The sequence below is a fragment of the Ranitomeya variabilis genome, chromosome 3 (genome assembly GCF_051348905.1).
Source record: "Ranitomeya variabilis isolate aRanVar5 chromosome 3, aRanVar5.hap1, whole genome shotgun sequence".
In the NCBI taxonomy this organism is placed as follows: domain Eukaryota; kingdom Metazoa; phylum Chordata; class Amphibia; order Anura; family Dendrobatidae; genus Ranitomeya; species Ranitomeya variabilis.
The window spans coordinates 156,848,334-157,136,691 of record NC_135234.1 but is presented as its reverse complement, the minus strand read 5'-3'; the positions used below and the strand labels follow the sequence as shown (position 1 = coordinate 157,136,691).

The 288,358-nt window shown below is 45.3% G+C and overlaps 1 long non-coding RNA gene across 3 annotated transcripts; it reads right to left on the bottom strand.

Moving 5' to 3' along the window:
- Window positions 1-46,581: 46,581 nt before the first annotated feature.
- LOC143818025 (uncharacterized) lies at window positions 46,582-220,206 on the bottom strand. Of its 3 annotated transcripts, XR_013224266.1 has the most exons (4): window positions 220,131-220,206; window positions 69,495-69,663; window positions 64,523-64,564; window positions 46,582-47,408 (listed from the first exon to the last, which is right to left on the bottom strand). It is a non-coding gene; the product is annotated as an uncharacterized LOC143818025 (long non-coding RNA). The 3 variants fall into 3 exon arrangements; XR_013224268.1 differs by lacking the exons at window positions 46,582-47,408; window positions 64,523-64,564 and adding an exon at window positions 61,422-62,169; XR_013224269.1 differs by lacking the exons at window positions 46,582-47,408; window positions 69,495-69,663; window positions 220,131-220,206 and adding exons at window positions 61,422-62,169; window positions 66,862-66,998.
- Window positions 220,207-288,358: the final 68,152 nt, after the last annotated feature.

Below are 288,358 nucleotides of genomic sequence, written 5' to 3'. Positions count from 1 at the left end.
CCACTGTATATATATATATATATATATATATACAGAGAATAATATTTCCTTTGAAAATGATGTGTAAATAACTTTTTCTATGTAAAAGCTCATGTTAAAATTGCATTGCAGTCAGATAGCAATCACACTGCATTCGGATGTAAATTGTATACTAGGTGAGAAAAATCGTATTGTACTCGCATGACTCTCGCATGACACTTGCATTACACTCGTCGGACTCTCCTGCACCAAAATCGGACCGATTTTAAAATCACTACTGTGACTTCAGCCTTAGTCTGAGGGACACATATTTTCATGGTCCACAATAAAAACTTAAGCTGCTTTGGGTCATACTTATTGCATTGATTCTCAAATGGTGGCTAAATCATGAAATTCTGATCAATACTCACTAGAATTGCTAATTATTTCCTAGTTGATGCTGTTCATTTCCCTTGTTATATTTATGTACATTAATGAATGATAATTATTCTGTCCCCGGGGCCTGTGGCTGCAAATATGGCTCTGTGAGATGCTGGATCTCTTCACCTTACTTACAATTGGCGACGGTCGCAAATAGCTTAACTCAGCTGCAGGCACACATGTTATGAAGAATCCAGAAGAGACTTTGATTTCTTTAAGAATTCTTGTTGAATGCATACAAACAGCAGCAGGTAAAAAAGACTTTCTTCAGACAAGCTGAAAGCACATGTGCCTCTAATGAAGCCAAGATGGAGACTGAGACACAGGGAGAAGAAGAAGTGAGTGACATGACCAGCGTTGGACTGGAGCACCTTGGGCCCACCAGAGAAAATCATTCTTGGGGCCCACTATGTAGCCACATAGAAATAAATACAAGACCACCAATTGTGCGGTAACATGTGCTAATATCAGGAATATAAGGTAGTACACATCTTAATTATGTAGCAGGGGTTGGGGTAGAATCATAGAGGGGTAGCCCCCTCATAGAATATAATGTAGCTTCCCTCATAAAATAATGTAGCCCCCTCATAAAATATAATGCAGCCCCCTCTCATAGAATATAATGCAGAATTGACAAAAGAAAATACACTGGCGCTCGGAAGAAAAAAGGTGAGGGTGAGGGACGGGGGATAGAAACGGATAGCTGCTGGTGATGGGAACAGGGTCTGTGCATACCCTGTAAACTAGAATGAGAGAAACAATAATATATCACCTGCACTTGTGTGTGAGGGCTAACAGTTCACCTACGGATTGTGCTACAGCGTAAATATTAGGCAAATAAGGGCTTGCAGTATTAAGTACTTACTGCGTGCCAGTAAGATGGTGTGGCTGCAGGTCCTCCTGTTACTTTGGAGTCCGATTCACTGCTGCAGGATCTGTGGGCTTAGGGGAGCTCGACTCGCTGTGCACGACTCGCTGCGCCTAATATTTACGCTGTAGCACAATCCGTAGGTGAACTGTTAGCCCTCACACACAAGCGCAGGTGATATATTATTGTTTCTCTCAGAATATAATGCAGCACCCCACAAAATATAATGCAACCCCCTCAGGTATAACGCAGTCCCCACTATAGAATATAATGTAGCACCCTCATAGGGTATAAAGCAGCCCCCATCATATAGTATAATGCAGCCCACCACAGAATATAGTGCTGCCCCCCATAGCGTATACTGTAGCCCCCTCATAGGGCATAATGCTGCCTCCCTCATATAGTATGATGCAGCTCCCCAGAATATAATGTAGTCCTGAGAGAATGCAGCCAAACCACAGAATATAATGCAGCCCCCCCATAGTGTATACTGTAGCCCCTCATATCGTAATATGTAGCCCCCAGAATATAATGTAGTCCCCTGAGAGAATAATGCAGCCCCACCACAGAAAATAATGCAGCCCCCCATAGAGTATACTGTAGCCCCCTCATATAGTATGATGTAGCCCCCAGAATATAACGTATCCCCCTTAGAGAATAATGTTGCCCCACCACAGAATATAATGCAGCCCCCATGGAGTATACTGTAGCCCCCTCATATAGTATGATGTAGCCCCCCAGAATATAATGTAGTCCCCTGAGAGAATAATGCAGCCCCACCACAGACTATAATGCAACCCCCACAGAATATAATGTAGCCTACTCATAAAGTATAATGCAGCCCCTCTCCACCCCATCATTGTCCTCATCACCACTTCCATCATTGCCTTCTCCCCCACCACCCCTATCATTCTCCCCACCACCCCATCACTGCACATTCCACCACCACCATCATTGTCCTTTCCATCAATTCCATCATTGCCTCCCCCACCACCATCATTGCTCATTTCACCACCTTTATCATTGCCACCCCCACCACCATTATTGCCCATCGCCTCCATCATTGCCTCCCCCACCATCATTGCCTAATCACCTCCATCATTGCCTCCCCCACCATCATTGCCCATAACCTCCATCATTGCCTCCCCCACCATCATTGCCTATCACCTCCATCATTGCTTTCCCCCACCGCCGTCATTGCCCATCATCTCCATCATTGCCTCCCCCACGATCATTGCCTAATCACCTCCATCTTTGCCTCCCCCACCATCATTGCCTCTCACCTCCATCATTGCCTCCCCAAAATCATTGTCTATCACTGCCATCATTGCCTCCCCCCACCATCATTGCCTATCACCTCCATCATTGCCTCCCCCACCATCATTGCCTATCAGCTCCATCATTGCCTCCCCCCACCATTATTGCCTATCACCTCCATCATTGCCTCCCCCACCATCATTGCCCATCACCTCCATCATTGCCTCCCCCACCATCATTGCTTATCATCTCCATCATAGCCTCCCCGATCATCATTGTCCATCACCTCCATCATTGCCTCCCCCACCGCCATCATTGTCCATCACCTCCATCATTGCCTCCCCACCATCATTGCCTAATCACCTCAATCATTGCCTCCCCCACCATCATTGCCCATCACCTCCATCATTGCCCATCACCTCCATCATTGCCTCCCCATCATCATTGCCTATCACCTCCATCATTGCCTCCCCGATCATCATTGTCCATCACCTCCATCATTGCCTCCCCCACCGCCATCATTGTCCATCACCTCCATCATTGCCTCCACCATTATTGCCTATCACTGCCATCATTGCCTCCCCCACCATCAGTGCCTATCACCTCCATCATTGCCCATCACCTCCATCATTGCCTCCCCATCATCATTGCCTATCACCTCCATCATTGGCTCCCCCACCATCATTGCCCATCACCTCCATCATTGTCTCCCCCACCATCATTACCCATCACCTCCATCATTGCCTCCCCCCACCATCATTGCCCATCACCTCCATCATTGCCTCCCCACCATCATTGCCTATCACCTCCATCATTGCCTCCCCCCACCATCATTGCCTATCACCTCCATCATTGCCTCCCCCCACCAATATCATTGTCCTTCCCCACTACCCCTAACACACGCACACGCACACATACACGCAGTTGACATACTTATGTACCTTATACACACACATGTAAACACATTACAAACATATAATCACAAAATACACCCATATATGCACATTACACACATACGCATACAACATAACACATGCACACATTACCTATTACATACAGATGATACACATATTAGTCACATTATATGTACACTTACTTAAAGGAGTATTCTAAAGTTGTCTCGAGCAGCTCATACTTCTGAAGTCTCCTTACTTCCCAGTTTCTGGGGATGTGAGTACTCGTCCTTCAGTGACAGTTCTGGTCAGTTTCCTTTTGCTACTGTCATTGTTCTGAGGTCTACACTGTTATCACTATAATTACATATACCAATAACAGAGTCTTTAAGCAAGCACACTGCTCAAGAAAGTACAAGCTGATAGGGAGAGTAGGGGGCAGCTAACTGCTGTACAGAAGTCAAAGCGCTGGGGAGAGGTGACTAGTATCTTAGTAATTAAATCCTTTCCAGGAAAGTAACTACTGCACATATTTAGCCCCGACTCTGATGGTTGATCTTTTTGGAAAAACGCTGTATGCTATAAAAGATAAAAATTCTCACTGAAGGAAAGTAAATAGAAAAAGCAAGTCAGTTGCAAACTTGCTTTTTCATGTTGTCTAACTAAAGCAATTGAATAAAGTGAGAGTTCCCTATCAAATTTTACACATACTTCGCTCTCCTAAAAAGCTGTCACATCCTGGCAATGAAGGGGGAGCATTGGTAAACAGAGCAGAGCCTTTCTGCAAAATCCCTCACCCTTTTTTTCTGTCCTTTGTGACAGAGCTAATGCCTAGATCAAGTTACAATAGCCAAGCTATCAATCTACTATTAGAAAAAAGCAAAACAGGCAGACGAGCAAGAGGAAAGGTCGGACATACAGACATCATGATCCTGTGCCCCGTCATATGTCTACCTGTGTGCACCTGCCTCTCCTGCCTTCCCATTTAAGCCCCTTGCAGTAGAAGGTCTGTAGTGTGGAAATCTAGCAACTTCTAAATTAAAGGTTGCACATCACAAGCCACTTGAGGTCAAATTTAATACATTTGATATTTTCAGTAAACCAAGTTACTACTGTACATTAGGACATTCAGAAATGTAATCCAGAATTGGTTCATGAAAAATCTTTATTACGTCTTATCATATATTATTGAAGCACATATTAAATAGCGACAGTTCATTTGCCTCCCTGTCATTCATACCAAGATTTTGTGTCATTTTTTAGGCAAGGCGGTAGACCCATCCAGCACATTATCTGTTTCCTGGGAAACCAGGTAAACCCAAGCGTTGGCAGTGTTTCAGCTGACATTCACAAGATGCAACAGAACTCTGGGAGAAAAATCCAATATTCTCTTTTACCACACCAAACAGCGGATGACTGCAAAGAAGCTGTAGAGCGGATCTGAGAAATAGTTTCATAGCATAGTCAATATTTTCCAAACAAACAGATAGTTGGTGGCAAATACACTTAGTACTGTGCTGATTGTAAATTATTCGACTCAGGCTGGAGTCACACACAACGTATAAAAATACGGTCCATTTTTTACAGACCAAATACGCAGAAATGTTCCCTGAACAGTGATCCTTATGTCATCTGTAGGCAAGGTGTGGCTGCGTATTTTGCGCATGTAAACCTACGTAAGGCATCCATATGCGAGATTTTCCTCACAGTACCCATGTTGCAAAACTGAGTCTCCATGACTCCAGACTGCACTGCTGACAAGCACAAAACCACAGAAACAATGGCCACCACTCAGCACCACACAAAATGAAAGGAGGCATGTAACTCGCCTTCATGTAGGGTACGGATTTACTGTGGAATTACTGCGGATTTACCGCGTTTTTTCCGCAGTTTTTGTGCGGATTCCACTAGCGGTTTTACACCTGCGGATTCCTATAGCGGAACAGGTGTAAACCACTGCGGAATCCGCACAAAGAATTTACATGCTGCGGAATATAAACCGCTGCGATTCCGCACAGTTTTTTCCGCAGCATGTGCACTGCAGATTTTGTTTTCCATAGGTTTACATGGTACTGTAAACTCATGGAAAACTGCTGCAGATCCGCAGAGTCAAATCCGCTGCGGATCCCCAGCAAAATCCGCAGCGTGTGCACATAGCCTGAGAGTAAGTACAGTAATACCACCATGCTGTTAGTGAATAAAACATGCAGTATAACTCCATACAGTGATTGAATAATGGCTGCATTCAGTGGCCCTTTAGGGTATGTTCACACAAGCAGAAATCTGAGGCTAAAACTCTGCTGTGGATGTACAATATAATGTGCCGTGGATCTGCTTAAGTCTCATTTAATGAGGCCAATCTACATAAGGCTAATCTGCCAGTTTTTCTGTGTGGGATTCGCAAGATTAAGTACAATGCTATTTTCAATGCTTTTTCAAACAGTTTTTTTTATTCCAACAAGGATTGAAATCTCCACTGATTTTATTCCATTGCGTGTGAACTGTGTTTACTAGAAAAAGCTCTTTTGCGTTGAGCGAATATGTACTGTCACATCTACTGGAAGAAAAGAAAACTATCACAATGGATTTTGTCTGTGTTTCTGAAAAATAAAAGCTAATTTTATTGTGGATTCCATGCAAGAAAAGCTGGCAGACTAGTCCACACAGATTAGCACCTATTGACACGATTGTAACATCATACTCGGCTACGACTCGGCTTTGGCTCTGACCTGACTCTGTCTCTTACTTCTGTATTTCTGCTTCAGACTGGTACTGACCTCTTGGCGCTCCACTGACTCCATGTGTGATTTTCCCCTTGGTACTACGCTACTCTCTGGCATTGATCCGGCTTGTTTGACTATTCTGTTGCCACCTGGTGGTAGCCTCGCTGCAGTTCCGCTGGTCTGCTCTGAACAGGATTTCAGTCCTCTCTTCACTCTGCTGCCACCTAGTGAAGTTTGCATTTACCTGCAGAGATTATAACTGATCATTGACAGATTTTTTTTCCTTTGTTCCTCTCTTCATGGATTCGCTTCATGCCCTGGCAGATCAAATGTCTAATCTCACTCATAGGATGCAAGAGTTGTCTGTGGAACATAGAGCCCTGGCCTCTTCCCATAATCAACTGCAGAGGGAACTTACTGAGATGGTTAAGTCTTTTCACGGTTCTACTACACAATCAATCTGAAAGCAATCAGACCTCGTAGATGTCTTGTTACATTCTCCTGAACCCACGGTCAGGCTCCCTGATACTTTCTCCGGAGAAACAGAGAAATTCCATACATTTAGGGAGAGTTGTAAGCTGCTTTTCTCCCTTAAACTCCAATCCTCTGGTGATGAGAGTCAACGGGTGGGAATAATTATTTCTTTACTCCAGGAGGGTCCTGAAACTTGGGCTTTTTCTTTACCTGTTAGTGCCTCAGAACGTGTGTCTATGGACAGGTTCTTTGATGCTTTGATGATTTTTGACGAACCAGACCAGGTCAGGGTGGCAGAGGACATGATCATGGGTCTCTCCCAGGGTAAACTCACAGCCGAATGGTATTATTCTGAGTTTAGGCAGTGGTCTATGGAAGGGTCCTGGAATGATTCTGCACTAAGATGTCAGTTCAGGAGGGGACTGTCGGATTATCTTAGGGATGGCTCTCCATCCGTCACCCAGCTCCTTGGAGCCAATGACTCAGGCCATTCGTATAGATCAGAGGTTATGGTAGAGAGGTGTAATGCAGTGAGAGGTTCCATTACATCCTGCTAATTCTGATGTGGTGCCATATATGGAACCTATGGAGGTTGGGGCTACCAACTTCAAAAAGATGGAGAGGAAGCAACGACGTGAAAGGAAATTATGCTTTTATTGTGGAAGTCCTGGACATTGGAAAAAGGACTGCCCCTCTTGCCCACTGACTAACAAGTTGCTGGGAAACGCCTAAGTCTGGATGATTGCCCAGGAGATCACTCAGACTCTCAGGTACCTTTTTCCTCATTTCCTCAAAAAATTTTGCTGGAGGTGGAACTTTGTTGGGGGATAGTTACATACCTACTTCAGCTTTATGGACTGTGGGTCGTCCATGAACTTAATTGACTCAAGCTCAGTGTCCAAGAGTAAGATAGGGATAGTTAGGCTTGAAACACCAATTCATATCATTGCCATTGATAAGACATCGCTGGTTAAGAATGTTCTTAAGCTTGTCTCGGAGGAGTTTCTTTTCAAAGTGTGTTCCCAGCATCAGGAAAGTTATGTTCTGGAGAATCTTCCAGCGGGACTGGTGTTGGGATTACCCTGGTTACAGTTGCACAATTCTGTTGTAGACTGGGAATCTCGGGATACTGTGAAATGGGGTCCTAATTGTTCAAAGGGTTGTCTGTCTGCTGTTCTGGTGTCGTATGTTACATAGTTATTAAGGTTGGAGGATGACTTTAAGTCCATCTAGTTCAACCCATAGCCTAACCTAACATGCTCTAACATGTTGATCCAGAGGAAGGCAAAAAAAAACCATGTGGCAAAGAGTAAGCTCCACATTGGGGAAAAAAATTCCTTCCCGACTCCACCTACGGCAATCAGACTAGTTCCCTGGATCAACACCCTATCAAGGAATCTAGTGTATATACCCTGTAACATTATGGAGGGTATTACAGAGTACCTGAATGATTTTAAGGACATGTTTTCCGATATAGAGGCTGAGGTTCTGTCACCACTAGGGTTGAGCGAAACGGGTCGGCCATTTTCAGAAGTCGCCGACTTTTGGCAAAGTCGGGTTTCATGAAACCCGACCCGACCCATGTGTGGGGTCGGCCATGAGGTCGGCGATCTTCTGAATCTGGTATCGGAATTCCGATACCGAGTTCCGATATGTTTGCGATATCGGAAATCGGTATCGGAATCCACATTTAAGTGTAAAATAAAGAATTAAAATAAAAAATATTAACATACTCACCTCTCCGACGCAGCCTGGACCTTACCACTGGTAACCGGCAGCCTTCTTTGCTTAAAATGAGCACGTGAATGGCCTTAGATGACGTCACGGCTTCTGATTGGTCGCGGCCGCCCATGTGACCGCCACGCGACCAATCACAAGCCGTGACGTAACTCTCAGGTCCTAAATTCCTAATTCTAGGAATTTAGGACCTGAGAATTACGTCACGGCTTGTGATTGGTCGCGTGGCGGTCACATGGGCGGCCGCGACCAATCACAAGCCGTGACGTCATCTAAGGCCCTGAACGCGCTCATTCTTAAGAAGGAAGGCTGCCGGAAAGAAGCAGGGCGTGTCCGAGGGTGAGTATATACCTAATAGGAATATACTCACCCTCGGCTTCTTTCCGGCAGCCTTCCTTCCTAAGAATGAGCGCGTTCAGGGCCTTAGATGACGTCACGGCTTCTGATTGGTCATGGCCGCCCATGTGACCGCCACGCGACCAATTACAAGCCGTGACATAATTCTCAGGTCCTAAATTCCTAGAATTAGGAATTTAGGACCTGAGAATTACGTCACGGCTTGTGATTGGTCGCGTGGCGGTCACACGGGCGGCCGTGAGCAATCAGAAGCCGTGACGTCATCTAAGGCCATTCACGCGCGCATTTTAAGCAAAGAAGGCTGCTGGTTCCCTCGGTAAGGTGCAGGCTGCGTCGGAGAGGTGAGTATATCAATATTTTTTATTTTAATTCTTTATTTTACACATTAATATGGATCCCAGGGCCTGAAGGAGAGTTTCCTCTCTTTCAGACCCTGGGAACCATAGTATCCCATTGCACTGCATTGGGTTTCGTGTTTCGGCCGACCCCGACTTTTTTATAGGATCGGCCGATTTCACTCGACCCGACTTTTGAGAAAGTCGGGTTTCGTGAAACCCGACCCGATCCTAGAAAAATAAAAGTCCCTCAACCCTAGTCACCACTTTACCCCTATGATTGTACTATTAATCTGATTCCGGGTGCTAAATTGCCCAAGGCCCATGTGTACAATCTTTCCGGCACGGAACGTACCGCTATGAAAGAGTGCATCTCAGAAAGTTTACGTAAAGGTCACATCCGACCCTCTGTTTCTTCTGTCGCTGATGGTTTCTTTTTTGTCCAAAAAAATATGGTGGTTTACACCCTCGTCTCGATTTTCGGGAACTAAATAAAATTATGGTGAGAAATACCTACCCCCTTCCGCTTATTCCTGATCTTTACAACCAATTATCTGGGGCTAAGTGGTTTTCCAAGTTAGACCTCAGGGGAGCGTATAAGTTTATCCACATTTGGGAGGGGGATGAGAGGAAAACTGCATTTCTCACCTCTGAGGGTTTGTTTGAAAATTTCGTCATGCCCTTTGATCTCACGAACGTGCAAGCGGTTTTTCAAAATTTCATTAATGATGTATTTTCTGACTTCATTGGGTGCTTTATGGTGGTTTATCTAGATGACACTCTGGTATTTTCATCTGACAAAGAGTCTCACATGGGTCATTTATGTGCAGTTCTTCAGAGATTATGGGAGAACTCTCTGTTCGCTAAATCTGAGAAGTGTTCTTTTTGTGCCAAGAGCTTTCCTTTCTGGGGTTCATTCTTTCTGCCAAGGGATTTTGTATGGACCCTGGAAAGGTACAGGCCATTGTTGATTGTGTGCAACCCAGAGACCTCAAGGGTCTTCAGCGTTTTTTGGGTTTTGCCAATTACTACCACAAATTTATTAAGGGTTTTTCTCAGGTGGTCAAGCTTCTCACTGATCTCACTCGTAAGGGGGCTGATCTAAAAAAACTGGTAATCCTCAGCAATGGAAGCCTTTTCTACATTGAAAAAATGTTTTATGTCTGCTCCTGTGCTGATCTAGCCCAATCCGTCTGAACCATTCATTGTAGAGGTGGACGCATCTGACGTGGGTTGGGGACAGTGCTGTCTCAGGGACCCGTTACTGTGACTAACTTAAGACCTTGTGCCTTTTTCTCCAAGAAATTTCTGCTGAGAGAAATTACGATGTCAGGAATCGGGAGTTGTTAGCCATAAAGTTGGCTTTTGAAGAATGGAGGCATTTTTTGGAGGGGGCTGTTCATCGGATCACGGTGATTATGGACTACAATAACCTGTCTTACATTAAGTCTGCCAAATGTTTGATTCCTAGACGGCATGGTGCTCGCTTTTTGTTCACATTTCCCTATCACCTTTTGGCTTGGGTCCAAGAATGTCAAGACTGATGCCTTATCTCGCAGCATCATTCAGGGTATGTGCACATGTCAGGATTTCTTGCAGAAATTTCCTGAAGAAAACCGGAAATTTTCTGCAAGAAATCCGCATTTTTTTTTGCTTTTTTTCCCATTTTTTTCGCGTTTTTCTTAGCATTTTGCAAGCGAAATTAGCTTGCAGAATGCTAAAGTTTTCCAAGCGATCTGTAGCATCGCTTGGAAAACTGACTGACAGGTTGGTCACACTTGTCAAACATAGTGTTTGACAAGTGTGACTAACTTTTTACTATAGATGCTGCCTATGCAGCATCAATAGTAAAAGATAGAATGTTTAAAAATAATAAAAAAAATAAAAAAAATGGTTATACTCACCTGCAGACAGCCGATCTCCTCAGCGGCGTCCGTTCCTATAGATGGTGTGTGTGTGCAGGACCTTCGATGACGTCACGGTCACGTGAGCGGTCACATGAGCGGTCAAGCGACCAATCACAAGACCACGACATCATCGCAGGTCCTTCACACACACCATCTATAGGAACGGAAGTGGCAGCATGCACCGATGAGAGGCGGGAAGACTCCGGGGCCATCAGAGGGTGAGTATATGACTATTTTTTATTTTAATTCTTTTTTTTCACCAATTATATGGTGCCCAGTCCGTGGAGGAGAGTCTCCTCTCCTCCACCCTTGGTACCAACCGCACATGATCTGCTTACTTCCCGCATGGTGGGCACAGCCACATGCGGAAAGTAAGCAAATCAATGCATTCCTAGTTGTGCGGAATCCCCGCAATTCCGCAAATTTAATGAACATGTTGCTTTTTTTTCCGCGATGTGATTTTTTTGCGGAAAAAAATGCAACATTTGCACAAGAAATGCGGAATACACTGTAAATAATAGGAGGCATATGTAATAGTTTTTTTGCGTTTTTATCACGTTTTTATAGCGAAAAAACGCGAAAAAAACGCGAAAAATACTGAACGTGTGCACATGGCCTAACATTAACATAGTTGTTAAGGTTGAAGGAAGACTTTAAGTCCATTTAGTTCAACCCGTAGCCTAACCTAACATGCTCTAACATGTTGATCCAGAGGAAGGCAAAAAGAGTAAACTCCACATTGGGGAAAAAAATTCCTTCACGACTCCACATACGGCAATCAGACTAGTTCCCTGGATCAACGCCCTATCAAGGAATCTAGTATATATAACCTGTAACATTATACTTTTCAAGAAAGGCATCCAGTCCCCTCTTAAATTTAAGTAATGAATCACTCATTACAACATCATACGACAGAGACTTTCATAGTCTCACTGCTCTTACAGTAAAGAATCCGTGTCTGTTATGCTTAAACCTTCTTTCTTCCAGACGTAGAGGATGCCCCCTTGTCCCTGTCTCAGGTTATGATTAAAAAGATCATCAGAAAGGTTTTTGTACTGTCCCCTCATATATTTATATATTAAAATAAGATCACCCCTTAGCCTTCGTTTTTCCAAACTAAATAGCCCCAAGTGTAATAATCTATCTTGGTATTGCAGACCCCCCAGTCTTCTAATAACCTTGGTCGCTCTTCTCTGCACCCGCCCTAGTTCTGCTATGTCTTTCTTATACACCGGAGACCAGAACTGTACACAGTATTCTAAGTGTGGTCGAACTAGTGACTTGTATAGAGGTAAAATTATGTTCTCCTCTTGAGCATCTATGCCTCTTTTAATGCATCCCATTATTTTATTTGCCTTTGTAGCAGCTGCCTGACACAGGCCACTAAATGTGAGTTTGTTATCCACCCATACTCCCAGGTCTTTTTCATTGATGGTTTTACCCAGAGTTTTAGAATTAAGCACATAGTTATACATCTTATTACTTCTACCCAAGTGCATGACCTTACATTTTTCCCCATTAAAGCTCATTTGCAATTTATCAGCCCAAGCTTGTAGTTTACATAAATCATCCTGTAATATAAAATTGTCCTCCACTGTATTGATTACCCTGCAGAGTTTAGTGCCATCTGCAAATATTGAAATTCGGCTCTGTATGCCCCCTACAACGTCATTAATAAATATGTTAAAAAGAAGAGGGCCCAATACTGACCCCTGTGGTACCCCATTGCTAACCATGACCCAGTCCGAGTGTACTCCATTTATAACCACTCTTTGTTTCCTATCCCTAAGCCAGCTCTTAACCCACTTACACATATTTCCCCCATCCCCATTATTCTCATTTTATGTATCAACCTTTTGTGTGGCACTGTATCAAAAGCTTTGGAAAAGTCCATATACAGTACGTCCACTAGGTTCCCTTGGTCCAGTCCGGAACTTACCTCTTAATAGAAATTGATCAGATTTGTCTGACAGGAACGGTTCCTAGTAAACCCATGTTGATATTGGGTCATGAGGTTATTCCTCTTCAGATACTCCAGCATAGCATCTCTTAGAATACCCTCCAGGATTTTACCCACAGTAGAGGTTAAGCTTACCGGCCTATAATTTCCGAGTTCAGTTTTTGTCACCTTTTTGAATATTGGCACTTCATTTGCTATACGCCAGTCTTGTGGTACAGACCCTGTTATTATGGAGTCTTTAAAGTTTTAAAATAATGGTTTATCAATGACTGTACTTAATTCCAGCAGTACTTGGGGGTGGATCCCATCCGGGCCCGGAGATTTGTTAATTTTAGTGATTTTTAGACGCCGCCGTACTTCCTGCTGGGTTAAGCAGGTGACATTTAATGGGGAATTTTTGTTAGCACTGATCATATTGTCTGCCATGGAATTTTCTTGTGTAAATACTGATGAAAAAAAGTCATTTAGCATTTTGGCATTTTCCTCATCCTCATCCACCATTTCACCCAGACTATTTTTAAGGAGGCCAACACTATCATTTTTTAGTATGGATCTGATATCTCCCCCCGAACCTCCTTCCTCCATTCTTCAGCATGGGGTGGTCGTGGCTGGGGTGTCTTCCGAATTCGAACTTGAAATCTGTAAGGCTCAGTCTCTTGCTCCTCCGTCATTGCCTGATAACAAGCTCTTTGTCCCACTTCAGTATCGGTTGAAGGTTCTCCGGGAGTTCTACGAATCTGCCCTCAGTGGACACCCTGGAGTCGTGGCTACCCGGAGAGCTATTGCTAGACTGTTTTGGTGGTCCTCCATGTCTTCTGACATTGATGTGTTTGTGTCTGCCTGTGATACATGTGCCATACTAAAGTCTCCCATAATCGGCCGGCCAGGGAATTGGTGCCATTGCCAATTCCGGACAGACCTTGGACTCATTTGTCCATGGATTTTAAAACTGGTCTTCCTCCTTCCAATGGCAAAACTGTGGCCTGGGTAGTGGTTGAAAGATTTAGCAAACAGGCGCATTTTGTACCTTTGTTAGGACTACCTAACACTGAAACCCTATCTAAGTTGTCTATTGAGCATATTGTGCAGTTGCATGGCGTGCCTCTGAATGTGGTGTCTGACAGAGGGGTGCAATTTGTGTCCAAATTTTGGAGGGCATTTTGTAAGAGATTGGGTATTAGTTTGACCTTCTCCTCGGCCTAGCGTCCCGAGACCAACGGTCAGACGGAGAGGACCAATCAGTCTCTTGAACAGATTTTGCGGTGTCTTGCCACTTCTCGGCAGGATGATTGGTGTTCCTCGTTGCCCGTGGCTGAGTTCGCATTTAATAATCAGGTTAATCAGTCCACTGACACTTCTCCATTTTTCTGTAACTATGGTTTTCACCCCCATTTTGGTGAATTTTCCAGGCTGGATTCGAGGTGTCCAGGGGCTGATGCGGCGGTCCAACAGTTGGGGGAGGTTTGGATGGAGGTCCAGAAGAACATTGGGGTGGCTCAGGGCAAACAGAAACATTTTGCTGATAAGCAAAAGGACATAAATTTCTGGTAGGAGATAAAGTATGGTTATCCACCAAGAACATACATCTGAAACTTTCTTCTGTTAAGCTGGGTCCCAAGTTTATTGGTCCTTGGGAGATCATTGAGGTTGTCAATCCAGTTGCTTTTCGTTTACGCTTACCTCAGTCGCTTCGTATCCCCAATGTGTTTCATAAATCCCTTCTAAAGTCATTTGTACATTCCTCTGCTTGGTCTCCACCCGCTCCGCCTCCTGTCTCTGTGGATGGACAAACTAAGTGTGAAGTTGAATGGATTGTCGATTCTCGGATGGTTCGCAGTTCGCTTCAGTACTTGATACATTGGAGGGGTTACGGTCCTGAGGATCGACCTTGGCTTCCGGCGTGATCAGTCCATGCTGATCAGTTGGGTCGGGCTTTTCATGCACATTATCCTTGAAAACCTGGGGATCCGGTGGCCCCCCCTTGAGAGGAGGGTACTGTCATGATCCGGACCGGGTTTTGAGTTTTTTCTCTCCTTTCCCCAGTCTGGTCATGTCAGGGATTAATTTTCTACCTCGTTTTGGTTTCAGGTCTGCTGTTTCTCTGTGGTGCATCATGCAGGCAGTGTCAGTTATACTTCCTGCTTACGGCGTGAGTAGCTGACTCTGGTGAAACCCTGATTTGTCCTTCTACATTTAGCTGACTTTGCCCATGTGTGTGTTCATTCCTCTCTACCCGCACCAACTCTGTGTTTTCCCTTCGTGTCTGGATTCCCCGATACTCGTCTTGGCTTTGTCTCTGACCTGACTCTGTCTTTTCCTTCTGGTATTTCTGTTTCGGACTGGTACTGTCCTCTTGGCGCTCCTCTGACTCCGTGTGTGATTTTCCCTTGGTACTATGCTACTCTCTGGTATCCATCTAGCTTGTTTAACTATTCTGCTGCCACCTTGTGGTATCCTCGCTGCAGTTTTGCTGGTCTGCTCTGAACAGGATTTCAGCCCTCTCTCCACTCTGCTACCACCTAGTGGAGTTTGCATTTACCTGCAGAGCTGCAGTGTGACAGCTCCTACACAGCACTATAGTGCACACTGGAACAAAGAACAACGCATTTCAATTGCAGAAATGATTTTTATCAAAGCTGCTATATTCTGGGTATAGATCGTTCATGGAGTGACGGCAGACTTGAACCCCAAGCTTGGACCCCTTTCAGGCTATGTGCACATGTTGAGTATTTGCAGCAAATTTTTCTGTAGCAAAACCAGAGTGTTGTTTGGTATATAAAATACACATTTCTTTTTTCCATTTTTACTTTCTTGTTTTAAGCAATGTTCACATGCAGAATTTTTCCCCAGCTTTTTTTTTAATGCAAATTAAAAGCTTCTTTTTACAGTATCAGCAAAAGTTATGAGGTTTTCGCTGTCTCATGTCTGACTGAATTTGAAACCTGCAGCTTTTTTGAAATCTGCAACATGTCAATTCTTTTTAGTGTTTTATTCACCTATAGCAATAAGAAAGCAAAAAAGCGACCAAACATATTTGCAGCATTTTTACATAATTTCTGGTGAACAAAACTAACATTATTAAATGCGCACTTTAGGCAAATTACAAATGCAGATAATAAAAACACTGCAAAAAAGTTTCAAAAGGCAGCAAAAACCACAGCAAAACTGATGGAATACAGCATTTTTACTGCCAAGAGAACAGTTATTGGCTGAAGAAAAAAAATTAGCAAAAATACTACCTGTGAACATAGCCTTATTCCCATTTATTTGAATAGGGGGAAAAAAACTGCAGAAACACTGAAAGAATGTACAGTACAGACCAAAAGTTTGGACACACCTCATTTAAAGATTTTTCTGTATTTTCATGACTATGAAAATTGTACATTCACACTGAAGGCATCAAAACTATGAATTAACACATGTGGAATTATATACTTAACAAAAAAGTGTGAAACAACTGAAATTATGCCTTATATTCTAGGTTCTTCAAAGTAGCAACCTTTTGCTTTGATGACTGCTTTGAACACTCTTGGCATTCTCTTGATGAGCTTCAAGAGGTAGTCACCGGGAATGGTCTTATAACAATCTTGAAGGAGTTTGCCTTCACTCTGTGGTCCAGCTCACTCCAAACCATCTCCATTGGATTCAGGTCTGGTGACTGTGGAGGCCAGGTCATCTGGCGTAGCACCCTATCACTCTCCTTCTTGGTCAAATAGCCCTTACACAGCCTGGAGGTGTGTTTGGGGTCATTGCCCTGTTGAAAAATAAATGATGGTTCAACTAAACGCAAACTGGATGGAATAGCATGCTGCTGCAAGATGCTGTGGTAGCCATGCTGGTTCAGTATGCCTTCAATTTTGAATAAATCCCCAACAGTGTCACCAGCAAAGCACTCCCACACCATCACACCTCCTCCTCCATGCTTCACGGTGGGAACCAGGCATGTAGAGTCCATCCGTTCACCTTTTCTGCGTCGCACAAAGACACGGTGGTTGGAAACAAAGATCTCAAATTTGGACTCATCAGACCAAAGCACAGATTTCCACTGGTCTAATGTTCATTCCTTGTGTTCTTTAGCCCAAACAAGTCTCTTCTGCTTGTTGCCTGTCCATAGCAGTGGTTTCCTATAGTCCATGAGCCGGGCCAGATATCGGTACCACCCGGAGTGACTAATTTTCTTTGGTATTTTTAGGTAGATGCATGTCTGTAGTTTATTTTTTGATATGATAGCCCTTACATATACGTAGCTTATTAACCCCTTCAGCCCTAGGCCTATTTGTACCCAAGTGCCTAAGCCAATCTGACCTGTGCCACTTCATGGGCTAATAACTTTGGAACGCTTTCACCTATCCAAGCCATTCTGAGATTGTTTTCTCGTGACATATTGTACTTCACGTCAGTGCTAAATGGGAGTCAATATATTTTACCTTTCTATATAAAAAAATGCTAAATATTCGGAAATTTTGGAAAAATCGGCAATTTTTTAACTTTGAAATTCTCTGCTTTTTACAAAAATACTGATACCCCCCATAATAGTTATTAATTTACACTCCCCACATGTTTACTTCATATTGGCATCATTTTGAAAATGAAACCTTATTGTTTTACGACGTAATAGGGCTTATAGTTTTATGCGCAATTTTTCACATTTACAGCAAAACCCACTTTTCAAAGGACCAAGTCACTTCTGAAGTCACTTTAAGGGGCTTACATAACAGAAACCACCCATAAATTACCCCATTTTGCAAACTACACCCCTCAAGCTGTTCAAAACTCATTTTTAAAAACTGTTAACCCTTTAGGTGTTCCACAGGAATTTTAGCAGAATGAAGGCGAAATTTCAAAATTTCATTTTTTTTCCAGATATTACATTGTAATCCAATTTTACCTGCAACCTAGCAAGGGTTAACGGCAAACCCAAACTTGGTTACCCTAATTCTGCAGTTTATAGAAACACCCCACATGTACTCGTAAACTAAAGTATGGGCACACAGCACAGCTCAACACGGAAGGAGCGCTATGTGGTTTTTGGGTGGCGGATTCACTGGAAGAAATCTAGGGGGCCATGTCACATTTGAAGGCTGCCTGAGGTACCCCCACAGTGGAAACCCCAAAAAGTGACCCTATTTTGGAAACTACACCCCCAAGGAATCTTTTAGGGGGTATAGTGACCACTTTGACCCAACCAGTGTTTCACAGTAGTTGGAAACACTTGGTTGAGAAAATGGAAAAAGTGCATTTTTTACATGAAGGTGTCATTTTAGGCTCATTTTTTTATTTTTAAGAGGTGTACCAGCAAAAAATGCACCCCACTATTTGTTCACCAATCTCTCCCGAACACAACAACACCCGATATGTTGTCGTACACTGCAGTATTGGGGAACGGCAGGCCTCGGAAGGGAAGGAGCGCCAAATGACTTTTGGAGTGCAAATTTTACTGGAAGAAATCTAGGGGGCTATGTCACATTTGAAGACACCCTGAGGTGCCCCAACACACGCACACACACTGACACATACACGTTCTGTGCTGAACAGGACTCTCCGGTCTTCTCTGCAGAGCTCCTATCTCCCTCTGTAGAGGCTGACACCTCCCAGGCTTGTGACTGATCACATGGCCGTGACATCACCACAGGTCCTGTAGTCCTGTACTGTGTGCTGCTGCTGGTAAGGAACTTGTGGAGAGAGGGGGAACAGTCACCTAGCACCAGCGCTCCCAGCTCTAAGAACGAGCGCCTCATGAAGGTGGGCCCCTGCCTCCTCCTTCCCTGCGCGGCGGCCTTTCCCCCCGGCGGCTGTATTCGGCGTATAAGACAACCGCCCTCTTGGAGCCATGTTTTTCATGGCTAAAAAGTCGTCTTATACGCCAGGAAATACGGTAAATAAAATTTTAATGTTTTTCTTTGTGTTTGCAGGTGTTTACTGACTATCTAACGGCATGATGGAAGTACCAGCAAGGAAGAAATCACGGATCGACTGTATCATACACTGCTCTAATGATGACAGCGATGATCTGGCGTCCCTTAAGGATTTGGACTCCTGGAAAACATTGCTTAGGGCTGCAGAGATCAGGCAGCATGAATCAGTCCTGGTAGCAGCTAAGGGCCTTGAAGAAGGAGAAATACCACACATACAATATCACCGTAAATGTCGTAGTATCTTTACAATGAAGAAGTCACTGGATTCTATCCTTGGCAAGGGTGTCAATGTCGAAACAGCAAGCAAAATCTCCATGAGGAAGCTACCGAGGGGTGCCCCCAGTGATAGCAGGGTGTATGCCAAAGTATGTATCTTCTGTGAGAAGTCAAGCAAGTACCTAAAAGGAAAACAAACAAGGGAGCCAATTGTCCAGTGTGTTGAGCTACGAGCAGATGAGACGATCCGCAGAGCAGCGATAAGGAAAGGCACACAGAGAATACTTGGTTTACTTAGCAGAGACCTTGTTGCTGCAGAGGGGCACTACCACAAGTCGTGCTACAAACTATTCACAAAAGATGATTCCCAAGTGGCCTGTAGGTCTAGTGCAGCTGAAAATCAGGTCGAAAGCGAGGAAGTACGCTACGAAGAGGCAGAGAAAGAGGCCCTTGAAGAACTCTTCTTGTATATAAGGACTAAATTGTTCCCAAACCCAGAAGTACTGCCTATGATAAACCTCACATCTAGGCTTGAGAGATTAATGATATCCCGTGGTATCATCCAACTGAAACCATCGACAAAGAAACATGTTCGACGAAAACTTGAAACAGAGATTGGGGAATCACTCCGCTTTCTCTCAGATGAGAAAGGTAAGCTTCTAGTCTATCCATGTAGCCTATCAATGGACGACCTTGTCCGGCAAGTACACAGCATGACAAAAGATCTGCAAGAAGCAAGAGCTGCTAACTCTGGAGATATCGTAACCAAAGCAGCAATGCAGCTAAGGAATGAGATCAAGAAGCAAGATGTGAGTCAGCCATGGCCTCCCAATACAGATCAGAATGTCGTTCCTGCATTAGTCACTCAATTCCTGCAAACCCTGCTTACAGGAGATTGTGAGTGCCAAACTACCTGTGAAAGAGCTCAACGTCTTGCCACATCCTTCGGCAGTGACTTGGTTTTTGCTGTTACCAATGGAAAGACAAAGCCACCAAAGCACGTACTGCTATCCTTTGCAGTTAAGTCTTTGACCGGCAATACAGAACTGATTCGAACTCTGAATCGTCTTGGCCACTGTGTGTCATATTCAATGGCTGAGGAGATCGATACAGCCCTTTGTATCCAGAAGTTGGAATGTTCAAAGGATGACATCCCAATGCCAGCAAGTATCTACCCAGGTGTGTTCACAACCCTGGCCTGGGATAACATTGACAGACTTGAGGAGACACTAAGTGGAGCAGGTACATCTCATAGAGTCAATGGCATTGCTGTTCAGTCCAATGTTGCATGCTCTGTGACAAAGAAAGTCCTGCCAGATGTAACCAAGTCGAAGAAAAGAAGCATAACTCTGACAGAATTAATGCTACCGATATACAATGTTGGGCAGCGGGGAGAGCCACCCAGGATTGAGACTTCGAATGTTAACACTACCAAGGAGGTCCAGGATTCAAAAACCAAAAACCATATCTGGCTTCTGGCTAGAATGTCAGACCATGAGGATCAGACCACCAGCAGTTGGACTGGGTTCAACATAAAAATCCGCAGCGACATTGTAGTGGCCCAGGACACTGTAAGCTACCTGCCCACTATCAATGCTCCTGCAACAGCCATGTCCACTGTGAATGAAGTCTTGGAGCAAACACATGCCATCATGCAGACCCTGAAGCTTAACAGAATTGTGTGTGTGTTTGATCAAGCACTCTATGCCAAAGCTGCCGAGGTTATCTGGAAACAGGAGAAGTTCAAGAACATTATAATTAGAATGGGTGTCTTCCACACAATCTGTAATCTCCTCTCTATCATAGGGAACAGATTTCAGGATGCAGGCCTTAGAGATCTGTGTGTTGAATCCGGTGTAATCGCTGAAGGATCAGTGTCTGGAGTGATGGACGGCCGGAGGTACAACAGAGCAGTGAGACTACACAAGCTGGTCTATGAAGCACTTATGAGGCTTGCATGGAAAAACTTCCTTCCATGGCTAGAAGAAAACCATGCAAGGGACCTTCACCATCTGGATGAAACACTGAAGAACATCACAAACTTTCGCATCAGTGTGTCGCAGGGATCCTTCGAAAAGCTCTTGGATAATGAATCTTGCACACTTACCCTGAAGCTCTTTCAAGTTTATCTTGAGACCCTCAGAAATGAACAACTCTCAGCATTCTGGATGTCATACTTGGACATGGTCGAGACCATGCTGGCCCTGGTTCGAGCTTCAAGAGAAGGCAACTGGATGCTTCACCTAGGAGCAATCCGACAGATGATACCATGGTGTTTTGCCTATGACAAGGTCAACTATGCCCGATACCTAACCTATTACTATGCCACAATGTCTCGGCTGCCCATAGAACACCCAGAGGTCCATGAATACTTCATGCAAGGTGGCTTTTCGGTCCAGATCGGTAGCAAGAATCCTTTTGGACGAATTCCTGTGGACCAGACCATTGAAGAGACAATCAACAAAGACACCCAGACACCAGGGGGCACAAAAGGCTTCAGCCTCAAAGTTGGAGCTGTTTCCAGGTTCTACCTGACATCAGAGTACCGCAGTATGTACTTGAGGCAGCTGAGGGCCCTGGTAGGCCAACAATATACTGACTTCAGCCATTCAGACCTACAGGTGTCTAGGATTAGAAGAGATGAAGCCGATGTCCAATCTTTCGTTCAACTGCTGGAGACAGGTTGGGTGAACCCCTTCAACAAAGAGCATAATGGTGAACTTATCAGTTTGTCAACAGCGACTGTAGCACCACCAGATGTAGCCAAAGACCTTCAAGGGGCATACAGTATAGGAGAGGATGCATATCAAACATTCAAGGATGAGCGTTTGGGTACCGATAAGCCAACTACATTGTTTCATGACAAGATGACGAAGAACAAACTTAAAACGTTCTCTAACATCCAAATGAAGACACGCAGACAAGGTCTTGGCAAGGAGGTAATTTTGAAGGCTGACAGAAACCTATTTGGCCAGATGATACTTGTAGCTGAGAACAGAAAGCTACAAATGAGTGATGTCTTGACTCATCCCCTGGGTCCATTGCCATGGGCACTTGCCAATGGTGATGGGTCTATCCGCAAGACCAACAAGGCTGCCCTCGCAAGGGAGTTGGAGAGGAATGCTCGTCCTGCAGAAGTGATCCCCGAGCCCTCTGCAACCATCATTGATGGGATGAGCCTGGTTCAGAAACTGAAGGGAAACAATGCAACATTTGGCCAGCTAGCAGGCACAGCAATGAGTCGCGCTATCCATGAGGGTGCTAAGAGCAAGCGCATTGATATTGTCTTTGACGTCTACAAGGAGACATCCATCAAAGATACAGAAAGAGTCAACAGATATGAAGGCACAGGGATCCATTTCAAGAACATTCAACATGGGCACAACATCCAGCAGTGGAAAAAGCTTCTAAGTAGTTCCTCCAACAAGGCAAGTCTCATAAAGTTTCTGGTAGAAGAATGGAAGGCGAAACACCACAGGGAGAAGCTTGAGGAGAAGGAGCTGTATGTCACATGTGAGCAGCTCTGCTTTAAGATCACCAAAGAACAGTGGGAAGAGGCTGCTGACCTTAAGTCAAATCAAGAAGAAGCAGACACACGCCTCCTTCTCCATGCTCTTCATGCAGCAGAATCTGGTTACAAGTCGGTCATCATCACTTCGGAGGATACTGATGTCATGGTCCTGTGTCTGGGCATGTGCCACAAAATCCCATCCCACCTGTTCCAGAAATGCGGTACACAGAACCGGACAAGATTCCTGGATATCACCACTCTGAGCCGAACATTGGGAGGCAGCGTATGTGATTCATTGATTGGTATGCATGCATTTACAGGCTGTGACACCGTCAGTGCATTCGCTGGCCGTGGGAAGATGACGACACTCAAGCAGTTGAAGATGAACAAGACATACCAGGATGCCTTTCAGGAAGTTGGTCGTTCATGGGAAGTGTCTACCGAACTTTTTGAGAAGTTACAGGAAATCACCTGCCACATGTACCTGCCAACTACCCAAACAACTGAGGTAAACAGGCTCCGTTATCAGCTGTTCTGTGCCAGACGTGGAGTGGTAGAGTCAAGTCAACTCCCTCCTTGCCAGGACTGCCTTTTCATGCATGCACTGCGTGCAAACTACCAGGCTGCGATCTGGAGGAGAAGTCTGCAGAGCCAGCCATGGGTTGCAAACCCAACAGACTGCGGTTGGATGATAGATAACGACGGAAAGCTTGTTGTCAAGTGGATGCAAGGGGCACCAGCACCAGAAGCTATTATACAGCTACTGTCCTGCAAGTGTGTGCGGTCATGTGAACTTCCTCAGTGTACTTGCCTCAGCAATGGCCTGAAGTGCACAGACATGTGCAGATTACAGACATGCCAGAACAAGGGTACTGAAGACGAGCCAGTAGAACAACAGTCAGATTCAGAGTCCGATGTTGAAGATATTATGGAGTAACATATATATATATATATATATATATATATATATATATATATATATATATATATATATATATATATATATATATATATATGCACATGACATGTTCAGTGTGTATTTACATAACTTGGATTAAATTTTGTTACAAATACTACATCTAGTCACTCCGGGTGGTACCGATATCGTCATATTTGGTTCTTGGCTCATGCTAAAATTCCTGTGGAACACCTAAAGGGTTAACAGTTTTTAAAAATGAGTTTTGAACAGCTTGAGGGGTGTAGTTTGCAAAATGGGGTAATTTATGGGTGGTTTCTGTTATGTAAGCCCCTTAAAGTGACTTCAGAAGTGACTTGGTCCTTTGAAAAGTGGGTTTTGCTGTAAATGTGAAAAATTGCGCATAAAACTATAAGCCCTATTACGTCGTAAAACAATAAGGTTTCATTTTCAAAATGATGCCAATATGAAGTAAACATGTGGGGAGTGTAAATTAATAACTATTATGGGGGGTATCAGTATTTTTGTAAAAAGCAGAGAATTTCAAAGTTAAAAAATTGCCGATTTTTCCAAAATTTCCGAATATTTAGCATTTTTTTATATAGAAAGGTAAAATATATTGACTCCCATTTAGCACTGACGTGAAGTACAATATGTCACGAGAAAACAATCTCAGAATGGCTTGGATAGGTGAAAGCGTTCCAAAGTTATTAGCCCATGAAGTGGCACAGGTCAGATTGGCTTAGGCACTTGGGTACAAATAGGCCTAGGGCTGAAGGGGTTAATAAGCTACGTATATGTAAGGGCTATCATATCAAAAAATAAACTACAGACATGCATCTACCTAAAAATACCAAAGAGAATTAGTCACTCCGCTTGGTACCGATATCGTCAAATTTGGTTCTTGGCTCATGGACTACTAGCAGCTATTTTACCATGAAGGCCTGCTGCACAAAGTCTCCTCTTAACAGTTGTTGTAGAGATGTGTCTGCTGCTAGAACTCTGTGTGGCATTGACCTGGTCTCTAATCTGAGCTGCTATTAACCTGCAATTTCTGAGGCTGGTGACACGGATAAACTTATCCTCAGAAGCAAGCCCAAACAGGAAGAAAATAGCAGCACCACACAAGTCTTCCAGTAAAGAAAACCTTTGTCCTTTATTTTAACAACGTGCTGTGGACATGGTTACAGAGGGCAGGATAATTGCAAGATGAACTGGTTAGGTTAATGGACTATGGCCCGTTTAGCGTGGTATACGCTTCAACGGGTCCATATCTTTCGGACTGACTGACATTCATTTCTTAAAGTAATGATGGCCACTCGTTTTTCTTTACTTAGCTGCTTTTTTCTTGCCATAAAACAAATTCTAACAGTTTATTCAGTAGGACTATCAGCTGTGTATCCACCAGACTTCTGCACAACACAACTGGTGGTCCCAACCCCATTTATAAGGCAAGAAATTCCACTTATTAAACCTGACAGGGCACACCTGTGAAGTGAAAACCATTCCCGGTGACTACCTCTTGAAGCTCATCAAGAGAATGCCAAGAGTGTGCAAAGCAGTCATCAAAGCAAAAGATGGCTACTTTGAAGAACCTAGAATATAAGACTTATTTTCAGTTGTTTCACACTTTTTTATTACCTTATATACTCGAGTATAAGCCGACCCGAGTTTAAGCCGACCCCCTAATTTTGCCACAAAAAACTGGGAAAACTTAATGACTCAAGTATAAGCCTAGGGTGGAAAATGCAGCAGCTACCGGTAAATGTCAAAAGTAAAAATAGATACCAATAAAAGTAAAATTAATTGAGACATCAGTAGGTTAACTGTTTTTGAATATCCATATTGAATCAGGAGCCAAACATAATGTTAAATAAAGTTTATGATGGCCCCATAAGATGCTCCATATTAAAATATGCCCCATATAATCCTGCATAAAGGTTAATAATGGCCCCATAAGATGCTCCATAGACACACTTGCCCAATATAATGCTGCACAAATGTTGATTATGGCCCCATAAGATGCTCCATAAAGATATTTGCCCCATAAAGTGCTGCACAAACGTTGGTTATGGCCCCATAAGATGCTCCATAAAGATATTTGCGCCATATAATGCTCCACAAACGTTGATTATGGCCCCATAAGATGCTCCATAAAGATATTTGCGCCATATAGTGCTGCACAAACGTTGATTATGCCCCATAAGATGCTCCATAAAGATATTTGCGCCATATAATGCTCCACAAACGTTGATTATGGCCCCATAAGATGCTCCATAAAGATATTTGCGCCATATAGTGCTGCACAAACGTTGATTATGCCCCATAAGATGCTCCATAAAGATATTTGCGCCATATAGTGCTGCACAAATGTTGATTATGGCCCCATAAGATGCTCCATAAAGATATTTGCGCCATATAGTGCTGCACAAACGTTATGGCCCCATAAGATGCTCCATACAGACACTTGCCCCCATTTGCTGTTGGTGCGATAAAAAAAAAAATCACATACTCACCTCTCCATCGCTCAGGCCCCAGGCACTTGCTACATTCACCTGACTTCTTTCCGGTGCCGCTCCATCTTCAGCGTGTTCTGTTCTGACGTTCAGGCAGAGGGCGCACACTAACCATGTCATCACGCCCTCTGACCTGAGCGTCACTGCAGAAGATGCTGAAGATGGAGTGGCGCCAGAATGGAGAGCAGCTGAATATCGCGCAGCGCTGCGCTCCCCTCCCCGTTATACTCACCTGCTCCTGGCACGGTCCCTGCTTCCCCGGCGCCGCAGCTTCTTCCTGTAGTGAGTGGTCACCGTTACCGCTCATTACAGTAATGAATATGCGGGGAAGCAGGGACCTGCAGGGACCGCGCCAGGAGTGGGTGAGTATAATTAGACAGCCCCCGCTCCCCCTCCCCTGCTGACCCCTGGGTATGACTCGAAAAAGGGCTGAAAATCTCGGCTTATGCTCGAGTATATACGGTAAGTATATAATTCCACATGTGTTTAATTCATAGTTTTGATGCCTTCAGTGTGAATGTACAATTTTCACAGTCATAAAAATGCAGAAAAATCTTTAAATGAGAAGGTGTGTCCGAACTTTTGGTCTGTTCTGTACATGCTGCAGATTTGAAAAAATCCTTTGATGATTCAAATCTGCAAGGAAAAAATAAGCACTATAGGCATGAGATTTCAGAAATCTCTTTCACTTTGCTGTTATTGTAAAATAATGTGTTTTATTTTTATTTCCAAGACAAAATCGAAGCATTTGAACAAGCCCTAATGCTTAGGTCAAATCTGACCATTTTCTGCCTGGCTGCCGCACTTCATGTCCTCAGAATTACCATCCCTTAACCTGGGAGACTTTAACATCCCCCAAAACAGTCCCACCTCCCTATCTGCATCCCAGTTTCTATCTCTAGTCTCTTCTCTTGGCCTCTCACAGCTCTCAACCTCTGAGACACACAAAGATGATAACACCCTTCATCTGGTCTTTGTCCAGCTCTGTTTGATTTCCTACCTAGATAACTCATCTCTTCCACTCTCTGACCACAATATACTATCCTTCATGCTCACAAATCCTCACCCACTCCAGCATACTCCCACATACCACACATTCAGAAATCTACAAGCCATTAACCCTCATACACTTTCAGATTCCCTACACTCATCACTGTCCCTAATCTCCTCTTTTTCCTTTCCTGATCTTGCTGTACACCACTACAATGACACTCTCAGAAGCACCCTTGACCAAGTAGCGCCCCTCAAATTCAGAACCTCCAAACACAGAGTAAAACAGCCCTGGCTCACATCGCAAACAAGATTTCTCCAGTAAAGCTCTAGGAGTGCCGAACGCCTAAGGACTCCTAAGGACTTAGTAAGGAGGAAAACGCACACAGCAGAAAACTTCACCAACTACAAATTTATGTTAAGATCCTATAACTCTGCCCTTCAAACAGACCTACTTCACCACCCTGATCCCCTCACTATCTAGCAACCCCAAAAAACTCTTCGACACCTTTCACTCCCTCCGTGGTTTGAAAACACAGGCCCCTATCACAGGCATTTGTGCTGATGATCTGATCTCACACTTCACAGAGAAAATAGAAAATATCCATCAGGAAATTCGCTCCCAGCCACCAAGTGCTGTGAGTCCCATCCCTTCCCACATTTCCTCTGGCTCAATCTCCACTTTTGACCCCATCACAGAAGAAGTCTCCAGGCTCCTCTCTTCTTCTCGTCCTACGACATGCACTACTGATCCCATTCCCTCACATCTCCTCCAGTCTCTCTCTCCAGTCGTCACTATTCACCTATCTAAAATCTTCAATCTCTCTCTTTCCTCTGGTATTTTCTCCTCCTCCTTCAAACACTCTATCATTACTCCATTATTAAAAAGCCCTCTCTCAATCGATCCTGCACAAACAACTACAGACCAGTCTCCAATCTCCCCTTCATCTCTAAACTCTTGGAGAGCTTGGTCTACTCCTGCCTTACCCATTACCGCTCCACTCACTCTCTCCTAGATCCATCACAATCCGGCTTCCACCCCCCCACATTCTAAAGAAACTGCACTCATCAAAGTGACCAATGACCTTCTGACAGCAAAATGTAATTGTGACCACTCTCTGCTCATTCTTCTCGACCTCTCTGCAGCTTTTGACACCATTGACCACCACCTCCTACTCTCTATGCTCCAATCAATAGGCATAAAGGACACTGCCCTTTGCTGGTTCTCTTCCTTTTTCTGATCATTCGCTGGCTCCACTTCTTTTCCTCTTCCTCTCTCTATTGGGGTTCCTCAGTGTTCAGTCCTTGGCCCTCTTGTCTTATCTCTATGGGCCCAATTGAACAGACCATCAGCAAATTTGGCTGTCGGTACCATCTTTATGTTGGTGACACACATCTATATACATCTTCCCCTGACCTTACCCCCACTGTACTTGTGAACACCAGTGACTGTCTGTCTGCAGTTTCAAACATCATGTCTGCTCTCTATCTGAAAGTCAACCTTTGCAAAACTGAACCTCTTCTGCTCCCACTGTTTTCTGACCTCCCTAAAGCTGACATATCCCTCTTCGTATGTGGCACCACTATAAAGCCCAAGCAGCAGAGGCACTGTCTGTGTGTTATGTTTGAAACCAATGTTTCCTTCACCTCCCATATACAATCTCTTGCCCGCTCTTGCCGCTTACATCTAAAGAACATCTCTAGAATCCGCCCTTTTCTCACCATGGAAACAAAAACTCTCACTGATGCCCTGATCCACTCCTGCCTGGACTACTGTAATGCTCTATTAATTGGCCTCTCCCTCACTTGACTTTCCATTCTACAGTCCATCCTTAATGCACTAGCCAGGGTCATCTATCTGGCTAATTGGTACTTGGATACCTCCGCTCTGTGCCAGTCATTGCACTGGCTGCCCATACTTTATAGGATCCAATTTAAACACCTTGTTCTCACCCACGAAGCTCTCCACAGTGCGGCACCCCCAACATTTCCTCCCTCACTTATGTTTATCGATCTAACTTGTTATGTCAAGCGACTTTTGACTAACATCTGCACTATCCGTACCTCCCACTCCTGGGTCCACAACTTTTTACAAGTTGCAACAATCCTCTGGAATGCTCTATCCCAAGAAATGAGGACTAACCACAACTTATACAGTTTTAAGCGCTCCCTTAGAACACATCTGTTTAGAGTAGCTTATCACATTCCGTCAAACTCCACTGCACCCAAAAGCACCACACATACTGGCTGGTGACAACCTCATGCAGCATATATCTATTCCCATTCCCTCAAGACTGCTGGACCATCATTGTAAATAAGCACCTGTATTTATTTATCCCTCCCACCTCATTGTAGATTGTAAGCTCTTACGGGCAGGGTCATCATCTTTGCTGAACTGTTGAATTGTTGAATTGTAAAGCAGTGTGGAATAGGTTGGCACTCTATAAAGATTTATTATTATTATTATTATTATTATGTATGAGAGTACTATCAGTGGTAGGTCTCGCTCCCACTTGCGATTAAATCGGACGAATGCAGCCCGATTAAAAATCTGATTGCATTCATACCAATTAAATCCTATGCTTGTGATGCTAATGTTTTTTTTTCCTTGCTCCAGTCAGTTGGCGATTGGACAGAAAAAAAAGGCAGCATTCTGCGATTTCATAACAAATTTGGATTACATGCACCCACAGAGCAGATCCGAGCACAGAGCAGTGACACTCGGCTCCCACTTGCAGCTGAGCAGGAACCGAGTTGCATTGGATGTGATACATTAATGTGACTCAAGTGTAAGATGGTGATCTGCAGAATATTATCTCACTGCTAGTGTTGAGCATTCCGATACCGCAAGTATCGGGTATCGGCCGATATTTGCGGTATCGGAATTCCGATACCGAGTTCCGATATTTTTGTGATATCGGAAATCGGAATCGGAAGTTCACAGTGTATGGTTCCCAGGGTCTGGAGGAGAGGAAACTCTCCTTCAGGCCCTGGGATCCATATTCATGTGTAAAATAAAGAATAAAAATAAAAAATAGGGATATACTCACCCTCTGACGCGCCCTGGTTGTAACCGCTGCAACCGGCAGCCTCCGTTCCTAAGAATGAGCGAGTGAAGGACCTGCGATGACGTCGCGGCTTGTGATTGGTCGCGTGAGCGGTCACATGAGCGGTCACGCGACCAATCACAAGCCGCGATGTCATCGAAGGTCCATAACTCGGCATTCTTAGGAACGGAGGCACCGCTAAGAGCAGGGGCCGCCGGAGGGGTGAGTATATCAATATTTTTTATTTTTATTCTTTATTTTATACATGAATATGGATCCCAGGGCCTGAAGGAGAGTTTCCTCTCCTTCAGACCCTGGGAACCATTCTGATATTTTGTGTCCCATTGATATGCATTGGTATCGGTTATCGGTATCGGCGATATCTGATACTTTTTGGATATCGGCCGATCCAATCCGATACCGATACCTTTGCATATCGGAAGGTATCGCTCAACACTACTCACTGCAGATCATACAAGAGTGTAAATTCCTGAGAAAGAATGTTATTAGGGAAATGAGTGGATTTCAGTAAGAAGACACGTTATAAAACTTGGGTTTTTCAGTTTAGAAAAATACAGTTTGGTGGCAATCTAATTACTATGTACAAATATACATCCCTGATGAAGGACACGTACCAAAATGCGCGTCGGGGTGTGCGCAGCACTTGGACCATGGACCACTCGGGTATTTCCTCCCTGCCTGTTAATTTATCTCTATTTTACCATCAGTATATACTATGACATTTTTGCTCTATCTATTAGCTAGGTGCATGTGACATGTTCACTCCTCTATTCATCCAGCACATATGGATCTTTGTATCCACCCCATACACCTGAGTCTTCTATATTACTTATTTTAACTATTACTTGTTCCAGGGTGACTTTCACAATTCAGGTGTCTCCTTTATTTTATTGCAAACATTTCTCCTGATTTTGTACTTGTGTGGGGGATATGATATATTGTGGTTATGTTTTTGCCATATATCATCTGTTTGTATATATTTGTAATATATATACACATTGGTACTGCTACACATTTGAGTGTATTACCATTTGTGTATACAGGTACTGCTACACCTCATGTGTATTACTCCTCTTGTAAGTTTATGCCTGTATTAATGAATAATATTATACCCTTTTAATGTTGTCAGGATAATGTGTACATTATGCCTCCTGTTAATGTATATTTGTGCTTACAGTAGGTGATAGGGTAGGTGTAGTAAGAAGTTTGGCCACTAGATGGGGCATTATAGGATAGGCTATGTAGTACAGTGTTAGTTAGGAATTTAGGACAGTATATGGTTAACAGTAGGAGGGGCTGCCGGGAGTTAAGGCTAGTTGAGTAGGAAGTTAGTTCAGACAGACCCAGGGTGCCCGAAGTGTCCACATGGGCTATAGGCCCAGAACGAATCGGCAGCCACGTAACGTTATGCAGCGTAAGTGCCAGTTATCCACAGCTTTTGGACATTGGTACAGTAAACTAGAACAGCAGCCAATATGTGGCGACTCATCACTTGGGTGGAGGCTCTTAAGGCCGGAGTCGGACGGGCTGAGGAACAGAAGGATGCTGTAACTTCACCGGGAGTAGTACAGACGGGCCGGATGCTGTTCCAGAGGCAACTAAACCAGGTGGCTGATGATTTCGAGTCTGGTGCGAAACAGGCAGAAGGAGTTGTCATCATGGTAAGGTTAGGCCAGGAAAAAGCTGGAAGGCAGTCTAAGACAGTCCGGTCTGGGTTCGTGCCGTGAGGAAGTGTCAACACAGTAGGGAAAGCTGAGGAAGCATGTTAAGATTGGTGTGTCAGTAAAGAGCAGGCCAGAGCGAGCCGTCCTCTCCCCCCCAGACGGCGTATGTGCAGGCCGTTATGACAGGGGTTTGGAGAGGGAGGATAGACGGGGTGGGGCTTGCTTTAGGGGAGGGGGTTAGTATGCATTAGAGGGGTATATAGGGCTAGGAGGGGGTGGGGTTGGCCAGTTCCCGCTCTGGAGGCCAAATAGCGAGGACCTACCATGTCGTCCGTGGACCAGGCGCTGCGGCGGCTGCGGGCTGCGAATCAGCCTCCTGGCTGGCTGGAAGCCCAAGTGACCAGCATCTTGGATGGAGGCAGCGGGGATGTCCTGGCGGCGTCGGCAGGCGAGCGCTGCTCCCGGCGAGTCTGGCCTCTGGAGCGTTTCTCCCCCGACGTGCCTCAGCCTCAGCGATGGCGTCGGAGCCCCTCCAGGGACCCTCCGGACCGAGCACCCGCCAGCAAGCATCCGAGCAGGGCCCGGTCCGGGAGGAATCCACCCGCCACACTGGGGCCTGCGGCGGTGGACAGGCCTTCTCCCTCGCTTCAGGGGCGGGGCCTCCACGCGCCAGATCTTCCCTCACTTCCGCTAACGTCACAGCAGGGCGCCGCGGTAATGGCGCTGCCCGGCGACCTGCTTCACCTGCTCATCCCGGACAACATGGGAGAGCTCCTGCGGCTGCAGCGGCAGGCAGCGCCGCCGGATTTGCGGAGCTGCAGTGCCCGACCAGGGATGCCGGACCTTCTCCTACGCGGTCGGCTGGATCTGGAAGGAGTCTTGGCAGAGGGCTGGCTGACCCGGGTGCCTCCAGGCAGGGTCGCATCAGCTTCATCGGCAGCAGACCGGGACGGGGCCGGAGTGAACGGGTCCACATCGCAGGGCGAGCCTCTGATTCAGGCGGTGCCACACAGCGGATCGGTAGCGGACGTCGGCTGGATGAGCAGGACGACTGCGGCTGGGGGGACGTCAGCCCCCTTGCAGCCTGGTGAGGACAATTCTGTGTCTGTTTTGTCGCCATTATTATCGTTTTCCCTGGTAGTTGGGGATAGTCAAGGGGGTGGGGCCGTGGCTATGGGGGAGCGTCCACGGGTTCGGCCGGAGTGCGGGAGTGATGGGGTTGGGGAGTTATTGTGTAGTGTCCGTGAGTTGCTTTCATGTTTGGGGGGTACTAGGTCAGTGCCGTCACCGTTGGCGGCTTGGGTGGGTGCCTCGGAAATAGGTCTGGGAGGGTCTTTGGGGGGCTTAGCGGCGCCAAGTAGGTTGTCGGAGCCCGTTTCCGTGTCAGTACAGACGGAGGAGAAGGAGGGCGGTATTCGCTTAGATGATAAAGCGCGGGGAGAGGTTTATGTTTGTGTTGAGGGGCCACTGGGGGCTCATTTGAAAAAGGAAGTTAAGGAGAAGATTTGGAAGGATGAGTACGTGGAGATCTTCTCGCTCCTTCCTTTGGAGAAATTTACTTTAGATAAGAGCAAGAAGGAGGACAGTAAGAAGGAGGACGAGGAGAAGCACAGATGGCTTCTTATTCCTCAGACGTTTGTGAATTGGTTGCAAGCATTTGCGATTTTGGCAAGCGTGGTCGGCGAGAAGGCTCCGGAAAACTGTTCCGCGTTGTTTTGTTACATGGACTCGATAGGCGAGGCACATAGGGCATACGGGGGCCAAGCTTGGCTCCGGTATGACAAGCAGTTTAGACAGAGGAAGGCAGTCCATCCTTCGATTCGCTGGGATCAGAAGGACATCGGTTTGTGGCTGCGGGTTATGGCACCAACGAAATTTGGCCATTCCTTTCAAGGCGGGGCCGGAACTGCTGGCCACTCCGCATCGCAAGGTAGTTCTTCAGGGTCGGGGGTCAGTCCGGACAATCAGGAGGTCAGAAGCATGGCTTATGCTGGCAGTTTAATGACGGCCAGTGCAAATTCGGAGCTACTTGTAAATTTAAACACGCGTGCTCGCACTGCAGCGGTTCTTCCCATGGCGCCGCCAAGTGCTTTAAGAAAAAGGGAAAGCCAGAGGGTAATTCAAAAGGGGGAGACGCCAGTGAGGCTGGACGCGATGGTCCCCTATCTAAGTAGGTTCCCGGATAGGGAAAAAGCGGAGCTGTTGTTGTTGGGTTTCAGGGATGGTTTTCGTATACATGCTCCTCCTTTCGGTATCCCTCGGGTTTTGAAGAACTTCAGATCAGCTGAGTTACACGCAGCGGTGGTATCGGACAAGTTGCATAAGGAGGTTTCGTTAGGGAGAATGTCCGGTCCTTTTCCTGTTCCGCCGCTAGAGGATTTGGTAGTTTCGCCATTGGGTGTGGTTCCAAAGAAGGAACCAAACAAGTTCAGGCAGTTTCAGCATTTGTCTTACCCCAAAGGGAGGTCCGTGAACGACGGGATAGACCCTGAGCTTTGCTGCGTGGTTTATACGTCCTTTGACGAGGCTGCACACTGGGTGCGTAGTTATGGGAGGGGCGCGTTGTTAGCCAAGACTGATATTGAGTCGGCTTTTCGTTTATTGCCCGTTCATCCGGACAGTGTGAGGCTGTTGGGTTGTTATTGGAATGGTGGATTTTACGTGGACAGATGTTTGCCGATGGGTTGCTCGTTGTCTTGCGCATACTTTGAGGCTTTTAGTTCTTTTCTTGAGTGGGTCGTTCGGGAGGTGTCGGGTTTGGACTCGGTCATTCACTATTTGGATGACTTTTTGTGCATTGGGCCGAGTCAGTCCGGAAGTTGCGACATGGTCTTGAGAACGGTGATATGGGTAGCGGAGCGTTTTGGTGTTCCGTTAGCTCTGGAAAAAACTGAGGGGCCTTGCACGAGTCTTTTGTTCCTGGGCATTGTTATTGATTCCGTTAACTGGGAATTTCGGTTGCCTGAAGAGAAGGTGGTTGGATTGAGAAACGAAGTGGCTCGGGCGCGTCGCTTAAAAAAGTTGCCGTTGCGGGAGGTGCAGTCCCTCCTCGGCAAATTGAATTTTGCTTGCAGGATCATCCCGATGGGGAGGGTTTTTTCAAGGAGGCTAGCCGGTGCCACGGCAGGGGCTAAGGCCCCGCATCATTTTGTTCCCCTGTCTAGCAAGCTTAAGGCTGATTTGGAGGTGTGGGACAGTTTTTTGGCTCGGTACAATGGCCGTTCGTTGTTGGTGGAGGACGTAGTCGGCAACGCTGAGTTGGATTTATTTACTGATGCTTCAGGCGGTGTTGGTTTTGGCGCCTTTTTTGGTGGCAGGTGGTGTGCCACTAGGTGGCCGGACGAGTGGTTCGCTTCCGGGTTGGTGAAGAACGTCACTTTGTTGGAAATCTTTCCTATCCTGGTTGCAGTTTACTTGTGGAAGGAGGATTTGCGCAATCGGAGGGTTCGTTTTAATTGTGACAATATGGCGGTTGTGTGTGTCATAAACGGTTTGACGGCTTCTTCTCCTCCAGTTATCAGGGTTTTCCGTCAGTTGGTGTTGTTCTCCATGTCTATCAATGTGTATATTACGGCGACTCATGTACCCGGAGTGGAGAATTCTGTGGCTGACTCTTTGTCTCGGTTTCAGTGGGAACGGTTTCGGTCTCTGGCCCCGGACGCGGAGAAGACGGGTCTGGACTGCCCACCAGAGCTTTGGGACGTGGTATCCGGGCTGCAGAACCTTTGATTCGCGCGTCTTTGGTGCCCAGCACGTGGTCAGTGTATCGGTCGGTATGGTGTGATTGGGAATCTTGGATGGTGTCCTGTGGGGTTACTAACGGGGGTGAAGATCAGCTGGGCACTTTATTGTTGTGGTTGAGACGCAGCGCGGAAGAGGGGTGGTCGGCTTCGCAGATAGATAGAGTTCGGGCGGCTCTGGCCTTCGGTTTTCAGCTTCGAGGATTGCAGGATTTGACGAAGTTGTTTTTGGTACGGCAGGCGATAAAGGGTTTTCGTAGAAAGGCGGGGCGAGGTGATCTTTGTTTTTTCTAGGTCGAACCCCTCTGTTGGTTTGGATCGTCGGCCACTCTTTCGTCTATTGGGGCGCAAGGCGAGCGGATGTTCGGCGGGACGGACGTCAACTCGGTTTTTCAAGGGACGTGGCCGTGGTCAGGTGGCTGGGTTTTAAGGGTTTGTGTTGGAGTGGGGTTATGCGGGAGATGCATAATGGTATCAGGTTGGACAGAACTCCCGACATTTTAATTTTTCACGTGGGGGGCAACGATTTGGGGGTTCGCCCTTGCCGTGAATTGATCCGGGATATAAAACACGATCTGCTGAGGTTATGGACGTCTTTTCGGGATTTGTTGGTTGTGTGGTCAGATGTCGTCCTGAGGAGGTGCTGGCGTCACGCCAGATCTGTGGATAGGATCGACAAAGCTAGAATCAAGGTGAATCGGGCTGTATCTAGTTTTGTCGTTAGGAACGGTGGTGTGTTTATCCGTCATTTTGATTTGGAAAAAGGGGGAGATGAATTTCTCCTGGGAGATGGTGTCCATTTAAATGCGGTGGGCATCGATTTGTGGGCTCTCGGATTGCAGAGCGATATTGAAAGGGCCATAGCAGTCAAGTTTGGGGGGCCTCGGGTCCTTGAGGTGTTCAAGTACCTCTCGTTGTGGCGGTGGGAGGGGTCCTTGGAGTTGGTACTAAATTGGCCTGGGGGATACGTCGGGATACGGATTCTTCAGTTGGTGCAAAGTTTGGTTTCGGGTCTCGTGGTTTGGGGGGATCTTGGCAACGGTGGGCCGGATTCCCAGGTGTTAAGTGGACAATGGTAGCCCTTCGGGGTATTTTGGTACTCCCAAGCCAGGTGGTCACGGCTGGGAGTAAATTATGGTCTGGTTTTCTGTCCACTCTATATATTATGGTTTACCACCAGTTTGGAGCTTCAAGGACCTCCCCACGTTACTTTACCGTTAATGTTTGTATGTTTATAATAAAGGCCACTGTGGCCAATTATTATCCAAGTTTTGAATCCTGTCTTTATTGGAGTTGGGGTTTATTTGGGTACTTGGGAGGGGGGCCTGTAGATAGGAGGATCCGACTAAGCTATCGAACAATACCAATGTCATGATGTGCCAAGTGTGGATATATTGTGCTAAATTGTCAGTAAAGAAACCGTTCAAGTTACCATGGACTGCGTCTAAGTTATTTGGAGTTGCCTCGAAGAGGGTCTATCGCCGCCTGGGAAGTGGCTGGTGGGACCTGAACCTGGAGACTCAGGTATGCTGAACAATGGACTTTGCTTTTCTGTGGGGGAAAGCCTGGATGCCGATGCTCTAGCATCCTTGGCCACGACTATAGTCCTTGCCGACTTCTACACTTGTGTGCCACTGGCCATTTTCTGACACGTCCTTTTATTCACACTAGACTATAGCTCTTTTCTCTTTGCTCTCTATCATCTACAGTGCAGTTTCACTTTTTTACACTTTTGGCCTCTTGTTTTGGCTATCTCAGTACTATCTAGCCACTCATATGATTGACACCAGTCCTGCTTTGTGAGGCACACCTCCATTGCACAAATCTTTGTTCCCCAGTGGTTTCAGGTAATGTATACATATGTATATATATGACTTTTTATCTTGGATTATTACTATCCACTATTTCTTGTGATATCTACTGTAAGAGTCATGTCGGTCTGGTAGTCGGGGGCAGGTATATCTCGCACAGGTACTTGTCCTATGTGAATTAGGCCGCTCAGTATTTTCAGGATACTCAGGGGTTAATAAGTGTAGGAATAAAGGATGACCAGCTGGGGGTTTTCAGCGTCAGCCTGGGGCACACAGAATGCCTGTCTGTGTGAGACAAATGTGAGTGAGAGCTGTGCTCATGATCTGTGTAATGTTAGCTGGGAGGGAGAAGCCCCCCCAGTTGTTAGATAGCAACGTATTTGTTTAGTTAGCGCCGGACAGGCTAGGATTTATTTTTAGGTTTTGTTTTCTGTATTTGCTTTCACTTTAATAAACCTGACCTGAGGTCAGTCAACTTGGAAACCTGCTGTCGCCTCAGAGTTCAATGCACAAACCACGTGACCTTTGACCCCAGCAAAGGCGATCCCGGAGTGTTTTGTTACACTACCTAATGTCGATATATAGCCTATTACTTACACTGTGTTCCAAATTATTACGCAAAGTGGATTTAAGTGTGATAAAGATTTAATTGTTTTGTTTTTCAAATAAACTCGTGGATGATATTGTGTCTCAGGGCTCAATGGATCACTGAAACCAATCTTAAACACATGGGATAATTAGTTTTCCAGGTGATTCTAATTAAAGGAAAACTACTTAAAAATGATGTTCCACATTATTAAGCAGGTTACAGTTTTCAAGTAACATGGGAAAGAAAAAGGATCTCTCTGCTGCTGAAAAGCATCAAATAGTGCAATGCCTTGGTTAAGGGATGAAAACATTAGAAATTTCCCGAAAACTTAAGCGTGATCATCGTACTGTTAAGAGATTTGTGGCTGTATCTGAGCACAGATGTGTTTGTGCTGATAAAGGCATAATGAGGAAGATTTCTGCCAGGCAAGTTCATCAGATTAAGAGAGCAGCTGCTAAAAGCCATTACAAAGCAGCAAACAGATATTTGAAGCTGCTGGTGCCTCTGGAGTCCATCGAACCTCAAGGTGTAGGATCCTTCAAAGGCTTGCTGTGGTGCATAAACCTACTATTCGGCCACCCTTAAACAGTGTTCAAAAGCAGAAATGGTTGCATTGGGCCCACACATACATGAAGACTAATTTCCAAACATTCTTGTTTACTGATAAGTGTTGCGCAACCCTGGATGGTCCAAATGGATGGAGTAGTGGATGGTTGGTGTATGGCCACCATGTCCCAACAAGGCTGCAACAACAGCAAGGAGGTGGAGGAGTCATGTTTTGGTCCGGAATCATGGAGAAACAGCTGGTAGGGCCTTTTAGGGTTCATGAAGGTGTGAAAATGACCTCTGCAAAGTATATAGAGTTTCTGACTGACAACTTTCCTCCATGGTATAAAAAGCAGAAATGTGCCTTCAGGAGCAAAATCATCTTCATGCATGACAATGCACCATCTCATGCTACAAAGAAAACCTCTGAGTAAATGGCTGCTATGGGCATAAAAGGAGATAAACTCCTGGTGTGGCCACCATCTTCCCCTGACCTCAACCCTATAGAGAACCTTTGGAGTATCATCAAGCAAAAGATCTATGAGGGTGGGAGGCAGTTCACATCAAAACAGCAGCTTTGGGAGGCTATTCTGACTTCATGCAAAGAAATACAAGCAGAAACTCAATGGATGCACGAATTGTGAAGGTGATATCAAAGAAAGGTCCCTGTAACTTGTAACATGTAACATGTAACTTGGCCTGTTAGGATGTTTTGGAGTTAAATGGCTTTTTGTTCAGTTAATGTGACCTCCTAATGCTGCAAATTCAACAAATGAGCATTTTCAGTTCTTTAAAACATATCAAATGTTTAGAAATTCTACTGTGCATAATAATTTGGAACAGTGCATTTTAAGTTTTCAATCATTTTGGAGATTATACTGTTATCATTGGGAGGTTTATTCAATAAAATTCGATGTATACTCTAACGGGTGATTACTTTTATTAGACTGACTGTCATTTGCACCAACCATTTAGGAAAATCAGAGAAAAATGTCATTTGCATAATAATTTGGAACATAGTGTATATGAAACATCTCATTTTCATTTAGTGGTCCAGATTTAGATTTTTTTATTTTAACCTCTTGTATACTAATTATTGTTTCCTATCTAAGTGCGAGCACTTCTTAGCATGTAGTGCTACTGTTTACCATGCTTGTTTAATAAACGTATTTTATCCTTACCTTATTCGTCACATTTCCTTTGGACCGCAGGTGTGGTGCATCCTTTCTTGGTTCTCAGTATTTTCCCGAATGGTTCACCATTCGCCCACCTAGCAAATATGTATCACTTATCCCACATCGAGGTCTATCTAACGTATTTTTCTCAGGTGATGTATATTATTTGCTACGATCAGTATGTGTTCCTCTAATATGCAAATATATGAATGGGCAGAACAGAGATCTTTCTAAGGACGGTTTTACATCTAGGTCTGCAACAATGGCAAGTAGCGGCAGCCAATTGGTCCAAGGATAGTAATAGTCTGGAGCTAACTCATTGACTTCTTTTCTTGGCATGTTCTGTGATCCGTACAGAGATTATTGGGCACAGAGGGGGAGGAGGTAAGCGCTAACCACAACCTCTTTTATCACAGGCCAAATGCAGCTGAGAAAAATACGCAGATCTGTACTGCCTCAATTAATAACATTAGTCCAAGTGCAATCAGATTTTTTTATCGGATTACACTTGTCCATTTTATACGCTTGCGTGAGCGAACCCTAACATAAAGCATAATATGCCAGTCATTTATTAGACATCTTTGTAAGACCGGTGTCACACTTGCAACTGCAAAGCGAGTCCCTCGCCTCAATACCCGGCGCTGCCGTCGGCGGCCCGGACCGGAGCATTCAGCTGCATAGAAATACATGCAGCCACATGCTCTGGTCCCAAGTGCAGTGTCGGGTATTGAGGCAAGAGACTTGCGCGAGTTTCTCGCATTGCAGTTGCAAGTGTGACACCGGCCTAATGTACTGTATAGACTGGCCACGTTCTCTAAAGCAGGAGCCACATACTTAGTGGCTCTCCCTCCTGGTTTGTACATGGAAAGCCCAATGCTGAGTGTTTGGAAAATCGGAAGCACTCATTGTAGCCAGAACTTGCATCACATGATTGGAGTTCGGCGATGCTTCTGAATAATAACCATAGAGGTCCTTGAGACCTCTATGGTTACTGATCCCCGGCAGCTGTGAGCGCCACCCTGTGGTCGGCGCTCACAGCACACCTGCATTTCTGCTACATAGCAGCGAACATCAGATCGCTGCTATGTAGCAGAGCCGATCGTGTTGTGCCAGCTTCTAGCCTCCCATGAAGGCTATTGAAGCATGGCAAACGTAAAAAAAAAAACTAAAAAAAAATGTGAAAAAAATAAAAAAAATATGAAAGTTTAAATCACCCCCCTTTTGCCCCATTCAAAATAAATCAATAAAAAATAATCAAACCTACACATATTTGGTATCGCCGCGTTCAGAATCGCCCGATCTATCAATAAAAAAAAGCATTAACCTGATCGCTAAACAGCGTAACGAGAAAAAAATTCGAAATGCCAGAATTACGTTTTTTTGGTCTCCACCACATTGAATTAAAATGCAATAACGGGCGATCAAAAGAACGTATCGGCACCGAAATTGTATCATTAAAAATGCCAGCTCGGCATACAAAAAATAAGCCCTCAACCGACCCCAGATCATAAAAAATGGAGACGCTACGAGTATCGGAAAATGGCGCAATTTATTTATTTTTTTTAAAAGCAAAGTTTGGAATTTTTTTTCACCACTTAGATAAAAAATAACCTAGTCATGTTAGGTGTCTATGAACTCGTACTGACCTGGAGAATCATAATGGCAGGTCAGTTTTAGCATTTAGTGAACCTAGCAAAAAAGCAAAAAAAAAAAACCAAGTGTGGGATTGCACGTTTTTTGCAATTTCACATCACTTGGAATTTTTTTCCCGTTTTCTAGTACGCGACATGGTAAAACCAATGATATCGTTCAAAAGTACAACTCGTCCCGCAAAAAATAAGCCCTCACATAGCCAAATTGACAGAAAAATAAAAAAGTTATGGCTCTGGGAAGGAGGGGAGCGAAAAACGAACACGGAAAAATGGAAAATCCCAAGGTCATGAAGGGGTTAAAGTTGAACCCAGGACCTCAGTATTGGAGGTCAACAAAGATAGCCATTCTGCCCTTTGTTTGCCCAAGTGCCATTTCCAATCTTCAGTCTTCGTGAAAGAATGCATGCCATGTCTTCTGATTCCTAAAGGCTTCTCAGCATTGTTACGTGGACTGGGTTTGCCGCCTTCCCTCACCAGCCTCATGTGAAGCGCAGCTGACCAGCTGGAGCCAGCACTGTCAAGAACTGGGTAACAAACCAGCCTTCTCCTTTCTTCATTCATGTATCAGCCTCACTATTTGGAAGCTCCTGTGTCTTCAGGCCATACATAACTTACATTAGCATGCACAGTCCAATGTCAGGCACTGGAGCACAAAAAAAATAAAAAAAAGCCATGAAAAATAAAAGCGTCACATCATCTCTGTATAGAACATAAATCTGCTACTAATTGCCACAGGGCAGGAGATAAAGAAGAGTAGTGGTGATGTGCATGCTCGTAAACCAACAGATACACAATGTTCTGCTGATCATTCTTAGGGACGGCGAAAGGAAGAGAAAATGTACTGATTATTTAAGGGGGGAAAAAAGGAATTGCGATTTTCAGTTTTGATTGTGGATGTTGATTAACCGTTACACATCACTCGTGCAGATGAATGGATTAAACGTCCATGTGCAAAACGGGTAGCATACAGAGTACTGACCTATACAAGCCTATGTGCTAGTTTAGTAGCTCACATGAACGTTTTTACACATGAACTGATGTCTGCGTGCAAAAAATAAAATCGCAACACTGCTTTGATCCGTATTTTGGATCTCGCTTATTGCACAGAAACAGATCACAGGCTACCATCCGTATGTAAGGCATTTCTAACGGACCCATTACAATTATTAATATAGAAAACTGTATTTGGCCTTATTATTTATTATATTATTCATATAAAAACAGATATCACATGGACGTCATTGGCTATAAAATATGGACTTATGTGCGGGATACAGAGTTAAAAAAATGTCCTTACAGACTGCAAACAAAAAATATGGATGAAAAATAATTTGTTTTTTTCTGGATGAAAAATGGAAAAATTTGCTTTCACTCGTTTGAACCCAACCTAGGACTAGACTGATATTAAACTTCATCAACATTTTTATTATACTAAACAGCTCAAATAAACTTACTGTATGACCATGTTCACACAGGTGAAAACGCTGCATTTTACTGCTGACTTTTTTCTGCAATGGTCTGCACCAAAATAAGAAATAGGAAGCTTCTCTGACTATTGCTGTTTTGCAGTATGTTTCACTGCTATTTCTCCTTTTTCATGTATTGTATTTTTTACATGTTTTTTTTCATACACCCCATAAAACTCTGTAGGGAAAAACACACCAAAAACTGCTTTAAATGCACTGTGGGCTTGAGTCTTAGGGTGCGTGTCCACGATCAGGATGGCCGGCGGTATCGTCGGAGCGGCAAAGCCGCTCTGCGCTAAGCCCCGCCCCCTTCTGGGACGCGATGATGCCGGATGTGTTCATTGTACACATCCGAGATCATCGCACCCCTCGCATAGGGCCCTGTGTTATTCCTTGCGGCGACGCAGCGTTGCCGCAAGGAACACAGACATGCTGCGATCTGAAAAGACGCGCAGCATGTCCGGAGTCGCAGGGCCGCCGCGTGCGTGTTTCCATGCATAGTGGACACGGGATTTCAAAAAATCCCCTCCACTATGCTGGAACATCTGGACGCTGCGTGTTTGGCGCTGCGGCCCCACGCAGCGTCAAACACGCAGCGTTTCCTGACAGTGGACACGTACCCTTAGGCTTCTTTTACACTTCCATCGTTCGGGGTGCGTCATAATGCAGTGAAGTCACGTATCAACGGATGTTGTGAAAATAGTGGAAAACGTGTGCAACGCATCCAGTGTTATGACGGATGCGTCGAAGGAGTTCCTGCCTGCATTTTCAGGTATAAAAAAATCCTTCCGGGCATGCTCAGAATGAAAAACGGATACGTCGCTGGATTCCTGTGTTTGATGGTCAGCAACGGATCCTGCGTCCATAGGCTTCCACTATAGGCCTCTTTCACACTTCCGTCGGAATGTGAACGCCGCAATGCGTCATTCTGTGAAAAAAACGCATCCTGCAAAGTTGCCCGCAGGATGCGTTTTTTGCACATAGACTTGTATTACCGACGCATCGCGATGTATGGAGACACGTTCCATACGTCGTGCACTGGATGCGTCGGTAATTTGTCGTCACAAAAAAACGTTCAATGTAACTTTTTTGTGCGACGTGTCCGCCATTTTCGACCGCGCATGCGCGGCTGAAACTCCGCCCCCTCCTCCCCGGACTGCAGAATGGGCAGCGGATGCGTCTGAAAACTGCATCTGCTGCCCACATTGTGCACTATTTTGCCGACGGTTTGCAACGGCCCCGTACCGAAATGTGAAAGAGGCCATAGCCAACGACGGACAGCGCTGGATCCGTCGCTGACCGATTTTCCGACGTGCAGAGAAAACATTACTCTGAACGTTTTCTCTGCACGACGGACCGCTATTTTCCGATGGATCCAGTGCACGACGGATGAAACGGATGGCTATCCGTCACAATCCGTCGCTAATACAAGTCTATGGGAAGAAACAGGATCCTGCAGAAAAATTTGCAGGATCCTGTTTTTTCAGAACTCGACGGATTTCGACGGGAGGAAAAAGACAGAAGTGTGAAAGAGGCCTTATCAGTTTCTATTAATAATATTCACTTTGCTTGAATTGTTAGAATGCACATTTCCAGAAAAAAAAAAAGCAGTGGACATTTACGCTTTTTGGGAACATAGCCTATATCTAGTCATATATGGCACAGGAGTATGCTAGCACAGGAAAAAAAGAGGAGCAGCTGCCCATATCAGTGAGATGGCATTTTTTTAATCTGCTAAAATAAAAGATAAAATCCCAGATTCATCATTGCCTTTGCCCCTGTTTTCTATCTAGTTTTATGTATTTTGCTCCTTTCTTTATTTGCACCCAATTCATTATTCTATTTGAGCCTTTTTTAAGTCTGTTTTATATGATATGTGCTCTCCTGGTTTTTTTTTCTTACGCTTTGCTGGCGGACTCTAGTGATTCCAGATGATTTTGTTTGGTTAAAGGGAAGGTGCCACCAGTTTTTTTGTAGTTTATTTTTTTGTGAAATTAAGCTTAAAATAGTAAATAAAATGTATTAATGCAATGTTTGCACTGTTTGCAAACATTTCTATATGAAAAATATTATATATTTTCTTACAAATATATATATTGACCACTAGGGGGAGCATTTTCCGTTTTAGACCTCAAGCAGCTATAGTGAGACTTACCAGCTTTACTGTTAGCTGGAAAATCTGGGCAGTAACTGCTGACATCAGCATTTCCCTCCCCTTTTGGGTGGTCTAATATCTCTAGGGCAGAATGAAGAGCAGCATCACAGGGCAGAGCCATTTTGTGTGTGACTGCCCTGTGATCTGCTATCACCAGCAGTTACTGCATCAGAAACACAGCTACAGAGTTTACAAAAGAGCAGAACACAGTGGGCTCAGCAGCATGGTGGACTGGAGGAAGAGTGAAGACATGTGGTGTGTATGTATGGAGCAGCTTCTCTCCTGCGATAGAGAGTAAGTGGAGCTCGGCAGATAGCAGTGGGCTATAATAAAATGGCAGCCAGTCACACCTACAGCAGTGAATTGTGCAGCCCACAGAGGCGTGCCCAGCTCACTGCTAATGCTGCTGCAATGTTAGAGATAGGAGATAATAGACCGGCGCTGACCCTATGTCCATGGGGTGCCGTAAAATGACACTGATAGTGTCGTGAACTGCTGTGAAACCAAGATGTCAGCCCCCAGTGCCTTCTTTAAACTCATATATCACACGAAATCTGTTTCACATGCATTTAAAACTTGGTTATAGCAGCATGTTATGCTACATTACAGTGATTTATTAATGATCTACAAACGCGGTACCTTCCCTTTAATTCATCTTTTTTTAAAAGTTTCAAAATTTAGCTAAATTTGACTCCGGTCGCCCGGGGCGTATTTGTGAGTACATCAGCATTTTGTCTCAATTTCTGTGACTTTTACCACTAAAAAGGAAACTCAAATAATCAAATAAGCCAAAATCTGATATAACTTTTTGGAATCTGCTAACTTTTGAGGAATAAAAGCTGCGTTCAAACAAGTGTGGAAAAATAATCGTTCATTTCAATCTGTATTATCAGCCATATGACATTAGTATGTCCATTCCTTTACATCTGTATGATATGGCTGGTTTATACATGTCGGGACCACACTCAGTCGGAGCAGCCTTTGGAAGTGGGGAATCACCAGAAATAATACACAAGACACGTCTCGTATAGTATATCACTGGGATAAGCCTCTGAAGCACGCCTGCCTTCAAGGTGCTATCCCCTCTTTATATAGTTGTACAGGTAGTTTCAGTGGTTATACAAGTTTTGCTTGTTTAAACAAAGAGAGAAAAGAGAAGACAAAAAAAAAACAGTTTCGGCTATGTGATAGTTTCACAACAAACAAAACAGTACAGTTTCGCCTAAGTGGCAGTTTCACAAACAAAAAATAGGATTTCACACTATAGCTAAAATGTCCTTGAATGGACAGGTCAATATTGATCACAAATTCTTTTTGGTTCATTGAGGTAACCATTTTTGTTCCGCTCTTCACAATCCCCCCTTTGACATATTCCATTCAAAACCTTGTCATATAGACGATTATTTTAGTCATTCTTTTTGTGATATTACAAAAAAAACTTTATATTCTCGCATCCATTACACAAAATTTATTTGTGCATACCAAGATACCCTTGAGTACAACCTTGAATAATACATATATAATTACAATAACTATAACTGTATGTATTAGGCTTTGCATAATCCCGGTAACCCACCCACCGATCCCCCTGAACCAATTGGCCGGGTTAAGAAAAGAAAAGGTATCTGACCACCAGCTATCCTTATTTTGGTCATTGTCTTTGTCATACTGATCCCTGAGTCGTTGTACGTCTTCTAATTTAAATCTCATACTCATAGTACTATTCGGGTCTATATAATGACAGCAGGTGGGTCCGATGATTTGACACATACCCCCTTGTGAGGCAGTTAGGTAATCCAATACCAGGGTATGTTGGTTAGTGACTATTATAAGCTGATTCTGTACAGCTATACTAGTATTTAATATGTCCAATATATCCCAAATCTGGTCATCTAGATAATCCGTGGCTCTAACTAATTTATCCCACATCTGTGTTAACATAGGATAAATAAAAATGGTACTAGCAATTTTGTTGGGAATTCCCATTTGTACTATATGTGGCCTCCCCGAGGGACGTGGTGAGTTATCTGCAGCTCTTTTATACAGTGTGTGCTTGGGCACGGCTTGCATATTCACTTGTTTGTTCGAAATTATGAAAGTAGCCGGGGTTAGGCGTCCTAATGTACAAGTACCCTTTATACCTACGGGAAGCCATTTATATGCTCCTTCTCCGCATATCCAAAATGTACCCTCAGGCAGATCCCACAAAGCTGAGTGCTGCAATACCAATCTGTGAGCCAAATCCACAAAACTAGATACATTCTGAAGCATACACCAAGAGGGTTTTTGTCCCAAGGGGCTACAGTACCCGGCTGCGGGATTCCCACATACATGCATTCCGTTGAGGTTAACATTATTAACATCAATATCATGAGTCTTATACTGCTTTTTTGCAATGGCTTGCATGTATCCATGATGCCTTTCCTTCAAGCTTGACTGCTGTTGGAGTTGTTAACAGGACTTGGAAAGGTCCGTCAAATCTCGGTTCCAGAGTCTTTCTGGTGTGTCTTTTCACGTAGATTTGATCACCAGGTTCCAACTTGTGGCCTCCTTCGAGATTTTCTGGATCTGGAAGGGAAGCAAAAACTTGCGAATGCACTTTAGTTAAACGTTTTTGTAATTCTTGTACATAAGCAGTTAAAGTCTCAGTATTCAACATCAGTTGTTGTGGAAAATAACAACCCAAATTTGCTGCTCTACCAAAAAGAATCTCATGTGGTGACAGCTTAGCCTTCCCCCTTGGGGCGTTTCGGATGGAATACAGGGCAAGTGGTAGACACTCGGTCCAAGGCTTTCCTGTTTCTGCCATGGCCTTCTGGATTTTTTATTTTATTGTTCCATTTAATCTTTCCACTTTACCTGAACTCTGTGGGTGATACGGTGTCATGATCTCTGCAGGCAGAGATCATAGCAAGCCTATAGAGGGACAAGCTCTCGGAAGATGGAACTATACTGACCATGAACTAAGCCTGCCGCGCAACTAGAAATAGCCAGGTAGCATTTCCTATTTATCGCTAGATGCCCAGCTCTGGCCTAAGACCTAAATAGCTAGCAGAGGGAAATATAAGACCTGGCTCACCTCTAGAGAAATATTCCAAAGAAGACAGTAGCCCCCCACATATAATGACGGTGAGTTCAGATGAAACAACAAACGCAGCAGGAAAATAGTCTTAGCAAATTTGAGGTCCGCTTACTAGATAGCAGAAGACAGATAGTATACTTTCATGGTCAGCAGAAAAACACTAACAAAACACCATCCAGAGATTACCTTAAACTCTGGCATTAACTCATAACGCCAGAGTAGCAATCCCTGATCAACGAGAGCTTTCCAGACACAGTAACAAAACTTCAGCTGTGAACTGGAACAAATAGGCAAAACAAAACATGGACAAAAGTCCAACTTATCTAGTAGTAGTCTAGAAGCAGGAACAAGCACTGAGAGGCATCAGATAACATTGTTGACCGGCAAGAAACCACCAGAGAAATGAGCTTAAATAGCGACACCCACTACTGATGGAATCAGGTGAAACAGGAAAGAGGATGACAAGTCCAATTCCACAAGCGGCCACCGGGGGAGCCCAGAATCCAAATTCACAACAGTACCCCCCCCTCAAGGAGGGGGCACCGAACCCTCACCAGATCCACCAGGGCGACCAGGATGAGCCCTATGGAAGGCACGAACAAGATCAGAAGCATGAACATCAGATGCATTGACCCAAGAATTATCCTCCTGGCCGTAACCCTTCCAGTTGACCAGATACTGGAGTTTCCGTCTGGAAACACGAGAGTCCAAAATTTTCTCCACAATCGAAACACAATCCATTCTTCCGTCTAAAATTCTGTCGCTCGCTCCTGGACAGAATTCTATCACACTGCATACTTTCTGGCGTCTTTTCCATAGACACCGCCAGATGGTGCACCGGTTTGCGCTCCCGCAGACGCCTATCAATCTGAATAACCATTGTCATGGACTCATTCAGACCTGCAGGCAAAGGGAACCCCACCATAACATCCTTAACGGCATCAGAGAGACCTTCTCTGAAAGTTGCCGCCAAGGCGCACTCATTCCACTGAGTAAGCACAGACCATTTACGGAATTTTTGGCAGAAAACTTCAGCTTCGTCTTGCCCCTGAGATAGTGCCATCAAAGTTTTTTCTGCCTGAAGTTCCAAATGAGGTTCCTCATAAAGCAAGCCCAAGGCCAGAAAAAACGCATCCACATCGCGTAACGCAGGATCCCCTGCTGGCAATGAGAAGGCCCAATCTTGAGGGTCACCCCTGAGCAAGGAAATCACAATCCTAACCTGCTGAGCAGGGTCTCCAGCTGAACGAGACTTCAGGGACAAATAAAGCTTACAATTATTTCGGAAATTCTGGAAGCTAGCTCTATTCCCTGTGAAGAACTCCGGCAAAGGAATTCTCGGCTCAGATACCGGAGCATGTACCACAAAATCTTGTAAATTTTGTACTTTCGTGATGAGATTATTCAAACCCGCAGTTACACTCTGGAGATCCATTATTGTCAGGTGCACACAGAGCATACAGAGATTAGGAGGAGAGAGAGAGAAAAGACTGCAGCAAGGCAGACTGGAGGAAAAAAAAAAAAAATTTCAGCAGACTTCTTATAACTCTCCTTTCTCAACCTGGGTCTTTAACACTTTACTGGCCGGTCAAACTGTCATGATCTCTGCAGGCAGAGATCATAGCAAGCCTATAGAGGGACAAGCTCTCGGAAGATGGAACTATACTGACCATGAACTAAGCCTGCCGCGCAACTAGAAATAGCCAGGTAGCATTTCCTATTTATCGCTAGATGCCCAGCTCTGGCCTAAGACCTAAATAGCTAGCAGAGGGAAATATAAGACCTGGCTCACCTCTAGAGAAATATTCCAAAGAAGACAGTAGCCCCCCACATATAATGACGGTGAGTTCAGATGAAACAACAAACGCAGCAGGAAAATAGTCTTAGCAAATTTGAGGTCCGCTTACTAGATAGCAGAAGACAGATAGTATACTTTCATGGTCAGCAGAAAAACACTAACAAAACACCATCCAGAGATTACCTTAAACTCTGGCATTAACTCATAACGCCAGAGTAGCAATCCCTGATCAACGAGAGCTTTCCAGACACAGTAACAAAACTTCAGCTGTGAACTGGAACAAATAGGCAAAACAAAACATGGACAAAAGTCCAACTTATCTAGTAGTAGTCTAGAAGCAGGAACAAGCACTGAGAGGCATCAGATAACATTGTTGACCGGCAAGAAACCACCAGAGAAATGAGCTTAAATAGCGACACCCACTACTGATGGAATCAGGTGAAACAGGAAAGAGGATGACAAGTCCAATTCCACAAGCGGCCACCGGGGGAGCCCAGAATCCAAATTCACAACAATACGGAGTGTGAAACTGGTTTTCTACTCCCAACATTTTCATAACATTCTGGAATATTTCTCCAGTAAAATGGGTACCCCTATCTGACTCGATCACCTCAGGCATGCCGTAATGGGGTATCAGTTCATGTGCTATTTTAATGGCAGTAGTTTTTGCTGAGGCTTTACGAACTGGATAAGCCTCTGGCCACCCTGAGAACATGTCCACACACACAAGCACATATTCGTATCCATTGTACCTAGGAAGCTGGATGTAGTCGATCTGGAGTCTTTGAAAGGGATACAGTGGTCTTACATGATGCTTGGTTGGGGTTTTAATGGTCTGACCTGGATTGTGTGCCAGGCATATAGCGCATGCAGCACACATGTTCCGAGCGAAATTACCAAAGCCTGGAGCCAACCACCTTTCTTTTACCTTGAGCGTCATACCGTTTGCCGATACATGCGTAGGTAGGTGGAGGTCACTCGCCACTGCGGGGTACCAGGCTCTGGGTAAACACAACAAAGTTCCTTTTTTCCATAATCCTTGCTGATCTTCTGCCCCTTTTTTCTGCCACTGCCCTCGTTCTTCGTCGTCTACCTGTTTCTGAGCTTCCTTCAATCTCTCCTCATCATCTTCAGAGCTATCTAGTGTGTGGGCATGATGTAAGGGTTTACGTGCTGCCTGTTTTGCTGCTTTGTCGGCTTTATCGTTACCCCTGGCTTCCTCGGTGTCGAGTCTCACATGTGCAGCTACCTTTATCACCGCTATTTCTTTAGTTTCTTGTGCTGCCTCCAGAATCTGTCTAATGAGGGAGGCATGTTTAACAGGTTGGCCTGAAGCAGTCATATAACCTCTGGCTCTCCATATTACGCCAAAATCGAAAATAATGCCATGTGCATATCTAGAATCAGTGTATATGTTTGCTGTCTGATCTTTGGCTATTTTTAGAGCTTCAACTAATGCCGTAAGTTCTGCTTCTTGTGCAGACTGATTAGCAGGGAGAGGTTCTGCTTTCAGCACTTCATGCTGAGTTACTACCGCATAACCTGTATGAAATTGTCCATTCATATCTGCATATCTACTGCCATCTATGAAAAGTTCAAATGTAGCATTACAGAGTGGCTTGTCACGTACATTACGTAAGCCCTGAGTCTCTTGTTCCATTAATTGTATACAATCATGCATTGACTCTGATGGGTCAAAGGAGTTGGAGAGTGCAGTTTCCTCAGGTATGGTACCCCCCTCAGACTCTAAAGGGAGCAAAGACGCGAGATTAAGAGTCTGAACCCTGGCAAAGGAAATGTTGGGCGGCAGTAGTAGGGAACATTGGAGACGGAGGTGTCTGGCCATTGAAATATGTTTAGGTTGGACCTGGTTAAGAATGCCATGTACATCATGAGTGGTCTGAACTAGAAGTGGGTGATCAAGAACAATCTCAGAAGCTTTATCTAATAACAGTGAAATGGCGGCTACTACTCTTACACAAGAAGGTGCGGCTCTAGCTACAGGGTCCAGATGAGCTGATATGTATGCCACAGGTCTCTGTTTGTTTCCATGTTTTTGTGTGAGCACCCCTGTAGCATGTGAGGATATCTCAGCTGCCATCAATTGAAAAGGTTTAAGGTACCGTCACATTAAGCGACGCTGCAGCGATAGCGACAGCGATGCCGATCGCTGCAGCGTCGCTGTTTGGTCGCTGGAGAGCTGTCACACAGACCGCTCTCCAGCGACCAACGATGCCGAGGTCCCCGGGTAACCAGGGTAAGCATCGGGTTGCTAAGCGCAGGGCCGCGCTTAGTAACCCGATGTTTACCCTGGTTACCAGCGTAAAAGTTAAAAAAACAAACAGCACATACTCACCAGCGCGTCCCCCAGCCTCTGCTTCCTGACACTGACTGAGCTCCGGCCCTAACAGCACAGCGGTGACGTCACCGCTGTGCTTTCACTTTCAGTTTAGGGCCGGCGCTCAGTCAGTGTCAGGAAGCAGAGGCTGGGGGACGCGCTGGTGAGTATGTGCTGTTTGTTTTTTTAACTTTTACGCTGGTAACCAGGGTAAACATCGGGTTACTAAGCGCGGCCCTGCGCTTAGTAACCCGATGTTTACCCTGGTTACCAGTGTAAAATATCGCTGGTATCCTTGCTTTTGCTGTCAAACACGGCGATACACGGCGACCTAGCGACCAAATAAAGTGCAGACCTTCTAGCAGCGACCAGCAATTTCACAGCGGGATCCAGATCGCTGCTGCGTGTCAAATACAGCGATATCGCTATCCAGGTCGCTGCAACGTCACGGATCGCTGGCGATATCGCCTAGTGTGACGGTACCTTTAGTGTAGTCTGGGAGTCCCAAAGCCGGAGCTGATACCAGTGCTGTTTTCAAAGAGGAAAATGACTGTTTAGCCTCTTCACTGAGTGAATATGGCGTGTTGGCAATACAGTCATATAAAGACTGCATGAGTTGACTTGCATGTATGATCCACTGTCTACAGTGTGAAACAATACCCAGGAAAGCAAGCAGCTGTTTGTGATTCCTGGGTTCAAGCATGTTACGTATGGCTTCCGTACGTTGAGGTGTGAGGTGGCTGATGCCCTGTGATATGCAGTGACCTAAGAACACGACTGTTTGTTGACAAGCCTGGAGTTTCTGTCTATTTACTTTACAGCCTTCTTGCGCTAGGAAAATTAAGAAATTAACAGTTGAGGTAACTGCCGTCTGCTCATCAGGGCAACAAATAAGTAAGTCATCTACATACTGTAGAATGACTACTCCTGGTTCTGGGGTGAAATTTTTCAGCACGGTCTGCATTGCTTCAGAGTACAAAGTTGGTGAGTGTACCATACCTTGTGGCAATCTTGTCCATGCTAATTGTTTACCCTTGAATGTAAAGGCAAACAAATGCCAACAGTTCTTATGTAGTGGCACAGAAAAAAATGCGTTTGATAAGTCAATTACCGTAAAATATGCAGCAGTGCTGGGAATTTGAGACAGTAAGGTATGAGGATTCGGTACCACAGGGGTGACCGGTGCCAAAACCTTATTGATTTCCCGTAGGTCGTGCACCATGCGATATTTCACCATAGTTTCTTTGGAGGAAACTTTCTTTTTAACAGGATATAAGGGTGTATTGGCGGGTGACCTGATTTCTACCAAAACACCTTGTAACACATAATCCTGAATTTGTTGAGAAATCGCCAGTTCTTGCTGGGCGCTGATGGGGTATTGCCTAAGCTGAGGTAAAATGGTTCCCGGGGCAGTTTCTAACAGTATAGGAGCTACTGATAAGAATCCTACATCAGTGTCTCCTTTTGCCCATAGGCTGTCAGGAACCCGAGACAAGTCAATTTTTGCTTGTTGAGTGTAAATTTCGGGAAAATCCTCCATTGCCTGTATTCTAACATATTGTTCCAGAGTTTCTGCATCTTCAGGGATGGTCAGCATAACTGTGCCATTTTCTCTAAAATGGATGTTTGCGTGCATTTTACTTAAGACATCAGTACCCAGCAAGCAGGTAGGTGCACCTTTAGCAAATAAAAATTTGGATACAAAGGTTTTAGGGCCAAAGCTCACATTTAAAGGTTTTGTAAAGGGCAACGCCTGAATTTTACCATCATACCCTTCTGCATATGTTACCTTTGAGGATATATTGTCAGGATATGGTAAAAAGTCTTGATTTAAAATGGAGGATGTTGCTCCCGTATCTATCAGAAAAGGTACATTTTTACCCTCAACCTCAACTTGTATTATTGGTCTTCTAGAAGGAAGAGAGACCTGCATAACCTTCAGTCATTCTGAGCTGTCTGTTTGATCAGGCGCTGGGATATTTATCCTATTTTTGGGTACAAAGGTTCCTGAATCTATATCTGCTTTTCTCTTCCTACATTCCCTTTGGAAATGTCCTGGCTTCTTACAGTAATGACAAGTAAACTTTTGATTAGCAGAGCCAGTATTAGCCTGTGCAATTCTTACTGGCTTAGAATTTTCTCTTAAGTCCATTTCTATCCCTACAGCTTTCTGTCTAGCCAGGTGTGGGTCTTCCAAGGTTCTCCAATCAGGGGTTGCGGCCTTAAGCTTTTCCTTCACTTTTGGAGACAATCCATCTATAAAGGTTTTTGTAACTAACCTCATCATTCCTGAAGCGGTTAGATCCATGCCTTCATCTCTGAAATTATTTTCTACACTTAGATAATATTCGTCTACTGATTGTCCAGATTTCTGAGCCACCACTCCCGTTGTTCCTCTCTGCCTCTGTTTTTCCCTCATAAAAACCATTAAGTGATCTACAAATTGCGTACCTGATTCTATCGTTTGTAAGGCACCATCTCCTGCCTGGGGCCTATGTACCTGTAGATTTGCTAATAGCTCCTGGAAGAGTCCAGGAGTCATTTTCATTCTACATAATTCTTCTCCATCTGCCCAAACTCCAGCGTGAGTCTGCATAATTTGCTGTATATATTGTGCAAATCTAACTGGACACTGGGTGGGATCTGGTGCGTTATGCAAGAGAGACATGCCTTCAGCGGGGGACCAAGGGAAATATTGTCGAGTTTGGTGATATCTAGTTCCCATTACTCCGTCAGCACCAGGTTCCCTAAAGGGTCTTGGTACTACCCTAACAGGGGCAAGTACAGCGCCATGTCTAGGTGTACCACAGGCTAGGCAATCATTTCTCCAGTCTGGATTTTGTTGTCCACAGTGCGGACATACCCATCCTCCTGGTCCGGCTAAACTTTGAGGTGCTGTTTGGAGAAAAGATGGGGCATGTGGGTTAAGGTATGGGGGTGGGGTGTTCTTATATTCCACATTTTGTTTTTCTCCATAGCCTGCGGGTCTAATACACCACTTTTTATTCTGTTGATTATATGTCCATCCCTCTTTTTCTGCTACCCTAGAGACATCAATCAACGCTTGGATCTGATCTATCCATTTCTTGTCTCTGATTATGCCTTTTTTTTTTTCCTGAATTCCTTCCCATTTTTTTCTACTAAAGGCTTCTGCCTTAGTAACTCCAAACTTACTAAAAATCTTTCTCAGCCCCTTAGTGGCATCTTCACCACTTCTCTCCTTTATGATAGTATAGATATCTAATTCTTCTGGTTCCGACTTTGTTTGCTTATTCCCCATTTTCTTATCCTGAGCTTTTTTCTTTTCTTGCCCTAGGTGGCGTTTGGGTATGAGAATACCTCGTTACCTTCTTCCTAAGGAGCTAGGATGTTTAACGGCTTCTGCATACCGTGTTGATGTAAGAAAATCCTGATTCCTACACCTATAGCAAACAACACAAATGCAATCAGACAGAGGATCAAAATACAACGTATCTTGTCCCAGGCTAATTTATCTGTCCTGGGCTCACACTATCATACACTTATCCGTCACCAGGTTTTCATCAAAGACAGGATCAGAGATTGAACATAGGCGCGAAGGTCTCCCCGAAAGGACGCAACCACGTTGCGCAGTGGGACAGTCACTTCTTCTGTTTCAACACCCTGGGCGGCTTATAGGGCTATTCCCAACTTCCACACACCTTCTATTCACATTCACTCTCATTCAATGCCGTACTCCGTGAGGTGGTCAATTCCTAAGTAGTTCAAGAACCCGAGCTATAGGTATCCTCCTCTACTAGAACTACCCGCTAAAGGACACGACACAGAAAATCTTACGGACAGTGCAGGGCAGATATAAGAGATCTAACAGTGTCTCTTACCTGGCCAGGTTTTTATTCATCTGCCATCCATTATCCCAGATTCTCTTTTCGTTCGTATTCTGCCGGTGTTCTTGAAGGAGTACACAGACCTCGGGTCCCTGTTCAGGCGCCAGGAAATGTCGGGACCACACTCAGTCGGAGCAGCCTTTGGAAGTGGGGAATCACCAGAAATAATACACAAGACATGTCTCGTATAGTATATCACTGGGATAAGCCTCTGAAGCACGCCTGCCTTCAAGGTGCTATCCCCTCTTTATATAGTTGTACAGGTAGTTTCAGTGGTTATACAAGTTTTGCTTGTTTAAACAAAGAGAGAAAAGAGAAGACAAAAAAAAACAGTTTCGGCTATGTGATAGTTTCACAACAAACAAAACAGTACAGTTTCGCCTAAGTGGCAGTCTCACAAACAAAAAATAGGATTTCACACTATAGCTAAAATGTCCTTGAATGGACAGGTCAATATTGATCACAAATTCTTTTTGGTTCATTGAGGTAACCATTTTTGTTCCGCTCTTCACATACATGAACAATTTAAAATATAATAATAGCCCTAATGCCATTTTCTATGTTAATAATTACAATGGACCATTAAAAAAATGGATGGATATTGTGTACTTGGCATCCGTTTTTTCAACGCATACATTCAGTTTAATGGGTGAGTCTGATCTGAAAATTAGATCAGACTAGTGCATTAGGGATTTTCTTAAGGGAATCTGTCACCAGGTTTTTTTCTACCCAATCTGATGTAAGGGCAGAGACACTGATTCCTGTGATGTATCACAGATTAGGTTTCTTGCCGCAGTTTTGATAAAATCCTTGTTTTCTCTGCTGCAGATCTACCAGTTCTCTGAATGCTGAGCCCTGTATAGCACCACCCTCACCACTGATTGGCAGCTTTCTGTGTACACTGTGCATAGGCAGTAAGCTGCCAATCAGTGGTGGGGGTGGAGTTATGCAGAACTCAGGAATATGGAAGACTACATGGCAGCAGGTTTACTAGTCCTCTAGTGATAATAACCTGCCTGCTGGAATCAAGGTCTCTGTATCTACCTTATTCTGCTCTCAGATTTGGTGTCAAAAACTTTCCTTGGACTCAACATTCATGTGAAGTACATCTACGATGGGCATTGGTCAGTGTCCTATCCGAATGGAATTTGTTTTGCATACGCTCATGTGAACAAGCCCTAAAGCCACAATAACACATTAAGTACTAGCCGTGCATTTGCCCAATGGATTTTGCAATGCAATATATTATAAATCTGTAGCATATCAGTTTGTTTGCAGAATTCATCAGGGACTGCCTCGTATTTGCCACAAAGAAATGTGTTGAGTGTGCAAGTAGCCTGTGGGCTCCTACGGCAAAGGGTGAAATCCTGCATATAAATTCTCTTGACAATGTACAAATTGTAGATTTCTACGTACCAGAGGTAAAGCGTGGATGATAGGATGTATGTGAGGCCATCTGACCGGCTGCAGAGACACGACTAGTCCTGACTGTGATCATTACGATGGTACCATGTTATGATTGATCATTGACACCCATTGTGAGCAATGAGATGACTGTATTTGTTACACTGGAAAATGTTTCCAGTTTTAACTATATATCTTATACTGTACACCTCCAGCCGTGTCTGATTGGGAGCAATTCTCAATGTGTATACCCAGTTGTAGATTGCATATTTTGTGGATAGCATTCACTACTCTGTGATGCCTGGAATGGGTTAACACTGAAATTCAGCACTTCCTGCACATGGACACTGATGAAGACAAAAGACAAGGCTGGCAACTGGAAGCAAAAGCTTTTCAGACATACTGTAGAGATACAGAGTGATAACGCTCCATCAGTGATGTAATATGGAGCTGTAACCCATTCGGTGCCCGTCGCGCTGCAACGTCTTTGATATTGCCGACGGTTATTTTTAGCTGTTCTCTACCTCTACCATGCTGATCTTCATTTTTCTGTTAAACATCCTAATCCATATCCTCTGGATCCCCACAGTTTCTAGAAGCAAGTCGCTATCTATAAAATGCACCTTACGCTGGCCATGCATTATTCCGATGGTGTCATTGAAGGCGTAGAATAGAAAATCTATATGTTGTAAGAGATGATCAATGTGTGTATATCCTGTGGACATCCGGAGCCTGTTTTGTCACAAATTACCCGCAGACGTGACATTTATAGTTTGTGGACAGGGATCTTCATGAGTGTTGGCGGCTTGTCAAACACTTAATATCTGGGAAATGGAAGGGACGGGTTAAACAAATTGTCCTATTTCTTGGCTGAAGAACCCTTCTGACAGATTGCTATATGACCAAGCAATTCTATTATCTGTTTACTTGATGGGGTCACGTTAGCTTTCCAACATACTAATCCTAAATTGGACCACCCAGTTATTGATTAGTGATCATGAAAATGAATTTAAAAGTAGATATATTTATGTCAGTAAATATAGATTACTATACGGCTTAATGCAATGCTAATAGAAAGTAGAGAAACACGTAATGTAGAAAATTACATTTGCATTATTATGGGGATGTGTCATGAAACTTGCTTTTACTACAGCTATCAGCTTTTGGTAATAGGCCCAAAAATGATAAATTATGAGATGGAGCAATCTCTACATAATGCCCATAAAAGGCTAAATTAATTGGTTTTTCAGTATGTAGCTAGCAGAAGCAGAATCTTGGAGGATGTATACTGTTCTTGGCATTCAGCTGGACATGTTGAGGAGAGACAGGACAGCCAATCAGCAGTGATGAGAACTCTTCAGTGAGTCTGATTGGTTAAGTGCACCTGAATGACAAATCAGTTTCTCTTCACAATCCTCCTCCCAAATGTTTGTTTCAGCTGAATGCCAGACACAGTATACAGAACCCCAAATTTTTGTTCTGAAAAAGTACAATTTGTGCTTTTAGCATCCATTAGTTTTAAAACAGCAGGGGCATATTTATTAAAGCTGTCTAATTTATAGACAAACTTAAACAGGTTGTCCACTACTTTTGCACTGATGACTTATTTTTAGGATAGGTCTTCAATGTCTGATCGATAAGGATCTGACACCTGGCATCCCCGCCGATCAGTTGTTATCAGTAAAAAGATTAATTTGTCACTCCAAATTGATGCAAAAAATGATGATTGTTATTTCACAGATTATCTACTGTTTGCGATATTTAACGTTTCGGACGATTATGGCTTTCTTCAGAACTGCAGATGCTAAAACCAACAGAGAATGTAAGTTACACGAAGAAGAAGGAAAATGTCCAAGTTCATTTCGCAAAGTACATGGATCAAATACAAACAAGCAAGCTATTAACTGAAAAATTAAACAAACAAACAAATAAATATAGTTATCAGAACATTCAGAAAAATAGATATAAAATATATCTTGAAGTATTAGCCTGGCATGGACTAATGAACATGACTCCATCCAGACAAAGATCTGGTAAGTCGAATACACTATAAGGGGCTGGAGAAGTCACATAATCATGAGGTAAAACAAATGAAGAAAAGAAGAAAGAAGCTGGTTTACCAGTTTACTGCTCAGTGGAGAGAATATGGCTGAATATTATGTATTATGGAACTCATATTTGAGGGCATGATCATAAACATTATGAACTGGTCTAAATGAAATGGAACAGAAGCTTATCAAGAGTACCATGAAGAGTTAAATGGCCCAAAAAACAGAAACTGTGCTACTGGAGTGGCGCTAAGTATCTGGAATGATGAGCGTCTTGTATAGTGAACCGCCAGTTAATTGAATGTGTGGCATACCCTGGTAATGACGCACTTCCGTCATCCATCATCTCACATGATGTCGGCATGTACGCGTCACTGGAAGCTACGTGTTAGAAACAAAGTTTTGCCTCGGGTGCCATGTTGGTGTAATTACCCGGTAATTTGAGTGTATTCATTAAAAGGAGGGAAAAACTAGGATACCATGGCACTAGTGTTGCTACTGATCTGATTAGAGTGGTACATAAAGCCGCATATGCAAAAAAAAAAGAGAATAGGCGATGATAGAAAAGAAATACGATGTGTTCTAGGAAGAAGGGAATGAGTGGAGTTACTAGATGGGTTATCTAAACTATAAAAAGGAAGAAAAAAGAGAAAAAAGTAAAAATAGGGTGAAGAAAAAAGAAAAAAGGGAAATAAAGGGAAAGATATAAAGCTAATATAAATAAAAATGACACTAAAACTAAAAATACAAAAATATAAAATTAAACCTAAAAACGGAAAAATAATAAAAAATAACAAATAAATAAGAAATAACAGAACAAAAATAAAAAATAAAGTTACAATACATAATTAAGATTAATAAACTGAAAGAAACACCCAATAGTAAATGAAAAGTTATAATAATGTGCCACCATACCCGTTCACGTGGTGAAGAGAGGAAATTAGTCTATGCTTGTCTGTAGATGAACAAAAGAAAAACATATTAATAATGTGATCAATAGTGATGAGGGAGTGTACTCGTTGCTCGGGTTTTCCTGAGCACGCTAGGGTGACCTCCGAGTATTTATGACTGCTCGGATTTTAGTTTTCATCATGGCAGCTGAATGATTTACAGCTACTAGCCAGGCTGAGTACATGTGGGCGTTGCCTTGTTGCTAGGGAATCCCCATATGTAATCAAGCAGGCTAGTAGATGTAAATCATTCAGCTACCGCGATGAAAACTAAATCTCCGAGCAGTCATAAATACTCGTCGGTCACCGAGCGTGCTTGGGAAAACCCGAGCAACGAGTACACTCGCTCATCACTAGTGATCAAGTAATACTAGTCAGTTTGTAATCTCTATTCAATCCCTTAGGTTCAAGGGTGTCCAACCTATGGATCCAGAAGGACTCATGACATTTCAATGGTTTAAATTGTAGCCACGTCTTCTTGGTGCTGGAACATGCTTCAATACTTGAAATTTCAATTGCAAATATTATGTTTCTTCTGGTCAAAATGGTAAGGTAAAGGTAGGTATGTCTTGCCACAACAAATACTGACGTATGTTGTGAGATGCAGTTTCATATATGCTGAGCTGCTCTGTCTACTTGTAGTGGCCGAGGCTTGGTACTGCACATCCATCTCCTATACAAATCAATAGGCGGTGGATGTGTAGCACCCTGCAGCGACCACTACAAGTAAACAAAGCAGATCTGCAAGTGAGTACCTCCAACCGACGGCCACCGCCGACACCGATAACAGCTGATCGGCAGGGATGCCAGGTGTCGGACAACCTCTTTAAAATGTACCAAAGTTGTCAAGGTGGCTTTTTCGACTGATTCGTATAAGTTTACACTACCTTTATGCTTAATTTTGCGGGATGTTATCTTATGCTAGTTTTGTGGCTTTCAATAAATGCAAAATTTGGCTCACTGGTTATTTGTACAAAAATGATGCCACTCACTTCTGTGGCCTTTTGAGCTGTGAATTATGATTAAATTCCATGAAATTTCTGTTTATTATGTGCTATTTTTGTATCTTTCAAGAGGACCTGGAACAATGTTAAAAGTGGCCAGCTTTTGCTCTCATTTATTTCCAACTGCTCCCTCTAGATTTCTGTTTTTTTCTTTTTTTAAGTTTGACAAATGCTACCAGAGATATGGGTCTTTTTATTTAATGCTAATTCTTATGTTTTTTCAAAGCAGGCGTCGCTCACAGGGTAATAATAACATGTAAGCAGGTGGTCAGGAGGCAACAGCGGAGACACCAGGTGGGCAAAAAGTGGTTGTTAAAGGCAAATCCCACAGATACAATATTCACAGAATTACTGGAAAAAATATGAACTTAAATATGTTGAATAGTATACAATAAAAAGTTTCGGGAATAGCACAGGGTCTGCAATTCAATCTAGCTCTAGTTGAGAGGGGGGCAAACACTGTACTCAACGGGAACAATTTCTAAGAACGTCTGCAGCCTGAGCGAGGGCCGCTGCTCTGTCTTATCAGCCGTATGTCTTCCTTAAAAGGCCCGATACTGTGAGTCCGTGCTGAAAGTGATGACCCGTCTCACATGTCTCCCTCGATCACTGTACCAGGTTCGATTTTCCAGCCGATTATCCTCAGGACCTCTTCGGTACTTGGCCGCCAGCGAGTGTCTCTTTGATCCTTGATTAATGAGGGCTGGTCCTTGACTGTAGACTGGGATCATCTGGGTCAGGTACCTTGACCGGCGTTATTCGGGTCTTCAATGTTTGATTGACGATTGCAGATTTTTCATTCTACACTGGGCAACCCCTGGAACTCTTGATACTACATACTTGAGATATAAAGAATTGCAAGCATCCTATAAGTTATGAACAGCAACCACTGCGCATATGATCATGAGATTCAGAAATTACGTCATTTCTTTGTCATTCCATTTCACAGCATTTGAGTTATAATGCCCACCATATATATCCAATAGAGAGTGTTGCAGAGAACAGACTTCTAAATTTATCATTAGCAAGCATACACTTTTTCTAGAGCTGAAAGACTGTGAGAGCACCTGCAACTTTCTTCTTTTCTGGCATTATTAATGCTGAGTTTGCAAGGACATTTTAATGGCTTTTAAGGGCTCACCCACACCGCCGTATAAATTGGATGAGTGATATCAGATTTTTTATCAGATAGAACTCGGACCAATGATATGCTATGTGGCAGTACTGATTACCGATTTTTTTTCACTGACAGATTTTGCCTGTTAAAAAAATCTCAACGTGATGCTATTTCACTCCGAAATTGGATAGGTGCAAGAAAGAAATCGGATGCCATATGGAGAAACAGTATGGCATCCGATTTTTACAGATACATTCTGTGTCATAGGAAACTGTAATAGCTGCTGTAAAAAAAACGGATTGTATACGGACAGCAAACAGATGAGAAGTGAAAAAAGTCGTCCCACTTTTCTGGATGAAAATCAGACTGATTTTTAATATGCTTGTGTGACCCTATCCTAAATATGTTGGGGCTGGAGCAACGTTAACATAATCACAAGGACAGTACCTTCCACAGCAAACACACTTTACAGCACAGGAGGACAACTGATGCCAAAAGTACAAAGCATGAATGCAGATAATAATTCTGAAAATAAATACAAAATACTATATCAGCTCTTGTTTAGAATTTTATATAAAAGGTGCACGCTTAGTAATAAAATGTGTATTTTGACATTAAACAAGCAAAAAATGTCTTGCCTGTTACAGTTGCACTTTATAGGGGCTGATATTTTGCCTTGATGTTTCTTTTAATTAAATATTTCATTATTGTGCCAGCATTGTTTTTATATCTGCCTACTTCCCTCTCAGCGCATTAAGTTATCCCCTATGTGTTAGATAGGGGATAAGTTGCAAATTGCTTGGGGTCTTACTGCTGGGACAACTTGTTTGGCATACCTCATTTTTTGGGACTAACCATTTAAAGGGATTATCCCAAAATAGACTTTGAATACGTGGTCTGAATAAGTCATGATTCATGAATATCATGGAAGTGGACTAGGACTACCCCTTTAACTCCCTTCCTGCTGGATGTTATTAGTAAGTAGAGAAATCTTTGCTCACATCACTGATATGATTTCTGATCACAACTGAGCCATGACAAGTATGACAGATCTGTTTTCAACGGATCTTAACTTATAATGGTGTCAGTCAGGTTTCTGCATACGTCCTGGTAAGTCGAAGGCCAATACAAGCGCTGATTGCTACATCGTTCTTCATGTAAGAAAATGGCACAACACATACAGATTGGAGCCTTATATTGTGCAAGTAATTCTATACTATAGATAAACCAAATAACAGCTTTAGAGAGCAAAATACATTCAATCTGTAGAAATATGTAATTAGATGGATCCTACATTCTGTATCACGTCAATTAATTATTAATTAAGGTTTTATAGTTTATGAATGCCTTTCATTAAGCGAAATGCCTTCTATGTCTGAACTGAATAAACCGGCCAGCACTGAAACGGTTAAAGTAGAGAACTACACTGGAAGAAAAATCCTTCTGGCAATTTGTAATTTTGCATCATCAGCTCAACCATGGGATTAAGGAGATGGGGAGGCGGAGGGGTGGTGTTTGGGAGAGACAAGGCTCATTTATAAGGATCTTGCACATGAAAGAGAGCCAGCACAGACCTGTGAAAGTCTGCCTCATGTGAGATGCGATCTACACGCACAGGAAGAGCTGTCAGGGGCTATTTATCTGTTGGCAGCCAGCGCAGGCTCCGGTTCCCACATCGACTCTGAGTCACAATGGCAGCGATCAGCAGCTTTTCACTCGCTCCACTGAATGAACGGATTGAAGAACATGCCCAGGCTGTGCACGCTTATCTGCCTCTCTGATTCATCTCTCCCTAGGGTGGACCACCTGGATCTCCATCACTGAAGAGCAGGCCACGTGGCCCTCCTTCCACAGAATTTACATATTAGTGGTAGTAGTAGTAGTAGTAGTCTTTACTTTGCTCATTTCTACTGTCTACTCAATTTAGTAGACGGTGTCAGTGTGCATTTTTCTTGCAGTAGTCAATTCATAGCATTTATGTTTATGATGGCTTACAAATCAGATGACTTAGCAAAGATCACTTAATGGTGTCATACACTTTGGACTATCTGCTCAGAAGGCAAAGAGCACCTTACCTCCTCCAAAAACTATTTTGATCATCACTAAATAGAGCAGTTCTGAAAGAAAAACAAAACAAAGATAACTTTCATTTGGTGTAAGAATGGACAGCCCTTCACTTAAAGAAGCACTTCTACTAAGTTTTTACTCATTAAAGAAGCACTCCACCCATCAAAATGTATATCCTCTTAATATATTGCAATCATCATATTATCTAACCTTGTGTACTTACAATTGCTCATTTTGCCTTTCTACCCAGCTAATTCTTTTCTTTTCCATTAGGTCTATGAACTCATCATGTGATTTAAAACTGCAAAAGTCCCTGGCAGGGGAGGAGTGGGGCAACTGAGTCAGAATTGAAGAGGGGGATGATAAATGCAGGGACAAGAAACTTCCTGTTTCTGCTTAGAGGAGAGAAAAGAGAAGAATTTACTGGGTAGAAAGCAAAATGAGCAATTGTAAGTACACAGTGCTATATAATATGGTGATTTAGAGGATCACAATTTTTTTTAGAGTGATTTTTTAATATACTCACCTACTGCAGCTATCTTTGATATCCCGCACCATTCTCTGCTTCTCAGTGAAATCACCTCTTTGCAGACTCTCCGGGTCATGCTGTGCTCTGCATGACTCTGAAGTGACTTTTTACAATGTAAGTTTATGGAGCATAAGAACGTGTAAGAAGCCATAGGCTTTTGCTGTAAAAGAGACTTACGTCTCATGATGAATAGTGCATAGAGTGAGGCGGCTAGTTGCGATTATGGTGACATCATTGAGCAGCAGAGCAAAACGGTGCTGGATACCAGAAAAAGCAGAGGTAGGTGAGTCGATTATACACTCACGCTACATTCCTTTACATACATGTACATGGAGCGCCCCATGGTGTCGTGGGGTACTCGGTACCGGGTCCAACACGGCATTTCTTAAAGGGGAAGGTTACTGCAGCAGTGACCCGGTTCGTGGCTCTGGGCATCCATAAAAGAGTGATCATGAAAAGGGGAAATGTTCATGATGCCACCTGTGGTGTTCAGCAATGAGATGGTGGCCAACGCTGCAGTTCAGATCCTCTGGGGCAGATGGTGATGCAGCAGAGTTGGTGCAGCTTTCCACAGGTAGAGCTCACCCCAGGGCAGATGTAGTGTTGAGATATAAGATGGCGTTGGTGGCTATGCCAGGCAAGTGTGATTGGAATAACGCAAAGGACAAAGCACGATGCAGTTTCAGATTTCTACTTACAGTTCTTTATGGCACCCAGCCGGGTGTGCTGTGTCCTCCAGGTCTGCGGCCCAGCAAACTCCCAGGTAGACTGGGATACACCTTTCCAGGACTTCTATCATATGCCTTTCTATAGCCATCTCTCTATGCTGGCTCTCCTCTTCTCCTGTCCAGCACCTTAACCACAGTGTCCCAAGCCAGCAGACATGAACCTGGTTGGGCAACGTCCTCTGAGTCGCCTGGATTCTGTCCTGCTGCCTTTTTGGCGAAGTATAGGTGGATATGGCTGTGACTCTGGCAGAAGCCACAGCCTCTGGTTTCTTAGCTAGACTTGTAGTTTCTCACTAAGTTGGGTCCGGTCCCTTAACTGCGACCTGGTCGCTTCACTTCTGGATACTGGCCCCATGGGTGGCTTCTGCACTTCCCATGCCCCTAGGACCCCTTCTTGCTTCTTGAGCTTCTTTCTGTCTCTATTTCACATTTCTCTCTCCATCAGAAGCTGCAGATCCTCATGTCTGCCCAGCTCCACTTCCCCCCTCCTTCTCCTCACTTTCCCTCCTAATTAGCTCCTCCCCTACTCTACCTACCCCACCCACTCCCACCACCATTCCTGTCCAGTCTGGGATGAGGCCTTCCTCCCTAAGGGTACACCCAGATGCCCCGACTGAACTGGTGTGTGTTGGATGTGAGTGTTAAGAGTCCTGGGTAATGCTTCCTCCTTACCTGAGAGTAGGATACCACACCTCTGGATGAGGTGCAGTACCTCTGTGGTGACTGGACCCCAGGGGCGCCAGATACACACATATATCGTATAAAACAATGAGTGCTGTCCCCTTTCAGAAAATCTTAGTTCCCCGCCACAAAACCTTTATTCACCATCCCCGGGTCCAGCGGTAAGTCTCAGAGCCACTGAGTTCATTAATTGGCTGCCACAATGCCGATATCACATCAGTGCCGCAGTACCAGATACTGGGAACAGCGAAAGAGACTCATAGCTGGACCTTGGATGGTAAGTAAAGCCCAGGGTTTAAAAAAACAAAACAAAACAATAAACTGCATCCGGGGACTGGAATTTTCTGAAACATTTTATGCAAAAAAGTCAGGTATGAAACAAATCTAATGATCTGTAGTTTTACTCAACTTTTTTTCTTTCTTTTTAGGGTATATACACGTATTGTGGGTTCGAAGCACATTTTCCACTGCATATCCGTAGCGTTTCTGCAGCATTTCCACTACGTTTTGGCATAAAAATCTGCAAGTTTTACATGTGGATTGTATTGTGAATTATCTTGAGAATTTCACCCTAACAGAAAGTGTTCATAAAAACAGAGAAAAACAACAGACTTCAATACAAGTCTCATGTGCAAAGTCTTCCATGATTAAAGAGCTGTACTGTATCTCTCTATGCATGAAATGTGTTCTAAGTGAGAAGTACAGAGGGATCCACGTTCACAACTACAATAAAGAATTTTAGAATATGCATTGCTATCTAAAGGTTTCATGTTATAGAGCGACATGGGCAGAGCAGATTGTTATAAAGTTCTGTTAAAAAAATATTTAGTTTAACTAACTTCATTTAACACCTTCACTGCATAAAGCGATAGCTCTGCTCAGCTCCTCTTCTTGCTCTCAAATAAGGGTTCACACCTATGACTGTACTGCTGCTCTTCTCAACCTCTGGATACTTTTTGGGCCCAACTGTACGCCTGTATGCCTGCAATTATCACATGGAGGCACAAAGAGGTATTTCTCTTGGTGCCATGTTTGGTTGGAGAATGGCTGAGAATATTTGTTAAACCACAGTAGGATAAGCCACAGCCAGACTCTGCTAGCAGCACTTATTTCCCACAATGAACAATGAAAAAGGCACAGTGACATAGAGCAGGCTCAATGTTTCGCTTAAAAGGAACTGTACTTTCAAAAAGCTTTGCATAAATCAACAGTACAGCCGATTATAAGAAACTTTGCAATGTATCTTATCAGAGAAATCAGCTTCCTTCCTAACTTATAAGACACTTCTCATCCTCTGTGAAAAAGCAGCTCAAGTCCATCTTGCTCAGAGGTGTTGGACTGCAAGTTTCATGACACAGTTCATTATCCTCCATGGAGAAAAGTGGGGGAAGATAGTGAGGAGCAGAAAAGAGAACAAACAGAGATAGACAAAAAATGTGTGCAGAGCTCTATAACAAGTGTTTTAACTCGCATCAAAGTTTGATCCAGATCAAGACAGCTCAACTCTGCTATATTGTGTCTTCTATGTTGCCGCAGCTTTGTTTCTTTTAACTAAAAAGTGAATGAAGTACAGAAATCCCTATTGTTTTGCTTATCTATGTATAGGAGAGATTACTGCAGCTCATCTTCCACCAGCGTTCTACCTTTGGAGAACAACATAGCACGATAAAAGTTCCAAGAAAAGCTGGATATGGCTGCCCATATAATCAGTTTGTAAGTCCATTTTAAGTTCTCAGTTGCAACAATAAAAAGAAGCATTACACATTTTTTTATATCAGTGGGACCCTCCAGAGAAAGTCTCTTTAAGTGTACTTGCAAGTCTTAGAGAGAGTCCACAGACTTCTAGAAAAGGGGACATCTTCCAGACACATGGAAGAGACAACAATTCTTCAATATTACATTTTTAAAATTATGCTTACCTCTCCCCATTGGCAGACTCCTCTTCGGGTTTCACTACAAAGTCCTGCCACTGGCCATGTTGTCAGCATGCCACATGTGGTGGTGCCCGGGAGTGCAGAAGAGTGCAGGAGCGGGTAAAGATAAGTAACTGGTATCAGGCTTGGACTTCCCATCTGCCTGGCTAGCATCTGTGTAAAAGTGAGGGATCTGATGTGAGGTCTGTGTGGATGAAGGTTCTGGCATGGGGTAAAGGTTTTGGCATTCTGTGTAGATGGGGATTCTGGTCTGTATAGATGGAGGTCTGAACTAGGATCTGTAATAAGATCTGTTCTGCTGTTTGTCAAGATAGCAGATCTTCACTGAGGTCTGTATGTACTCTGGTTTATGGCGGTTAGCGTGAAGGGCAGGTCTGGTTTAGGATCTATATGTGGAGATGTCTGATCTGGGGTTTACAAATTTGACTGTTAAGTCTTGAAAAGGGAACTATATTTTCAACAAACTTTGCGCATAAATCAAAACTACAGCAGAACATACAAAATTTTATAATATAGATTATTATCAGAGAATTCTGCTTCTTTATTCACTTATGAGTCTCTTCTCACCCTCTCCTGTTTCCTAAACTCAACATCTGCTCTGAAAAAAACTGCTCAAACCTGTTTTGCTCAAGACAAGACAGACTGCCAGCTGACTTTAGTGTCAGTGAGTTGTCAATCTATATTATACTCTATGGAATGGGGATTAGGTGGAATGAGGAGCATAGTGATTAAACAGGCAGAGGGATACAAAGAAAGATGGTTCTTACAAGTGTATTACCAAACCCCAGACTTGGATTTACCTCTACAATGCTCAGGACTGCTGTGTAGTTTGCTCTATGCTGCTGCCTCTGTCTATGTGCTATGAAAAAGAAACAAAAACAGGAATCCCTCTTCCTGTGTGGTTAGTGTATGGGAGAGATCATAGCAGCTAGTGTCTTCCCACCAGCTCAGAGTCAATTGCAAATTAAGAGATAAAGACTGCAGAGGAAAAAACAAATTAAAATGCAGGATAAAGGTTAGATAATGGTCACAGATAGTGTTACTCCTCATATACACACAACAAAAGTTTTCTTACATTCAGCCAACCTGTATCCTACTTTGTACTTACAAAGAGTAGAAACTCTGAAACAATGATGTCTACAGATGGGTGTCTCTGGTTTAGCTGATTTTCCTAGTCATGCTTCAAGTCTCTTCAATAGATTGGACATTGATGTACCAGATAGCTTCCTATAGGTGGCACCAGAGAAACAGTTTCTTCCTTCTAGACCAGAGGTAATCTGCATAAAAAATAAAGGAAGTATACAGCATTTATGGTAACCTATGTGTTTTTGAAAGAAGAGGGTTAAGCAGCATTTTAATGAGGTCTAACGCTCCATCTAAGTTTTACCACTCTGCTTTGGAATTTTTAAGTCTATCACTTCCTATACTCACAGTACACCATATTACATTAGTCAATAAACTGACTCAATTAAATGCTTTTGAAGTTGCATAATAATGTATAGAAAAAATATCTTAGTTAACACGAATAAACACAGCCCTTATCTGAACTCATAAAAAAAGGAATTTATCTGGAAGAAACTTTCTACCTCTCTCTTTTCTTGCATAGGAGGAAATTTGCAAATTCATAAAATAAACATTTTATTTCTGGGTCACAAGCACCAAAAGCTGCAGTTCCTGCTCATATTACATCTGGGAGAGCGCAAGAAGAATTTTTCTTGATGAATAGTTGGCAATACTCTTGCACTTGTGTAACGCCCCTTAGGTATTCCAAGTCGTTGTGGATGATTTATTGGGATTTTTCAGACGTACCGGCAATCTTGAAAGCAGGATTTCCCTCAGTGTTGAAAAAGAAGCTGATAGAGTTAAGCCAATAAAAAAGGTATGGAGTTTTTGAGATAAGAGAGAAAAGCAGCAAATGAGTGAGTGACAGATATTTAAAAGGATCTACTGCAAAGGAAAATGGAAGCGGTCCTCATATTAATTTCTCAGCTTGTTGTTTTGCCTGAGCAGACTTGTGTCAGGACTCAGCCTTTTTGGGATTTTACAGAATTCAGCAGATTAGATAGCATGGGTCATAAAACATAACTTTGCACAGACAGTGACAGTGTCATAGTATTAGTACAAGTGTGACTACTTTCACACTGCGTTTGTGCTTCCTTTGCCGTCTGCCATCAGAATCCCAGAAAACAGGAATCATTGAGTATAATAAGGCAAACAGAGTACAAAGTCTGCAAATTTGTACTCCATTTGTTATTTTTCCCAGCAGTGTCTTTTATGTTGGACACAATAGCACAGCAGAGTATGCTATTGTATCTGACATAAAGGATTGACAACACCAGAAAAAAGGTCAGAGTCCAAAGTTGCTGTCTTTGGACTTCGTTTCACTCATTATACAGTTCTGTTAGGATTCTGTTGGAATACCATTTTTCTCTTCTTCAGACTGAAACCACCAATAAAGATAACAAAATAGGCACAAACATAGTATAAAACTTGATTAAGAATAGAGATGAGCAAATTTGATGTTGTCAGGACTTATTCGGCGAGCTATAGTGCTTACCAAATAAGCTGCAGAGGGAACCCGGATACCTGGAGCGCTCCTGCTGATTAGCTGTTTGGCTCGCAGCTGCATATATTACGGCTGTGTGACAGTCACGACACAAGCATGGAAAGCCCAAAAAACAGGCTCTCCATGCATGTGTCGTTACAGTCACATAGCCGCGACACATGCAGATGTGTATCCGGGTTCCATCTACTGCTTATTCGGAAAGTGCTATAGCTTGCCAAATAAGCCCTTACCCGATCAAATTTGCTCATCTCTACTTGGGAATACTTCACACCGATCCACTGGTAAAAAGGATCTTCTGGTGCAGGAAAACACCCCTAATTCAGTGAAAGAATAGGTGATAAATGTCTGATTGCCGACTATTCCACCTCTGTTACCCCATCCTTCACTAGATCAGTGGTCCTGAGCCACCATTTCTTCTCACTGCATACCAGAAATCAGCAGAACTGTTAATGGATCAGTGGTCATGCATGCACAATGCCATTCCAATGGTATTGACAGAGACAGTCAAATATACAGTAGGTACGAAAAATATTGAGACCCCTTTAAATTTTTCACTCTTTGTTTCATTGCAGCCATTTGGTAAATTCAAAAAAGTTCATTTTTTTCACATTAATGTTCACTATGCACCCCATCTTGACTGACAAAAACAGAAACATAGAAATTTTTGCAAATTTAATAAAAAAGAAAAACTGAAATATCACATGGTCATAAGTATTCAGACCCTTTGCTCAGACACTCATATTTAAGTCACATGCTGTCCATTTCCTTGTGATCCTCCTTGAGATGGTTCTACTCCTTCATTGGAGTCCAGCTGTGCTTAATTAAACTGATAGGACTTGATTTGGAAAGGCACACACCTGTCTATATAAGACGTCACAGCTCACAGTGCATGTCAGACCAAATGAGAATCATGAGATCAATGGAACTGGCCAAGGAGCTCAGAGACAGAATTGTGGCAAGGCACAGATCTGTCCAAGGTTACAAAAGAATTGGTGGTGCTAATCACATGTCTGTGTTTTTTTTCATGTATCGTGTGTCTGTGCAAACCTCAGACATGTCCATGTTTTTCTGGGATCACGGATGAGAAGGCCCAATACAAGTCTATGGGTCCGTGAAAAATACGTACAACACACGTATGAGATGTGCATGTCACGTATGTGCTGTCCGTTTTTAATATTGAAAACGATAGGAGAAGCTTTGTAATGTATTTCATTTATTTATCAAACTATGAAAAGCACTGATGACTGATGGTAAAAACGGACACATGGATACACTCATGACATACCGACACACCGATCCAAAACACTGATGACACTAGTACTATTTGTTCACATAAGTTTTTAAACACGGATATCTGTATGAGGTCTGATGTAGTATTTTTATCGATAATGTATGCCATAAATGTATAAATAAGAGGAGATGTTTTTCCTAACAACGACTGGGATGCAGTCTTTGGGGCCAGTTCATTAAGGCCTCATTCAGATGTCAGTTTTTCTTGTACGAGTGCTAGTCTTCCATAGTGTTTGTGTAGAGGCTGTGCAGCCCGCTTACATAGATGATTGTGCTGCTGCTTCTGACACAACAGCTATTTGCTTCTGGCTGAAGCTGTCTCTGCTCTACTCTTCCCTGTTCTCAGAGTATCTTTGGCTAAGTGCACACTGCATCTGTGCGCTTTGCCTACAGTTTATGTTGAGAGCTTTTCCTGAGGTATGCTGTAACTTGGCAATCAACCATTAACCAGATGGAGGCCAAAAGTGTGTTTGTTAGGCTTTCGTCTGGCAGCTATATGTCTGCATACTGCTTGTTTTACCATATAGGAAAGCCAAGCAGACAGGGGTTTTGTTTTCAGAGGGACACTTCAACAAAACGTATACATTTTAGTCAAAATATCTATCTATTTATCATGAATGGATGCTTTGTCATTGTAACGTCAGTCATCATGCCTGCATGGATCCTCTTCTCCCATCATGCGGGGATGCCAGGTTACTCACCACTCGACCATATCAGCGTCGTCATGAGTTTCTCCCTCCTCTGTACAGCCTGCGCATCGGGAGCTAGTGCTCTCGCTCCCTGGCTCTTACACATGGCAAATGGTAAATGCCACAGCTAACAGCTGGTCAGGTATTTATTTGAAGTAATTACCTGCAAGATATCTCCCAACCAATAGTTGGGAGGCATCTTGTATAAAAGGCAACCTCCCCAATGGGAGTTACCTGAGCAACCCCTATAGTTTAGTCTATTCCCCCATCCCCGTCCTAGTCTGCTAAAGTTATTCCCGCATCCTTTGTTCCCATTAGTCTAGTATAGTTTGTCTGTGTTCCTGTGACAACTTTGGCGTCTTCCTGTGTCAGCGTGCTCGACCCCTGGGATAGGCAGCTACAGTATTGGCGCCTGCCTGGGTGCTACTTGCAGTCTAGTCTATCTCCACTATCAGGAGCTCCAGTGAACACTAGGTAGCCACTTAGCTATGCCCCTTCCTAGGCAGGCAAATGCAGACTCTGATCTGCGGTAAGATCAAAAGGTAACTGCCAGTCACAGGCATTGGCTGATGAGACAGTACTACTTTTATTAACGTACGCCTGCTCTCACTGAAAACAGCGAGAGCAGGTGCTGATAATGGGAGTATACATCAGTCGGCACTTGTGCTATAAATGAATAAATAATAATAATAAAAAACCGTGGAGTCGCTTCTATTTTTGATAACCAGAACAGACAGCAACTCTCAGCTGTCAGCTTTATCATGGCTGGCTATCAAGAATAGAGGGGTCCCAAGCCGTTTTTTAAAATTATTTGAATAAATAATATAAAAAAACAGCGTGGGGTGCCCCCCATTTTTTAACAACCAGTCAAGCAAAAACAGACAGCTGTGGGCTGGCATTCTCAGACTGGTAAAGGGCCATGATTATTGGCCCCCACTAAACTAAAAAGAGCAGCCCGCAGCCACCCCAGAAAAGATGCATCTATTAGATGTGTCAATTCTGGTGCTCTGCCCAACTCTTTCCACTTGCCCTGGTGCAGTGGCAAGTGCAGTAATATTTGTGGGGTTGATGTCAGCTGTTTTATGGCTGCTGACATCCAGCCCAGAGGTTGTAATGGAGAGGTGTCTATTAGATTCCTATGTTCTTATGATGAATTAGGGAGGTGGGCGTGGACAATATGGGGCCTTATAATGAATTGAGGAAGGTGTAGATAGCATAACAGTGCTTAATTATGAATTGTGGAGTGGCAAGAGCACAATACATCTTAGTGAGGAGGGGACATCATACTGACTGGCCATCATACTGTGTAGAGGTCACAATATTGTATATAGGGAGAACTAGGCGGACATTATACTGTTGTACGGCAATTTAAGGACATCACATTGTGAGGGTATTATACTGTTTTGGTGGCACTGTGGGAGTTTTATACTTTGCTGGATGCTCTATGGAGTCATCAATGCTGTATGTGTGGAGCGATGAAGGATAAAATTATGGGGTTGGATTCACTTTGGTAATATGATATTTTTGGGAGCATCATACTCTATAGTGGCCATGAAAGGGGTATCATGGAGGAGAACACTAAGGGGCTTCAATAGGGGCATAATTATTGTACATGTGCCAGAGTATGTCACCATGTGAGATGATAATCAGGGACTAGGCACGTGACAGCGGTGGGGGAAAAGACCCTCTTAGGGCGTTAGGAGAGTTTAGGGACAGGCACAGGCTGGAGCTCAGGAGGTACCCCATCCTTTGTTCCTTACTGTGAGGGCCTTCTTCTCTCCATTCCTCCCGTTGTGTTTGTTGTGTCATCCGCCAAACGTTAACCGTGTCGGTTCGTCACACAATACATGTCCCTTTCATGGTTTTAAAAGTTGTGAAATATGAACTGATATGAAATATGTTCTGAATATTTTTTTAAGAAAAGGAACAACACTGGAAAAAGACAAAGCGCAAATAGGGTCTTATCTGGATAACAAATTAAACATAAAAGCAAAAAATGCGCTCACCTGATTTTATTTTGTGCACACAACCACTTATAGCGCTTAAGGCTGCTGCATATCTGCTTATGCTGCTGAATGTTTTTTTTGTGAGAAGGCGGTTCCAATTAGAAGTTTGCCATTTTTATGCAAACCCCTGAGACACAGGACAGAGACTTACAATGAGTTGGGAGAGAGGACGCAGTGCAGGGATTTGTAATGAATTTCAGAGGAGAGTCTCAGTGGTCAATTAATGTATATTTATTGGATGTGGTTAATTATAGTTAATGGGGGGCACAATGCTGTCTTAAGAGTTTGTATTTTGAATGGTGCATTGTATTTAGGGCTGCAATGTGAGTGATTTTTTTTAACTAATGAGGCACATGTATAAATAAAATATATGTGACCTTCTCATTTTCAGAGCTATGGTGATCTGTGTGGTAACATGAGTAGTGGCTGAAGGATGTGGACATGAAAGTCTGACAAGATGGAGAAGAAATAACAGTAAATGACTAATCAGATGCTGTATGACTGTATGACTTTCAGAGAGATGATAGGAGTGATACTCTTGTTTATAAAGCAGTCTCACTTATTATGCATAGTACCATTCATTATAATACAGTGCACTCTCTTGTTATACAGTCATGGCCGAAAGTGTTGGCAACCTTGAAATTGTTCCTGAAAATGAAGTAGTTCTCACAGAAAATTGCAGGTACACATGTTTTGTTATACACAAATTTATTTGCTTTGTATTAGAACAACAAAAAAAACAGAGAAAAAAGTCAAACTACAATGGTCACAGGAAGCGATTACAGTTATTTTTCTAAAGGGTGTGCAACAAAATGTTAAGTTGAGGGTGCCAACAATTTTATTTAGCCCATTTTTGGGGGGTTATGTGAAATGATGTCTAATTAACCCTTTTTCTTTGCTTTTTTTGCGTTGTTCCAATATACACAAAATAAATAAATATGCTTATAACAAAACATATGTAATTGCAATAATACTTAATTTACTGGAACAATTTCAAGGGCGCCAACACCTTTGGCCATGATTGTATACATTCAAATTTTATTCTTCTATAATGCAACATACTTTACAATTACCGTATATACTCGTGTATAAACTGAGTTTATCAACACATTTTTTTGTGCTGAAAACCCCCCCCTCGGCTTATACACAAGTCCTTGTCCCAGAAAGACAGCGGAGGAAAAGGAGTGGCAGAGCAGCGGGTAACAGAGGCAGGAGTTGGCGCTTGTGGCTGTAACTGTGCCTGCTGCTAAAGAGAAATGCATATTCACTGCACTGGCAGTGAATATTTCTCTTATAGCATGCACAGTTACAGGCACAGCCGCCGCCTTCCAGCACACATCCTACTTATCTTTCCTACGCGCCCTCGCTGCATCTCATTCCAGTGCCAGCAGCTCTTCCGGCTGAGCGATCACGAGTCCCCTGCTCATCAAGGTAATGAAGTTTCACCCCTCTACACTCCCATAGGCATGGAGTGAATATTCATTACTTTAAAAAGTGGGGACACGTGATCGCTCGGCCAGAAGAGCTGCTGGTGCTAGAATGAAATGCAGCGAGGGTGCGCAGGGAACGTAAGTAGGATGTGTTCTTTTCATAGGAACCATGCATACAAGGATGAGGATAAAGAGTTATGCATACAGGGACGGGGAGCCATGCATAAAAGGAAAGGGACAGGGAGCCATGCATACAAGGAAGAGGACGAGGAGTCTTGCATACTTTAACGGGGATGGGGAGCCATGCATTTAAGGACAGGGATGGGGAGCCATGCATACAAACAAGGATAGGGATGAGAGGACAATGCATACCCGGCTTATACTCAAGTCAATACGTTTTCCCAGTTTTTCTTGGCAAAATTAGGTGCCTCGGCTTATACTCGAGTCGGCTTATATTTGAGTATATATGGCAGTCAAATTTTTCATGACTTGCATTATCAGGGCTAGGTGTTCCTCACATACAAGAGAACTTTTGGATTGTGGCATAAGGATGGAAAACTTTTCCTCAGTAGGTAATGTTTTCTCCTCTCCCTTGTGCTGTGATCCGATCCTTACAGATTTGCTGTAGTATCCAATAACAGCTATTACTAGACAGGCTATATAATCTTTATCTGAAATTCAGCTCCATCCGTACTAATAGTGAACGCTATAGCAGTGACAGAAAGTTGAACTTTCCTCAGTTTCATTTATTGGATTTACGGATAAACCTGAGAAAAGCTTAGCTACCAGTCCACTGGGTGATCATTTTCTTTCTACTACACCAGGACTCTATAGATATCTAAGGATGTGAGGCCCTTTATAGAACGTGCAGTAGTACTCAGAGGTATTTTAAATTTGATGTATATTGTACCTTGGAGAGCTTTGTCCGCTGTTTCATCAGTCATAAAATGTCTGCTAGTGGCTGTGAGCTAGACAATGGGGAACAAATGACAAAATTCAAATTAAAAAACACGTGCAAAGATCAACCATCTCTCTTTGAGTCCATAAATTTCTTGGATTGATGTTATAACCGCATACCGTGATGTATTTGGAAGCAATTTCTGGGCTTCCCTCCTAGTAAAATAAGTATTAAGGTAAAAAATAGCTGCTGCCTGTACTATAAAGTAGACAGAATTCTCCATCTTACTCAGCTGGAGTGAAAGCTACATGCACCTTGCATATTTAGTATGCTAAGCTCCACTAAGAAAGCTTTAAATGGGTTGTCCATTTTAAAAATATTTACATTAAACACAGAACTGCACAAAAGTTTAAGTCAGGTGTGGGAAAAAAATGCTACCAAGTAAGATTGCTGTCAAAAAATAGAGGTGTTAGCAGTTCATTTTTATCAATTAGAAAAAAAAGGAAAAAAAATCAAATCAAAATTTTGTGTGATCCTTTGCCTTGAAAACAGTATCAGAGCAATAGTTCTTCTTGGTACACTTGGACACAGGTTTTGAAGGAACTTGGAAGGGAGCTTATTCCAAACATAGTAACATAGTAACTTAGTTTTAAAGGTTGAAGGAAGACTTTAAGTCCATCTAGTTCAATTCATAGCCTAACCTAACATGCCCTAACATGTTGATCCAGAGGAAGGCAAAAATAACCATGTGGCAAAAAGTAAGCTCCACATTGGGGAAAAAAATTCCTTCCCGACTCCACATACGGCAATCAGACTAGTTCCCTGGATCAATGCCCTATCAAGGAATCTAGTGCAAATAACTTGTACCATTATACTTTTCAAGAAAGGCATCCAGTACCCTCTTAAATTTTAGTAATGAATCACTCATTACAACTAGAGTTGAGCGACTTTTACTTTTTTAGGATCGAGTCGGGTTTCACGAAACCCGACTTCCTCAAAAGTCGGGTCGGGTGAAATCGGCCGATTATTGCGAAAAGTCAGGGGCCGAATGAAACACGAAACCCAATGCAAGTCAATGGGGAATCAAAGTCGGCAGTGAGTGGAGGACAGGAAAACACCTACAGTGCCCATTTTAATGCCAAAAACATCAATTCTTATTACTTAATCTAGTCAATCTTAATTTACTTTATAATAATAGTTAGGCATTGAAAACTGGGGGTCATTTGGCTAAAGTTGTGGGGGGTAGGGCTGGCTCAAGATTTTCGTGGGCCCAGGAAACGCTGAATACGTCACGGCAGTGGAGCAGGGAGAGGTAAGTATTTCAACTTTGCAAGTGCTGTGATCCTGAGCAAGCAGGGGGGCCCACTAGTTGGCATTGGCACAGGGCCCCTCATAGTAAGGTGGTCTGTTTGATGGTGGGCGGCGCCTCCCACTGCCAGAGACACTTTTGCGTACTATAAGGGGCCCTGTGCCAGTGACGTCGCCAACAAGTATGCCCCCCCACCTGATGAAGGAACCTGCACTTTCATCTGCACCTTCCTCTTTGTCCCCGTGTAAGGTGGTATAGTATGCGGGAAGGGGAACCTGACTTTCAGCAGGGTCAGATTCTGGCTGTGTAGAGTGCAAGGGGAATGTAGTGGTCTGGATCAATGTACCAGCAGACTCATCTAGCAGTGGCTGGGCAATGGGCAGGATGAGGAGGAAACACAGCTATAGGGCCAAAATAAAAAAATAGGCTAAAAGCAGTTCAAAATTGGTAACAGGAGTACACAGGCGGCATAGCTTTGTTCAGTGGAGGACAACTGTAAGGACTGGCTGAAACAGTTACTAGGCCCAAATAAGTAAGTAGGCTAAATGCAGTTCAAAATTGGTAACAGGAGTACACAGGCGGCATAGCTTTGTTCACTGGAGGACAACTGTAAGGACTGGCTGACACAGTTACTAGGCCCAAATAAGCAAGTAGGCTAAATGTCTGCCAAAAAAATGTTCATAAATAAACAGGTGGCATAGCTAGGTACAGGGGTGGGCTCTCCTGCTGAGTAGCAAACAGTAGTAGTTGGTTGGCGCAAAGTATTAACTGGTCTAAATGGAGGCCAGGGCCCCTGTATATTTTAACTATCATCTATCATTTCAACAAATTTGTATTGGCAGTGCCATTGAAGGATTTAACTGCACAGACTACACAGTGGTGGAGCAGGGAGAGGTAAGTTTTGCAAGTGGTAGAGCACTGTTCGAGCTGATGGGGAACATTATTTCGTGGGCGGCGGTACTGGCACAGGGCCTCTCATATTACGACGGTGTGTCTGACGTTGGTTGTGCACCACCACCATCAGAGACACTTCATTGTACTATGAGGGACCCTGTGCCAGTGCCGTCGCCCAAGAGTGGGCACACCCACCTGTCCAGGCAAACGGCACTCGCATGGGCGCTTGCGCCAAGTAGTGACCACGGCCCTGTGGGGGGAGTCAGCCCTTTTAGGGAGGTATAAAAATGGCCTATGGTGGACATTCAGTAGCTGCAAATGGAGGAATTGGAGAAGTCAGTAAGAGGAGGCCAAAAGCAAGACATTTTTCAGGCAAGCTACGTGTCAGCAGGGGAAGGTGGGGCAAAATAATTTGAAATCCATGATTGTTTCATTTTAATGAAGGTTAGATCATCAACATTTCGGGGAGCCAGATGTGTCCTTTTTTCGGTCAGTATTGAACCAGCAGCACTGAAGATTCTTTCTGATAGCACACTAGCAGCTGGGCAAGCGAGCTCCTGTAATGCATATGCAGCGCCCCAGAGTCCTGGTCGTATCAGCACTGACGCTCCGCCGCTAAGGGGAGTGATGGTATGTCTGATGGCACTTAAGGAGTTCACCTGACCAGGTATCACAGACACCAGTACGCATCACACTCTGGCCACCAGGGGGAGCAAAGGGTTCTATGATTAGGCCACTCCTCACAATCTGGTAAAACTGGGGGTCGGACAGAAAGTTAGAGAGAAGCTGACTAGGTTGGAACCAGGCAACATCCTGTGGCAGGGGGTGTTGCAGGGGAAAGATTCAGGGGGGTCCCTGTCAGGGGTGGGATCCTGACAGAGGCCTAGCGAACAAGACAGAGCGTTAAGGAACCGCGCCTGCACGACATTGCGGCGGTATCTCAAGAAAGGACAAGAAGCGAGGTTTATTGTGGAGAGTGAGAAACGAGATCACAGCAAAAAGGAGATAGCACCAGTAGGAGTCGTGCCGTAAGATCGAGGCAACATCCTACTGAGGCGCGTAGCCGGTGTCCGGAACGCCGAGGATGTATTGGGCTCCAAGCATTACTTCAAACCAACGGCAGGACAGTTAATTATAGGTTGGCTGTCTCACCTAAATCACCTAAGCAGACATAGGGGGCAACTGTGGGAGAGGGGCGTCACTAGGGTCCCGGAAGAACTCCAGGCCTACCCGTCATACGGGTGCGTCCTAGCCATATCATCTGGGGGACGGAGAAGAACATCAGAACAGATATAAGTTGTGAGAAAGAACATCAGAAACAGACACAACAGTTGTGAGGACTATCCCGTGGTGCTCAGCAGGGAAGTACTACAACACACAGGCGCTAGAAGGTAGGCACAGATTTCCACCTGCAAAGGGAGCGCTGGAAGTGCCATCGGACCGGCCGGTCTCAGCCAGCCCTGTTAACAGTACTCTGGATTGAGGATCTTGAAGCCTTCATTAAAGAGGTAAAGAGACTGCAACCCTGTGTCCTCGTTATTCACCGCGACCTACACCACGCACCACCATCACATCTTTCATTGGACGCCCCTTAGCAGGGTCGCGGGCCAGGTCTAGCCACTGTGACGACCCCAAGACCGAGACAGAGAGACCCGGTACCGAGTACCCCGCGGCCCTGCGTCTGGGGGCGCTCCACATATTCTGCCAATTCAGGCCAGGTGTCTATTTTAGATGCCCAATAATAAAAGGGGAATGACCTGTGAGGGAGAACATTGATAAGGGAGGAAAAATAGTTCATAACCATACTGGACAAATGCTGTCTCCTGTCACTTTGAATCGATGCAGCACTACCTGTCGTGTTTGCGGTCATTGCGAAATCACTCCACAACCTGGTCATAAAACCCCTCTGTCCAACTCCACTTCGGATTTATGCACCTCTAACACCTCTGCCATGTTGCCCCCTACAGCTCGTGTGAGAACCATCACCGCCGCTGTGTGCTGGGAATGCCTGAACCAAACGGTCTATAAGAGTTGCTTGTTTGGTAGCCAATATTTGCTCAAGGTTCTCATGTGGCATGATATTTTGTAATTTTCCTTTATATCGTGGATCCAGGAGGCAGGCCAACCAGTAATCGTCATCGGTAGTGTTGAGCATTCCGATACCGCAAGTATCGGGTATCGGCCGATACTTGTGGGTATCGGAATTCCGATACCGAGATCCGATACTTTTGTGGTATCGGGTATCGGTATCGAAACAACATTAATGTGTAAAAGAATTAGGCATTCAGGACCTGAAATTACATCATGGCTTGCTGTGATTGGTCGCGTCGCGGTCACATGGGCGGCACGCAACCAATCACAAGCCGTGACGTAATTTTAAAATGCGCACGTTTCCTGCCTCCCATGACGTCACGGCTTGTGATTGGTACGGAACGTAATTTTAAAATCCTGAATGCCTAGAATTAGGCATTCAGGACCTGAAAATTACGTTACGGCTTGGTTGCGGCCACATGGGCGGCACGCAACCAATCACAAGCCGTGACGTCACGGAAGGAAGTAAACGCGCGCATTTTAAGCAAAGAACGCTGCCGGTTCCCTCGGTGAGGTCCAGGCTGCGTCGGAGAGGTGAGTATAGCAATATTTTTAATTTTAAATCTTTCTTTTACACATTAATATGGATCCCAGGGCCTGAAGGAGAGTTTCCTCTCCTTCAGACCCTGGGAACCATCAGGGATACCGTCCGATACTTGAGTCCCATTGACTTGTATTGGTATCGGGTATCGGTATTGGATTAGATCCGATACTTTGCCGGTATCGGCCGATACTTTCCGATACCGATACTTTCAAGTATCGGACGGTATCGCTCAACACTAGTCATCGGTCATCATTTTGATAATGCGGGGGTCCCTTTTTAGGATACGCAAGGCATACTCAGCCATGTGGGCCAAAGTTCCAGGTGTCAATTCACTGCTTGTGCTGGGTTGAGGAGCACTTTCTTGCAAATCAACATCACTTGTGTCCCGCAAAAACCCTGTACCTGACCTTGCAACGCCACCAGTTTCTATTGCCCCCTGAGAAGCATCCTCCTCCCACAAATATTCATCCCCATCATCCTAATCCTCCTCCTCTTCATCCGCCACCTCGTCCAGGAGAGTTCCCTGAGCAGACAATGGCTGACTGTCATCAAGGCTTCCCTCCTCCTCGGCTGCAGACGCCTGCTCCTTAATGTGCGTCAAACTTTGCATCAGCAGACGCATTAGTGGGATGTCCATGCTTATGACGGCATCATCTGCACTTACCAGCCGTGTGCATTCCTCAAAACACTGAAGGACTTGACAGAGGTCTTGTAGCTTCGACCACTGCACACCAGACAACTCCATGTCTGCCATCCAACTGCCTGCCCGTGTAGGTGTATCCTCCCACAAATAAATTACAGCACGCCTCTGTTCGCACAGCCTCTGAAGCATGTGCAGTGTGGAGTTCCACCTTGTTGCAAAGTTGATTATTAGGCGGTGCTGGGGAAGATTCAGCGATCGCTGATGGTTCAGCATACGGCTTGAGTGTTCGGGCGACCGGCGGATGTGTGAGCAAAGTCTTCGCACCTTCAGGAGCAGGGCTGGTAACCCCGGATAATTTTTCAGGAAGCACTGCACCACCAGGTTCAAGGTGTGAGCCAGGCAAGGTATGTGTTTCAGTTCTGAAAGGGCTTTGGCAGCCATAAAATTCCTTCCGTTATCACAGACTACCTTGCCTGCCTCAAGATGTACACTGCCAAGCCATGACTGAGTTTCTTGCTGCAAGTACTCGGCCAGTACTTCCGTGGTGTGTCTGTTGTCGCCCAAACACTTCATTTCCAACACAGCCTGCTGACGCTTACCACTAGCTGTTCCATAATGGGACACCTCATGTGCAACACTGGCAGCTGCGGATGGAGTGGTCATGTGACTGTGCTCTGTGGACGAGCTTTCGCTTCTGGAGGAGGAGGAGGAGGAGGAGGAGGGGTGGCGAACACCTACAACCAACTGTTTCCTAGACCGTGGGCTAGGCAGAACTGTCCCACTATGGCTGTACCCTGTGGACCCTGCATACACCACATTAACCCAGTGCGCCATGATGGACACGAGATTATTCTAGCAATGTGGGCATTCAAACCGTGTGTACGCGGATGAGAGGATGAGTACTTCCTTTTCCTAAAGAGAGTCTCTTGTAGGGTGAGCTGGACTGGAGAGCTGCATATGGTGGAACTAGTGGGGGTGGTGGTGGACATGGCAGATTGAGAGAGGGTTGGTGATGGTGTTCTTGATGTTGGCCTACATACAGTGTTTCCTATCAAGAACCTTGTGATTCCCTTACTGCTTTGGCCTTGCGACGATACCTCCACATTTGCTGCTGGTGGTGTCCTAACCGGTGGGCTTACAGTGAGGGAAGCAATGTAGCATTGCTGACTACCTTCATTCTGAGCGGGTGCACCAACGGTACGGGACGTTTGGTAGTTAGTCCAGGCTTGCAAGTGCATGCTGGTTAAATGTCTACGCATGCACGTTGTATTTAAATTTTGGAGATTCTTCCCTCTGCTAAAGGTCTTTAAGCATTTATTAAAGATAACTTTTGACTGATCATTCGGATCTTGGTTAAAAAATTGCCACACTGCACTCTTCCTACTATGGATAACATTTTCAGGCATTGCACGCTGTGCTACTTTCACCGGATGGCCACGCTGTCCTATAACTGTTTTTGTTTTTGACAAACGAGTTTGGCCTGAAATGGGCCTGCCAGATGACAGCTATAGTGATGTAGATGGCTGCTGCGGATCATCCTCCTCCGCTTCTGAGCTACTGGCAGCAGCACCCTCTTCCCCCAATGGCTGCCAATCTGGGTCAACAACTGGGTCATCTATCACCTCCTCTTCAATGTCATGTGCACCTTCCTCTGTGTCACCGTGTAAGGTGCTATAGCGTTCGGGACGGGGCACCATAGTCTCATCAGGGTCAGATTCTGGCTCAGTACACTGCGAGGGAAATGTAGTGATCTGAGTCAATGGAACAGCATAATAATCTAGCTGTGGCTGTGCATCTATGCACTCCATGTCCGATTCATCTTGTAAGGGGCTGTTAACAATTTCCCTTTCTAACCCAGGCACGGTATGTGTAAAGAGCTCCATGGAGTAAACTGTAGTGTCTCCTGCCGCATCCTTCACTTATGGTTTGGGTGAAGGACACAAGGAAGCGTGTTGTTCCTGACTGGGAGCATCCACTGATGACTCGCTGCTTTTATATTTGGAACTTTCGGAAGAGGAGGCGAAAGAGCTAGAGGCTGAGTCAGCAAAGAAAGCCAAAACTTTTTCCTGCTGCTCCGGCTTTAAAACTTGTTTTCCTACTCCCAGATAAGGGAGCCTTCGAGGCCTTGTGTAGCCAGACGATGACGCTGGCTCACCTCCAGGCTTAGGTGCTATTTTCCTTTTCCCACTACCACCAGATGCTCCACCACCACCACCACCACCACCACCATCAGTACCAGCTGGCAACTACCGCCCACGGCCTCTTCCACCAGACTTCCTCATTTTTGGGAAAATGTAACCAAAATAACAACCGTTATATGGTACTGTAAAACAAGGTAGAAGGTGTATATAAACTTGTTGAGAATTTAAATCTCCCTTTTTATTTGGGGGAGACTGAACCACAACTCAGGCCCAGTGTATAATTCAACGCAATGTGAGTGGCAGCAAGTGGCTGGCTGATACACCACAAACTAAGAGGACTGAGGTATATCCACTTTGTGAGAATTTCCATCCCCCTTTTTATTTTGGGGAGACTGAACCCAAACTCAGGCCCAGTGAATAAAACAACGCAATGTGAGTGGCAGCAAGTGGCTGGCTGATACACCACAAACTAAGAGGACTGAGGTATATCCACTTTGTGAGAATTTCAATCCCCCTTTTTATTTTGGGGAGACTGAACCACAACTCAGGCCCAGTGTATAAAACAATGCAATGTGAGTGGCAGCAAGTGGCTGGCTGATACACCACAAACTAAGAGGACTGAGGTATATCCACTTTGTGAGAATTTCAATCTCACTTTTTTTTTGGGACACAGAACCCAAACTCAGGCCCAGTGTATAAAACAACGCAATGTGAGTGGCAGCAAGTGGATGGCTGATACACCACAAACTAAGAGGACTGAGGTATATCCACTTTGTGAGAATTTCAATCCCCCTTTTTATTTTGGGGATTCTGAATCACAACTCAGGCCCAGTGTATAAAACAACGCAATGTGAGTGGCAGCAAGTGGATGGCTGATACACCACAAACTAAGAGGAATGAGGTATATCCACTTTGTGAGAATTTGAATCTCACTCTTTTTTTTGGACACAGAACCCAAACTCAGGCCCAGTGTATAAAACAACGCAATGTGAGTGGCAGCAAGTGGCTGGCTGATATACAACAAACTAAGAGGACTGAGGTACTGTATATCCACTTTGTGAGAATTTGAATCTCACTTTTTTTTGGGGGGAGACTGAACTCAAACTCAGGCACAGTGTATAAAACAACGCAATGTAAGTGGCAGCAAGTGGCTGGCTGATATATGAAAAAATACAAGGACTGTAGTACAATTTCAATCTCCCTACAATGATATCAGGACAAGTATGGCAGCAATAAAAAGGACTGCTGCACTCAAAAGTGTGGACAAATAAACAAGATAACTGCAGAAAGGAGCAACAGGATTTTTGCTTTTAAAAAAGCAGTTGGTTTGCACAGCAGCGGTGCAAACAGCAATGCAGCAATCAGGGAGCCTTATAAGGCAGCCCAATAAGCTACACAGCTGATGCACAAAGATATAGCCTCCACTGTCCCTGCAAAACAAAGGTGGTGTTGTGAAGTGACCGAGGGCAAGGTCGCCCATGTATATCCATAATCTGGCCCAGCAAAACTTCCACACTCAGATTCCATCTTAACAAACGTATCTTTACTGTTATACATTTTCCTTAACACAGCGGAACACAATAATAGACAATACAAAATATGCCTATTCACAGAGATAACGTGTAATAACAAACTGTCCCTCACTGTCCCTATCCACACGTTACCAGTTCCTTTGCTCCAGGAGGTTATCTTCCCACGTCGCAGGCCTGTCTGTCACTGCAGGGAGACACTCCGGCCGAAGAGAAAACAACAGGGATTAAACAAACTCTGTCTCTCAGGTCCAGACTGTAGTCCTTGGGGTTCAGCAGGTAAGGGTGGAAGGTTCGGCCTCTCAACAGAGGACCCGCTTACAGTTCATGGGCTCCAGGATCTGTGAATATGTCACCGCTGAGTGCTCCGCAGTGTGGAAGCTGGGAACAATCTGGATGTCAGCTTCCAAGAGAGAGAGGTCATCCAGGCAATCTTCTATATGGCATCTACAGGAGGACGCCAGCACACACAGACTTCTCTCTGCACCGAAAAGTTTCCCGAGCTCTCTCTTTTCCTCCCCTTCCTGTTCACATGACACAACAGGGGGAAGTTTAGCCAATACAGTTTGTTTCTCTGTAATCACATTCGGCATAGGTATAACTTCTGGCCACACGGGGGCAGTGTCTGTCACAGATTCTATGTCAATGATAACAGAACAGTCACAGCTGGCCAGCTCACTACAGTTGGACAGTGGAAATCGCTACAGCACAAGCGGTTTGGGGGTTAATCTTACCTCCCTAACTATGTCCCTTCTTCTGACGAAGCTGCAGCAACCTCTCCCTATGCTACGATCGGCAGAAGTAAGATGGCGGTCGGCGTGCACGCCCCTTTATAGCCCCTGTGACGCCGCAGAAAGCAAGCCAATCACTGTCATGCCCTTCTCTAAGATGGTGGGGACCGAGACCTATGTCATCACGCTGCCCACACTCTGCGTCCTCCTTCATTGTGGCTGAGAAATGGCGCTGAAAGCATCATATGAAATGCGACTTTGGCGCGAAGATCGCCGACCGCATGGACGATCCCACACTAGGATCGGGTCAGGTTTCATGAAACCCGACTTTGCCAAAAGTCGGCGATTTTTGAATTTGTCCGATCCGTTTCGCTCAACCCTAATTACAACATCATACGGCAGAGAGTTCCATAGTCTCACTGCTCTTACAGTAAAGAATCCGCATCTGTTATTATGATTAAACCTTCTTTCCTCCAGACATAGAGGATGCCCCCTTGTCCCCATCTCAGGTCTATGAGTAAACAGATCATTAGAAAGGTCTTTGTACTCTCCGCTCATGTATTTATACACTGTAATAAGATCACCCCTTAGCCTTCATTTTTCCAAACTAAATAACCCCAAGTGTAATAACCTATCTTGGTATTGCAGACCCCTCAGGGCTCTAATAACCTTGGTCGCTCTTCTCTGCACCCGCTCTAGTTCAGCTATGTCTTTCTTATACACCGGAGACCAGAACTGTACACAGTATTCTAAGTGTGGTCGCACTAGTGACTTGTATAGAGGTAAAATTATGTTCTCCTCATGAGCATCTATGCCTCTTTTAATGCATTCCATTATTTTTTGCCTTTGTCACAGCTGCCTGACACTGGCTACTAAATGTGAATTTGTCATCCACCCATACCCCCAGGTCTTTTTCAGTGACAGTTTTGCCCAAAGTTTTGGTGCATGACCTTACATTTATCCCCATTAAAGCTCATTTGTCATTTATCAGCCCAAGCGTCTAGTTTACATGAATCCTCCTGTAATATAGAATTGTCCTCCTCTGTATTGATTACTCTGCAGAGTTTAGTGTCATCTGAAAAAAATGAAATTCTACTCTGTATGCCCCCTACAAGGTTATTAATAAATCTATTTATATAATTACCTTAAATTGTCTGTCATCCACTTCCGTCTGGACGTCCTCGAAACCCACAATCCACCACGCCGCACTGGAAATACGCCGATCGCCATATTGGAATACCCAAGTGATGGGTATTCCAATATGACACCCGCTGTTGGTACCAGGCCCATGCGCAGTACCACCAGTGGGTCATCGCCGGACCCCTCCGCTGCTGGGACACTGCGCACACCTCACACCACGCACACCTCACACCGTGCACACCTTACACTGCGCACACACCTCACACTGCGCACACACCTCACACCGCACACGTCACACCACTCACACACCTCACACTGTGCACCTCGCTGCCCACAACAAATTCCAAGCAAAAAAACACAACTTCTGACAAATCTAGCGGTGGCAGCCATGTTGGTGGGACAGAGTGCGGATCGCTGATCACATGGATGAGAGCAGGCGCGGCAGATGGATCCCGGAGATGCTGCTCTCCGCGCTGCTGATCTCGGGGCTCCTGAGTGCGGAGGTGCAAGGAGCGGAGAGCAGCAGAGACGGTGAGAGGCGGGACTCCAGAGGGAGGCAGGGCTCTGGGAATCACTGGCTGTAACAGGGCGTGTCCTCTGTGGAGACAAGGAAATATCATATACTATGCATATATAATACAGGGGATGGTGGTGTATATGTATATTTATATAATACAGGGGATGGCGGTGTGTATATCTATTTATATTATTTTGCCACCAGCTGGGACTCCCCCGCCGCAAGAACATCACGCAACAGGGACCCCTTCCCACCGCTGGGATCCAGACCACCGCTGGGATCCAGGCCGACGCTGGGATCCTGACCACCGATAGGTGGGTGAGCACACAGGTGGGGGGTAAGAGATTCTCAATGCTGCAAAGCCTGCCCCTATCGTCACATTACCGCCTTCCTGATGTGGTAGCATCGGGCCTCCATCTAGTATGTTATAAACATCTTGAAGAACTAACCACAAATCTTCTATGTATCTAGACTTGCACAAATCCTCTTCAGGTAATTCCAGACAGAATGAATGGTGTTGAGTTCAGGACTCTGTTCTGGCCATATTATCCATCACTTCTAGGACCCCTTGTTTTTCTTTACACTGAAAATATTTCTTAACCCCTTTACCCTCAAGGGTGGTTTGCACGTTAATGACCGGGCCAATTTTTACAATTCTGACCACTGTCCCTTTATGAGGTTATAACTCTGGAATGCCTCAACGGATCCCGGTGATTCTGACATTATTTTCTCGTGACATATTGTACTTCATGATAGTGATAAAATTTCTTTGATATTACCTGCATTTATTTGTGAAAAAAATGGAAATTTGGCGAAACTTTTGAAAATTTCGCAATTTTCCAAATTTGAATATTTATGCAATAAAATCACAGAGATATGTCACACAAAATACTTAATAAGTAACATTTCCCACATGTCTACTTTACATCAGCACAATTTTGGAACCAAAATTTTTTTTTGTTAGGGAGTTATGAGGGTTAAAAGTTGACCAGAAATTTCTCATTTTTACAACACCATTTTTTTTTAGGGACCACATCTCATTTGAAGTCATTTTGAGGGGTCTATATGATAGAAAATAACCAAGTGTGACACCATTCTAAAAACTGAACCCCTCATTGTGTTCAAAACCACATTCAAGAAGATTATTAACTCTTCAGGTGTTTCACAGGAATTTTTGGAATGTTTAAATAAAAATGAACATTTAACTTTTTTTCACAAAAAATTTAATTCAGCTCCAATTTGTTTTATTTTACCAAGGGTAACAGGAGAAAATTGACCCCAAAAGTTGTTGTATAATTTGTCCTAAGTACGCCGATACCCCCTGATGTGCCTAAACATTGAAGCCCCCCACAAGTGACACTATTTTGGAAAGTAGACCCCCTAAGGAACTTATCTAGATGTGTGGTGAGCACTTTGACCCTTTAAGTGATTCACAGAAGTTTATAATGCAGAGCCGTAAAAATAAAAAATCATATTTTTTCACAAAAATGATCTTTTCGCCCCCAATTTTTTATTTTCCCAAGGGTAAGAGAAGAAATTGGACCCCAAAAGTTGTTGTACAATTTGTCCTGAGTACGCTGATACCCCATATGTGGGGGTAAACCACTGTTTGGGCGCATGGCAGAGCTCGGAAGGGAAGGAGCACCGTTTGACTTTTCAATGCAAAATTGACAGGAATTGAGATGGGACGCCATGTTGCGTTTGGAGAGGCACTGATGTGCCTAAACATTGAAACCCCCCACAAGTGACCCCATTTTGGAAAGTAGACCCCCTAAGGAACTCATCTAGATGTGTTGTGAGAGCTTTGAACCCCCAAATGTTTCACGACAGTTCATAACGCAGAGCCGTGAAAATAAAAAATATTTTTTTTTCCACAAAAATTATTTTTTAGCCCCCAGTTTTGCATTTTTCCAAGGGTAACAGTTGAAATTAGACCCCAAAAGTTGTCCAAATTGACCTGAGTACGCTGATACCCCATATGTGGGGGGGAACCACCGTTTGAGCGCATGGCAGAGCTTGGAAGGGAAGGAGCGTCATTTGGAATGCAGACTTAGATGGATTGGTCTGCAGGCGTCACATTGCTTTTGCAGAGCCCCTAATGTACCTAAACAGTAGAAACCCCCCACAAGTGACCCCATATAGGAAACTAGACCCCCCAAGGAACTTATCTAAATGTGTTCTGAGAACTTTGAACCCCAAGTGTTTCACTATAGTTTATAACGCAGAGCCGTGAAAATAAAAAATCCTTTTTTTTCCACAAAAATTATTTATTAGCCCCCAGTTTTGTATTTTCCCAAGGGTAACAGGAGAAATTGGACCCAAAAAGTTGTTGTCCAATGTGTCCTGAGTATGCTGATACCCCATATGTTGGGGTAAACTCCTGTTTGGGCGCACGGGAGAGCTCAGAAGGGAAGGAGCACTGTTTTACTTTTTCAATGCAGAATTGGCTGGAAGTGAGATCGGACGCCATGTTGCGTTTGGAGAGCCCCTGATGTGCCTAAACAGTGAAACCCCCTCCAATTATAACTGAAACCATAATCCAAACACATCCCTAACCCTAATCCCAAAGGTAACCCTAACCACACCCCTAACCCAGACACACCCCTAACTCTAATCCCAACCCTAATCCCAACCGTAAATGTAATCCAAACCCTAACTTTAGCCCCAACCCTAACTGTAGCCTTAACCCTAGCCCTAACCCTAGCCCTAACCCTAACCCTAACCCTAGCTCTAACCCTAGCCCTAACCCTAACCCTAGCCCTAACCCTAACCCTAGTCTTAACCCTAACCCTAGCCCTAACCCTAACTGTAGCCTTAACCCTAGCCCTAACCCTAGCCCTAACCCTAACCCTAACCCTAGCTCTAACCCTAGCCCTAACCCTAACCCTAGCCTTAACCCTAACCCTAGCCCTAACCCTAACCGTAGTCTTAACCCTAACCCTAGCCCTAACCCTAGCCCTAACCCTAGCCCTAACTCTAGCCCTAACCCTAATGGGAAAATGGAAATAAATACATTTTTTTAATTTTTAATTTTTTCACTAACTAAGGGGGTGATGAAGGAGGGTTTGATTTACTTTTATAGTGGGTTTTTTAGCGGATTTTTATGATTGGCAGCCATCACACACTGAAAGACGCTTTTTATTGCAAAAAATATTTTTTGCATTACCACATTTTGAGAGCTATAATTTTTCCATATTTTGGTCCACAGAGTCATGTGAGGTCTTGTTTTTTGCAGGACGAGTTGACGTTTTTATTTGTAACATTTTCGGGCACGTGACATTTTTTGATCGCTTTTTATTCCGATTTTTGTGAGGCAGAATGACCAAAAACCAGCTATTCATGAATTTCTTTTGGGGGAGGCGTTTATACCGTTCAGCATTTGGTAAAATGGATAAAGCAGTTTTATTCATCTGGTCAGTACAATCACAGCGATACCTCATTTATATCATTTTTTTATGTTTTGGTGCTTTTATACGATAAAAACTATTTTATAGAAAAAATAATTATTTTTGCATCGCTTTATTCTGAGGACTATAACTTTTTTCTTTTTTCTTTTATGACACTGTATGGAGGCTCGTTTTTTGCGGGACAAGATGACGTTTTCAGCGGTACCATGGTTATTTATATCCATCTTTTTTATCGCGTGTTATTCCACTTTATATTTGGTGGTATGATAATAAAGCCTTGTTTTTTGCCTTTTTTTTTTTTTTTTTTTTTTTACGATGTTCATTGAAGGGGTTAACTAGTGGGACAGTTTTATAGGTCGGGTCGCCATGGACGCGGCAATACTAAATATGTGTACTTTTATTGTTTTTTTTATTATTTAGATAATGAAATGTATTTATAGGAACAATATATATATTTTTGTTTCTTTTTTTTTTTTAATTTTTTTTTTTTTTACACATGTGAAATTTTTTTTTTACACTATAACATTGCCCCAGGGGGGCATGATGTTATAGTGTAAGATCGCCAATCTGACACTTTGCTGTGCACTGTGTCACATCGGCGATCTGACGTGCACAGCTCCTGGAGGCTTCCCGGCTCCTGCTCTGAGCAGGCGCAGTGAAGCCACCTCCCTGCAGGACCCGGTTGCCACGGCCATCTTGGATCCGGGCCTGCTGCAGGGAGGAGGAGGTAAGAGACCCTCGGAGCAATGTGATTACATCGTGTTGCTCTGGAGGTCTCAGGGAAGCCCGCAGGGAGCCCCCTCCCTGCGCGATGCTTCCCTATACCGCCGGAACACTGCGATCATGTTTGATCGCAGTGTGCCGGGGGTTATTGTGCCAGGGGCTGTCCGTGACCACTCCTGGCACATAGTGTCGGATGTCAGCTGCTATAGTCAGCTGACACCCGGCCGCGATCGGCCGCGATCCCCCCATGAACGCGGCCGATCGCGCTAGACATACTATCCCGTCGGTGGTCATACGGGCCCACCCCACCTCGACGGGATAGTATGTCTGATATCAGAAAGGGGTTAAAGATGCCCTTCCATTAATATTTTTTTTATTAAATCTGTGTATATGTGCATGCAATGTAGTGTGTGCGTGACAATATACTCCCCTACCACCTCCTTCTCCAGAATCCAGCACCGTTCCACTCCTTTCCTCAGTCATGTCACCACTCTACAGACTGTCTGGCTCACTTTATGCATAAGCCAGAAGCCTTGGAAAAGTTCCCACGCTCAAGTTCATATGAGGACATCCAGCAGAGGGCGCATCACCGCAACTCAAGGTAAGTACAGATCATCCTGCTTTCCTTTCAGTACCCGGGGGTTTACAGGCACGAGCGAGTGCATTAGCACAGCTCCTGGCTGTAAAATGATTTAACCCCTTCAGATGGATTTACTTCGTGGGACGTGACAGATCATCTGAAGGTATGTATATTGTTGGTTTATTATTTTTCAGAGCGAGGGTCTTCAGGTGGATTGAGAGAGCAATAAAATATTAAAACAATCTGTGTGTTTATTTAATTAAAATACTTTTTAATAATGTGTGTGTGTTTCTTTAACCCTTTCATACAATTGGATTAATAATGGATAGGTGTCATAATTGACGCCTCTCCATTATTAATCTGGCTTAATGTCACCTTACAATAGCAAGGTGACATTAACCCTTCATTACCCCATATCCCACCGCTACACGGGAGTGGGAAGAGAGTGGCCAAGTGCCAGAATTGGCGCATCTTCCAGATGTGCCTTTTCTAGGGTGGCTGGGGGCAGATGTTTGTAGCCAGGTGGGGCCAATAACCATGGACCCTCTCTAGGCTATTAATATCTGCCCTCAGTCACTGGCTTTACCACTCTGGCGGAGAAAATTGCGCGGGAGCCCACGCCAATTTTTTCCGCCATTTAACCCTTTATTTTAGCAGCTACAGCGCCCAAATTTTGCACATACACACTACTAACATTAGTAGTGTGGAATATGCAAAAAAAAGGGGATATGAGATGGTTTACTGTATGTAAACCATGTCTCATATCCTGTCGGGTTTGGGAAGGAGAAATGAAAAGCCGGCAATTGAATTAGCGGCTTTTCACATATATCGCGCTGAATTAAATATAAATACAGAATATATATATATGTGTCTCAATGACATATATATATATATATACTGTATATATGTTTTAACGAACATTTGAGCACATAAATCCATTAGATGTCGGTTTTGCAAGCCTGCGAGAAAATATCGCAGTACGGATGCCATACGGATTACATACGGAGGATGCCATGCGCAAAATACGCTGACACACCCTGCCTACGGATGACATACGGATCACTATTTTGGGGACTTTTCTGCGTATTACGGCCGTAAAAAACGGACCGTATTTACATACGCTGAGTGTGAGGCCGGCCTTCATTTCTCAGCACTGAGGAGTTATTCTTGACAAAATTTCAAACATTTGCTGAAATGGAGCCACAAAGTTGCAAAGAGTCGGCAGTATATATCATTGTTTCCTGCAGACACTCATTACTGTACATTTCTCCAGCCATTTAGCCTACAAACTGCCTTTTAGTACAGCAAAATATTTCACATTTTGACTCATGATTCCAGAGTACATGCTGCCATATTTCTGTGGCGCAGTTCCTATGTTTTTGTGCATAGTTCTATGCATAGTTCTATCATTTGGCCATGTTTCCATGCAGAAGGAAATAGTCTTTAACCACAATTCTTCCATGAAAAACACTTCTGACATCTCTGAACAGTAGATGGGTGTAGCTGGGTCCCACTAATAGCTGCCAGTTCTGAACTGATGGCACTGATGAACATCTACCAATTTTGAAGTCAAGTAATCATGATGTGTTTTTCATTCACTCCACTAAGTTTTCTTGGCCACCCACTAATTCTGCAGTGTTCATCAGTGCTCATTTCTTTGTACCCTCAAAGCTAAAAAATGCAGGCAGATATTTATCCATCATGCAATATGTCACATTGTGCCATGGTCCAGGCTTACCCTGAAGGGGCATGGCTAAGCGGCTACCTGGTTTTTGCTAGAGAGCCTGATGGTGGAGTTAGGCTTGAGCTGCATGTAGTACCCAGGTGTCACTCCAAGGGAAGTGCCCCAATATTGTAGCAGCTGACCACAAGGGTCAGGATCCAATTAAGACAACAAGGATTCTGGGTAACCGTACAGGGCAGACACTGGTGCTGGCTGGAGGGGTTTCAGGTTCAGACAACACTTGCAACAGGAACAAGTTCTGGTTTAGACCATAAAGTTAACTAGAACAGGGACCTGGCAACAGACTAGTTGCACCAACATTAATTAACGAAATCGGAAGTATTGCTCAGGCACCTCCCTACATGGGAGCATGCCTTAAATACCTGATGACTCCCAGCTATTGGCTGGGGGCATTTCCACAGTGTGCATGCTGTCCCTTTAAGAAACAGGGAGCATGTGTGCACACTAAGTGCGTTGCTGGGAAGTCTGTGTGACGTGGAGGAAACCAAGGTAGAGGAAGGACACATCAAAGCATGTCCGGAGCCATGAATATGTTGGTCTCCCTGCCTGTTCTAAGCCGGGACATGTGTAGGCCCAGGGGAGCAGAAAACTATGGCAGCGGAAGGACACACTGCAGAGCGGCCGGGGCATTGAGTATATTGGCGTCCCTGCTGGAAGAGGTCGAGAGACCATGCAGAGAGGGATTGGCATTGGGACACAATACCATCAGGGAAGCATCTGTTTGACCAAATTTATTCTGCGGCAGGACAATGACCCAAAACATACAGCCAAGAAGGAGCATGGCATGGTGTTTGAGTTTAGCCTCTTAACCAGCTCCTTCCATGCATAGCACAAATGATGACTAACACAGGCAGCAAATTCCTATGTTGAGCGCTAGGTCAGAAGTGGAGCTCAAGGGACCTTGGAAAACTCTAAATGCTGAAGATCCGGGCAACTTTGGGAATAAAACTTTATTACAAACACATTTATATTACGAACACATTTACAGATATAATGATACATGCAGACTGATTAAAAGAGTTGCAACTATTTAGATTACCAAGTACCAAGATATATTTCTTTCCTGTATCAACTATTTAGATTGGAAGTCATAGAGCAGCACACAGATCTAGTATGGACATGTAAGAAATAGCCAGCAGCTTAACTGGGCCAATATTGAAGAGCGAGTCATATGAAATGGAAAGCAGAAATGAGAGGTTCCCAAAAGAAGACTGACATTTTTGGCAAAACCACTTGGAATTTAGCAGGTTTAAATGTGACCTAATTGTATGAGTCATAGTAGTAAATGGAACCGTCTCTTTTGGGATTTAACTCTGAAAGAATCCCTTCTAGCACAATTTGATATAATTTATTCCCTGAAAATAGAGAGGAATGGAACTATTTACAAGATACAAAGATGCTGCAGTAACAATGCACTTAGTGAATGGGATAGAACTCATTATTTTGTCTTTAAAGCCTGTCCAAATTTGTCAGGAAACCTGTTTTTTTGTTTCCTCTGTCCCATGATTCATCTAAGGATATGCCAAGGGTAATCAACTTCAGGGTTTTTAGCCACCCCTTCTAACACTCAGGTATACACACTACGTGGGCATACATTAGCAAGAAACATAGCCAATAGTCGTGCCTATTTCTTACTAATTAGCAAGGAATGTTGCTGCTGTTGTATTCTGTCAAAATGTTTCATGCTGCACCTTCACTATCTATGGTCAATCTTTTATAGGCCATATAATATAGGCCAATTATAATAAGTTTGGAAACATGCACTTTGTGTTAGTTTACATTACCATGAAAATACTGAACAACTTTTTGTATAGAAATGATATTATAATGCAAACAAAATAAGTGAAATGATTATTGTTTTACTATATTAATGAACAATTATTATCTCTTTAAAACATTATTATGTTCATTGGACCCTATTGTAACCTAGATGGCGATCTATTAATTTCTATTAGTTGTGTTTATTCCCTTTAGGTGTCAGTTCTTCTCTATTATTTTTTCCCATATAATGAAATCTCATTGATTTGCAAACAGTCAGGAAGGTACTTGCCTGACTTAAGAGCACAATGATGTTTTTTTGCATGCTCTAATACTGAAGGTCAGACTTTTTATGATGCCACTCTATGGAATATGAACAGAAAAGCCATTACACAGTACACTGTTATTAGACAGGTTCAGTTTGGGTCTGTTTCTTTATCAAAAAAGTAACTTTTTTGTAAACCCATTCTCTTGCCAGAACATGAGGACACTTATGTGTGCTGTGAATCAGCTGCTTTGTGCTGCCTCCGATTTTCTTCCCTCTTGTCACGGAGAAGATACATCTCTGCAGAATGAAAGGGAACGCTAGTAACATATCCCCCACTAAAACATGAACAGGACCAGACTCCGAGCCTGACAGCCTGAACAATGTGTGCTCTAATCCATTGTTTCTTTGCAACATAACAGATTCTGTAAAGTGTGTAGTGCTTGTATTATGCAGATGGTAACAGAGAAATGTCAAACAATTGGATGAAGCTAAAGAGGAATGCAGATCAGCAAGACACTATAAGGGTCCCTTTCCACTTGCGAGAGAAAAAACAGTTCGATTTCCGGACCGAAAAAACAGAGGCAAATCATGCGAGTGTCATGCGATTGTCATGCGAGTGTCATGCGATTTTTTATCGCAACATCTGTATGACATCCGTATTGCTGTCCTATTTTTACGCACCGGTGTCCTTTGAAAAGCCGGCAATTCAGCACGGTGTACAGTAAAATCACACTGACAGGTTAGAATAGAGTAGATATATACACATAGAATAGGTATATATACATATATATATATATATATGTCAGTGAGACACCTATATATGTATATTTATATTTAATGCAGCGCTAGATAGCATAAAAGCCGGTAATTCAATTGCCGGCTTTTGCTCTCTCCTTCTCCTACTTACATACAGTAAACCATCTCATATCCCTTCTTTTATTACATATTCCTCTTCACTAATGTAAGAAGTGTCTGTGGGTCAAATTTGGGGGCTCTAGCTATTAAATTAAAGGGTTAAATCACGGAAAAAATTGGCGTGGGCTCCTGCGCAATTTTCTCCGCCAGAGTGGTAAAGCCAGTGACTGAGGGCAGATATTAATAGCCTAGAGAGGATCCATGGTTATTGACCCCCCCTGGCTACAAACATCTGCCCCCAGCCACCCCAGAAAAGGCACATCTGGAAGATGCGCCTATTCTGGCACTTGGCCTCTCTCTTCCCATTCCCGTGTAGTGGTGGGATATGGGGTAATGAAGGGTTAATGTCACCTTGCTATTGGAAGGTGACATTAAGCCAGGTTAATAATGGAGAGGCGTCAATTATGACACCTATCCATTATTAATCCAATAGTACAAAATGGTTAATAAAACACACACACATGATTACAAAGTATTTTAATGAAATAATGACACATGTTGTTGTAATATTTTATTAGACTCTTAATCCACCTGAAGACCATCGTCCTGAAACAAAGTTAAAAAAACAAACAACAATATTCCATACCTTCCGTCATTATGTCCCACGTTGTAAATCGATCTGAAGGGGTTAAATCATTTTACAGCCAGGAGCTGTGCTAATGCACTCGCTCGTGCCTGTAAAACCCCAGGTACTGAATGGAAAGCAGGGTGATCTGTGGTTACCTTGAGTTGCGGTGATGCGCCCTCTGCTGGATGTCCTCATGAACTGGAGCCTTGGAAAACTTCCCACGCTCGAGTTCATATAAGGACATCCAGCGGAGGGCGCATCACCGCGACTCAAGATAACTACAGATCACCCTGCTTTCCATTCAGTACCCAGGGTTTTACAGGCAGGAGCGAGTGCATTAGCACAGCTCCTGGCTGTAAAATGATTTAACCCCTTCAGATGGATTTACATCGTGGGACGAGACTGATCATCGGAAGGTATGGGATATTGTTGATTTTTTATTTTTACTTTTTTACAGAATGAGGGTCATCAGCTGGATTAAGAGAATAATAAAATATTACAACACCCTGTGTGTTTATTTCATTAAAGTACTTTGTAATAATGTGTGTGTTTTATTAACCATTTCATACTATTGGATTAATAATGGATAGGTGTCATAATTGACGCCTCTCCATTATTAATCTGGCTTAATGTCACCTTACAATACCAAGGTGACATTAACCCTTCATTACCCCATATCCCACCGCTACACGGGAGTGGGAAGAGAGTGGCCAAGTGCCAGAATAGGAGCATCTTCCAGATGTGCCTTTTCTGGGGTGGCTGGGGGCAGATGTTTTTAGCCAGGGGGGGGGGGCAATAACCATGGTACCTCCCTAGGCTATTAATATCTGCCCTCAGTCTCTGGCTTTACCACTCTGGCGGAGAAAATTGCGCGGGAGCCCACGCCAATTTTTTCCGTGATTTAACCCTTTAATTTAATAGCTAGAGCCCCCAAATTTGACCAACAGACACTTCTTACATTAGTGAAGAGGAATATGTAATAAAAGAAGGGATATGAGATGGTTTACTGTATGTAAACCATGTCTCATATCCTGTCGGGTTTGTGAAGGAGAGAGCAAAAGCCAGCAATTGAATTACCGGCGTTTATGCTATCTAGCGCTGCATTAAATATAAATATACATATATAGGTGTCTCACTGACATATATATATATGTATATATACCTATTCTATGTGTATATATCTACTCTATTCTAACCTGTCAGTGTGATTTACTGTACACCGTGCTGAATTGCCGGCTTTTCAAAGGACACCGGTGCGTAAAAATCTGACAGAACTCGCATGGTGCGAGTGCTGTGCGATTTTTTTCTCGCACCCATTGACTTGCATTGGCGAGTCTCGTCCGAGAATCGCAGCAATACGCAGCATGCTGCGATTTTTTTCTCAGCCGACAGAGATTTTTCTCAGTCCGATTTCTGCTGAGAAAAAAATTGCAAATGAAAAGACACCTATTAAATAACATTGGTCCGAGTGCAATCCGATTTTTAATCTTATTGCACTCGTCCGTTTTCCTCGCAAGTGGAAAGGGACCCTAAGGACAAAAATTGCATTGGCTTAAGGGCAGAGCCATTCTGTTACGCTGCATTTACACTTCAAGATAAGCGTGAATGAGCGTTATTAGCAATGCATGTTTCATGATTGTATTGCTGTGTAAACAGGCTGCTGTGGCGGTTCATCTGATGAAATTATTTTTTGGGCAGCAACAAATAACATTGTTCTATACATTGCATTGTACTGTGTAAATAGGACACGCACTGCCAAGAACCATTGCAGCATATGCCCACTGTGCTTATTTTGGTGAACCTGTGTAAACAGACATTTAAACGACCACCGATAAGAAAAAGTTTACTGATCAGTGGTTGCATTGAGCCGCCTTTCAGTCCATATAGTTTTTACTGCTAACTATTGTAAGACATTGGTTGGTCTCCATTGTCAGATCAGTACCTACACGACTGAATTGAGATGTTGTCTGCTTTGTTATATTTGAGGACTGCATATAAAATTTTGTCAAATTAGCATTTTTTTTAGCTCCAGCAATCACTAGATCTTCCATCTATATGCCATATTTTTCTATTTAATTTGTACATTTATAAGAGTACCGGTAAAAAATAATGACATGTACCCATGTGAAAGGTGACTGTCATAAATCAATATATAATCAGGAGAAGACTGAGTCAAAAAAAGACCAAAAAATGCAAAATTTTATTAAGAATCAAAAACATACTGTACATAATGACAGAAAATTCATACATGGGTTCTTTAAGTGAATCAGTGAAAAATCCATAGGTGTGATAAATGGCCGAAGAGAAGGTCAGAAAAGGGAAATGCAAACAGAGATAGTGAGACTGAAAGTATCAGACATATCATGTGACGGATACCAGTGCCTGAAAATATATAACCATAAAGTGCAAGTGTTCCATTCAAGTTACAGCACCGTCACTATATTAATCACTATGTACCTCACTATGCCTGCCGTTCCTGCATAAGTACTGTATTAGTATTGTACATGGCCAACGTATAGGCGGGATTCCACAACACGGATGGGTAATTCCCTTTTCTACTAGAGGGAAAGGGTGGCTTGGAATATTTCTTCCTAAATGCCTATCTATTTAACGCTGTAATCTAATCTCTAGTATACTTTAAAAAAATATTCCCAATCCTTCTCTCACTACACTATCTAACATTTACTATAATGATGTAGAGGAAGTCACTTTAATCCAGCGTTTTCTGTCAACTGTGACCACAGTTGAATGCATGTCTAAAATGACGGGACACCACTGTAAAAGACGCCAAATAAAGTCCAAAGTGACTCCATCTGCCTCTCTAAAATGAGTGGTTTCATTGGGGGTTTCTTCAGAATCACATTTTTTGGGAAATCCTAATTTAAGTGCTCAAGATAATTGTGATCCCAGCCTTATACTGAAAGCAATCTAAAAAAGTTATATACCCCAAAATGTTACCAATAAAAGCTTCAACTTATCTCACAGAAAATAAGCTGCCACTTAAGTCTTTTACCTGTCAATGGAAATACAAGAAGTTTCCACATTACTGGTAGGAGAATTACACTGGAACTTTGACATGGACAACCCTTCCACTTACCAAATCCATATGCCCCATTTCCTTTCATAGCCCCACACTGTGCCTAAACTCAGTGGCTAGAGCAGTGTTCCCCAACTCCGGTCCTCAAGAGCCACCAACAGGTCATGTTTTCAGGACTTCCTTAGTATTGCAAAGGTGATAATTGCATCACCTGTGCAATACTAAGGAAATCCTGAAAACATGACCTGTTGGTGGCTCTTGAGGACCGGAGTTGGGGAACACTGGGCTAGAGTCTGATGGAAAAAAAGGGGCTGTGGGGTACTCCGCTGTAGGTGGGTGCACAAATAGGATTGCACTCCACAATAATGTAAAAATACAGTGTGTCCGTAAAGTCGTAGTGCACTTTTATAGCTTACATTTTGGAGCCCTTTCTCTGGCCCAATCATATCAGACCTGTTCATGAGGAGAGATAACCAGAACCAATCAAACAACACAAACTCATTTAAGCTGTTGCTGAGCCCCCAGTCAGATGAACCCGTGATAAACTGAACTCTGATTAATGCACTGCCAGGTCTGTGACATCATGCAAACACAAGCTTATGCTATCGTTTGGATGTGTGTAGGGCAACAAATGGAGCCCACATCGAACTGCACTGAATAGGTATGAAAATGGGAGAGTTTTTCTTTTATTTGGAGCAGATTTCACATTTCTATCGTTTTTTGTTGCTTTCCAGTGACTGGTCAAAAGTGCACCATGACTTTACGGACGCACTGTAGATTCGGCACTCCAAAATTGATGCAGGAAAAATAAGAATGCTTTATTGATACAGGTTCATCCACTGTATAAAAGATTCTGACATTTCGGCCAATTACAAGGCCTTCATTAGAACTAAAAGGTATAAATAACAACAAAATAATTCATAGATATATAGCTAATACCCAACCCATGGATAAGCTCTATATTGAGTTTCATTGATAGGGTGGTACATAAAAAATAATATATATTCATGCATTTATATAATAGGTACATTCATCTGAGAAAAACAGTATGAGGCAGAAAAGACGGAACTACACTGTACAAAATACTAATACAATAGAATGATGCACTTGAGAAAAGAAAAAGAAAACAAAGAACTAACAGTATGGTGACATAGTCAATCTTTCCATCTTTATGGACGATATTTTTGGGTCAAATTCATAATGCAGGATGACCACTGTACAGGTATTGGCACACACAGAACTGTGAAAGAGAGGTGCAGATGTGTTTAAAACACTACATTGTGAATGCTCAGTAAAAGTCATGTAAAAGAGAGAAAGACAGCATGGCAATATAACAAACAAAGCAAACATGAAGGCAAACCTGAAGTACACTCACCAGTGGGACCTTCTCAAAAAAATAATGTGTCATGGCGCTGTGGAAAAGCATTACTGTGCAGGGGATATGGCACTGTTTAGGTTGTGTCCAGGGAGCCTTAAATAAAGCTCCAGAATGTAGTGTCACAGCTGCTATGCTTTGCACCAGGTAGTGTCCCTTGTGCCCACGTTACTAGAAGTGACGTGGCGCTCCGGAGCAGTATAAGGAGAAATGTCTTCCCCCTTGTTGGTCGTCACCAGAAATGACATACCAGGAAAGGAAATGTTGCCTCTATGTAAAAAGTGGGTGGGAAACGCTAGTCCCAATAGTGTAAAACATGGGGTGGGGGGGGGTGTTGTTATAAAATCCCTAGTGATAAAAAATGAGTGGTGGTGAAGTATGGTATAAAAGGAGGTAAAAAAAGGGGGGGTGAGACTGAACTCCAGGTCTATGCCATGTGCCCCCAGTGATGTGCACACCAACATCAGTTACTGGCCAGTGTATCACCGTGCACGAACAAGACAGGTCTGTGTGTGGCAATACACGCAATTCTGCTGGCAATGGTGGGCCCCCACATCCATGGGCCCAGTCACGGTTGCAACCTCTGCGACCTCGGTCACTACGCCCCTGCCCAAACCGCAGTTAGCGTCCACAGTTTTGGCATTTCTGTAATTGGGAGAGTCCACGAAACAACTTATGGGGTGAATGGTTCCAAAGCACAAGCTGATCACAATGTATAAGCACTAAATTGGATTATTTTCTAGAAAAAATGTAGAGAGTGGATGTTTGCACAGTGAAAACACCTGTGGGGCAAAATAATCAATGTAGCCTTAGATAAATTAGTCCATTTGTAAAATGAAGTCACTTTTGGGGGTACTTGTGCTTTTCTAGGACTTGAGGTGCTCTGTAGTGATGGGCAAGCACTAAAATGCTCTGGTGCTCGTTGCTCTTTGCAAATTGGAATGCTCGAATACTCGACCCAAGCAACAAGCCCAATGTAAGTCTATGGGAAAACCGACCATTTTTGCCGCGACCCCTGGGGGTCCTTTTAGGGTCTAAAAATGTCTGAAATTGATTGAAACAGTGCTCAAATGACACGAGAATATGTTGGGGAAGACCCCTGGAAGCATTTCAGACTCCCAGGTAACAGCTGTGAACAATGTTGTCAGAGTCTTACGCCACTTTTACAGGCGCACAATAAAACATACAAAAACAAAACCAAAATGGATTTTCCTGGGAAATATGTTAAGGTACATCCTTTCCAGGGTAATGATTTGTATGTAAGGCAAAATAAATAGCCCAAAAACAAAAATGTTCCTCCACCACTCGGGCTATGATCACACGTAGTGTTTGTGATGCGTTTTTCAACTTTAGCATTGCTTTCAACCAAGACAAATGCATTCACTGGGAAATGTCATGTTAACATTTTACAACCTTATTTGGCCATGTGGTGTGTGATACATCATCAGACACATCCTGGTTCATTTATGAAGGAAGGACACTTGAAAGTCACAAAGTCTATTTTTATAGGGCCAGCAGTCGGCCCTCACTATTCTTAGAGAGCCATCAGCTGGCTATGCTTTGTTGTTCCCATTATTAAACAGTGGGTCCCTTATACTGTTATTGCATATGCAGTGAGCGGCAGGGCTGCCCAAAACTTGAAAAAAATTCTGTTTTTGGCTGTTGCATCATGGAACACGTTCACCCGGGTGATCTGGTCTTGGTGTCTGAAGAGATGTGGAGGATGGCCTCCTAAAAATTTGTTTCCCAATTTAAAGGAGCAGGTCTCCTATACGTGTAATGCCCATACACTAAGTGTATGGGCTGACAAACATTTCCCCCTGGGGGGTACACCTCAACATAATGTGTAAACATTTTTTTTACAGGCATCAAAAACACCCTTTAACACAATAACGTAACGTGGCTGTTGCATCACAGACAATGGTCACCATGGTGATCTAGCGGTGGTGGCTGATGAGGATGAGGAAAACAGCAAAAAGGCAAAATCAGGAAGCGTATACCCATGTGTGGGTGTGAAGAGGTGCATGGGAAGAGACCTCCCAAAAAATGACACTGGACTTGAGGTTATGTTTCGCAGTTATCATTCGGTGGTGTTGAGAAGTCTGGCACAATCCAGCCCATGTTCATCTTTATAAGAGTCAGCCTGTCAGCATTTTCAGTTGACAGGCGGATGCGCTTATCAGTTATAATTTCACCAGCGGCACTAAAAACCCGCTCTGACAAAACATTAGCAGCAGGGCAGGCCGGGACCTTCAAGGCGTAAAGAACCAGTTCATGCCACGTGTCCAGCTTGGATACCCAATAATTAAAAGGCACAGAGGAATCACGGAGGATGCTGGTACGATCAGCACGGTACTCCCTCAGCATCTTTCAAAACTTTGCACTCCTTGTGAGAGTACCCCACACCTCAGGGCCAGTGCGATGGGAGGGTCTGAGAAAACTCTCCCAGAACTTTGCTAGTGTTCCCCTGCCTCTGCTGGATTGGAGTTCTGTCTCTCTCTCCTGTAGTCCTTGGTTGTCCAACGAACTGTGACCTCTGCCACCAGCGTATCCAGATAGGAATTTTTTTATAATTCCGCAACAATAGCCTCCTGGAATTGCACCATTTTAGTACACCTGTCTGCCTCTGGAAGAACAGATTGAAAGTTCTCCTTGTAGCGTGGGTCTAAAAGTGTCCCCAAACAGTAATGACTGTCACACAAAATTTGGAGAATACGAGGGCCACGGGAAACGCAGTGCAACATAAAATCAGCCATGCGTGTCTGACTGCTAGCAGGCAAGACTTCTGAGTCCTCACCAGGAGAACGATTGACCATTCTCTCCTCCTTCTCCTCATCCTCCTCCTCCCTATCCTCAGGCCATCCACACTGAACAGACAGTAAGACAGTTGTGCTTGCAGTACCATCTACAGAGCATGAAAGTAGCTCCTGTTCTTCCTTGTCCTCTTCCTTATTGTCAACCAATCCACGTTGGGATGACATGAGGCTGGGCTGTGTGTAATCACCCTGTATGGCTGCTTGCTCCATCTCCTCGTGCTCTGCCTGCAATGCATCCTCTTTCATTGTGAGCAGAGAGCTTTTCAGAACACAGAGAAGCGGGATGGTGATGATAATTATAGCGTCATCGCTGCTCATCATCTTGGTGGACTCCTCAAAGTTTTGTAGGATGGTACATATGTGGTGCCCCAGGGTCCTGGTTGTCACAGTAGCATTGCTTTCCTCACGGGGAGAGTGATGTTACGTTTGGAGGTGATGAAGGATATCTTTTATCAGGTAACCACAATGGACACAACATGTTCACACTCCAGGCCACAAGGGGGAGCATTTGATCCTATTCCTAGGTGACTCCCCTGCATATGCATATATATTGTGGTTTGGAGGGAAAGTTTAGTTTCAGTTTCAGTCAGATTGTCAGAGAGAAGAGAGCAGACCGACATGGAGTGTCAGAAGGTCTGAAGGGGCCGTGTAGTCTGAAGCACTACAGCTCCTGGAAAGAGACATACAGAAAGTGGGACATTGTTCAGTGAAGGAGAGCAAAGCACAGGAGAGTAACATCAGGGGAGACCAGCTAAGAGGCTGAGGCGCAGATCACCAGTAGCCGGAACACTGAGGTTGTAAGGGACTCTACGACTTACAGCAGAGACCAGCAGGACAGCTGAACTGCAAGTTACCTGTCCACCACACACACCTGAGACACAGTAACACATAGAGCCCGGGGCGTGATAGAGTCCCTGTAAAAAGGTTTGAGTTACCTGTCATGCAGGTATTGTCCTATCCTATATGGGGGACAGAGAAGAACAGTGAGGACCTTATCTGAAGCCATAGGAAGTAAGTGACTACAACACCACCACGCTAGAGGAAGACTTTTAACTTCACCTGGTAAAGAGGACTCTGGATTTGCTTCCAAGCTGGCCGGACCCTGTCTGCCCTGTGATCTGGTACCCTGGACTGTGGCTGCCTGAATTCTTCAGTAAACCAGGTAAAGAGACTGCAAACCTGTGTCCTCGTTTTATACTGCACCATTCACCATCTTCCATCTACACACTGGGAGCTCTGGGGATAAACTTCACCTGTGGGAAGTTATACCATCTAGCTGTCATAACATCACCCCAGAGGACCCCTTAACCCCTTCCTGACCTGTGATGCCACGTAGGCGTCATGAAAGTCGGTGCCAATCCGACCTGTGATGCCTATGTGTCGTCATGGAGAGATCGCATCCCTGCAGATCGGGTGAAAGGGTTAACTCCAATTTCACCTGATCTGCAGGGACAGGGGGAGTGGTACTTTAGCCCAGAGGGGGTGGCTTTGCTCCCACGTGGCTACAATCGCTCTGACTGGCTGTTGAAAGTGCAATAGCCAATCAGAGCAATTGGTAATATTTCACTTATGAAAAATGGTGAAATATTACAATCCAGCCATGGCCGATGCTGCAATATCATCGGCCATGGCTGGAAACCCTGATCTGCCCCCCCACTGCCACCGATCTCCTCCCCAGTCCTCTGTCCTGTGCTCCGCTACCCTCCGTCTGCCTGTCCGCTCCCCCGTCCTCCTGTCTGCTCCCCCCGTGCTCTGATCCCACCCCCCATGCTCCGATCCCCCCTGTGCTCCGATCCCCCCCTGTGCTCCGATCCCCCCTGTGCTCCGATCCCCCCTCATACTTACTGAGCCTCCCAGTGTCCGTCCGTCTGTTCCATGGGCGCCGCCATCTTCCAAAATGGCAGGCGCATGCGCAGTGCGCCCGCCAAATCTGCCGGCCAGCAGATTCGTTCCATGTACATTTTGATCACTGTGATAAAACTGTGATCACAGTGATCAAAATAAAAAAAATAGTAAATGAACCCCCCCTTTATCACCCCCATAGGTAGGGACAATAGTAAAATGAAGAAAATATATTTACTTTTATTTTTCCACTAGGGTTAGGGTTAGAACTAGGGTTAGAACTAGGGTTAGGGTTAGGGTTAGGGCTAGGGTTAGGGTTAGGGTTAGAACTAGGGTTAGGGTTAGGGCTAGGGTTAGGGTTAGGGCTAGGGTTAGAATTAGGGTTAGAGTAAGGCTATGTGCACACGTATTCTGGTCCTCTGCGGATATTTCCGCAGCGGATTTGATAAATCCACAGTGCAAAACCGCTGCGGATTTATTGCAGATTTACCGCGGTTTTTCTGCGTTTTTTTTGCGGATTTCACTGCGGTTTTACAACTGCGGTTTTCTATAGGAGCAGCTGTAAGACCGCTGCGGAATCCGCAGAAAGACGTGACATGCTGCGGAATGTAAACCGCTGCGTTTCCGCGTTTTTTTCCTCAGCATGTGCACAGCGTTTTTTATTTCCCATAGGTTTACATTGAACTGTAAACTCATGGGAAACTGCTGTGGACCCGCAGCTGCGGAAACGCTGCGGATCCGCAGCGTTTTCCGCAGCATGTGCACATACCCTTAGAATTAGGCTATGTGCACACGGTGCGGATTTGGCTGCAGATCCGCAGCGGATTGGCCACTGCGGATTCGTAGCAGTTTTCCATCAGGTTTACCGTACCATGTAAACCTATGGAAAACCAAATTCGCTGTGCCCATGGTGCGGAAAATACTGCGCTGAAACGCTGCGTTGTATTTTCCGCAGCATGTCAATTCTTTGTGCGGATTCCGCAGCATTTTACACCTGTTCCTCAATAGGAATCCGCAGGTGAAATCTGCACAAAAACACTGGAAATCAGCGGTAAATCCACAGGTAAAACGCAGTGCCTTTTACCCGCGGATTTTTCAAAAATGCTGCAGAAAAATCTCACACGAATCCGCAACGTGGGCACATAGCCTTAGGGTTAGGGTTGGAATTAGAGCTAGGGTTGGATTTAGGGCTAGGGTTGGAAATAGGGTTAAGATTATGCTTGTGGTTAGGGTTATGGTTAGGGTTAGGGGTGTGTTGGGGTTAGGGTTGTGGTTAGGGGTGTGTTGGGGTTAGGGTTGTGGTTAGGGTTGGGATTTTGGTTAGGGGTGTGTTGGGGTTAGGGTTGTGGTTAGGGGTGTGTTGGGGTTAGGGTTGTGATTAGGGTTATGGCTAGAGTTGGGATTAGGGTTAGGGGTGTGTTTGGTTAGTGTTGGATTTAGAATTGAGGGGTTTCCACTGTTTAGGCACATCAGGGGTCTCCAAACGCAACATGGCGCCACCATTGATTCCAGTCAATCTTGCGTTCAAAAAGTCAAATGGTGCTCCCTCCCTTCCGAGCCCTGACGTGCGCCCAAACAGTGGTTTACTCCCACATATGGGGTACCAGCATACTCAGGACAAACTGGGCAACAACGATTGGGGTCCAATTTCTCCTGTTACCCTTGCGAAAATAAAAAATTGCTTGCTAAAACATCATTTTTGAGGAAAGAAAAATGATTTTTTATTTTCACGGCTCTGCGTTGTAAACTTCTGTGAAGCACATGGGGGTTCAAAGTGCTCACCACATATCTAGATAAGTTCCTTGGGGGTCTAGTTTCCAAAATGGGGTCACTTGTGGGGGGTTTCTACTGTTTAGGCACATCAGGGGCTCTGCAAACCTAACATGATGCCCGCAGACCATTCCATCAAAGTCTGCATTCCAAAATGTCACTACTTCCCTTCCGAGACCCGACGTGTACCCAAACAGTGGTTTCCCCCCACATATGGGGTATCAGCGTACTCAGGACAAACTGGATAACAACTTTTGGGGTCCAATTTCTCCAGTTACCCTTGTGAAAATAAAAAATAGCAGACTAAATAATCATATTTGAGGAAAGAAAAATTATTTTTTATTTTCACGGCTCTGCGTTATAAACTTCTGTGAAGCAATTGGGGGTTTAAAGTGGTCACTGCACATCTAGATTAGTTCCACGGGAGGTCTAGTTTCCAAAATGGGGTCACATGTGGGGGAGCTCCAATGTTTAGGCACACAGGGGCTCTCCAAATGCGACATGGTGTCCGCTAACGATTGGAGCTAATTTTTTATTCAAAAAGTCAAATGGCGCTCCTTCCCTTTCGAGCCCTGCCGTGTGCCCAAACAGTGGTTTACCCCCACATGTGAGGTATCAGTGTACTCAGGAGAAATTGCCCAATAAATTTCAGGATCCATTTTATCCTGTTGCTCATGTGGAAATGAACAAATTGAGGCTAAAAGAATTTTTTTGCAAAAAAAAAGTACTTTTTCATTTATACGGATCAATTTGTGAAGCACCTGGGGGTTCAAAGTGCTCACTATGCATATAGATAAGCTCCTTGGGGGGTCTAGTTTCCAAAATGGGGTCATATGTGGGGGAGCTCCAATGTTTAGGTACACAGGGGCTCTCCAAACGTGATATGGTGTCCGCTAATGATAGGAGCTAATTTTTCATTCAAAAGTAAAATGGCGCTCCTTCCCTTCCGAGCCCTGCCATGTGCCCAAACAGTGGTTTACCCCTACATGTGAGGTATCAGTGTACTCAGGAGAAATTGCCCAATAAATTTTAGGATCCATTTTATCCTGTTGTCCATGTGGAAATGAACAAATTGAGGCTAAAATAAATTTTTTGCGAAAAAAAAGGACTTTTTCATTTTTACGGATCAATTTGTGAAGCACCTGGGGGTTCAAAGTGCTCACTATGCATCTAGATAAGCTCCTTTGGGGGTCTAGTTTCCAAAATGGAGTCACATTTGGGGGAGCTCCAATGTTTAGGTACACAGGGGCTCTCCAAACGTGATATGGTGCCCGCTAACGATTGGAGCTAATTTTTCATTCAAAAGTCAAATGGCGCTCCTTCCCTTCCGAGCCCTGCCGTTTGCACAAACAGTGGTTTACCCCCACATGTGAGGTATCAGTGTACTCACGAGAAATTGCCCAACACATTTTAAGATCCATTTTATCCTTTTGCCCATGTGGAAATGAACAAATTGAGGCTAAAATAATTTTTTTGTGAAAAAAAGTACTTTTTCATTATTACGGATCAATTTGTGATGCACCTTGGGGTTCAAAGTGCTCACTATGCATCTAGATAAGTTCCTTGGGGGGTCTAGTTTCCAAAATGGGGTCACTTGTGGGGGAGCTCCAATGTTTAGGCACACAGGGGCTCTCAAAACGTGACTTGGTGTCCACTAAAGATTGGAGCCAATTTTTCATTGAAAAAGTCAAATGGCGCTCCTTCCCTTCCGAGCCCTGTCGTGAGCCCAAACAGTGGTTCCCCCCCCACATATGGGGTATCGGCGTACTCAGGACAAATTGTGCAATAACTTTTGAGGCCCAGTTTCTCTTTTTACCCTTGGGAAAATAAAAAAATTGTTGCTAAAAGATCATTTTTGTGACTAAAAAGTTAAATGTTAATTTTTTCCTTCCATGTTGCTTCTGCTGCTGTGAAGCACCTGAAGGGTTAATAAACTTCTTGAATGTGGTTTTGAGCACCTTGAGGGGGGAAGTTTTTAGAATGGTGTCACTTTTGGGTATTTTCAGCCATATAGACCCCTCAAACTGACTTCAAATGTGAGGTGGTCCCTAAAAAAAATGGTTTTGTAAATTTCGATGTAAAAATGAGAAATCGCTGGTCAAATTTTAACCCTTATAACTTCCTAGCAAAAAAAATTTTGTTTCCAAAATTGTGCTGATGTAAAGTAGACATGTGGGTAATGTTATTTATTAACTATTTTGTGTCACATAACTCTCTCGTTTAACAGAATAAAAATTAAAAATTTGAAAATTGCAACATTTTCAAAATTTTTGCCAAATTTCCATTTTTTTTACAAATAAATGCAAAAATTATCGACTTAAATTTACCACTAACGTGAAGCCTAATATGTCACGAAAAAACAATCTCAGGACCGCTACGATCCGTTGAAGCATTCCTGAGTTATTATCTCATAAAGGGACACTGGTCAGAATTGCAAAAAACGACCAGGTCATTAAGGTCAAAATAGGCTGGGTTAAAGCAGCGTCGGTCGCCACTGACCGAATACCACAGGTGGCATCACAAACATAAACTCTATTCACCAACTCCCTTTAAAGACTTTCCCCTGGTACATGGCCGCCCAGGGCCATGGACCGGGTCACCACCGTGACATCCCCCTGTGAACACTGGACCCGGTATCGGGTACCCCATGGCCCTGGCAGGCGACTCACATATATCTGACATCCATGTCCACTTCTGAGGTCTTATGTGTGGAGTCTGAACTGAATACCGATGGCCTTGTTGATGCTGGTAGTCAACAACTGCTCTCTTCTGCTCACAAATCCTTTCCAACATATGTAGTGTAGAGTTCCAATGCATGGGGACATCACACACAAGTCGGTGAGCTGAAAGCTGCAAACGCTGCTGAAGCACGGTGAGGGTGGCGGAAGCTGTAGCTGACTTTCTAAAATGGGCACACAAGCGGCGTACTTTGACAAGCAGATCCGGCAGCTCCGGGTAGCTTTTGAGAAACTGTTGAACAACGAGGTTAAGCACATGGGCCAGGCATGGTACGTGTGTGAGCTCGCCTCGCCTCAGAGCCGCCACCAGGTTCCGGCCATTGTCACACATGACCATGCCTGGCTGTAGGTTCAGTGGTGTCAGCCATAGATCTGCCTGCTCTTTCAGAGCTTTCCACAACTCTTCAGCATTGTGCGGTTTGTCACCTAAGCAGATTAGCTTCAGCACAGCCTGTGGCTGATGTGGTAATTTCAGAGATGGAGGCTGAAGAGGAGGAGGAGGTGCAGGAGCTGTAGACTATGGGATCAACCCTGATTGATGTAGGGCCCGCAATCCTCAGTGTCGGGAGGACTTGTTTTATTCCAAGGTCCGACTGGGTTCCGGCTTCAACTATGTTAACCCAGTGTGCCATCAGCAAGATGTACCGTCTCTGCCCACAAGCACTTGTCCATGGTTAGGTGGACTTTCCCAGTAACAGCATTGTTGAGGGCATGGCTAATGTTGTGGGACACGTGATTGTGTAATGCGGGGACAGCACATTGGAAGAAATAGTGGTGGCTGGGGACCGAGTACCTTGGGATGGCCGCCACCATCAGGTTGCGGAAAGCTTTCATCTCCACGAACCTAAAAGGTAACATTTCGAGCGCAAGCAGACAAGAAATGTGTGAATTTAGTACTGTTGCCTGTGGGGTGTTGGCTGTGTATTTACACTTGCGTTCTAATGACTGAGGTACAGTATGTTCAACTGAACGCTGCGCTGGGACAAGGATGTGGATGTGCTTGATGATGGTGCTAGTTGAGTGTGTGCAATGACAGGTGCAGGTCAGGAGGCATCTTCGCAGGCACCATGGACAGGGGATTGGCTTCCACGCACAACAGCAGAAGAAGCAGTGGTGTCACCCGCATACAGTGTTCCTTGACCCTGGTGTTCGGCCCACAAAGTCGGGTGCTATACAGCCATGTGCCTGATCTTGGTGGTGGTCAGGCTAGTAGTTTTGCTACCACTGCTGATGCGGGCATGACAGGTGATGCAAATGGCCTGTTTGGGGTTATCGGCAGAGTCTTTAAAAAACAACCAGACTCGGGAAGACCTAACAGTTGTACTGACAACTTCCGTCGTGTTGGTGTTATGAGGAACGGTTGCCCGCCTTCTGTTTGCGGCCACCACACTGATCTTCCTGCCTGTTGGGGTGCTACGCTTCCCTCCCCTTGTGTGCTGCTGTTCTAGCTCTTCATGTCCTCCTGTCAGGTTGGGTCAGTTACTATATTATCCACCACCTTGTCTTCCACTTCCACAACCTGGTACTCCTCCTGACTTTCTGGCAATTGTTTCTCATCATCATCAACTTCTTGTGACACATTTCCACTGTCAGCCTCATGTGACCGTGGTTGCTCAAATATTTGGGCATCGCTACATGCGATTTCATCTTGCCCCGCTTCAAGTGGATCAGACCAGAGACCCGAACCTATAAATGGAAAAATGAACAGCTCTTTGGAGTGTCAAAGTGTAGGATCAGTTTTCTCTGGGCACTCGGCATGGTGGGAGGAAGGACGATCAGGGTGAGGAATATGTGGTCCAGACTCACGGCTACACAGACTTGACCGTGTGGAAGACAGGGTGGTGGTGGTGACAAAGTGACTAGAAGCATTATCCGCTATCCAACCAACAACCTTCTGTCACTGCTCTGGGTCCAATAGTGGTGTTCTGTGGTCCCCTAGTAATTCGGATGGGAAGTTCAGGCGAGAAGATGTGGGTGTTTGTTGTGGCACAATTTCAGCTTGCCCGCGGCCTCAGCCTTGGCCTCTACATGCACCATCACCATGATGTCCACTTCCCTGTCCCTTGCCATGCACCTTGCCTATTTTAAATGCACTACAATATTTTCCACGTTCACTACAAATGGCTGAATTTGGAGTGAACTTATATGTGATCCGTGTGCGGGAAAACCACAGTTTAAAATATCTGGCCTGTAGCTAAAAAATTTTCTCAGCAAACAGGTGTTAATAACTAGGCTAAGACACAGGAAAAACAGTTGAATGGAGGCCTCAAATGCCACAATTTGTAGCAGATAGAAGAGGCGTGTCACGGATATACTGCACTGTAAAATATGTGGCCTGCATTTTTATTTTTTTACAGGAAAATAGTGACACTATCTAGGGTAACACAGTGCAAAAACAGTTCAATATAGGCCTGAAATGACAAACATTTTAGCCCACAGATTGGTGAGGCTTGTGACAGAGATGCCAGACTGTAAAATATGTGGCCTGTATTTTTATTTTCTTACAGAAAAATAGTGTCAAGAACTAGGGTAACACATAGCAAAAACAGTTGAATATAGGCCTGACATGCCACAATTTTTAGCCCACAGTTAGATGAGGCATGTGACGAAGATACCTCACTGTAAAATATGTGGCCTGTATCTTTTTTAAACAGCATAATGGTATCACTAACTAGGGTAGCACACAGCAAAAACAGTTCAATATAGGCCCCAAATGCCACAATTTGTAGCCCACAGAGAGATGAGGCATCTGACGGAGATAGCCCACTTTCACATATCTAGCCTGTAGTTTTGTTTTTTTTGGCCAGCAAAATTGTGTTAATAAGTAGGCTAAGACACAACTAAAACAATTCTATGGAGGCCTGAAATGGCACAATTTTTACCTCAATCATATGCGATCTGTGTGGCGGACAAAACCCAGTGTAAAATATCTGCCCTGTAACTAAATATTTTTTTGGCAGCTAAATATTTTTTGGCAGCAAAATGGTGTCAAGAAATTGTATAGGACACTCCCAAAATTTTTTACAGTACCACAAAAATGGCAGATTTATATGCGCACTCAGATGTGACCAATGGGACGGGCAAACCTGTTTAAAATAGCTGGATTTTCACGCTGTGCTATGAAAAGGATTTGTCTGTATTCCGCAGTCCCAACAACCGAATGGAGAAAAAAATGTGGGCTCTTGAATGAATGAAATAAACAGGATTAAGATGCAAAAAAAATTATTCCTTGACACTGTCGCTGAGGTTTCTCCTCCTTCTTTACTGATGAGGCACACCTTGGTGCCAAGGGGCAAGGTCTTCAACAGGTCAATTACCATCTGGTTCATTTTCTCGCACATGCCATTTGGATGGTATGGCACTGTCCTTATTTTCTTGCAGCCGTACAGGTTACAGAACTCCTGGAACACTTCTGCCTCAAAGGCTGGGCCTTGGTCGGTGAGCACTTATTCTGGGTAACCCTGTGGCTGACAAAAATGTTCTTGGAACGCTTTGGCTGCCGTCATCGCTGTTGATCTTTGACAGGCATGACTACCAGGAACCTTGAGTAATGATCCACTATGGTGAGGGCGTAGACATAGCCTGACCGGCTTGGGGCTATCTTCACGTGGTCCAAGGCTACCAGTTCAAGTGGCTGCTTCATGATGGTCAGCTGTAATGGGGCTCGCTGGCTGTTACGGTCTTTCCTGCACAGTTTGCATGGGCCACATTCTCGTCCCCACTTCTCAATGGCTTTCCTCATGCCAATCCAGTAGAATCTCTCACAAAGTAGGACCTCCAACTTCTTCCACCCAAAGTCTCCTGCTCCATTGTGGTACGCCTCTAAGACCATTGGCGCATCCCGCTTCGGGACTACCACTTGCCAGACCAGTTCATGAGTGCGTGAGTTGATGTTCCTCCGACACAGCTTACCTTCATAGATGAACAGCTTGCCCTTCTCTTTCCACAACTGTTGAGTCTCTTGTGGAGCATCTGGACCAGAGTGCGAATCAGCTTGCGTCAACCATTCCTTTACTAGGCAGACTGCTGGGTCACTATCCTGCATCAATGCCCATCCATGGTGGGGCAAAAGGTTAAGTGTGGCTTCTTGCATGACATAGTGCTTGTTCCTCACACAATGGGAGCACTGGGCCGCCTCAGGGCGGTGGAAGGTTGGTAACTCAATTTCTTCTAGCTCTTACCGGTCTTCTCACTTATCTGGTAAATTGGGCATCCTGGCAGCGCATCAGCATTAGCATTCTTATGCCCCGCTCGGTACTTAATAAAACTTGTAAACTTGTAGTTGGACAGCCGGGCCATCCATCGCTGTTCCAATGCACCTAGAATTGCAGTTGCAATGTGAGACAATGGATTATTGTCTGTGAAGATGGTAAACTTTGCTGAAGCCAGGTAGTGTTTTGAATCGCTCGGTCACAGCCCAGACTATGGCGAGAAACTCCAATTTGAAAGAACTATAGTTGTTTGGGTTCCTCTCAGTGGGATGAAGTTTTCTGCTGGCGTAGGCAATCACTCTCTCTCTGCCTTTCTGCACTTGTGACAGCACTGCTCCCAATCCCACATTGCTGGCATCAGTGTAGCGTACGAATGGTTGGTCATAGTCAGGATAGGCCAGGACTTCATCAACCGTGAGAGCCAACTTCAACCTATTGAAGGATTCTTCTAGCCTGCTGTTCCACTCGAACGGAGGACTCTTGTTCTTGGCCTTCTTGGATTGGCCCACTAGAAGGTCTTGCAGGGTGAAGACTTGATGAATATCCGGTATTAACCTACTAATCTGAGGAGCTGCTGTAATTCATGAATGGTGTTGGGTTTTGCCCAGTCCCTTATAACGGCGAATTTGTCATGATCTGGTGCCACACCTTCCGCACTTGCCAAATGGCCTAGGTATTGCACCTTGGGTTTCAAATGGTGGCATTAGGACAGCTTCACTTTCAGACCAAAGTTGAACAGGGCTTCAAACACTTCGGCCAGGTGCTTCAAGTGGTCTTCACAGGCATTAGAGAAGACGATGATGTAATTCAGGTGTGACACAACAGTTTCAAAGTTTTTGTGCCTGAGGCAACACTCCATCATCCTCTGGAATGTCCCCGGTGCATTAAAAGAACCCAAATGGCATGTATTTGAACTCGCTTAAGCCCATGGATGTCATGAAGGCCGTCTTCTCTTAATCCTCCTCTGCCACAGAAACCTGCCAATACCCACTGGGGAGATCTAAGGTGGAGAAATAGCGTATTTCAGTGCAGCTAATGATTCCTCAATTCTGGGTAATGGGTAGGCATCCTTATGTGTAATGCGGTTAATCTGCCTGAAGTCAACACACATCCTCATTGTACAATCTTTCTTTCTAACGAGGACTAATGGAGCTGGCCAGGGGCTACAAATGTCTCTGATCACCCCAGCCTCCTTCATCTCCCGTAACATATCCTTGGCACATTGATTGTGAGATAGAGGTACAGGCTGGTACCTCTCTTTAATGGGCAGATGATCTCCGGGGGGATATGTTGTTGGACCCCTTTTACCTGCCCAAAGTCTAGAGGGTGTTTGCTAAAGACCCGCTCATATTCTTGGACCACCCGGTAAGCCCCATGCTTTTGGTGCAATGGGGTGGAGTCAGTGCCTACGTGTAACTTCTGACACCAATTCCCCAACTGCCCCTCAGAGCCACTGTCTTCCACCTAGTCAGATGGAACCAAGGGTTCTACTGCCTGTGCTGCATTGTTATTTATAGTGAACAGCTTAGCAAGGGTGGCATATCGGGGTAAATGGACCTCTTTCTCCTCACAATGCGTATCGGTACCCTCCCCTTGCAGACTACCCTCCTGGCTGTCAGGATATCCACCTAATGACCAACACGTAGACAAGTGCTTGTGGCAAGGCATGCTACATCTCCCTGATGGTATAATGAATGAACGTTGTGGAACCAGAACTGAGTTGCACCCTAGGACAGCATACATGCTTCTGATGCTGAGGATTGCAGGACCTAGTTCCATCATGGTATCCTCCACCTCCTACGCCAGTTCCTGTACCCCCTCCTCTTCCTCCATCTCTGAATTGCCTGGCGAATGTGACCAACTTAGTGGTTCAGTGGTTTCTGAAAACCGCTCCCAGATTTGCCAGAGCTACTTGTGAAGGTACACCATGTGTGTGGCCATTTTGCGCAAGTCAGCTATAGTTGCCGCTGTTATGACAGTGCTACAAAGGAGAGAAAGGAGAGGAAAGAGAAGGAGATGGAGAGTTGTCCTGGAAGTGACAGGGAAATCTTGGGATTCTGGCATGCATGGCTGACTATGTCTTGCTGCCTTTCCCATGAGCCTTGCCTTATATGCATGCTAATTACTGGTTGTTCATCCTTAACGACCCATGCTACAAGGAGAACTTTTCATTTCTCCTTCCTGCAACGGAGAGGGCTAGTAAAATGGTGCAATGCAGCACGGTGGCTCAGTGGATAGCACTGCAGCCTTGCAGCGCTGGAGTCCTGGGTTCTAATTCCACCTTGGACAACAACTGCAAGGAGTTTGTATGTTCTTCCCCGTGTTTGCGTGGGTTTCCTCTGGGTACTCCGGTTTCCTCCGGTTTCCTCCCACATTCTAAAGACATACTGATAGGGAATTTAGATTGTGAGCCCCATCGGGGACAGTGATGATAATGTGTACAAAACTGTAAAGCGCTGCGGAATATGTTAGCGCTATATAAAAATAAAGATTATTATTAAGGTCCTAGTCATACAACGCAGAGGTCATATATCTGTGGGCAACCAAGGAGGAGAGATGAGGGAGACACACACCAGGTCCAAGAGAGACAGAGTAACACTATCAAATGCCTGTGACAGTTTCATTAAACCCTCCCAGCGCCCAGGCCCTAATGTGCGGGTGAAGGAATATCATGCTGATTGCACCAGCATCCTCAATGATTTCTCTGTGCCATACAGCTTTTCGTTATCCAAACTGGACACGAGGAAAAAACTATCCAGTTTCTGCTCTGTCCTTCCGCTAGGTTTTTCAGAGTGGGTTTTTAGTGCCACTGTTGGAATAACAACTGATAGGCGCATTCACCTGTCAACTGAAAATGCTGACAGCTGGCTCTTATTAAAATGAACAAGGCCTGGATTGGTCCAGACTTTTCAGCCCCACTGGATGACAGCAGCAGAACATAAAACCAATTGAAATGTTCATTTTTTCTGGTGTATTCCCATGCACCGTTCTCACCCCCAAAAGAGTATATAGTTCTTGTTTTCCTCTTTTTCTTCTTCTCCTCCTCCTCCACCATATCAACAGGGTAATCAGGCAGCCATCACTCAAAATCTTTATAGGGTCATTGGGTGGCCCTCCCTCAAATCTCTATAGGGTCATCAGGCGACCCTCACTCAAAATCTTGATAAGGTCATCAGGCAGCCCTTGCTCAAAATCTACATGTCTTCCAGGGTGTATTGCAGTCCCTCCTTCTAATACTTGGCAGCCTTTAAACTTAGTGCATAGGCTTTACCAGTCTAGTAGTCTCACTATTTAAAAATGAAAAAAAAAAATGTTTTTTGAAGCCCACCTCTACATGTCTTCCAAGGTGTATTCTAGTTCCACCTTCTAATTTTTGGCAACCCTTGCACTTAGTGCATAGGCTTTATGAGTCTAGGAGTCCCACTGCCTAACAATTTAAACAAAATGTGTATGAAGTCTTCCTTTATGTCTAATACAGGATGTATCGGAGTCCCTCTTCAAATTTTTGGCAGTTCTTGCATTATCTGAATAGATTTTGTGAGATTCAGAGTTCCGCCTTCATAAATTAAACAGGATGTGTCCTACCATGACATACACACCACATGCCCAGATAAGGTAGTAAAATGTTAAAATTACATTTACTGGTGACTACCGGTGGGTATAATTTTATTTTCGCGTCTACTATGTAATCTACTGCAGTTATAGACAATGTAGAAATACTTTGAGAGTTGGCCTGGCTATCAAGGGGAAGAGGAGGCGTTGTTTTTTGTTTTTTTCTCTTTTTAACTTTGCGTTATATACAAGTTATTATACTGGAAAGAATGTTTCCTAACATTTTTTCCTGTAAAATCCATTTTTTATTTTCAGTTTCGTATGTATTTTTGTCAGTCCGTAAAATTGGAGTAAGGGTATGTGCACACGTCAGGATTTCTTGCAGAAATTTCCTGAAGAAAACCGGAAATTTTCTGCAAGAAATCCGCATTTTTTTTTTGCGTTTTTTCCCCGGTTTTTTTCGCGGTTTTTTTAGCATTTTGCAAGCGAAATTAGCTTGCAGAATGGTAAAGTTTTCCAAGCGATCTGTAGCATCGCTTGGAAAACTGACTGACAGGTTGGTCACACTTGTCAAACATAGTGTTTGACAAGTGTGACAAACTTTTTACTATAGATGCTGCCTATGCAGCATCAATAGTAAAAGATAGAATGTTTAAAAGTAATAAAAAAATTTAAAAAATGGTTATACTCACCTGCAGACAGCCCATCTCCTCAGCGGCGTCCGTTCCTATAGATGATGTGTGTGTGCAGGACCTTCGATGACGTCGCGGTCACGTGAGCGGTCACATGACCGGTCTCGCGACCAATCACAAGACCGCGACGTCATCGCAGGTCCTTCACCACACACCAGCTATAGGAACCGAAGCGGCAGCATGCACCTGAGAGGCGGGAAGACTGCGGGGGCCATCGAAGGTGAGTATATCACTATTTTTTATTTTAATTCTTTTTTTTTTACCAATTATATGGTGCCCAGTCCGTGGAGGAGCGTCTCCTCTCCTCCACCCTGGGTACCAACCGCACATAATCTGCTTACTTCCCGCATGGTGTGCACAGCCCCGTGCGGGAAGTAAGCAGATCAATGCATTCCTAGGTGTGCGGAATCCCCGCAATTCCGCAAATTTAATGAACATGTTGCTTTTTTTTCCGCGATGCGATTTTTTTGCGGAAAAAAATGCAACATTTGCACGAAAAATGCGGAATACCCTGAAAATAATGGGAGGCATATGTTAGCATTTTTTTCGCGTTTTTTTCGCATTTTTATCATGTTTTTATAGCGAAAAAACGCGAAAAAAACACGAAAAATACTGAACGTGTGCACATGGCCTAATACTCTGACAACATTTTTCCCAGCAGCAACCTGGTAGTAAAAGATGCATCCAGGTGTCTCCCCATGCTGTTCCAATTCCATTTGAGCTCTGCTTTTGAGTCACCCGCCAGGGTCATGGGGTACCCGGTACCGGGTCTAGTGTTCACAGGGGGATGTCACTGTGGAGGCGACCCGGTCCGTAGCCCTGGGCGCCCATGTAAAAGGGAAATTGAATAAAGTTTATGTTCATGATGCCACCTGTGGTATTCGGTCAGTGGGGACCGACGCTGCTTAGAGGGGTCTACTGGAGTGATGTTATGGCAGCTAGATAGTATAACTTCCCACAAGTGAAGTATGTCCCCAGGGCTCCCGGTGTATAGATGAGGATGGTGAACAGCGCAGTAAAGAACGAGGACACAGGTTTGCAGTCTCTTAACCTGGTATACCGTGGGCTTCAGGCAACCGCAGTCCAGGGTACCAGATCACAGGACAGGCAGAGTCCGGCCAGCTTGGAAGCGAATCCAGAGTCCCCTTTACCAGGTGGAGTTAAAAGCCTTCTTCTAGCGCGGTGGTGTTGTAGTCCCTTACTGCCTATGGCTTCTGATAAGGTCCTCACTGTTCTTCTCTGTCCCCCATATAGGATAGGGCAATACCTGCATGATAGGTAATTCGAGCATTTTTACAGGGACTCTATCACGCCCCAGGCTTTATGTGTTACTGTGTCTTCAGGTGTGTGTGGCGGACAGGTAACTTGCAGTTCAGCTGTCCTGCCGGTCTCTGCTGTAAGTCGTAGAGTCCCTTACAACCTCAGTGTTCCGGCTACTGGTTATCTGCGCCTCAGAGGGAGGTAGCCCATTCGCAGCTGGTCTCCCCTAATATCACTCTCCTGTGCTTCACTCTCCTTCACGTTCGCTACAATATGTTCTGCTTCTGCTATTATCCCTGTCCAGGAGCTGCAGCACTTTCTCGTGGCTGCACAGCTCCTCATACGTTCTTCCTGCCTCTGACTGCTCCAGTCTGCTTCCTGGCACTATCTGTATGACTTTCCCTCCAAACCACAATATATATAGGGGAGTCACCTAGGAATAGGATCAAAAGCTCCCCCTTGAGGCCTGGAGTGTGAACATGTTGTGTCCATTGTGATTACCTGATAAAGAGATATCCTTCATCGCTTCCAAGCGTAACATCACTCTCCCCATGAGGAAAGCAATGTCACTGTGACGACCAGGACCCTGGGGCACCACACTTTCATCCATTTCAGTGACTTTCCTAGCCCCCAGCCCTCCTGTTAGGGTCTTCTGGAAAAATGTTCTTGTTTTCCATTGACTTCCATTACACTCTGACGTCCAACCTGCTCAATTCAAGTACCGAGCACTCGAGCATTTTAGTGCTCACTCACCACTACTCCTTATCTTTTCAACTGCTTCTTAGAATTTTTATTTTTAATAATGTATGTTGCTATTTTTGATAGCTTTATGTAGTTTACTGCTTAATTCTATTGTAAATCACAGTGAAATATGTTAGCAGTATGTCACTATTACTATTTATTATGATGAAATCAGGATGATGGAGATCACAAATAGCTCCCTTGATGCATCAATTATCTCATTGTAACACGTCCTTGATGCATCAATTAGCTCACTATTGCATCCACTTAATGAACCGATTAGGTCATTTTTTCCTTTTACATAAAAGGTGGGTAGCTGTAAAATTCTGTGCCCCTGAGAGTAACCCTGCTCTCCTGTTAATTCAGTTAGACAAATGTCTACTACATTTGTGCAATACATTGAACTTAACAATATAGCATATTTTAATTAATAACAGCATTTTAAGTACAGTAGTGGCAAGGATAATTTACATATTTTCAGCTGCTGGGTCTTGGGTAGTTCCTCATAGTTGTACATATAACCATTGATATTTGATCAAAAATTCTATATTATTTTAAAATATTTAAGCTACGGAACATCGTTGTCAAATTTGAATCTCTCAAAATGATTCTACGTTGCATATGTAAATCTTATATAAAATCTTATATCAAATCAGTTAAACATGGCATGAATTTAACACTTATCTCTCTTCTCTTCATGATATATGTTCATTTCATTTGCTAGAGGTGCTTCTCACAAAATTAGAATATCATCAAATAGCTAATTTATTTCAGTTCTTCAATACAAAAGTGAAACTCATATATTATATAGAGTTATTACAAACAGAGTGATCTATTTCACGTGTTTATTTCTGTTAATGTTGATGATTATGGCTTACAGCCAATGAAAAGCCAAAAAGTCATTATCTCATTAAATTAGAATAATTAACAAAAAACACATGTAAAGGCTTCCTAAAGGTTTAAAAAGGTCCCTTAGTCTGTTTCAGTAGACTCCACAATAATGGGGAAGACGGCTGACTTGACAGATGTCCAGATGGCAGTCATTGACACACTCCACAAGGAGAGTAAGTCACAATAGGTCAATGCTAAAGAAGCTGGCTGTTCACAGAGTGCTGTATCCAAGAATATTAATAGAAAGTTGAGTGGAAGGAAAAAGTGTGGTAGAAAAAGGTGCACAAGCAACCGGGATAACCACAGACTTGAAATGATTGATATTTCCGCCTCTATGTTCATTTTCATTTTACCAAGTCTATCCTTAAATCCTGTAAGGTTATCTCACTTGGTCAAAGACTTTATGGTCCATGTTGGCCTGCATGCTGGTTTGCTTGTCTTTGCATCAAATTGCTTCCTCCTGTTTTAAATCAGTTAAATGTTTAACCCCTTTCTGACATTAGGCGTACATTTTTGCCGATGTCAGACTCCCTCCCTTTGATGTGGGCTCCGGCGGAGGGCCCACATCTTTCCCGGCACATGTCAGCTGTTTTGAACAGCTGACATGTGCCCGGAATAGCCGTGGATGGAATTGCAATCCACCCACAGCTATTAACCAGTTAAATGCCGCTGTCAAACTCTGATTGTGGCATTTATCAAGTGCTTCTGGCAATAGCGCCGGAGATCTGCCCACCGGTGACCCCCATCACGTGACCGCGGGTCACCAGTGTGTTGGCATGACAACCGGAGGTCTCCTGTAGACCTCTATGGTTGTCAGTGCCATCTTGCTGTGAGCCCCACCCAGTGGTCAGCGCTCATAGCAAGTGAGTAATTCTGCTATATAGAGGCGATCTCATCATCGCCTCTATGTAGCAGAGCCGACTGGGTTATGGCAGCTTCTAGTCTCCCATGGAGGAGACTATTGAAGCATGCCAAAAGTAAAAACATTTTTTTTTTAAATATTGAAAAAATAAAAAAATATAAAAGTTCAAATCACCCCCCTTTTACCTCATTCAAAATTAAACAATAAATAAAAAAACAAACATACACATATTTGGTATTGCCACGTTTATAATCACCCGGTCTATCAATAAAAAAAGGATTAACCTGATTGCTAAACGGCGTAGCGATAAAAAAAAGGGCAAAACGCCAGAATTACTTTTTTTGGTCACCGCGACATTGCATTAAAATGCAATAACAGGTGATCAAAAGATCAAAAATAGTTTCTCACTCAACCCGAGATCACGAAAAATGGAGATGCTACGGGTATCGGAAAATAGCAATTTTTTTTAACAATGTTTGTAATTGTTTTCACCATTTAGATAAAAAAGAAATTAGACATGCTTAGTGTCTATGAACTCGTAATGACCTGGATAATCATATTGGCAGGTCAGTTTTAGCATTTAGTGAACCTAGTAAAAAAGCCAAACAAAAAACAAGTGTGATATTGCACTTTTTTTGCAATTTCACCGCACTAGGAATTTTTTTCCCGTTTTCTAGTATGTGACATGGCAAAATCAATGATGTGTTCAAAACAAACAATCCCTCACATGGGCATATTGACAGAAAAATAAAAAAGTTATGGCTCTGGGAAGAAGGGGGGCGAAAAAGGAAAATGCAAAAAAGAAAAAAGCTCTGGGGGTTAATGACCAGGGCTTGATTTACTCTTTTCTATGCCCTAGGTCAAATCAAATATTTCTGCCTCCTCCCTCTAAAAGTTGATTAGAAATTAAATGAACGCTGTTTAACCCCGTTACCCCCAAGGGTGGTTTGCATGTTAATGACAAAGACAATTTTTACAATTCTGATCAATGTCCCTTTTTGAGGTAATAACTCTGGAATGCTTCAATGGATCCCGGTGATTCTGACACTGTTTTTTCGATACATATAGTGCTTCAAGTTAGTGTTAAAATTTATTTGATATGACTTGCGATTATTTGTGGATAAAATGGAAATTTGGCAAAAAGTTTGTAATTTTCCAACTTTTAATTTTCATGCCCTTAAATCACAGAGATATGTCACACAAAATACTTAATAAGTAACATTTCTCAAATGTCTACTCAAATGCACAATTCTGGAACCAAAATTTGTTTTTGTTAGAAAGTTATAAGTAGGGTTGAGCGAAACGGGTCGATCATTTTCAAAAGTCGCCGACTTTTGGCTAAGTCGGCGTCTCATGAAACCCGATCCGACCCCTGTGCTTGTCGGCCATGCGGTACGCGACTTTCGCGCCAAAGTCGCGTTTCAATGACGCGAAAAGCGCCATTTCTCAGCCAATGAAGGTGAACGCAGAGTGTGGGCAGCGTGATGACATAGATCCTGGTCCCCACCATCTTAGAGAAGGGCATTGCAGTGATTGGCTTGCTGTCTGCGGCGTCACAGGGGCTATAAAGGGGCGTTCCCGCCGACCGCCATCTTACTGCTGCTGATCTGAGCTTAGGGACAGGTTGCTGCCGCTTCGTCAGAAGCAGGGAGAGCGTTAGGCAGGGTCCACTAACCACCAAACCGCTTGTGCTGCAGCGATTTCCACTGTCCAACACCACCTTCGGTGTGCAGGGACTGTGGAAGCTATTTTTTTTTTTTTTTCCCCTCAGCGCTGTAGCTCATTGGGCTGCCCTAGAAGGCTCAGTGATAGCTGTATTGCTGTGTGTACGCCACTGTGGAAACCAACTGCTTTTTTCAAAGCACATATCCTCTTGTTCCTTCCTTTCTGCACAGCTATCTTTTTTGTTTGTCCACACTTTTTATTTAATTTGTGCATCAGTCCACTCCTATTGCTGCCTGCCATACCTGGCTTAGATTACTGCAGGGAGATAGTAATTGTAGGACAGTCCCTGTTTTTTTTTTGTTTTTTTTGTGGGAGATTAAGATTGGCATTTCTGCTACAGTGCCATCCCTGTGTGTGCCATCTCTCACTGAGTGGGCCATAGAAAGCCTATTTATTTTTTCCGTGATTTGTGTTCTAAATTCTACCTCAACACAAAAACACTACATCAATCAGTGGGAGAAAAATATTGGCCTCAGTCAGGGCTTGTGTGCCACTGCTGTGTGTGCTATCTCTCATTCAGTGGGCTATAGAAAGCCTATTTATTTTTTATTTTTTTTTAATATTATTTGGTTTCTAAAGTCTCCCTGAAAAAAAAAAAAAAACCTAAAAAAACAGTGGGAGAGTAATATTGCCCTTTCAGCTTGTGTGCCAGTCTTGACTCCTGGGTGTGCCACCTCTCTCTAATTGTGGGCCATAGAAAGCCTATTTATTTTTTCCGTGATTTGTGTTCTAAATTCTACCTCAACACAAAAACACTACATCAATCAGTGGGAGAAAAATATTGGCCTCAGTCAGGGCTTGTGTGCCACTGCTGTGTGTGCTATCTCTCATTCAGTGGGCTATAGAAAGCCTATTTATTTATTTATTTTTTTTCTTATTATTTGGTTTCTAAAGTCTCCCTGAAAAAAAAAAAAAAAACATAAAAAAACAGTGGGAGAGTAATATTGCCCTTTCAGCTTGTGTGCCAGTCTTGACTCCTGGGTGTGCCACCTCTCTCCCTCTCATTCAGTGGGCCATAGAAAGCCTATTTATTTTTTTTTTTAAATATTATTGGGTTTCTAAAGTCTCCCTTAAAAAAAAAAAAAAACATAAAAAAACAGTGGGAGAGTAATATTGCCCTTTCAGCTTGTGTGCCAGTCTTGACTCCTGGGTGTGCCACCTCTCTCCCTCTCATTCAGTGGGCCATAGAAAGCCTATTTATTTATTTTTTTAAATATTATTGGGTTTCTAAAGTCTCCCTTAAAAAACAAAAAATACATAAAAAAACAGTGGGAGAGTAATATTGCCCTTTCAGCTTGTGTGCCAGTCTTGACTCCTGGGTGTGCCACCTCTCTCTCATTCAGTGGGCCATAGAAAGCATTTTTTTTTTTTCCTTGATTTGTGTTCTAAAATCTACCTCAACACAAAAACACTACATCAATCAGTGGGAGAAAAATATTGGCCTCAGTCAGGGCTTGTGTGCCACTGCTGTGTGTGCTATCTCTCATTCAGTGGGCTATAGAAAGCCTATTTATTTATTTATTTTTTTTCTTATTATTTGGTTTCTAAAGTCTCCCTTAAAAAAAAAAAAAAACATAAAAAAACAGTGGGAGAGTAATAGTGCCCTTTCAGCTTGTGTGCCAGTCTTGACTCCTGGGTGTGCCACCTCTCTCCCTCTCATTCAGTGGGCCATAGAAAGCCTATTTATTTTTTTTAAAAAATATTATTGGGTTTCTAAAGTCTCCCTTAAAAAACAAAAAATACATAAAAAAACAGTGGGAGAGTAATATTGCCCTTTCAGCTTGTGTGCCAGTCTTGACTCCTGGGTGTGCCACCTCTCTCTCTCATTCAGTGGGCCATAGAAAGGCTATTTTTTTTTTTGTTTTTTTAATATTATTTGGTTTCTAAAGTCTCCCTGAAAAAAAAAAAAAAACATAAAAAAACAGTGGGAGAGTAATATTGCCCTTTCAGCTTGTGTGCCAGTCTTGACTCCTGGGTGTGCCACCTCTCTCCCTCTCATTCAGTGGGCCATAGAAAGCCTATTTATTTTTTTTAAAAAATATTATTGGGTTTCTAAAGTCTCCCTTAAAAAAAAAAAAAAACATAAAAAAACAGTGGGAGAGTAATATTGCCCTTTCAGCTTGTGTGCCAGTCTTGACTCCTGGGTGTGCCACCTCTCTCCCTCTCATTCAGTGGGCCATAGAAAGCCTATTTATTTTTTTTTTTAAATATTATTGGGTTTCTAAAGTCTCCCTTAAAAAACAAAAAATACATAAAAAAACAGTGGGAGAGTAATATTGCCCTTTCAGCTTGTGTGCCAGTCTTGACTCCTGGGTGTGCCACCTCTCTCTCATTCAGTGGGCCATAGAAAGCATTTTTTTTTTTTTTCCTTGATTTGTGTTCTAAAATCTACCTCAACACAAAAACACTACATCAATCAGTGGGAGAAAAATATTGGCCTCAGTCAGGGCTTGTGTGCCACTGCTGTGTGTGCTATCTCTCATTCAGTGGGCTATAGAAAGCCTATTTATTTATTTATTTTTTTTCTTATTATTTGGTTTCTAAAGTCTCCCTGAAAAAAAAAAAAAAACATAAAAAAACAGTGGGAGAGTAATATTGCCCTTTCAGCTTGTGTGCCAGTCTTGACTCCTGGGTGTGCCACCTCTCTCCCTCTCATTCAGTGGGCCATAGAAAGCCTATTTATTTTTTTTAAAAAATATTATTGGGTTTCTAAAGTCTCCCTTAAAAAACAAAAAATACATAAAAAAACAGTGGGAGAGTAATATTGCCCTTTCAGCTTGTGTGCCAGTCTTGACTCCTGGGTGTGCCACCTCTCTCTCTCATTCAGTGGGCCATAGAAAGGCTATTTTTTTTTTTGGTTTTTTTAATATTATTTGGTTTCTAAAGTCTCCCTGAAATAAAAAAAAAACTTAAAAAAACAGTGGGAGAGTAATATTGCCCTTTCAGCTTGTGCGCCAGTCTTGACTCCTGGGTGTGCCACCTCTCTCTCTCTAATTGTGGGCCATAGAAAGCCTTTTTTTTTTTTTTTTTTTAATATTATTTGGTTTCTAAAGTCTCCCTGAGAAAAAAAAATAAATAAATTAGGTGGGAGATTAATATTGACATTAGTGCTTGAGTGACAGTCCTGCGTGTGTGTCATCTCTGTGATTTTGTGCCACAGAAAACAGAGTGTGTAACATTGTGTCTGATTTTCCTTGTGGTCTCACCAACCTGTTAAGGGATATTGAAATCATACTGAAGTTATAGCTCACCGTGTAAGTTGTTTGACAGCAACAAATAAAGTTACTTTGGTTAAGATTTTAAAACAATGAGGAAGTCTGGTGCAAGAGGTCGTCGTGGGCGTTCATTGTCAGCTGGTAATGATGGTAGTGGTAGTGTAGCATCAGGTGGTCGTGGGGATAAAAATATTCCACCTAAGTCTGGAGCTGTGGAGCCAGTTTCGTCGTCAGGCTACACAAGGCCTCGAACGCTCTCTTTTCTGGGAGTAGGAAAACCGCTTTTAAAGGCGGAGCAGCAACAGCAAGTTTTGGCTTACATTGCAGACTCAGCCTCTAGCTCTTTTGCCTCCTCTTCCGAAACTGGTAAATGTAAAAGCAGCGCGTCGCTTGTGGATGTTCACGGTCAGGGACAAGTCGCTTCCTTGTCCTCCTCAGCAAAAACTACAACAAGAGAGAAGGATGCAGCAGGCGACACAACGGGTCACTCCATGGAGCTCTTTACACATACCGTCCCTGGCTTAGAAAGTGAAACATTTAACAGGCCATGCCCATTACAAGTGCGGCGCGCCCCCACACCGCCGCAGGGCCGAGGGGTACCCGGAGCCGGGCCTCTAGTTCTCAGTCTCGGGGTTGTCACGGTGGCTAGACCCGGTCCGTGGCCCTGTCCATCAGTGGGGGACATCCGGTGAAATAGGTGGTAGTAATGGTAGCGATGTAACGGTGCGGTTGTGGGGTGTAAGTCGCGGTAAATAACGAGGACACCAGTTTGCAGTCTCTTTACCTCTTTACTGGAGATCTCTGAGTCCTCAGTCCAGAATACGGTTCACCAGGCTGCGCAAGTCCGGCCGGTCCAATGGCACCTCCAGAGTTCTCCTCTCAGGTGGAAATCTGTGCCTTCCTTCTAGCGCTATGTGTTGTAGTCCTTCCCTGCTGTGCTTACGGAAAGTAACCCCACAACGGTTGTGTCTGTTTCTTAAGTTCCCTCACAACTCGATTTGATGTTCCTCTGTAATCCACCCCTTCCCTGTATTCAGGTTGGAATGGCACCCGTTTGTCAAGTAGGCCTGGAGTTCTTCCGGGACCCTAGAGACGCCCCTCTCCCGCAATTGCCCCCCAAGACTTCATAGGTGATATGTGGTAGACAGCCCGCCTGAGACCGACTGTCCTGCCGCTGTTTGGAGTATGGCTTGAAGCTGTATTCTAATCCACTCCCTCGGCGTTCCGGCCACCGGTATTGCGCCTCAGCAGGGTGCTGCCTCTTTCAACAAAACCCCTGCTGGTATTCTCCTTCTGCTTGATCTCGTTTCTCACTCAGCACAATCTGTCTCGCTTCTAGTCCTTTCCTTGAGTCCCGCCGCTTCCAGGAGCCTGCGCGGACCCGTTACGTTCTTTCAATGCCAAGCCTCTGCCAGGATCCCACCCCTGGCAGAGACCCTACAGTCTCTCCCTTCACAACACCCCCTGCCACAGGGTGTTGCTCCGTTCAATCCCGTCAGCGTTCTCTCTAACTTTCTGCCTGACCCCCAGTTTACCCACTATGGTGGGGAGTGGCCTAATGAATAGCACCCTTAGCTCCCCCCGGAGGCCCAGCTGTGAAACATATTGGTGTCTGTGATACCTGATTGGAGGAACTCCTTCGGTGCCATCGAACGTACCATGGCTCCCCTTAGTGGCGGAGCCACAGTACTGCAACGACCAGGACTCTGGGGCGCTGCACTCCCCCCTGGTTAAACACAGTACTCCGGGACTGGGAAGAAAAACAACAATACAGATTAGCAAAAAGACATACAATTTTGTTGAGTGCAAAACAATAAGTATACTTGAACAGGCTTCCCTTTATGGGAGGTGAGGACACTTTTAACGTTACAAACATAGTCAACATTATAAATTACAGGCTATGCATAACTCCTGTTACCCAACCGGGTATTCTACTTAGTGCAAATTCGGGAACAATAAATTAACATTGCCTTTAAGAAACATACACTCTTAGTTTACCAAAGGCCTTCCTATAATCACATTACAGGGTAAGGTAACTTCACATTCTCCTACTTTGAACCTGCAGGACCGCCTGTCCCTATGGCACCAGACCTACTGCCTCTCCTTTCTTTTACAGGACCGCCCTGTTCATCCAGGGCCTACTGCCTTTCTCTACTATACATGGTATAGACATAACATTCCTTTCGTTTAAAGAACTCTGAGCCAGCTCTACTCGGCTCCTTTAAGGACTCACTCTCTAACCCCTACGGGTTCACTCTCTGTCCTTAGTAACAAAGTAACTTTCAATGGGGACGCGGGGTTTACCTTCTATCCTCACCTTCATTATTACTTCGCTTACTTTCAGCTATGCAGATCTCTATCTCTACCCCTACGGGCTCTCTGCATCTTTTCTTTCTGCAAAACATTATTTAGATTTCACATTTCAACAAATTCAACACATATAACTTAGCATGTAAAACAGTTACATTTCTTTTCAAGGCATCATTATGGCATTACTGTTCTGCAACAGTATCTCTCTCAAGTTCAGTTTCTCACATCCCCTTTAAGAGGAGACCAAGTCTTTCTAAGGTAGCTCGTCTTCTCAGCCTACCGGCCCATGCAAATGTTCCGGCATGGTATCTTCGCAAAGTGTCTTTAACTAGAACCGGTAGGAAAGATATCTTCACAAAGTGTCTTTGGCTCAAACAAATAGGGCAAATATCTTCGCAAAGTGTCTTTGGCTAAAACCAGTAGGGAGCACCTTTAAGAAGGTGCAAACTATTTACAAGGGAAGTTCGAATCATGCACAGTCCATGATTTCTGCAGTTTGTATAACTTTTGTGCAACAACTTCAGAAAAGGAAAACAAACAAAGAGGATCCCGGGTCAACAGAGGGATCCATTAACCCTGGGCGGGTTTAGCAGCAACTTAAAGGAATAAAAGACAACCAGTAACTATTTACATTTTCAGGTTTCCGAGGTTTATTCTTCTTCAGGCGGCTCGGGCTCCTGCCCCCCAGCCACCGTGGTGCCAGCGTCCGCGGTTCGAACGTGAAGATGAACTCGACTGGCCAACTCGGTGGCCGCAACCAGGCGCACCGTTGCGATGGTGACAAGATCGGGTGCTCCTGGGACCAGGTCCGAGGCGGTAAGGGTCGCGGCTCCAGACATACACCGCCGAACATTCCGTGCATACCACCCGAGCGGGTTCTGGTGGCGGCTGTAGGTCACCGAATCCCCCTTTTGCAATGGTTCTCCACTTCGGCCACAGCAGGGAGCCCTCACGTTACAATGCGCAACAAAAACGTCAGTATCCAATCCTGGCTCGTGTATGAGGCCCCACCCTCTTCTTGCATGGTAGGCCAACACAGTGCCCCGCCTTGTCACGTCTCTGTCATCCCATGCCGGAGGGGGTTGTTGTACTTTTGATGGGCCCATCGACTCGGCCTCTTTCCGGCCTTTCCACTGTAGAATCAAGCACTGTCTATATTGTTCCCATGTAAGCACCGCAAGAGTGGACCCGTTCTCCCGGGATCCATCTGCTCTAAACCAGGGGGTGTCCCACCGAAGAACTACTCCATCTAAGCTCACATCCACAGGCTCCCCCACTCCAGTCGACAGCGGTGGCACCATCCTTCCCAGGTCATCGGGGGATAGCACCATTAGCCCTGCCGAGATAAGTCGCTCCCTACTGCGATAGAGGTGGGGCATGGAAGCGGGCTCGCGGAGAGGAGCAGGGACGCCGGCCATACCTGCGCCCAATATGGTTCCATCGGTGTCGCTCCGGTCCGTTAACGAGGACGCTAGAGTCTGCTGCAGCCCGGACCGGGGCTCCTCCAATGGGATGCTCGGATTCGGCTCCGCTGGCTGTGGTTCCTCCTCCTCTAACTCCGAGGTCGGGATTGGTGGACGTAACTCCGCTGTCGGATCCGCAGGCCTCCGGTCCACCTCCGGTGAAGAAAGGCAGGCCTGAACCGCTTCTTCCTCGCTCAGGCACTCGCCGTTCATCATTGCTGCCTGATAGTCGGTGGCAGTGCATGCACCTAACTCCGCCATTTCTCCGAGGTCGGGCTTCTCCGTCACCCGCTTCCCGCCGTTGCATATCAAGGGGTGTTTCTCTTCTGCTTTGGGGCAGGTCATTCCTCTGCAGCCAGAAGTGCAGGGGGCGGTAGCCATTTCTCGCGCCACACTGGGAGTCTCCGCCCATAACACGCCCTCCTTCCCCTTGGGTGTAGCAATGGCGGCGCCTTTTGGCGGGAACTTTTGGCGGCTAATGGCGCAGCACAGTCTTACAATAAAGTACAGTCCAAGCACAGTAAATCACAGTCTCTAGGCACACATGACCTGATTCTTCAGGCTTAAGTAGATCCTGTTCGTGACGCCAAGTCTGCGGCGCGCCCCCACACCGCCGCAGGGCCGAGGGGTACCCAGAGCCGGGCCTCTAGTTCTCAGTCTCGGGGTTGTCACGGTGGCTAGACCCGGTCCGTGGCCCTGTCCGTCAGTGGGGGACGTCCGGTGAAATAGGTGGTAGTAATGGTAGCGATGTAACGGTGCGGTTGTGGGGTGTAAGTCGCGGTAAATAACGAGGACACCAGTTTGCAGTCTCTTTACCTCTTTACTGGAGATCTCTGAGTCCTCAGTCCAGAATACGGTTCACCAGGCTGCGCAAGTCCGGCCGGTCCAATGGCACCTCCAGAGTTCTCCTCTCAGGTGGAAATCTGTGCCTTCCTTCTAGCGCTATGTGTTGTAGTCCTTCCCTGCTGTGCTTACGGAAAGTAACCCCACAACGGTTGTGTCTGTTTCTTAAGTTCCCTCACAACTCGATTTGATGTTCCTCTGTAATCCACCCCTTCCCTGTATTCAGGTTGGAATGGCACCCGTTTGTCAAGTAGGCCTGGAGTTCTTCCGGGACCCTAGAGACGCCCCTCTCCCGCAATTGCCCCCCAAGACTTCATAGGTGATATGTGGTAGACAGCCCGCCTGAGACCGACTGTCCTGCCGCTGTTTGGAGTATGGCTTGAAGCTGTATTCTAATCCACTCCCTCGGCGTTCCGGCCACCGGTATTGCGCCTCAGCAGGGTGCTGCCTCTTTCAACAAAACCCCTGCTGGTATTCTCCTTCTGCTTGATCTCGTTTCTCACTCAGCACAATCTGTCTCGCTTCTAGTCCTTTCCTTGAGTCCCGCCGCTTCCAGGAGCCTGCGCGGACCCGTTATGTTCTTTCAATGCCAAGCCTCTGCCAGGATCCCACCCCTGGCAGAGACCCTACAGTCTCTCCCTTCACAACACCCCCTGCCACAGGGTGTTGCTCCGTTCAATCCCGTCAGCGTTCTCTCTAACTTTCTGCCTGACCCCCAGTTTACCCACTATGGTGGGGAGTGGCCTAATGAATAGCACCCTTAGCTCCCCCCGGAGGCCCAGCTGTGAAACATATTGGTGTCTGTGATACCTGATTGGAGGAACTCCTTCGGTGCCATCGAACGTACCATGGCTCCCCTTAGTGGCGGAGCCACAGTACTGCAACGACCAGGACTCTGGGGCGCTGCACAAGTATATTCTGACATGGAGTGCACTGATGCACAGCCACAGCCAGAGTACTATGCTGCTCCTTTGACTCAGACCACCACATTGCCCTCTCAGGGTACAGATCCACAATCAGACCCTGATGAGACTATGTTGCCCCGCCACGAACGCTATACCACCGACCGACACAGTGACACAGACGAAGTTGCACACGAGCTCGAAGAGGAGGTAATAGATGACCCAGTTATTGACCCCGATTGGCAGCCATTGGGGGAACAGGGTGCAGGCGGCAGTAGTTCAGAAGCGGAGGTGGAGGAGGGGCCGCAGCAGGCATCAACATCGCAACAGGTTCCATCTGCCGGGCCCGTATCTGGCCCAAAACGCGTGTCAAAGCCAAAACCTGTTGGAGCACAGCGTTGCCATCCGGTTAAAGCTCAGTCTGCAATCCCTGAAAAGGGATCCGAGTCTAGGAAGAGTGCAGTCTGGCATTTTTTTAAACAACATCCAACTGATCAGCGCAAAGTCATCTGTCAAAAATGTTCAACTAGCTTAAGCAGAGGTCAGAATCTGAAAAGTCTAAATACTAGTTGCATGCATAGACACTTAACCACCATGCATTTTCAAGCCTGGACTAACTACCAAACGTCCCTCAAGGTTGTAGCACCCTCGGCCAATGAAGCTAGTCAGCAACGCAACATCCCTTCCGTCACTGTAAGGCCACCATTTTCCGCACCACCGGCAGTATCTGTGCAGGTTTCTTTGCCAGCCAAAAGCAGTCAGGGTCAGGGAATCACCAGTTTTGTAGGAGGAAATATTGCATCTAGGGCACCGGCGGAAACAATACCGTCTCCAACCGTCTCTCAGTCTGCCATGTACACCGGCACACCCGAAAGTTCCACGATCTCCAGCTCTCCAGTCCAGCTCACCCTACATGAGACTCTGGTTAGAAAAAGGAAGTACTTATCCTCGCATCCGCGTACACAGTGTTTTAACGCCCACATAGCTAGACTAATCTCGTTAGAGATGATGCCCTACCGGTTAGTTGAAAGCGAAGCTTTCAAAGCCCTGATGGAGTACGCTGAACCACGATACGAGCTACCCAGTCGACACTTTTTTTCCAGAAAAGCCATCCCAGCCCTGCACCAGCATGTTAAACAGCGCATCGTCCATGCACTCAGGCAATCTGTGAGTACAAAGGTGCACCTGACTACAGATGCATGGACCAGTAGGCATGGCCAGGGACGTTATGTGTCCATCACGGCACACTGGGTGAATGTGGTGGATGCAGGGTCCACAGGCGACATCAATTTAGGGACAGTTGTGCCTAGCCCACGGTCTAGGAAACAGTTGGCTGTAGGCGTTCGCACCCCCTCCTCCTCCTCGTCCTCCTGCAGAAGCTACAGCTCTTCCACAGAACGCAGTCTGCCAACCACTCCATCGGCAGATGACACTGTTGCACACCAGTTGTCCCATTATGGGCCAGCTACTGCCAAGCGTCAGCAGGCTGTATTGGCTATGAAGTGCTTGGGCGACAACAGACACACCGCGGAAGTTCTGTCCGAGTTCTTGCAACAAGAAACGCAGTCGTGGCTGGGCACAGTAGATCTTGAGGCAGGCAAGGTAGTGAGTGATAACGGAAGGAATTTCATGGCTGCCATCTCCCTTTCCCAACTGAAACACATTCCTTGCCTGGTCACACCTTAAACCTGGTGGTGCAGTGCTTATTGAAAACTTATCCTGGGTTCTCCGACCTGCTCCTCAAAGTGCGTGCACTTTGCTCACATATCCGACGTTCGCCTGTACACGCCAGCCGTATGCAGACCTATCAGCGGTCTTTGAACCTTCCCCAGCATCGCCTAATCATAGACGTTGCAACAAGGTGGAACTCAACACTGCACATGCTTCAGAGACTGTGCGAACAGAGGCGTGCTGTTATTTATTTGTGGGAGGATACACGGGCAGGCAGTAGGATGGCAGACATGGAGTTGTCAGGTGTGCAGTGGTCTAAGATACAAGACATGTGTCAAGTCCTTCAGTGTTTTGAGGAATGCACACGGCTGGTTAGTGCAGACAACGCCGTAATAAGCATGAGCATCCCCCTAATGCGTCTGCTGATGCAAAGTTTGACGCACATAAAGGAGCAGGCGTCTGCACCAGAGGAAGAGGAAAGCCTTGATGACAGTCAGCCATTGTCTGGTCAGGGCAGTGTACAGGACGAGGTAGCGGGCGAAGAGGAGGTGGAGGACGAGGAGGATGATGGGGATGAGTATATTTTTAATGCCGAACCTTTCCCGGGGGCACAGGAAATTGGTTGCGTGTCACGGCCGGGTTCTGGTTTTTTGAGGGACACAAGTGACGTAGATTTGCCTGCAACTGCCCCTCAACCAATCACAACCGGAGATTTGACAACTGGAACTTTGGCCCACATGGCGGATTATGCCTTACGTATCCTAAAAAGGGACACACGCATTACGAAAATGATGAACGATGACGATTACTGGTTGGCCTGCCTCCTTGATCCACGCTATAAAGGCAAATTGCAAAATATTATGCCACATGAGAACTTGGAACTAATATTAGCAACCAAACAATCAACTCTTGTTGACCGTTTGCTACAGGCATTCCCAGCACACAGCGCACGTGATCGTTCTCACACGAGCTCCAGGGGGCAGCAGACTAGGAGTGTTAGGGGTGCACACATCAGAAGTGGCGTTGGACAGAGGGGTTTTCTGACCAGGTTGTGGAGTGATTTTGCTATGACCGCAGACAGGACAGGTACTGCTGCATCAATTGAAAGTGACAGGAGACAACATTTGTCCAGTATGGTTACTAACTTTTTCATCCCTTATCGATGTTCTCCCTCAACCGTCATTCCCATTTGATTACTGGGCCTCCAAATTAGACACCTGGCCAGAATTGGCAGAATATGCATTGCAGGAGCTTGCTTGCCCGGCAGCAAGTGTCCTATCAGAAAGAGTATTCAGTGCTGCAGGTTCAATATTAACCGAAAAAAGGACTCGTCTGGCTACCCAAAATGTTGACGATCTAACATTCATTAAAATGAACCACAACTGGATTTCGAAATCTTTTGCCCCACCTTGCCCGGCCGACACCTAGCTTTCCTATGAAAAGCTCTTGCCTGTGAATTACTTTTCTAATGTCTAATTTGCTGCAGCTGATTGTACAGCATACGACATGTTTACACCTCCCTAAATGGCAAAACTCCCCACACGGGGCCGTGGTATCGCGACTTGGCGCAAGCACCCGTGAGACTGCTGTTTGTCTGAAGAGGTGGGTGTGCTCGCTTTTGGTTGACGGCATTGCTACTGGGTCCCTCATAGTACAATGTAGTGTCTCTGGCGGTGGTGGTGCGCACCCAACGTCAGACACACCGTTGTAACATGAGGGGCCCTGGGGCGGTCCCGCCGGCCTCAAGAGAGTTCCCCCCTACCCCAGCTCAAAATGTGCTCTACCACGTGCAAAATTATGTCGCACAGCTCCACCAATCTTTAGTCTATTCGCTGACATCATTCAATGTCTGGCACTGACAATACAAATTTGTAGACATCTATGATGCAACTTAAAGTAGTCTGTGTCTGTGTCCTATATTGGCACCATTAAATAGTTACTGCCAAATTACTATGTCAGAAACTCAGCAGATGAGCCCACCCCTGTACCTAAGTATGCCACCTTTTTTTTTGTTTTGGTTGTTTTGCGAGACATTAACATCTATTTATATTTTGGGAGTACTGGGACAGACACTCCTTGCACTACTCCTCCACTCACCACCAAGCTGCCCGTGTATCCATGTAACCGCTGTAAAACTGCCATGAGCCTATTGTTTGTTATTTTAGGCCTTTGAAGCCTGTCTGCGGTCCCTCCTTCCACTAGTCCTCCACTGACCAGACCACTGCTGCCCGTGTACCCCTGGAACCAATTATAAAGTGCCTACAGCCAGCCCATTTTTTTATGTTAGGCCTTTGAAGCCTGTCTGCGGTCCCTCCTTCCACTAGTCCTCCACTGGCCAGACCACTGCTGCCCGTGTACCCCTGGAACCAATTATAAAGTGCCTACAGCCAGCCCATTTTTTTATGTTAGGCCTTTGAAGCCTGTCTGCGGTCCCTCCTTCCACTAGTCCTCCACTGGCCAGACCACTGCTGCCCGTGTACCCCTGGAACCAATTATAAAGTGCCTACAGCCAGCCCATTTTCTTATGTTAGGCCTTTGAAGCCTGTCTGCGGTCCCTACTTTAAATACTCCTCCACTCACCACCAAGCTGCCTGCCCGTGTATCCATGTAACCGCTGTAAAACTGCCATGAGCCTATTGTTTGTTATGTTAGGCCTTTGATAGCCTGTCTGCGGTCCCTACTTTAAATACTCCTCCACTCACCACCAAGCTGCCTGCCCGTCTATCCATGTAACCGCTGTAAAACTGCCATGAGCCTATTGTTTGTTATGTTAGGCCTTTGATAGCCTGTCTGCGGTCCTTACTTTAAATACTCCTCCACTCACCACCTAGCTGCCTGTGTATCCATGTAACCGATGTAAAACTGCCATGACTGCCTACTGTTTGTTATTTTAGGCCTTTGATAGCCTGTCTGCGGCCCCTACTTGCAATACTCCTCCACTGACCACAATGCTGCCTGGAGTGCCTGCCTGTGTATCCATGTAACCGATGTAAAACTGCCATGACTGCCTACTGTTTGTTATTTTAGGCCTTTGATAGCCTGTCTGCGGCCCCTACTTGCAATACTCCTCCACTGACCACAATGCTGCCTGGAGTGCCTGCCTGTGTATCCATGTAACCGATGTAAAACTGCCATGACTGCCTACTGTTTGTTATTTTAGGCCTTTGATAGCCTGTCTGCGGCCCCTACTTGCAATACTCCTCCACTGACCACAATGCTGCCTGGAGTGCCTGCCTGTGTATCCATGTAACCGATGTAAAACTGCCATGAGTGCCTACTGTTTGGTATTTTAGGCCTTTGATAGCCTGTCTGCAGCCCCTACTTGCAATACTCCTCCACTGACCACACCAATGCTGCCCGTGTACCCCTGGAACCTATTTAAAAGTTCATAGAGCCTAGTTATATATTTTATTTACTATTAATAAGGCCATGATGGACTACGCTGTACCACGCTACAAGCTAACCAGTCGACACTTCTTTTGCGAGAAAAGCCATCCCAACCCTCCACCAGCATGTAGAAGACCGCATTGTCCATGCACTCTGGCAATCTGTGAGTACAAAGGTGCACCTGACAACAGACGCATGGACCTGTAGGCATGGCCACGGAAGATTACGTGTCCATTACGGCGCAATGGGTTAATGTGGTGGATGCATGGTCCACAGGGGACAGCCTACTAAGTCTGTCTGCAGTCCCTAATTCAAATTGTCCTCCACTGTCTAAATTGGAGCTTCCACCTTCTGGCTTTCGGCCTATAGTATCAGAAATTAAACTGCATTTGGCCTTCAACTTTGGTTAGGGCCTACTAACGGCTTCTGCCCCTCCCTGGTGTTGCCCTCAACTAAATAAAGCTGAGCTTCAACCTTCCGGCTCTCATTAAGTGGTTTTTTAAAAAAAAAATGGTGGTTAGGGCCTACTAACGGCTTCTGCCCCTCCCTGGTGTTGCCCTCAACTAAATAAAGCTGAGCTTCAACCTTCTGCTCCAAATTACCATTTTAAAAAATGCAATAGGCTTTTCCGGCCTACTAAAGGTGTCTGTCTGTGTGCCCCTGCCTGGTGTTGTCCTCAACTAAATAAAGCTGAGCTTCAACCTTCTGCTCCAAATTACCATTTTAAAAAATGCAATAGGATTTTCCGGCCTACTAAAGGTGTCTGTCTGTGTGCCCCTGCCTGGTGTTGCCCTCAACTAAATAAAGCTGAGCTTCAACCTTCTGCTCCAAATTACCATTTTAAAAAATGCAATAGGCTTTTCCGGCCTACTAAAGGTGTCTGTCTGTGTGCCCCTGCCTGGTGTTGTCCTCAACTAAATAAAGCTGAGCTTCAACCTTCTGCTCCAAATTACCATTTTAAAAAATGCAATAGGCTTTTCCGGCCTACTAAAGGTGTCTGTCTGTGTGCCCCTGCGTGGTGTTGTCCTCAACTAAATAAAGCTGAGCTTCAACCTTCTGCTCCAAATTACCATTTTAAAAAATGCAATAGGCTTTTCCGGCCTACTAAAGGTGTCTGTCTGTGTGCCCCTGCCTGGTGTTGTCCTCAACTAAATAAAGCTGAGCTTCAACCTTCTGCTCCAAATTACCATTTTAAAAAATGCAATAGGCTTTTCCGGCCTACTAAAGGTGTCTGCCCCTCCCTGGTGTTGTCCTCAACTGAACAAAGCTGAGCTTCCACATTTTGGCTTTCGCCCTATACTATCAGATATTAAACTGCATTTGGCCTACTAGTGTGGTTAGGCCCTTGAAACAGTGTCTGCTGCTCTTGGGTTTGCTACTCCACTGAACAAAGCAATGCCGCCTGTTTAGTCCTGTTACCAATTTTGAACTGCATTTAGCCTACTTTATTCTTTGGCCCTATATCTGTTTCCTCCTCATCCTGCCCATTGCCCAGCCACTGCTAAATGAGTCTGCTGGTACATTGACCTAGACCACTACATTCCCCTTGTACTCTACACAGCCAGAATCTGACCCTGCTGAAAGTAAGGTTCCCCTTCCCGCATGTTATACCACCTTACACAGGGACAAAGAGGAAGGTGCAGATGAAAGTGCAGGTTCCTTCATCAGGTGGGGGGGCATACTCGTTGGCGACGTCACTGGCACAGGGCCCCTCAGAGTACGCAAAAGTGTCGCTGCTGGTGGGAGGCGCCCCCGCCATGCAAACACACCGCCGTACTTTGAGGGGCCCTGTGCCAGTGCCAATGCGAACGAGTGGGCCCCCCCCCTGCTTGCTCAGGATCACAGCACTTGCAACGTTTAAATACTTACCTTTCCCTGCAACACCGCCGTGACGTAGTCCGCATTTCCTGGGCCCACGAAAAACTTGAGCCAGCCCTACTCCCCCCACAACTTTCCCCCAATTCCCTATGCCCAACTATTATTATACAGTTAATTAAGATTGGCAAGCTTCAGAAACAAGAATGGATGTTTTTGGCATTAAAATGGGCACTGTAGGTGTTTTCCTGGCCTCCAGTCACTGCCGACTATGCTTCCCCATTGACTTGCATTGGGTTTCGTGTTTCGGTCGATCCCCGACTTTTAGCGATAATCGGCCGACTGCACTCGACTCGACTCTGGACAAAATCGGGTTTCCCAAAACCCTACTCGATCTTAAAAAAATGAAAGTCGCTCAACCCTAGTTATAAGGGTTAAAAGTTAAACCGCGATTTAACTTTTAACCATTTTTTTTTTAGGGACGACCTCACATTTGAAGTCACTTTGAGGGGTCTATATGATAGAAAATACCCAAAAGTGACAACATTCTAAAAACTTTACCCCTCATGGTGCTCAAAATCACATTCAAGATGTTTATTAACCCTTCAGGTGCTTCATAGGAATTTTTGGAATATTTAAAAAAATGAAAAAATGTATCTTTTTTTCATAAAAAAATTTAATTCAGGCCAAATTTTCTTTATTTTACCAAGGGTAACAGGAGAAATTGGACCCCAAAAGGTGTTGTGCAATTTGTCCTGAGTACGCTGATTCTCAATATGTGCAGGTAAACTACTGTTTGGGTGCATGGCAGAGCTCGGAAGGGAAGGAGTGTCGTTTGACATTACAATGCAAAATTGGCTGGAATTGAGATCGGACGCCATGTCACGTTTGGAGAGCCCTTGATGTGCCTAAACAGTGGGAACTCCCCACAAATGACACCACTTGGGAAACTAGACCCCCAAAGGAACTTATCTAGATGTGTGGTGAGCACTTTGAACCCCAAAGTGCTTCACAGCAGTTTATAATGTAGAGCCATAAAAATAAAAAATCATAGTTTTTCCACAAAAGTGATTTTTTTTAACCCAATTTTATATTTTTCCAAGGGTAACAGGATACTTTGGACCCCAAAAATTGTTGTGCAATTTGTCCTGAGTATGCTGATACCCCATATGTAGGAGTAAACACTGTTTGGGCACATGGCAGAGCTTGGAAGGGAAGGAACGCCGTTTTACTTTTTCAGCGCAAAATTGGCTGGAATTAAGATCGGACGCCATGTTGTGTTTGGAGAGCCCTTGATGTGCCTAAACAGTGGAAACCCCCCCACAACTGACACCAATTTGGAAACTAGACCCCCGAGGAACTTATCTAGATGTGTGGTGAGCACTTTGAACCCCCAAGTGCTTCACAGAAGTTTATAACGTAGAGCTGTAAAGGTAAAAAATCATATTTTTTTCACAAAGATGATCTTTTTGCCCCAATTTTTTATTTTACCAAGGGTAACAAAAGAAATTGGCCCCCAAAAGTTATTGTGCAATTTGTCCTGAGTACGCTGATACCCCATATGTGGGGTAAAAAACACTGTTTGGGTGCATGGCAGAGCTCAGAAGAGAAGGAGCGCCAATTTTTACTGCTATTGTTTGCAGGTGCCATGACCCACTGGGAGAGCCAATGAGGTGCCAAAACAGCAGAGCCCCCCATAAGTGACCCCTTAGGTGCATCACAGAATTTTATGCCATTGGGCAGTGAGGACAAAATAACTACATTTTTACCATAAAAAAATTGTTTTAGCCAAAGATTTTACATTTTCACACAAGAAGTGGGTAAAAATGGCAACAAAGTTTGTCCCACAATTTCTACTAAACATGGCAATACCCCATATGTGGCTGTACAATGCTACTTACCCATGCGGAGACACTCGGGAGGAACAGAGCGCTATTTACGTCGCTATTTATGTATTCAAGTGAATGAGTCTGCGCACATGTCAGTGTGTTTCCACGGACCGTGTGTCCTTGGGCAAAACATGCTGACATGTCCATTTTTGAAAGTCAGTATGGGCCATAAAACATCCTGCACACGTGCATACACATAACGCACATGGATCTCATCCATGTGACACGCATTTGCACCAGGGAAGAAGCATTACAGTAAGCGCTGTTTCCCGTTGCCGTGTGCTGAACACGGCTCTCCTCATTCTTCCCTGCTCTGAGGTATGCACATCGTGGGGGACTTATAACGACAACGCTTGTTTATGATTCCCCTCACTATCTCACACTATACAACAATCCTTTATGACACTATTTGACACTGTTTACAATCTCCTCAGCCACAAAGTGCAGGAACCGATCATTAACTCCTTTCCTACCTTGGACGTATCCATACGTCCCTGTGATCTGGGCCTTATTGACTTATTGTGTCCTGCAATTTCTTCTCTTTGGCCTTCTCCACTCCAGAGCGTAACTGCTTCATCGGGGACTGGGAGTTACTCGCCATTAAGATGGCTTTGGAGGAGTGGCGATACCTGTTGGAGGGCGCAGTCTATCCAGTGGTCATCTACATGGACCATAAGAACCTGGCATATCTCCAGTCTGCCCTGAGACTTAATCCATGCCAAGCTAGGTGGTCTTTGTTTTTTGCTCACTTAAACTTTCTATTACATTTCTGGTGACAAGAATGTCAGAGCTGATGCCATCTCTCGCTCATTTCTGTCCGGGGACCAAGTGAAGGACACTCAATTTATCATCGAACCATCCAAGATGGTTACTGTCGCTCCAGTCAGCCTGTCGTATATTCCCCCAGGATAAACTCTTGTGGCTGAATTCGAGAGGGAGCAAGTTTTGTTATGGGGTCACTCGTCCAAGGTGGCTGGTCACGCGGGACAAAGGAAGACACTACAATTGATTTCTCGCCACTACTGGTGGCCATCCATGAGGCGGGAGATCTATGCTTACATGGCTGCCTGTCCAATTTCTGCCCTCAATAAAGTCCCCAGATGACTTCCTACCGGTTCTCTGCTGCTATTACCCATGCCATCTGGTCCATGGCTGAACATAGCAATGGACTTCATTACAGATTTGCCAGTATCTGAGGGTTGCACCGTCATCTGGGTAGTCGTGGATAGCTTCTCCAAAATGGCTTATTTTATCCCGTTGTCTGCTCTCCTGTCCACTCCTGAACTGTCTGACAGCTTCATCAAACATTTTTTCCATCTGCATGGATTTCCTCATCACATTGAGTCCGATCGAGGTTCCCAGTTTACTTCCAGATTCTGGGGAGCTCTCTGTAGACATCTGGATATTGTCTTGGATTTCTCCTCGGCCTATCACCCTCAGTCCAATGGTCAAGTGGCGCATGTCAACCAGGTCCTGGGCAACTACCTGTGACACTTTGTCAATGCCCACCACAATGATTGGGTGAAATTACCTTCCTGGGCTGAGTTCTCGTACAACAATCACGTTGGTGAAGCCTCGGGAGAGTCTCCTTTCTACATTGTGCTCGGTCGGCAACCCGAGGTTCCACTTCCAGTTACAGTTCCTTCTGATGTCTCTGCAGCAGATGTCCACTCCAAGGATTTTGTGAAATTGTGGGAGGACACCAAATCCACTTTAGAAGCATCCTCCACCTGTATGAAGAGACATGCAGACAAAAGACGCCTGGACCCTCCGTGCTTCTGCCCCGGCAACAAGGTATGGCTCTCGTCCAGGTATGTCTGGCTGAAAGTTAACTCTTACAATTTGGGTCCTCGTTTTATCGGGCCTTTCGAAATGCTGAAGCGGATCAACGAGGTCTCCTGCAAACTGAAGTGTCCTCCTTCATTACGGATTCTGAATTCTTTTCACATGTCTCTGCTTAAGCCGGTCATCTTGAGCCCCTTCTTAAAGGATCCCAGTACCATGCCCATGTCAACTGCATCAGATGATGTCTTTGAGGTGGAGAACATCTTGGCCATGAAGAAGGTGAGAGGCAAGCCATTCTTCTTTGTTAACTGGAAGGGATTTGGATGTCCATAGAGCACAAGCGCGTGCTCCCGCCCTCTTAAAGGGCCAGAGCATGCACATGCTATTTCCTCCCCAGCCAATGGCTGTGGGGCATTATGTATATATTGCTTCATCCTCCCTGGGGAGGTGCCTGAGCAACCTTCCTGTTCTGCAGTCTAAGTTGCGTAAGGTTGCGTACCAGTTCCTGCTGCACTCTGGTGCAGATCCTGCCTGTTGCACTCTGGTGCAGATACTGCCTGCTGCACTCTGATGCAGTTCCTGTCTGCTGCACTCTGATGCAGATCCTACATAGGAGTTTATAACAGTGGTCTCAATCTTAAAAGGTGTCCAGGGCCACAAAAATTCTGCATTGTTGAATTTAAGTTGTGGCTATTTGGTGGCTTTGGCTACAACAGAGACAAAGTCTCCCACACTGAAACAGATAGGCAGAATACACTTAACAAATAATTAGAAATTGTGCAACCCACCGTTCAAAATAAAAATTCATAAGCCAACATTAACTATAATTGGCTAATTTCCCCCCAGAAAAGAAAATGAAATTAAAATTATGTAGCCACTGTGCCCCCCTCTCAAATTAATTCCAAGTCTCTATCCTGTCTTTTATCGCCCATTTAAATGAATTTTCATGTGCTCTCTCCCAGTCCCAAAATTCATTGCAATTATATGTCCTCCCTCTCACCCTCCAATTTAAAGCAATTATATCCCCCCCCCTCCAATTAATTGCAATTTCATGTACTTTCTTCCAATCCAGCCCAATGCATTACAGTTCTATGTCCTCTCCATGCCCCTCATTTCATTGCAATTCATCTCTACTACCTCTTCAATTCATTAATACCATATGTTTTCTACCCATTCTACAACTCATTGCAATTATTTACTCACTTATAAAGTGCCATTAATTCCAGAGCACTTTACAGACATCATCATAAGTTGCTATGGTGGCCAACCCCTTAGAAGCAGTGTGATGATCTCTTTCGGCAACTTTAATAATTCTTGTTGTTGGATGTGAATACCACAGGAAATAGTGACGTACTAATTTACAAATTTAGATATTACTGTTGTCCAGTAGCAACTGGCTGTCAATCAAGCAACAGGGATTTAAATGAATTAAATACAACTATTATTGAATTCTACCCAACCATACCCCCAGAGTTACATTTCAATGTGGTCAGTTGCTTCTTCTCTCAAACATGTTGCCCTCTGATCAGAAACCATGTTGACAGTGACAGGTTCCTTTAAGGGATGGCCTTAATAAGGTGTCAGTAAAACTTAGATATTATTACATGGTTTGATATATGCATTAAACATTAGAAATGCAAATGCAGAGAGTGGGTCAAAATCTGCACTTGATGAAGTGCACTATTTTTCATCCAGTAAAAGACCTTAATTTCCTATTAATTACATGTTACAGACTGTAGAAATGAACACATTAACTCCTTAGTAAATCAAGCCCTGTTGAGTTAATTAATTGGTTAATTAATTACATTTTCAAACTGGATCATTTCATTTACTTCATTGGTACTTAGTGTTGAAGTACATTTTGGCTATGCGGCATGGGTTTAACCATACACAGGAGAAACTAAGAAGGTCTCTATACAGGGAATATTAAAATTCACAAGAATCTAACACTTAGCAATCTGTTTTACAATGATTACACATAGAAAAAATTGGATAAAATGACATAATGTTCGGTCAATAAAAAATAGGCAGAAATCAGATTATATTTCTCAATGTCTATATACATTTTCATAAAAGCCCTCTCACTTTAAACATTATTCTGATTTATTTAGGCAGATGCTTTCTAGTTAAAAAAGCATTCGCTTTGGTGAATTATCTAAAGAAGTATTTACTGCTATTAAGATGACAGGGCTGAAGTTTCCTTACAACAGCACTACGTTTACTCCGAGAGACTGTAAACTGGTTAATAAAGTACGTTTTTTAAGTGCCATAAAATGCTCAAATTTTACACACAGAGATTCTGACAAGCTGTTTGGTGAACTCATTTCTGAAAATGGACAGTTGTTTCAAACATCTGAACATCCTTTATGGGTTGTCAAAGTTTAGAAAAAAACATTTTCCTAGTACGATTTGATTAATTATGAGTTACTATGTAAGGCCTCTTTCACACGTCAGTGTCTCCAGTACGTGTAGTGACAGTTTTCTCACGTACCGGAGACACTGACACACGTAGACCCATTCAAATGAATGGGTCTATGCACATGTCTCCGTGTTTTCACGGACCGTGTGTCTGTGTTGAAAACACGGAGACATGTCCGCTTATCTCCGGCAGCACGTAAAGCAATACGTCCTGCACATGTGCACACGGAGAACAGTGTGCACTCTCCTCCGTGTGCATGTACCGCCCGCAGGAGAGACAGCGCTACAGTAAGCGCTGTCCCCCCTGCGTGTGGTGCTGAAGGTGGCATTCATCTCTTCTCCCCTGCAGGAGAGAAAAGATGAAAGATCAAGTTTTTGTTCTTTTTTGTTAAAAATAAAGTTTGCTGGTGACCTCCCGCCTCCCATCCCCAGTGCGCCGCCCGGCCGCTTGCAGAGAAATACTCACCCAGCTCCCGCGATGTCTCCTCTCAGCGCCAGCAGCCTGACCTGTGTGAGCGGTCACGTCGTACCGCTCATTACAGTGATTAATATACTACTTACTCTACTTGGATCCAGTGTCGCCTCTCCACCTTTGCTTGGTCTCTGCTGTTTATCTGCAGCATCATGTCGACAGTGATGAAACCAGTTAGTAAGCTCAGCAGCTTGTGCCATCTACACCCTGAGATATACAGTAAGTGAATAGCATCACCTGAAAAAACAGCAGCTGTGTGCTGTATGCTATAGCTGACATCCTGCTGCATCAGCCATGATCGGTGTCATCACCGATCATGGCTGTTAAACACCTTAGATGCTGCTGTCAATAATGACTACAGTATCTAGATCAGGGGTGTCAAACTGCATTCCTCAAGGGCTGCAAACAGGTCATGTTTTCAGGATTTCCTTGTATTGCACAGGTGATCATTTAATCACCTGCACAGAATGATTCCAGCACCTTGTGCAATGAGAAGGAAATCTTGAAAACACGCATGGTTTGAGGCCCTCAAGGAATGCAGTTTGACACCCCTGATCTAGATGGTTAGTAGAGTGTTGGGGCTCGCTCTTGAACCCCATTGGCACTAACAAAATAAAAGAACATTTTACAAATGGTGCTTATGTAAAGCAGAGATATGGGAAATATTAACAATTTTGTGTGGTATGACTATCTGAATTAGGGCTCATTCACATGATAGAAACTTGATTACAGCTCACCATGAGTAAGACTGCCTAGTGCAGTCGAAACGTGTCAACTGGGTCATGTTGACCATGTAAATTTTTCTTTTGCATGCACTATATTTTCTTTTGAAAAAGAAAAAGAAAAGGAAAATCCAGTCCTGTTGAGCCGGACTCCAATTTTTTCTATTTTCCTCATTCACATGAGTGCACAACACAGCTGAGTGCTATCCGTTATATTATTGGATAGCACTCGAACCAAGCTTATTCTATGGGACAGTGCAGATTTGTTGCTTTTTTCTTATGTGAATTCAGCATGAGAAAATTTACAGCATGCTGTAAGATGTCATCCGAGTGCAGTACATCTGCTGACTCAGATAATGTAGAAGATGGAGAAAAGAATTTCTCGATCTTCTCCCCACATGCGAGAATCGGAACACACTAAGATGACCCTTGGCTCAAACTATGTCAGAGTGTCATTGGCATAATCAAGATGATTTTCTTGTATGGAGGGTGTGAGTCAGTGAGAGGGATAATATGCGATGGTCGATATATATCCCCCAGGATGCAGACGGAGTTCTATTAAACCCGCTGGAGTGCCTTGTGTTCACAGCAGGACGCCTGTGAGTCACAAGGCAAAATAAAAGAGAGGATTGGGATCCAAGTAGTGACTCAGTCAGTTTGTTCGGAAAACCCATTAAGGGCTTTGTTAGATGTTGAGTTCCCACCACTGCACAGGGGGATCTCAAACCATATCTGCTGCAGTCTCCCATTCTCCACCAGCTGCAGTGGAACCTGCTCAGCGGAGACGTCGGTCCCAGCATCTGGCTCAGCCTGATACTGTGTGAATGGTTACTGATGCCTTTCCGGGCTCTGCCTTTGTAGCCAGCACTGGTCAGCAGCGAGCGGGCTTTTCTGGGACGAAGTCCTGCTTTTCACGCACTGAGCATGCCCACGGGAGGACCTCTCATTGGAGGTCGGGGGTCACATGCTCAGGCCCTGTAGCAGCTCCCATTGGTCCACCAGGAAGGTCCTGAAAGAACTGCAACTATAAAAAGTTTGCATGGCCGCACGGCCATGCGCTAGTAATAAATGTGTTTGGCTTATGCCAGTGGATACTATACCACTCTATACACATGTGGTGTGAGGCTGTAGCTTTGGGACTGTACACTCAGGCAGACAGCCTTGGCTTAGCATCTGGTTCCTTCATGTGTGCGGTTAGCACAGAAGAGTTCCAGAGCAAGCACAACCCTTAGTTAGGGTAATAGTTTTGTGTACAGCGTGACTCTGTGAGTCAACAGAGATCGCTTCCAATTTACACGCGGTGAAGCTTAACCCATGTGTGAGCTCAGAGGTTATCCGCCGTTACTTTGAAGCAGATATCTCTGCACGGTGGACCCCGGGCTGCGAACGCACCTTGTAACTTCCTATCTATACTTGGTGCGTTCTGCTAGCCCAAACAGGCTTTTATTTTTTAGAGAGATTTGCAGGTTTGGTAGTGGGGCAAATCCCTCTCTCCACGCAGGGATTTGGAAGTGGCTCTATGGCCACGATTCCATTTAAAGCTGTAGGTTTTTGCTCTGGGTGTGTGAGTTTGGAGTTTGCAAGTTGCACAGTAGGTGTCTCTGTGCACCCCAGTTCTGTGTGGAGCTAACACAGAACCACGGTACTCAAGATGGCTGAAGCACCCAAAAGACATGGCGGTGTTATTGTCCGTGGCAATGGGTTTTGAGTTCTGGACTGTGTTTACAGAAACTCGTCTCCGATCTGGAGGACAGCACTCCTATGTGTGAGTTTTTGGACAATAAAAGACATTTGCTTTGAACTTTCCTGTGGTCCCTGCCTCTGCACTGCACCTACCCCGCTGCACAACAAGGGCTAATCATTCACAGTTTGCAAATTGATAATTTTTAGAAATTTTGGTCACATTTCTGATACTTTTATCTAATATATAAAGCTGAATGTGTGTGTATGTCCGGGATTGGCATCTGCACTGCCGCAACTACAGCCACTAAATTTTGCACAGTCACACGTCTGGACCCCGAGAGCATCATAGGCTATGTTGTGAGGCGAAATTTTAACCCTGCATGTTCCAATTCACCAAACAATTTTGCCCCTATCTACATAATGGGGAAAAAGTGAAAGGAAAAGTGTTGGAGGCAAATTGACAGCTGCCAGATGTGAACACGGGGGACTTAAAGAGTGAGAGTGATGGCGCCAAAGAGTATATACTGTACAGTTGCTAAGGTGGGGCCTCGACATGGGATACTCACCACACACGGGGATATGAACACACACAAAATGCGCCACACACTACCACGTACTTGAACACATATATCACCCTCAGCACACATTTCACCACACATATACCAACCTTGCCACCTAAAAGTCGAAACACAAAAGTCGCCGCTCAAAACTCACCACGCGCAAAACTCGCCGCATGCAAAACTAGGCTCACGCAAAACTCGCGACATGTGCAAAACTCACCTCATGGAAAACTCGCCACATGCAAAACTTGCACACGCGGAAAAATTGCCACATGCACAAAAGTTGCAACACATGCAAAAGTTGCCTCACAAAACTTGCACATACTCAAAACGCACAACACATAAAACTCGCCACGCGCAAAACTTGCTGCACACAACTTGCTACACTAACCTGTCACATGAATAACCAAACACATGACAGAAAAAAGCATAGCAAAGAATGAAACAATCTATGCTAAAAGTATCCTGCAAATAATAAGGACCAATAAATAGGGATAGTCGATAGCACAAATATAGAAAGAACTATGGGTCACAAGGGCCCAGAAACGACCAAAGAATCCCAGTATATATCCAAAAATATCAACTTTATTAATACATGATAGTAATGAGAACATAACATATAGAAAACAGGTGAGGCACAGTGCCGCAGGGTGTGCACAGACACCACTACAGGAGCATACTAAGGGGGCACGGAGCCGGGATAAAAAACATATATACCCATCAGAAAATGAGATTACTAATGATAGTGGACTGCATAGTGTATTGTTTTAAATGCCCTGATGACATACTGCTGGAAACCCAGACAGCTATATACATAGACAGCAGGCCAAAGTGCCAGAGTATAGTGAATAGATATTACCTCAAAGAGCAGATGGGTAAAATGTATCCGGGGTCCGTGCGCCCTCCCCGACGCACGTTTCGGTGAAAAGACCTTCCTCAGGGGGATTAATAAGGGGGGTCAGATGTGCCGTTTTATACATGCCAGCGACCGGAAGTAACCGGAACGAACCCGGAAGTTATTCACCGTCGCTGTGGAAACGGGATGCGCATGTCCCATGGTGATAATATCAAGCGCTACAAAGCGGCTTATGCCCGGTCATACCAGGCACCAACAGGTGCGTCGCACATCGCCACACACCGAGCCGGCACAGGGCCCTGTGTCGCTCGGCGGTGAGCGTGTAGCGGCGCAAGCGCAGTGCGAGGCAGGAAGGGAAAGTAACCGCGCATGCGCAGAAGGGCTTACAGGTACGAAGCCGCCATGATGGAAGAGGGAAACATCACCGCAAACCACAGTAACATAAATAGAGGCGGTAACAAGGCTAACATGATACCTCTATCAGGGAATAACATATGAACAACATAATGAACAAACAAATTACAAAATAAATATACATATAAATACAACACCATATAATGAATGTGCAGATATGAGCAATATATACCGGACAGAGAAAAAAAGGAAACCATCATTCAATCTTAACAATTGCGGCCATATAAGACACATATAAAAACATGCATAATATATTACATGCACAAATTGCATAACAAGCAAAAAGAATTTACGGATAAAGTCTGATAGTAATCTATATATTTAGCTAAAAAGCTTATAATCTTATGATAATTCAGGATATTCAATCCGTAATGGGCTCCACAATATGTCAGAACGTTTGATGTATAGCGATCATGCAGAAATAGTCATCAGGATGACAGAAGGTCCGAAGTTAGACATTGTCCATATATCAACATCCACGTACCAGACATCAGATGAGACACGAAACAACACAACTAAACCTAAATGTAAAGTAGATAAATCAATAAAATAATTAGGAACAACATATATAATAAAAAGTTAAAAACAACAGCAAAACTATACTGAAGCGGTACCCTGCACAGATGTGCAGCAGGGAGAGATCACAAGAAAGACGAGAAATTAAAATGCTCATTGAGACCCCGTGGATGGACCGTGCCAAGTGTCCAAATCCATCGGGACTCTAATTGAGAGAGGCGCTGAGAAATATTACCCCCCCGAATACCCAGATCAATTGAATCAATGCCCTTAACCCGCAGGCCATTGCTGTTACACCTATGGTGCAACTTAAAATGTTTTGGTATTGTTTTCAGGAGGGATGTGTCCTCCTGTTCACTGGCCGCCTCTATGCCACGCACGTGCTCCCTGACCCGCACCCTCAGTTGGCGTGTAGTAAGGCCAACATATATCAGGGAGCACGGACACGTGGCATAGTAAATGACGTTCTTAGACTCACAATTTATTGACTTTTCAATTTTGAAGCTATTATTCCCAGAAGAGTCAACAAATGAGTTACTGCGCTCAATATTTCTACAGGCGACGCAGTGTCCACAAGGCCTACAACCACTCCTGATAGGAACATCATTAAGAAATGTACGAGGGGGCATACTTTCGTAGTGACTTCGTATTAGCCGATCACGCAGATTTTTTGCGCGACGAAAGGTAATAGCAGGCTTCTTAGGGATAATTTTAGCAATAGTTTTATCGGTCATCAAGATAGGCCATGCTTTCGTAAGGGCAGTACGTACCGACTCGGATTGGGTGCTGAAATTGGTGACAAACCTCACCACATTTCTATCCTTAGTGTCAGTACGAGCCTGATATAATAAAGTATCCCTATTTGACCACTTAGCCCTATGGTAGGCCCTCTTGATGGCCCTACGGCTATACCCTCTTTCAAGAAACCGCTGACCAAGCTTCTCTGCCTCAGCCTCGAACAATACCTGGGTGGAACAAATACGTCGAAGGCGCAGAAACTGGCCCACGGGTACGGCACGGATCATATGGGCAGGGTGCGAGGAGGAGGCATGTAGCAGCATATTAGTGGATGTGGGTTTACGATAAATGTTAGTACCAATTTTACCATCAGGCTCTCTGCGTAGGGACACGTCAAGGAACTCAATTTCATTGTGATGTTTTTTGACAGTGAGGCGGATATTAAGATTGTTCTTATTTACTCCCGTAAAAAATGAATCCAGAGACGAAGAAGTACCCTGCCAGATGAGAAAGACGTCGTCGATGTACCGCGCCCAGAGCAGGACGCAGTCCACCGACGACGGCCGCTCATCTGACAGGAAGAGGTCCCTCTCCCACAGCCCCAGGAACAAATTAGCATATGAGGGGGCAAAGGCCGCCCCCATAGCTGTGCCCTGGAGCTGGAGGTAGAGGGACCCCTTAAAAGTAAAAAAATTGTGAGTAAGCGTAAACTCTAACAACTCCAACACAAAAGCCCTGAAGCTGGGGGAGTAGTCGGACATGGACAAAAAGAATTGAACCGCCCGTAATCCATCATGATGCCTGATGTTCGTATATAAAGATTCGACATCAGCTGTCGCCAGAAGGGTGTCCGGATCAAGAGAAAGACCATCAACCGTCCGTAGCAGCTGTGTCGTATCTTTGAGGAAGGAAGGAAGACCCACCACCAATGGTTGTAAAATGGAATCAATCCATTTATTAATCTTCTCCAGGAAATTCCCCCGTCCTGACACTATTGGGCGACCCGGGGGGACATGGATATCTTTATGTATTTTGGGGAGGAGGTACAGTGTAGGGATGGTGGGCTCTTTGACCACCAAAGCTGCCGCCAGTTCTTTCGTGATCACCTCACCATCAACAGCAGCAGAGAGGATGGTAGAGAGTTGTGAACAATAGGCGGACAAGGGGTTAAATGTGAGCTTTTTATAACAGACCGAATTTTTAAGTTGATGGAAGGCCTCACGTTCATACATCATGGTAGGCCAAATGACAACATTACCCCCCTTGTCCGCCGGCTTGAACACAACACCTGGAAGCTGCTGCAGATGGCGCAACCGCTGTCTCTCCTCCCCAGTTAAATTGTCCCCACGGATGTGCTGTGGGATATTCTTAAAGTCATTAGTGACCACCTGCACAAAAAGATCAATTGCGCTACAACTGGAAAGGGGGGGGAATTTCCTGGAGCGAGGTCTAATGGATGGAGGTATCCTACCTCCCTCGGTGGATTTATGCTCGTCCGACAACTCCTCCAGTATCCTCAGGGCTGTTTGTTCTTCGTCTGTGGGAAAAAGGGTATGTAAATCATTATAAAAAAATGTCTTTTAAACAATAAGGACCGCGCAAACAGATGTAAATCCTTAACAATAGAGAATGTGTCAAGGCCCGCAGCAGGTGAAAAGGATAAACCCCGATTTAATAGAGACAAATCAGATGGAGTCAATTTATAATCACTAAGGTTAATTACCTTGTTCCCATTCGACTCCTTGTCTGGAGACCGACCACCCTGGCGTCTATATGGGTGAAAATTGTGTTTACGAGGTCTCTTGTAACCCATGCCAGACCGAGTTACCATAGATGACACCGAGGTATCTGAAGTGTCACCGGCTGAAGAAATCGATGAAAGAGAGCTAACACGATTCCTAACATAGGGTTGTGACACCTTTTTAGCCCACCGATACACAGTTTTAAGTTGATAGTCCTTAGTGTCACGGTTAAATTTATTGGTTTGGTTTTCATGGATTTTTTTCTCATTACTATCATGTATTAATAAAGTTGATATTTTTGGATATATACTGGGATTCTTTGGTCGTTTCTGGGCCCTTGTGACCCATAGTTCTTTCTATATTTGTGCTAGCGACTATCCCTATTTATTGGTCCTTATTATTTGCAGGATACTTTTAGCATAGATTGTTTCATTCTTTGCTATGCTTTTTTCTGTCATGTGTTTGGTTATTCATTATATTTTTACTGTGTTTTGCACAGGGTTAGTACATGACAAAATGGACTACAGAGCCAGAGAACGTATTTGGCTCGGACAGATGGAACAGGTCTTTGGGGAAGGTGCTGTTGGGGTTCAGCGGACAGATGATCGCATGTGGGACGAGAAATGTGGCACTGTTCAGACTTTATTGATTAGACGCACCAAACTTTGGTGGAACCGTGCGTTCCTAGAAAAATATGTGGCACGCTCTATGATCCCTAGAGGCCTGAGAGTGAGAGTTGCCCCTGCCTACCCTGTTGATGATGCGGACTTTGTTGGGGAGTGGGAGGAGGCATGTAGCAGCTGTTCTAAAACTTTAATGCAACTTCTCATCAGATTGAACACAAAATCAATTGATGATTTGGATAAATCTATTGATGCAGCACAAGTGGATCTTCGTTCTATGGGCACTGATGATAAGATCCAGAGTTTTGAATTAAACTTGGAGAAAACCCTTGATCAAACTTTGAAAAAAATCCATGAAAACCAAACCAATAAATTTAACCGTGACACTAAGGACTATCAACTTAAAACTGTGTATCGGTGGGCTAAAAAGGTGTCACAACCCTATGTTAGGAATCGTGTTAGCTCTCTTTCATCGATTTCTTCAGCCGGTGACACTTCAGATACCTCGGTGTCATCTATGGTAACTCGGTCTGGCATGGGTTACAAGAGACCTCGTAAACACAATTTTCACCCATATAGACGCCAGGGTGGTCGGTCTCCAGACAAGGAGTCGAATGGGAACAAGGTAATTAACCTTAGTGATTATAAATTGACTCCATCTGATTTATCTCTATTAAATCGGGGTTTATCCTTTTCACCTGCTGCGGGCCTTGACACATTCTCTATTGTTAAGGATTTACATCTGTTTGCGCGGTCCTTATTGTTTAAAAGACATTTTTTTGATAATGATTTACATACCCTTTTTCCCACAGACGAAGAACAAACAGCCCTGAGGATACTGGAGGAGTTGTCGGACGAGCATAAATCCACCGAGGGAGGTAGGATACCTCCATCCATTAGACCTCGCTCCAGGAAATTCCCCCCCCTTTCCAGTTGTAGCGCAATTGATCTTTTTGTGCAGGTGGTCACTAATGACTTTAAGAATATCCCACAGCACATCCGTGGGGACAATTTAACTGGGGAGGAGAGACAGCGGTTGCGCCATCTGCAGCAGCTTCCAGGTGTTGTGTTCAAGCCGGCGGACAAGGGGGGTAATGTTGTCATTTGGCCTACCATGATGTATGAACGTGAGGCCTTCCATCAACTTAAAAATTCGGTCTGTTATAAAAAGCTCACATTTAACCCCTTGTCCGCCTATTGTTCACAACTCTCTACCATCCTCTCTGCTGCTGTTGATGGTGAGGTGATCACGAAAGAACTGGCGGCAGCTTTGGTGGTCAAAGAGCCCACCATCCCTACACTGTACCTCCTCCCCAAAATACATAAAGATATCCATGTCCCCCCGGGTCGCCCAATAGTGTCAGGACGGGGGAATTTCCTGGAGAAGATTAATAAATGGATTGATTCCATTTTACAACCATTGGTGGTGGGTCTTCCTTCCTTCCTCAAAGATACGACACAGCTGCTACGGACGGTTGATGGTCTTTCTCTTGATCCGGACACCCTTCTGGCGACAGCTGATGTCGAATCTTTATATACGAACATCAGGCATCATGATGGATTACGGGCGGTTCAATTCTTTTTGTCCATGTCCGACTACTCCCCCAGCTTCAGGGCTTTTGTGTTGGAGTTGTTAGAGTTTACGCTTACTCACAATTTTTTTACTTTTAAGGGGTCCCTCTACCTCCAGCTCCAGGGCACAGCTATGGGGGCGGCCTTTGCCCCCTCATATGCTAATTTGTTCCTGGGGCTGTGGGAGAGGGACCTCTTCCTGTCAGATGAGCGGCCGTCGTCGGTGGACTGCGTCCTGCTCTGGGCGCGGTACATCGACGACGTCTTTCTCATCTGGCAGGGTACTTCTTCGTCTCTGGATTCATTTTTTACGGGAGTAAATAAGAACAATCTTAATATCCGCCTCACTGTCAAAAAACATCACAATGAAATTGAGTTCCTTGACGTGTCCCTACGCAGAGAGCCTGATGGTAAAATTGGTACTAACATTTATCGTAAACCCACATCCACTAATATGCTGCTACATGCCTCCTCCTCGCACCCTGCCCATATGATCCGTGCCGTACCCGTGGGCCAGTTTCTGCGCCTTCGACGTATTTGTTCCACCCAGGTATTGTTCGAGGCTGAGGCAGAGAAGCTTGGTCAGCGGTTTCTTGAAAGAGGGTATAGCCGTAGGGCCATCAAGAGGGCCTACCATAGGGCTAAGTGGTCAAATAGGGATACTTTATTATATCAGGCTCGTACTGACACTAAGGATAGAAATGTGGTGAGGTTTGTCACCAATTTCAGCACCCAATCCGAGTCGGTACGTACTGCCCTTACGAAAGCATGGCCTATCTTGATGACCGATAAAACTATTGCTAAAATTATCCCTAAGAAGCCTGCTATTACCTTTCGTCGCGCAAAAAATCTGCGTGATCGGCTAATACGAAGTCACTACGAAAGTATGCCCCCTCGTACATTTCTTAATGATGTTCCTATCAGGAGTGGTTGTAGGCCTTGTGGACACTGCGTCGCCTGTAGAAATATTGAGCGCAGTAACTCATTTGTTGACTCTTCTGGGAATAATAGCTTCAAAATTGAAAAGTCAATAAATTGTGAGTCTAAGAACGTCATTTACTATGCCACGTGTCCGTGCTCCCTGATATATGTTGGCCTTACTACACGCCAACTGAGGGTGCGGGTCAGGGAGCACGTGCGTGGCATAGAGGCGGCCAGTGAACAGGAGGACACATCCCTCCTGAAAACAATACCAAAACATTTTAAGTTGCACCATAGGTGTAACAGCAATGGCCTGCGGGTTAAGGGCATTGATTCAATTGATCTGGGTATTCGGGGGGGTAATATTTCTCAGCGCCTCTCTCAATTAGAGTCCCGATGGATTTGGACACTTGGCACGGTCCATCCACGGGGTCTCAATGAGCATTTTAATTTCTCGTCTTTCTTGTGATCTCTCCCTGCTGCACATCTGTGCAGGGTACCGCTTCAGTATAGTTTTGCTGTTGTTTTTAACTTTTTATTATATATGTTGTTCCTAATTATTTTATTGATTTATCTACTTTACATTTAGGTTTAGTTGTGTTGTTTCGTGTCTCATCTGATGTCTGGTACGTGGATGTTGATATATGGACAATGTCTAACTTCGGACCTTCTGTCATCCTGATGACTATTTCTGCATGATCGCTATACATCAAACGTTCTGACATATTGTGGAGCCCATTACGGATTGAATATCCTGAATTATCATAAGATTAGAAGCTTTTTAGCTAAATATATAGATTACTATCAGACTTTATCCGTAAATTCTTTTTGCTTGTTATGCAATTTGTGCATGTAATATATTATGCATGTTTTTATATGTGTCTTATATGGCCGCAATTGTTAAGATTGAATGATGGTTTCCTTTTTTTCTCTGTCCGGTATATATTGCTCATATCTGCACATTCATTATATGGTGTTGTATTTATATGTATATTTATTTTGTAATTTGTTTGTTCATTATGTTGTTCATATGTTATTCCCTGATAGAGGTATCATGTTAGCCTTGTTACCGCCTCTATTTATGTTACTGTGGTTTGCGGTGATGTTTCCCTCTTCCATCATGGCGGCTTCGTACCTGTAAGCCCTTCTGCGCATGCGCGGTTACTTTCCCTTCCTGCCTCGCACTGCGCTTGCGCCGCTACACGCTCACCGCCGAGCGACACAGGGCCCTGTGCCGGCTCGGTGTGTGGCGATGTGCGACGCACCTGTTGGTGCCTGGTATGACCGGGCATAAGCCGCTTTGTAGCGCTTGATATTATCACCATGGGACATGCGCATCCAGTTTCCACAGCGACGGTGAATAACTTCCGGGTTCGTTCCGGTTACTTCCGGTCGCTGGCATGTATAAAACGGCACATCTGACCCCCCTTATTAATCCCCCTGAGGAAGGTCTTTTCACCGAAACGTGCGTCGGGGAGGGCGCACGGACCCCGGATACATTTTACCCATCTGCTCTTTGAGGTAATATCTATTCACTATACTCTGGCACTTTGGCCTGCTGTCTATGTATATAGCTGTCTGGGTTTCCAGCAGTATGTCATCAGGGCATTTAAAACAATACACTATGCAGTCCACTATCATTAGTAAACTCGTTTTCTGATGGGTATATATGTTTTTTATCCCGGCTCCGTGCCCCCTTAGTATGCTCCTGTAGTGGTGTCTGTGCACACCCTGCGGCACTGTGCCTCACCTGTTTTCTATATGTTATGTTCTCATTACTATCATGTATTAATAAAGTTGATATTTTTGGATATATACTGGGATTCTTTGGTCGTTTCTGGGCCCTTGTGACCCATAGTTCTTTCTATATTTGTGCTAGCGACTATCCCTATTTATTGGTCCTTATTATTTGCAGGATACTTTTAGCATAGATTGTTTCATTCTTTGCTATGCTTTTTTCTGTCATGTGTTTGGTTATTCATTATATTTTTACTGTGTTTTGCACAGGGTTAGTACATGACAAAATGGACTACAGAGCCAGAGAACGTATTTGGCTCGGACAGATGGAACAGGTCTTTGGGGAAGGTGCTGTTGGGGTTCAGCGGGCAGATGATCGCATGTGGGACGAGAAATGTGGCACTGTTCAGACTTTATTGATTAGACGCACCAAACTTTGGTGGAACCGTGCGTTCCTAGAAAAATATGTGGCACGCTCTATGATCCCTAGAGGCCTGAGAGTGAGAGTTGCCCCTGCCTACCCAGTTGATGATGCGGACTTTGTTGGGGAGTGGGAGGAGGCATGTAGCAGCTGTTCTAAAACTTTAATGCAACTTCTCATCAGATTGAACACAAAATCAATTGATGATTTGGATAAATCTATTGATGCAGCACAAGTGGATCTTCGTTCTGTGGGCACTGATGATAAGATCCAGAGTTTTGAATTAAACTTGGAGAAAACCCTTGATCAAACTTTGAAAAAAATCCATGAAAACCAAACCAATAAATTTAACCGTGACACTAAGGACTATCAACTTAAAACTGTGTATCGGTGGGCTAAAAAGGTGTCACAACCCTATGTTAGGAATCGTGTTAGCTCTCTTTCATCGATTTCTTCAGCCGGTGACACTTCAGATACCTCGGTGTCATCTATGGTAACTCGGTCTGGCATGGGTTACAAGAGACCTCGTAAACACAATTTTCACCCATATAGACGCCAGGGTGGTCGGTCTCCAGACAAGGAGTCGAATGGGAACAAGGTAATTAACCTTAGTGATTATAAATTGACTCCATCTGATTTGTCTCTATTAAATCGGGGTTTATCCTTTTCACCTGCTGCGGGCCTTGACACATTCTCTATTGTTAAGGATTTACATCTGTTTGCGCGGTCCTTATTGTTTAAAAGACATTTTTTTGATAATGATTTACATACCCTTTTTCCCACAGACGAAGAACAAACAGCCCTGAGGATACTGGAGGAGTTGTCGGACGAGCATAAATCCACCGAGGGAGGTAGGATACCTCCATCCATTAGACCTCGCTCCAGGAAATTCCCCCCCCTTTCCAGTTGTAGCGCAATTGATCTTTTTGTGCAGGTGGTCACTAATGACTTTAAGAATATCCCACAGCACATCCGTGGGGACAATTTAACTGGGGAGGAGAGACAGCGGTTGCGCCATCTGCAGCAGCTTCCAGGTGTTGTGTTCAAGCCGGCGGACAAGGGGGGTAATGTTGTCATTTGGCCTACCATGATGTATGAACGTGAGGCCTTCCATCAACTTAAAAATTCGGTCTGTTATAAAAAGCTCACATTTAACCCCTTGTCCGCCTATTGTTCACAACTCTCTACCATCCTCTCTGCTGCTGTTGATGGTGAGGTGATCACGAAAGAACTGGCGGCAGCTTTGGTGGTCAAAGAGCCCACCATCCCTACACTGTACCTCCTCCCCAAAATACATAAAGATATCCATGTCCCCCCGGGTCGCCCAATAGTGTCAGGATGGGGGAATTTCCTGGAGAAGATTAATAAATGGATTGATTCCATTTTACAACCATTGGTGGTGGGTCTTCCTTCCTTCCTCAAAGATACGACACAGCTGCTACGGACGGTTGATGGTCTTTCTCTTGATCCGGACACCCTTCTGGCGACAGCTGATGTCGAATCTTTATATACGAACATCAGGCATCATGATGGATTACGGGCGGTTCAATTCTTTTTGTCCATGTCCGACTACTCCCCCAGCTTCAGGGCTTTTGTGTTGGAGTTGTTAGAGTTTACGCTTACTCACAATTTTTTTACTTTTAAGGGGTCCCTCTACCTCCAGCTCCAGGGCACAGCTATGGGGGCGGCCTTTGCCCCCTCATATGCTAATTTGTTCCTGGGGCTGTGGGAGAGGGACCTCTTCCTGTCAGATGAGCGGCCGTCGTCAGTGGACTGCGTCCTGCTCTGGGCGCGGTACATCGACGACGTCTTTCTCATCTGGCAGGGTACTTCTTCGTCTCTGGATTCATTTTTTACGGGAGTAAATAAGAACAATCTTAATATCCGCCTCACTGTCAAAAAACATCACAATGAAATTGAGTTCCTTGACGTGTCCCTACGCAGAGAGCCTGATGGTAAAATTGGTACTAACATTTATCGTAAACCCACATCCACTAATATGCTGCTACATGCCTCCTCCTCGCACCCTGCCCATATGATCCGTGCCGTACCCGTGGGCCAGTTTCTGCGCCTTCGACGTATTTGTTCCACCCAGGTATTGTTCGAGGCTGAGGCAGAGAAGCTTGGTCAGCGGTTTCTTGAAAGAGGGTATAGCCGTAGGGCCATCAAGAGGGCCTACCATAGGGCTAAGTGGTCAAATAGGGATACTTTATTATATCAGGCTCGTACTGACACTAAGGATAGAAATGTGGTGAGGTTTGTCACCAATTTCAGCACCCAATCCGAGTCGGTACGTACTGCCCTTACGAAAGCATGGCCTATCTTGATGACCGATAAAACTATTGCTAAAATTATCCCTAAGAAGCCTGCTATTACCTTTCGTCGTGCAAAAAATCTGCGTGATCGGCTAATACGAAGTCACTACGAAAGTATGCCCCCTCGTACATTTCTTAATGATGTTCCTATCAGGAGTGGTTGTAGGCCTTGTGGACACTGCGTCGCCTGTAGAAATATTGAGCGCAGTAACTCATTTGTTGACTCTTCTGGGAATAATAGCTTCAAAATTGAAAAGTCAATAAATTGTGAGTCTAAGAACGTCATTTACTATGCCACGTGTCCGTGCTCCCTGATATATGTTGGCCTTACTACACGCCAACTGAGGGTGCGGGTCAGGGAGCACGTGCGTGGCATAGAGGCGGCCAGTGAACAGGAGGACACATCCCTCCTGAAAACAATACCAAAACATTTTAAGTTGCACCATAGGTGTAACAGCAATGGCCTGCGGGTTAAGGGCATTGATTCAATTGATCTGGGTATTCGGGGGGGTAATATTTCTCAGCGCCTCTCTCAATTAGAGTCCCGATGGATTTGGACACTTGGCACGGTCCATCCACGGGGTCTCAATGAGCATTTTAATTTCTCGTCTTTCTTGTGATCTCTCCCTGCTGCACATCTGTGCAGGGTACCGCTTCAGTATAGTTTTGCTGTTGTTTTTAACTTTTTATTATATATGTTGTTCCTAATTATTTTATTGATTTATCTACTTTACATTTAGGTTTAGTTGTGTTGTTTCGTGTCTCATCTGATGTCTGGTACGTGGATGTTGATATATGGACAATGTCTAACTTCGGACCTTCTGTCATCCTGATGACTATTTCTGCATGATCGCTATACATCAAACGTTCTGACATATTGTGGAGCCCATTACGGATTGAATATCCTGAATTATCATAAGATTATAAGCTTTTTAGCTAAATATATAGATTACTATCAGACTTTATCCGTAAATTCTTTTTGCTTGTTATGCAATTTGTGCATGTAATATATTATGCATGTTTTTATATGTGTCTTATATGGCCGCAATTGTTAAGATTGAATGATGGTTTCCTTTTTTTCTCTGTCCGGTATATATTGCTCATATCTGCACATTCATTATATGGTGTTGTATTTATATGTATATTTATTTTGTAATTTGTTTGTTCATTATGTTGTTCATATGTTATTCCCTGATAGAGGTATCATGTTAGCCTTGTTACCGCCTCTATTTATGTTACTGTGGTTTGCGGTGATGTTTCCCTCTTCCATCATGGCGGCTTCGTACCTGTAAGCCCTTCTGCGCATGCGCGGTTACTTTCCCTTCCTGCCTCGCACTGCGCTTGCGCCGCTACACGCTCACCGCCGAGCGACACAGGGCCCTGTGCCGGCTCGGTGTGTGGCGATGTGCGACGCACCTGTTGGTGCCTGGTATGACCGGGCATAAGCCGCTTTGTAGCGCTTGATATTATCACCATGGGACATGCACATCCAGTTTCCACAGCGACGGTGAATAACTTCCGGGTTCGTTCCGGTTACTTCCGGTCGCTGGCATGTATAAAACGGCACATCTGACCCCCCTTATTAATCCCCCTGAGGAAGGTCTTTTCACCGAAACGTGCGTCGGGGAGGGCGCACGGACCCCGGATACATTTTACCCATCTGCTCTTTGAGGTAATATCTATTCACTATACTCTGGCACTTTGGCCTGCTGTCTATGTATATAGCTGTCTGGGTTTCCAGCAGTATGTCATCAGGGCATTTAAAACAATACACTATGCAGTCCACTATCATTAGTAATCTCGTTTTCTGATGGGTATATATGTTTTTTATCCCGGCTCCGTGCCCCCTTAGTATGCTCCTGTAGTGGTGTCTGTGCACACCCTGCGGCACTGTGCCTCACCTGTTTTCTATATGTTATGTTCTCATTACTATCATGTATTAATAAAGTTGATATTTTTGGATATATACTGGGATTCTTTGGTCGTTTCTGGGCCCTTGTGACCCATAGTTCTTACTAACCTGTCACATGCAACTCGACACACAAAAAGTTGCTACACGCATGTCGCCACACAAAATTCATCTCACAAAAGTCGCTACATGCATGTAGCCACATGCAACTCAACACACACAACTTGACACACGAAACTCGCCCTAAAACACACACAAGTCTGGTATTATCCTTCCAAAATAAAAAGCTGATTAATAAGCAGACAAACTACAAAAGCAACAAATGTACCATATAGGAAATACGGCAGCTGTCAGTCACATGACCTGTCTATTATGTGTATGTGTGAGCTAATATATACTGCCAGGGGGAGGGCTTCCTGTTGGCTGGGGATTTATCAGGCTGCCAATTTAGCTTACAAATACTGAGGTAAAAATACTGAGCAAATAACGTGTGAATGAGGTCTAATACAGGAGGAGATGACATAGAGATATATACTGTATACAGGGGAGATGACACACAGATATATACTATATACAGGAGAGATGACACACAGGTATATACTATATACAGGAGGAAATGACACACAGGTATATACTATATACAGAAGGAGATGACACCCACATATATACTATATACAGGGGAGATGACACACAGGTATATACTATATACAGGAGGAGATGGCACACACATATATACTACATACAGGGGAGATGACATACAGGTATATACTATATACAGGAGGAGATGACACACTGGTATATACTATATACAGGAGAGATGACATACAGGTACATACTATATACAGGGGAGATGAAACACAGGTATATACTATATACAGGGCAGATGACACACAGGTATGTACTATATACAGGGGAGATGACACACAGGTATATACTATATACAGGAGGAGATGACACACAGGTATATACTATATACAGGAGGAGATGACACACAGGTATATACTATATACAGGGGAGATGACACACATATATACTATATACAGGGGAGATGACACACAGGTATATACTATATTCAGGAGGAGATGACATACAGGTATATACTATATACAGGAGGAGATGACACACACATATATACTATATACAAGGGAGATGACACACAGGTATATACTATATACAGGGGAGATAACATACAGGTACATACTATATACAGGGGAGATGACACACAGGTATATACTATATACAGGGGAGATGACACACAGGTATATACTATATACAGGAGGAGATGACACACAGGTATATACTATATGCAGGAGGAGATGACATACAGGTACATACTATATACAGGAGGAGATGACATACAGGTACATACTGTATACAGGGGAGATGACACACAGATATATACTATATACAGGAGGAGATGACACACAGGTATATACTATATGCAGGTGGAGATGACACCCAAGTATATACTATATACAGGGGAGATGACACACAGGTGTATAATATATACAGGAGGAGATGACACACAGGTATATACTATATACAGGAAGAGATGACATACAGGTACATACTATATACAGAAGCAGATGACACACAGGTATATACTATATACAGGAGGAGATGACACACAGGTATATACTATATACAGGAAGAGATGACATACAGGTACTTACTATATACAGGAGGAGATGACACACAGGTATATACTATACACAGGAGCAGATGACACACAGGTATATACTATATACAGGAGGAGATGACTTACAGGTATATACTATATACAGGAGGAGATGACACACGTATATACTATATACAGGAGGAGATGACATACAGGTATATACTATATAAAAGAGGAGATGACACATAGGTATATAGAGGAGGAGATGACATACAGCAGGTATATACTATATACAGGGGAGATGACATACAGGTATATACTATATACAGGAAATGACATACAGGTGTATACTATATATAGGAGGAGATGACATACAGGTATAGAGTATATACAGAAGAGATGACATACAGGTATATACTATATACAGGGGAGATGACACACATATATTCTATATACAGGGGAGATGACACACAGGTATATACTATATACAGGAGGAGATGACATACAGGTATTTACTATATACAGGAGGAGATGACACACACATATATACTATATACAGGGGAGATGACACACAGGTATTTACTATATACAGGAGGAGATGACACACTGGTATATACTATATACAGGAGAGATGACATACAGGTACATACTATATACAGGGGAGATGACACACAGGTATATTCTATATACAGGGCAGATGACACACAGGTATATACTATATACAGGGGAGATGAAACACAGGTATATACTATATACAGGAGGAGATGACACACAGGTATATACGATATACAGGAGGAGATGACACACAGGTATATACTATATACAGGGGAGATGACACACATATATACTATATACAGGGGAGATGACACACAGGTATATACTATATACAGGAGGAGATGACATACAGGTATATACTATATACAGGAGGAGATGACACACACATATATACTATATACAGGGGAGATGACACACAGGTATATACTATATACAGGAGGAGATGACACACTGGTATATACTATATACAGGGGAGATAACATACAGTTACATACTATATACAGGGGAGATGACACACAGGTATATACTATATACAGGGGAGATGACACATAGGTATATACTATATACAGGGGAGATGACACACAGGTATATACTATATACAGGAGGAGATGACACACAGGTATATACTATATACAGGTGGAGATGACACACAAGTATATACTATATACAGGGGAGATGACACACGTATATACTATATACAGGAGGAGATGACACACAGATATATACTATTTACAGAAGCAGATGACACACAGGTATATACTATATACAGGAGGAGATGACACACAGGTATATACTATATACAGGAAGAGATGACATACAGGTACATACTATATATAGGAGGAGATGACACACAGGTATATACTATACACAGGAGCAGATGACACACAGGTATATACTATATACAGGAGGAGATGACTTACAGGTATATACTATATACAGGAGGAGATGACACACGTATATACTATTTACAGGAGGAGATGACATACAGGTATATACTATATAAAAGAGGAGATGACACATAGGTATATAGAGGAGGAGATGACATACAGCAGGTATATACTATATACAGGGGAGATGACATACAGGTATATACTATATACAGGAGATGACATACAGGTATATGCTATATATAGGAGGAGATGACATACAGGTATATAGTATATACAGAAGAGATGACATACAGGTATATACTATATACAGGAGGAGATGACACATAGGTATATACAGTATACAGGAGGAGATGACATACAGCAGGTATATACTATTTACAGGGGAGATGACATACAGGTATATACTATATACAGGAGATGACATACAGGGGTATACTATATATAAGGGAGATGACAAACATGTATATACTGAGGGGAAAATGAGAGGTGCGAGGTGAAAAACAGGGGTGTGAGGTGAAAATGAAAACGTGTGAGTGCAAAATGAGAGGAGTAAGGGAAAATAGTGGAGTGATCGGAAAATGAAAGATGTGAGGTCGAAATTACAAGTGTTAGGGGAGAATGAGAGGGGTGAGGGGGAAAATAAGAGGAGTGAGGGGGAAAATGAGAGGTGTAAGGGAGAAAATGAGAGATGTGAGGGGAAAATGAGAGGTGTGATGGGAAAATAAGAGAAGTGAGGTGCTATAACTAACCACAGATATTTACTATGCCCAGGCAACGCCGGGCTCTTCAGCTAGTATGTAAATAAACACAAAACATTTATATCTAAATTTTCCATGATCATAAAATATAATTTGTCTCAAAATAATTGGGATATGTTGAAACATTACAGAGTTATTGCCACATAAACTGACACTGGTCAGATTTGAATTATTTGGCTTGGTCATTAACCCCTTTCCGACATTGGGCGTAATATTACGCCCATGTCCGAATCCCTCCCTTTGATGTGGCTCCGGCGCTGAGACCACATCTTTCCCGGCACATGTGAGCTTTTGAACAGCTATTCACCACACTTGGAATTTTTTTTCCTGTTTTCCTGTGTGCGATATGATAAAATCAATGGTGTCATTCAAAAGTGCAATTCGTCCAGGAAAAAACAAGCCATTTTGACCAAAAAATAAAAAAGTTATGGCTCTGGGAAGAAGGGGAGCAAAAAATGAAAACCCAGAAACGAAAATACCTCTAGTCATGAAGGGGTTAAGGGGCTACACAGGCAGAGCTGCTGAGCTCACTGATTGGCTCCAGCCCTTTCAACATAATATCAGTCCTGCAGACAAAGAACAGAGACCAGGACAGTGATGAAGAGCCAGCACTGGACTTGGGGAGGGTAAGTGATACTTAGTTTGCTTTTTGCAACTACTGCAGCCTATGACAATAAGTTCAGTTTGTCTGATTTTTCTCCTTATAAGTATATTATTGAGTAAAATATAAATTGTTCATTTGTAAGGAGTTAAAAGCACCAGAAGAGTCTGGGGGCGGTTACCTTCTCGGCTCTGTGCCCGGAACCTTTGAGCTGTGCCGCAGGTTCCCTAGGGGAGAGACTTGTAGACTGGGACAGCAGGGAAGCAGCCACAGAGCGGGAAAGGGACGCATGCAGGAGAGAGAGCAGCTTGCAGAGCAGCGTGCAGAGCCGGGTGCAGCTGCGCTCCAGAAGAGAGAGAGAAAGAGACTGCCCAGAAAGACTGCATCTTGTAGAGACTGCCCAGAAAGACTGCATCCAGTGAGTACTTAAAGCGGACTCTGCTGTGACTTTAGGGGGGGCGCTTTGAGACCCGTTGAGAGACTACTACACCCTGGCCCCTGACTCCTGGTACAGAGACTTAACAGTGCAGAGCCCCTGTTTTCCTGGTACAGAGACTTAACAGTGCAGAGCCCCTTGTTTTCCTGGTACAGAGACAACCGTGCTGAGCCCTGATTTTCTGGCTGTGCTATAAAAGTTAAAGACTCAGAGCCTGTGCATACCACATTAACTCCCGAAACCCCAGGCAGCAGGCTCTCAGAGACTACTCTGCTCACGGACCACAGAGGAACGACAAGTGCCACTGATTCTCGGCGCCTACGTTGGAGAAGACGACCCTCCAAGCAAGTCCTCATGAGACTGATAAGTGTTCTTTTCTCAAGAAATCCTGCTTAATTCTGTTTTATTGTTTAACTCCCGTATTCTTGCATTGTTTTATTGCTAGTTATTTTCCATTGCTTCCTCCCTGCGAGGAGAACCTAATTCCTGTTATTAAACCCCTCAACTGTTGGTCTGCCTGTTCCGTGGTGACATACTCAGTACCTGCACGTTATTACATTTGGCGTAGTCGGCAGGATGTCACACGGTAGTGCGGACAGGGCAGACCAAGCAGCGGGGGAAGTTCCCAGGTCTAGCATTTCCCTGGGAGCCATGTTGAATAATTTGCCAAGGTTCACTGGGAACAACGTAATGTTGTGGAGTTGGACAGAGCGTATCCGGGGAATGATGCGGATGCACCCCATGACACCAGCCCTGGAGGCAGAAATTGCATTGATGGCTCTGGAGGGGGAGGCGCGGGATTCTGTCATGCATAGGTCCCCCCGGGAGAGAGATACCCTGGACAAAGTGCTGCGCATACTTGAGGAAACGCATGGGGACCCCACTGACGTAGGGGAACTTCGCATGCGACTGTTTCACCGGGTACAACGGGAGGGGGAGACCGTGACCCAATTCATGAATGCCCTACAAGAGCTTCACACTGCTATCAGACGAAAGGACGGTGTAGGGGTAGGGTCAGTTGATGTGGTGCTCAGAGATCAGCTAGTGACAGGACTGCGTGACGCAATGATGAAACAGGCACTGCGAGAGCGCATGCGAGTAAAGCCAGACATGACTTTCTCTGAGGTTGGCAGTGAGGCGCGTGTGCGAGAACAAGAACAGGGAGTGACGGGGCTGGTAGGAAGGGTGCAGAGCGGGGAGGTAACCACCACCGCAGGCAATATTCCCCAGTGGGTGGAGGACCTGAGAATGGAGATTAGACAGGTCCGTGAAGAAATGGCGGCCTCCAGAAGAACTCTGGCAGAGGGGCCCGGCCCTCTGGTGCGAGACAGAGAAGCTGCCCCCCGAAGGGAGGGTGAAACTACCAGGAGGAGAAGCCCTCTTACATGCTACACTTGTGGAGAGTCCGGCCACATTGCTCGATGGTGTCCCCGGCAGAGCCGACCATCCCCGCATCCTCCTTTAAACTAGGTGGCTCTGGGCTTGAGGAGCGCCGCTCAGAGCGTGAAGAACAGAGGAGGAGGAGTAAAAGTCCCCACAGCCTTGTTTCCACGTGCCCTCTGGTCTGGGCAGAAATCAATGGAAGAGCAGTGCGATGCTTGATAGACACCGGCTCACAAGTGACCACCATGCCTGAGAGATATTTCCACCATCACTTCACAGAGGCGCTACGGCCCGAATGGGGTCCTGTGATCAAACTTATGGCGGCCAATCACTTGCCCATCCCGGTCGCAGGGGTGGTATGGATGAACATAGAGGTCTGCGGAAAAGACCTCGGGAGGAGAGGAGTGGTATTGGTGGATGGAGAGGTAGCTAAAGACCATACCATGACCCTGGGCATGAATGTGTTAAAAGACCTCGGAAGCCTCGTTTTCAACGAGTCCCCAGAACAGTTCCTACAACAATGGAGTGACCAAACTCCCCAGAGAAGGGTCTTCCAACAACTGATATGGACCGCCCAGGTCCGGGAAGCATACAGCGACGGAAAGGAACTCGGCAAAGTCGTCGTCCCCGCCTCAGTCAATCGAGTGTTGCCCCCTGGGCAGACAGTGCTTCCCCTGCCTGTATGAGCTGGCATCCCGCTGGAGGGAGTCGAAGTCCAAATTGAGCCCAGCAGAGCCGACCAGCTGCCGTCAGGAATATTGGTCGCACGGTCCCTGGCTACCGTGCGGGATGGAACTGTCCTTGTGCGCTGCATCAATTTGGGGGAGACATATAACTTTGCCCCCTAGAAGCAAAGTCGCTCAAGTCCTGGGCCTTCCAGACGAATTGGTCCCCACTGAGGCGGTACAGCTGACAGCAAGGCCAGAAGATCCGTGGCTGGTGACCGTCAAGGCGGAGGCAGCTCCGGACCCCAGGTTAATGCAAGAAGGGCGCCAGATACTGGAACGCATGAGGGCGGAGCTCTTGGAACTTACTCCGCAGCAGGTACCTCAGGTAGAAGCTGTATTGGGGAAATTTCAGGATGCGTTCGCCAAAGATGAAGATGACTTTGGACGTACCACGGCCATTACCCACGAGATACCCACCGGGGATGCGGCGCCAATCCGGGAACGGTACCGCCAAATACCTCCACAGATGTACCAGGAGGTGAAGAGAATGCTGTCACACATGCTGAAGAAGGGAGTTATACGTGAGAGTCAGAGCCCGTGGGCTGCCCCTATCGTCTTGGTGAGAAAGAAAGACGGGTCCCTGCGGTTCTGTGTGGACTATCGGCGGCTCAATGCTTGCACTGTGCGGGACTCGTACCCACTGCCCAGGATAGAGGAGTCCCTGACGGCACTAGGGAATGCCAGATATTTCTCCACGTTAGACTTGGCCAGCGGCTACTGGCAGGTGCCCATATCTGAGCAAGACCGAGCCAAGACGGCCTTCATCCTTCCGATGGGACTGTATGAGTTTGACCGGATGCTCTTCGGCCTAGCAAACGCTGTTGTGGATTCTGTTTTTGGGCTCCCTCTGGTGGTTACAGCTGGTACTGGGTGACTTTGGTGGGTTGCGGTCTCTGGTTTCCACCTGTCCATCAGAGGCTGGGTGTTTCCTATTTAACCTGGCTTTCCTGTCATTCCCTTGCCGGCTATCAATGTATCAGTGTGTCTCTGTTACCTTTGCTACCTGCTCCTAGGCCTTCAAGACAAGCTAAGTCTGGATTTCCCTGTTTCATGTTTGCTTTCATGTTTTTAGTCCAGCTTGCAGATATGTAATTCTCTGCTGCTGGTTGCTCTAGTGGGCTGAAATTACCACTCATGTACCATGAGTTGGCACATGAGTTCAAGTAATTTCAGGATGGTATTTTGAAGGGTTTTAAGCTGACCGCGCAGTTCACCTTTTGTATCCTCTGCTATCTAGCTTAAGCGGGCCTCATTTTGCTGAATCTGTTTTCATAACTACGTTTGTGCCTTCCTCTCATTTCACCGTCATTATATGTGGGGGGCTGCTATTTCTGTGGGAATATTTCTCTGGAGGCAAGATAGGTCTGTGATTCTTCTGATAGGGGTAGCTAGATCTCCGGCTGGCGCGAGACGTCTAGAGTCCCCACAGGAACGTTCCCCGGCTGCTGTTAGTTGAGTGTTGAGGTTCAGGATCGCGGTCAGCTCAGGTTCCATCACCCTAGAGCTCGTCCTGTTTTTGCCCGTGTTATGTGTTTAATTCCCTGCCATTGGGGACATGACAGTATAGCCGGCCCACAAAGTGTTAATTGTTTGGGCTGAAGCAGGAGGAAAAGAAGTGTTCAAGGGAATTTTTTTTTTTTTTCCTCAGAGTTTTGCTGCCTAGCCCTTAATTGCTGTCTAGCTGCTTCTTACCTCCTCTTAACCCTTGAATGGCTCTGACCTTAGCTGTTTAACATGGATGTCCAGAGTTTGGCTTCCAGCCTGAATAATCTTGCTGCAAAAGTTCAAAACATACAGGATTTTGTTGTTCACACTCCTATGTCTGAACCTAGAATTCCTATTCCAGAGTTTTTTTTCTGGAGATAGATCTACCTTCCTGAATTTCAGGAACAATTGCAAATTGTTTCTTTCTTTGAAATCTCGCTCCTCTGGAGACCCTGCTCAGCAGGTCAAGATTGTAATATCTTTCCTGCGGGGCGACCCTCAGAATTGGGCATTTGCATTGGCACCAGGGGATCCTGCATTGCTCAGTGTGGATGCGTTTTTTCTGGCACTGGGATTGCTCTATGAGGAACCTAACCTGGAGATTCAGGCTGAAAAGGCTTTATTAGCCCTCTCTCAGGGGCATGATGAAGCGGAAGTATATTGTCAAAAATTTCGGAAATGGTCGGTGCTTACTCAGTGGAATGAGTGCGCCCTGGCTGCAAACTTCAGAGATGGTCTTTCTGAGGCCATTAAGGATATTATGGTGGGGTTCCCTGAGCCTACAGGTCTGAATGAGTCTATGGCTATGGCCATTCAGATTGATCGGCGTTTACGGGAGCGCAAACCTGTGCACCAGTTGGCGGTGTCTTCTGAACAGGCACCTGAGACTATGCAATGTGATAGAATTCAGTCCAGAAGTGAACGGCAAAATTATAGGCGGAAAAATGGATTGTGTTTTTATTGTGGTGATTCAGCTCATGTTATATCAGCATGCTCTAAACGCACAAAAAAGGTTGATAAATCTTTTGCCATTAGTACTCTGCAGTCTAAGTTCATTTTGTCTGTAACTCTGATTTGTTCACTGTCATCCATTTCCGTCGATGCCTATGTGGATTCGGGCGCTGCCCTGAGTCTTATGGATTGGTCATTTGCCAAACGCTGCGGTTTTAGTCTGGAGCCTCTGGAAGTTCCTATTCCTTTGAAGGGAATTGACTCTACACCATTGGCTATGAATAAACCACAGTACTGGACACAAGTGACCATGCACATGACTCCCGTTCATCAGGAGGTGATTCGCTTCCTTGTACTGTATAATTTACATGATGTACTAGTGCTTGGTCTGCCATGGTTACAAACTCATAATCCAGTCCTGGATTGGAAAACAATGTCTGTGTTAAGCTGGGGATGTCAGGGGGTTCATGATGATGCACCTCTGATTTCAATCGCTTCATCTACTCCTTCTGAGGTCCCTGCGTTTTTGTCTGACTATCGGGATGCTTTTGAGGAGCCTAAGCTCAATTCGCTCCCTCCTCATAGGGATTGTGACTGTGCTATAGAATTAATTCCTGGCAGTAAGTTCCCTAAGGGTCGTTTATTTAATCTGTCAGTGCCAGAGCATACTGCTATGCGGAATTATATTAAGGAGTCCTTGGAAAAGGGACATATTCGTCCATCTTTGTCCCCTCTGGGAGCAGGTTTTTTTTTCGTGGCAAAAAAAGATGGTTCCCTGAGGCCTTGTATAGATTATCGCCTTCTGAATAAGATTACAGTCAAATATCAGTATCCATTGCCATTATTGACTGTTTTGTTTGCTCGCATTAAGGGGGCTAGGTGGTTCACTAAGATAGATCTTCGCGGTGCGTATAATCTTATGCGGATAAAGCAGGGTGATGAGTGGAAAACCGCATTTAATACGCCTGAGGGCTATTTTGAGTATTTGGTAATGCCTTTTGGACTTTCTAATGCTCCTTCAGTCTTTCAGTCCTTTATGCACAATATTTTCTGTGAATATCTGGATAAGTTTATGATTGTGTATTTGGATGATATTTTGGTGTTTTCTGATGACTGGGAGTCTCATGTTCTACAGGTCAGGAAGGTGTTTCAAGTCCTGCGGGCCAATTCTCTGTTTGTGAAGGGCTCAAAATGTCTCTTCGGAGTTCAGAAGATTTCTTTTTTGGGGTACATTTTTTCTCCTTCTACTATTGAGATGGATCCCGTCAAGGTTCAGGCGATTTGTGACTGGACACAACCTACATCTGTTAAGAGTCTTCAGAAGTTCTTGGGTTTTGCTAATTTTTATCGTCGGTTCATTACTAATTTTTCCAGTGTTGTTAAACCTTTGACTGATTTGACTAAAAAGGGTGCTGATGTTGCTAATTGGTCTCCTACGGCTGTGGAGGCCTTTCAGGAACTTAAGCGCCAGTTTTCTTCTGCTCCTGTGTTATGTCAACCAGATGTTTCACTTCCTTTTCAGGTTGAGGTTGATGCTTCCGAGATTGGAGCGGGGGCGGTTTTGTCACAGAGAAGTTCCGATGGCTCGGTGATGAAGCCATGAGCGTTCTTTTCTAGAAAATTCTCGCCCGCCGAGCGCAATTATGATGTGGGTAATCGGGAGCTTTTGGCCATGAAGTGGGCATTTGAGGAGTGGCATCATTGGCTTGAGGGTGCTAGACATCGTGTGGTGGTCTTGACTGATCACAAAAATCTGATTTACCTTGAGTCTGCTAGGCGTCTGAATCCTAGACAGGCTCGTTGGTCGTTGTTTTTTTCTCGTTTCAATTTTGTGGTTTCATACCTGCCAGGTTCAAAGAATGTGAAGGCAGATGCTCTTTCCAGGAGTTTTGTGCCTGACTCTCCTGGAGACTCTGGGCCTACTGGTATCCTTAGGGATGGGGTAATATTGTCCGCCGTCTCCCCAGACTTGCGACGTGCATTGCAGGAGTTTCAGGCGGATAAACCTGATCGTTGTCCACCAGAAAGACTGTTTGTTCCGGATGATTGGACCAGTAGAGTCATCTCCGAGGTCCATTCTTCTGTGTTGGCTGGTCATCCTGGAATATTTGGTACTAGAGACTTGGTGGCCAGGTCTTTTTGGTGGCCTTCCTTGTCAAGGGATGTGCGCACCTTTGTGCAGTCTTGTGAAGTGTGTGCTCGGGCTAAGCCTTGCTGTTCTCGGGCCAGTGGGTTGTTGTTATCCTTGCCTATCCCGAAGAGGCCTTGGACGCACATTTCCATGGATTTTATTTCAGATCTCCCTGTCTCACAGAAAATGTCCGTTATCTGGGTTGTGTGTGACCGCTTTTCTAAGATGGTTCATTTGGTACCCTTGCCTAAGTTGCCTTCCTCCTCTGAGTTGGTCCCTTTATTTTTTCAGAACGTGGTTCGTTTGCATGGGATTCCGGAGAATATCGTTTCTGACAGGGGATCGCAGTTTGTGTCTAGATTTTGGCGGACGTTTTGTGCTAAGATGGGCATTGATTTGTCTTTCTCGTCTGCATTCCATCCTCAGACGAATGGCCAGACGGAGCGAACTAATCAGACCTTGGAAACTTATTTAAGGTGTTTTGTTTCTGCTGATCAAGATGACTGGGTTGCCTTTTTGCCACTGGCCGAATTTGCCCTTAATAATCGGGCTAGTTCTGATACTTTGGTTTCTCCTTTCTTTTGTAATTCGGGGTTTCATCCTCGTTTTTCCTCTGGTCAGGTGGAGCCTTCGGATTGTCCTGGAGTGGACGTGGTGGTGGACAGGCTACATCAGATTTGGAATCAGGTGGTGGACAATTTGAAGTTGTCTCAGGAGAAGACTCAGCAGTTTGCTAATCGCTGTCGCCGCGTGGGTCCCCGACTTCTTGTTGGGGACTTGGTGTGGTTGTCTTCTCGTTTTGTCCCTATGAAGGTCTCTTCTCCTAAGTTCAAGCCTCGGTTCATCGGTCCTTATAAGATCTTGGAGATTCTTAACCCTGTATCTTTTCGTTTGGATCTCCCAGCATTGTTTGCTATTCATAATGTGTTCCATCGGTCGTTATTGCGGAGGTATGAGGTGCCCGTTGTTCCTTCGGTTGAGCCTCCTGCTCCGGTGCTGGTGGAGGGAGAATTGGAGTATGTTGTTGAGAAGATCTTGGATTCTTGTGTTTCCAGACGTAAACTCCAGTATTTGGTTAAGTGGAAGGGTTATGGTCAGGAGGATAATTCCTGGGTGGTCGCCTCTGATGTTCATGCGACTGATTTGGTCCGCGCCTTCCATAGAGCTCATCCTGATCGCCCTGGGGGTTCTCGTGAGGGTTCGGTGACCCCTCCTCAAGGGGGGGGTACTGTTGTGGATTCTGTTTTTGGGCTCCCTCTGGTGGTTACAGCTGGTACTGGGTGACTTTGGTGGGTTGCGGTCTCTGGTTTCCACCTGTCCATCAGAGGCTGGGTGTTTCCTATTTAACCTGGCTTTCCTGTCATTCCCTTGCCGGCTATCAATGTATCAGTGTGTCTCTGTTACCTTTGCTACCTGCTCCTAGGCCTTCAAGACAAGCTAAGTCTGGATTTCCCTGTTTCATGTTTGCTTTCATGTTTTTAGTCCAGCTTGCAGATATGTAATTCTCTGCTGCTGGTTGCTCTAGTGGGCTGAAATTACCACTCATGTACCATGAGTTGGCACATGAGTTCAAGTAATTTCAGGATGGTATTTTGAAGGGTTTTAAGCTGACCGCGCAGTTCACCTTTTGTATCCTCTGCTATCTAGCTTAAGCGGGCCTCATTTTGCTGAATCTGTTTTCATAACTACGTTTGTGCCTTCCTCTCATTTCACCATCATTATATGTGGGGGGCTGCTATTTCTGTGGGAATATTTCTCTGGAGGCAAGATAGGTCTGTGATTCTTCTGATAGGGGTAGCTAGATCTCTGGCTGGCACGAGACGTCTAGAGTCCCCCCAGGAACGTTCCCCGGCTGCTGTTAGTTGAGTGTTGAGGTTCAGGATCGCGGTCAGCTCAGGTTCCATCACCCTAGAGCTCGTCCTGTTTTTGCCCGTGTTATGTGTTTAATTCCCTGCCATTGGGAACATGACAAAACGCCCCAGGAACATTTCAGCGACTCATGGAGAGATGTCTGGGAGACCTGAACTTTGAAGCCACTTTGATCTACTTGGATGATATCATCATCTTTGTCCCCACCTTTGAGGAGCATCTGCAGAGATTAGAGCAAGTTCTGAGTCGGCTACAGAAGTATGGCTTGAAATTGAAACTCCAGAAATGTCACCTCTTCCGTACCGAGATTGAATTCTTGGGACATGTTGTCTCCGCTGAAGGGGTGAGGCCTTCCCAGGAGAAGATCGCTGTGGTACAAGAGTGGCCAACTCCAAAAACGGTGAAAGATGTGCGTGCATTCCTGGGACTTCAGGGAATACTTCAGACGCTTTGTAAAAGACTTTACCCGCCTTGCTAATCCACTCCAGGAGTTGTTGAGGGGAGTGCCCTCTTGCGCCAAAAACAGGAACATACAGTGTGGGAAGCATCAGGAGGAGGCATTCTTGGCTTTGAAGAAGGCATTGATGGAGGCCCCCGTGCTGGCCTACGCTGACTTCACACAACCGTTCATCTTGCACACTGACGGGAGCCTGCAGGGCCTCGGGGCTGTACTGTCGCAGATGCAGGACGGGAAAGAGCGCGTCATCGCATACGCCAGTCGGTCTCTGCATGACTCAGAAAGGAATCCAGAAAATTACAGTTCATTCAAGCTGGAGTTGTTGGCGCTGGTGTGGGCAATGACTGAGAAGTTCGCGGAATATCTGGCTGGCTCAGAAGTTCATGTACGCACCGATAACAATCCGTTGGCCCATCTCGAGAATGCCAAGTTAGGCGCCCTAGAACAACGTTGGGTAGCCCGAATGGCCAAGTTCCGATACAGAATTTCGTATAAAAGAGGAGCTGAGAATGTACATGCGGATGCCCTCTCTCGAGTAAACTATCGCAAACCAGCACCCAGCCAGGATGAAGAACTGGAAGATGTAGAGGTTCCAGGTTTTGGAACGACTGCCAGGACGGTGGCAGCGGCGCGGGAAATTGAACAGGAAGAGGCCTGTGTGAATTTGCTGGAGCAGCCCCGCGATGAGTGGGTCCGAGTACAACAGGAGGATCCGGAGCTAGCTCAGTTGAGAAGGTGGGTCGTGTCTGAACAAATGCCCAATCGACGTGAGAGGAGGTCCATGTCACCTGAAGTACTGAAGATGCTACGCCAGTGGGAGAGGCTCGAGTTGCGAGATGGTATCCTGTACCGGAAGGTATTCCTGCAAACAGAACTCAGTCTTGTATGGCAGACAGTGATTCCCTCGTCCATGATAGACCAGGTTGCTAAGGAAGCACATGAGAAAGGAGCACACTTTGGGCCAGAAAAGACTTTCCAGTGGTTACAGCGCCTATTTTATCACCCCCACTTAAGGAACACTGTGGATAAAGTATGTTGGCAATGCAGAAGTTGTGAGCTGGTCAAACCACCAGAACAAAGAGCTCCCACAGAGACGGTGAGGTCTGCTGGCCCCATGGACCTACTGGCAATAGATTACTTGACAATTGGACCAGCACATCAAGGTTATGAGCATTGTTTAGTGATGATAGACCACTTTACTAAATTTGCCGTAGTGACGCCCACGCGGGACCAAACTGCCGAGTCTGCGGCTCACGCAATCTGCAAACACTTCATTCAGGTGTACGGGTGTCCCAAGCGCATCCATTCTGATCAAGGGGCCTGCTTCCTCGGAAGAGTGATGGAGGAGCTGCACCAGCTGTACAAAATAGATAAGTCCCGGACCACCCCTTATCATCCACAGGGGAATGGGACTTGTGAAAGATTTAACCGCACTCTGATTCAAATGCTGAGGTCTCTGGAGGAGGACCAGAAGGCGAAGTGGACTGAGTCCGTCCCTGAATTGGTGTGGGCATATAACAATCGTAAACACAGCACTACCGGATTCACCCCCTACTCTCTGTTCTTTGGCCGACCCGGGAAGGGACTGGCAGAGCTGGCGCTGGAACCCGAGGAGGACTACCCACGGATGGGGGTGTACTCCTGGGTTCAAGAACATCGTCGTCGGCTGCGGACAATTCAACGTCTAGTGCAGGACCGGCTACAAGAATTGGAGCATCCCCAGGTAGCTCCTAAAAAGGGGACAGCCCTGTGGCCTGGAGACCGAGTCTTAGTGAGGGAAAAGCGCCCACACAACAAACTAGAGTACCGATGGGAGAAAAGGCCGTACCGAGTGAAGCGGCGGCTCGGCAACGGGGGTCCCGTTTATGAGGTCCAGCCCGAAACGGAAGAAGGGACTCCCACCCGCACGCTGCACAGGAATATGTTGCGTCCATGTTTGTCTCGAGATCCTGAATCAGTCCAATTGGCTCCAGCACCCCCACCGGCTGCGCCAGTGATCAATGTAGATGTGGAAGATGAGGAAGACTTCGAATCTCCTCCAGTGAACCCAGGAACAGGGCTGGTGCCAGATTCTACCAACCTATCGGAGGAAGCCTCGACTCCTCCCACAGCAGCTGACACCACCGCCCCTGCTGGTTTTAGACGCTCTGAACGTTCAACAGCTGGTGTACCCCCTGTTCGCTACAATCAGGATGAGTTCATCTGGCAGCAGATTGTGCAAGGACTAGAAGATTGCCAACAGGAGCTCCTGAAGATCTCGCCCGTGGAATGGCGAGCAGAAAGAGGGGGGGAATGTAAGGAGTTAAAAGCACCAGAAGAGTCTGGGGGCGGTTACCTTCTCGGCTCTGTGCCCGGAACCTTTGAGCTGTGCCGCAGGTTCCCTAGGGGAGAGACTTGTAGACTGGGACAGCAGGGAAGCAGCCAGAGAGCGGGAAAGGGACGCATGCAGGAGAGAGAGCAGCTTGCAGAGCAGCGTGCAGAGCCGGGTGCAGCTGCGCTCCAGAAGAGAGAGAGAAAGAGACTGCCCAGAAAGACTGCATCTTGTAGAGACTGCCCAGAAAGACTGCATCCAGTGAGTACTTAAAGCGGACTCTGCTGTGACTTTAGGGGGGCGCTTTGAGACCCGTTGAGAGACTACTACACCCTGGCCCCTGACTCCTGGTACAGAGACTTAACAGTGCAGAGCCCCTGTTTTCCTGGTACAGAGACTTAACAGTGCAGAGCCCCTTGTTTTCCTGGTACAGAGACAACCGTGCTGAGCCCTGATTTTCTGGCTGTGCTATAAAAGTTAAAGACTCAGAGCCTGTGCATACCACATTAACTCCCGAAACCCCAGGCAGCAGGCTCTCAGAGACTACTCTGCTCACGGACCACAGAGGGACGACAAGTGCCACTGATTCTCGGCGCCTACGTTGGAGAAGACGACCCTCCAAGCAAGTCCTCATGAGACTGATAAGTGTTCTTTTCTCAAGAAATCCTGCTTAATTCTGTTTTATTGTTTAACTCCCGTATTCTTGCATTGTTTTATTGCTAGTTATTTTCCATTGCTTCCTCCCTGCGAGGAGAACCTAATTCCTGTTATTAAACCCCTCAACTGTTGGTCTGCCTGTTCCGTGGTGACATACTCAGTACCTGCACGTTATTACACATTTATTCTATAAACTTCTGGCAACGTCTCCAAATTTCCAAGCAATAAATTTTGTATTTTTTTCTGAAAAGGAGAAATGGTAAAAATGTTTTAAAAAAACCTCAGTGCATTCAGACCTCAAATAATGCAAAGAAAACAAGTTCATAATCATTTAGAAACAACAATACTAATGTTTTAACTCAGGAAGAGTTCAAAAATCAAAATTTTGTGGAATAACCATGATTGTTAATCACAGCTTTCATGCGTCTTGGCATGCTTCTCACCAGTCTTTCACACTGCTTCTGGTGCAAAAATGTAAGCAGTTCTTCTTTGATGGCTTGTGAGTATCCATCATCCTCTTGATTACATTCCAGAGGTTTTCAATGGGGTTCAGGTCTGGAGATTGGGCTGGCCATGACAGGATTTTGATGTGGTGGTCTCTTAACTTTTGCCAGAGCTGTATATTTTGTTTTTAACTGTTTACATATAAAACTATCTAACTCGTTAGATGACAGAGTCGCTATTGACAACAACATCTAAAGTTTTAAGGAGCCAGTATCAGAGGTTTATTGAGAGCCTGTCTGTCGATGAAGGTTTGGCGTTTGCAATTGATCACAGCTTTTTTCCACAGGTGATTTACCTATAAGTGGAATTCAAGATTTTTTTCTCTGTAAATACCAATACTTAAAAAATACTAAAATACTGTAGCTTTCATTCTGGCCATTAAGCTTTAGCTCAGCATAAAGCCCCTCATACACTTTAGATATGACCGCTTGTTCGGCAGGGAGCTATCTAACCTGTAAAATACTATAAATACTATGTCGTTTGCCCTAACACCCTCTCTACTGCATAGAAACAAAGGTAAATATATTTAATGGAAATACCACATAACAATAAAACATACAACCACCCTAGTAAAACTGGATCCACAAATTGCATTTGACAGCATATACATAAATATAATGTCCCCCAGGTTCTGGGTATATAGTCCGAATAATCCAAATGCTTATAGATACGAAAGTTCCAAATACCGCAGAGTTACGAGTCAAATGGAATAAAGTGCATAGTGCTAGCGGTTACCTTCTTATAGGCGATGTAATCAGTCACAATTAGGAAGTTTCAGTTCCAATCCACCTCCGGGTGTGTTGTTTTCGCAGTCCGGGAAAGAAAAAGTTATCTTCAGGAGTGTAGTCCCGGCCGGTGACATAGACTCCCCCAGGCTTCCTTACCGATGGTGCGCGAGCGTGATGAGCATGCAATCAAGACCTGTAGTGCAGCAGACACCCAACAAAACCTTGCGTGACGTAGGTTGTCACATGACCAGGCGAGGTAAGGAGCGCTGTAAGGACCAATTCCTACGCGTTTCGAAGATCACGGTCTTCTTCGTTTCTTCGTCAGGGATGGTCCATTACAGGTCAGGGCTTTATTATATACAATCAGTTCATGTGTTACAATTAAGCAGAGATAGACATAGGTAAATTATGTGAACGCAAATAGCTCAACTTCACTATTTAAACCAATTGGCTTCAGTGTGTCCAGATTGAAGATCCATTTACTTTCAGCGCTGGACATTTTTTTTAATAAAATCACCCTATTGCCAATCTTGTCTTATTATTTCCAGGCCTGTAAGTATTGTGCCTTTAGCTTGTCCATCATGATGATCTCGATAATGTTTGGATAATGGATGGCTGCAAAACTTCTTTTTTATATTTCTGAGGTGTTCGCTCAATCTCACATTTAGTGGGCGCTTGGTACGCCCCACATATATTTTAACGCAGGGGCATTTCAGAGAATAGATCACGCCCGTAGTGGTACAGGTGATAAAATCCCGGATTTTAAACTCATTTGTCCCATTTGAAATGACACATTGCTTTGTTAACTTTAGTGATTTACTTTCCCGGACTGCGAAAACTACACACCCGGAGGTGGATTGGAACTGAAACTTCCTAATTGTGACTGATTACATCGCCTGTAGGACGGTAACCGCTAGCACTATGCACTTTATTCCATTTGACTCGTAAGTTACTCTGCGGTATTTGGAACTTTCGTATCTATAAGCATTTGGATTATTCGGACTATATACCCAGAACCTGGGGGACATTATATTTATGTATACGCTGTCAAATGCAATTTATTGATCCAGTTTTACTAGGGTGGTTGTATGTTTTCTTGTTATGAGGTATTTCTATTAAATATATTTACCTTTGTTTCTATGCAGTGGAGAAGTTGTTGATAGCGCAAACGACATAGTATTTTATGTGTTCAGTTTTTTTACAAACTTGTGGTTTTTGTCCTGTTTGCAGCTGTATTCCCCCCTGTTAGTAGCCATTTTTGCGCCTACCTTTACATTTCAAATTAGGAACACTTGCTCTGCCAAGTGCTCCTGTGTGTTCTAGTAATGAGCTGCAGCCAGACATTTGTGGTGGCTTATATGTTAGAGAATAAAAGGATTGTTTTACACCCAATGGTGGCGCATGAGGATTTGTGGACCCACTGTGCCACAGGGCTGGGCCTGCCCAGGAAGGGGCATAGCTAAACAACTACCTGGTGTTCTTTGGAGCTCCTTATGGTGACAGACTGAGCTGCAAGTAGCCGCCAGGTACCACTCCTGGGCAAAACTTGATACTGCAGCTGCTGACCCTAGAGGTCAGGTACACTGACACTGATTAGGGCTAGATCTTCATTCAGAATAGTAAGCTCTGGCACCTTTACAGAAAGGTTACTGACAAGGCCACACCGGGACCAGGGATACAGCTTCAGGATACTGGTCGCAATGGGACCAGGGATTCAGGTACATGTTCTGGAAACTGGCTGCCCTGGAACCAGGGGACCCCACAACTCACTAGCAGTACACCTTACTCAATAATGACTCTACACGTTGCTTGGCGACTCCATTGGTGCACTACATTACAATAATTGTCTCTCAGCTACAAATTGAGGGCATTTGCTATATCTTCATGCTGCCCCTTTAAGAGCATAGGAGCACTAGTACGTTCGCATTAGTCACCCCACCAAAAACTGCGGTGCGCACACACAGACCAGGAAGTGATTGGAAGCAGGAGCACACAGGGGACCGTGATGAGGGCCAGGGCGGTGAGTAAGGCAGCTTCCCTGCATGGAGGGAAAAAGGGATACCATGCAGGGGCACCGGCAATAGCACTACAAATTGGCAATCCAAAATCCTTATGTCCCCTCGACTATTATTTGTGGGGATCCCCCATGTACATTATACTCATGTCCAAATCTGTCAATGTCGGACAGTTCTGCCAACAGTAGTCTGATGTGTCATCTCATTATTGTTAGAAGGGAGGAATGTAATAAATGGTAACATCTGTCTTTTAAAACTAGGGACAGATACTCAATGATCAGCCTAATTTTTGCCCTTTCTCACAGAAATTCAGGATTCAGTCCACCAATATTGTCAACCAGACAATCAGGGCAATTATATACATGAAAACTCAATTGTGCCAACACTGGCTACTTATTTCCATCCCCAAAGAACATTGTAATATGTTTAACTGCATCAAAAGTATAATTTGATGCACTTAAATGTTAATTTAAATAAGAAGATAAATATGTACCATAAACGCAACCCAAGTAGCGCTTAGAGGTTATCGGAGAGAGTAGGCCAAACTTTGTTGTAAACAATCATCTTCACCATAGAATGGCAGGTAGAATTATAGAATCATAAAATGTTGGATAGGATCTCCTATTATGGTATGCATGCCCTTTCAATCAGTCGTATATGGGAGGCATTGTTGTGGCACTGTTTTTAAGATGACTCACAGATGAATATCCGTTTTTGAGTTTCCATTTTTGGGATCAGTCTTGATGATCTGAATTCCTGTTGTTTTACTATGTTTTTGGAAAAGAGCGAATGGGATGTGCTGTCACATTAATTGCCACTTTAGAATTAGCTACAGAAATGAATTGTCAGCATGTTAAATCAATAATGTGATAGGAGTTTACTGTGAATTACTGAGAAGCAAATAAACACTGTTAGGGGTTGAGTTGCTGCCGCAGCACAGGGGCATCATCATCACAGCACAGCACAGCACATCTCGAGCCATGTCTGCTGCGGTCTCCCATTCTGCATCAGCCACAGAGGAGCCTGCTCAGCAGAGATGTCGGTCCCAGCTTCTTGCTCAGCCTGATACTGTGCAAAGGGTTACTGCTGCCTTTCCAGGCTCTGCTTTTGTAGCCAACACTGGTCAGCGGCGAGCAGGCTTTTCTGAGACTAAGTCCTGCTTTGCACACACTGAGCATGCCCACAGGAGGACCTCTCATTGGAGGTCGGGGGTCACAAGCTCAGGTCCTGTAGCAGCTCTAATTTGACCACTAGGAAGGTCCTTGTCTGCTGCAGCTATATAAGGTTTGCGTGGCTGCACGGCCATGCGCTAGTATCAACCTATGTTTTGAGCTTTGCTACTTGGTGGTCAAGTCTGCATGTGGTCAGGGTTGGCTGAAATAAGCCCCTAGAATACCGGCACCTCTGGTGAGAAGTTTTGTATGCTTGGATTCAGGGCTCGGCTGAAATAAGCCCCTAGAATACCGGCACCTCCAGTGAGGAGTTGTTTGTGTGCTATGCTGTCTGCATGACCACTCTTTGCTTTGCTTTGTTAGGTAGCTGTGATCCTCTGTGAGGTTAACAGGGCACAGGGTTTTCATATCTTTGCGATTCTGTGAAGTTAACAAAGTTCGCTAATACCGCTATATAGTGCCAATTACTTTGCAGCAGATATCTCTGCATGGTGGACCCCGGGCTGCGAACGCACCTTGTTGTTTCCTTCCTATACTCGGTGCATTCCGCTAGCCCTAACAAACACTTTCACAAAAATGCACACTGTGATTGTATATGAAAAAAAAAAATCCCTGTAATTTTTTCTTTACTATCTCAAGCAAAATAAAAGTACATAGTATAGTATACTTGAAATTTTTGACTATAACTATGATTTTGAATTGGCCAACTTACATTTCTGGGTTGAAATTTATTCTTCACTGGATTAAACAAATAAGTAATTGTGCACCTTTCATGGGAACTCCATAACCCTGAGAACCTCCACTACCTGCTTCTGTTTTTTTCTATTCCTTTTCAGAAGAGAAGTTGCCACTAGTGTTGAGCATTCCGATACCGCAAGTATCGGGTATCGGCCGATACTTGCGGTATCGGAATTCCGATACCGGTATTCCGATACTTGCCGCGTATCGGATACCGGAATCGGAAGTTCCCAGATTCAAAATGCACAAATTCATCCAATGAGAATGATTCCAAGTGTGGGCACATCCTGTTCAGCATGGAGGGCATGAAACTACTGGCATGGCTGTGATTGGCTGCTGAAATGATGTCATGATGCAGTTTAAAAGTCGCTGGCGCCATTTTGCGATCACTCTGCTGTGAATTCAGTTAGTGACAGGACGCTGTTTGCTGACTGAGGGCCAGTTTAGAGATAGCGATTTGCTTCTTTGTGCTTTCCAAAGGCTAATTTAGCAACCGCTGTGTTCACCTACTATTCACCTTGCTTTTGCCTTGTAGCGCTGTTTTCACAGCGATCTGCAAGGTCTGTGTGTGTGTGTGTGTGAGTGCAGCCCACTCTCTAGTCTGAGTGCAGCCACATAGGCCATCCATAGCTGGTTGTATTCAGTTCAGGGAGGGTGGTTCATTGCCTCATACTGTTCCTTTTTTTTTTTTTTTTCCAAGTAGTGTAGTCTGCTGCTAATTTTTTCAAAAAAATTCTATTAGTGTCTTTCCACCCGTCTCCAGCTAATTTGTGGAAAAACACTACATAGGATAACGTAGAGGAGGGTTTTTGGGCCTTGCAGCGCCGTTTACGGCTGTCTGCACGGTCTCCGTGTGACTGCAGCTCGCCCTGTAGTCTGTGAGCAGCCATAGCCTGGTTGTCTCCAGCTCAGGGTTCTTCACTGCGTCATACCGCCAAATCAATTTTCATTTTGTTTTAAGTAGTGCAGGCTGCTGCACATTTTTTCAAAAAATTCCTATTAGTGTATTTCCACCCGTCTCCAGCTAACTTGTGGAAAAACACTACATAGGATAACGTAGAGGAGGGTTTTTGGGCCTTGCAGCGCCGTTTACGTCTGTCTGCACGGTCTCCGTGTGACTGCAGCTCTATCTGTTGTCAGTTCAGCCCCCAAAAAATAAATAAATAATAAAGTTCACCAAACACACCAGTGACACCACTTTACATTTGTGTAGGCCACATTAGCTCATATTAAAGTCTAGTCCACACTTTAGAAAATTAGTGTTTCTTATACCTGTTAGGAGGAGTTGTTCAGGAATAAGCACACAAATCCGTTAGTACTTTTCTGCTTATCTTTATCAGTCAACCAAGATGAAGAAGGCAGTGAGTAAGGCACGTGGGCGTGGGCGTGGAGCAGGGAGGGGACGTGGGGATTCTGTGCCTGCTGCGGGCACCGGTGACTCATCAGCACCCACTTTCACAAGGGAACAGTCATTCATGCGCAGCTTTGTTGCAGAGCGCCGTACACCGCTGCTGCGTGAAGAACAAATTGAAGCCGTTGTCGGATGGATGGCAGCTAATGCATCAACTTCAATTAGTGCCACATCCTCTCAGACACAGAGCACTGGAGAGCAGCCATCTGTCTCTTCACCACCTGCCAAATTGCCCAGGCAGACAGAGAGCCCAGGACAGGAGCCGTCTCTACCTCTGTTCTCTGAATCTCTTGGCTTGGAAACAGGGGGCCAGCCAAGCAGCATTGGAGAAATGGAAGAAGAGGCAGGGTGCAGTGATGCCCAACAGCTTTTTCTCTCTTCCTCTGAAGAGGCGGGTGGGCCAGTGGCTCCGTTCACCACATCGCAGGCCGCATCAGCTGATGATGACACTCAGGTGCCACTTACTGGTGCGTGCTCTGCTGCTGAGACTACCCAGGAGGAGCAGTTGGGGGCAGAGGGTAGTGTAGATGATGAGGTCCTTGACCCATCTTGGCGTGAGGGACAGGAAGGTGGTGGGAGCAGCTCTGAGGAAGAGATTCCCCGTACGGCCCAAAGAGGGAGAGGGAGGGGGAAGACTGCGGATCCTGCAGCCTCCGCTTTGGCACCCGTTAGGAGCATGTCTCTTCCAAAAGCCAAAAAGGGCGCTCCCAAGACTTGCAGTGCCTGGTCCTTTTTTGACACAGTTGCAGATGACATTTGCTATGTCAAATGCAAGGTGTGTCATCACAAAGTAAAAAGAGGGAAAAATGTCAGCAACCTCAATACCTCCAACATGTGGAAACATGTGCGCACCAGGCACCCGGCGGAGTTAGAAAAACACACTGAAGAGCTAGGCCAACCAACAGCGGCAGCTACCACCTCTTCAGCTCGTGTTGCCTCTTCCTCCAGCTCACACGCAGCTGGTTCGGCTTCCTCCCAGGATCGCCGTGGAAGAACCTCTGGCCCTGTTGTCCAGAGACCCGCTGTAATTCCACCCGCAGCACCACTTTCCCAGTCATCCACACACTCCCAGCCCAGTCTACAGCCATCGGTAGTACAGGCATGGGAGAAAAGGCGGCCTTTCTCGTCAAACCACCCACGAGCACAGGCTCTGACTGCAGGCATTGCCAAACTTCTGTCACTGGAAATGCTGTCATTCAGGCTGGTGGAGACTGACAGCTTCCGTGACTTGATGTCATTGGCAGTCCCACAGTACAATGTGCCCAGCCGCTTTTACTTCAGCAGGCAAGCCGTCCCTGCCCTGCACAAGCATGTGGAGGGACACATAAAACACGCGCTACTGAACGCCGTCAGTAGCAAGGTCCACCTCACCACCGATGCGTGGACCAGTCAACATGGACAGGGGCGATACCTTTCCCTCACTGCCCATTGGGTTAATGTCGTTGCGCCGAGTACAGACCGTGCGAGTGGCGCAGGACGTGTCCTGCCCACTCCAAGGATTGCAGGAATCCATTCTGTACGCATTGACTCCTCCTCTTACACCAGTTCCTCAGAATCATCGCTGCAGGAGCCGTCACAGTCCACCTCCACATGGACCCGTGATGAACGTGTACCTGTTACGACCGACATGAGCACAGCCGTGGCCAAACGTCAACAGGCCGTCTTGAAATTAATTTGATGAACTGTTTAAAGATTCAGAATAATTTGCGGCACTAGGTGAAATGCTCTTATCAGGTTAATATCATTGACCGGAGTTGTGCAGACTTCCACACTTCCAAGACATCAGCACATGAGGGCGGTGCACCGAAGAAGGATAAATCCAGACTTTATGTATAACAAACGAAAAAATAGATCAGGCACTCACCCAACGTTGCTGTGATTAATGTCCTTTATTCGCTGAGCTCAGCAGCTCAGTGCGTCCAGGCAGTGGTGGAGGCTCTGCACAAAGAGGGAGCAGAAGCAGTGCCTCTGCCAAAGGCAAGACCAGTATGGCCCAACTGTGGCACAGTTTTCTGTGCCCGCCACAAAAGTCTACACCATCACAGACGGCTCCAGTCAGCAGGAGGCAACGGTTCCATCAGATGGTGACAGACTACATGTCTTGCCCTCTTGCTGTACTCCCAGACGGCTCTTCCCCTTTCAAGTTTTGGGTCTCAAAGCTGGATACATGGCCAGAGCTAAGCCAGTATGCATTGGAGGTGCTGTCTTGCCCTGCGGCCAGTGTATTATCGGAACGTGTCTTTAGTGCTGCAGGTGGTGTACTAACTGACCGTCGCATGCGACTATCCTCCGATAACGTTGACCGGCTTACTTTCCTGAAAATGAACAAGGCCTGGATCTCGCAGGAATTTGCCACTCCTCTTCCTGATTAAATAATTAGGTGACTGTTATGACCCCAATGGCGAGGGTCTCAGAGATATCAGCAAGTCTGCGAAATACAAAAATCCAGCTCATAGGGCAGTGGTAACTGGGTTGACCATATATCTACTCCTAACGCCAACACTAGAAGTAGCCGGGGAACATGCCTACGTTGGTCGCTAGATGTCTCGCGCCAGCCGGAGGACTAACTACCCCTAGAAGAGGAAAACAAAGACCTCTCTTGCCTCCAGAGAATAGACCCCAAAAGTAGGATACAAGCCCCCCACAAATAATAACGGTGAGGTAAGAGGAAATGACAAACACAGAGATGAACTAGGTTTAGCAAAGAGAGACCCGCTTACTAATAGCAGAATGTAGTAAGATAACTTATATGGTCAACGAAAACCCTAACAAAATTCCACACTGGAGATTCAAGAACCCCCGAACCGTCTAACGGCCGGGGGGAGAACTCCAGCCTCCCTAGAGCTTCCAGCAAGGAAAGGATACAGATAATGAACAAGCTGGACAAAAATGCAAACAAAAACAAATAGCAAAAAGCAAGAAAGCGGACTTAGCTTAATCACGCAGGAACCAGGATCAGTAGACAAGAGCACTACAGATTAGCTCTGATATCAACGTTGCCAGGCATTGAACTGAAGGTCCAGGGAGCTTATATAGCAACACCCCTGACCTAACGACCCAGGTGAGCATACAAGGGATGATAGACATACCCAGAGTAAAATCACTAGTAGCCACTAGAGGGAGCCAAAAGGTAAATTCACAACAGGTGACTGTCTACAGTATCCAGGTCTCCTGTTGTGTTCTTCTTTCTACCACCTGAACTTAAATTCCTGGGCTCCAACACCGCCAGTTGAGGCTCAGAAGTGCCGTCTGCACAGTCAAAACATACGACCCAGTGTTATTGGGTTTCAGTAACGTCAGCTGATCCCCAGCTGTGTAGCCGTCAATGTGTCCTGCGACCGCCACGCTGACACAACAACTGAAATGTAAGGGAACCTGTCCCCCCCCCCCAAGGCGTTTGTTACTGAAAGAGCCACCTTGTACAGCAGTAATGCTGCACAAGGAAAAGGTAGCTATTTTTGTTTAGCTCCTTGCACACGCAGAACTTAACACTTATAAAATGTGTCCACTGATACCGTAAAACCGTCCCGGAGGTGGGACTTTCCTTCGTAATATGACGCAGCACAGCCGTCATTCCTACCCCCTTGGCGCCGTGCCCCGGCTCCTCAGCGTTGTTTGATTCCGTCCCGGAGCCTGCGCTGTTATGTTATCCCTTGGCCAGGCACACTTAGCGCTGCCCGTCTTCTGACATCATTTGGTGTCAGGATGGCTGCGCCTGTGCGGCCGCGCTGGCCGAGAGCCCGCCTCGCAGTGTCTTCTGATTTAATCCCACTGGGGGCCTGAGATCCATGGACATGCGCAGTGCATATCTGAACCTCCACCTCTCACTCATCTCCCTACGGCTTCTTCAGACTGTGCGGTGTCAGCTGGTCCCTAATAGCATGCCACGGCCGTGACACCGCACAGTCTTAAGAAGCCGTAGGGAGGGGAGTGAGAGGCGAGGATATGCACTGCGCATGGCCACGGATCCCAGGCCCGCGGTGGGATTACATTAGACGACACTGCGAGGCGGGCTCTCGGCCAGCGCGGCCGCACAGGCGCAGCCAGCCTGACACCAAATGATGTCAGAAGATGGGCAGCGCTAAGTGTGCCTGGCCAAGGGATAACATAACAGCGCAGGCTCCGGGACGGAATCAAACAACGCTGAGGAGCCGGGGAACGGCGCCAAGGAGGTAGGAATGACGGCTGTGCTGCATCATATTACGAAGGAAAGTCCCACCCCTGGGACGATCACACGGTATCAGGGGACACATTTTATAAGTGTTTAGTTCTGTGTTTGCAAGGAGCATCATGAAAAGAGCCACCTTTTCCTTTTGCATCTTTTTTGCTGCACAAGCTGGCTCTTTCAGCTACAAACGCCTTGGGGGGGGGTTAAAGGTTCCCTTTCGACTTTCTCCAATCAGGCTTCGGCCTACATTGTGTTCCTCTGCTTCTCCTCCTGTCCCTGGGCTCCAACACCGCTAGTTGTTGCCTGGTAGTGCTGTACGCACAGTCAACAGTCCCTCCTCTGTTATTGGGGTTCAGTAACGTCAGCTGTTCCCCTGCTGTGTGTGTGGCAATCCCTCCTATCTCCTCCACCTCCACCTCCCCCTCCTGTCCCTGGGCTCCAACACCGCTAGTTGCCGTCCAGTAGTGCTGTACGCACAGTCAACAGTCCCTCCTCTGTTATTGGGGTTCAGTAACGTCAGCTGTTCCCCTGCTGTGTGTGTGGCAATCCCTCCTATCTCCTCCACCTCCACCTCCCCCTCCTGTCCCTGGGCTCCAACACCGCTAGTTGCCGTCCAGAAGTGCTGTACGCACAGTCCCAACAGTCCCTCCTCTGTTATTGGGGTTCAGTAACGTCAGCTGTTCCCCTGCTGTGTGTGTGGCAATCCCTCCTATCTCCTCCACCTCCACCTCCCCCTCCTGTCCCTGGGCTCCAACACCGCTAGTTGCCGTCCAGTAGTGCTGTACGCACAGTCAACAGTCCCTCCTCTGTTATTGGGGTTCAGTAACGTCAGCTGTTCCCCTGCTGTGTGTGTGGCAATCCCTCCTATCTCCTCCACCTCCACCTCCCCCTCCTGTCCCTGGGCTCCAACACCGCTAGTTGCCATCCAGAAGTGCTGTACGCACAGTCAACAGTCCCTCCTCTGTTATTGGGGTTCAGTAATGTCAGCTGTTCCCCTGCTGTGTGTGTGGCAATCCCTCCTACCTCCTCCTACCTCCTCCACCTCCTCCTCCTCCACCTGTCCCTGGGCTCCAACACCGCTAGTTGCCGTCCAGAAGTGCTGTACGCACAGTCCCAACAGTCCCTCCTCTGCTATTGGGGTTCAGTAACGTCAGCTGTTCCCCTGCTGTGTGTGTGGCAATCCCTCCTATCTCCTCCACCTCCACCTCCCCCTCCTGTCCCTGGGCTCCAACACCGCTAGTTGCCGTCCAGAAGTGCTGTACGCACAGTCAACAGTCCCTCCTCTGTTATTGGGGTTCAGTAACGTCAGCTGTTCCCCTGCTGTGTGTGTGGCAATCCCTCCTACCTCCTCCTACCTCCTCCACCTCCTCCTCCTCCACCTGTCCCTGGGCTCCAACACCGCTAGTTGCCGTCCAGAAGTGCTGTACGCACAGTCAACAGTCCCTCCTCTGTTATTGGGGTTCAGTAACGTCAGCTGTTCCCCTGCTGTGTGTGTGGCAATCCCTCCTACCTCCTCCACCTCCTCCTCCTCCACCTGTCCCTGGGCTCCAACACCGCTAGTTGCCGTCCAGAAGTGCTGTACGCACAGTCCCAACAGTCCCTCCTCTGCTATTGGGGTTCAGTAACGTCAGCTGTTCCCCTGCTGTGTGTGTGGCAATCCCTCCTATCTCCTCCACCTCCACCTCCCCCTCCTGTCCCTGGGCTCCAACACCGCTAGTTGCCGTCCAGTAGTGCTGTACGCACAGTCAACAGTCCCTCCTCTGTTATTGGGGTTCAGTAACGTCAGCTGTTCCCCTGCTGTGTGTGTGGCAATCCCTCCTATCTCCTCCACCTCCACCTCCCCCTCCTGTCCCTGGGCTCCAACACCGCTAGTTGCCGTCCAGAAGTGCTGTACGCACAGTCCCAACAGTCCCTCCTCTGTTATTGGGGTTCAGTAACGTCAGCTGTTCCCCTGCTGTGTGTGTGGCAATCCCTCCTATCTCCTCCACCTCCACCTCCCCCTCCTGTCCCTGGGCTCCAACACCGCTAGTTGCCATCCAGTAGTGCTGTACGCACAGTCAACAGTCCCTCCTCTGTTATTGGGGTTCAGTAACGTCAGCTGTTCCCCTGCTGTGTGTGTGGCAATCCCTCCTATCTCCTCCACCTCCACCTCCCCCTCCTGTCCCTGGGCTCCAACACCGCTAGTTGCCGTCCAGAAGTGCTGTATGCACAGTCCCAACAGTCCCTCCTCTGTTATTGGGGTTCAGTAATGTCAGCTGTTCCCCTGCTGTGTGTGTGGCAATCCCTCCTATCTCCTCCACCTCCACCTCCCCCTCCTGTCCCTGGGCTCCAACACCGCTAGTTGCCGTCCAGTAGTGCTGTATGCACAGTCAACAGTCCCTCCTCTGTTATTGGGGTTCAGTAACGTCAGCTGTTCCCCTGCTGTGTGTGTGGCAATCCCTCCTACCTCCTCCTACCTCCTCCACCTCCTCCTCCTCCACCTGTCCCTGGGCTCCAACACCGCTAGTTGCCGTCCAGAAGTGCTGTACGCACAGTCAACAGTCCCTCCTCTGTTATTGGGGTTCAGTAACGTCAGCTGTTCCCCTGCTGTGTGTGTGGCAATCCCTCCTACCTCCTCCTACCTTCTCCACCTCCTCCTCCTCCACCTGTCCCTGGGCTCCAACACCGCTAGTTGCCGTCCAGAAGTGCTGTACGCACAGTCAACAGTCCCTTCTCTGTTATTGGGGTTCAGTAACGTCAGCTGTTCCCCTACTGTGTGTGTGGCAATCCCTCCTACCTCCTCCTACCTCCTCCACCTCCTCCTCCTCCACCTGTCCCTGGGCTCCAACACCGCTAGTTGCCGTCCAGAAGTGCTGTACGCACAGTCAACAGTCCCTCCTCTGTTATTGGGGTTCAGTAACGTCAGCTGTTCCCCTGCTGTGTGTGTGGCAATCCCTCCTACCTCCTCCTACCTCCTCCACCTCCTCCTCCTCCACCTGTCCCTGGGCTCCAACACCGCTAGTTGCCGTCCAGAAGTGCTGTACGCACAGTCCCAACAGTCCCTCCTCTGTTATTGGGGTTCAGTAACGTCAGCTGTTCCCCTGCTGTGTGTGTGGCAATCCCTCCTATCTCCTCCACCTCCACCTCCCCCTCCTGTCCCTGGGCTCCAACACCGCTAGTTGCCGTCCAGTAGTGCTGTACGCACAGTCAACAGTCCCTCCTCTGTTATTGGGGTTCAGTAACGTCAGCTGTTCCCCTGCTGTGTGTGTGGCAATCCCTCCTACCTCCTCCTACCTCCTCCACCTCCTCCTCCTCCACCTGTCCCTGGGCTCCAACACCGCTAGTTGCCGTCCAGAAGTGCTGTACGCACAGAGCCAAACACCTCGCCAATGTGTTAGTGGGGTTCAGCACCACCAGCTGTTCCCCTGCTGTGTATACGGCAACGTGTACTGCGACTGCCACGCAGGCACAACAAGTTAAATTTAAGGGAACCTGTCCCCCCCCAGGCGTTTGTTACTGAAGGAGCCACCTTGTGCAGCAGTAATGATGCAAAGGGAAAAAGTGCCTCTTTTAGTGGTGCTCCTTGCACATGCTGAACCTAACACTTATGAAAAGTGTCCCCTCCTACCGTGATACCGTCCGGTTGGTGGAACTTTCCTTTGTGATGTGACGCAGCACAGCCGTCATTCTTACCCCCTTGGCGCCGTGCGCCGCCTCCTCAGCGTTGTTTGAATCAGTCCTGGAGCCTGCGCTGTTAGGTTAGCCCTTGGCCATGCACACATTTTGCGCTGCCCGTCTTCTGACATCATTTGGTGTCAGGCTGGCTGCGCCTGTGCGGCCGCGCTGGCCGAGATCCCGCCTCGTACTGTCTTCTGATTTAATCCCACTGGGGGCCTGAGATCCATGGACATGCGCAGTGCATATCTGAACCTCCACCTCTCACTCATCTCCCTACGGCTTCTTCAAACTGTGCGGTGTCAGCTGGTCCCTAATAGCATGCCACGGCCGTGACACCGCACAGTCTGAAGAAGCCGTAGGGAGGGGAGTGAGAGGCGAGGATATGCACTGCGCATGGCCACGGATCTCAGGCCCCCAGTGGGATTAAATCAGAAGACAGTACGAGGCGGGATCTCGGCCAGCGCGGCCGCACAGGCACAGCCAGCCTGACACCAAATGATGTCAGAAGACGGGCAGCGCAAACTGTGTGCATGGCCAAGGGTTAACCTAACAGCGCAGGCTCCGGGACTGATTCAAACAACGCTGAGGAGGCGGCGCACGGTGCCAAGGGGGTAAGAATGACGGCTGTGCTGCGTCACATCACAAAAGAAAGTTCCACCTACCGGACGGTATCACGGTAGGAGGGGACACTTTTCATATGTGTTAGGTTCTGCATGTGCAAGGACCATAATTAAAAGAGCTAAGTTTACCTTTTCCAGCATTAGTGCTGTACACGATGGCTCTTTCAGCTACAAACGCCTGGGGGGGGGTTAAAGTTTCCCTTTCAACTTGCTCCAGTGCAGGCTTCGGCCTACACTCTGCTCCCTCTCCTCCTCCTGCTGATCCTGGGTTCTAACACCGCCAGTTGGGGCCCAGATGTGCTAGCTGCACAGAGCCAAACACCAGCCAATGTGTCAGTGGGGTTCAGCACCGCCAGCTGTTCCCCTGCTGTGTAGCCGGCAACGTGTCCTGCAACAGCCACGCAGACACAAGAACTGAAATTGAAGGAAACCTGTCCCCCCTCCCCCAGGCGTTCTTACGTTTTACAGCCACCTTGTATGACAGTAATGCTGCATGTGTGCAAGGTGGCTCAGAAACTTATTCTCCTTGCCCATGTTGAAGTGAACACGTCTAAAAATGAGTCCTCTGCGACCATTAAAACGTCCCTCAGGTGTGATTTTCCTTTGTATTGACACGCAACAAGCTCCTTGGTAGCGCTGCCCATCTTCTGGCATCATTGTTTGGCTGCCTGCGCCTCTGCGGCCGCCTTGCCCCACACAACGCCCCTCGGTGTCTTATTTATTGGGACTGCGAGGGTGTGATTGATGGGCATGAACGGTGCATTTCTTCGCCTGTCCCTCATCTCCTTCCGCCTTCTTCGGACTGTGCGTCTTCATGGCCGTGGCATGCGATAAGGGATCAGCTGACGCCGCATAGTCTGAAGCGGGTGTAAGAACCCAAGCGAGAGGCGAACATATGTACTGCGCCAGGCCATGAATCCCAGCCCCGCAGTGTTTTAACAATGTTAAGACACTGGGGGGCTGGGATTCATGGTCATCGCAAACCGCAACGGCCGACATAACATGATGTCAGAGGATGGGCAGTGCTAACAGCGCAAGGCCAAGGGATAACACAAAAGCGCAGACTCCTGTGCAACAAATAACGATGCTCAGGAGGCTGCGCAAAGCACCAAGGTGGCATTTTTGCCAGCTGTACTGCGTCTCTTTACGAAGGGAACTCACGACTCAAAATCAGTTTGACTGTGTAAGGGCCTAAATGTTATACGTGTTCCTTTCAGCGTGTGCAAGGAGCAAAATTAAAAGAGCAACCTTTGACTTGTGCAGCATTACTGCTGCATAAGCTGTGGCTCTTCTACTTTGTAACCCCTGAGGGGGGGTTAAAGGTTACCTTTGAAATTGGTTCTATTAGGCTTCGGCCTACACTCTGCTCCCCCTGCAGAGCCCGGGCTCCAACACCGCCAGTTGGGGCCCGGTACTGCTAGCTGCACAGAGCCAAACACCAGCCAATGTGTCAGTGGGGTTCAGCACCGCCAGCTGTTCCCCTGCTGTGCAGCCGGCAACGTGTCCTGCAACAGCCACGCAGGCACAACAGACCCAAAGCTGCCGCCAGTGCAGGCTTCGGCCTACACTCTGCTCCATCTCCTCCTCCTGCTGACCCTGGGCTCCAACACCGCCAGTTGGGGCCCGGTACTGCTAGCTGCACAGAGAAAAACACCAGCCAATGTGTCAGTGGGGTTCAGCACCGCCAGCTGTTCCCCTGCTGTGTAGCCGGCATCGTGTCCTGCAAAAGCCACGCAGACACAAGAACTGAAATTGAAGGGAACCTGTCCCCCCTCCCCCAGGCGTTTGTACGTTTTACAGCCACCTTGTACAGCGGTAATGCTGCATGTGTGCAAGGTGGCTCATAAACGTATTCTCCTCGCACATGTGGAACTGAAAACACGTCTAAAATGTGTCCTCTGTGTGACCATTTAACCGTCCCGGTGGTGTGACTTTCCTTTGTAATGACACGCTGCAACCCCCTTGGTAGCGCTGCCCGTCTTCTGGCATCATTGTTTGGCTGTCTGCGCCTCTGCGGCCGCCCTGACCCACACAACGCCCCTCGGTGTCTTATTTATTGGGACTGCGAGGGTGTGATTGATGGGCATGAGCAGTGCATCAGTTCGCCTGTCCCTCATCTCCTTCCGCCTTCTTCAGACTGTGCGGCTTCATGGCCGTGGCATGCGATAAGGGATCAGCTGACGCCGCACAGTCTGAAGCGGGTGTAAGGACCCGAGTGTGAGAGGCGAACATATGTGCTGCGCCAGGCCATGAATCCCAGACCCCCAGTGTTTTAACAATGTTAAGACACTGCGGGGCTGGGATTCATGGTCATCGCGAACCGCACCGGCCGACATTAAATGATGTCAGAAGATGGGCAGCGCTAACAGCGCTAGGCCAGGGGATAACACGACAGCGCAGACTCCTGTACAGCAAATAACAATGCTCAGGAGGCTGCACCCAGCACCAAGGTGGGATTCTTGACATCTGTGCTGCGTCTCATTACGAAGGGAACTCGCGCCTCCAACACAGTTTGACTGTATAAAGGGCTAAATGTTATACGTGTTTCATTCAGCGTGTGCAAGGAGAAAAATTAAAAGAGCAACCTTTGACTTGTGCAGCACTACTGCTGCATAAGCTGTGGCTCTTCTACTTTGTAACCCCTGAGGGGGGGTTAAAGGTTACCTTTGAAATTGGTTCTATTAGGCTTCGGCCTACACTCTGCTCCCCCTGCAGAGCCCGGGCTCCAACACCGCCAGTTGGGGCCCGGTACTGCTAGCTGCACAGAGCCAAACACCAGCCAATGTGTCAGTGGGGTTCAGCACCGCCAGCTGTTCCCCTGCTGTGCAGCCGGCAACGTGTCCTGCAACAGCCACGCAGGCACAACAGACCCAAAGCTGCCGCCAGTGCAGGCTTCGGCCTACACTCTGCTCCATCTCCTCCTCCTGCTGACCCTGGGCTCCAACACCGCCAGTTGGGGCTCTAGGAAGACAAGCTTGAATAGGTCCCCATCCTGGTTCCAGCACCGTCAGCTGGTTCCGGGCAGAGCCTTTGGCTTAGGTGCCTCCCTCTGGGTATCCGAGTTCCACCAACGTCAGGTGGTCCTTGGTAGTGCTTTCAGGCACGGGTACCTCCTGCTTAGTAACCGGGTTCCAGTAACGTCAGCTGGTCCTCGGTAGTTCCATTGGCTCTTGGACCTTCGGCTACCCATCCGGGTTCCAGCACCGTCAGCTGGTTCTCGGCAGTGTCTTTTGCTCTTATACCTTCTGCTCCCCATCCTGGTTCCAGTACCATCAGCTGGTTCCAGGCAGAGCCTTTGGCTTAGGTGCCTCCCTCTGGGTATCCGAGTTCCACCAATGTCAGGTGGTCCTTGGTAGTGCTTTCAGGCACGGGTACCTCCTGCTTAGTAACCGGGTTCCAGTAACGTCAGCTGGTCCTCGGTAGTTCCATTGGCTCTTGGACCTTCGGCTACCCATCCGGGTTCCAGCACCGTCAGCTGGTTGTCGGCAGTGTCTTTTGCTCTTGTACCTTCTGCTCCCCATCCTGGTTCCAGTACCGTCAGCTGGTTCCGGGCAGAGCCTTTGGCTTAGGTGCCTCCCTCTGGGTATCCGAGTTCCACCAACGTCAGGTGGTCCTTGGTAGTGCTTTCAGGCACGGGTACCTCCTGCTTAGTAACCGGGTTCCAGTAACGTCAGCTGGTCCTCGGTAGTTCCATTGGCTCTTGGACCTTCGGGTAGCCATCCGAGTTCCAGTTCCATCAGCTGTTTCTCGGCATTTTCTCAGCCTTCTTGTACCTTCTGCTACATTTCCAAGTTCAAGAGACTAAACACGATGACCCGGAAGACCACCCCTAAGATGACGACGACACCAGAGACGACAACCACCGTGATGACGACGACCCTGGAGACGATGACCCTGAAGACCACCCCGATGACGACGACCCCGGAGACGACAACCACCGTGATGACGATGACCCTGGAGACGATGACCCTGAAGACCACCCCGATGACGACGACCCCGGAGACGACGACCCTGGAGACGACGACGACCTGGAAGACCGAGAAGCAGAAGAACAAGAGGCTGCAGAACAAAGAGCAGAAGAACATTAAGCATAAGACTAAATATCAGAGCAAAAGATATTATCTAAATTATAAGCAGAAGAAGACTAAGCAGTGTATGGGGGTGAGTCCGTTCCTCCTCGTGGTGCCCCTGGATAAAGCCTGATGCTGCAGGCCAAACTGAACGCGGACAAATGTAACTGTTTTGTGACAGGCAGAACGGAAGGTGTAATCTTCAAACTTTTATAGATAACAACTACGGGAATGCCTGTCACAAATAAGAATATGATGAAGAAGTTGAATATGAAGAAGATAATTGTAAAATAAAAAGAATATGAACAATGAAACAAAAAAAATAATAGGTAGAAGATGAAGAAGAAGATGAATAAGGTGAAGAAGTTGATGTCAAAGAAGCTGATGATGAGGATAATGAAGAAGAAAGTGTGGGAGAAGTAAAAAAGAAGGTGAAGGGCGTGGAAGTAGTGAAACATCAATATCTGACAAAATAAAATAAAAAAAAATAACAGTCAAAATCTTTCTAACGCCGAACGTCATAAAAAAAAATAAAAATCCTGCTATTCTATTTGATTGGGCTAAACCTCTGTGCCTTTAATGTCTCCGCCACCTCCCCCAATACATCCTACATTATTCTTAGTTGTTTTCCTTCATGTAGAATGAACCTACAAGTTTATAAAGGGTTTATTTTAATTCCGATATTTTCGTCCCATTGACTTGCATTGGGATCGGGTATCGGTATCGGATTAGATCCGATACTTTGACGGTATCGGCCGATACTTTCCGATACCGATACTTTCCGATATCGGAAGGTATCGCTCAACACTAGTTGCCACACATGTGAGTTGACTCTCTCTTTAGATGTCAAAGGGAGTATTTTGTTGATTCTATAACTTCTATGGATCTCAGTTGATCAATCTATGAATGTCAATGCCATCTCTTTTACATATGTCATAACAATTTAGGTGAGGTACAGGCAAATGCCAGATGTGAGATGGAGCTCCTTATTTAATTTGCCCCCTTTCAGCCTATCCCCTTGTACTTTTTATGTTGTTGTACACTGGAAGCTGCACACACAATAAAATTAATAATTTTATACCTTAGGCCCCCGCCTAATTTTTTCTTATCCCAAGACAACTACAAACCTTAGTTTAGCCCTTGCAGTATCATACGTTACAGTGGGTTCCTGAGTTTGCCTTGATTGAAAATCCTATAATATCTCCAGGATATTGCATTCAGGACCACAGATTTTCATGAGAAGTGGAAGGGACCTCCTGGGTCATTGTGTCCAACCCCCTACTCAATGCAGGATTCACTAAACCATCTCAGACCGATGTCTGTCCAGCCTCTATTTGAAGAGTTCTATTGAAGGAGAACTCACCACCTCTCGTGGCAGCCTGCTCCATTCATTGATCACCTTCACTGTCAAAAAGTCTACTATATAATTGTCTAAGGGTCACTTCCGTCTGTCTGTCCTGTCTGTATGTCACGGATATTCATTGGTCGCGGCCTCTGTCAGTCATGGAAATCCAAGTCGCTGATTGGTCATGGCAAAACAGCCTCGACCAATCAGCGACGGGCACAGTCCGGAAGAAAATGGCCGCTCCTTCCTCCCCACAGTCAGTGCCCGCTCCGTACTCCCCTCCGGTCACAGCGCCCGCTCCGTACTCCCCTCCGGTCACAGCGCCCGCTCTGTACTCCCCTCTGGTCACAGCGCCCGCTCCATACTCCCCTCCGGTCACAGCTCTCGCTCCGCACTCCCCTCCGGTCACATCGCTCGCTCCGCACTCCCCTCCGGTCACAGCGCGCGCTCTGCACTCCCCTCCGGTCACAGCGCCCGCTCCGTACTCCCCTCCGGTCACAGCGCCTGCTCCGTACTCCCTTCCAGTCACAGCGCCCGCTCCATACTCCCCTCCAGGTCAGCGCTCACACAGGGTTAATTGCAGCGTTAACGGATCGCGTTATGCCATGGTGTAACGCACTGCATTAACGCTGCTATTAACCCTGTGTGACCAACTTTTTACTATTGATGCTGCCTATGCAGCATGAATAGTAAAAATATGTAATGTTAAAAATAATAAAAAAATAAAAAATAGTTACATACTCACCCTCCGGTGGCCCCCCCGGATCGAAACGGCCGGTTACCGATGCTCCTCGCGACGCCGCGGTGACCGCTGCATGCAGTGCGGTCTCGCGAGATGATGACGTGCGGTCTCGCGAGACCGCTACGTCATCATCTCGCGAGACCGCCATGTAATCTTCAGACCGGAGCACGCGAGGAGCATCGGTAACCGGACACTTTGATCCTGAGGCTCCAGAAGGTGAGAATGTAACAATTTTTTATTTTAATTCTTCTTTTTTTTAACAGGGATATGGTGCATACTACGTGACTGGCCAATATACTACGTGACTGGGCAGTATACTATGTGGCTGGGCAATATAATATGTGGCTGGGCAATATACTACGTGACTGGGCAGTATACTACGTGGCTCTGTGCTGTATAATATGTGACTGGGCAATATACTACGTCACTAGGCAATATACTACGTCACTGGGCAATATACTACATGGCTGGGCAATATACTACGTCACTGGGCAATATACTACGTAGCTGGGCAATATACTACGTGGCTGGGAAATATACTATGTGGGCTGCGCAATATAGTACGTGGCTGGTCAATATACTACATGGCTCTGTGCTGTATACTACATCACTGGGCAATATACTACGTCACTGGGCAATATACTACGTAGCTGGGCAATATACTACGTGGCTGGGAAATATACTATGTGGGCTGCACAATATAGTACGTGGCTGGTCAATATACTACGTGGGCTGGGCAATATACTATGTCACTGGGCAACATACTATGTGGCTGGGCAATATACTACGTGCCTGGGCAATATACTATGTGGGCTGTGCAATATAGTACGTGGCTGGGCAATATACTACGTGGGCTGGGCAATATACTACGTGGGCTGGGCAATATACTACATGGGCTGCGCAATATACTACGTGGGCTGCGCAGTATACAATGTGGGCTGCGCAATATACAACGTGAGCTGCGCAATATACAACGTGGGCTGCGCAATATACAACGTGGGCTGCGCAATACACTACGTGGGCTGCGCAATATACTATGTGGGCTGCGCAATATACAACGTGTACTGTGTGGGCTGCGCAATGTACTGCATGGGCTGCGCAATGTACTGCGTACGCTGTGCTATACACTATGCACACATATTCTAGAATACCCGATGCATTAGAATCGGGCCACCATCTAGTTTTTTATAATATCTAATCTGTATTTTACCCATTTCAGTTTCATTCCATTGCTTCTTGTGTTTCCATGTACACATGAGAATAATGATGATCCCTCTAAACTGTGACAGCCCTTCAGATATTTGTAGACAGCTATTAAGTCTCATCTTAGCCTTCTTTTTTGCATGCTAAACATTCCCAGATCCTTTAAATGTTCCTCGTAGGACATAATTCTGCAGTGATAGCTCTTCTCTGAACTTGCTCCAGCTTTTTTTTGTGGCTTAGTTAAAAGTTTTTAATATTGCTCAAATGTGTGCATATATTGAATGGATTGTCTCATCAAAGTGCAGGACCCCAGAAAATAAGATGGAAAGGATGCTCAACATCTGCTTTCACATGTCAACCTTATGCAATTTTTCACATATATCAAGGTAAGACAAAAAGCCATGGACTGAAAACCCAAAATGCTGGATAATGAGGGATAATCAGATAGCAAAATATGATCAAATGTGTGAAAGCAGGTGTGTTAGCGGCCCAAACATGGCAGCTATATGTGTAGTAAACTGCCCAATGTATAATAAATAAATAAATACATTACAAAGTGAGAGTGGGTTGGACAGAATATATAGTATTCAGCAGTGTAAGTGTAAATCGGGAACTTACCTTACCCTATGGTTATAAATATAACATAAGAGGGGTGTTCATTAAAGATTTCCCCTGACCCACTTACTGTGGACTGAGACCATTGAAACTTGACACAGTGATTAGTCCTTCTCTACATAGGTACCATATACAGCCACACACTTCTCCCATCTCTTTAAGCAACTGTAAACACCTTGCATGTCGAAGTTGACAAGTTGCTCCAAAAGCCACGTTATTATTTCAGAAATAAGAATCTCATCATCTGGAAAATGGTTGCCCTTCAAAAATAACTTCATTGTTGGAAAGAGGTGGAAGTCCGATAGTGCGAGGTTGGATGAATAAGGGTGATGCGGTAGTATTTCAAAGCCACAGGAGCATGCTTCCATTTGGGCAACATGTGTGTTGTGAACTGGTGCATTGTCTTGCAGAAGGTGGACACCTTTGGTGAGCATGCCATGTCTCTTGGTTTTGATGGCCTCCCACATTTTCCGCAGCAGTGAAGCATTGTATTCCCCAGTGATCATGGTACCCTTTGAAAGGCAATCCATCAATACTCTTCTGTGTTGGTCCCAAAATACTGTGAGCATGACCTTTTCTGCCAAGGGTTGGGCACATGCCTTCTTTGGAGGTTGTGAGTCATGATACTTCTAGTGCATCGACTGAACTTTAGTCTCAAGATTATAGTGATGGACCCAGCTTTTATCCTGGGTGATCAGTCTGTTGAAAAAGTCCTCCTGGTTTCCATGGCACATCGTCAATAGAGCCTGAGAGCATTTGACTCGTTCCTGCTTCTGGAAAGGTGTGAGCAGCCGGGGAACCCAGCAAGCAGATACCTTATGCATGTGAAGACCCCAAACTAATCGTATCATTTTGGGCTAGGTGGCGAATGGTTAAGCGACGATTTTCCAAAATGGCGACCTCCACTTGCTGGATGGTGTGTTCATCAATAGCAGAGTGGGGTCGCCCTGGAATTGGAGCTGTTTGCACCGAAGTCCGACCACATTTGAATTGACGATGTCAGTTATTGACTGCATCATATGATGGGGAATCATCGCCATAATCCTCTTTCATCTCATCAAACGTCTCCTTTGGTGTGCGGCCTTTCAAGCAAACGAACTTGATGACTGCTCTGTATTCCACTGGGTCCATTATCAAACCTCGCACCACTTCAGCACCTGTAAAATCAAGACCGTTATCAATTCTGAGTTGCAAATTGGCACGTAACCTATAGAGACTTATATCAGTGCACATGTTCACTTTCAGCATGCTGTGATAAATAGAAGTAGGTCAGGGGAAATCTTTAATGAACGCCCCTCGTAACTCTACAGGTAAAGTAACAGTCAATAAAGCATACCTGCTCCTCATTTTATATCCTCGACTGAAGGTTTTATAAAACCCTAATGTGCAATAAACAAATTCAATAAGAAAAAAGGAAAACAGTAACAATATATCACATGCTAGATCAGCAGACTCAGAGCCCATCATAACTATTATGATGACAGCCAAAGTTTACTCACAGAAAGCATACTTACTAACACATTGTGTCCCCCTCCCATATACATTGGACAATTACAAGGGTTCCCACTTTACCCTCATTTGGTATTCTTGTATCAAACACGCTCATCACACTATTGCTTCAAGCTTCACTCTAACTAACAAAATCATCTTATCTTCAGTTTAGAGTATACCAGTAAGTATATGCACATCAAGGTTTGCTCTTCTGTGCAAGGCTGTCCATAAAAGTCACCATCTAGAGACCTTCTCTTCATAGCTGGTTTGCGAGACCTAGTGCTAATGCAGCAAGCTGGCAGACAGTCGTGAGACACAGGTTGGGGACCCCTGCCCAAGATGAGCAGTCTGCACTGGTATTCTGTAATGATAACCAGAAATGTTAGTGTGTGATCATCCATATAGTCTAATAATAATGTGAGTACTAATAACTTTGATGCACGTCCATCCATAAATGAGAATACCGTATATACTCGAGTATAAGCCAAGATTTTCAGCCCATTTTTTTAGGCTGAAAGTGCCCCTCTTGGCTCATACTTGAGTCATTGTCCCAGGGGGTCGGCGGGGGAGGGGAAGTAGCAGGAGTGGCGGCTGTCACGTCATACTCACCCGCAGGGCCGGCTCCAGGTTCTTGAGGGCCCCTCGCGAAAGAGTCTCAGTGGGCCCCCCCTTTAACATATACCACGATTCATGATGCACAGATACAGCAGAGAAATATAGGTACAGTACAATGCCAGATTTCACTTCTTACATGAGTGATAGCTATTGTGAATTCTACAATACCATACAGCAGAGGGGCTTTATATACGTCAACCTTCTATATGGAAATTTTTGTGACCTACTCCCTCTTCCTCAGTTACCAGTAGGCATTTTATTGTTAGCTGAACTTGCTGCAAAGAAAAAACTGCATTCATTGAATATTACAATTTTTTAATGGAAAACTTTTTAAAGTAAAGATTAGAAAATATTAAAGTAGAACATTTATAAAATTGCAAAATGAGTAGCATATAGCACAGCCACATAGTATATAGCACAGCCACATAGTATATAACACAGCCCATGTAGTATATAACACAGCCCATGTAGTATATAACACAGCCATGCAGTATATAGCACAGCCACGTAGCATATAACACAGCCCATGTAGTATATACCACAGCCCACGTAGCATAAAGCACAGCTACGTAGTAAATAGCACAGCCACATAGTATATACCACAGCCCACGCAGTATATCACAGCCACGTAGTATATAGCATAGCCACGTAGTATATAACACAGCCCACATGGTATATAGCACAGCCACGTAGTATATAACACAGCCCACGTGGTATATAGCACAGCCACATAGTATATAGCACAGTCACGTAGCATATAACACAGCCCACATAGTATAGATTACAGCTATGTAGTATATAACACAGCCACATAGCATATAAATCAGCCACGTAGTATATAACACAACCATGTAGTATATAGCACAGCCTCGTAGTATATAACACAGCCCATGTAATGTATAACTCAGCCCACGTAGTATATAACACAGCCATGTAGTATATAGCACAGTCACATAGCATATAACACAGCCCACGTAGTATATAGCACAGCCATATAGCATATAGCACAGCTATGTAGTATATAGCACAGCTAAGTAGTATATAGCACAGCCATGTAGTATGTAACACAGACCACGTAGTATATAACACAGCCATGTAGTACATAGCACAGCCACGTAGTATACAGCACAGCCATGTAGTGTGTAACGCAGACCACGTAGTATATAACACAGCCTTGTAGTATATAGCACAGCCACATAGTATATAGCACAGCCACGTAGCATATAACACAGCCCATGCAGTATACAGCACAGCAACGTAGTATATAGCACAGCCACATAGCATATAACACAGCCTATGTAATATATAACACAGCCCACGTAGCATATAGCACAGCCACGTAGCATATAACAGCCCATGTAGCATATAGCACAGCCCACGTAGTATATCGCACAGCCACGTAGTATATAACACAGCCACATAGCATATAACATAGCCACATAGAATATAATACAGCCCACAAAGTATATTGTTATGGACCTGGTGATTAGGAGCACCCGAAATGACTTGATGGTTAAAATGGAAAACCTGGGACAAGCTCTGAGGAAGTGGTAACTCTACTGACCGCAATCCCTAATCCTATCACACACACTAGAAATAGCCGTGGAGCGTACCTAACTCTCCCTAGACGCCTCTTCACAGCCTAAGAGCTAATTACCCCTAAAGATAGAAATAGCAGCCTACCTTGCCTCAGAGAAATTCCCCAAAGTAAAGGTAGCCCCCCACAAATATTGACTGTGAGTTAAGAGGGAAGTAACAAACACAGGAATGAAACAGATTTTAGCAAAGGAGGCCAAATCTTCTCTAGATAGACAGAGGATAGGAAAGGGAACTATGCGGTCAGTATTAAAAACTACAAAAACCACGCAGAGTGTGCAAAAAGACCTCCACACCGACTCACGGTGTGGAGGTGCAGCTCTGCACCCCCAGAGCTTCCAGCTAGCAAGGAAATATCATAATAGCAAGCTGGACAAAAAACATAGCATGTACTGAGAAATATATTCAAAAACCAATGAACAGCAAATGGACTAGCAAAGACTTAGCTTCTGCTGGAGTAGACAGGTCATCAGAGAAATCCAAGAGAGATCTGAACCAGTACTGACACATTGACATCTGGCATGAACTAAGGACCTGGGCAGAGTTAAATAGGGAAGCCAGCAGCAGCAATAAATGAGGGCAGCTGAGAAAGCCAACCTCAAAGATCAGCAGTTCCACTCAAAGCCACCAGTGGGTGTCCAAGGACAGAACTCACCAAAGTACCATTCACGACCACAGGAGGGAGCCCGAGAACGGAATTCACAACAGTACCCCCCCCTTGAGGAGGGGTCACCGAACCCTCACCAGAGCCCTCAGGCCGATCAGGACGAGCCAAATGAAAGGCACGAACCAAATCCGCAGCATGGACATCGGAGGCAACAACCCAGGAATTATCCTCCTGACCATAGCCCTTCCATTTAGCCAGGTACTGAAGCTTCCGTCTCGAAATACGAGAATCTAAAATCTTCTCCACCACATACTCCAACTCCCCCTCAACCAAGACCGGCGCAGGAGGATCAACGGAAGGAACCGTAGGCGCCACATATCTCCGCAACAACGACCTATGGAACACATTATGGATGGCAAAAGAAGCTGGAAGGGCCAAACGAAACGACACAGGATTGATAATTTCAGAAATCTTATAAGGACCAATGAAACGAGGCTTGAACTTAGGAGAAGAAACCTTCATAGGAACATAACGAGAAGACAACCAAACCAAATCCCCAACACGAAGTCGGGGACCAACACAGCGACGGCGGTTAGCAAAACGTTGCGCCTTCTCCTGAGACAACGTCAAATTGTCCACCACGTGAGTCCAAATTTGCTGCAACCTGTCCACAACAGAATCCACACCAGGACAGTCAGAAGGCTCAACCTGCCCTGAAGAAAAACGAGGATGAAAACCAGAATTACAAAAAAAAGGCGAAACCAAAGTAGCAGAACTAGCCCGATTATTAAGGGCGAACTCGGCCAATGACAAGAAGGTCACCCAATCATCCTGATCAGCAGAAACAAAGCATCTCAGATAGGTCTTCAAGGTCTGATTGGTTCGTTTGGTTTGGCCATTTGTCTGAGGATGGAACGCTGAAGAAAAAGATAAATCAATGCCCATCTTAGCACAAAAGGACCGCCAAAACCTAGAAAAAAACTGGGAACCTCTGTCTGACACAATGTTCTCCGGAATGCCATGCAAACGAACCACATGCTGAAAAAATAATGGAACCAAATCAGAGGAGGAAGGCAATTTAGGCAAGGGTACCAAATGGACCATCTTAGAAAACCGATCACAAACCACCCAGATGACAGACATCCTTTGAGAGACAGGAAGATCAGAAATAAAATCCATGGAAATATGCGTCCAGGGCCTCTTCGGGACAGGCAAAGGCAAAAGCAACCCACTGGCACGAGAACAGCAAGGTTTGGCCCGAGCACAAGTCCCACAGGACTGCACAAAAGAAGGCACATCCCGTGACAAGGAAGGCCACCAAAAGGACCTAGCAACCAAATCTCTGGTACCAAAAATCCCAGGATGACCAGCCAATACTGAACAATGAACCTCAGAAATAACCCTACTAGACCATCTATCAGGGACAAACAGTTTCTCCACTGGACAGCGGTCAGGTCTATCAGCCTGAAACTCCCGCCGCAAATCAGGGGAGATGGCAGACAAAATCACCCCCTCTTTGAGAATACCAGCTGGCTCAGAGACTCCCGGAGAATCAGGCAAAAAACTCCTAGAAAGGGCATCAGCCTTCACATTCTTAGATCCCGGAAGGTATGAGACCACAAAATCGAAACAGGAGAAAAACAGTGACCATCGAGCCTGTCTAGGATTCAACCGCTTGGCGGACTCGAGGTAAGTCAGATTCTTGTGATCAGTCAGGACCACCACGCGATGTTTGGCTCCCTCAAGCCAATGTCGCCACTCCTCGAATGCCCACTTCATAGCCAACAACTCCCGATTGCCGACATCATAATTACGCTCAGCAGGCGAAAACTTTCTAGAAAAGAAAGCACACGGCTTCATCAAAGAGCCATCAGAACTTCTCTGAGACAAAACAGCCCCTGCCCCAATCTCAGAAGCATCAACCTCGACCTGAAAAGGGAGCGAAACATCTGGCTGACGCAACACAGGGGCCGAAGAAAAACGATGTTTCAGCTCCTGAAAAGCCTCAACAGCCGCAGAGGACCAATTCACCACATCAGCACCTTTCTTTGTCAAATCAGTCAAAGGTTTAACCACACTAGAAAAATTAACGATGAAGCGACGGTAAAAATTAGCAAAGCCCAGGTACTTCTGAAGACTCTTCACAGATGTAGGTTGAGTCCAATCATAAATGGCCTGAACTTTAACAGGGTCCATCTCGATAGTAGAAGGGGAAAAAATGAAGCCCAAAAAGGAAACCTTCTGAACTCCAAAGAGGCATTTAGACCCCTTCACAAACAATGAATTAGCACGAAGGACCTGGAACACCATCCTGACCTGCCTCACATGGGACTCCCAATCATCCGAAAAGACCAAAATATCATCCAAATATACAATCATGAACCTATTCAGATACTTCCGGAAGATGTCGTGCATAAAGACTGAAACACAGATGGGGCATTAGAAAGCCCGAATGGCATCACCAGGTACTCAAAATGGCCCTCGGGCGTATTAAATGCTGTTTTCCATTCATCGCCCTGTTTAATACGCACAAGATTATACGCCCCTCGAAGGTCAATCTTGGTAAACCAACTAGCCCCCTTAATCCGAGCAAACAATTCAGACAGCAGAGGCAAAGGGTACTGAAATTTGACTGTGATTTTATTGAGAAGGCGGTAATCTATACAGGGTCTCAGAGAGCCATCCTTCTTGGCCACAAAAAAGAACCCTGCTCCCAACGGTGACGAACACGGGCGAATATGTCCTTTCTCCAAGGACTCCTTTACATAACTCCGCATAGCAGCATGTTCTGGCACAGATAAATTAAACAGTCGGCCCTTAGGGAACTTACTACCAGGAATCAAATTAATAGCGCAATCACAGTCCCTATGAGGAGTTAGGGCACTGGACTTGGGCTCATCAAATACATCCTGGTAATCCGACAAAAACTCGGGAACTTCAGAAGGAGTGGAAGAAGAAATCGACATCAAAGGAACACCACTATGTATCCCCTGACAACCCCAACTAGACACAGACATTGATTTCCAATCCAGTACTGGATTATGAACCTGTAACCATGGCAAACCCAACACGACAACATCATGCAAATTATGCAACACCAAAAAGCGAATATCTTCCTGATGTGCGGGAGCCATGCACATGGTCAGCTGAGTCCAGTACTGAGGTTTATTCTTGGCCAATGGCGTAGCATCAATCCCCCTTAAGGGAATAGGACTCTGCAAAGGCTCCAAGAAAAAACCACAGCGCCTGGCAAACTCCAAGTCCATCAAATTCAAAGCAGCGCCCGAATCCACAAATGCCATAACAGAGTAGGACGACAATGAGCAAATCAGAGTAACAGATAAGAGAAATTTAGGCTGCACAGTACTAATGGTGACAGACCTAGCGAACCTCTTAGTGCGCTTAGGACAATCAGAGATAGCATGAGAAGAGTCACCACAGTAAAAACACAGCCCATTCTGACGTCTGTGTTCTTGCCGTTCAGCTCTGGTCAAAGTCCTATCACATTGCATAGGCTCAGGCCTCCGCTCAGAGGACACCGCCAAATGGTGCACAACTTTGCGCTCGCGCAAACGCCGATCAATTTGGATGGCCAAGGACATTGATTCATTCAGACCAGCAGGCGTGGGGAACCCCACCATAACATCTTTAAGGGCTTCAGAAAGACCCTTTCTGAAAATTGCTGCCAGGGCACACTCATTCCATTGTGTAAGCACAGACCACTTTCTAAACTTCTGGCAATATACTTCTGCTTCATCCTGACCCTGACATAGAGTCAGCAAGATCTTTTCTGCCTGATCCACAGAATTAGGTTCATCATAAAGCAATCCAAGCGCTAGAAAAAATGCATCTACATTAAGCAATGCAGGATTTCCTGGCTCAAGGGAGAATGCCCAGTCTTGCGGGTCTCCACGCAAAAAAGAAATAAGGCTGGTTTCACACTTGCGTTTTTGTCTGCAGCGTTTTTTGCACAAAAAACGCATGCGTTTTTTTTTCCTATATTTAACATTGAAAACGCATGCGTTTTTTTGCACATGCGTTTGGTCGCGTTTTCAAACGCATGCGTTTTTTATCTGCATGCGTTCATTTTCAAAAATGCTACCTGCAGTATTTTCTTGCGCTTTTTTTGCCGCGAAAAAACGCATGCGTTTTTTCGTGGCAAAAAAATGCATTGCTGTCTATGTAAACGCATGCGTTTTTAAGCACATGCGTTTGTTTGCGCTAAAAACGCATGCGTTTTTATAGAAAAAAACCAGAAAACACACTGAAAAGCCACCCACCACCATCAAGGTGATAAAGGGATCCAAACCCTAACCCTAACTCTACCCCTAACCTCACCCCTAACCGTTTAATGAACATTTTCTGACAGTCATATTGCCACGTATTTAAGTGCCACGTATCACGTATTTCAGTGCCACGTATGCCACGTGCCACGTATTTAAGTGCCACGTGCCACATATTTAAGTGCCACGTGCCACGTATTTAAGTGCCACGTGCCACGTGCCACGTATTTAAGTGCCACGTGGCACATATTTAAGTGCCACGTGCCACGTATTAAAGTGCCACGTGCCACGTATTTAAGTGCCACGTGGCACATATTTAAGTGCCACGTGGCACATATTTAAGTGCCACATGCCACGTATTTAAGTGCCACGTGCCACGTATTTAAGTGCCACGTATTTAAGTGCCACGTGCCACGTATTTAAGTGCCACGTGCCACGTATTTAAGTGCCACATGCAACGTATTTAAGTGCCACGTGCCACGTATTTGAGTGCCACGTATTTAAGTACCACGTATTTCAGTTGCACGTATTTCAGTGCCACGTATTTCAGTCACGTTTAGGGTTAGGGTTAGGGGTAGGGGTAGGGTTAGGGTTTTCTTGTTTTTTCTTGTGTTTTCTTGTGTTTTCTTGTGTTTTTCTATAAAAACGCATGCGTCTAAAAAACGCATGCGTTTTACCGCGTTTACATGCGTTTTTCACACATGCGTTTTTTTTTAAAAACGCATGCAGACAAAAACGCAAGTGTGAAACCAGCCTAACAATCTTCACTTGCTGAATGGGGTCACCAGAGGAACGGGGTTTCAGAGCAAGAAACAGTATGCAATTATTTTTGAAATTCAAAACTTTAGATCTATCCCCAGAAAACAAATCAGGAATTGGAATTCTAGGCTCTAACATCGGATTCTGAACTACATAATCTTGAATACTCTGTACCCTAGCAGCGAGTTGATCCACACAAGAGGACAAACCTTGAATATTCATATCTACACCTGAGTCCTGAACCACCCAGAGGTTAAGGGGAAAAGAAAGACAAAACAAGCTGCAAAGAAAAAAAAATTGACTCAGAACTTCTCTTTTCCCTCTTTTGAGATGCATTAACACTTTGTGGGCCAGCTGTACTGTTATGGACCTGGTGGTTAGGAGCACCCGAAATGACCTGATGGTTAAAATGGAAAACCTGGGACAAGCTCTGAGGAAGTGGTAACTCTACTGACCGCAATCCCTAATCCTATCACACACACTAGAAATAGCCGTGGAGCGTACCTAACTCTCCCTAGACGCCTCTTCACAGCCTAAGAGCTAACTACCCCTAAAGATAGAAATAGCAGCCTACCTTGCCTCAGAGAAATTCCCCAAAGTAAAGGTAGCCCCCCACAAATATTGACTGTGAGTTAAGAGGGAAGTAACAAACACAGGAATGAAACAGATTTTAGCAAAGGAGGCCAAATCTTCTCTAGATAGACAGAGGATAGGAAAGGGAACTATGCGGTCAGTATTAAAAACTACAAAAACCACGCAGAGTGTGCAAAAAGACCTCCACACTGACTCACGGTGTGGAGGTGCAGCTCTGCACCCCCAGAGCTTCCAGCTAGCAAGGAAATATCATAATAGCAAGCTGGACAAAAAACATAGCATGTACTGAGAAATATATTCAAAAACCAATGAACAGCAAATGGACTAGCAAAGACTTAGCTTCTGCTGGAGTAGACAGGTCATCAGAGAAATCCAAGAGAGATCTGAACCAGTACTGACACATTGACATCTGGCATGAACTAAGGACCTGGGCAGAGTTAAATAGGGAAGCCAGCAGCAGCAATAAATGAGGGCAGCTGAGAAAGCCAACCTCAAAGATCAGCAGTTCCACTCAAAGCCACCCCAGAGGGTGTCCAAGGACAGAACTCACCAAAGTACCATTCACGACCACAGGAGGGAGCCCGAGAACGGAATTCACAACAGTATATAACACAGCCATGTAGTATATAGCACAGCCACGTAGCATATAACACAGCCCACGTAGTAGATACCACAGCCCACGTAGCATATAGCACACCTATATAGTATATAGCACAGCTACGTAGTATAAAGCACAGCCACATAGCATATAGCCCAGCCTACATAGTATATCACAGCCATGTAGTATATAGCACAGCCTACATAGTATAGCACAGCCACATAGTATATAGCACAGTTACGTAGTATATAGCACAACCATGTAGTATATAGCACAGTCACGTAGCATATAACACAGCCCACATAGTATATACCACAGCCCACATAGTATATAACACAGCCATGTAGTATATAGCACAGCCACGTAGCATATAACACAGCCCATGTAGTATATACCACAGCCCACGTAGCATAAAGCACAGCATAGGCAGCATCAATAGTAAAAAGTTGGTCACACTCAAAATGGGCCCCCGTCTTGCTGGGGCCCCAGCACTTGCTCAGGTGTGGCGGGTGCTGATGCCAGCCCTGCTCACCCCCACCTGACGCGTCTCTGCACGTCCCTGCCTTTCAGATGGTCTCTGGCACCTGCAGCTCTTCCTGTGTTCAGCGGTCACGTGGTACCGCTCATTAAAGTAATGAATATGGATGCGACTCCACTCCCATAGGCGTGGAGCGCATATTCATTACTTTAATGAGCTGTACCATCTGACCGCTGAACACAGGAACAAGCTTCCCGCGTGCACCGGAGACCATCGGAGAAGCAGGGATTTGCAGAGAGACTGAGCCAGGAGGGGGTGAGGGGGTGAGTATGACGGGGAGGGTGAGCCATGCGATATTCACCTGTCCCAGTTCCACCACCGCGCTGTTTCTTCCGGGTCCTCTGGCAGTGACGTTCAGGTCAGAAGGCGCGATGATGTGGTTAGTCACTCCCATTGTCTTTATTTTGGGAGCACTATGTTTGTGTGTGTGAGGCACAACTATTTCTATGATACGTAACAGTACGGCCGTATATTGGGGTATATGGGCTATCAATATGCTCTATAACTAGGTGCTGGACGTATCGTTTTATTTCATTTCATAATTTTTGCTGAGACTCGTATGTGCTGGGGCAGTAGCGGTGCTGTATTTTTTGTGATTTGTGCATTACATCTAAATATTTATGCCACGCATGCGCTATAGACATATTGCATCCTATATTTATTATGCGCCGACGCAATGCACCCAATGGGCGTGGCCTAAATCTGGCCTTCCGTTCCAGTCTTTAGTGCCATAAAAGTAACTTTAGTCACTGCGATATTTTCCTGGTGTCTGCCAGTCGTGGGGCGCTTGTGCAATTCACCCAGTGGGCGTGGCTTAGACCCGGTCATGTGACATAGGTGCTCGGCGTTTTCCAGCCTCTAGAGCTAGCGCTACATTTAGAATGGTATGTGTCTCCAATAAAATGGCCGCCGATGGTCTTTTCTATTACATGTCAATGCATGTGAGGTATTTACCTCTACCTGTATCTGGGTGCTTCTTTTTTACATGTTAAACAGGAAATTGATGTTTAGCCATCTTGTTCTAATGAGTATATTAGGAGGGGTTTGCCGTGCTTGGTTTGCAGCCTCATTTTTTATCATGACTCCTTACTGCCATAACATCCTGAAACTCTCCTGATGAACCCGGTTTGGGGAAATGCGTCGAGAGTGTGTCTCCTTCATCTAAGGAGCTATATCATCCTACCAGTGGCGGACACTGACAGCTTTGGGCCCCTGTGCAAGAAATGTGTCTGGGCCCCCCTCCATGCCCAGCATCATACCTCCCAACTTTTGAAGATGGGAAAGAGGGACAAAGGTTGTGGCGCGCAACGCGCGCCGCGGCAAATTTTAGGCCACGCCTCTGGCCACACCCATTCATAACTAGTCACACCCATATCCACGTCCCAACCACACCCATTTAGCACTGCTGATCACACTGTTTCATAAAGAATAATTATAAACAAAAAAATATGGCCACACAGTGCTCCATACTGTATAATGGCCCCATATGATGTTCAATACTGTATAATGGCCACACATGATGCTCCATACTGTATAATGGCCACACATAATGCTCCATACTGTATAATGGCCGCACATGATGCTCCATACTGTATAATGACTGCACATGATGCTCCATACTGTATAATGACCGCACATGATGCTCCATACTGTATAATGACCGCACATGATGCTCCATACTGTTTAATGACCGCACATGATGCTCCATACTGTATATTGACCGCACATGATGCTCCATACTGTATAATGACCGCACATGATGCTCCATACTGTATGATGATGACCGCACATGATGCTCCATACTGTATAATGACCGCACATGATGCTCCATACTGTATGATGACCGCACATGATGATCCATACTGTATAATGACCGCACATGATGCTCCATACTGTATAATGACCGCACATGATGCTCCATACTGTATGATGACCGCACATGATGCTCCATACTGTATAATGACCGCACATGATGCTCCATACTGTATATTGACCGCACATGATGCTCCATACTGTATAATGACCACACATGATGCTCCATACTGTATAATGACCGCACATGATGCTCCATACTGTATAATGACCGCATATGATGCTCCATACTGTATGATGACCGCACATGATGCTCCATACTGTATAATGACCGCACATGATGCTCCATACTGTATATTGACCGCACATGATGCTTCATACTGTATATTGGCACCACTGTACTATGTGCACATATATAGTGTTATATGCACTGAGCACTGACCAGGCTGCAGGAACTCACATTATAATATATTATATTATAATGTGAGTTCCTGCAGCCTGGTCAGTGCTCAGTGCATATAACACTATATATGTGCACATAGTACAAATATATGTCTGATATATAATGTGGCATGTCCAGGAGCCGGGCTCAGGGTCACACAGTGCAGGGTGAGGATCACTCTGACTTATTGCTGCAGCTTCAGCTTACATGCAGATCGGGTGACACTGGAGCCGGGACCTTATCTGTATATAAGTTTAAAGGTACCTTCACACTGAACTAACTTTACAACGAGAACGACAACGATCCGTGACGTTGCAGCGTCCTGGATAGCGATATCGTTGTGTTTGACACGCAGCAGCGATCAGGATCCTGCTGTGACATCGTTGGTCGGAGCTAGAAGGCCAGCACCTTATTTCGTCGCTGGCTCACCCGCTGACATCGCTGAGTCGGCGTGTGTGACGCTGATTCAGCGATGTCTTCACTGGTAACCAGGGTAAACATCGGGTTACTAAGCGCAGGGCCGCGTCCCCCGGCGTCCGCTTCCCTGCACTGTGTCAGCGCCGGCCGGCCGTAAAGCAGAGTACAGCGGTGACGTCACCGCTCTGCTTTACGGCCGGCGCTTACACAGTGCAGGGAAGCAGACGCCGGGGGACGCGACAAACACCGGAATGTAAGTATGTAGTGTTTGTTTTTTTTTACATTTACACTGGTAACCAGGGTAAACATCGGGTTACTAAGCACGGCCCTGCGCTTAGTAACCCGATGTTTACCCTGGTTACCCGGGGACTTCGAAATCGTTGGTCGCTGGAGAGCTGTCTGTGTGACAGCTCTCCAGCGACCACACAATGACGAAACAGCGATGCTGCAGCGATCGGCATCGTTGTCTATATCGCTGCAGTGTCGCTTAATGTGACGGTACCTTAAGATGGTGCAATAAATCTCACAGTACAGAGAGATCTACAGAAAGCAGATAAGAAAGCAGGAATGAGATGAAGCCCGTCACATACCTCCTGCCCGGGACCCCATGGCTTTCTACTAACTTCATCTCTCCTCCAGGCCTCCGGCAGAGTGAAACAGGCGCGCAGGTGACGTCAGATCAGCAGACACACAGCCTGCTGTGTCTGCAATAGGGGATGCCGGCCGGCACTTGTATGTACACTGCTAATACAGTGCAGGGCCTGCACCGATCTACTGCAGCAGCAGAAAGCAGGGGCCCTGTATGCCCCTGCCTGCAAGGGCCCCCCTCCACCTCCGGGCCCCTGTGCGGCTGCACCGGTTGAACCGGCGGTAGGTCCGCCCCTGCATCGTACATTCCAACGGCTTGCATACAATACCGCATTGGAGCAGATAAGTACAGTTGGTTTGGGGAATTATTCCCTTCGTGCTCCCAGTGTTTTATCTTTCAATGTGCAGTTGTGTGGTATACAATTCCGTGTGGCTATAGTTATTCATTTGGTTTATCAATGCTATGCGGTATAGTTGCTGGAAATTTTATGAGTCATTGTATGTCAGCACTCAGCACCTATCAAATCCCTAAAAACTAAGTAGGTGGGGATTACTTTTTCACAGTAAAGTGTTGTTATGGAACTTAGATATTTTTATCTTTAAACCTAATGTGTTAGCTATGAGTTACCTAGATTGAGTGTACTGTCTCTTCTACACATGTACATCCTACCCTTTTATTATTATGTTCACATTGTTATCATTGTAGTAGTGCATAATACAATATACAATATATACAAGCTGTAACAACTCTGCTGGCATCACGGCATGGCCTCGCATCTCTCACACTATCTTACCCACTGCTCCAGGTCATGATGTGGTTTCTGTTTCATGCCAGCTCCATGTTCTGTGCCTCTGCTCTCTGCATACTTCATGGCTGTGTGTATAGGGGGGCGGCGCCTGAACTCTCTGGTTCTTATAGGAATCAGGTGCATCTGTCTATTCTGTCGCTGACCAATTACCAAGAGGCCTCCAGTATATAGTGCAGCGCCACCCAGTGCTCTGGGCCTGTGCAATGTGTTAGCTCAGTTAGTGTTTAGCTGCTGAGTTTACCAGGCCTTGCTCTGTGTTACTCCCTCTCTGGAGGCTTTTCTGTGTTATTGCCTTGATCTTGTTGTCTGCCCTCCAGGAGGCAGAATATCCTGGTCCCTGTGTCTTTGTCTTTGTTTCTTGTCTTGTTCCATTTCCTTGTCTGAACTTAGTCTTATCTCGGTCTCCTTGTCTGTGGCTTCCTTCCCTGCTGTGTCTTTCCTCGTGTTCTCAGTCTGCTTACACTCTGCACTCTTGCAGCTCTGCCTGCTCTTTACCTTTGTGGCTTTTCCTCTGCTCCGCACTCCTGCGGCTCTGCTCCTGTCTACTCTGCTTATCTTCTACTGCAGTTATCCCTTGCTGCAGCTCCTCTCCACATTCCTTGTGGCTCCGCTCTGCTTTGCTGCAGAAACCTCTCGCTGCAGCTACTCTCCGTATTCCTTGCGGTTCTGCTCTGCTTAGCTTTTGCTGCTACACTATCTCTTGCTGCTCTTCCATTCCTATTCGCAGCCTTGCGGTTCTCTTCCTGTGTGAACAGGTCCCAACCTGTTCCTTCATACCTCATTCCCATCAGTCAGGGCGTGAGCGTGACACAAGCCATCAGGCCCTCTGTTTCCTATTTTCGGTTTTATAGGGTTTAATAGGAGTGCAGGGACAGCTATTGCACGAGCGGGGGCGCCAGTCTCGTATTTCTTAGGGTGCCAACCTCTGCACCTAGGTAGGCACTCAGACAGAGCGGATATCTAGGGACAGGTCACTCATTTCCACACATCGGCTGAGTGAGCTTGTTATGACATAGCAACACTGTCTATACCATCACTAAATATTATCAATTTTGGTGCTGTTAGTTGTTTTTCATGAGGTGTAACACTGGGCGTACCTCTGTTATATGTGTATATAGATATTGTTGATGGAGGTTTTTCTAGTATTCTAACATTATTGCTTACTAGCTAGTTGGAGAGTGTAGGGTATTTATTGGTTTTTCTTCCCTATTACCTCTCAGCCCGGTTTACATAGGCATTTTTTCACTGTGGGGGATTTATTCCATTTTTTATAGATTTATTATTAAAGGTTATATTTTAACAGTAGGCGCTTTTCCTTTGGTAAGCTGTTACATTTTCACCCCTGTGCTTATATGTATTTGTAAGAAGAATAGTCACTGCAGAGAGCCGGAAGACACAGTGGCGGTGTATCGGGGACAGGTGAATATCGCAAGTGCCGGGGGCCTGAGCCAGCGGCGACTTCGGCACACGGCACCCAGCAATGAGAGGTGAGTATGTCATTTTTCTTTTTTAAATTGCAGCAGGACCTGCATATGGGGAATATTATGCTATGGAGCATCTTATAGAGCCATCAACCTTTATGGAGAAGCATATGGGGCATGCTATGGAGCATCTTATGGGGCCATCAACCATTATGAAGCAGCATATGGGGCATATTATGCTATGGAGAATCTTATGGGGCCATCAACCTTTATGGAGCAGCATAAGGGGCATATTATTCTATTGAGCATCTTATGGGGCCATCAACTCTTATGGAGCATTACATGGGGCATATTATTCTATGGAGCATCTTATGGGCCATCAACCTTTATGGAGCTATATAAATGGCATATTATTCTATGCCATTATTATTCTATGGAGCATATTATAGGGCCATCAACCTTTATGGAGCAGCATATGGGGCATATTATTCTATGGAGTATCTTATGGGGCCATCAACTTTTATGGAGCATTATATGGGGCATATTATTCTATGGAGCATCTTAAAGGGCGATCATTAACCTTTGTGCAGCATTATATGGGGCATATTTTTGTATGGAGCATCTTATGGGCCCATCATGAACTTTATGGAGCATTTTATGGGGCATATTTTGTATGGAGCATCTTATGGGGCCCATCATGAACTGTATGGAGTATTATATGGGGCTCCTGATTCAATATGGATATTGAAAAACATTTAACCTACTGATGTCTCAATCAATTTTACTTTTATTGGTATCTACTTTTATTTTTGAAATTTACCAGTAGCTGCTGCATTTCCCACCCTAGGCTTATACTCGAGTCAATAGGTCTTCCCAGTTTTTTGTGGCAAAATTAGGGGTCACGGCTTATTCTCGGGTCAGCTTATACTCAAGTATATATGATACATAACCAAAGTGAGGCAAATGTGTCTGCTCCAAATGAGTCTGCACAAAATAGGCTACCATTTTTTTCACTTGATAAAGATGCCGTTATGGCATTGAAATTCATTGTGAATAAAAAAAAACTTTTTTCATCATCATTTCTGAAGAATTGATTTACTCCAACAGTGCAGCGCTCCTACGTATTCATCCAACTGGATCCAATATCTCTTGGTGGATTTAACCACCAGCTGTGGGCAGCAGCATCTCTTTTTCTTTATGACCACATAGGCGTTGTGCTGTCACAACTCCACCAGGTGAGCGTAACCAGGACTCTCCTACTCTCCCTCTATAGGGTATCACTCTATTGCTTCCCATTTCTAGATTTACACAAACTATGCTTCCATAAACAGCTACCAGTTACAGTAATAGACTCAGTTGCCATGCAGATCATAATGATTCTGATATATAACTGTGATTAGAAAAATGCACATAATAATGATCCCTTTCACATTTGCATACTCATCTTATAGCATGGGTCCAATGTTTACTCTCTGAGATTTTAAGGTTCATTAGGGGAACTAAGATAAAAGCAAAATGCAATTACCCGTTAGTAAATAAATAAATAAATAGAAATAGTACAGTACAGGCAAATAACATAGGGTACTTAGTTAATATTGTTTTCATCAAAAAAGTGAAAGTCATCAAAAAAATGTGAAAGCCATCCCACCACGACAAGGTGTTCCCAATGAAGACAGTATCCAACTCTTGTAGTTCACCTCACTAAGTGTCGGTAGATGTAAAAATAGACAGGGGCAGAGTAGAACATGTTCAGGTACTTGCTCATTGAAAGCTATATAAAAAAATGGACAGCCCAAAAAGGGGAGCCATGCCCCTTTTTTTGTACAAAGTACAAAAAAACTAAACCAACACCTAAAAAAATTAAGCCAGAGCATATCGTGACATAAGTGCAATGTATAGGTGTGCATTCACACTGTTGCAATTTAACAAGCAGAAGCTAAAATAAAAACAAAATTAGCAAATACCCTGTAGTAAGTAAATAGTAATAGTACATGTAAATAATATCGGGTACTTGGATAACTTTGTTTTGGTAAAAAAAAAAATCAGAAGAGGTAAGTGACATCACTCCTTCAATCCTGTATCTCTGCTCTTAAAGAGGACCTTTTCCTTAAGTAAGAATGTTAAACTGGCCACATCATGGAATGGTAGCTTCAGAGGTGAATAAAATTCTTGGTGAACTGCGGTGAACTCACAGATCTCAGTGCTGCACCGTGAGACTTTTTCTCACTGTGCTAGTTGTGATCTCACCAAGGTCACTGCAGTTCAGGGGCTGGCTAGGAATGCAGCCTCAGTGACCTGCGGTAACTTCGATGACCTAACCCTGCTAGTCACTGACTGCGCTTTCAACAGCTCATTATTCAGTGGTTTTTAGCCTGGATGGTAACATCTTGGCACCGTCCAGGTTGAAAAACTGTTTATCGCAGACATGGATTAAGGCAAGGGACAGAATGTCAGACAGGTGAAGGATATTGATCTTTTTTTATTTTTGTTTTATTACAAGAGATGAAGGATTCAATGGAATGGGCGCTAGGTGAGTATAACTGTGTTTATTATTTTTAAATAAAAAATGTGTTTTTCTATTTCAAATAAAGGACTTTATTTTGGCTGTGTGTTTATTTATTCAGTTGGCTGTGTGTTTATTATTTATTCAGTTAGTCAGTGTGGTGGGAGGAGGATACAAGAAAGCTGACAAAGCCGTGAAAGGAGAGCTGCATCAGCAAACATATTTGTAATGGGACAAAGCTTTGCTGTCCCTCCCAAAGCACTGACTGCTGTAAAATAAAAGCTGAAAGGTGTTTGAAATCACACACAGCTCTACCGTGAGATCATTGAAAGCAGGAATGTATTTCATTATGTCTCACTTAGGTAAAATACTGTTTTAAGCTATTTTGAGGGCGCTGACTGCTTATGATTGGTCAACATCATGCATATATCTATTGTATACGTATATACATAAATACTTATACCTATTGTATCTTTTTTATGATTATTTTTGGAACTTTTTAACAAATGTCTTTCTTTTTATTCTATCCTTCCATCTCATCTATTTACATGGAAATCTATATCTTGAAGCTCTATGTCTGAAAGAAACTATGTACGTTTTCTTCTAGCACATAGGAGGTTATGCAGCCTATGTTTCTTAGGCAGAGAAATCTTTCTTGCAGTGAGGGGATTAACTGCCAATTTACCTTGAGAGAAAAACAAGGCAAGACGCAGTAAGATGAATGCTTTTCCCTGGTAACACACAAATGATTTCCTCCTGTGCGCTGCCACTTTGTGTGCGTCTCACTATTGTGTCTACAATACAAGGGAAAAATATATAATTCAACCAGGTTTCACATGCAAGTCACTAGGGGATTTCACTGCCATTGAGTGCCTCTCTTTATTATCCCTTATTCCTATTAAATCAAATGGCTTTTAACTTGTCACAGCTGCTGGCAGCCTCGCCACAAATGAGAACTGTTGACTTCAATGTGATTTTGTATACTTCTTATGTTATACAGTGTGACTATGTGGTCACTTACAAACAACATGCTAATTTATTATGGTATGCAAGCCCTTTCAATCAGTCGTATATGGTAGGCTATTTCATTGTGGCACCGTTTTTAAGATGACCCACAGATGAATATCTGTTTTTGAGTTTCCATGTTTGGGATCAGTCTTGATGATCCGAAATGTGTCTGAATTCCTGTTATTTTACCAAATTTTTGTAAAAGAGAAAATGGGATGTGCTGTTACATTAATCACCACTTTAGAATTAGCTACAGAAATTAATTTTGGCAGCATGTTTAATCAATAACGTGATAGGGGTCTACTGTGAATTACTGAGAAGCAAATTAACACTTTGTATACAAAAATAATCATGTAAATTTTTTCTTTACTATTTCAAGTAAAATTAAAGTACATGGTATAGTATACTTGAAATTTTTACTACAATTATAATTTTTATTTGGTCAACATTCATTTTTGGGTTGAAATTTATTCTTCACTGGATTAAGCAAATACCGTATAAACTCGAGTAACAGCCGACCCGAGTATAAGCCGACCCCCTAATTTTGCCACAAAAAACTGGTAAAACTTAATGACTCGAGTATAAGCCTAGGGTGGGAAATGTGGCAGCTACCGGTAAATGTCAAAAGCAAAAATAGATACCAATAAAAATAAAATTAATTGAGACATCAGTAGGTTAAGTGTTTTTGAATATCCATATTGAATCAGGAGCCCCATATAATGCTCCATAAAGTTTATGATGGCCCCATAAGATGCTCCATATTAAAATATGCCCCATGTAATCCTGCATAAAGGTTAATAATGGCCCCATAAGATGCTCCATAGACACATTTGCCAAATATAATGCTGCACAAATGTTGATTATGGCCCCATAAGATGATCCATAAAGATATTTGCCCCATATAGTGCTGCACAAACCTTGATTACGGCCCCATAAGATGCTCCATACAGACACTTGCCCCATATAATGCTCCACAAACGTTATGGCCCCATAAGATACTCCATACAGACATTTGCCCCATACAATGCCGCACAAACGTTAATTATGGCCCCATAAGATGTTCCATAAAGATATTTGCCCCATATAGTGCTGCACAAATGTTGATTATGGCCCCATAAGATGCTCCATACAGACACTTGCCCCATATAGTGCTGCGCAAATGTTGATTATGGCCCCATACAGACACGTGCCCCATATAGTGCTGCACAAATGTTATGGCCCCATAAGATGCTCCATACAGACTCTTGTCCCATTTGATGTTGCTGTAAAAAAAAAAAATCACATACTCACCTCTCTGTCGCTCAGGCCCCCGGCACTTTCAATATTCCCCTGACTTCGCGCACTAACCACATCATCGCGCCCTCTGACCTGAGCATCACTGCAGAAGACGCTGAGTGAAGACGGAGCGGCGCCCGGAATGGGGAGCAGGTGAATATCATGCACGCGCTGTGCTCCCCTCCCCGTTATACTCCCCTGCTCCTGGCACAGTGCAGTCCCTGGTTCCCCGGCGCTGCAGCTTCTTCCTGTACTGAGTGGTCACCGTTACCGCTCATTACAGTATGGGAGGTGGAGCAGCATATTCATTACTGTAATGAGCGGTACCATGTGACCGCTCAGTAAAGGAAGAAGCTGGGGCGCTGGGGAGCCAGGGACCTGCAGGGACCGCACCAGGAGCAGGTGAGTATAATTAGACAGCCCCCGCTCCCCCTCCCCTGCCAACCCCTGGGTATGACTCGAGTATAAGCCGAGAGGGGCGCTTTCAGCCCAAAAAATGGGCTGAAAATCTCGGCTTATACTCGAGTATATACGGTAAGTCATGGTGGACCTTTCTTCAGAACTGCCTGACCTTGAGAACGCCACACTCTGCCGCCCTTTTTTGCCATTCCTTTGCAGAAAAGAAAAAGGAACCACACATGTAAGTAACTCTCTCTTTTGATGTCAAAGGAAGTCCTATATTTTGTTGATTCTATAAATTCTATGGGTCTCGGTAGAGCAACCTATGAATGTCAATGCCATCTCTTTTAAATATGTCATAGTAATTTAGGTGAGGACCAGGCAAATGCCACAGGTGAGATGGAGCTCACTATTTAATATGACCCCTTTCAGCCTCTCCCCTTGTACTTTTTATGTTGTTCTAGATAGGAAGCTGCATACATAATAAAATGAATAATTTTATACCTTAGGTCCCCCATTGTTTCTTATCCTAGGATACCTACAAACCTTAGTTCAGCCCCTCCATTATCATACCTTACAGTGGGTTTTGTGAGTTTCCCTTGATTGAAAATCCTAGAATGTCTCCTTGATATTGTATTTAGGACCCCAGATGTTCATGAGAAATGGAAGAGATTCATGGGAATGTGATTGAGTTGCTATGCCACACACATAGCAAAACTATGAAGAAGTAGTGGACCCACAGCCTAATAAGAGTAATGGTCAGTCCTACCATTTAGAGCCACGCCAATCATATATTGATGATGACATATTGTGAAATATATTGTAGAAATGTATAATGGCTCATTCAGATATCAGTTTTTCATGGGTCCTTGAAAAGTACGGACAGCACAGATGTCTATTATTAACATTGTAATGAATAGGAGAAGACTTGTAATTTTACTATTTATTTTGTCATCGGTGAAAATCACTGATAAATCACTGATAAAATCTGAAACACTGAAACAACACTGATGATTTCATCATGATGATGAAACTTGGCTCCAAAACACTGATGAACAATGGTCCATGTTTCAACTTGTGAGAACCTAAGAACCATTAAAGCTTCTGAAAGACTTAGGGTTTATGAGACGTCTGTGGAACTTGGACCACAATGGACGGACTGGCCGCGGCTCTCCCGACCCGATCATGACAGCTACATGTATTTCTATGAGCCCTCACTATGAAATAGACCATAATGTAGAAGGAACCCTCCTCTCCCCCAAAAATAAAAACCCCTGTAAAGATCATATATTAAATGCAAGATACAATAAAAAAAAGTTTTAGCAGTAGGGATATTCATGATTTACCATTTAAACATGACCAACTTTGTCCAACTAGTAAATGTAATTGAGCAAACGGCTAAACAAAATCCACATTGTCATTAAATGTTAGAAATATTATGAAACTATGACAGTTCTGTTCTGCTCTGTGTTTCTTTCTGTATCGTACTGTGACATACATGCCCCCAAGGGATTCTTGTGCTTTATCTTGTACTTGTTGTTGCAGACTTGTCCACAATGAGGGGTTAATGGTTAGCTGGACATAATGCTGATGCTCTGCAGTTTAGCAGTGTTGTTTAAGGATTTAGAAGAAAAGCTGTTGACAAGCGATGGATCTTACTTTGACTATTGTTTCTGCAGCCTGCACACACTTGCCATGTGTGAATCATTTATTAGCAAATGGAAAAATTGAAGTCTGTGACCTGTAATTACATTGCATATTCAATAGAATTGCTTTCTCACAGGCCTAGGCTATACGCTACAGTGTAGTTGTGCCAATTCCATATATGATATATTGTAAGTGGATTGGCCAATGAGATGTTCATAAACATGAATGTATTTTTTGTAGTATTATTTGGTAAATAGTTTTAAATTAATTTCTTAGTGGAATAAAAAAATATTTTCCTTTTTTTCAATTTTTTTTGTAATTTATCTGATATTATAACGACAAATTGTTATGTTATAACTGTTCAGCATGTGCTTTTCATAATTTACAACTTTTTTGCTACTAGCACAACCCCTTCTCTTTCCTCGTGTTTGGCTTTTTTACAATAATAACACTTAGGCAGGTATAACACTTGCGAGTGCAATGCGAGAAACTCAGGCGAGTCTCTTGCATCAATGCCCGGCAGTGCCACCGGCACTCGGGAAAGCTCCGGAGAGTTCAGCTGCATGTATTTCTATGCAGCTGAATGCTCCGGTCCCGAGTGCCGGCTACAGTGCCAGGAATTGATGCGAGAGACTGGCGTGAGTTTCTCGTATTGCACTCGCAAGTGTGACACCGGCCTTATGCTCACCTTTGGTGTGGGCACCACTCCAGCGTTGTCGGCATGCGCATGCGCATTCCTGGGGCTCATATGAAGTTGTTACATCATGTGAGCCCTGCACCCAATCAGCACTGTCTTCACTGTTACCACCTTCAGGCAAATCGAATATCAAGAGGAAGTCAGAGAGCAGCCACAGCTCTGATGTTCTCTAGATGTTCAGTGTTTCCGAAGGCGGGGACAGTGATGTCAGAGTTAATTGGGAGCAGGGCTGACGTGACGTAACAATTTCACGTTATCTCTGGGAATACGAGTGCCGACACTGCTGGAACGTTGCCGGAACCTTAGATGAGTGAAGGTGTTTTTATTTTAACAGGGCCAAGCATGTGGAATGAGAAGGGGTTGTCCTAGTAGTGGACAACCACTTTAATTTATATTTTTCTGTATTACAATAAAGTAGAATATGTAGATTTTCCATTGCCTTGTTGTCTATGCATGTAAAAAGCAAAAATAATTCAATTATGTGCTAACAGGCATTGGGTAATATTGCATCTTGGACCTTTTTAGGCAAATTGCTATCCTAAATAATAAAAAAAAGCCCTTGTGATCAATATTCTGGGGGCTGTGGGTGTTAAGGAAATTGTCTTAATCACAGCAATACTAGGGTTAGGCTGTCATGATCTGAGTCTTCTCCAATTCTGGCAATTGTGATAAGTTGGTGGCTCTCAGTCACAGCTGTCATCTTTGGGTGGGCGCATGTATATACCCTCATGAATAGATTCTGTACAGTAAATGTACAAAACACAGTCACTAGTTTGTGAGAAAGAGTTGCATTTGTAAATTATTTATATTATTTTGTAGCATATTTATATGGTCTTTTACAACAGAAAAGTAAGTTGAGAAGTTTTCTGAACTCCCATAAAACCAGTGCATTGTGGGAGATTAGATTAAAGTTATACAGTTATTACTAATCTATTTGGTCTATGTCTGATAGTGTATTGGAGCTAATCCTACTGTCTGGACCAAACCAAACCAATGGAAGTTTGTACAAGTACTAACGCAGCTATGTACATCAATATACAAAGGAGTAGAAAATAACTCTGACTCAATGCAAAGAATGTTCACAATTGATTCGCTTATTTTTTTTACATTTCAGCTGTAACATTTTATGGAAAAGAGGTAGAATCTTGCTGTTTTCTACTGACATTTATACAAAGGCAAAGTTAAATATATGCAGTAGTTTTTGCTTTTCTAGCCCCTTTTTCCATTGCATCCACAGCTGTTTTCCTCTGTTCATAGGTCAGAAGTCATTAGTCCAGTCCTGCATATCTGTTACCATTTCTTGAATAGCTCCAAGGAAAACAGTACAGAGAGTAAAGGTCTCAAACACTTTTGACTAAAGTTAATGAAAAAGGATGATTTCAGCCCCAACGAACATTCGCCGGGTGTAATTTAACAATGATCGGTCATTTAAGCTGAATAATGACAATCTGTCATCGTCTGAAAGAAATCAGCAACACTTCAAATTTCTCTCATTGTTGATCCAAATATTTTTTTGTTCTTTTATCCACAAGTGATATTTCCTTGAAAGATAGTCCTCAGAAAAATCATTGATCCTTCACCCCTATGTGATTAAAAATTTATGATTAAGTCAAAAGACTATAAATGATGAAAAAGTGTATGGTTGCATCAGCAAAATGATTGTTTATGAGATGTTTAATAATTTAAGAACTGCTCAAATTACTTGTGTCTAATGCTTATGGTCACCTGTACGAGATTGTCCCACACCACCCACGTCCACATTTGGAGTGTTGTGTAGTGGCAGTTACATTGCGTCTATACATACAGTATATACCTTTAGGTGTGCACAATCAGCAGGTATCATGCACGTGTTCTTTTCCAATATGACAGGCACCCAATACCTGCTGATTGTCTGTGTGTTCTGGCAGGAACAGTACTGTGCAAACGTTTAAGACGAGTGTGGAAAAAATGCTGCAAAGTAAGCATGCTTTCAAAAATAGATTTTATTTTTTATCAATATTAAAATGCAAAGTGAATGAACAGAAGAAAAATCTAAATGAAATCCAGGTATGTTGTGATCACCTTTTTGTCTTCAAAACAGCATCAAACTATCAATTCTTCTGGGTACACTGTTATGAATCCCAATGGCAGGGGATCTCAGAGATTACAGCAAAGTCTGCAAACATAAATACCAGCTCATAGGGAAGTGGTAACTAGGCTGACCATATACCTGATCCTAGCACAAACACTAACAGTAGCCGGGGAACGTGCCTACGTTGATGCTACACGTCTCGCGCCAGCCGGAGAACTAACTAACCCTGTCAGGGAAAATAAGACCTCTCTTGCCTCCAGAGAAAAGACCCCAAAGTAATACAAGCCCCCAACAAATAATAACGGTGAGGTAAGAAGAAAAGACAAACGTAAGAATGAACTAGATTTTAGCAAAGAGAGGCCCACTGACTAATAGCAGAATATAGTAAGATGACTTATATGGTCAGCAAAAAACCCTGCAAAATATCCACACTGAATATCCAAGAACCCCCAAACCGACTAACGGTGTGGGGGGAGAATATCAGCCCCCTAGAGCTTCCAGCGATATCAGGAATCACATTTTGTACAAGCTGGACAAAAATATAAACAATGCAAATGATAAAAATAAGAAAGCAGGACTTAGCTTATCTTGCAAAGAACCAGGACCTGAAGACAGGAGCAAACAGAAATGAACTGATTACAACGATGCCAGGCACTGGACTGAGAATCCAGGAAGTTTAAATAGCAACACCCCAGGCCTAACGAAGCAGGTGAGTACCAACCTGGGAAAAGACAATCCAAGTGCCAAACCACTAGTGACCACAAGAGGGAGCCAAGAAGTATAGTTCACAACAGTACCCCCCCTTTAAGGAGGGGTCACCGAACCCTCACCAAGACCACCAGGGCGATCAGGATGAGCAGCGTGGAAGGCACGAACCAAATCGGCCGCATGAACATCCGAGGCGACCACCCAGGAATTATCCTCCATTTGACCAAATACTGAAGCCTCCGTCTAGAGAGAAGAGAATCCAAGATCTTCTCCACCACGTACTCCAACTCGCCCTCAACCAACACCGGAGCAGGAGGCTCAACAGCAGGAACCACAGGCACAACGTACCGCCGCAACAAAGACCTATGGAACACGTTGTGAATGGCAAACGACACAGGAAGATCCAAACGAATGGCAGGGGATCTCAGAGATTACAGCAAAGTCTGCAAACATAAATACCAGCTCATAGGGAAGTGGTAACTAGGCTGACCATATACCTGATCCTAGCACAAACACTAACAGTAGCCGGGGAACGTGCCTACGTTGATCCTAGACGTCTCGCGCCAGCCGGAGAACTAACTAACCCTATCAGGGAAAATAAGACCTCTCTTGCCTCCAGAGAAAAGACCCCAAAGTAATACAAGCCCCCAACAAATAATAACGGTGAGGTAAGAAGAAAAGACAAACGTAAGAATGAACTAGATTTTAGCAAAGAGAGGCCCACTGACTAATAGCAGAATATAGTAAGATGACTTATATGGTCAGCAAAAAACCCTGCAAAATATCCACGCTGAATATCCAAGAACCCCCAAACCGACTAACGGTGTGGGGGGAGAATATCAGCCCCCTAGAGCTTCCAGCGATATCAGGAATCACATTTTGTACAAGCTGGACAAAAATATAAACAATGCAAATGATAAAAATAAGAAAGCAGGACTTAGCTTATCTTGCAAAGAACCAGGACCTGAAGACAGGAGCAAACAGAAATGAACTGATTACAACGATGCCAGGCACTGGACTGAGAATCCAGGAAGTTTAAATAGCAACACCCCAGGCCTAACGAAGCAGGTGAGTACCAACCTGGGAAAGGACAATCCAAGTGCCAAACCACTAGTGACCACAAGAGGGAGCCAAGAAGTATAGTTCACAACAGTACACTTACACAAGCTTTTTGAAGGAACTTAGGTAGGTGGTTGTTCCAAATGTCTTGGAGAACTAAACACAGATCTGAGTAAGTAGGCGTGTATAAATCTATTTATCTCTTCATGTAATCCCAGACAGACTCAATGATGTCGAGATCGGGACTCTGTGGGACCATATCATCATTTCCAGGACACCTTGTTCTACTTAACTCTGAAGACAGTTCTTAATGACATTGGCTGTATATTAGGGGTTGTTGTCCCTTTGCAGAACACATTTAGAGCCAATCAAATACCTTCTGATGATATTGCATGATGATAAGTATCTGCCTTTATTTTTCAGTATTGAGAACAACGCTAATCCTGACTAAACCCGCAACTTTATTACCTGAAATGCAGCCCCAAACTTTCAAGGAGCCTGTCACTACTCAATTATTCTTCCTGGCAGAGTTGTACAAAACTTTAATAGGGCAATGGTAGACACACAGCAGGGATGCTCACTGTTCAAAAGGAGATACAAGAATCAATTTCAGTAACAGAAAATAATCCAGGACATTCACGCACCCGCTTTTAATGCATAAAAGTCCTTTTTATTAAGCCAGGGTCACACTTGCGAGTTCAATGCAAGAAACTTGCGTGAGTTTCTCGAATCAAGTCCCTGCACGGAGTGTACGGCTGCATGTATTTCTATGCAGCTGAACCCTCCATTCCCGAGTGCCGGCGGCAGTGTCGGGACTTGATGCGAGAGACTCACGCAAGTTTCTCGCATTGAACTCGCAAGTGTGACCCCGGCCTTACATGCACATGCAGCAGTGGGATAACAAACAGCACAACCTACAATCCCTTTACACAATGTGGTGCTTTGTCAAGGGAATTGACCTTAGGTTTTCTGTGCTCCAAAAGTTATGAAACGTTCTTAAAGGGAATCTGTCACTCCCTGGGATGGATATAACCTATTAATATGGGCATACAGGTGATTGAAATCTTAATAAAAGGCTGCTGTGGCCAATTAATCCAATCTAAGTGTGGTGTGATTATTGCGTCTTTTATTATGAAAGTATGAGGCAATGAGTAGGAGGATAAAAGGGTAAAACATTGATGCTCATATGAATCGAGAATACCCCTTATGGCAAGAGAGGCCATACTGTGCCCCTGGCCATGAAGGAAGGCAAACATGATGGGGTTAAGGCGGGAATGTAGTGAGCTGGATGGGCATTTGGAAGCTCGGAGTTAGCAGATTGTACAAAGGTGGATCTGGGGTCAGGTCTTGGCAGAGGAGCAGTCAGAGGTGGGGTTATAGAGTAGCAATATAAAAGCGTCAGCCATCTTATTTTCGGTAGCCATTTTAGGTACACCTTACCAGTGTTAGGAAGCTAAGAATGTTCCTGAATTATGGAGGCAGTTGAGGCATTACTTCAGTAGCTCAGGAGCGCTGCAGGCACACATGGGACAGACTGGCTGCAGTCATCTGTCCACAGTCTGTTGCAAGGGGCGTTGACCGGAGTTGCTCCAACTCCTCAGGATGGACGACGACCATGGAGAACTAGGTTTCTGGCATGCCTTACTCCTGATGTCACCCCTTGGGTACAGTGCCATGTCAGGAACCTCTTCGGGGACCCTTTGGAGCAGAGCGTGGATGGCAAGCCAGCGTCTCAGCATTCTATAGCCAGGAGGAATCCATCTGGCAGGGCCTGCAACAGGGGGAGAAATCGGCATCCCCTTCTTCCAGTTCAGCACATGGGGTGTCAGGACCAGGAGTGGCAGGTGTCCTGACCAGAGCAGGACCCATTCTGTGCCAGCGAGCAGAGGATGTGAGAGGACAAGGGCCTTACCGGGCGGCTCTTTGGCTCTGCCCACAATGCTGCGATGTCTGCATTCAGCAGGATGACTGGCAGCAGCAGGCTGGCTATGGAGGCACAGTGGGGCCAAGGGCTTCAGGAACTGACGGGTAGCAGACGGCTGGCCCTGTCACCAGAGTTGCAAATGCAGCCGTTAGTGCTCGGAAGGCCCCTGCACAGAAGGCTGACATAGCTTCACAAGGCAGTCAACAGTCTGTCAGTGGTCAGGGGGATCCAGGATCATCAGGACCAGTGGTGGATGGGTTTAGAGATGGATCGGGTCAAGGACAAAATTTGCATGATTCCCTGCTGCTTGGTTCACAGCTCCCAGGCAGCTAGGTGAGGTATCACAATTAGTGATGAGCGAGTGTACTCGTTGCTCAGGTTTTCCCGACCACACTCGGGTGATCTCCGAGTATTTCTTAGTGTTCGGAGATTAAGTTTTCATCGCCTCAGCTGAATGATTTACAGCTACTACCCAGGCTGAGTACATGTGGGGGTTGCCTGGTTGCTAGGGAATCATCAAATGTAATCAAGCTGTCTAGTAGTGTAAATCATTCAGCTGCGGTGATGAAAACTTAATCTCCGAACACTAACAAATACCTGGAGATCACCTGAGCATGCTCGGGAAAACTCGAGCAACGAGTACACGAGCAACGAGTACACTCGCTCATCACTAATCACAATCTATTACATTTAACCCTTTGTTACCTTCCCCTGTATTTAGGAGTCAGGATTTGTTTTCTGGGGGGTTAACGGGGGCATGGGGCTAATTTTACATGGACTAAGAGATTTGGCTATGTTATGGAGGTCTGGGAGCTCTTAGGCAGGGGCATCTCCATCCGCTGCATGGCTGGGTAATCCAGGGGAAATTTTAGGGTCAGACGGGTTTCATGGGGGATCTAGAAGGTCTGAAGTTTCAGGTATGGGGATGGGCGTTATAGCTTCTAATGCAGCAAGTGATGGGACATTGGTTTTTAATGCGGTGGCTGAGGGAGCATCAAGTTCGGGTCAATCTGGGGGTGCAGAAGAAGAAAAAGAAAAAGAGAAGGAAGATTTGGTACATTTAGATGATGCGGCAAAAGGGTGGGTATATGTATGTTTTGAGGGTTCGTTGGGGGTGCATTTAAAGCAAGAACTGAGAGAAAAAATTTGGAAGGGGGAATATGTGGAAAGTTTTTCTTTATTAGCTTTAGAGAGGTTTAATCTCGATAGGGCCAGAAAAGAGGACTCTAAGAAAGAGGATGAGGAAAAGAGGAGGTATTGTTTAATCCCCAGAACCTTCTCGAACTCGTTGCAGGCGTTCCCTATTTTAGCTAGTGTGATAAGGGAGAAGGCCCAAGAAAATTGTTCGGGTCTGTTGTGTTATATGGGCATGATTGGGGAGGCTTACAGGGTTTATGGTGGTCAGGGATGGCTGAGGTATAATGAACAGTTTCGTCAGCGTAAGCCGGTATGGTCCAGTATTCGCCTTACATAGCCTTATGGTTGAGGGTGAAGACTTCTACTAGGTTGAGTCAAGGTAGTCAGTAATTTCCAGGGGTACTGGGAGTTTTGGACAGTCAGGACACTCGGTGGCAAGGCAGAAGGGCCTGCATTTCTCATTCAATGAGGGGACATGTAAGTTCGGGAACAAATGTAAATTAAAAAATGAATGCTCAGCATGTGGGGGCACTCACAGGGCAGCAAAGTGTTTTAAGGGTGCCAGACAGAGTGGAGGCGATAATACTGAATGGGTGACACCAGTACGTCTGGACGAGATGGAGTACTTTCTAAATAAGTATCCCGATACGGCGGCAGTCAATTTGTTAAGGGATGGTTTTAGGGATGGATTCAGGTTCGGTTGTCAACTAAGAATTTAAAGTCGGCACTTCAATTTCCCGATGTGGTTACTGACAAACTGGAAAAAGAAGTTGGGTAGGATGGCGGGACCTTTTGCTATGGCTCCCTTCAGTAATTTGAGGGTTTCACCACTTGGTGTGGTTCCACAAAAGGAGCCGAATAAATTTAGTTTAATCCATCACCTATTTTTCCTAAGGGTTTTTCAGTGAATGACGGGATTGATCAACAGTTATGTTCGGTGTAGTATACTTCATTTGATGTGGCTATGGATTCGGTACGGTTGTGTGGTAAAGTGGCTGTGTTGGCAAAAATGGATGTGGAGGCAGCATAAGATTGCTACCGGTATATCCCGAAAGCATGCATTTGTTGGATTGTTTTTGGGATGGGGGATTTTTTGTCGATTGCTGTCTTCCTATGGGATGTTCGCTTTCATGTGCTTACTTTGAAACGTCTAGCACTTTTTTGAAATGGGTGGTTGAGATGTCCAAACTGAATTTGTGCATTCATTACCTTGATGATGTTTTGTTCATTGGATCCGCTCAGGCATATGATTTTTCTATGTTATTGCATATGATGGAAAGCTTGGCCAAAAACTTCAGGGTTCCTTTAGCGGCGGAGAAGACAGCTGGGCCAGTGACTTCTTTGAGTTTCTTATGCATTGAGATTGATAGCCTGGCGATGGAATGTAGACTGCCTGAAGAAAAGGCGGTTGGATTGTGAGAGTGTTGAGAGTTAGATATGTGAATTGCAATCTTTGCAGGGAAAATTAAATTTAACTTGCAGAATTATGCAGATGGGTAGAGCCTTTTGTCGGCATTTATCTTTGGTGACGGTGGGGGTGAAATGCCCTACGCATTTTGTCAGACTGAAGAGAGAATTCCACAATGATTTGAAGGTGTGCGCGCACTTTTTGAAGTCATACAATGGATTGAACCGGTGATGAACAGAGAAGCTTTGGGTTTTCTTGTCGGTATTGCAGGACAACACGGCTTTGTTTCTATTTTCATGGTAGTTGGCTGGCGGAGGAATAGCCTCATTTTTGGCTAGACCAGGGTTTGACGGCGAAATGTATATAACTCCATTTTTTCCCTATTGTTGTGGTGTTGTCATTGTGGGGGGACAGGGTTCAAAATAGAAAGATACGGTTTTGTTGTGAGATTGAAGGGACGGCTGTGGCGATAAATTTGTTATCATCTTCAGCACTGTCGGTGGTTACTATTTTACAGCATTTGGTCCTGCTGGAACTGGCATTTAATTTATAGATAGTGGTGGAGATCAGGTCGGGCTTGAATAATCCCATTGCTGATGCTCTCTCTCATTCACAATGGAATCGTTTTCGGGACTTGGCGCCTCAAGCGAGTACAACAGACCTGGTATGTCTGGCAGAGTTGTGGAATCTTCCTTGTCAATAAGGGATTTGTTTTTCAGATCTTTATCGGATAAGACATGGGTGCATTGCAGTCGGACTTACAGCATTTGGGAGAATTGCAGGGCATAGCTAGGGGGGAATTGGAGGATGAGTGTAGGCTGTTGTTGCTGGTGGGGCATTATTGGGAAACTGGTTGGTCAATGGCAAAACTGACTACATTTATGGCTGGGCTGGCTTTCAGTTTTAAGGTAAGAGGTCTTAAGAACAAAATAAAGTCCTTTTTGATTCTTCAAGCATTAAAAGGTTAGAAAAAGTGGTTGGAGGGCAGGGAACGGTAGGCATCCTGTTTCTTTTGAGTTATTGTTGATTATACAGGGTAGGCCATGTATATGGGAGGGGGAAAGGTTTTCAAGTTGGGTGGTGACCATGGCGGCCATTTTGAAGTCGACCATTCTGCAAATTCAGATGGCCGATCTTGGTCATCCTCGTTGAGATGCTGCAGCAGCTGGATTTTGTAAGGGTGCCATTTGTGAGTAGCTAATATCCGCCCAAGGGATGTTCGTCTGATGCAAGATCGGCACGCTGAATTTGCAGAATTGGCAAAGCAAAAATTGGAACAGGACCCTCAGTTTACACAGAACATTATGTTCAGTGATGAGGCAATTTTTTTTGGATGGGCCATTTACATGGAAACACCTAGATAACATGGGAATGGTGACAGTTTTCTTGCGTAGGGTGTCTTGCATTGAAATCTGCTGCAATGACATGGGTACTGCATTCACCAGACATCAACACAATTTCTATCAGCTCCTCACGTGCTAACTTCTGCGACATGTCAATGGCTGTAAACAAAGAGAAACTTGTAAATAACTCATGAAAGAATAAGGTTACGTTAAAACCAAGCACACCATTGTTTTTCTTGTGAAATTTTCAATAAGTTTAATGTGTCACATGACCATCTTCCCATTGAAAAAAATAAAGTTGGATCCAAAATGGTTGACTTCAAAATGGCCGATTTCACTTCAAAATGGTCACCATGGTCACCACCCATCTTGAAAACTTTTCCCCTTCCAATATACTAATGTGCCACAAACAGGAAGTTGATTCCCATTTTATTTAGGTGTATCCATATACATGGCCCACCCTGTAGTTAGACAGTTTCTTTGATGTGTCTTAATCACAATGGGACATAGACCTTTTTAAGTTGGCTTTTTCATTGGCGTTCTTTGAAGCTTTTCATCTGGGTGAGTTGGTTAGCCCCTCTAGAGTTTAAAAAAAGAGGATTGTTGAGGGATGATGTGGATGTTTACATTGATAGAGTTGTGGTGTTCATTCATTTTTCAAACATGGATGTTGATTGGAAAGGATGCAAGGCGGTATTGTTTGAGGTGAGTGGTTCCCCTTTATGTCCGGTAGGATGTATAAGTGGTTTTATGAGTCGGCGTGGTGTGTGAATGCCCCATTGTTGGTCCATGCAGATTTTTCCTTTTAATCGGATCTCAGTTTGTGACTAAATTTAAACATTGTTTGGAACTAGGAGGCATTTCCTTAAAGGAATACACTGGGCATTCATTTTGGATTGGGGCGGCCAGAATGGGTTTGGAGGACGAAGTGGTGAAAAGAATTGGGCGTTGGAAGACCGCAAGGTTTCAGTCTTAAGTTCACCCAGCGGTGGTATAAAGTTTGAGGCGGAACGGAATTTATAGGGTTAAATGTGTTGTTCTTTTGTTTCAAAAAATGGCCAGCTGCTCATGTGGATTATGGGAGATTCATTTGTGTTCTGGGCAGCGTTGAGGGCAGCGGTTAGTCCCGATGGATGGCAGAGGGGTTTTTCAAGGGATGCGGCAATTCTATGCTGGATTGGAAAACAGGAGATGGTCTGGAAGCAATTACTCACAGAATTTCACCGTTTTGTTTGTCTAGACCGAGCTCCGGATGTGTTGGTAATACATTTTGGGGGGAATGATTTAGGTAAGAGGGAGTTAATTAAAGATATCAAGTTTGACATATTACGGCTGTGGGCAATGTTACCTAGGGTTCTGGCAATCTGGTCGGATATCATTCCCAGGAAGATATGACGGGGAATTCGGTCTATTGAGGGGGTGAATAAAGCAAGAGTTAAAGGGAATAAGGTGATGTCTCTCTTTATGGTTAGGAATGGTGCTGTGGTGGTGCACCACTTGGAATTGGAGTCTGGTGAAGGAGAGTTTTGGAGGAGAGACAGAATTCATTTGAACACGGTAGGGATGGACATGTGGTGTTTGGTGGTACAAAAAGGTATTGAGAAGGGTGTGAAGATGTGGAGGGACATAAATGATTAAGGGGTCAAAACATTTATGTTTGTGGCATGATGGGGAGGTCCTCGAAATTGGTGGAGTTAGTTAATGGCGGATCGGTGGGGAAAGGATCTTAAGACGTCTGGATTCCCCCTGGGTGGACTCAAGTGGACGGGTGTTTAAATAGTCCTGCAGAAGGGATTAAAGGGGACCCGTAGTTAATGGTTTTGGATATTGGCAAGGTTGGTTAATAGGTGCCTCTGAGCTGCTGTATAGCGGCTAGAGTTAAGACTCGACCTGGGGTCAAGGCAGGATTATTAAACCTGTCATTTAGAATTTTTGATGCACAAAAACTGTAATTTATACCCAAATTTCTTTAATTTTGCAAGTGAAACAGGAGAAAATGAACCTGAAATGTATTTTACAATTTCTCCTGAGCATGCTGATATTCCAAATGTGAGTGAAAAGTACTGTTTGGGCACACGGCAGGGCTGGGAAGGGAAGGAGCATAGTTTGACTTTTGAACTCAAAATTGGCTGGAATGTTGCTTTTGGAGAGCCCCTAATGTGCTTAAACAGTGGAAACACTCCACATTTGACCCCATTTTGGAAAATTGATCCCCCAGAAACTTCTCTAGATGTATGGTGTGCACTGTGAACCCCCAGGTGCTTCACAGAAATGTATAACGTTGAGCCATGAAAATAAAAAATCAATTTTTTTCCACAAAATTTTTCTTTTAGCCCCATTTTTTAAATTTATTTCTTATTCTTTTCTCAAGAGTAACAGGAGAAAATGAACCCCAAGATTTTGTAGTGCAATTTCTCCTGAGTATGCCGATACCCCATATGTGGTGGAAAACTACTGTTTTGGTGCACAGAAGGGCTCGGAAGGGAAGGAGCAGCGTTTGACTTTTTGAACGCAAAATATGCAGGAATCATTAGCAAATGCCATGTCACACTTAGAGAGCCCTTGATGTGCCTAGACAGTGGAAACTCCCACAAGTGACCCAATTTTAGAAACTAGACCCCTGAAGGAATGTATCTAGAAGTGTAATGAGCACCTTTAACCACCAAGTGCTTCTCAGAAGTTTATAACGTTGAACTGTGAAAAGAAAAAATCCACTTTTTCCCACACAAAAAAGGAATTCTAGCCTCAGTTTTTTTATTTTCACAAGGGTAATGGGAGAAATTGGACAATACAAATTGTTGTACAATTTATCCAGAGTGTGCTGATATTAGATTTGTGTAGGAAAACTTCTGCTTGGGTGCATTGCAGGGCTCAGAATGGAAGGAGCGATGTTTTGGAATATAGACTTTGATGAAATTGTGTGCCGGTGACATGTTGTGTTTGGAGAGCCCTTGATGTGCCTAAACAGTGGAAAACCCTAACAAGTGCCCAAATTTTGGAAACTGGACCCCTCAGTGAACTAATTTAGATGCGTGGTGAGCACTTTGAACCCCTGAGTGCTTCACAGAGTTTGGCAAAGTTGATCTGCAAAAATGAAAAAAAAAAAAAGAATTTTCCCGCAAAATTGTTGTTTTAGCCCCATATGTTTTCATTTTTGCAAGGATAGCAGGAGAAAATGAACCAAAAAATTAGTTGTGAAATTTCTCCTGAGTACGTTGATTTCCCATGTGTGGTCAAAAACTATTTTGGGGGCACAACGCAAAGCTCAGAAGGGAACAATTGCTATATTGGAGTTCAGATTTTATTGGAATAACTTGAGGGTGGAATGTCACATTGGCAGAGCCCTTGATGTGCCAGGGCAGCAGAACCCCCCCTTATTTTTCAAATTACACTGCCCAATTAATTTATTTAGGGGTGCAGTGATCATATTGACACCACATATGCCTCACAGAATTTTATACTGTTAGGCGGTGAAGATAGAGTAATTACATTTTTACCTCTAAAATGTTGTATTAGCCAAAGTTTTACATTTTTCTAAGGGCTGTTATGAAAAAATGGACCTGTTTGTTGTAAAAATTTATCCTGAGTGCACCAAAACCCTATATGTAAATAGGAAATACTTTTAAGGCACAGTGCAAAGCTCAGACGAGATGGAGCTCCATATTACAGTGCAGATTTTACTGCTATGGTTTGTGGGTGCCATGACCCACTGGGAAAGCACCTGAGGTGCCATAAAAGCAGAATTCCTCATAAATATTCCTATTTTACAAAGTATACCTTTTGATGAATTAATCTAGGTTAGCAGTGATCATATTGACAAAACAGGTATGTCACAAAATACCATTGGGCAGTTAAGAAATAATTACATTTAATTATCACAAACATTTTGTTTTAACCCCGATTTTAAATTTTCACACTGGTAAATGGGTAAAAATGCAATAGAATTTGTCCCATTATTTCTTCTGAATGTAGAAATAACCCATATGTGGCTGTACAGTACTGTTTTAGCCATATGGTTGGGACGGAGCCCAGATTTTCCTAGAAAAATTTGTGGACTCCATATACAGAGCTCCTAAGTGCTAGAAGAGCATAATCCCCCCCATAAAATGACTCCATTTTGGAAATTATACCTCTTTGGGAATTTATCTACAGGTGTAGTGACGATTTCTGCATCTGACTGCAGAAGGTCTCTGCGATTAGTGCTACAGGCGCCGACTCTAGTTGACAAACCTGGACCTGGGGGTTTATAAATCCCCTGTCTGCTGCAGAGAGTCACCAGTGATATTCACATTTTTCCCTAGTGAAGGCTTGGAGCTATAGCAGTCGGATAACTTCCTCTCTGGAGCTGTTTCAGGACGTTTGGTGTTACCTCTTTGAGTCTGCATAAGCTAAGTTAATTCCCATTGTCTGTCTACCTTTTTGACTTTAGTGCTCATCCCCTCCCTATCCAGGGCCTAGCTCTAGTGAGATACATGGCTTAGGATCCTGCTCGGCGATTGGTGAGGAACGAATTTAGGGATGGTAGGGCATCCCTATTGTGTGCGCTTTCTTCCCCTCATCCCTTCGTGTTGCACTTAGTCTTCCCACACTCTGCATGACACTGCCATTGTAGTGACCAGTACGTTGTAGTGACCAGTACGTTATGCCCAGCTCAAGCTTTGGAGACCCGCACCCATAAATTATGTGGGCTCTCACCACTACAGAATTGCCAAACATGTGGATGCTAAACGTAGTTTAGGCACACTGGGACTCAGAAAGAAGGGGGCATTTGGATATGGAAGCACAGAATTTGCTGGATTTCTTTTGGGGTGCAAGGAGCCATAGCACTTTTACAGAGCCTTTGTACTACCAGTAATGTGGAACCACCCTATATTTAATTTGACAGATGATGGACCTGAGTGGGAACTTGCTATATTTGTGAATTTAGTTGAAGCTTTTAGTGTGAACATTTTACATAATGTTTGGGATCACATTTATGGTGCGCTCATTGCTGAGCACTTACTTTGGGGTTTTCATCTAAATCTCCTAGTGACAGGATTCAGATGAAACCCACGAGGGAGCCACTCACTATAATGAGGCAGCCGAGTTACTCTGGACTCTGTCTTTTATGCTGACACCACCGGATCATAGGGGAGATGGTGCCCACAGTGCCTCCATCTGATTCATTATAGGGAATCTTCCACCAGAAGTTCCGTCTGAATCACATATTTTAGAGATGTACACGGAAACCCTGGTATGAGAGCTCAGCGCAGTGTGCAGGATAAAAGTGAGCTAAGCCTTTCTGCCATCTTTGAGAGGCAGAGTGAAAAAATCAACAGCAGGTAAAGAATTGATTTTATTTATTTTTTATGCCATTTCTGGTACAGCATAAGTGATTAGACGACTTTATTCTTTGGGTCTGTGCGATTACAACTATACCAGATTTATATAGTTTTTATGTTTGGCTGCTGTCACACACTAAAAAACGCTTTTTATTGCAAAGCATAACTAATTTTGAGAGCTATAATTTTTCCATATTTTTGCCTACAGAGTTATGTGATGGCTTGTTTTTTGCATGATGAGTTGACCTATTTTTTTGTACCATGTTCGATGAAAACTGTTGAAGGATAGAGCAGAAAGTGTCTTATCTGAGAAGGCTAAAAGGATAATCCATAGGATTGCACTCACCATATGTAGCTGAGTTGAAGCATTGAAAGGATTCACTGCAGCAGATCCAAAAGTCCAGGAAGGAACAGCCGTTAGATACAGATAGGGATAATTGTGGTAAATTTCTGTGCTGCTGAATAACTAGAAATCCAGAATTATTAGTACATATGGCTTTATTATTCTACACATATCAGAGTTCAAGACTTCTTCATCAGGATTCACCACAGGAACATCATGTTCGGGCACATGACAATTTTTTATTGCTTTCTATTCTGATTTTTGAGAGGCAGAGTGAACAAAAGCAAGCAATTCAGGATTTTTTTATTGTTTTATGCCGTTCCATTTTTGGTAAAATTGATAAGGCAGCTTTATTCTTTGGGTCACTATCACTATGATTAAAGTGATACCACATTTAGACAGTTTTTTTTATGTTTTGGCGCTTTTACACAATAAAACTATTTTATAGAAAAACTAATTATTTTTGCATTGCTTCATTCTGACAGCTATAACTTTTTAATTTTGCGCTGATGGAGCAGTATGGTGGAATGTTTTTTGCAGAACAAGATGACATTTTCAGTAATATCAGTTTTACTCACATTCATCTTTTTGATCATGTTTCAGTCCACGTTTTGCATGCTGCTAATTTTTTTATGGCGCTCACTGAAGAGGTTAACTAATGGGACAGATTTTTGGGGCAGGTCGCCCTGGATGCTTTTTTTTTTTTTTACATAAAAATAGAAATGTATCAGTACAATATATATATATATATTGTAGGGATTTCACTCACTCAGGTGCGACGGCTGACACTCAGGAGGCACGTTCCTTTAAAGTTCACAGGGTTTATTACATCATAAACCACATGGAAAAATAACAGCAAACAAATAGCCTTAAGTTCAGGAAAAGCAAAACAAAGTGTCCAGTCCACCAGGCTCAGTCCTGTAGCCTTAACACACTCAGGAGGGTTTCACCTCCACACATATCCCCTGTATTAAGCATTTGCCTGTCTTATATAGAGCTAACCACACCCAGTAACCCATCACATGATTAGCCATGTGGTCTGACATCACCACAGGTCCTGGAACACACATATATACATGGTTATATACAATAAAGAAATACTCCGGGCTACATTACAGCAACAAGGCACTTATGTGGCACATACCTCCTGTCGACTACACACCCTTTAGCCATGCTACATACCTCCCCCCTCTGCCTAAAGCCGTGGGGCTTGGCACTTTTCCCCACTAAACAAGGGATTCTTGATAGGGCATCCGCATTACCGTGCAGCTTTCCGGCCCTATGTTCCACATGGAAACTGAAGTCCTGCAGGGCTAAGAACCAACGGGTGACCCTAGCATTTCTACCCTTTGTTTCCCTCATCCATCTTAGTGGGGCATGGTCAGATATCAATCTGAATTTACGACCCAGCAGATAGTACCGTAACGTGTCCACCGCCCACTTTATGGCCAAACACTCTTTTTCCACGACTGAGTAGTTCTTCTCAGATGAGGACAGCTTTCTACTCAGATAGAGGACAGGATGCTCCTCCCCATGTAGCTCTTGGGAAAGGACTGCTCCTACCCCAACATCTGAGGCATCTGTCTGAAGAATAAATTCTTTATTAAAGTCTGGGGCCATCAGAACGGGCTGCTTACATAGAGCCCCTTTCAACTCTTGGAAGGCTGACTCTGTCTCTTCGGACCATTTAACCATCACTGATTTTGTCCCCTTTAGCAGATCAGTCAGAGGCGCAGCCACTGTGGCGAAGTTCGGGATGAACCTCCTGTAATATCCCACGATTCCCAGAAAGGCTTTAACTTGCTTTTTGGAGAGTGGTTTCGGCCATGTTTGGATTGCCTCCACTTTCCTGATTTGGGGCTTTATTTCTCCACGACCCACTATATAGCCTAGGTATTTAGCTTCTTCCTTACCCAAGGCACACTTCTTCGGGTTTATTGTAAACCCCGCCTCTCTTAGAGCATCAAACACTGCTTGGACTTTCTCCAGATGACTTTCCCAGTCTGGGCTAAAGATGACGATATCATCTAGGTACGCAGCAGCGTAAGCCTTATGGGGTGCAAGGACTCTATCCATAGCCCTCTGGCCTACAGGGAGCTCCGGCGACCTTCCAAACGGCATCCGGACATAATGGAAGCATCCATCAGGTGTCAAAAAGGCCGTCCTCTCCTTGGCTTCCTGTGCCATGGGGATCTGCCAATACCCCTTTGTCAAATCCAAGGTGGATATATATCTGGCGTGCCCAAGCCTTTCGATGAGCTCATCAACGCGGGGCATGGGATAAGCGTCAAACTTGGAGACCTCATTCAACTTCCGATAGTCGTTGCAAAACCTCCACTCTCCATCAGGTTTTGGGACCAGGACAATTGGGCTCGACCAACCGCTCTTGGATTCCTCAATGACCAAGCTTCAACATACGCTCCACTTCCTTGGAGATAACTTCTCGATGAGCCTCAGGAATATGATAGGGCTTCACGTTCACCCGCACATGTGGCTCTGTTAGGACCTCGTGCTCTATGACCTTCGTGTGTCCTGGCAACTCTGAAAACAGGTCCCTGTTTTTCTGGAGTAACTCCCGGCACTGCTGTTTCTGGGACTTCGATAGCGTCTCTGCTGTAGTAACCGCTCCAACCTCACCTTCTGGGTTGCTTAACAACGATGGAGTTACTGTCGGCTATCTATCTTGCCACGGCTTGATGAGGTTGACATGGTATACTTGGAATGGTTTCCGTCTTCCTGGTTGGTGAATTTTATAATTTACTTCACCAAGTTTCTCGACAACCTCATATGGCCCTTGCCATTTGGCCACGAACTTGCTCTCCACCGTCGGAACTAACACAAGAACTCGGTCTCCCGGATTGAACTACCTCACTCTTGCAGACCGGTTGTAGACTCTGGCCTGAGCTTCTTGTGCCTGGAGGAGGTGTTCTTTCACAATAGGCATCACCTTTGCAATCCTCTGCTGCATCAGGGCCACATGCTCAATGACGCTTCTGTGGGGCGTGACTTCGGCTTCCCAGGTTTCCTTGGCTATATCCAGGAGTCCTCGCGGATGTCGGCCATATAGAAGCTCAAACGGTGAGAATCCTGTGGAGGCCTGTGGAACTTCACGAATGGAAAACATCAGGTAGGGTAAGAGACAATCCCAGTCTCTACCATCTTTCTCTATAGCTTTTCTCAGCATGCTCTTCAGTGTCTTGTTAAATCTCTCAACAAGGCCATCTGACTGGGGATGGTACACCGAGGTCCTCAACTGGGAGATTTTCAGGGCTTTGCACAACTCCCTCATCACTTTGCTCATGAAAGGTGTCCCCTGGTCAGTCAGGATCTCCTTCGGCAGACCTGTCCGGGAAAAGACATGGACCAACTCGCGGGCTATACTCTTCGAGTAAGAATTTCTCAGAGGAATTGCCTCAGGATAGCGTGTGGCATAGTCCAGGATGACTAATATATACTGATGGTCCCGGGCTGATTTAACTAAGGGACCGACCAAGTCCATGGCAATTCTCTCGAACGGCACCTCAATAATGGGCAGGGGCACAAGGGGGTTCCGGAAATGAGGAGTGGGAGCAGTTAGCTGACATGTAGGGCAGGACCTGCAGTAGTTCACTATTTCCCGGTGACACCCAGGCCAATAGAACCTCTGCACAACCTGTTCCTGCTTTTTTTCCATTTTTTCCACCCCTAGCTGTCCACCCAAGATGTGTGAATGGGCCATGTCCAACACCTTCCGTCTATATGGACCCGGCACTACCAACTGTTCTACCAACTCCTCCCTGATTTTCGTGACCCGGTACAACAACTCCCCACTCATCAGAAAATGGGGAAATCTTGTGTCTGCCCCCGGCTCCTGTACCACCCCGTCAATAACTGTGACATTATTAAAGGCTTCCCTCAGAGTGGGGTCCAAAAATTTTCACTGGTTACCTCTAACTCCAGAATGTCAGATGCAGGGGACACTTCCTCCTCATCCCCGACCAGAACACAAAAAGGAAACCTGTCTGACTCCGGGTGTGGTGACACCCTTCCAGGGTTCATTGGTTCCCTACTCTTGCTAGGGAGCTCAGAACCTTTTCCCCACAAATCCCAAAACAAACAGAAATCCCGGCCAATAATTATAGGGTGCAACAAGTCCTGCACGATGCTGACTATGTGGGACTCAGTGCCACATGCCGTTTCAATGTCCACCCTGGCCAAAGGGTAGTCCTTTGCATCACCATGTATGCACCGCACTCCGACCTTCCTTCCCAGGAGCAGGTGGAGAGGAAAAGTGGCCCTCACCAGGGTCACTAGGCTCCCCGAGTCTAACAGTGCCATTACTGCTCGACCGTTCACCTTTACGGGACACGCTTGAGGTCCCTCGTTGGGCGGAGAGTTCACACTGCAGGCTGGATACGCATAGTATGAACAACGGTGTCCCATGCTGCAGTCCATCTGCTCAGTGGTCTGGGAACAACGGGCAGCTATATGTCCTGGCCCGTGGCACCTCCAGCAAATAATATCACCCGTAGGGACCTTGGGCACCACCTCCCCCGCCCTTTGTGACCTTGGACGCGCCACCCCTTTTTGGGACTCAGCAGCTTTCTGGGACCCCCAGTACGGCACGGGCTGCCTCCCAAAGGAGCCTTCCATCCCTTGGTATCTCTCGACCAGTCCGATCAGTTCGTCGGCATTCTGGGGATCACCCTGGGCAACCCAAGTCTGTATGGACCTCGGGAGGGAATGCACAAACCGATCCATCATCACTTGTTCCACCATCTGTGCATGTGTACATGACTCTGGCTGCAGCCATTTCTGGACCAGGTGCAACAGATGAAACATTTGAGAGTGAGGCGGTTTGTCCCGGTGATATGCCCAGCTGTGAACTCGCTGTGCCCTGACAGTCAGTGTCACCCCCAAACGTGCGAGAATCTCGACTTTCAACTTGTGATACTCTTTGGCATCCTGCAAGGTCAAATCATAGTACGCCTTCTGGGGTTCTCCCATCAGGTATGGCGCCAGTACCTCTGCCCACTGCTCTGGCGGGAGTTTTTCCCTCTCAGCGACCCTCTCAAACACCGTCAGGAAGGTCTCAACATCATCCCCGGGGGTCATTTTCTGCAATGCGCGTCTTACCGTCTTCCGGACGTGGGTGTCATCAGCCAGACCTGGGGTTGGGGCACTCGTCTTGCCCTGGATGGTGGTTGCCAGAAGCTGCATCTGCTGCCGTTGCTCCTGCTGGCTCTGCCGTTGCTCCTGCTGACTCTGTTGTATTTGCTGCATCAACAGCTTGTTGGTCTCTTGCTGGTTCTGTTGCATCTGCTGCATAAACAGCCTGTTAGCCTCTTGCTGCTGTGACTGCAACTGGACCAAGTGTTTCAGCAGTTCCTCCATTTTCCCCGGCTGACTTACAACAGACTTGACCCAGGACATACAATAACAGACTTTTCGTCTCCGCTGGGAACGCTGCCCGCACGTCTACCACCAATTGTAGGGATTTCACTCACTCAGGTGTGACAGCTGACACTCAGGAGGCACGTTCCTTTAAAGTTCACAGGGTTTATTACGTCATAAACCACATGGAAAAATAACAGCAAACAAATAGCCTTAAGTTCAGGAAAAGCAAAACAAAGTGTCCAGTCCACCAGGCTCAGTCCTGTAGCCTTAACACACTCAGGAGGGTTTCACCTCCACACATATCCCCTGTGTTAAGCATTTGCCTGTCTTATATAGAGCTAACCACACCCAGTAACCCATCACATGATTAGCCATGTGGTCTGACATCACCACAGGTCCTGGAACACACATATATACATGGTTATATACAATAAAGAAATACTCCGGGCTACATTACAGCAACAAGGCACTTATGTGGCACATACCTCCCGTCGACTACACACCCTTTAGCCATGCTACAATATATATATATTTTATTATTATTATGATTATTATTATTATAGCGCCATTTATTCCATGGCACTTTACATGTGAGGAGGGGTATACATAATAAAAACAGGTACAATAATCTTGAACAATACAAATCACAACTGGTACAGGAGGAGAGAGGACCCTGCCTGCGAAGGCTCACAATCTACAAGGGATGGGTGAGGATACAGTAGGTAAGGATAGAGCTGGTCGTGCAGTGGTTTGGTCGATCGGTGATTACTGCAGATTGTAGGCTTGCCGGAAGAGGTAGGTCTTCGGGTTCTTTTTGAAGGTTTCGATGGTAGGTGAGAGTCTGATATGTTGTGGTAGGGAGTTCCAGAGTAGGGGTGATGCGCGAGAGAAATCTTGTATGCGATTGTGGGAAGAGGAGATAAGAGGGGAGTAGAGAAGGAGATCTTGTGAGGATCGGAAAATGTGTGCAGGAAAGTACCGAGAGACGAGGTCACAGATGTATGGAGGAGACAGGTTGTGGATGGCTTTGCATGTCATGGTTAGGCTTTTGTACTGGAGTCTCTGGGTAATGGGGAGCCAGTGAAGGGATTGACAGAGGGGCGAGGCCGGGGAATAGAGGGGGGACAGGTGGATTAGTCGGGCAGCTGAGTTTAGAATAGATTGGAGGGGTGCGAGAGTGTTCAAGGGGAGGCCACAGAGCAGGAGGTTACAGTAGTCGAGGCGGGAGATGATGAGGGCATGGACTAGGGTTTTTGGAGATTCTTGGTTAAGGAATGTACGGATCCATGAAATATTTTTGAGTTGAAGGCGGCAGGAAGTGGAAAGGGCTTTAAATATGCGGTTTGAAGAAGAGATCAGTGTCAAGGATTACCCCGAGACAGCGAGCTTGTGGGACTGGGGAGAGTGGGCAGCCATTTACTGTAATGGATAGGTTCGTTGGGGGGTCGCGTCAGATGGGGGAAAGACAATGAATTCTGTTTTGTCCATGTTAAGTTTTAGAAATCTAGCGGAGAAGGATGAAATAGCGGATAGACATTGAGGGATTCTGGTTAGTAGGGTGGTGATATCTGGTCCAGAGATGTAGATCTGTGTGTCATCAGCATAGAGATGATACTGAAAACTGTGAGATTCTATGAGCTGTCCCAGGCCAAAAGTGTAAATGGAGTCTTAAGAGCAGGGGCCCTAGAACTGAACCTTGAGGGACTCCGACAGATAGGGGGCGAGGTGAGGACGTGGTGTGTGAATGGGAGACGCTGAATGTTCGGTCAGTTGGGTAAGACGAGATCCAGGATAGGGCCAAGTCTGTGATGCCAAGGAATGAGAGGGTCTGTAGTAATAGGGAATGGTCCACTGTGTCAAAGGCAGAGGACAGGTCCAGGAGGAGGAGGATAGAGTACTGTCGCTTGCTCTTGGCGGTTAATAGGTCATTGGTGACCTTAGTTATGGCAGTTTCAGTGGAGTGGTGTGACCGGACACTTAATTGTAAGCGGTCGAAAAGGGAGCAGGAAGATAGATGGGAGGACAGTTCAAGATGGACGTGTTGTTCCAGTAGTTTTGAGGCATAGGGGAGAAGTGATATAGGGCGATATGTTGTGAATTTGGATTCTGGGCTCCCCCGGTGGCCGCTTGTGGAATTGGACTTGTCATCCTCTTTCCTGTTTCACCTGATTCCATCAGTAGTGGGTGTCGCTATTTAAGCTCATTTCTCTGGTGGTTTCTTGCCGGTCAACAATGTTATCTGATGCCTCTCAGTGCTTGTTCCTGCTTCTAGACTACTACTAGATAAGTTGGACTTTTGTCCATGTTTTGTTTTGCCTATTTGTTCCAGTTCACAGCTGAAGTTTTGTTACTGTGTCTGGAAAGCTCTCGTTGATCAGGGATTGCTACTCTGGCGTTATGAGTTAATGCCAGAGTTTAAGGTAATCTCTGGATGGTGTTTTGTTAGTGTTTTTCTGCTGACCATGAAAGTATACTATCTGTCTTCTGCTATCTAGTAAGCGGACCTCAAATTTGCTAAGACTATTTTCCTGCTGCGTTTGTTGTTTCATCTGAACTCACCGTCATTATATGTGGGGGGCTACTGTCTTCTTTGGAATATTTCTCTAGAGGTGAGCCAGGTCTTATATTTCCCTCTGCTAGCTATTTAGGTCTTAGGCCAGAGCTGGGCATCTAGCGATAAATAGGTAATGCTACCTGGCTATTTCTAGTTGCGCGGCAGGCTTAGTTCATGGTCAGTATAGTTCCATCTTCCGAGAGCTTGTCCCTCTATAGTCTTGCTATGATCTCTGCCTGCAGAGATCATGACAGTTTGACCGGCCAGTAAAGTGTTAAAGACCCAGGTTGAGAAAGGAGAGTTATAAGAAGTCTGCTGAAATTTTTTTTTTTTTTTCCTCCAGTCTGCCTTGCTGCAGTCTTTTCTCTCTCTCTCCTCCTAATCTCTGTATGCTCTGTGTGCACCTGACAATAATGGATCTCCAGAGTGTAACTGCGGGTTTGAATAATCTCATCACGAAAGTACAAAATTTACAAGATTTTGTGGTACATGCTCCGGTATCTGAGCCGAGAATTCCTTTGCCGGAGTTCTTCACAGGGAATAGAGCTAGCTTCCAGAATTTCCGAAATAATTGTAAGCTTTATTTGTCCCTGAAGTCTCGTTCAGCTGGAGACCCTGCTCAGCAGGTTAGGATTGTGATTTCCTTGCTCAGGGGTGACCCTCAAGATTGGGCCTTCTCATTGCCAGCAGGGGATCCTGCGTTACGCGATGTGGATGCGTTTTTTCTGGCCTTGGGCTTGCTTTATGAGGAACCTCATTTGGAACTTCAGGCAGAAAAAACTTTGATGGCACTATCTCAGGGGCAAGACGAAGCTGAAGTTTTCTGCCAAAAATTCCGTAAATGGTCTGTGCTTACTCAGTGGAATGAGTGCGCCTTGGCGGCAACTTTCAGAGAAGGTCTCTCTGATGCCGTTAAGGATGTTATGGTGGGGTTCCCTTTGCCTGCAGGTCTGAATGAGTCCATGACAATGGCTATTCAGATTGATAGGCGTCTGCGGGAGCGCAAACCGGTGCACCATCTGGCGGTGTCTATGGAAAAGACGCCAGAAAGTATGCAGTGTGATAGAATTCTGTCCAGGAGCGAGCGACAGAATTTTAGACGGAAGAATGGATTGTGTTTCTATTGTGGGGATTCTACTCATGTTGTATCAGCATGCTCTAGGCGTACAAAGAAGCTTGATAAGTCTGTTTCCATTAGCACCATTCAGTCTAAGTTTATTTTGTCTGTAACCCTGATTTGCTCTTTGTCATCCATTGCCACGGACGCCTATGTTGACTCTGGCGCCGCTCTGAGTCTTATGGATTGGTCCTTTGCCAATCGTTGTGGTTTTGATTTAGAGCCTTTGGAGACTCTTATTCCTCTGAAGGGGATTGACTCCACCCCATTGGCTAATAATAAACCACAATACTGGACACAAGTAACCATGCGTATCAATCCGGATCACCAGGAGATTATTCGTTTCCTGGTGCTGTATAATTTACATGACGATTTGGTACTGGGATTGCCATGGTTGCAGTCTCACAACCCAGTCTTGGACTGGAGAGCAATGTCTGTGTTGAGCTGGGGATGTAAGGGTATTCATGGGGACGTACCTTTGGTTTCTATTTCGTCGTCCATTCCCTCTGAAGTCCCTGAGTTCCTCTCTGATTATCAAGACGTCTTTGACGAACCCAAGCTTGGGTCGTTACCTCCGCACCGTGAGTGCGATTGTGCCATAGATTTGATACCGGGTTGTAAATATCCAAAGGGTCGTTTGTTTAATTTGTCTGTGCCGGAACATGCTGCTATGCGGGAATATATAAAGGAGTCTTTGGAAAAGGGACATATTCGTCCATCCTCTTCTCCCTTGGGAGCTGGGTTTTTCTTTGTCTCAAAAAAGGACGGCTCTTTGAGACCATGTATTGATTATCGGCTTCTGAATAAGATCACTGTTAAGTATCAATACCCATTGCCATTGCTTACTGATTTGTTTGCTCGTATAGAGGGTGCTAAGTGGTTCTCTAAAATTGATCTTCGTGGGGCGTATAATTTGGTGCGGATCAGGCAGGGGGATGAGTGGAAGACCGCATTTAATACGCCCGAGGGCCACTTTGAGTATTTGGTCATGCCTTTTGGTCTTTCTAATGCCCCTTCAGTTTTCCAGTCTTTTATGCATGATATTTTCCGCGATTTTCTGGATAAATTTATGATAATATATCTGGATGATATTCTGATTTTTTCTGATGACTGGGACTCTCATGTCCAGCAGGTCAGGAGAGTTTTTCAGGTTCTGCGGTCTAATTCTTTATGTGTGAAGGGGTCTAAGTGCGTTTTTGGGGTCCAGAAAATTTCCTTTTTGGGGTATATTTTTTCTCCCTCTTCCATTGAGATGGATCCCGTCAAGGTGCAAGCTATTTGTGACTGGACTCAGCCCTCCTCTCTTAAGGGTCTTCAGAGATTTTTGGGCTTTGCCAACTTTTACCGCCGATTTATTGCTGGTTTTTCGGATGTCGTTAAACCACTGACTGATTTGACCAGACAAGGCGCTGATGTTGCTAATTGGTCCCCTCATGCTGTAGAGGCCTTTCAGGAGCTTAAGCGCCGTTTTGCCTCTGCCCCTGTGTTGCGTCAGCCTGATGTGAATCTGCCTTTTCAGGTTGAGGTTGACGCTTCGGAGATCGGAGCTGGGGCAGTGTTGTCGCAGAAAGGTTCCGACTGCTCCGTCATTAGGCCTTGTGCCTTCTTTTCTCGCAAATTTTCGCCCGCAGAGCGGAATTATGATGTTGGGAATCGGGAGCTTTTGGCCATGAAGTGGGCGTTTGAGGAGTGGCGCCATTGGCTCGAGGGGGCTAGACATCAGGTGGTGGTATTGACTGACCACAAAAATTTGATTTATCTTGAGACTGCCAGACGCCTGAATCCTAGACAGGCGCGCTGGTCTTTATTTTTTTCTCGCTTTAATTTTGTGGTGTCATACCTACCGGGTTCTAAGAATGTTAAGGCAGATGCCCTTTCTAGGAGTTTTGACCCGGACTCTCCTGGTAATTCTGAACCCACAGGTATCCTTAGGGAGGGAGTAATTTTGTCGGCCGTTTCTCCTGATCTGCGGCGGTCCTTGCAAGAGTTTCAGGCGGATAGACCGGATCGTTGTCCGCCTGATAGACTGTTTGTTCCGGATGATTGGACCAGCAGAGTCATCTCTGAGGTACATTCTTCTGCATTGGCAGGTCATCCCGGAATTTTTGGTACCAGGGATTTGGTGGCAAGATCCTTCTGGTGGCCTTCTCTGTCACGAGATGTGCGAATCTTTGTGCAGTCATGTGACGTTTGTGCTCGGGCCAAGTCTTGTAGTTCTCGGGCTAGCGGACTGCTGTTGCCCTTGCCTATTCCTAAGAGGCCTTGGACACACATCTCGATGGATTTTATTTCAGATCTGCCTGTTTCCCAGAAGATGTCTGTCATCTGGGTGGTCTGTGACCGTTTCTCTAAAATGGTCCATTTGGTTCCTCTGCCCAAGTTGCCTTCTTCTTCTGAGTTGGTTCCTCTGTTTTTTCAGAATGTTGTCCGATTGCACGGTATTCCTGAGAATATTGTTTCTGACAGAGGTACCCAATTTGTGTCTAGATTTTGGCGGGCATTCTGTGCTAGGATGGGCATAGATTTGTCTTTTTCGTCTGCTTTTCACCCTCAGACTAATGGCCAGACCGAGCGGACTAATCAGACCCTTGAGACATATCTGAGGTGTTTTGTCTCTGCTGACCAGGATGATTGGGTTGCTTTTTTGCCATTGGCAGAGTTCGCCCTCAATAATCGGGCCAGTTCTTCCACCTTGGTGTCCCCGTTTTTCTGTAATTCGGGGTTTCACCCTCGATTTTCCTCCGGTCAGGTGGAATCCTCGGATTGTCCTGGAGTGGATGCGGTGGTAGAGAGATTGCATCACATTTGGGGGCAGGTTATGGACAATTTGAAGTTGTCCCAGGAGAAGACTCAGCGTTTTGCCAACCGTCATCGTCGTGTTGGTTCTCGGCTTTGTGTTGGAGATTTAGTGTGGTTGTCTTCTCGTTTTGTCCCTATGAGGGTCTCTTCTCCTAAGTTTAAACCTCGGTTCATCGGCCCTTATAGAATATTGGAGATTCTTAATCCTGTTTCTTTCCGTTTGGACCTCCCTGCGTCCTTTTCCATTCATAACGTTTTTCATCGGTCGTTATTGCGCAGGTATGAGGTACCTGTTGTACCTTCAGTTGAGCCTCCTGCTCCGGTGTTGGTTGAGGGTGAGTTGGAGTACGTTGTGGAGAAAATTTTGGACTCTCGTGTTTCCAGACGGAAACTCCAGTATCTGGTCAACTGGAAGGGTTACGGCCAGGAGGATAATTCTTGGGTCAATGCATCTGATGTTCATGCTTCTGATCTTGTTCGTGCCTTCCATAGGGCTCATCCTGGTCGCCCTGGTGGATCTGGTGAGGGTTCGGTGCCCCCTCCTTGAGGGGGGGGTACTGTTGTGAATTTGGATTCTGGGCTCCCCCGGTGGCCGCTTGTGGAATTGGACTTGTCATCCTCTTTCCTGTTTCACCTGATTCCATCAGTAGTGGGTGTCGCTATTTAAGCTCATTTCTCTGGTGGTTTCTTGCCGGTCAACAATGTTATCTGATGCCTCTCAGTGCTTGTTCCTGCTTCTAGACTACTACTAGATAAGTTGGACTTTTGTCCATGTTTTGTTTTGCCTATTTGTTCCAGTTCACAGCTGAAGTTTTGTTACTGTGTCTGGAAAGCTCTCGTTGATCAGGGATTGCTACTCTGGCGTTATGAGTTAATGCCAGAGTTTAAGGTAATCTCTGGATGGTGTTTTGTTAGTGTTTTTCTGCTGACCATGAAAGTATACTATCTGTCTTCTGCTATCTAGTAAGCGGACCTCAAATTTGCTAAGACTATTTTCCTGCTGCGTTTGTTGTTTCATCTGAACTCACCGTCATTATATGTGGGGGGCTACTGTCTTCTTTGGAATATTTCTCTAGAGGTGAGCCAGGTCTTATATTTCCCTCTGCTAGCTATTTAGGTCTTAGGCCAGAGCTGGGCATCTAGCGATAAATAGGTAATGCTACCTGGCTATTTCTAGTTGCGCGGCAGGCTTAGTTCATGGTCAGTATAGTTCCATCTTCCGAGAGCTTGTCCCTCTATAGTCTTGCTATGATCTCTGCCTGCAGAGATCATGACAGCGATAGCTAGATACAGAGGATGGGTCAAGAGAGGGCTTTTTGAGGGTAGGTGTGATTGAGGCATGTTTAAAGCTTGAGGGGAAAACACCAGTTGTTAGTGATAGGCTGAAGAGATGGGTTAGAGTTGGGATGAAGACTGTGGCGAGGTTTGGGATGAAGTGGGAAGGGATTGGGTCAAGTGCACAGGTGGTGAGATGCGATCTTGAGAGTAGAGTGGAGAGTCGACCTTCTGTAATAGTGGAGAAGTTGGTTTTGGAGGTGGAGGGCTGGGTAGTTGGGAGGAAGGGCTCTGGGGGTTGTTGACTAAAACTGTCTCTGATGTTCTCAATCTTCTGCTTGAAAAATGAGGCAAAGTCTTCAGCTGAGATGAGTGGGGAGGGAGGAGGTGTTGGGGGGCAGAGGAGAGAGTTGAAGGTGTTGAATAACTGTTTAGGGTTGTGAGACAGGGAGGATATGAGAGATGAGAAGTATGTTTGTTTAGCTGTGGGAGTGTGGTCTTGAAAGTAGTGAGGGACTGTTTGAATGCGATAAAGTGCTCGTCGGAGTGGGATCTTTTCCATCTCCGCTCTGCAGCCCTGGAAGCACGCCTCAGTTCTTTGGTCAGGCTGATGTGCCAGGGCTGTCTGTTGATTTTGGGAGCTTTGGTATGTGTGAGAGGGGCAAGAGATTCCAAAGCTGCAGCTATTGTAGTGCTATATAGAGCGGCAGCGTCTTCCGTATTGTGTAGGGAACTTATGTCTGTGGGAGGGAGGAGGGATTCAGAGAGTGAATGTAGATCAAGGTGTTTAAGATTTCTGCGAGGGTGTGCAAGTTTGTGAGGATTGTAGACAAGGAGTGGAGAGGGAAGAGAATGTGAGTAGATTGTGGTCAGAAAGAGGAAGAGGTGAGTTAGAGAGATTAGATAGGGAGCAGAGGCGGGTGAAGATGAGGTCCAATGTGTGACCATCTTTGTGAGTGGCTGCAGAAGACCATTGAGTGAGGCCAAAGGAGGAAGTGAGAGATAGAAGTTTAGTGGCAGAGAGAGCGACTTTTACTTTTTTAGGATCGAGTCGGGTTTCGTGAAACCCGACTTTGTCAAAAGTCGAGTCGAGTGAAATCGGCCGATTATCGCGCAAAGTCGGGGATCGACCGAAACACGAAACTCAATGTAAGTCAATGGGGAAGCAAAGTCGGCAGTGAGTGGAGGACAGGAAAACACCTACAGTGCCCATTTTAATGTCAAAAACATCAATTCGTGTCACTTAAGCTTGTGAATCTTAATCTACCTTATAATAATAGTTAAGCATTGAAAATTGGGGGTCATTTGGCTAAAGTTGTGGGGGGGGGGGGTAGGGCTGGCTCAAGTTTTTCATGGGCCCAGGAAACGCGGACTACGTCATGGTGGTGGAACAGGGAGAGGTTAGTATTTCAACTTTGCAAGTGCTGTGATCCTGAGAAAGCAGGGGGGGCCCACTCGTTCGCATTGGCACTGGCACAGGGCCCTTCAAAGTACGGCGTTGTGTTTGACGGCGGGGGCGCCTCCCACCGGCAGAGACACTTTTGCGTACTATGAGGGGCCCTGTGACAGTGACATCGCCAACGTGTATGCCCCCCCACCTGATTAACGAACCTGCACTTTTATCTGCGCCTTCCTCTTTGTCCCCGTGTAAGGTGGTATAGTATGCGAGAAGGGGAACCTGACTGTCTGCAGGGTTAGATTCTGGCTGTGTAGAGTGCAAGGGGAATGTAGTGGTCTGGGTCAATGTACCAGCAGACTCACCTAGTAGTGGCTGGGCAATGGGCAGGATGAGGAGGAAACACAGATATAGTCCTAAAGAATAAAGTAGGCTAAATGTAGTTCAAAATTGGTAACAGGACTAACCAGGCGGCATTGCTTTGTTCAGTGGAGGACAACTGTAATGAGAGGCAGACACAGTTAGTAGGCCCAAATAATAAAGTGGGCCAAATAAAGTTAAAAATTGGTAACAGGAGTAAACAGGCAGCACTGCTTTGTTTAGTGGAGGAGAACACCAAAGAGCGGCAGACACCGTTAGTAGGGCCCAACCAATCTAGTAGGCCAAATGCAGTTTAACATTTGTAAATATAGGCCGAAAGCCTAAAGATTGAAGCTCAGCTTTGTTCAGTGGAGGAGAACACCAAGGAGCGACAGACACCGTTAGTAGGCCCAACCAAACTAGTAGGCCAAATGCAGTTTAAAATTTGTAAATATAGGCCGAAAGCCTGAAGATTGAAGCTCAGCTTTGTTCAGTGGAGGAGAACACCAAGGAGCGGCAGACACCGTTAGTAGGCCCCAACCAAACTAGTAGGCCAAAAGCAGTTTAATATCTGATATAGGCCAAAAGCCTGAAGATTGAAGCTCAGCTTTGTTCAGTGGAGAAGAACACCAAGGAGCGGCAGACACCGTTACTAGGCCCCAACCAAACAAGGAGGCCAAATGCAATTTAAAATTTGTAAATATAGGCCGAAAGCCTGAAGATTGAAGCTCAGCTTTGTTCAATGGAGGAGAATACCAAGGAGCGGCAGACACCGTTAGTAGGGCCCAACCAATCTAGTAGGCCAAATGCAGTTTAAAATTTGTAAATATAGGCTGAAAGCCTGAAGATTGAAGCTCAGATTTGTTCAGTGGAGGAGAATACCAAGGAGCGGCAGACACCGTTAGTAGGCCCCAACCAAACTAGTAGGCCAAATGCAGTTTAATATCTGATATAGGCCGAAAGCCTGAAGATTGAAGCTCAGCTTTGTTCAGTGGAGGAGAACACCAAGGAGCGGCAGACACCGTTAGTAGGCCCCAACCAAACAAGGAGGCCAAATGCAATTTAAAATTTGTAAATATAGGCCGAAAGCCTGAAGATTGAAGCTCAGCTTTGTTCAGTGGAGGAGAACACCAAGGAGCGGCAGACACCGTTAGTAGGGCCCAACCAAACTAGTAGGCCAAATGCAGTTTAAAATTTGTAAATATAGGCCGAAAGCCTGAAGATTGAAGCTCAGCTTTGTTCAGTGGAGGAGAACACCAAGGAGCGGCAGACACCATTAGTAGGGCCCAACCAAACTAGTGGGCCAAATGCAGTTTAAAATTTGTAAATATAGGCCGAAAGCCTGAAGATTGAAGCTCAGCTTTGTTCAGTGGAGGAGAACACCAAGGAGCGGCAGACACCGTTAGTAGGCCCCAACCAAACTAGTAGGCCAAATGCAGTTTAAAATTTGTAAATATAGGCCGAAAGCCTGAAGATTGAAGCTCAGCTTTGTTCAGTGGAGGAGAACACCAAGGAGCGGCAGACACCATTAGTAGGGCCCAACCAAACTAGTGGGCCAAATGCAGTTTAAAATTTGTAAATATAGGCCGAAAGCCTGAAGATTGAAGCTCAGCTTTGTTCAGTGGAGGAGAACACCGAGGAGCGGCAGACACCGTTAGTAGGCCCCAACCAACCTAGTAGGCCAAATGCAGTTTAATATCTGATATAGGCCGAAAGCCTGAAGATTGAAGCTCAGCTTTGTTCAGTGGAGGAGAACACCAAGGAGCGGCAGACACCGTTAGTAGGCCCAACCAAGCTAGTATCCCAAATGCAGTTTCATATTAAAAATATAGGCCGAAAGTCTGAAGATTGAAGCTCAGGAAAAAAAACCTGGAGAACACCAAGGAGCGGCAGACACGTTAGTAGGCCCAACCAAACTAGTAGCCCCAATGCAGTTTTCAAATTCCTATAGGCTGAAAACCTGACAATTGAAGCTCAGCTTTTTTCAGAGAACAGCTGTATTGAGTGGCGCAGACAGACACAGGTAGTAGGCCTTAAACAAAAAAGTTGGCTCATTGCAGTTTAAAAAAGGTTACAGGGGTACACAGGCAGCATTGGTGTGGTCAGCGGAGGACAATTGCAAGGAGGGACCGCAGACAGACTTACTAGGCCTAAAATAAAAAAGTAGGCTCTATGCAGGTTTAAATAGGTTACAGGGGTACACATGCAGCATTGGTGTGGTCAGCGGAGGACGATTGCAAGGAGGGACCGCAGACAGACTTAATAGGCCTAAAATAAAAAAGTAGGCTCTATGCAGGTTTAAATAGGTTACAGGGGTACACAGGCAGCATTGGTGTGGTCAGCGGAGGACGATTGCAAGGAGGGACCGCAGACAGACTTACTAGGCCTAAAATAAAAAAGTAGGCTCTATGCAGGTTTAAATAGGTTACAGGGGTACACAGGCAGCATTGGTGTGGTCAGCGGAGGACGATTGCAAGGAGGGACCGCAGACAGACTTACTAGGCCTAAAATAAAAAAAGTAGGCTCTATGCAGGTTTAAATAGGTTACAGGGGTACACAGGCAGCATTGGTGTGGTCAGCGGAGGACAATTGGAAGGAGTGGCGCAGACTTACTAGGCCTAAAATAAAAAAGGAGGCTCTATGCAGGTTTAAATAGGTTACAGGGGTACACAGGCAGCATTGGTGTGGTCAGCGGAGGACGATTGCATGGAGGGACCGCAGACAGACTTACTAGGCCTAAAATAAAAAAGTAGGCTCTATGGAGGTTTAAATAGGTTACAGGGGTACACAGGCAGCATTGGTGTGGTCAGCGGAGGACAATTGGAAGGAGTGGCGCAGACTTACTAGGCCTAAAATAAAAAAGTAGGCTCTATGCAGGTTTAAATAGGTTACAGGGGTACACAGGCAGCATTGGTGTGGTCAGCGGAGGACGATTGCATCGAGGGGCAGACACAGTTAATAGGGCCAAAAAAGTAATAGGCAAAATGCAGTTAAAAATAGGTTACAGGAGTACGCAGGCGGCCTAGCTTTGTTCAGTGGAGGACAACTGTAAGGAGTGTCTGACACAGTTAGTAGACCAAAATAATAAAGTGAGGTTAATGACTGGCAAAAAAAATAATTCACAAATAAACAGGTGGCATACCTAGGTACAGGGGTGGGCTCCTCGGCTGACTTGCAGACAGTGGTAGTTGGCGCAAAGTATCAACTGGTGTAAAAGTAGGACAGGGCCCCTGAATATTTTTGCTAGCATCAATCATGTCAACAAATTGGTATTGGCAGTGCCATTGAAGGATTTAACAGCACAGACTAAACAGTGGTGGAGCAGTGAGAGGTAATTTTGCAAGTGGTAGAGCACTGTTTGAGCTGGAGGGGGGAACACTATCTCGTGGGCGGCGGTACTGGCCCAGGGCCCCTCATGTTACGACGGTGTGTCTGACGTTAGGTGTGCACCACCACCGCCAGAGACACTTCATTGTACTATGAGGGACCCTGTGCCAGTGCCGTCACCCAAAATTGGGCACAACCACCTGTTCAGCCAAACGGCACTCGCAAGGGTGCTTGCGCCAAGTGGTGACCATGGCCCCGTGGGGGGAGTCAGCCCATTTAGGGAGGTGTAAAAATGGCCTATGGTGGACATACAGCAGCTGCAAATGGAAAAATTGGAGCAGTCAGTAAGACGAGTCCAAAAGCACGACCTTTTTACAGGAAAGCTAGGTGTCAGCAGGGAAAGGTGGGGCAAAATAATTAGAAATCCATGATTGCTTCATTTTAATGAAGGTTAGATCATCAACATTTTGGGTAGCCAGACGAGTCCTTTTTTAGGTCAGTATTGAACCAGCCGCACTGAATACTCTTTCTGATAGCACACTAGCAGCTGGGCAAGCAAGCTCCTGTAAAGCATATTCTGCCAATTCAGGCCAGGTGTCTATTTTGCATGCCCAGTATTCAAATGGGAATGACGTGTGAGGGAGAACATCAATAAGGGAGGAAAAATAGTTAGTAACCATACTGGACAAATGTTGTCTCCTGTCACTTTGAATTGATGCTGCAGTACCTGTCGTGTCTGCGGTCATTGCGAAATCACTCCACAACCTGGTCATAAAACCCCTCTGTCCAACGCCACTTCTGATTTGTGCACCTCTAACACCTCTGCCATGTTGCCCCCTGCAGCTCGTGTGAGAATCATCACCGCCGCTGTGTGCTGGGAATGCCTGAACCAAGCAGTCTACAAGAGTTGCTTGTTTGGTAGCCAATATTTGCTCAAGGTTCTCATGTGGCATGATATTTTTCAATTTCCCTTTATAGCGTGGATCCAGGAGGCAGGCCAACCAGTAATCGTCATCGGTCATCATTTTGATAATGCGGGGGTCCCTTTTTAGGATATGCAAAGCATAATCCGCCATGTGGGCCAATGTTCCAGGTGTCAATTCACTGCTTGTGCTGGGTTGAGGAGCACTTTCTGGCAAACCCTATCTTTCTGTATATCTACACACTGCCATGCTGTTATCTTGACTCTCCTGATGAACCCAGGCATGTGGGGGAAACGCGTTGAGAGGTGTTTTGCAGATCTTGTTCGCCCTGAGTCACTCTGTGAGCCACTACTCCTGGATGAATGAGCGGCTGGGGATAATAAATGCAGCAGATGAGTATACCATGATCATTATTAATATGTATCTTTGGTATTAACTACATTCCCCATTGAGCTTGCTTTATCAATTTATGACAATACATATCTAGGTGTATGTGGTGGCGTTTTTTGCTATTTATCGTATGGTACGAGTATTATTTATTATTGATTATTAGTCAGTCTACAACAGTGCTGGTTACACTTTATATATGTATTTGTTGTTATTTGTCCTATGGTTTCAAATTTATTATTTTTTGTGTTATATCTAGTGATATCATGATTAGGACATCTATCCTTTTACCTTACATCACATTGTGGGGGCTGGGCCTGAGTTGCTGTATAGTTGGCATCACATATTTGTACACGTTGTTATCAGCCACCTGGCCTTCTGTTTCAAATCCTATCCCTTATAGGGAGATAGTAGGAGACCAGGGACAGCCATCGTACGAGCGGGGGCGCCATTCTCGCCATTTTTCTTAGGGTGCCAACCTCCGCATCTAGGTAGGATTAGTCCTTAGGGTTGTGAATTTTTGGAGTTGTTAGGGATATTGCACTTGCATCTATACACCCTTACAGCTAAGTACAGGTCCTTCTCAAAAAATTAGCATATAGTGTTAAATTTCATTATTTACCATAATGTAATGATTACAATTAAACTTTCATATATTATAGATTCATTATCCACCAACTGAAATTTGTCAGGTCTTTTATTGTTTTAATACTGATGATTTTGGCCTACAACTCCTGATAACCCAAAAAACCTGTCTCAATAAATTAGCATATCAAGAAAAGGTTCTCTAAACGACCTATTACCCTAATCTTCTGAATCAACTAATTAACTCTAAACACATGCAAAAGATACCTGAGGCTTTTAAAAACTCCCTGCCTGGTTCATTACTCAAAACCCCCATCATGGGTAAGACTAGCGACCTGACAGATGTCAAGAAGGCCATCATTGACACCCTCAAGCAAGAGGGTAAGACCCAGAAAGAAATTTCTCAACAAATAGGCTGTTCCCAGAGTGCTGTATCAAGGCACCTCAATGGTAAGTCTGTTGGAAGGAAACAATGTGGCAGAAAACGCTGTACAACGAGAAGAGGTGACCGGACCCTGAGGAAGCAGTGGACTGAGTCTGGTGTGGAAACATCCAGAGCCACCGTGCACAGGCGTGTGCAGGAAATGGGCTACAGGTGCCGCATTCCCCAGGTAAAGCCACTTTTGAACCATAAACAGCGGCAGAAGCGCCTGACCTGGGCTACAGAGAAGCAGCACTGGACTGTTGCTAAGTGGTCCCAAGTACTTTTTTCTGATGAAAGCAAATTTTGCATGTCATTCGGAAATCAAGGTGCCAGAGTCTGGAGGAAGACTGGGGAGAAGGAAATGCCAAAATGCCTGAAGTCCAGTGTCAAGTACCCACAGTCAGTGATGGTGTGAGGTGCCATGTCAGCTGCTGGTGTTGGTCCACTGTGTTTCATCAAGGGCAGGGTCAATGCAGCTAGCTATCAGGAGATTTTGGAGCACTTCATGCTTCCATCGGCTGAAATGCTTTATGGAGATGAAGATTTCATTTTTCAGCACGACCTGGCACCTGCTCACAGTGCCAAAACCACTGGTAAATGGTTTACTGACCATGGTATTACTGTGCTCAATTGGCCTGCCAACTCTCCTGACCTGAACCCCATAGAGAATCTGTGGGATATTGTGAAGAGAAAGTTGAGAGACGCAAGACCCAACACTCTGGATGAGCTTAAGGCTGCTATTGAAGCATCCTGGGCCTCCATAACATCTCAGCAGTGTCACAGGCTGATTGCCTCCATGCCACGCCGCATTGAAGCAGTCATTTCTGCCAAAGGATTCCCGACCAAGTATTGAGTGCATAACTGAACATTATTATTTGATGGTTTTTTTGTTTGTTATTAAAAAACACTTTTATTTGATTGGACGGGTGAAATATGCTAATTTATTGAGACAGGTTTTTTGGGTTATCAGGAGTTGTAGGCCAAAATCATCAGTATTAAAACAATAAAAGACATGACAAATTTCAGTTGGTGGATAATGAATCTATAATATATGAAAGTTTAATTGTAATCATTACATTATGGTAAATAATGAAATTTAACACTATATGCTAATTTTTTGAGAAGGACCTGTATTGTATATCACGAGTGTTATATCACTTTTATAGGATATTTAAGTGACTTATGTGTGGTATTTTACCAGCATTGGTTGTCTAGAAATTTATATAGGGGATCATATCTTTTTCCCCTGAAATACTGACCTATTAGATAGGGGTTTTCTCGGTTTTTAGAGTGTTATCTAATAAAGTATTCAATTTTACGGGGGTTATTTTTCGTTTGTAAGCTATTTTGTCCTTCCCTTGGTAACAAATGATTTTTGTATAGTGAGCACTTTCTGGCAAATCAACATCACTTGTCTCCCTCAAAAACCCTGTACCTGACCTTGCAACGCCACCAGTTTCTATTGCCCCCTGAGAATCTTCCTCCTCCCATAAATATTCATCCCCATCATCCTCCTCATCCTCCTCATCTTCATCCGCCACCTCATCCAGGAGACTTCCCTGAGCAGACAATGGCTGACTGTCATCAAGGCTTCCCTCGTCCTCGGCTGCAGACAGGTGCTCCTTTATGTGCGTCAAACTTTGCATCAGCAGACGCATTAGGGGGATGCTCATGCTTATGATGGCGTCGTCTGCACTAACCAGGCGTGTGCATTCCTCAAAACACTGAAGGACTTGACACAGGTCTTGTAGCTTCAACCACTGCACACCTGACAACTCCATGTCTGCCATCCAACTGCCTGCCCGTGTATGTGTATCCTCCCACAAATACATAACAGCACGCCTCTGTTCGCACAGCCTCTGAAGCATGTGCAGTGTGGAGTTCCACCTTGTTGCAATGTCAATTATTAGGCGGTGCTGGGGAAGCTTCAAAGATCGCTGATGGTTCTGCATACGGCTGGAGTGCACGGGCGAACGGCGGATGTGAGAGCAAAGTCTTCGCACCTTCAGGAGCAAGGCGGGTAACCCCGGATAACTTTTCAGGAAGCACTGCACCACCAGGTTCAAGGTGTGAGCCAGGCAAGGAATGTGTTTCAGTTGTGAAAGGGCTATGGCAGCCATAAAATTCCTTCCGTTATCACTGACTACCTTGCCTGCCTCAAGATGTACACTGCCCAGCCATGACTGAGTTTCTTGCTGCAAGAACTCGGACAGAACTTCCGCGGTGTGTCTGTTGTTGCCCAAACACTTCATTTCCAACACAGCCTGCTGACGCTTACCACTAGCTGTTCCATAATGGGACACCTCGTGTGCAACACTGGCAGCTGCTGATGGAGTGGTCGTGCGACTGCGGTCTGTGGATGAGCTCTCGCTTCTGCTGGAGGATGAGGAGGAGGAGGAGGGGTGGCGAATGCCTACAGCCAACTGTTTCCTAGACCGTGGGCTAGGCAGAACTGTCCCACTATGGCTGTCCCCTGTGGGCCCTGCATCCACCACATTAACCCAGTGTGCCGTGATGGACACGTAACGTCCCTGGCCATGCCTACTCGTCCATGCATCTGTTGTGAGGTGCACCTTTCTACTGACAGATTGCCTGAGTGCATGGACAATGCAGTCTTTTACATGCTGGTGGAGGGCTGGGATGGCTTTTCTCGCAAAGAAGTGTCGACTGGGTAGGTCATAGCGTGGCACTGCGTAGGCCATCAGTGCTTTGAAAGCTTCGCTTTCAACCAACCGGTAGAGCATCATCTCTAACGATATTAGTCTAGCAATGTGGGCATTCAAACCCTGTGTACGCAGATGAGAGGATGAGTACTTCCTTTTCCTAACGAGAGTCTCTTGTAGGGTGAGCTGGACTGGAGAGCTGCTTATGGTGGAACTAGCGGGAGTGGTGGTGGACATGGCAGACTGAGAGAGGGTTGGTAAAGGTATTCTTGCTGTTGGCCTACATACAGTGTTTCCTACCAAGAACCTGGTGATTCCCTGACTGCTTTGGCCTTGCGACGATACCTCCACATTTGCTGCAGGTGGTGTCGTAAACGGTGGGCTTACAGTGAGGGAAGGAATGTAGCATTGCTGACTAGCTTCATTGTGAGTGGGTGCAACAACGTTACGGGATGTTAGGTAGTTAGTCCAGGCTTGCAAGTGCATGGTGGTTAAATGTCTACGCATGCAAGTTGTATTTAAATTTTTGACATTGTGACCTCTGCTAAAGATCCTTGAGCATTTCTTACAGATCACTTTGCACTGATCATTTGGATCTTGGTTAAAAAATTGCCAGACTGCACTCTTCCTACTATCGAATACCTTTTCAGGCATTGCACACTGTGCTACTTTAACCGGATGGCCACGCTGTCCTACAACTGTTTTTGGTTTTGACACACGTTTTTGGCCAGATACGGGCCTGCCAGATGAAAGCTGTTGCGATGTTGATGCCTGCTGCGGCTCCTCCTCCGCTTCAGAGCTACTGCCAGCGGCACCGTTCCCCCAATGGCTGCCAATTGGGGTTAACAACTGGGTCATCTATCACCTCCTCTTCTATGTCCTGTGCACCTTCCTCTGTGTCACCGTGTAAGCCGGTGCTATAGCGTTCGGGACGGGACACCATAGTCTCATCAGGGTCAGATTCTGGCTCAGTACACTGCGAGGGCAATGTTGTGATCTGAGTCAATGGGACAGCATAATAATCTAGCTGTGGCTGTGCATCTGTGCACTCCATGTCCGATTCATCTTGTAATGGGCATGGCCTGTTAACAATTTCCCTTTCTAACCCAGGCACAGTATGTGTAAAGAGCTCCATGGAGTAACCTGTTGTGTCACCTGACGCATCCTTCACTGTTGTTCTGGATGAAGGACACAAGGAAGCGACTTGTTCCTGACCGGGAGCATCCACTGACGATGCGCTGTTTTTAAATTTTGCACTTTCCGAAGAGGAGGCAAAAGAGCTAGAGGCAGAGTCAGCAAGGAAAGCCAAACTTTTTCCTGCTGCTCCGGCTTTAAAAGTGGTTTTCCTACTCCCAGAAAAGGGAGCGTTCGAGGCCTTGTGAAGCCAGACGATGACGCTGGCTCAACAACTCGAGACTTAGGTGCTATATTGCTTTTCCCACGACCACCTGATGCTCCACGACAACCACCACTACCATCATTACCAGCTGGCAATGACCGCCCACGACCACGACCTCTTCCACCAGACTTCCTCATTCTTGGGATAATGTAACCAAACTAACAACCGTTATATGGTATTGTAAAACAAGGTAGAAGGTGTATGTATACTTGTTGTGAATCTCCCTTTCTATATGTGTGGAAGACTGCTGCAAAATTCCGGCCCACTGTATTACACTACACAGTTTGAGTGGCAGAAAGTGACTGGCAGATATACGCCACAAACAGGACTGATGCAGATGCACTCAGTGGCAATATAAATCTCCCTTTTTTATGTGTGAGAGAATGCAGGAAAAAATCAGGCCCACTGTATTACACTACACAGTTTGAGTGGCAGAAAGTGGCTGGCAGATATGCCACAAACAGGACTGATGCAGATGCACTCAGTGGCAATATAAATCTCACTTTTTTATGTGTGGGAGACAGCAGAAAGGAATCAGGCCCACTGTATTACACTACACAGTTTGAGTGGCAGAAAGTGACTGGCAGATATGCCACAAACAGGACTGATGCAGATGCACTCAGTGGCAATATAAAGCTCCTTTTTTTATGTGTGGGAGAATGCAGAAAAAAATCAGGCCCACTGTATTACACTCCACAGTTTAAGTGGCAGAAAGTGACTGGCAGATATACGTCACAAACAGGACTGACGCAGATGCACTCAGTGGCAATATAAATCTACCTTTTTATGTGTGGGAGACAGCAGAAAAATCAGGCCCACTGTATTACACTACATAGTTTGAGTGGCAGAAAGTGACTGGCAGATATCCACAAACAGGACTGACGCAGATGCACTCAGTGGCAATATAAATCTCCCTTTTTTATGTGTGGGAGAATGCAGAAAAAATGAAGCCCACTGTATTGCACTACACAGTTTGAGTGGCAGAAAGTGACTGGCAGATATGCCACAAACAGGACTGACGCAGATGCACTCAGTGGCAATATAAATCTACCTTTTTATGTGTGGGAGACAGCAGAAAAATCAGGCCCACTGTATTACACTACACAGTTTGAGTGGCAGTAAGTGGCTGGCAGATATGCCACAAACAGGACTGACACAGATGCACTCAGTGGCAATATTAATCTCCCTTTTTTATGTGTGGGAGACAGCAGAAAGAAATCAGGCCCACTGTAGTACACTACACAGTTTGAGTGGCAGAAAGTGACTGGCAGATATGCCACAAACAGGACTGACGCAGATGCACTCAGTGGCAATATAAATCTCCCTTTTTTGTGTGGGAGAATGCAGGAAAAAATCAGGCCCACTGTATTACACTACACAGTTTGAGTGGCAGAAAGTGACTGGCAGATATACGCCACAAACAGGAATAACTCAGATGCACTCAGTGGCAATATAAATCTCCCTTTTTATGTGTGGGAGAATGCAGGAAAAAATCAGGCCCACTGAATTACACTACACAGTTTGAGTGGCAGAAAGTGACTGGCAGATATACGCCACAAACAGGACTGACGCAGATGCACTCAGTGGCAATAGAAATCTCCCTTTTTATGTGTGGGAGAATGCAGGAAATAATCAGGCCCACTATATTACACTACACAGTTTGATTGGCAGAAAGTGGCTGGCAGATATATCAAAAAATACAAGGGCTGTAGTAGAATTTCAATCTCCCTACAATGAACAAAGGACAAGTATGGCAGCAATAAAAAGGACTGCTGCACACAAGAGTGTGGACAAAGAAACAAGAGAACTGTGCAGAAAGAAGCAACAGGATTTTTGCTTTGAAAAAAGCAGTTGGTTTGCACAGCGGCGTACAAACAGCAATGCAGCTATCAGGGAGCCTTATAAGCTACAGAGCTGATGAACAGAAATCTAGCCTCCACTGTCCCTGCAAAGAAAAGGTGGTGTTGGACAGTGGAAATCGCTACAGCACAAGCGGTTTGGGGGTTTATATTTCCTCCCTAACAATATCCCTGCTTCAGACGAAGCTACAGCAACCTCTCCCTATGCTCAAATCGGCAGCAGTAAGATGGCAGTCGGCGTGCACGCCCCTTTATAGCCTCTGTGACGCCGCAGAAAGCAAGCCAATCACTGCCATGCCCTTCTCTAAGATGGTGGGGACCAGGACCTATGTCATCACGGTGCCCACACTCTGCGTCCACCTTCATTGGCTGAGAAATGGCGCTGAACGCGTCATATGAATCACGACTTTGGCACGAAGATCGCCGACCGCATGGCCGATCCCACACTGGGATCGGGTCGGGTTTCACGAAACCTGACTTTGCCGAAAGTCGCCGATTTATGAAATTGACTGATCCATTTCGCTCAACCCTAGCAGAGAGAGAAGTGTCAATGGGGATGTTGAAGTCACCCATGATGATAGTGGGGATGTCCGCAGAAAGGAAATGAAGTAGCCAGGTGGTGAAGTGGTCAAAGAAGGTGGTGGCTGGCCCTGGGGGGTGGTAAATGACAGCCAGTTGGAGGTTGGTGGGGGCATAGATGCTCACAGTAGGGTTGAACGACTTTTATTTTTATAGGATCGGGTCGGGTTTCACAAAACCCGACTTTCTCAAAAGTCGGGTCGAGCGAAATCGGCCGATCCTATAAAAAAGTCGTGGTCGGGGTCGGCCGAAACACGAAACCCAATGCAGTGCAATGGGATACTATGGTTCCCAGGGTCTGAAGGAGAGGAAACTCTCCTTCAGGCCCTGGGATCCATATTAATGTGTAAAATAAAGAATTAAAATAAAAAATATTGATATATTCACCCGTCCGGAGGCCCCTGGACATCACCGCTGGTAACTGGCAGCCTTCTTTGCTTAAAATGAGCGCGTTCAGGGCCTTCCATGATGTCACGGCTTCTGATTGGTCGCGTGCCGCTCATGTGACCGCCACGCGACCAATCACAAGCCGTGACATAATTCTCAGGTCCTAAATTCCTAATTCTAGGAATTTAGGACCTGAGAATTACGTCACGGCTTGTGATTGGTCGCGTGGCGGTCACATGGGCGGCCGCGACCAATCACAAGCCGTGACATCATCTAAGGTCCTGAACGCGCTCAATCTTAGGAAGTAAGGCTGCCGGAAAGAAGCCGAGGGTGAGTATATTCCTATTAGGTATATACTCACCCTCGGACGCGCCCTGCTTCTTTCCGGCAGCCTTCCTTCTTAATAATGAGCGCGTGAAGGGCCTTAGATGACGTCACGGCTTGTGATTGGTCGCGGCCGCCCATTTTACCGCTCACGCAACCAATCACAAGCCGTGACGTAATTCTCAGGTCCTAAATTCCTAGAATGAGGAATTTAGGACCTGAGAATTACGTCACGGCTTGTGATTGGTCGCGTGGCGGTCACATGAGCGGCACGCGACCAATCAGAAGCCGTGACGTCATGGAAGGCCGTAAACGCGCTCATTTTAAGCAAAGAAGGCTGCCGGTTACCAGCGGCGATGTCCAGGGGCCTCCGGAGAGGTGAGTATATCAATATTTTTTATTTTAATTCTTTATTTTACACTTAAATGTGGATTCCGATACCGATTTCCGATATCGCAAACATATCGGAACTCGGTATCGGAATTCCGATACCAGATTCAGAAGATCGCTGACCTCATGGCCGACCCCACACAGGGGTCGGGTCGGGTTTCATGAAACCCGACTTTGTCAAAAGTCGGCGACTTCTGAAAATGGCCGACCCGTTTCGCTCAACCCTAGCTCACAGAGTGCACCTCAAAGGAAGGAAGGGTAACAGAGGGTGGCAGTGGGATTGGGGTGAAGGAGCAGTTATCTGACGGGTAGTGTTGAGCGATACCGTCCGATACTTGAAAGTATCGGTATCGGAAAGTATCGGCCGATACCGGCAAAGTATCGGATCTAATCCGATACCGATACCCGATACCAATACAAGTCAATGGGACTCAAGTATCGGACGGTATCCCTGATGGTTCCCAGGGTCTGAAGGAGAGGAAACTCTCCTTCAGGCCCTGGGAACCATATTAATGTGTAAAATAAAGAATTAAAATAAAAAATATTGCTATACTCACCTCTCCGACGCAGCCTGGACCTTACCGAGGGAACCGGCAGCGTTCTTTGCTTAAAATGCGCGCTTTTCCTTCCTTCCGTGACGTCACGGCTTCTGATTGGTCGCGTGCCGCCCATGTGGCCGCGACGCGACCAATCACAGCAAGCCGTGATGTAATTTTCAGGTCCTTCTAGGCATTCAGTATTTTAAAATTACGTTCCGGCTTTGTGATTGGTCGCGTCGCGGTCACATGGGCGACGCGACCAATCACAAGCCGTGACGTCACGGGAGGCAGGAGACACGCGCATTTTAAAATGCGCGTGTGTCCAGCCTCCCGTGACGTCACGGCTTGTGATTGGTCGTGTCGCCCATGTGGCCGCGACGCAACCAATCACAGCAAGCCGTGACGTAATTTCAGGTCCTTCAGGATTTTAAAATTACGTTCTGGCTTGTGATTGGTCGGGTCGCGGTCACATGGGCGACGCGACCAATCACAAAGCCGGAACGTAATTTTAAAATAATGAATGCCTAGAAGGACCTGAAAATTACGTCACGGCTTGCTGTGATTGGTCGCGTCGCGGCCACATGGGCGGCACGCGACCAATCAGAAGCCGTGACATCACGGAAGGAAGGAAAAGCGCGCATTTTAAGAAAAGAACGCTGCCGGTTCCCTCGGTGAGGTCCAGGCTGCGTCGGAGAGGTGAGTATAGCAATATTTTTTATTTTAATTCTTTCTTTTACACATTAATGTTGTTTCCATACCGATACCCGATACCACAAAAGTATCGGATCTCGGTATCGGAATTCCGATACAGCAAATATCGGCCGATACCCGATACTTGCGGTATCGGAATGCTCAACACTACTGACGGGAGAAAACCAATTCCTCCGCCATGCTGCTGGGGCGGGGTGCGTGAGAAAGATGGAAGCCACCATATGAAAGTGCAGCAGGAGAAGCTGTGTCAGAAGGGGTGAGCCAGGTTTCGTTGATGGCGAGGAAGGAAAGTTTGGTAGTAACAAAAAGATCGTGGATGTAGGAAAGCTTGTTGCAGACAGAGCAAGCATTCCACAGAGCTCCTGTTAGTGGGACTGAGGAAGTGGGGGCTGGGCGAATGTGTATAAGGTTAGAGAGGTTACAGAAATTTGTGATAGAGCATGTATGGGAGGTAGAACTGACTGTGGGGATGTGGTGAGGAGGACCAGGATTTGGAGAGATATCAGCAGCAGTGAGAAGGAGCAGAGAAAGTGTTAGCAGGTGGGAGCAGGAGAGGGCATGAGGTGGCTGTCTGTGCTTGGAGACAGAGGATTGTATGTTAAGGAACAGTTCTGAGGAGGAGGTGAGATGGATGGGGAGGATTGAGGAAGAGATGAACAGTTCTTTACTAGGGGTAGGGATTAGGGGAGTTTGCAGAAAGTGAAGAATTATAGGGGTGAAAGTGAAAACAAACAGAAACATTGTTTACGGTGACTGTGTCCAGTTACCTTCAGTTCCCTTCTGGTTCAATTCTGGTTTTAATTCTAAATTAATCTTCACACTTCTAGGACACACTTATAGGAATCACACAGCAGACTAAAGTCATTGCAGACTTGTACTATGCAATATATGTACAACTAAGTGCATTCAGGTGTGAAGCAGAGAGGAGTGGTCTCTCCTCATCTTGGTCAGAGAATTAAGGGTGAACCAGATGCATACAATCAAGCCAGAGTAAGCAAGGTCATAAATAACAAAGGGTAAGCTGGGGTTAGCTGAAAGGCATACCATGAGAATGCTAGGAGCAGAGGAAAGTCTGTGTGGAAAGTTGGGTGATGTACTATAATAATCTTTATTTTATTTATATAGCGCTAACATATTCCGCAGCGCTTTACAGTTTGCACACATTATCATCGCTGTCCCTGATAGGGCTACTATGTGCACTTCATAGACAGTCACATTTTATTATTATTATATTCTGATTTTTTTTAAAATATTTTTAGTTACGTTTTTGCCAGGATACAGGGGCAGCACCTAAGCAAGTTTTTTTTTATTTCGGGGTCGACCCGTCCACCCACCCACTTCACCACCTTCTTGAAGACATCATACTCACCCTCATCCAGTGGTGCCTGCAACTTAGATGGTCTCAGCGCCGGCAGCTCTTCCTGTGCTCAGCGGTCACGTGATATCGCTCATTAAGGTGATGAATGTGGACACGTCTCCACTCCCATAGACATGGAGCACATATTCATTACCTTAGTGAGCTGTACCACATGACCACTCACACAGGAAGAAGATGCCGGAGCCTGGACTACAGAGAGAGATGCAGGGATCGCGTGAGGACCCAGAGGGATAGCTGTTATGGACCTGGTGGTTAGGTGCACCTGGAATGACCTGATGGTTAAACTAGAAGACAGGACGAGCTCTGGGAAGTGGGAACTCTGCTGACCGCAAATCCTAATCCTATAACACACACACTAGAAATAGCTGTGGAGCGTACCTAACTCTCCCTAGACGCCTCTTCACAGCCTAAGAGCTAACTACCCCTAAAGATAGGAAAATAAGCCTTACCTTGCCTCAGAGAAAATTCCCCAAAGGTAAAGGCAGCACCCCACATATATTAACTGTGAGTTAAGAGGAAAGTCACAAACACAGGGATGAAACAGGTTTCAGCAAAGAAGGCCAGACTTACTAGATAGACTGAGGATAGGAAAGGGATCTATGCGGTCAGCACAAAAAACTACAAAAAGCCACGCAGAGTGTGCAAAAAGACCCCCGCACCGACTCACGGTGCGGAGGTGCCACTCTGCAACCCAGAGCTTCCAGCTAGCAAGGCAATATCATGTTAGCAAGCTGGACTAGAACTTAGCAAGTACTAAGAAATATATTCAGTACACAATGAACAACAAATGAACTAGCAGGGACTTAGCTTCTGCTGGAGTAGACAGGTCATCAGAAAGATCCGAGAGAGAGATCTGAACCAGTGCTAATACATTGACAGCTGGCATGGAGTAACGATCTGAATGGAGTTAAATAGAGAAGCCAACCCTGCCGCAAACGAGGGCAGCTGAGGAAGCAACCTCAGAACCAGCAGTTCCACTCACAGCCACCAGAGGGAGTCCATGGACAGAACTCGCCGAAGTATCATTCATGACCACAGGAGGGAGTTCAAGAACGGAATTCACAACAGTACCCCCCCCTTGAGGAGGGGTCACCAAACCCTCACCAAAGCCCCCAGGCCGATCAGGACGAGCCAAATGAAAGGCACGAACCAACTCGGCCGCATGGACATCGGAGGCAAAAACCCTGGAATTATCCTCCTGACCATAGCCCTTCCATTTGACCAGGTACTGAAGTTTCCGTCTCGAAATACGAGAATCCAAAATCTTCTCCACCACATACTCCAACTCCCCCTCGACCAACACCGGAGCAGGAGGGTCAACGGAGGGAACCATAGGCGCCACATATCTCCGCAACAACGACCTATGGAACACATTATGGATGGCAAAAGAAGCTGGAAGGGCCAAACGAAACGACACAGGATTGAGAATTTCAGAAATCTTATAAGGACCAATGAAACGAGGCTTAAACTTAGGAGAAGAAACCTTCATAGGGACATGACGAGACGACAACCAAACCAAATCCCCAACACGAAGTCGGGGACCAACACAGCGACGGCGGTTGGCGAAACGTTGAGCCTTCTCCTGGGACAATGTCAAATTGTCCACTACATGAGTCCAAATTTGCTGCAACCTGTCCACCACAGAATCCACACCAGGACAGTCCAAAGGCTCAACCTGCCCTGAAGAAAAACGAGGATGAAAACCAGAGTTACAAAAAAAAGGCGAAACCAAGGTAGCCGAACTGGCCCGATTATTTAGGGCGAACTCAGCCAATGGCAAGAAGGTCACCCAATCATCCTGATCAGCAGAAACAAAGCATCTCAGATAGGTCTCCAAAGTCTGATTAGTTCGTTCGGTTTGGCCATTTGTCTGAGGATGGAAAGCAGAAGAGAAAGATAAATCAATGCCCATCTTAGCACAAAAGGACCGCCAAAACCTTGAGACAAACTGGGAACCTCTGTCTGACATGATGTTCTCCGGAATGCCATGCAAACGAACCACATGCTGGAAAAATAGTGGAACCAAATCAGAGGAGGAAGGTAATTTAGGCAAGGGTACCAAATGGACCATCTTAGAGAAGCGATCACAAACCACCCAGATGACCGACATCCTTTGAGAGACAGGGAGATCTGAAATAAAATCCATGGAAACATGCGTCCAAGGCCTTTTCGGGACTGGCAAGGGCAAAAGTAACCCACTGGCATGAGAACAGCAGGGCTTGGCCCGAGCACAAGTCCCACAAGACTGCACAAAAGAACGCACATCCCGTGACAAGGAAGGCCACCAAAAGGACCTAGCCACCAAATCTCTGGTACCAAAAATCCCAGGATGACCAGCCAACACCGAACAATGAACCTCAGAGATAACTCTACTAGTCCATCTATCAGGGACAAACAGTTTTTCCGCTGGACAACGGTCAGGTCTATCAGCCTGAAACTCCTGCAGCGCCCGCCGCAAATCAGGTGAGATGGCAGACAGAATTACCCCCTCTTGGAGAATACCAGCCGGCTCAGGAACTCCCGGGAAATCAGGCACAAAACTCCTTGAAAGGGCATCGGGCTTCACATTCTTAGAACCCGGAAGGTATGAAACCACAAAATTGAAACGGGAGAAAAACAGCGACCATCGAGCCTGTCTAGGATTCAACCGCTTAGCAGACTCGAGATAAGTCAGATTTTTGTGATCCGTTAACACCACTACGCGATGCTTGGCTCCCTCAAGCCAATGTCGCCACTCATCGAACGCCCACTTCATAGCCAACAACTCCCGATTGCCAACTTCATAATTACGCTCAGCAGGCGAAAACTTTCTAGAAAAGAAAGCACATGGCTTCATCACAGAGCCATCAGAAGATCTTTGAGACAAAACAGCCCCTGCTCCAATCTCAGAAGCATCAACCTCGACCTGAAAAGGGAGCGAAACATCTGGCTGACACAACACGGGGGCCGAAGAGAAACGGCGTTTCAACTCCCGAAAAGCCTCAACGGCCGCAGAGGACCAATTCACCACATCAGCACCTTTCTTGGTCAAATCAGTCAACGGTTTAACAACACTAGAAAAATTAGCGATGAAGCGACGGTAAAAATTAGCAAAGCCCAAGAATTTCTGAAGGCTCTTCACAGATGTAGGCTGAGTCCAATCATAAATGGCCTGAACTTTAACAGGATCCATCTCGATAGTAGAAGGGGAAAAAATGAAACCCAAAAAGGAAACCTTCTGAACTCCGAAGAGACATTTAGACCCCTTCACAAACAAGGAATTAGCACGAAGAACCTGGAACACCATTCTGACCTGCTTCACATGAGACTCCCAATCATCCGAAAAGACCAAAATATCATCCAAATATACAATAATGTATCTATCCAAATACTTTCGGAAGATGTCATGCATAAAGGACTGAAACACAGATGGAGCATTAGAAAGCCCGAATGGCATCACCAGGTACTCAAAATGGCCCTCGGGCGTATTAAATGCTGTTTTCCATTCATCGCCCTGTTTAATACGCACCAGATTATACGCCCCTCGAAGATCTATCTTGGTGAACCAACTAGCCCCCTTAATCCGAGCAAACAAATCAGACAGTAGAGGCAAAGGGTACTGAAATTTGACCGTGATTTTATTGAGAAGGCGGTAATCTATACAAGGTCTCAGAGAACCATCCTTCTTGGCCACAAAAAAGAACCCGCTCCCAACGGTGACGACGACGGGCGAATATGCCCTTTCTCCAAGGACTCCTTTATATAACTCTGCATAACGGCGTGTTCCAGCACAGATAAATTGAAAAGTCGTCCCTTAGGAAATTTACTGCCAGGAATCAAATTAATAGCACAATCACAATCCCTATGAGGAGGTAGGGCACTGGATTTGGGCTCATCGAATACATCTCGGTAATCCGACAAAAACTCAGGGACTTCAGAAGGAGTAGAAGGAGAAATTGACAACAACGGAACGTCACCATGTACCCCTTGACAACCCCAACTGGACACAGACATTGATTTCCAATCCAGTACTGGATTATGGACCTGTAGCCATGGCAAACCCAACACGACCACATCATGCAAATTATGCAACACCAAAAAGCGAACATCTTCCTGATGTGCAGGAGCCATGCACATGGTCAACTGAGTCCAGTACTGAGGCTTATTCTTGGCCAAAGGCGTAGCATCAATTGCCCTTAATAGAATAGGATACTGCAAGGGCTCCAAGAAAAAACCACAGCGCCTGGCAAACTCTAAGTCCATCAAATTCAGGGCAGCGCCTAAGTCCACAAATGCCATAACAGAGTAGGATGACAAAGAGAAAATCAGAGTAACGGACAAAAGAAATTTAGGCTGTACAGTACCAATGGTGACGGACCTAGCGAACTGCTTAGTGCGCTTAGGACAATCAGAGATAGCATGAGTGGGGTCACCACAGTAAAAACACAGCCCATTCTGACGTCTGTGTTCTTGCCGTTCAGCTCTGGTCAAAGTCCTATCACATTGCATAGGCTCAGGCCTCTGCTCAGAGGACACCGCCAAATGGCGCACAACCTTGCGTTCACGCAAGCGCCGATCAATCTGAATGGCCAAGGACATTGATTCATTCAGACCAGCAGGCGTGGGAAACCCCACCATAACATCCTTAAGGGCTTCAGAAAGACCTTTTCTGAAAATTGCTGCAAGGGCACACTCATTCCATTGAGTAAGCACAGACCACTTTCTAAACTTCTGGCAATATACCTCCGCTTCATCCTGACCTTGACACAAAGCTAGCAAGATTTTCTCTGCCTGATCCACAGAGTCAGGCTCGTCATAAAGCAATCCAAGCGCCAGAAAAAATGCACCTACATTAAGCAATGCAGGATCTCCTGGCGCAAGGGAGAATGCCCAGTCTTGTGGGTCGCCACGTAACAAAGAAATAATGATTTTTACTTGCTGAATGGGATCACCAGAGGAGCGGGGTTTCAAAGCAAGAAACAGTTTACAATTATTTTTGAAATTCAGAAATGTAGATCTATCTCCAAAAAACAAATCAGGAATTGGAATTCTAGGCTCTAACATAGGATTCTGAACTACATAATCTTGAATGCTTTGTACCCTCGCAGTGAGGTGATCAACACAAGAGGACAGACATTGAATGTCCATATCTACACCTGAGTCCTGAACCACCCAGAGGTTAAGGGGAAAAGAAAGACAAAACACACTGCAGAGAAAAAAAAAGGTCTCAGAACTTCTCTTATCCCTCTATTGAGATGCATTAACACTTTGTGGGCCAGCTGTACTGTTATGGACCTGGTGGTTAGGTGCACCTGGAATGACCTGATGGTTAAACTAGAAGAAAGGACGAGCTCTGGGAAGTGGGAACTCTGCTGACCGCAAATCCTAATCCTATAACACACACACTAGAAATAGCTGTGGAGCGTACCTAACTCTCCCTAGACGCCTCTTCACAGCCTAAGAGCTAACTACCCCTAAAGATAGGAAAATAAGCCTTACCTTGCCTCAGAGAAAATTCCCCAAAGGTAAAGGCAGCCCCCCACATATATTAACTGTGAGTTAAGAGGAAAGTCACAAACACAGGGAAGAAACAGGTTTCAGCAAAGGAGGCCAGACTTACTAGATAGACTGAGGATAGGAAAGGGATCTATGTGGTCAGCACAAAAAACTACAAAAAGCCACGCAGAGTGTGCAAAAAGACCCCCGCACCGACTCACGGTGCGGAGGTTCCACTCTGCAACCCAGAGCTTCCAGCTAGCAAGGCAATATCATGTTAGCAAGCTGGACTAGAACTTAGCAAGTACTAAGAAATATATTCAGTACACAATGAACAACAAATGAACTAGCAGGGACTTAGCTTCTGCTGGAGTAGACAGGTCATCAGAAAGATCCGAGAGAGAGATCTGAACCAGTGCTAATACATTGACAGCTGGCATGGAGTAACGATCTGAGTGGAGTTAAATAGAGAAGCCAACCCAGCCGCAAACGAGGGCAGCTGAGGAAGCAACCTCAGAAACAGCAGTTCCACTCACAGCCACCAGAGGGAGTCCATGGACAGAACTCGCGAAAGTATCATTCATGACCACAGGAGGGAGTTCAAGAACGGAATTCACAACAGATAGCCCAGCCAGAGGCATATCTTGTGGTGCACAGCCGGCAGGGGGGCATAGTCGGGCCACCTAATGCAGCGGTCAGCAGTGTCTCCTCCGGCGGCTGCATTCTGCCACCCCCTGGACTGAGAGTCGGCTGTTCTCTGTGCTGACTGTAAAACTGACAGCCAGCACAGAGAAGCTGCAGTGCGCCTGGCTTCCTCTCACATAGACAGCAACGCCGCTGGATGACAATTTAATTCAGCGGTCGCTGTGCGAGAGAGAGGAAGGCAACAGTGATGCTGAGGCAGAGTGGTGAGTGAGTGTGTGTGTGTTGTGTGTGTGTCTGTGTGTAGCACTGCGGGGGAATGTGTAGAAAGTTAAATGGTGTTGTGTGTATCTGTGTGTGTAGGAGGAGGAGAGGGCAATGATGGGGCTGATGGTGAGAAGGCAATGATGGGGTGATGGGTATGGTGGGGAGGAGGAAATGATGGAAGTGGTGGAATGGGCAAGGATGGGGATGATGGGGAGGAGGAAATGATGGATGTGGTGGAAACAACAATAATTGGGGTGGTGGAGGAGAAGGAAATGATGGAGGTGGTGGAATGGGCAATGATGGGGGTGGGGGGATGGAGAAGGCAATGATGGAGGTGTTGGAATGGGCAATGATGGTGGTGGGGGAGAATGCAATGGTGGTGGTGGGGGAGGAGGAAATAATGGAGGTGGTGGAAAGAGCAATAATGGGGAGTGGAGGGGGGAAATGAGGGAGGTGGTGAATGGACAAGAATAGTGATGGTGGAAAGGACAATGATGATGGTAGAGGGGGGAGAAAATGATGGAGATAGTGGAATGGGCAAGGATGGTGGTGGCGGGAAGGACAATGATGGTGGTGGTGGAAAGGGCAATGATGGGGATGGTGGGTGGAGGAGGAAGTGATGGATGTGGTGGAAAGGGAAATGATGGGGATGGTGGGGGAGGAGGAATTGATGGAGGTGGGGAGAAGGCAATGATGGTGGTAGTGAAAAAGACAATGATGGGAGTGAAGGGAAGGAGGCAATGATGGGGTGGTGGAGGAGAAGGCTGTGATGAAGGTGGTGGAAAGGGCAATGATGGGGTGGTGGGGGAAAAGCAATGATAGTGGTGGTGGAGAAGGCAATGATGGAGGTGGAAAGGGCAATGATGGGGTGGTGGGGAAAAAAGCAATGATGAAGGTGATGGAAAGGGCACTAATGGGGTGGTGGGGGAGGAGGAAATGATGGAGGTGGTGGAATGGGCATTGATGGGAGTGGTGGGGAAAAGACAATGATGGGGGTGGTGGGGTAGGAGGAAATGATGGAGGTGGTGGAAAGGGCAATGATATGGGATGGTGGGGGAGAAAGCAATGATGGTGGTGGAGAAAGCAATGATGAGGTGGTGAAGAGTGCAATTATGGGGTGGGGTAGAGGACAATAATGGGATGCGGGGGGAGGAGGACAATGAGGGATGTTGGGGATTGGGATGGGAGGAAAGGGGACTTATAACAGACTTAGGACCAAGGGGAGTTGAAGGAACACATTATTATCACTTATGTCTAACACAGTCCCTTAGTATAGAGAGTACGTTCCTATTAACTATAACACAGGCCCTTAGTATATAGTACACTCACTTATTATATATAGCACAGCCCCTTAGTATATAGTGTACTCACTTATTCTGTATAACACCATCCTTAGTAAGATAGTTTCCTCTTTTATTATGTATAACATCGTCGCTTATTACATACAATCCTCTCTAGTTATATATGGTGCCGTCCCTTATTATATAGCTTCCTCTGCTGTTATGTACAGACCTGTCTCTTACATAGCGTATTCTTGTTAATTTTGTTATTCACAGCACCCTCTTTTATTACATAGTTCCCTCTCTATTTAGATGTAAACGACTGCTGATGGAGGAGTCAGTGACCAGACGACCAGTCCATCAGCTCCTCCATTAGAAAAGAAGCTTTCCCATGCTCCATTAGCCATAATTGCATTATACAACTAACAAGAGAAGACAGTATGTAATAAAAAACAGGGCTCTATATAATCCAATATGTAAGGGACGGTACTGTACATAACAAGAGAGGGCACTGTATAATAAGGGAAGGCAATATACATAATAAAGGAGATTATGTAATATATACACATGTATGTGTGTGTGGCTATATATATATAGCTTTGTCGCCATAAAAGAAGGGGGGCCCAGACACATTTCTTGTACAGCGGCCCCAAGCTGTCAGCGTCCGCCTCTGCCCAGGGATCAATTGTACTCGTATCTTACAGAAGTGAGTACAATTGAGGCTCTGACAGCCGGGTCAGAGCGACGCGAGCAGAGTGATCAGATCATGTGCTCACGCTGCTGACATCGTTCAGTCGCGCTGAAGAAGCAAACAATGGTGGTAAGTGCTCCAGTGGAGCTGAAGACATCGAAGATTAAGTGCACGGGGGGGACATTTTGAGTGGGGATGGGGGGATTTATTATATGTGGGGAGAATAACAGTGGGGATAGGGGGATATATTATGTGTGGGGACAATTTACGTGAGGATAGGGGGATTTATTATGTGTGGGGAGAATTTGAGTGGGAATGGGGGGATTTATTATGTGTGGGGAGAATTGGAGTGGGGATGTAGGGATTTATTGTGTGTGGGGAGAATTTGAGTGGGGATGGGGGATTTAATACTTGTGGGGAGAATTTGAGTGGTGATGGGGGGATTTATTATGTGTGGTGAGAATTTGAGTGGGGATGGGGGATTTATTATGTGTGGGGAGAATTGGAGTGGGGATGGGGGGTTTTAATGTGTTTGGGGAGAATTGGAGTGGGGATGGGGGTGGTTAATGTGTAGGGTGAGATTTGGATTGGAGATGGGGTTATTTATTGAGTGTGGGGAGATTTGTAGTGGGAATGGGGGGATTTAATGTGTGGGAGAGATTTGAGGATGCAAAATGAAGAGCAAAGGGGAAGATGGGGGCATATATGAGGAAACAGTACAGAGGAATGGGGGGCATATATGAGGAAACAGTACGAGGGAATGGGAGGCATGTACAAGGAAACAGTATGGGGGAATGAAGGCATGTATGAGGAAACAGTACTGGGGAATGGGGGGCTGAGTTGCCCACCAGGGCAATGGGGATACTCGATGCTGGGTCTGTTTGCTCTTAAAGGGGATGTCACGGTGGCTGTGACCTGGTCCGTGGCCCTGGGCACTCAATAAAAGTCGAAAAGTCTTTAAAGGGAATTTGGTATTAAAGTTTATTCGTGACACCACCTGTGGCTCTTGGTCAGTGGGACTGACGCTGCTTAAAGGGGTCCTCGGGGTGATATTGTTGCAGCAAGATGGTGACGCTTCCCACTGGTGAAGCGGGGGTCCCCAGGGCTTCCAAGGTGTATGGCAAGGATGGTGTGTTGCCAGTAAATAACAAATGACCAAGAGTTGCAGTCTTTACCTGGTTTACTGATGGTGACAGGCCTCAGTCCAGGGTACCAGCAACAGGTACAGAAGGAGTTCAGGCAGCCTGGAAACAAGTAGTAATCTCCTTTGGCAGGTCAGGTTGGGAGTCTTCCTCTATATGCTGGTTTTCTGGTACCTGCTACCTGTGGCTTGCTGGCAAGGTACCCCTCTCTCTCTCCTGGCCTGGGACAGAACCTGCACAGTTCTCAGCATGAGCTGTTCCCTTGGGGTCTTTGACACCATGACTCCAGGCTCTAACTGCTGCTTTACCTCAGGTATGGTATGGGCAATTTACCTACAGTCCTATGCCCTCCGGTTCTGCTGTGGACCTTGTAGTCCTAAACACTCCTCTCCCTTCACTGTCTGCTTCAGACTGAACTAACTCCTCCTCCAGACCAGGATGGAAATCAGGGAAGTTCCCCTAAAACAGGGTTTTGAGCTCCCCCTTCTGGCCTGGAGTTAGAATATGTTTTGTGTAAGCTTTACCTGTCAAAGGGATCCCACTTGTCTCCATGCATGGCACTAACCTCTCCGAGAGGAAGTCAGCATCACTGTGGTACCCGAACTCCTGGGGTGCCACAGGGCATGTATGAGGAAACAGTATGGGGAATGGGGGGCATATGAGGAAACAGTATGGATGGATGAGTGCAGACAGTATGGGGAGCGAATGGGGGAACATATGTGGACACAGTGAGTAGCGATGTGAAAAATGTACGGGGAGTGAGGGTGATGGGATGTGTGCACAGTATGGGGAGAAGAAAAAGACGTGCACTCTAGCTAATAGTGGTGCAGACGGAACGTGGAAGTATTCCTCCAAGGTATATTCTCAAGCATAAACAGTCGCACTCAAAATATCTTGCGAATTTTTTGCCAAACAAGTGGTTTTTTATTTTCAAAACACCAAAATAGAACAATTCACCGCAGTGTTGTAAGGTAACGTTTCGACCCGCTGGGTCTTTTTCAAACCTTACTGAAAAGACAAAAAGAATTTACATGGTGTCAATCTTATATAAGGAGACAAACTAAAAATACACGAATATATAGGTACAATGGCCCAATAAATAGAAAACAAACACGTAAATATACTGGTAGATGAGACAGCAATATCCCGGGTCCCATACAAAACTGGAGAAAGTTCTAGAAGTTACAGGTATCACAAGTGGCAGTGGTGAAAATACAAATCATTACATGAGCGATATAAAGAAGATTGAAGAAAATGCTGTAAGCTAGCACACTTCTGTGTATCTATGCAAATTGAGCTATATTCACGGAGGTAACAGAGAAAAACTTATACAAAATCATGGTAATATACTGATGTTGCCACTAATGACCACTGAGGACTGAGAGTAGGATGTGACGTGGCTAGGTGGTGGATATAAATTACAGTTATACGGTGGTTGGTACTGACCTCATAGTAAAGAAAATGAGAAGAGGGCATATTCCCAGGAGAGGTGCTGGAGTCCCGTTAGGGGCTGTAGGAAGGAAAGCCACAGGAATAAGTATAAAGTACAAAGTATAGGGTGAAAGCGAGCTGGAGCAGAGGAGTAAATGGAAGCGGATATACCGACCTACACTGTGTTCCAAATTATTATGCACATAGAGTTTAGGAGTGATAAGGTTAGAATTTTTTTGTTTGTCATTTAAACTCATTGATGGTGATGTGTGTCAGGGCTCTTTATATCACTGAAAGCAATTGCAGATACCTGTGCAAATTAGTTTGGCAGGTGTGTCCAAATAAAGGCAAGACTACTTACGAAGGCTGTTCCACATTATTAAGCAGCCTACATTTTTTGCCAAAATGGGAAAGAAAAAGGATGTGTCGGCTGCTGAGAAGCAACAAATTGTGGAGTATTTAGGTCAAGGCATGACTACAATCAACATTGCCAAGACACTTCATCGTGATCATTGCACAATGAAGAAGTATGTAGCTGATTCCCAGCACACACGTGTGCGTGCTGATAAAGAAAAATTGAGGACTCTTTCCAACAGGCAATTGCGTAAGGTTAAAAGAGCAGCTGCAAAAATGCCTTGTCATAGCAGCAGACTAGTTTTTGAAGCTGCTGGTGCCTCCAACGTCCCCAGAACAACAAGATGCAGGGTCCTTCAGAGGTTTGCAGCTATGCGTAAGCCATCCTGTTGACCACCTCTATCCACTGCAACAAGCTGAAACGGCTCCAGTGGGCCAAACGATACATGAAGACTGATTTCCAAACTGTTTTGTTCACCGATGAGTGCCGTGCAACGCTCGATGGTCCAGATGGATGGAGTGGAGGATGGACACCCCATGAAAACACGGCTAAGGTGCCAACAAGGAGGAGGTGGAGTAATGTTTTGGGCTGGAAACATGGGGAGAGAGATTGTCGGCCCCTTTATGATCCCTGAAGGGGTAAAGATGAACTCCATAATCTATGTGGAGTTTCTAAAACAACACTTCCTGCCATGGTTCAAGAGGAAGAACCGTGCTTTCCGCAGCAAGATCGTTTTCATGCATGATAATGCACCGTCTCATGCTGCAAAAAAACACATCTGCATTTCTGGCTGCTATGGGCATAAAAGAGGACAAACTTATGGTGTGGCCACCATCTTGCCCTGACCTCAACCCCATTGAGAACCTCTGGAGCATCATCAAAAGGAGTGTCTATGATGGCGGGAGGCAGTTCACATCTAAGCAACAGCTCTGGGAGGGTATTCTGTCCACATGCAAAGCAATTGAAGCAGAAACCATCCAAAAACTGACAAATTCAATGGACGAGAGAGTTCAGAAGCTTCTTTTGAACAAGGGGTCCTACGTGCAAATGTAACATCACCTAGAATAAAGTTTTCACTTGAAAACTGTTTGATTTCATTTTGTAATAAGCTGATAATGCTTATAACTTCACAATTGACCATTTTTTTGCTCAAAATAAAAAAAAAAGGTTGAAAACTCTGCTGTGCATAATAATTTGGAACATGCATTTTGAGTGTTTATTTTTTTAAAAAAGATACTGTTTTCATAGGCAGTTTTTTCCAAAACATTGCAATTATACTAGAATAGTAGATGACTGGAAAATAACAATGACTGCAATTCAGATAGGTAATTTAGAAAAAATATGAGGAAATATTATTTGCATAATAATTTGGAACACAGTGTATATGTGCGCAGCATCAGGCATCTGCGGTGGTGGTGTGCAGGAGCATGATACTCGGCGCCCTTATTATGCTGGGAAACCGGAAGTACAAAGCGCCGTATGCGCAAGCGCAGTTGCGAGCAGCCAGAAGGAGGCTTGGAGCGCTTAGGAGAGGGAGAGACCTGCGCTGGGCGTATGAGGGAGGCAAACGCTTCCAAAGCTTGTGCTGTGCGCAGGCGCGGTGTGAGCGCTGGACGTATGAGGGAGGAGAGCGCTCCCCCAGCTTGTATTGTGCACAGGCGCGGTGACAGCGCTGGTATAGTGATGCAGCCGGGAGAAGTGTGCCCGCATAGAGTTATACTGGGGAGGCTGTCAGAGAGGGGGATAAAAGCAGGTGACAGATATTGGCTGGGAGTTAGAAAGGCCGGATGAATGGATGTGCGGGATATTTAATGTAAAGTATAAACCAAATAAAATGTATTTGTGTGGGTATAAAATGAGGAAAATGCAACAAATGCAAATGAAAAGAATAATGAGAAAAAAATAAGAAAAAAA